General features: G+C 32.5%; 1 protein-coding gene across 1 annotated transcript in view; it reads right to left on the bottom strand.

The window, feature by feature from the left end:
• LOC139890551 (uncharacterized) overlaps positions 1–165 on the bottom strand; it is a 1,405-nt gene extending 1,240 nt beyond the window's left edge. The window contains exon 1 of the mRNA XM_071873425.1: positions 1–165. This exon is cut by the window's left edge and continues 411 nt beyond it. Within this exon, the coding sequence (XP_071729526.1) occupies positions 1–99 (99 nt within the window). The 5' untranslated portion in view covers positions 100–165.
• Positions 166–288,358: the final 288,193 nt, after the last annotated feature.

Raw genomic sequence — 288,358 nt, 5'->3', positions numbered from 1 at the left:
TTTATGGATTGGATCAAAGTGATCTGGTGATGATGGTTTAGGATTTTGTTGTTGAAACCATGATTTTAGTGCTGGGTTAGATGAGCTTCTTAGTAACATGTTTTCTGGTTTATGAATACCGATGCCAAGTTTATTTATCAAAAAGCTATAAAATATAAAATGTTGTGGGAGATTATTTTTATGAAAGAAAGAGAAGGGTGGGTGTGAGTATTTATAGGAGAATATGAAAAGATCGTGACCGTTGATTATTTGATGGTGGTACGCGGTTGTCGGTTTCGGTTGCAATTATTGTATCTTCTATATAATTAGGGATATTCATTTGCATCCATAAATTAAGTTGAGATTCAATGAACAAATCGATTAATTATAGATGATTTCAGATTCATATAAATACATAAAATAAAAACGTAATTCAAATTCACGAAGAACAACGAACGTGATGAACATCAAATCATCAATCAACAAAATTAACACTTCAAATCGATCGAATTAGTTCCTGGAGCAGCGATTATCGTCATCTGTAACGAATTTCAGTCTAAAATATCATCAAATTCTACAAATTGATGAAGAACAGTTGTGTTTGTCTTCGTATGAACAACAAATTCGAATTCAAGATGTAAGGCTTTTTATATCAAGATTCCTGAATGAAAAATGCTGCAAATCATGTCTAGAACACTCGTCAATCATCATCTTCAACTGAAACAACACATAAATCATCAAGTCGATGATTCAACTTTCATTTGACTTTTTCACTGAAACTTTGACTCCAAAATTCGGATTCGATTCTTCAAATTGAGATCTGAGATTTTTCAGAGAGCTTCACGAGTTGAAAATGAACAAATCCGCACTTCTACTTTTTGCTTTAACACTCGAGATTGATCTGAAGCTCAAATCGATGACGTTTTCGGTTAAACGATGAACACGAGATCGATTAGCTTGAATCTGTTGTTGTGAATCTGTTTTGATGATGCACGAAGTTTAGATTTATTTGTAGGAACTAATTTCTAGAATCAATTTGATGTTTGAATCATCAAATGAGATTCTGGTTACCGGAATCTGCTACTACATCATAATAGATTCATATGATTTTGACTTTCTATATTAGCCAATCACATGTGATTGAACATGTGATTTCAGTTCATATAAAAATCCCACGAAATCATATGTGATTGAACATCACAATCACATGTGATTGAACATGTGAAAAAAGCGCGCAAAAACACGTGATTTGTGATGACCCGGAAATTTCTGACCAAATTTAAACTTAATCTTTAACGTTTCCAACACAATAAGCAAAGTCTATGAAGTTGAATCTCAAAATTTTAGAACTGTTTCATGTATTCAATTACATTTGACTGCTCTCGACGATTCATGAACAAGTATATGTATGTATATATATATATATGTACAAGTAAAAACGACTTTCCTACAGTAAAACACTATTTGCTACAGTAAAAATGACTTTGCTACAGTAAAACACTATTTGCTACAGTAAAGCACTATTTGCTACAGTGAAACCGTACTTTGCTACAGTGTTACAGTGGAAACGATTGCTACAGTAAACACTATTTGCTACGGTAAACACTATTTGATGTCGACGAACTAGCAAACAAAAACGGATAAGGCGGCCATGCGATCGCATGGCAAAAACACTGAAAACTCATGCGATCGCATGAGGTACTGTAGCAGGCCACATACTATAAAAACTAGAATTATCTTCACAACTATCTTGTATCAAAGTTAGTGTGTGCTATATTTCATGCTATATGTAAAATAAGCGGTATTGTAAGTTTGTAAAATATTGTGTAAAAGTTTGAACGCGAAATATTATTATAATCAGTTTTTCATATAGAATTGTAGTAGTTGAATTGTATATTAGTTACTAAGTATGAACTTAACGGGTAGGTACTACCCGAATTTAAACTTATAAAACGCTAATATGAAGAAAAAGCTTTTATAAATGAGTTCATATTATGCTACGAGATACTATTGACTACTCTTAATATTCTGTATGATTAACTTGTTTCATTTGACTATTTGAAGGAAATGGCACCGACTACTCGACAAATCATAAATATGAGCGAAGAGGAATTTCGTACCTTTCTTGCTGCAAATATAGCCGCAGTACAGGCTGCGCTACATACCAACAATAACTCCGAATCTAGCAATGCAGCTAACGGCGCAAGAAATCGTGTAGGATGCACCTACAAAGAATTCACTGCCTGCAAACCTTTGGAATTTGATGGAACCGAAGGACTGATCGGATTGAAACGATGGACCGAGAAGGTCGAATCGGTGTTTGCCATAAGTAAGTGTACTGAAGAGGACAAAGTGAAGTACGCTACGCATACCTTCACAGGTACTGCGTTAACATGGTGGAATACCTATCTAGAGCAAGTGGGACAAGATGATGCTTACGCACTACCGTGGTCAGCATTCAAGCACTTGATGAATGAGAAGTACCGTCCCAGAACCGAGGTCAATAAGCTCAAGACAGAACTTAGAGGGTTACGAACCCAAGGATTTGATATTACCACGTACGAAAGACGATTCACAGAATTGTTCCTATTGTGTCCGAGAGCGTTCGAAGATGAGGAAGAGAAGATCGACGCGTTTGTGAAAGGATTACCGGAAAGAATCCAAGAAGATATAAGTTCACACGAGCCCACCTCCATACAACAGGCATGTAGAATGGCTCACAAACTAGTGAACCAGATTGAGGAAAGAATTAAAGAACAGGCGGCTGAAGAGGCCAATGTGAAGCAAGTCAAAAGAAAGTGGGAGGAAAACGGTAATAAGAATCACCAATACAACAACAACAGCAATTACAACAATAATCGCAACAACTATCCCAACAATCGCTACATCAATCGCAACTACAACAAACGGCCCAACAACAACAACAACAACAACAACAACTACAACAATCATCCCAACAACAATAACAACCGCAACAACAACAACAATCAGAAGCAGCTATGCTAAAGGTGTGAAAAGTATCACTCGGGGTTCTGCACCAAATTTTGCAACAAGTGTAAAAGAAATGGTCATAGCGCGGCGAAGTGTGAGGTCTACGGACCAGGGATTAACAGGACAAAAGGAACAAATGGTGTCGGAACGAGTAATGGCGGAGCAAGTAGTGTCGGAGCAAGTTATGCCAATGTAGTTTGTTATAAATGTGGAAAACCGGGCCACATTATTAGAAATTGCCCGAATCAGGAGAATACGAATGGACAAGGCCGCGGAAGAGTTTTCAATATTAATGCAGCAGAGGCACAGGAAGACCCGGAGCTTGTTACGGGTACGTTTCTTATTGACAATAAATCTGCTTACGTTTTATTTGATTCGGGTGCGGATAGAAGCTATATGAGTAGAGATTTTTGTGCTAAATTAAGTTGTCCATTGACGCCGTTGGATAGTAAATTTTTACTCGAATTAGCAAACGGTAAATTAATTTCAGCAGATTATATATGCCGGAATCGAGAAATTAAACTGGGTAGCGAAATATTTAAGATTGATTTGATACTAGTAGAGTTAGGGAGTTTTGATGTAATAGTTGGCATGGACTGGCTGAAGAAGGTGAAAGCAAAGATCGTATGTTATAAAAATGCAATTCGCATTGTACGAGAAGAAGGAGAATCCTTAATGGTGTACGGAGAAAAGGGCAACACGAAGCTACATCTTATTAGTAATTTGAAGGCACAAAAACTGATAAGAAAAGGTTGCTATGCTGTTCTAGCACACGTCGAGAAAGTACAAACTGAAGAAAAGAGCATCAATGATGTTCCCGTCGCAAAAGAATTTCCCGATGTATTTCCGAAAGAATTATCGGGACTACCTCCACATCGATCTGTTAAATTTCAAATAGATCTTGTACCAGGAGCTGCACCAATAGCTCGTGCTCCTTATAGACTCGCACCCAGCGAGATGAAAGAACTGCAAAGCCAACTGCAAGAACTATTAGAACGTGGTTTCATTCGACCAAGCACATCACCATGGGGAGCTCCTGTTTTGTTTGTCAAGAAGAAGGATGGTACATTTAGGTTGTGTATTGACTACAGAGAGTTGAACAAACTTACCATCAAAAACCGTTATCCACTGCCGAGAATTGACGACTTATTTGATCAGTTTATTTGAAGATCGATTTAGGTCAGTTTAGGTCAGTTTATTCGAAGATCGATTTACGTTCTGGATATCATCAAATGCAAGTAAAGGAGGATGATATTCCAAAAACTGCTTTTAGGACGCGTTATGGTCATTACGAGTTTATGGTTATGCCGTTTGGATTGACTAATGCACCAGCTGTGTTCATGGACCTTATGAACCGAGTGTGTGGGCCATATCTTGACAAGTTTATCATTGTTTTCATCAATGACATACTTATTTACTCAAAGAATGATCAAGAGCATGAAGAACATTTGAGAAAAGTGCTAGAAGTATTGAGGAAAGAAAAACTGTACGCTAAGTTTTCAAAGTGTGCATTTTGGTTGGAAGAAGTTCAATTTCTCGGTCACATAGTGAACAAAGAAGGTATCCAGGTGGACCCGGCAAAGATCAAAATCGTTGAAAAGTGGGAAACCCCAAAAACTCCGAAGCATATACGTCAATTTTTAGGATTGGCTGGTTACTACAGAAGATTCATCCAAGATTTCTCCAAAATAGCAAAACCCTTGACTGCATTAACGCATAAAGGGAAGAAATTTGAATGGAATGATGAACAAGAGAAGGCATTTCAATTATTGAAGAAAAAGCTAACTACGGCACCTATATTGTCATTGCCTGAAGGGAATGATGATTTTGTGATTTATTGTGACGCATCAAAGTAAGGTCTCAGTTGTGTATTAATGCAACGAACGAAGGTGATTGCTTATGCGTCTAGACAATTAAAGATTCACGAACAAAATTATACGACGCATGATTTGGAATTAGGCGCGGTTGTTTTTGCATTAAAGACTTGGAGGCACTACTTATATGGGGTCAAAAGTATTATATATACCGACCACAAAAGTCTTCAACACATATTTAATCAGAAACAACTAAATATGAGGCAGCGTAGGTGGATTGAATTGTTGAATGATTACGACTTTGAGATTCGTTACCACCCGGGGAAGGCAAATGTGGTATCCGACGCCTTGAGCAGAAAGGACAGAGAACCCATTCGAGTAAAATCTATGAATATAATGATTCACACTAACCTTACTACTCAAATAAAGGAGGCGCAACAAGGAGTTTTAAAAGAGGGAAATTTAAAGGATGAAATACCCAAAGGATCGGAGAAGCATCTTAATATTCGGGAAGACGGAACCCGGTATAGGGCTGAAAGAATTTGGGTACCAAAATTTGGAGATATGAGAGAAATGGTACTTAGAGAAGCTCATAAAACCAGATACTCAATACATCCTGGAACGGGGAAGATGTACAAGGATCTTAAGAAACATTTTTGGTGGCCAGGTATGAAAACCGATATTGCTAAATATGTAGGAGAATGTTTAACGTGTTCTAAGGTCAAAGCTGAACATCAGAAACCATCAAGTCTACTACAACAACCTGAAATCCCGGAATGGAAATGGGAAAACATTACCATGGATTTCATCACTAAATTGCCAAGGACTGCAAGTGGTTTTGATACTATTTGGGTAATAGTTGATCGTCTCACCAAATCAGCACACTTCCTGCCAATAAGAGAAGATGACAAGATGGAGAAGTTAGCACGACTGTATTTGAAGGAAGTCGTCTCCAGACATGGAATACCAATCTCTATTATCTCTGATAGGGATGGCAGATTTATTTCAAGATTCTGGCAGACATTACAGCAAGCATTAGGAACTCGTCTAGACATGAGTACTGTCTATCATCCACAAACTGATGGACAGAGCGAAAGGACGATACAAACGCTTGAAGACATGTTACGAGCATGTGTTATTGATTTCGGAAACAGTTAGGATCGACATCTACCGTTAGCAGAATTTTCCTACAACAACAGCTATCATTCAAGCATTGAGATGGCGCCGTTTGAAGCACTTTATGGTAGAAAGTGCAGGTCTCCGATTTGTTGGAGTGAAGTGGGGGATAGACAGATTACGGGTCCAGAGATAATACAAGAAACTACCGAGAAGATCATCCAAATTCAACAACGGTTGAAAACCGCCCAAAGTCGACAAAAGAGCTACGCCGACATTAAAAGAAAAGATATAGAATTTGAAATTGGAGAGATGGTCATGCTTAAGGTTACACCTTGGAAAGGTGTTGTTCGATTTGGTAAACGAGGGAAATTAAATCCAAGGTATATTGGACCATTCAAGATTATTGATCGTGTCGGACCAGTAGCTTACCGACTTGAGTTACCTCAACAACTCGCGGCTGTACATAACACTTTCCACGTCTCGAATTTGAAGAAATATTTTGCTAAAGAAGATCTCACTATTCCATTAGATGAAATCCAAATCAACGAAAAACTTCAATTCATCGAAGAACCCGTCGAAATAATGGATCGTGAGGTTAAAAGACTTAAGCAAAACAAGATACCAATTGTTAAGGTTCGATGGAATGCTCGTAGAGGACCCGAGTTCACTTGGGAACGAGAAGATCAGATGAAGAAGAAATACCCGCATTTATTTCCAGAAGATACGTCAACAACTCCAACTGCTTAAAATTTCGGGACGAAATTTATTTAACGGGTAGGTACTGTAGTGACCCGAACTTTTCCATGTTTATATACATATTAAATGAAATTGTTATTTACATGATTAAGTGTTTCCAACATATTAAGCAATCAAACTTGTTAAGACTTGATTAATTGAAATAGGTTTCATATAGACAATTGACCACCCAAGTTGACCGGCGATTCACGAACGTTAAAACTTGTAAAAACTATATGATGACATATATATGGATATATATATATATATATATATATATATATATATATATATATATATATATATATATATATATATATATATATATATATATATATATATATATATATATATATATATATATAGTTAACATGATATTATGATAAGTAAACATATCATTAAGTATATTAGCAATGAACTACATATGTAAAAACAAGACTACTAACTTAATGATTTTGAAACGAGACATATATGTAACGATTATCGTTGTAACGAAATTTAATGTATATATATCATATTAAGATATATTAATACATCATGATATCATGATAATGTAATAATTTAACATCTCATTTGATTTAATAAACAATGGGTTAACAACATTTAACAAGATCGTTAACCTAAAGGTTTCAAAACAACACTTACATGTAACGACTAACGATGACTTAACGACTCAGTTAAAATGTATATACATGTAGTGTTTTAATATGTATTCATACACTTTTGAAAAACTTCAAGACACTTATCAAAATACTTCTACTTAACAAAAATGCTTACAATTACATCCTCGTTCAGTTTCATCAACAATTCTACTCGTATGCACCCGTATTCGTACTCGTACTATACACAGCTTTTAGATGTATGTACTATTGGTATATACACTCCAATGATCAGCTCTTAGCAGCCCATGTGAGTCACCTAACACATGTGGGAACCATCATTTGGCAACTAGCATGAAATATCTCATAAAATTATAAAAATATGAGTAATCATTCATGACTTATTTACATGAAAATAAAATTACATATCCTTTATATCTAATCCATACACCAACGACCAAAAACACCTACAAACATTTTTATTCTTCAATTTTCTTCATCTAATTTATCTCTCTCAAGTTCTATCTTCAAGTTCTAAGTGTTCTTCATAAATTCTACAAGTTCTAGTTTCATAAAATCAAGAATACTTCCAAGTTTGCTAGCTTACTTCCAATCTTGTAGAGTGATCATCCAACCTCAAGAAATCTTTCTTATTTACAGTAAGATATCTTTCTAATACAAGGTAATACTCATATTCAAACTTTGATTCAATTTCTATAACTATAACAATCTTATTTCGTGTGGAAATCTTACTTGAACTTGTTTTCGTGTCATGATTCTGCTTCAAGAACTTTCAAGCCATCCAAGGATCCTTTGAAGCTAGATCCATTTTTCTCATTTAGAGTAGCTTTATCCAGAAAACTTGAGGTAGTAATGATGTTCATAACATCATTCGATTCATACATATAAAGCTATCTTATTCGAAGGTTTAAACTTGTAATCACTAGAACATAGTTTAGTTAATTCTAAACTTGTTCGCAAACAAAAGTTAATCCTTCTAACTTGACTTTTAAAATCAACTAAACACATGTTCTATATCTATATGATATTCTAACTTAATGATTTAAAACCTGGAAACACGAAGAACACTGTAAAACCGGACATACGCCGTCGTAGTAACACCGCGGGCTGTTTTGGGTTAGTTAATTAAAAACTATGATAAACTTTCATTTAAAAGTTTTTCTTCTGGGAAAATGATTTTTCTTATGAACATGAAACTATATCCAAAAATCATGATTAAACTCAAAGTGGAAGTATGTTTTCTAAAATGGTCATCTAGACGTCGTTCTTTCGACTGAAATGACTACCTTTACAAAAACGACTTGTAACTTATATTTCCGACTATAAACCTATACTTTTTCTATTTAGATTCATAAAATAGAGTTCAATATGAAACCATAGCAATTTGATTCACTCAAAACGGATTTAAAATGAAGAAGTTATGGGTAAAACAAGATTGGATAATTTTTCTTGTTGTAGCAACGTGAAAATTGGTAACAAATCTATATTAATCATATCCTAGCTAACTTATATTGTATTATACATGTATTCTAATATATTATGTAATCTTGGGATACCATAGATACGTATGCAAATGTTTTGACATATCATATCGACCCATGTGTATATATTATTTGGAACAACCATAGACACTCTATATGCAGTAATGTGGGAGTTAGCTATACAGGGTTGAGGTTGATTCCAAAAATATATATACTTTGAGTTGTGATCTAGCCTGAGACGTGTATACACTGGGTCGTGGATTGATTCAAGATAATATATATCAATTTTTTTCTGTACATCTAACGTTGGACAACTAGTTGTAGGTTACTAACGAGGACAGCTGACTTAATAAACTTAAAACATCAAAATGTATTAAAAGTGTTGTAAATATATTTTGAATATACTTTGATATATATGTACATATTTGTTATAGGTTCGTGAATCGACCAGTGGCCAAGTCTTACTTTCCGACGAAGTAAAAATCTGTGAAAGTGAGTTATAGTCCCACTTTTAAAATCTAATATTTTTGGGATGAGAATACATGCAGGTTTTATAAATGATTTACAAAATAGACTCAAGTACGTGAAACTACATTCTATGGTTGAATTATCGAAATCGAATATGCCCCTTTTTATTAAGTCTGGTAATCTAAGAATTAGGGAACAGACACCCTAATTGACGCGAATCCTAAAGATAGATCTATTGGGCATAACAAACCCCATCCAAAGTACCGGATGCTTTAGTACTTTAAAATTTATATCATATCCGAAGGGTGTCCCGGAATGATGGGGATATTCTTATATATGCATCTTGTTAATGTCAGTTACCAGGTGTTCACCATATGAATGATTTTTATCTCTATGTATGGGATGTGTATTGAAATATGAAATCTTGTAGTCTATTGTTACGATTTGATATATATATAGGTTAAACCTATAACTCACCAACATTTTTGTTGACGTTTAAAGCATGTATATTCTCAGGTGAATACTAAGAGCTTCCGCTGTTGCATACTAAAATAAGGACAAGATTTGGAGTCCATGTTTGTATGATATTGTGTAAAAACTGCATTTAAAAAACATATGTCGATGTAATATATTTCTATTGTAAACCATTATGTAATGGTCGTGTGTAAACAATATATTTTAGATTATCATTATTTGATAATCTACGTAACGCTTTTGAAACCTTTATTCATAAAATAAAGGTTATGGTTGTTTTAAAAATGAATGCAGTCTTTGAAAAACGTCTCATATAGAGGTCAAAACCTCGCAACGAAATCAATTAATATTGAACGTTTATAAACAATATGAACGGGACATTTCAGTTGGTATCCGAGCATTGGTCTTAGAGAACCAAAATTTTGCATTAGTGTGTCTTATCGAGTTTGTTAGGATGCATTAGTGAGTCTGGACTTCGACCGTGTTTACTTGAAAAATGATTTCTTAACAAATTTTGTTGAAAACTATATATTTTTAACATGTGAATATTATGTGATATATTAATCTCTTAACGTGTTTGATATTATGTGATAGATGTCTACCTCTAGAACAAGTCCCATTGACTCACCTAATAATAATGAAGAGTTAAATGTAAATTGGAATGATACGTGGACTGATTCACAAGTTCTCGAAGAGGAACCGGAAGAAGAGTCGGAACCGGAAGAAGAATCGGAACTGGAAGAAGAAATAGAACCAGTGGGGGAAATAATAAAACGATTAAGTAGAAGAAAATCCTCAACCAACCGACCAAAGTTAATTATGGTCAATGGTGTTTCCGCCAAGGAAGCAAAGTATTGGGAGGATTACCAATTCTCCGATGAATCGGATCCCGACAAGGATTCCGATGATGTTATAGAAATTACCCCAACACAATTTAATAAGGCAAAAGAGAATAATAAGGGAAAGGGCATAAAAATAGAGAAATTTGATTCCAAACCCGATGAACTTTATATGTATCGTCAACACCCGTATTTCTTAAGTTGTGACAATAACCCGGGAACCTCTAAACCAGTAGGTTTTTCTAAACCAATGTGGAAAACGACGGCTCGTATTAGGGGAACATCATATATCCCTAGAAACTTGGCAAAACGAAACAAAACCGAAGAAGAAGAAACGAGTGAGTCGAAATAAGATAGTTGTATTCGTGTGGTGTAATATATGTAATATAGTGTGCTTATGCTTTATGATATATGTAAAAATTGCTTGTATTAATAAGTATTTTTTTTATGAATCTAACTCTTGTCTATTTTACAGTTTAAAAACACAAAATGGATAGACAACCCAATATTTTAAGAGACCTATCCGGAGACATGATGTAACATCCCGCGTTTTTCCGTTAAATTTATTTTTAACACCGTCTTTTTCTCTTAAATAATACCTTTCGTTATTTAAATTCGTAGTTTCCGTTGACTAACGTTCATAAAAATTCCGTCATTTAATTATAACATCTCTCGTTAACTTGCGTTTTAAAAATATTCGATCGGTTAAATCCCGCACCCGCTTTGAAACTCGAGGGACCGGAGTTGCCAAATGGGCAAACTAGTTGACTAGGTCAACTAGTCAACCCATTTCTCCTCCATTCAATTACCTCCACCTCTCTCTCTTTCTCTCTAGCAAGAACACACACAAACCCCAACTTCATAGATTCATCATCTAAATTCGGATCGGGAAGCAAACTACAAAACAAATTACATATTTGGAATCCTCTCTTCATCCTCTACAATTTGATACCAACTTCATCTCGTTTGGGTAACATTTCTAAAACTCTAGATTTCTCTAAATTCGTGTTTTTGATTTGAAATGGTGTTAGTTAGTGTCTATGGCTCAAGTCTAACATGAATATATGTTTGGTTTGCTCGATTTGTTGTTTTTGGAGTAACTAGCATGAACTTGAAATGGGTTTGCTTAATCCTTGATTTTGGATGGGTTAATGTTGTTAGATTGTTAAAGTGCATGTTTTAATTGTGTTACTAGTATCACTAGCTTCGTTTTGATGCGTAGGTTGATTAAGGAAACTTCAAAAACATGAATATTGATTTTTGCGGATTTTGGTTAGGGTTTGATAGACTTAAAACGAACTTTTGATGTTTCGAATGCCATGAAATGTTATTAGTAAGTGTTTAGTTGTAATGTATGCTTCATTACCTTCAAAACGGCATATCGTATGTGTAAATTGGATTCCCGAATCATAAAATACGTTTTACGAACTTGAAACTTTGAAAATTTACCTTTCTTGATCAATTGACGAGTTTTCGGTTATTGTAATTGATGTTTTTGCTTGTGAAAGGTAGTTAATTGTATTCCTTGTCAAAAGAGCTTTCCAACGATATAAGATGCGAGTTCTAAGTGTTTGCGGTTTGTGTTTTATGCATAAAAAGGTTTTGGGTTGAGACTTAGAAAACTGAAACTGGCCAGGTATCAGCTCGCTTGTAATGCCGCGGCGCGGCCAGCTTTGTCGCGGCGCGGCATATGCCGTGGTCAGATTCTGACCTACTTTGTCAAATTTCGAAAAATGTTTGCTATGCTACGCACCTCCGATTAACATGTAACTTGGCCAACATGCTCATATATGATTTCTAAGATTAGAAAAATAGTTCGGGACCCGACCCGAACGTGTTGACTTTTTCGTTGACTTTGACCAAGTTTGACTTTTAGTCAAACTTAACCAAACTTTTATACAATCATTCTAACATGCTTTTATACTTGTTTCTTGTATGAAACTTGACAACGTGATTCACATGCTATACTTAATCGAGTCGTAACGAGCCGTAGGACTAATTGAACACATTTCACCCGACCTTGTGTCGTAACCGGTTAATTGATACAACTTACTTGTTTAGGTCAAGGCTAAGCAACTTTCATGCACACGTTTACTTGTTGAAGTACCTTTATACTCGTGCACTCGAGGTGAGATCATAGTCCCACTTTTTACTCTTTTGAACTTACTTTTGGGATGAGAAAACATAAACGATTCTTTTGAACTAAGTGAACACAAGAACGGGAAAACAAACATTCTACATACGAGTTTAGAACAAAAATCCTCAATCCGATTATCATTAGTTACATCAGATGGTGTAAGCGAGAACTTATGTTATATGGCCATATTGGGTTGACAACCCTCATCCTTGACGGTTCGCTACCGTCTACGGATGAAATATATTTTCGGGAACAGTGTTGTTCTAGCACTAATTGATGGGGTATTCAACGGACGGAACGTTAAGCTTTGATAATTGGGTGCTCGTGAATATTAACTTTTAGAATGTACTACTATTATTTCAACTTTGCAAATCTTGTGGTTCGACTTACTTTACTTTTATTCACTTACTTAAACCTATGATTTCACCAACGTTTTTGCGTTGACAGATTCTTCTATGTTTTCTCAGGTTTTCACATGGCTATTTGTTACATGCTTCCGCACTCTTTGATTACTTGATTGGAGTCTACCATGCATGCATACGCTAGGGATAGCATTTTTGGAATCAAACTTTTGTCCACTTACTTACGCTATTTATAGAAACTGTGGTTTCAAGCTAATTATGTCGCAAGTTATTTCATTCATACTTTATAACTTTGTAAACTTAAACTTATTGTCAATCCGTTTGTTAAACTAAACTTTGTACCTTTCAAATGAACGCGACATAATTTTGGTCAAACGAGTCTCATATAAGGACTACGACCACGCAACGGGACCTAAGTTAACGACGCCGTCAATAACGGTTTTGGTCGGGTCGCTACAAGTGGTATCAGAGCGTTGGTTGTAGGGAACTAGGATGTGCATTAGTGTGTCTAACAGAGTCGTTAGGACGCATTAGTGAGTCTAGACTACAACCGGATAGTTAGCATTTGCATTCTGACATACATTTGCTATAGATAGCACTTACTTGACTACTTGTGCATTATACTTGAATCATTCTTAGGCAAACTTTTTAATGATACCCAACCTTCATCATACGAACTCGTATTCCGCCACTTTTTGGTAACACACGTAAATTCATGATTCATACACGTATGGAAGACGACGACTTCATTAGTCACACTTGTTCGGGAACTCTGTCTCCCGGATTGTTATTTGCCACCGTTTCAACTTACTATCGATTTCCCACTGGTGTTTCTTACTATCTACTTTTTGGTGTTACTACCATCACTACTCTAGGTGAGTATCGTCATCAACATTTATCACTACGGTTGCGTGCTACTCGTTATCATGACTCGTTACTCTTTTCATACCTGAATACATTTTTGTCTGACTCGAACCGCATTGACGTGAACAATCAACTATACACTTCCCTCGGGGAACGCATCTTCAGAATTGCACCAATTCTTTCGATTTAATACGAGTCACGTTTGAGACGTCGTTACATTTTGTTCATTTTAGATTTTCGCGATTACACGAACTTGAATCTATAGAGTGATGTGGGAATGGAGGTATGAGTTAGCGTAATATAACGACACTCGATCAACGTGGTTATATTACGGTAAGACATACCAAAGTTCTAGTGACGCGTGATGGTGGTTAGACTCGATCAACCTAAACACCACCATGTGCCATGTACATGACTTCATCCTTTCATGTTTGGACATCCGAAAACTCCGAGAATATTGATAACAACCATACCGGGGACACCCCTTCGACTTTTGTCGAATTATACTTGTGCTTCCGAATGAATTACCGATTCCTCTCGACTTCAACCGTATGTTACACGTGTATACTATCTCGTCCTCGCACAGTCTTATTGACTAACTACAATTTACTCGTTATGCTCGCACCGAGGCGGAAACTTCTCTCTCATCACACTCGTACTTCCGGTTCAGGAAATCTTTACTCTAAACTCTCAATGGAGGGAGAGACTCTCCACGTTATACTAGTATTCACCTCGAGGGTGAATAGTCCCGACGAACGTTTTTCTTTCAGAAACCGATGAGAACTTGCCCCGACGAACGTTTTTGGAAACCGATAAATCTTCCGCGACGCGAATTTTCTTGAGAAACTTGTCCTAGCTAACGTTTTCAATTCCTAGCAAACTTGTTCAATATGCCTTAGGGAAATGTACCCCGTTTCGGATCGAGATCCTCGTTTCATTTCTAGATTTCGGAGTACCTTACAAAAAGCCTCGGGACCGCGTTTAGACATGAGTACCGCGTACCATCCACAACCCGACGGACCGAACAAACATGCGATTTAAACCTTGGAAACCATAATACAAGTTTGTATTACCAACTTCAAATTTACTTGAGAAAAGTATTTTCCTTTGACCGAATCCTCGTACTACAATGATTTTCATTCGAGTTTTTAACGTCACTCCTTTTGAAACCACATGTGACCGGAAACGTCATTCTCCTTTGTCGAACCAAGTAAACGATGATCAATTCACCGGGGCCGAGGTTATTCATGAGCAACCGAGAAAATTTATTCATATTCAGGTAAAACCCTACGCGACTCGTAATCACCAAGAGCTACGCCGATGTTAGACGTAAACATTTCAAATTCCACGTGGGAAACCGCGTCACGTTAAAAGTCGCACCTTGGAAAGGTGCAATCCGTTTCGGGAAAACGTAGGAAGCTAAATCCGCGATATTTGATCCTTTAAATTCTTGGGGTGTTTTGGACCCGTCGCTAGCCGTTTAGACTTTTCCGACTCATTTTGGGTCTCCGTTTATCCTACATTCGATGTATCAACTCAAAGACGTGTTTTGCGAAACGAGAACTTGCTATCTCCTTTGATGAACTCACTATCGACGATAAACTTCATTCCTAGGAGGGCCGGTCGAAACCATGAATCGTGAACCCAAACTCTAAGACGACGTGAAATCCCGACTGTCAAAGTTCGTTGAAATGCCCAAGGGAGTACCTTCACTTATTCGTAGAACCAACAACGCAAGATCTCGAGGAAGAAACAACAACTACTACTTCCAACTAAATTTCGGGACGAAATTTCTTTTGAGTTGTGGATAATGTAACATCCCGCGTTTTTCCGTTAAATTTATTTTTAACACTGTCTTTTTCTCTTAAATAATACCTTTCGTTATTTAAATTCGTAGTTTCCGTTGACTAACGTTCATAAAAATTCCGTCATTTAATTATAACATCTCTCGTTAACTTGCGTTTTAAAAATATTCGATCGGTTAAATCCCGCACCCGCTTTGAAACTCGAGGGACCGGAGTTGCCAAATGGGCAAACTAGTTGACTAGGTCAACTAGTCAACCCATTTCTCCTCCATTCAATTACCTCCACCTCTCTCTCTTTCTCTCTAGCAAGAACACACACAAACCCCAACTTCATAGATTCATCATCTAAATTCGGATCGGGAAGCAAACTACAAAACAAATTACATATTTGGAATCCTCTCTTCATCCTCTACAATTTGATACCAACTTCATCTCGTTTGGGTAACATTTCTAAAACTCTAGATTTCTCTAAATTCGTGTTTTTGATTTGAAATGGTGTTAGTTAGTGTCTATGGCTCAAGTCTAACATGAATATATGTTTGGTTTGCTCGATTTGTTGTTTTTGGAGTAACTAGCATGAACTTGAAATGGGTTTGCTTAATCCTTGATTTTGGATGGGTTAATGTTGTTAGATTGTTAAAGTGCATGTTTTAATTGTGTTACTAGTATCACTAGCTTCGTTTTGATGCGTAGGTTGATTAAGGAAACTTCAAAAACATGAATATTGATTTTTGCGGATTTTGGTTAGGGTTTGATAGACTTAAAACGAACTTTTGATGTTTCGAATGCCATGAAATGTTATTAGTAAGTGTTTAGTTGTAATGTATGCTTCATTACCTTCAAAACGGCATATCGTATGTGTAAATTGGATTCCCGAATCATAAAATACGTTTTACGAACTTGAAACTTTGAAAATTTACCTTTCTTGATCAATTGACGAGTTTTCGGTTATTGTAATTGATGTTTTTGCTTGTGAAAGGTAGTTAATTGTATTCCTTGTCAAAAGAGCTTTCCAACGATATAAGATGCGAGTTCTAAGTGTTTGCGGTTTGTGTTTTATGCATAAAAAGGTTTTGGGTTGAGACTTAGAAAACTGAAACTGGCCAGGTATCAGCTCGCTTGTAATGCCGCGGCGCGGCCAGCTTTGTCGCGGCGCGGCATATGCCGTGGTCAGATTCTGACCTACTTTGTCAAATTTCGAAAAATGTTTGCTATGCTACGCACCTCCGATTAACATGTAACTTGGCCAACATGCTCATATATGATTTCTAAGATTAGAAAAATAGTTCGGGACCCGACCCGAACGTGTTGACTTTTTCGTTGACTTTGACCAAGTTTGACTTTTAGTCAAACTTAACCAAACTTTTATACAATCATTCTAACATGCTTTTATACTTGTTTCTTGTATGAAACTTGACAACGTGATTCACATGCTATACTTAATCGAGTCGTAACGAGCCGTAGGACTAATTGAACACATTTCACCCGACCTTGTGTCGTAACCGGTTAATTGATACAACTTACTTGTTTAGGTCAAGGCTAAGCAACTTTCATGCACACGTTTACTTGTTGAAGTACCTTTATACTCGTGCACTCGAGGTGAGATCATAGTCCCACTTTTTACTCTTTTGAACTTACTTTTGGGATGAGAAAACATAAACGATTCTTTTGAACTAAGTGAACACAAGAACGGGAAAACAAACATTCTACATACGAGTTTAGAACAAAAATCCTCAATCCGATTATCATTAGTTACATCAGATGGTGTAAGCGAGAACTTATGTTATATGGCCATATTGGGTTGACAACCCTCATCCTTGACGGTTCGCTACCGTCTACGGATGAAATATATTTTCGGGAACAGTGTTGTTCTAGCACTAATTGATGGGGTATTCAACGGACGGAACGTTAAGCTTTGATAATTGGGTGCTCGTGAATATTAACTTTTAGAATGTACTACTATTATTTCAACTTTGCAAATCTTGTGGTTCGACTTACTTTACTTTTATTCACTTACTTAAACCTATGATTTCACCAACGTTTTTGCGTTGACAGATTCTTCTATGTTTTCTCAGGTTTTCACATGGCTATTTGTTACATGCTTCCGCACTCTTTGATTACTTGATTGGAGTCTACCATGCATGCATACGCTAGGGATAGCATTTTTGGAATCAAACTTTTGTCCACTTACTTACGCTATTTATAGCAACTGTGGTTTCAAGCTAATTATGTCGCAAGTTATTTCATTCATACTTTATAACTTTGTAAACTTAAACTTATTGTCGATCCGTTTGTTAAACTAAACTTTGTACCTTTCAAATGAACGCGACATAATTTTGGTCAAACGAGTCTCATATAAGGACTACGACCACGCAACGGGACCTAAGTTAACGACGCCGTCAATAACGGTTTTGGTCGGGTCGCTACACATGATTGATGAAATCTTGTCTAGAGTCGGTCAGAATTCCTCGGCACAACTATTTAAGGCGAGATCAGTTTGTAAGACATTCGAAGAACGTTCCAAAAATGCCTTGGTGAAACAACCCAACCCGTATTAAAAACCGGCCCATAATTTTTTTTCCTTTTAATACGCTTTAAATAACACTTTAGGTCCCAATTGTGTTTCCATAAACATCATTAATTACAATAGAAGGTTTAATAACCTTAAAACATTTAATATATTGATTAATTGTCCAAACGGACATACACGACCCGACTAGTTTAGTTTCCAACCAAAACCGAGCATGGTGATTTGGGACTACGCTACCCAAATCCTAATCGAATACAAAAGCAAGATCTCTAATCCCCAAGCTTAACCGAGCCGCCAAGCATGCGAACCTATAAAAATATCAACAACGAGAGGGTAAGCTAACGCTTAGTGAGTGATAATATACTACATACATATATATGTATAAAATGGACACGCCACAAAAAGTCAAATACCGCATACCGAAGCATCCAAGTATAAGGCAACTACACTAAGCATACCGTACGATCTCTAAGCACAAGCTAAAGATATCAACAAAGTATAAGTTAATTCACCAACGACAAGGTGAACAACGCCAATGAGCTACACCCGGAGGGTTAGCTACATCACAACAATACAACAATATACGTATACAATATTTAACATGCTAAACAATATCCAACAACATAATATGGTTAACCATAACGCTATGGTGCTACCGGCACGTGGTTCACACCATACGCATTTGAGTCTCACTCGTTTATAGTGCTACCGGCACGTGGTTCACACTTCGACGCTACCGGCACATGGTTCACGCTCATTTTATAGTGCTACCGGCATGTGGTTCACACTCGATGCTACCGGCACGTGGTTCACATCCTTATATTTATAGTGCTACCGACACGTGGTTCACACTCGATGCTACCGGCACGTGGTTCACAACTTATCGCACACATGTTATGGCACTACCGGCTCGATGGTTCATGCCATAACACCCACAAATAGATACGCCATATACACGTACGTGTAAATACTCCACTCACAATATTAACCCTTCGCCATTGGGGTTATATAATCCACATCACACGCCCATGTGATAACGTACACACAAAGTGTGCACCTCGTCAAAGGTGGTCAGCCAAAATGCACAACCGTGCCAATTGGACCTATACACAAGTCCATCAATCCACCTATATGTGAAGTGAGCTCTATGACCGAGAACTACTTTACCCGACCCGCACACATCCTACACATACATATGCACATATGATATTAACACTCACATTGTCGCCTTGAAGAATGCTTCCAAGAATCCGCAACTCGTCAATGGAAAGTACCTATTCCATTATCACAAATTCAACAACACACTTAGATTGGATTTACAAACCAACCCAATTTGACACTTAGTGCAAATTCGACCCAAATGCACTTCCAAGTACAAACCGCGCCCAAACTAACCAATAATCACTAACACAAGTGATAATGGTCCTAATATGCCAATTAAACCCAATCACAAGTGTTAAACACTTACCGTTCTCAAAATCGCCCATAAACCCTAATTTTGACCCATAAGGTCAAAATCTCACCATTTACAAGTTTTGACACCAAAACATGTTTAACTCGGTTTCATACATCAACTTAATCCATTTTAAGTTTATAAACCTCAACGAATTGACATTCGGGTTATAATCCAACAAACCCTAATTTCGACTCTAGTCAAAGTTAGTCAACCACATGGACCCTAAAGGTCTCCAAATCATTAATAATCACTAATACGAGTGATTATACACCATTCTCAAGTCTTAAACATGGTTAAATCATTAACCAACCCAAAACCCGCCTTTAACACTTATAAACCCGAATCTTGGTGTTAATTTTCAATTAACAACTAAATGGGTTCCATCTATGAGTCATACAATCAAAAGCCCTAAATTTGAATGATGAACACAAAAACGAAATTCGGAGTTAGAGCTTACCACTAGTATCACCGTGTAGCTAAGAACTAGGAGAACAAACTTGTCAACTACGCCAAAGATCAAATCCCGCTTCTTCTTTTCCAAAAATCCCATTGAAATCAAATTGGTGTTTGAGTTTTTGAGAGGAAAATGAAATGAAAAGGAAAAAGAAATTAGGAAATGAAATGAATGGATGAGATTAAAACCTCAAATCTGGCTCAAACACGAAATGACCAAATTGCCCTTAAACCTTATTTAAAATTACAAGAATCTGGTACCAGTTTGCCCGTATCACCGCGCCGCGGCCTTAAGTGTCGCGCCGCGACATTTGCCTAGGTCTGGGATCATTTTTAATCAAGCTTCTGATCTGGATTCCAGTTAAATGCCGTGCAGCGGCCATTTCTGTCGCGCCGCGACCTTCTGCACAGTCTGATTCTGACTCTGAATTTCAGGGACTGAACTTGCCTAACTCTGATTCTGATGTAAATTCTGAAAATGCATAAGTGTTAGGTTCACTTTTACTGGCACTTTCTGCTACGCACATTTACTGACACTTTCAGGAACATTTTCTGATACACTAAAATCTGGGGTGTTACACTTGGTTTATAAAAGGCTTTCGTTCGAAAGATGGGGGATATCACATTGGAAAATCCATAAGTTACGATGTGTTTACTTTGACGCATATATTGCGAGGAACCCAAATGCTATTTTACGCAACGGGTTAAGAAATTATTTTGACTCAATATATCCGAATATAGGACTTCGTGATTTAGAAAAAGCGGCTAACATGTGATGTTATGCGAGGTGTATATAAAATAGCTTATATTTTACAAGGAAATACTATTAAATACTATACAATTTTACACAAGATATTTATTTATTTATAGAATGGATATACTTAAACCTTGCTACAACACTATAGGCAGTGTACCTAATCGTAGAGTAGTATAGTTTTTAGTAAGTCCGGTTCGTTCCACAGGGAGCTGGCTTATTTCACACTATATTTTAAACAATTATATTCGTACAAAATATATTATATTAATAATATATAAAAGGGGGTTTACCGTTTAATGACCGGTTTGTCGATTTATATTTTAAGCGAAGCGCAAAGTAAATGACGATATTTAACTAACAATATAAAATAAATAACAATAATTAAAATGACAATAAATAAAAGTACGAGGAAAAATGAAATAAAATATATTATGCTTATTTAAACTTCCGTAATCATGATGTTTGACGTGTTGATTTTAGTTTATTCCCATGGGTTAATTGTTCTTTGTCCTGGATTATTTAATATGCCCGTCTGGTTTTTGTCCATAACAGTCCATCAGTCATAAATATAAAGTGCGAGTGTCCTCGTCAAATTATCCTTATATTCGAAGTCAAATATTCCAACTAATTGGGGACTTAAACTGAAACAAGGTTTTAATACTTTGTTTAATAATTACACCAGGATATCTACTGCGTGTAATCCAAGGTTTAATACTTTGTTAACAATTATGCCAAGTGTCCTTGTACATAATTTCACCCCTGTTTTAATAATTCTAGTGACTATTAATCCATTCCCGTGTCCGGTTAAATGAACGATTATTCGTACATATAAATATCCCGCCCATCGTGTCCGATCGAGTGTATGTGGTTATTTATAGGTACGTCCAATTGTAAATCTTTATATTAAAATTAACAAACTATCATTTAGTTAAACAAATATAAAGCCCATTAATAGCCCATAGTCTAATTTCCACAAGTGTCGTTCTTTTATCCAAACCCCAATTATGGTACAAAGCCCAATTACCCCGTCTTTAATATTTATTCCAACATCATGATTACTTTGGCTCAAATAAGCATAATAATAACTTAAGTACGAGACATTAATTTAAAAAGGAGAACATAACTTACAGTGAGTATTTATCGCGTAGTGTTACACGGACAGAATTTCGACTTCAAAAACCCGTAAAAATAACTTTTACATAACCCGAACTAATCTAATATAAAACTACCCTATACTATATATATTATATATATATATATTTATTTATTTATTACAGAGTATTATTATTATTATTTATTATATTTTTTATATATATTAAAATCGAACGAATGCATGGCCTTTTATAGGCATTTTGATTTCTGACAGCTCCGCGAGTCGTGGAGTTTTATGCCTGCAAACTCCGCGAGTCGTGGAGTTTGAAAATCCAGCTCACAAACTTTTGGCTCCTAGCTTGTTGACATAATAAATATATAAATATAAAATATAAATAATTAATATAATTATTTATATATTATATTATATTTTTGTGCATAGTTGACTTGTAATTTTTGGTCCGTTGCGTCGAGCGTTGAGAGTTGACTCATGTCCCGGTTCCGGATTTTCGAACGTCCTTGCGTACAATTTTATATCTTGTACTTTGCATTTTGTAACTTGTACTCTTGTCATTTTTAGACGTTTTTCATCAATAAATTGAACCTTTTGAATTGTATCTTGTACATTTGAGCTTTTTGGACGTTTGTGTCTTCAAATCTTCGTTCTCTCCTTTTGTCTTCGCACTTATTTATTTAAACAATTACAATGAAAATATAATACAATTACATATGAAAATCTATTATTTAGGAGGGATATTGCTATGAAATATATGTTACTTTTTAGCCTTATCAAATATCCCCACACTTGAGCGTTGCTTGTCCTCAAGCAATACATAACTTGAAATAATATAATACATCACACGAATCACTTCTTTATTCTTCACACTTTGTACATCAGTGATTTTGAGATGGCGGTATAAACAATGATAGTAACAATGTGGTTTACAGTCCCACATGACTATAAAAATTTAGATCCTTTAAGGAAATTGGATCTTTATGAAAACATTTGATCTTTTGAAAATTCAATCTAGCTTTTACCCTAGACAAGTTTTCCGGAATAACCCTTCACCGGTGTTTGCAAAATATTTTTGTGGGTTGTGTGGGTTTCAGATTTGAAAATTTTAGCTCAACACTTGTGGTTTTGTGTTACCCACTTGATAACCTTGTATTAGGAAAGCAACACATCCTGTTCACTTATTCCGTATATTACCTTTCGATAAACTACCGTCTGGTTGTAAAGGAAAGCGATGAACAAGCAACTGTTAAGGCAATGTCCAGTGACTTGCTTTTGATTATGGTCTATAAACGTGTCGGATGCTAGTACTATCCTTTGTAGGAGCAATAGTAAAGATCATCCTATGATTTTTCGGTCTGGCACAAGGTCCTGTCTTCGACCATGCTATGCAACCACCGTTCTTACGGTTGACACCCGATTTGGTTCAGGTGACCTAATGAATTCCAGGTGAATTCCTAGGATTTTACGTTCAATGGTAATGAACGCATTGAAAATAGGTTTTCAGAAAACAAATCGGTTTTTAATTTTGATCAAAATATTTTCTCGTTCAAGCTCGAGTTTAGATATCTTTGAATTCCATGAGTTTGAATTCTCAATCTTTAAGGTCAATCTCAAGGATTGAGTAATATCAATCTTAAAAGCTGATTTTTAATCTTTAAGGAGATTATCCTTTCTGGGGATCTGATTCATTAGTCTTATCAAGCTAATTTGCACGGTGCCCCCCATTGTACGAGATAAATCCTTCTCATGGTTAGGATAAATCTGACCACCTGACGACCCTGTTTGATGCTGAGGTCCGTGGATTTCCTGCTGATTTTAGAGATGACTTTTCTAGATTTTTCGTCAACCTACAGCTGGTCTGGATGACAACTTCTTGACCTAAACCAAGAAGCGCGTGTCTTTTTCGGAAGACTTTACTTCCTCTTAATGATGGAATTGATTCATCGTGTAGATCCATCTTTTCTTTTTTTTCATCGGGTAAAACAGTTAATTTAGTCCAAAACAAAAACACCTGCAATAACTTTGCACAAACATGTGATAGATAGTTTTTAATTGAATAACTTGGTACATTCTCCCCACACTTAGTTTCTTTCTTTGCCTTTTTATTCTCCTTTATTCCATTTTAAATGAATTCAAGTGTTTTAGGGTGTTTCTCAATTTTATGTACTTTCCGAGGTAACGATAATTTCGGTATTAACACCTAGTTTTCATCGTTCATAAATATGTATAAACAAGATTTTGAATTCATTTAGTTGAAATTTTTTCAAATTTTCACAAAATTTGGCCATTAAACCAAGTGTAAACCTGCGAGAATTTATAACCCTTCCCCACACTTGAGATCATGCAATGCCCTCATTTGCATGAAATCAGACTCTAATTATAAATTCATGAGGGTGATTAGTGCAGAAAAGTAGTTAAAGATACCCAGATTTGTAATTACAAAGCTCGTCGAATGATAGATGGCGCGCCTCATCGTTCATTCCTTTTATTGTTTTATCACACATGTTTTTCTTCAAAAACGGTTGCTTTTCTGGAATGTTTGCTAATCTTTGAAAATGCGTCTTTTACCCTAACTTATTATGCATGTTTATTAACGAGTTATGCACTAACCCGAACCCCTAATTTAACGTTAAGTGGGGTTAGACTTCCCCACACTTAGCTGACGATATGTGAAGTCGGTAGAATAAGTTTCACGAATTAGAATAGTGAGCCAGTTATTTACATCTCGGGTGGTGTATACTATATCAATGGGTTTAAAGTTTAGAACCACTCGATCGTCACTACTTAATTCTTTTTAAAGTGTAGATTTTAGTAAATGGATACGTCTCTTTTCTGGTTCTTGGTCAAATGGATCGATATACACCGACAAACATATTTCTATAGGGTGGACAATTCCTAACATTTCCTTTCGTTCATTCTCGGGATCAAGGTTTTCACCTCTATTACCCGATTGGGTGAAATTCGAGGTGTCATTATCTATTAAAGCTCGTAGTTCATCTTCGGTAGATGACTCGTCTATTGAGAATATTGGGTTGGAAGGTTGTGGAATGGTGAATTTCGGGATTGGAGTAGATTCTTCTTCATTAACGGTACTTATTGGTCTCACCATTTTGGTCTCGGGGATAAAATTTTCAACGTTATCGTTTTCCCAAGAGTACCAATTTGTCACCCTTACTTCTTCTTTATCCATTGATGGATCGATGATTTCGTCGGTAGAGGCTAATGTGTCGATATGTTGTGAAATTGGTAAGATAGAATAAAAAGTATCATCGGGATAGTTGGTAATTTCGGAGCTCTCGAATTCATCAAAATTCGATGATATGAGATTTTCTTGCACAATACTCCTCAGATCAACAGGTGTGTAGTCTGATAGAGTTTCAGCTTGCCAGTTTACAAACTCTCTCATTTGTTCATTTTGAGCATTGAGTTCTTCGAGTTTGATTTTCATATTGTCTAATAAATTTTCAGACACGTAATTTTCCTCGTCTACTGGTTGTTGAGTTTATAAATATTCTTGGGAATAATCCCAATTTGAATTGTATTCTTCATAATCATTCCATTCAGGTTCCGTGGGTGCGTAATTTTCCATAGGAACGTAATAATAACATTCCCATGTTGAGTGATAATCTCCACAGATTTCACAACCAGTTATTGTTTCGTCATTCGTGATCCAAGATTGACCGAATGAATTGTCTTCAACACTCGTTTGAGAGTATTGATTTAATTGATTTTGGATATCAAAAAGGGTTTCCATAGCCTTGTTTTCAAAATTTTCCATTTTATTGCGATGGCCAAATTTTAGCTACAATGTGGTACATTTACTAATTATCCTATTAGTTATAAAAATAGAAAAACTTATATAAGTTGTCCAATTAATAGACTTTTCTGCTTTTGCCCACGTTTCGAATAGCCAAAAGATGCAGCAGGGAGCCAGAACCCTTTAAATCGGAAGCTCACAACTCAGCCACTAACAAATCCAACTATTACTACGAAGCAGAAAATTGTCAACGTCCATTAATTTAACCACTTAAATAATTTTTCTTTCCGTTTGAGATATTAGATAAGAAATAGAGAAAATTTCTAAGTCCTAAAAACTAAAGCGTCGAGAAATAAGAAAGAAAAAGAATGCGCGTCGAAAAACGTCGAAAAATAAAAATAAGAAAATAGCGCGTCGTAACTTAAAAGTCTAAAAATTAAATCTAAAAAGTTGCGCCTAAAGGTCTAAAGGTAAATGCAATTTTATTCAGAAAACGACAATTACTTAAAGGCACTAAAATCTATTTAAAACTAAAGCGAAAAACGGCGTCGCAAAATTCTAAAGCACCTAAATCTTAGTCTAAAGAAAAAGCACTTAAGGGATTTTACGGCAAAGCCTAAAAATCTAGAAAATAAAAATAAGCTACGGCAAAAACTAGGTCTTAAAACTAGCTACGAACGAAAAATATACAAATATTACGCTAAAACAAATGAAAAGATACAAAATATAAAAATAAACTTAAAGTTATAAAAATTATTTATTTTTATAAAAATATTATTTTTATATTATTTATTTTATAAAAGTATTAATTTATATATATATTTAATAATACTAATTAATATTTAAAATACAAATTAATTTAAAAACTAAAACTAAATATTAATATTAAATATAAACCTAATTAAGTTTTAATAATAATAATTAAATTATACTCGTAATAAATGCCAAATTAGGGTTCTGGGTGCGTCTGTCAGGGTGGCTCCGCGAGTCGTGGAGTTTTAAGCCTGTAAACTCCGCGAGTCGTGGAGTTTGCATTTTCGGTTTTTTTTTAAATTTTATATTGTTTTTCTAAAATGATATATAAATATATTTATACACAAATAAATTAAAAATCTAGCGTTTCGCCAAGTTCCCCGGCAGCGGCGCCAAAAACTTGATGTGGTACTATATTTTACTACGAAATACGTTATAAATTACACAAGTTTTAATTATTTATTTACAAATGGGATTTACCTAAACTTTGCTACAACACTATAGGCAGTGTACCTAATCGTAGAGTAGTATAGTTTTTAGTAAGTCCGGTTCGTTCCACAGGGAGCTGGCTTATTTCACACTATATTTTAAACAATTATATTCGTACAAAATATATTATATTAATAATATATAAAAGGGGGTTTACCGTTTAATGACCGGTTTGTCGATTTATATTTTAAGAGAAGCGCAAAGTAAATGACGATATTTAACTAACAATATAAAATAAATAACAATAACTAAAATGACAATAAATAAAAGTACGAGGAAAAATGAAATAAAATATATTATGCTTATTTAAACTTCCGTAATCATGATGTTTGACGTGTTGATTTTAGTTTATTCCCATAGGTTAATTGTTCTTTGTCCTGGATTATTTAATATGCCCGTCTGGTTTTTGTTCATAACAGTCCATCAGTCATAAATATAAAGTGCGAGTGTCCTCGTCAAATTATCCTTATATCCGAAGTCAAATATTCCAACTAATTGGGGACTTAAACTGAAACAAGGTTTTAATACTTTGTTTAATAATTACACCAGGATATCGACTGCGTGTAATCCAAGGTTTAATACTTTGTTAACAATTATGCCAAGTGTCCTTGTACATAATTTCACCCCTGTTTTAATAATTCTAGTGACTATTAATCCATTTCCGTGTCCGGTTAAATGAACGATTATTCGTACATATAAATATCCCGCCCATCGTGTCCGATCGAGTGTATGTGGTTATTTATAGGTACGTCCAATTGTAAATCTTTATATTAAAATTAACAAACTATCATTTAGTTAAACAAATATAAAGCCCATTAATAGTCCATAGTCTAATTTCCACAAGTGTCGTTCTTTTGTCCAAACCCCAATTATGGTACAAAACCCAATTACCCCGTCTTTAATATTTAGTCCAACATCATGATTACTTTGGCTCAAATAAGCATAATAATAACTTAAGTACGAGACATTAATTTAAAAAGGAGAACATAACTTACATTGAGTATTTATCGCGTAGTGTTACACGGACAGAATTTCGACTTCAAAAACCCGTAAAAATAACTTTTACATAACCCGAACTAATCTAATATAAAACTACCCTATACTATATATATTATATATATATTTATTTATTTATTTATTACAGAGTATTATTATTATTATTTATTATATTTTTTATATATATTAAAATCGAACGAATGCATGGCCTTTTATAGGCATTTTAATTTCTGACAGCTCCGCGAGTCGTGGAGTTTTATGCCTGAAAACTCCGCGAGTCGTGGAGTTTGAAAATCCAGCTCACAAACTTTTGGCTCCTAGCTTGTTGACATAATAAATATATAAATATAAAATATAAATAATTAATATAATTATTTATATATTATATTATATTTTTGTGCATAGTTGACTTGTAATTTTTGGTCCGTTGCGTCGAGCGTTGAGAGTTGACTCATGTCCCGGTTCCGGATTTTCGAACGTCCTTGCGTACAATTTTATATCTTGTACTTTGCGTTTTGTAACTTGTACTCTTGTCATTTTTAGACGTTTTTCATCAATAAATTGAACCTTTTGAATTGTATCTTGTACATTTGAGCTTTTTGGACGTTTGTGTCTTCAAATCTTCGTTCTCGCCTTTTGTCTTCGCACTTATTTATTTAAACAATTACAATGAAAATATAATACAATTACATATGAAAATCTATTATTTAGGAGGGATATTGCTATGAAATATATGTTACTTTTTAGCCTTATAAACATGCAACATAAAGAAGCATGTTATGCTTACGGGTTAGTAATGTTCGCCTCTCACCAAAGTGAGAACAAGATCATCGGGCTACAACTATTAAACAAAACATTCCCACAAATGACGGAGTCGGTATTTGGGGTAAGAAATGATGTTTTTAGATTGTTACGGGACTGTTGGACATTACGTAACCCTCGTCCCTTTGACAACGTTACAACACGCTGTCTTATCAACGGCCATAACGGTTATGTTCCACAAGACCAAGGATGGGAAGTAGTCCTAGTAAAACCAGAATGCATGACTTGTTTCTGGACGTATGAATTACGTGTCTTTATTGCCTTTACTGAACGACTTGTGTACTAGCTAGAATTATCTTCACAACTATCTTGTATCAAAGTTAGTGTGTGCTATATTTCATGCTATATGTAAAATAAGCGGCATGAAGAAAAAGTTTGAACGCGAAATATTATTATAATCAGTTTTTCATATAGAATTGTAGTAGTTGAATTGTATATTAGCTACTAAGTATGAACTTAACGGGTAGGTACTACCCGAATTTAAACTTATAAAACGCTAATATGAAGAAAAAGCATCTTAATATTCGGGAAGACGGAACCCGGTATAGGGCTGAAAGAATTTGGGTACCAAAATTTGGAGATATGAGAGAAATGGTACTTAGAGAAGCTCATAAAACCAGATACTCAATACATCCTGGAACGGGGAAGATGTACAAGGATCTTAAGAAACATTTTTGGTGGCCAGGTATGAAAGCCGATATTGCTAAATATGTAGGAGAATGTTTGACGTGTTCTAAGGTCAAAGCTGAACATCAGAAACCATCAGGTCTACTACAACAACCTGAAATCCCGGAATAGAAATGGGAAAACATTACCATGGATTTCATCACTAAATTGCCAAGGACTGCAAGTGATTTTGATACTATTTGAGTAATAGTTGATCGTCTCACCAAATCAGCACACTTCCTGCCAATAAGAGAAGATGAAAAGATGGAGAAGTTAGCACGACTGTATTTGAAGGAAGTCGTCTCCAGACATGGAATACCAATCTCTAATATCTCTGATAGGGATGGCAGATTTATTTCAAGATTCTGGCAGACATTACAGCAAGCATTAGGAACTCGTCTAGACATGAGTACTGTCTATCATCCATAAACTGATGGGCAGAGCGAAAGGACGATACAAACACTTGAAGACATGCTACGAGCATGTGTTATTGATTTCGGAAACTGTTGGGATCGACATCTACCGTTAGCAGAATTTTCCTACAACAACAGCTATCATTCAAGCATTGAGATGGCGCCGTTTGAAGCACTTTATGGTAGAAAGTGCATGTCTCCAATTTGTTGGAGTGAAGTGGGGGATAGACAGATTACGGGTCCGGAGATAATACAAGAAACTACCGAGAAGATCATCCAAATTCAACAACGGTTGAAAATCGCCCAAAGTCGACAAAAGAGCTACGCCGACATTAAAAGAAAAGATATAGAATTTGAAATTGGAGAGATGGTCATGCTTAAGGTTGCACCTTGGAAAGGTGTTGTTCGATTTGGTAAACGAGGGAAATTAAATCCAAGGTATATTGGACCATTCAAGATAATTGATCGTGTCGGACCAGTAGCTTACCGACTTGAGTTACCTCAACAACTCGCGGCTGTACATAACACTTTCCACGTCTCGAATTTGAAGAAATATTTTGCTAAAGAAGATCTCACTATTCCGTTAGATGAAATCCAAATCAACAAAAAACTTCAATTCATCGAAGAACCCGTCAAAATAATGGATCGTGAGGTTAAAAGACTTAAGCAAAACAAGATACCAATTGTTAAGGTTCGATGGAATGCTCGTAGAGGACCCGAGTTCACCTGGGAATGAGAAGATCAGATGAAGAAGAAATACCTGCATTTATTTCCAGAAGATACGTCAACACCTCCAACTGCTTAAAATTTCGGGACGAAATTTATTTAACGGGTAGGTACTGTAGTGACCCGAACTTTTCCGTGTTTATATATATATTAAATGAAATTGTTATTTACATGATTAAGTGTTTCCAACATGTTAAGCAATCAAACTTGTTAAGACTTGATTAATTGAAATAGGTTTCATATAGACAATTGACCACCCAAGTTGACCGGCGATTCACGAACGTTAAAACTTGTAAAAACTGTATGATGACATATATATGGATATATATATATGTATATATATATATATATATATATATATATATATATATATATATATATATATATAGTTAACATGATATTATGATAAGTAAACATATCATTAAGTATATTAGCAATGAACTACATATGTAAAAATAAGACTACTAACTTAATGATTTTGAAACGAGACATATATGTAACGATTATCGTTGTAACGACATTTAATGTATATATATCATATTAAGATATATTAATACATCATGATATCATGATAATGTAATAATTTAACATCTCATTTGATTTAATAAACAATGGGTTAACAACATTTAACAAGATCGTTAACCTAAAGGTTTCAAAACAACACTTACATGTAACGACTAACGATGACTTAACGACTCAGTTAAAATGTATATACATGTAGTGTTTTAATATGTATTCATACACTTTTGAAAGACTTCATGACACTTATCAAAATACTTCTACTTAACAAAAATGCTTACAATTACATCCTCGTTAAGTTTCATCAACAATTCTACTCGTATGCACCCGTATTCGTACTCGTACAATACATAGCTTTTAGATGTATGTACTATTGGTATATAAAGGATATGTAATTTTGTTTTCATGTAAATAAGTCATGAATGATTACTCATGTAAATAAGTCACGAATAAGATAGCTTTATATTGAAGAATGAAAGTGTTTGTAGGTGTTTTTGGTCGTTGGTGTATGGATTAGATATAAAGGATATGTAATTTTGTTTTCATGTAAATAAGTCATGAATGATTACTCATATTTTTGTAATTTTATGAGATTTTTTATGCTAGTTGCCAAATGATGGTTCCCACATGTGTTAGGTGACTCACATGGGCTGTTAAGAGCTGATCATTGGAGTGTATATATCAATAGTACATACATCTAAAAGCTGTGTATTGTACGAGTATAAATACGGATGCATACGAGTAGAATTGTTGATGAAACTGAACGAGGATGTAATTGTAAGCATTTTTGTTAAGTAGAAGTATTTTGATAAGTGTCTTGAAGTCCTTCAAAAGTTTATGAATACATATTAAAATACTACATGTATATACATTTTAACTGAGTCGTTAAGTCATCGTTAGTCGTTACATGTAAGTGTTGTTTTGAAACCTTTAGGTTAACGATCTTGTTAAATGTTGTTAACCTAATGTTTATAATATCAAAAGAGATTTTAAATTATTATATTATCATGATATTATGATGTACGAATATCTCTTAATATGATATATATACATTAAATGTCGTTACAACGATAATCGTTACATATATGTCTCGTTTCAAAATCATTAAGTTAGTAGTCTTGTTTTTACATATGTAGTTCATTGTTAATATACTTAATGATATGTTTACTTATCATAATATCATGTTAACTATATATATAACCATATATATGTCATCATATAGTTTTTACAAGTTTTAACGTTCGTGAATCACCGGTCAACTTGGGTGGTCAATTGTCTATATGAAACCTATTTCAATTAATCAAGTCTTAACAAGTTTGATTGCTTAACATGTTAGAAACACTTAATCATGTAAAATAACAATTTCATTTAATATATATATAAACATGAAAAAGTTTGGGTCACTACAGTACCTACCCGTTAAATAAATTTCGTCCCGAAATTTTAAGCAGTTGGAGGTGTTGACGTATCTTCTGGAAATAAATGCGGGTATTTCTTCTTCATTTGATCTTCACGCTCCCAGGTGAACTCGGGTCCCCTATGAGCATTCCATCGAACCTTAACAATCGGTATCTTGTTTTGTTTAAGTCTCTTAACCTCACGATCCATTATTTCGACGGGTTCTTCAATGAATTGAAGTTTTTCGTAGATTTGGATTTCATCTAACGGAATAGTGAGATCTTCTTTAGCAAAACATTTTTTAAAATTCGAGACGTGGAAAGTGTTATGTACAGCCGCGAGTTGTTGAGAGGTAATTCAAGTCGGTAAGCTACTGGTCCGACACGATCAATAATCTTGAATGGTCCAATATACCTTGGATTTAATTTCCCTCGTTTACCAAATCGAACAACGCCTTTCCAAGGTGCAACTTTAAGCATGACCATCTCTCCAATTTCAAATTCTATATCTTTTCTTTTAATGTCAGCGTAGCTCTTTTGTCGACTTTGGGCGGTTTTCAACCGTTGTTGAATTTGGATGATCTTCTCGGTAGTTTCTTGTATTATCTCCGGACCCGTAATCTGTCTATCTCCTACTTCACTCCAACAAATCGGAGACCTGCACTTTCTACCATAAAGTGCTTCAAACGGCGCCATCTCAATGCTTGAATGGTAGCTGTTGTTATAGGAAAATTCTGCTAACGGTAGATGTTGATCCCAACTGTTTCCAAAATCAATAACACATGCTCGTAGCATGTCTTCAAGCATTTATATCGTCCTTTTGCTCTGCCCATCAGTTTGTGGATGATAGGCAGTACTCATGTCTAGACGAGTTCCTAATGCTTGCTGTAATGTCTGCCAGAATCTTGAAATAAATCTGCCATCCCTATCAGAGATAATAGAGATTGGTATTCCATGTCTGGAGATGACTTCCTTCAAATACAGTCGTGCTAACTTCTCCATCTTGTCATCTTCTCTTATTGGCAGGAAGTGTGCTGATTTGGTTAGACGATCAACTATTACTCAAATAGTATCAAAACCACTTGCAGTCCTTGGCAATTTAGTGATGAAATCCATGGTAATGTTTTCCTATTTCCATTTCGGGATTTCGGGTTGTTGAAGTAGACCTGATGGTTTCTGATGCTCAGCTTTGACCTTAGAACATGTCAAACATTCTCCTACGTATTTAGCAACATCGGCTTTCATACCCGGCCACCAAAAATGTTTCTTGAGATCCTTGTACATCTTCCCCGTTCCAGGATGTATTGAGTATCTGGTTTTATGAGCTTCTCTAAGTACCATTTCTCTCATATCTCCAAATTTTGGTACCCAAATCCTTTCAGCCCTATACCGGGTTCCGTCTTCCCGAATATTAAGATGCTTCTTCGATCCTTTGGGTATTTCATCCTTTAAATTTCGCTCTTTTAGAACTCCTTATTGCGCCTCCTTTATTTGAGTAGTAAGGTTATTGTGAATCATTATATTCATAGATTTTACTCGAATGGGTTCTCTGTCCTTCCTGCTCAAGGCGTCGGCTACCACATTTGCCTTCCCCGGGTGGTAACGAATCTCAAAGTCGTAATCATTCAACAATTCAATCCACCTACGCTGCCTCATATTCAGTTGTTTCTGATTAAATATGTGTTGAAGACTTTTGTGGTCGGTATATATAATACTTTTGACCCCATATAAGTAGTGCCTCCAAGTTTTTAATGCAAAAACAACCGCGCCTAATTCCAAATCAGCGTCGTATAATTTTGTTCGTGAATCTTCAATTGTCTAGACGCATAAGAAATCACCTTCATTCGTTGCATTAATACACAACCGAGACCTTGCTTTGATGCGTCACAATAAATCACAAAATCATCATTCCCTTCAGGCAATGACAATATAGGTGCCGTAGTTAGCTTTTTCTTCAATAACTGAAACGCTTTCTCTTGTTCATCCTTCCATTCAAATTTCTTCCCTTTATGCGTTAATGCAGTCAAGGGTTTTGCTATTCTGGAAAAGTCTTGGATGAACCTCCTGTAGTAACCAGCTAGTCCTAAAAACTGGCGTATGTGTTTCGGAGTTTTCGGGGTTTCCCACTTTTCAACAGTTTCTATCTTTGTCGGATCCACCTTAATACCTTCTTTGTTCACTATGTGACCGAGGAATTGAACTTCTTCCAACCAAAATGCACACTTTGAAAATTTAGCGTACAATTCTTCCTTCCTCAATACTTCTAATACCTTTCTCAAATGTTCACCGTGTTCTTGGTCATTCTTTGAGTAAATAAGTATGTCATCAATGAAAACAATAACAAACTTATCAAGGTATGGTCCACACACTCAGTTCATAAGGTCCATGAACACAGCTGGTGCATTAGTTAAACCAAACGACATGACCATAAACTCGTAATGACCGTAACGTGTTCTGAAAGTCGTCTTTGGAATATCATCTTCTTTCACCCGCATTTGATGATACCCGGAACGTAAGTCAATCTTTGAATAAACAGACGAGCCTTGTAGTTGATCAAATAAGTCGTCGATTCTCGGTAGTGGGTAGCGGTTCTTAATGGTAAGTTTGTTCAACTCTCGGTAGTCGATACACAACCTGAATGTACCATCTTTCTTCTTGACAAACAAAACAGGAGCTCCCCATGGTGATGTGCTTGGTCGAATGAAACCACGCTCTAAAAGTTCTTGTAATTGGCTTTGCAGTTCTTTCATCTCGCTGGGTGCGAGTCTGTAAGGAGCACGAGCTATTGGTGCAGCTCCTGGTACAAGATCTATTTGAAATTCAACAGATCGATGTGGAGGTAGTCCCGGTAATTCTTTCGGAAATACATCGGGAAATTCTTTTGCGACGGGAACATCATTGATGCTCTTTTCTTCAGTTTGTACTTTCTCGACGTGTGCTAGAACAGCATAGCAACCTTTTCTTATTAGTTTTTGTGCCTTCAAATTACTAATAAGATGTAGCTTCGTGTTGCCCTTTTCTCCGTACACCATTAAGGGTTTTCCTTTTTCTCGTATAATGCGAATTGCATTTTTGTAACAAACGATCTCTGCTTTCACTTCTTTCAACCAGTCCATACCGATTATCACATCAAAACTCCATAACTCTACTGGTATCAAGTCAATCTTAAATGTTTCGCTAACCAGTTTAATTTCTCGATTCCGACATATATTATCTGCTGAAATTAATTTACCATTTGCTAATTCGAGTAAAAATTTACTATCCAAAGGCGTCAATGGACAACTTAATTTAGCACAAAAATCTCTACTCATATAGCTTCTATCCGCACCCGAATCAAATAAAACGTAAGCAGATTTATTGTCAATAAGAAACGTACCCGTAACAAGCTCCGGGTCTTCCTGTGCCTCTGCCGCATTAATATTGAAAACTCTTCCGCGGCCTTGTCCATTCGTGTTCTCCTGGTTCGGGCAATTTCTAATAATATGGCCCGGTTTTCCACATTTATAACAAACTACATTGGCATAACTTGCTCCGACACTACTTGCTCCGCCATTACTCGTTCCGACACCATTTGTTCCTTTTGTTCTGTTAACCCCTGGTCCGTAGACCTGACACTTCGCCGCGCTATGACCATTTCTTTTACACTTGTTGCATAATTTGGTGCAGAACCCCGAGTGATACTTTTCACACCTTTAGCATTGCTGCTTCTGATTGTTGTTGTTGTTGCGGTTATTATTGTTGTTGGGATGATTGTTGTAGTTGTTGTTGTTGTTGTTGTTGTTGTTGTTTCCCCGTTTGTTGTAGTTGCGATTGATGTTGCGATTGTTGGGATAATTGTTGCGATTATTGTTGTAATTGTTGTTGTTGTTGTATTGGTGATTCTTATCACCGTTTTCCTCCCACTTTCTTTTGACTTGCTTCACATTGGCCTCTTCAGCAGTCTGTTCTTTAATTCTTTCTTCAATCTGGTTCACTAGTTTGTGAGCCATTCTACATGCCTGTTGTATGGAGGCGGGCTTGTGTGAACTTATATGTAACGACCCGGAAATTTCCGACCAAATTTAAACCTTAAACTCTATATGTTTCCGACACGATAAGCAAAAACCTTATTGATTGAGTCTAGAAAGTTTGAAATATATATATTCAGTTAACCAATACCCTTTGACCATGCCTGACGATTCATGAACAACTATTCGTAAATAGATACATATAAATATTTTATATATATATATATATATATATATATATATATATATATATATATATATATATATATATATATATATATATATATATATATATATATTTATATACTTAATGTTGATCCATAATTAAGTTATATAAAATTTAGGATTAATAAAAATATTTTTCTACTTTGATGAGTTGAGTGTTAATACTCCGTACAGATTACTTTGAATTAAAATAAAATACTTGTCGAACCTTTTTGATCCGGTTTTAAACAATTAATGAGTGGAATAATTAAAAATATCTAATCTAAAAGTTCGGGATTTTTAGGAACACTTTTTATACGCTCCCTGTTTAGCAATAGACCCGATATAGATATCCGGGGAAAATCGTCGGTAAGAAAATACCAAAATATGCCAACTTGCAAATGTTTCAACACGTTTCTTTTTCTTCTTTATGTTATTATTATTATAATATTATTATTAAAGTATTATTTATTTAATCTATCTCCATATCTCCAGCTATATATGTATACACATATGAAGATATATCACCAATTTTTTTTTATCTTAATCCTTACATGAACCACCAACACTAAATTCCATCTTCAACCTTAATCACTAACCCGACACCATCACTATTTCCATCTTCAACCGCCACCCTAGAGTCGCCTTGAACCACCACCGGTTAACACCATGATCATCATAACCACCGACACCCGCCATCCTACACCACTTCAACAACACCATGAACAAACACCCTGCAATCTCCTACTTCGGCTACTACTTTCACGCCACCACCTCACTCACAATCATCAACAAAACATCACTTTGTTGATATATATAAACATATACATATACACACAGATTGAAACGGGTATCCTTCTGTTGATTTTTTTTTTTTTTTTTTGTTCGATGTAAACAATCACCGGATCATAATTTTTTTTTGTTTACCTCGCGTTGCAAACTCATAACCTACAATCTTCATTATCATCCCCAAACCACCGCAACCCCATCTTAAAAATCCTCGCCATTACTCTTTATCACTTCTTCACTCCTGGAAATTGAAGACTATGAATAACCATCACTCTCTTACCTTCATCCGTTTGACACCCTCCACCCTCCATAACCGCCGGAAACTTCAATCATCACCAAACACGACACCGCTTGCAACTATCTGACCACCATGAGCTTCAGTCATCGTTACTGCCACTCCTCTATCACTCCTGTTGCTCGATTTGTTTTTTTTTAGGGCTACAGTTCTGGGTTTTGATATATTGCTATTAATACGGAGTAATATTCAGATATATGTATTAAACCGAAATTCCATTTAATTTTTTTTTTACTTGGGCCGGTTAACTATTGTGATATTGGACTTGATTTGGTTATTTCGGGCTTGTGAAGTTGAAATGGGCCGAAACCCACTCCCTTTTGGACTATACATAATAATGAAGATAATAAAACGGGTTTATTTTTTTTACGTATTTAGAATAAGATCGAGAAGGTTAAAACAGAAATTAGAGGTAGAGCAGATGGTCAGATGTGCAGTGGGGGAAAGATAGGTCGCGGGTTCAATCCCGGCTTGAGACAATCTTTTTAGGAAAACCTTTTTAAGGTAGTTCATTTATTCTTATTATTATTATTATTAAGTATTATGGATATTATTGTCATTATTATTATTATTATCATTATCATTATTATTATTATTATTATTTATTATCATGACTATTAAAATTATCATTTTAAAAACTACCATTAGTATTATTATTAGAATTATCATTATTTTATCATCATTATCTTTATTATTATTTTATGTATATTACTATTATTTTTATGAAAATTACTAATATTATTAATTTTATGAAAAATATGATTATTACTATTATTATTATTTTAACATTAAAATTAATATTTTTAACAGTATTATTATTACTATCATTATTTGTATTACTAATATTACTACTAGCATTATTATTTTTATTATAACAAATATTATTTAAATAATTATTACATATAACATAATAAAATTTATATATTTTTTTTAAATATATAAAATGAATATATGATACATATAAGTTATTAATATAAAAATGATAAAACTAATAAACTTATATATATAATTTTGTTCGATTACAATTAAGTATATTAATAACTATATACAAATGATATAGGTTCGTGAATCCGAGGCCAACTTTATACGTGTTCAGTGATGTTATATGTATTTTTACTACAAAATACATTAGGTGAGTATATAGATCCCTTTTAAACTCTAAATATTTTTGGGCTGAGAATACATGCGCTGTTTTTATAAATAATTTACGTTATGGACACAAGTAACTGAAAAATATATTCTACGTTGAGTTGTACCACTGGCATACTTCCCTGTAGCTTGGTAACTAATATTTACAGCGGTATTGTAAACGCGAATCCTGTTGATAGATCTATCGGGCCTGACAACCCCAACCGGACTGGACGACCAGTATTCAACGGTTGCACAGTACTTCGTTTCGTGACTACACTTGGTACGGTGTAGTAAGATTTCATAATAAAGGGAATATGCGACGTGATTAAATGTTAAGTATCGTTACCAAGTGCTCAACCACTTAGAATATTTTTATTAAAATGTTTATATATGAAATCTTGTGGTCCATAGTTGTTACGCTGCTAGCATCAAACCTATATATCTCACCAACTTTATGTTGACTTTTTAAAGCATGTTATTCTCAGGTACAAATTAAGTCTTCCGCTGTGCATTAGCTCATATTAAGGACATTACTTAGAGCTGATCATCGCAATGGGACCAAATGTTGAAGATTTCGTCCAGGTGGATAAGGACGGGTCTCTACAGGTGGTATCAGAGCGGTGGTCATAGCGAACCAGGTCTTGCATTAGTGTGTCTGACTAGTAGTTGTTAGGATACATTAATGAGTCTGGACTTCGACCGTGCCTGCATGTCAAAAGTTTTGCTTATCATTTCTAGTCGTAAATTATTTGCTTATCATCCTTAGGGAATTGCCTGCTTATCATTCATAAGTCTAGACACGTCTTACTGCATTTAGTGCATCGATAGTGTATAGACAAAATTCATATCTTAGCATATCTGTTACTTTGGACTTTAGTTGACATCTTTTCAAAGGTTCTCCGTAATTTACGGGATTTTGGTATTATATATACATATGTAAAGTATGTATTGAAGAGTACCAAATCTAACTTCTATAATCTATTTCATACCAAAAATTCATTTTTCCGATTATACAAGATGGATTCCGCATCTAGTTCGAATTCCTCAGATTATGACAGCTATGCCGATATGGATTTTCATTCAAGCTCCGAAGGCAGCGTCACCGGAATGGATCAACCAATCTCCCATCATCTATTCTGGATGAATTGGGGGTGGGTTCGTAATATACTAAGTCACTGGAGACATGAAGAGGGTGGTCCCTTTCATCCACCAAATTGCCCTCTTGGCGATGAATCTGAAGCACTTACCGGCGAACCTGTTCGAGAAACCATTTTCTCTCTCATTTCTAGAGTATCTCGTCACGATTATATACTATCCCATATTTCAGATCTTGTTCATTCGCTCACTCCAACCACCAATCATCCCGGTGTACTAGCAGAAGTTAATGAACTTCGCACTCGTGTGACGGCTTTGGAGAATATGGTGCGAATGTTGCAAACACCATCAGCAGCACCAGCAGCATAATCAGCACCACCATCATCAACGTCAACGGTATCCTTATTATCCCCAAATCACAACCGCGTCGTAAACCTCCACGTCACAAACTATACCTCAAGCATAATCACCGTTCTACGTATTGTTCTATTTACATTATTTTCATTCTACATAACGTTCTACATTGATTATCCTCACTTTACATATCATTCCACATCAATTATCTCCGTTCGATATGACGATTATGTAATTTCTAAAGTTAGAAATTATGTAATCTGGTATTAACGATAAATCAAATGAGTTTAATATCTTATTGACTCATTAAATCCATAATTGCATCTGAAGAAAATATATATGCAAGTATATTTTCATAAAGATTGTAATTAAAAAAAAAAAAAAATTCTTTCGTATAAACTGTTAATGATGAAAATATTTTAACGGGTAGGTAGTACCCGAGGAATATTTAGATCTCACATTAATAAGTTACAATGTATATTCTTCGAATCTGATTCAACGGTCATTTGCTATTCTACTTACAACCACCGATATTCGTATCTGTTAACCACCGAATAACCATTTTTATTCAAATTTCATATTTGGATTTTTATCTATCAGAATCCAACAAGTGGCATAATGAAGAAAACATTGGACAAAATAAAAAGTGCTAGAAACAAACAAATTAATTATGAGAAATTCTGTTAGGAATCCACGCTAACTGTTCCTAGTTAACTGTTCCCAGCTAACTATTAATTCCGTATTACATTTTATCGCAATTTAATTTATTGTCATTTAAGTTCTGTTATTTATTTTACGCACTTTAAATAACGGGACACGTACACAAGGTTTCGACCTATCATATCGACCCATCTATATATATATTTCGGAACAACCATAGACACTCTATATGTGAATGTTGGAGTTGGCTATACAGGGTTGAGGTTGATTCCAAAATATATATATACTTTGAGTTGTGATCGACACTGAGACCGGTACACGGGTCACGATACGTATTAATTATATATATTAAATTATATATGAATATATTGAACTGTTGAACTATTGGACCATTGGACAATCGGACTGATAGACTGCTAACTATGGACAAGTAAAATGAATTAAAATATTGATTATAACATATGAAACTAAACTAATCTTCAAGTTTGCCACTTGATTCTATCTTAAACCTCATTTGTATCTCAACATTTACAATCCGCGTACAAACCTATCAGGATTCTTGAAAATACCTCAATCGAGAAGTTGAACCGACCGCACTTCATCTACAGAAGAAAAGATCTATACACATGAAAAACTCTTGAACCCAAAGTCATAGTTTAACACGTACCGCGACTAATTCTTTAGCATTTATTAGCAAAAACAACCTTACGATTCCTTTTCAAAGTAGCCAATTTTGTCACAGCTTCAGCAGAACAACTTCGACCTTTCATTCGAAAAAGTCTTATTATAACTTTGATATATACGATTGGTTTTCCTCATCGTTACCGGGAAACCTTTCATACTCCGCCATTTTATCATCAGCATTTAATCATCTAAAAACACAATTCGCCCAAAAACACCTCGGATTGATAATCGACGATTCAGATATGACTGCATTAAATGCAGAGGAAACAGTAAAATTTTAGATGGCCTAAATGGCCAAAAGTTTGATGATAAAGAAGGGAATGTTAGGAACGCTCGATAGAAAATTTAGTGCTGAAAAATGGATTGGGCTAACCGTGAAGGAAACAAAGAACAAATACAAGGAATGAACCTGCCTTCAAATAATGCAAATGATTCAGTGTTTGTTGAAACCGTCAGTATGAACCCTACTCCTTATTCTAAACTTTTTCAGATGATATTATTCATCATCATCTTATCTTAGATATTATAAGATATCTTCATATTCTCCGCTATACATATTCTCCATATTTCTAAAGATATTTTCACAACTATTCCCATCTGCAATCATCTATCTCCCCGTAATATCTGCGTTACAACATAAAAGAAACTGTGTTAGTTTCTAAATTCTGAAATCTTCAAGTTTAAAATATGAATGTTTTGAAGCAGTGTTGGGAACTGATGCGTGAATTAGTATAATATAATGAAACTTGATCAACTTCATTATATTACAGTAAGTCATGTTAAGTTTCTAATGGAATGTGATGATTCACAGTACCGTCATCATGTGCCATGTTACACGACTCTTACATTCTATTCAATCTTAACGTATTAGAAACATATCATCTTGATAGTTCTATCTTTTCCAGGATAATCTGGTAATTTGACAAAATCAAAATCGTGCCATTACTATTTCTTTCTAAGAGCATTAGCTATGTTCATTCCAAATATCATACCTACGAATTTCGGATCATTACTCGCTTGATTCGGGGACGGGAAGAAGAAACAAAGGGAAAATATAAAACCCAACAACCACCCAGAAATTACAAACTGTATATATTGATGCAGATAGCGATATAAAGACACGGGAGAACTAGAAACACTATAAACCCAATAGTGTAGTAGAAGTAAATAGATTCTTCCGGCGGTAGATGAAAGAGAAGAATGACGGATGCGAAAATTAAGAGTATATCAAGGATCAGAATGGGATGGAGCATATTGCCGAATGTTTGAAAGTAGGAATTAAGAAGAAAGAGTAGAAGGTATGAGTTGTGGAAAATAAGAAAATGAAGGGATAAATTTATAGTAAAATATCCGACAGAGGAATCAAAACAGATTATTGCATTAATCAAGGAAGATCTTGATTTCCTAAATCACCGAAAACACCAAATCTTATTACGGAAAATTTTCTTTAAATCCCTTAAATTTCGGAAATTAATCATAACTACGTCATCGGTTAAAACGATTCCATATTTACTCATTTCACTCTCTCGCGATAGCTTCACTCATACTCTTTGCATAATCGAATTGTTTTATCTATATTACTTAAATATGATAAAACTCCATATTTATCTCATATTCGTCATGAAAACATTCTTATTGTTATTTATGACAACCTCTACCAAATTTCGGGGACGAAATTTCTTTAACGAGTGGGTACTGTAACGACCCGGAAATTTCCGACCAAATTTAAACCTTAAACTCTATATGTTTCCGACACGATAAGCAAAAACCTTATTGATTGAGTCTAGAAAGTTTGAAATATATATATTCAGTTAACCAATACCCTTTGACCATGCCTGACGATTCATGAACAACTATTCGTAAATAGATACATATAAATATTATATATATATATATATATATATATATATATATATATATATATATATATATATATATATATATATTTATATACTTAATGTTGATCCATAATTAAGTTATATAAAATTTAGGATTAATAAAAATATTTTTCTACTTTGATGAGTTGAGTGTTAATACTCCGTACAGATTACTTTGAATTAAAATAAAATACTTGTCGAACCTTTTTGATCCGGTTTTAAACAATTAATGAGTGGAATAATTAAAAATATCTAATCTAAAAGTTCGGGATTTTTAGGAACACTTTTTATACGCTCCCTGTTTAGCAATAGACCCGATATAGATATCCGGGGAAAATCGTCGGTAAGAAAATACCAAAATATGCCAACTTGCAAATGTTTCAACACGTTTCTTTTTCTTCTTTATGTTATTATTATTATAATATTATTATTAAAGTATTATTTATTTAATCTATCTCCATATCTCCAGCTATATATGTATACACATATGAAGATATATCACCAATTTTTTTTTATCTTAATCCTTACATGAACCACCAACACTAAATTCCATCTTCAACCTTAATCACTAACCCGACACCATCACTATTTCCATCTTCAACCGCCACCCTAGAGTCGCCTTGAACCACCACCGGTTAACACCATGATCATCATAACCACCGACACCCGCCATCCTACACCACTTCAACAACACCATGAACAAACACCCTGCAATCTCCTACTTCGGCTACTACTTTCACGCCACCACCTCACTCACAATCATCAACAAAACATCACTTTGTTGATATATATAAACATATACATATACACACAGATTGAAACGGGTATCCTTCTGTTGATTTTTTTTTTTTTTTGTTCGATGTAAACAATCACCGGATCATACTTTTTTTTTGTTTACCTCGCGTTGCAAACTCATAACCTACAATCTTCATTATCATCCCCAAACCACCGCAACCCCATCTTAAAAATCCTCGCCATTACTCTTTATCACTTCTTCACTCCTGGAAATTGAAGACTATGAATAACCATCACTCTCTTACCTTCATCCGTTTGACACCCTCCACCCTCCATAACCGCCGGAAACTTCAATCATCACCAAACACGACACCGCTTGCAACTATCTGACCACCATGAGCTTCAGTCATCGTTACTGCCACTCCTCTATCACTCCTGTTGCTCGATTTGTTTTTTTTTTAGGGCTACAGTTCTGGGTTTTGATATATTGCTATTAATACGGAGTAATATTCAGATATATGTATTAAACCGAAATTCCATTTAATTTTTTTTTTACTTGGGCCGGTTAACTATTGTGATATTGGACTTGATTTGGTTATTTCGGGCTTGTGAAGTTGAAATGGGCCGAAACCCACTCCCTTTTGGACTATACATAATAATGAAGATAATAAAACGGGTTTATTTTTTTTACGTATTTAGAATAAGATCGAGAAGGTTAAAACAGAAATTAGAGGTAGAGCAGATGGTTAGATGTGCAGTGGGGGAAAGACAGGTCGCGGGTTCAATCCCGGCTTGAGACAATCTTTTTAGGAAAACCTTTTTAAGGTAGTTCATTTATTCTTATTATTATTATTATTAAGTATTATGGATATTATTGTCATTATTATTATTATTATCATTATCATTATTATTATTATTATTATTTATTATCATGACTATTAAAATTATCATTTTAAAAACTACCATTAGTATTATTATTAGAATTATCATTATTTTATCATCATTATCTTTATTATTATTTTATGTATATTACTATTATTTTTATGAAAATTACTAATATTATTAATTTTATGAAAAATATGATTATTACTATTATTATTATTTTAACATTAAAATTAATATTTTTAACAGTATTATTATTACTATCATTATTTGTATTACTAATATTACTACTAGCATTATTATTTTTATTATAACAAATATTATTTAAATAATTATTACATATAACATAATAAAATTTATATATATTTTTTTAAATATATAAAATGAATATATGATACATATAAGTTATTAATATAAAAATGATAAAACTAATAAACTTATATATATAATTTTGTTCGATTACAATTAAGTATATTAATAACTATATACAAATGATATAGGTTCGTGAATCCGAGGCCAACTTTATACGTGTTCAGTGATGTTATATGTATTTTTACTACAAAATACATTAGGTGAGTATATAGATCCCTTTTAAACTCTAAATATTTTTGGGCTGAGAATACATGCGCTGTTTTTATAAATAATTTACGTTATGGACACAAGTAACTGAAAAATATATTCTACGTTGAGTTGTACCACTGGCATACTTCCCTGTAGCTTGGTAACTAATATTTACAGCGGTATTGTAAACGCGAATCCTGTTGATAGATCTATCGGGCCTGACAACCCCAACCGGACTGGACGACCAGTATTCAACGGTTGCACAGTACTTCGTTTCGTGACTACACTTGGTACGGTGTAGTAAGATTTCATAATAAAGGGAATATGCGACGTGATTAAATGTTAAGTATGGTTACCAAGTGCTCAACCACTTAGAATATTTTTATTAAAATGTTTATATATGAAATCTTGTGGTCCATAGTTGTTACGCTGCTAGCATCAAACCTATATATCTCACCAACTTTATGTTGACTTTTTAAAGCATGTTATTCTCAGGTACAAATTAAGTCTTCCGCTGTGCATTAGCTCATATTAAGGACATTACTTAGAGCTGATCATCGCAATGGGACCAAATGTTGAAGATTTCGTCCAGGTGGATAAGGACGGGTCTCTACATTATATCTTCTTGGATTCTTTCCGGTAATCCTTTCACAAACGCGTCGATCTTCTCTTCCTCATCTTCGAACGCTCCCGGACACAATAGGCATAATTCTGTGAATCGTCTTTCGTACGTGGTAATATCAAATCCTTGGGTTCGTAACCCTCTAAGTTCTGTCTTAAGCTTATTGACCTCGGTTCTGGGACGGTACTTCTCGTTCATCAAGTGCTTGAATGCTGACCACGGTAGTGCGTAAGCATCATCTTATCCCACTTGCTCTAGATAGGTATTCCACCATGTTAACGCAGAACCTGTGAAGGTATGTGTAGCGTACTTCACTTTGTCCTCTTCAGTACACTTACTTATGGCAAACACCGATTCGACCTTCTCGGTCCACCGTTTCAATCCGATCGGTCCTTCGGTTCCATCAAATTCCAAAGGTTTGCAGGCAGTGAATTCTTTGTAGGTGCATCCTACACAATTTCCTGTACTGCTAGATCCAAGGTTATTGTTGGTATGTAGCGCAGCCTGTACTGCGGCTATGTTTGAAGCTAGAAAAGTACGGAATTCCTCTTCATTCATATTCACGGTGTGTCGAGTAGTCGGTGCCATTTCCTTCAAAATAGTCAAATGGAACAAGTTAATCATACAGAATATTAAGAGTAGTTAATAGTATTTCGTAGCATAATATGAACTCATTTATAAAAGCTTTTTCTTCATATTAGCGTTTTATAAGTTTAAGTTCGGGTAGTACCTACCCGTTAAGTTCATACTTAGTAGCTAATATACAATTTAACTACTACAATTCTATATGAAAAACTGATTATAATAATATTTCGCGTTCAAACTTTTATACAATATTTTACAAACTTACAATACCGCTTATTTTACATAAAGCATGAAATATAGCACACAATAACTTTGATACAAGATAGTTGTCAAGATAATTCTAGCTAGTACACAAGTCGTTCAGCAAAGGCAATAAAGACACGTAATTCATACGTCCAGAAACAAGTCATGCATTCTGGTTTTACTAGGACTACTTCCCATCCTTGGTCTTGTGGAACATAACTGTTATGGCCGTTGATAAGACAGCGTGTTGTAACGTCGTCAAAGGGACGAGGGTTACGTAATGACCAACAGTCTCGTAATAACCTAAAAACCTCATTTCTTACCCCAATTACCGACTCCGTCACTTGTGGGAACGTTTTGTTTAATAGTTGTAGCCCGATATTCTTGTTCTCACTTTGGTGAGAAGCGAACATTACTAAGCCGTAAGCATAACATGCTTCTTTATGTTGCATGTTAGTCGCTTTTTCTAAATTACGAAGTCCTATATTCGGATATATTGAGTCAAAATAATTTCTTAACCCGTTGCGTAAAATAGCATTTGGGTTCCCCGCAATATATGCGTCAAAGTAAACACATCGTAACTTATGGATTTCCCAATGTGATATCCCCCATCTTTTGAACAAAAGCCTTTTATAAACCAAGGAATTCTTGGAACATTCTTCGAATGTCTTACAAACTGATCTCGCCTTAAATAGTTGTGCCGAGGAATTCTGACCGACTCTAGAAAAGATTTCATCAATCATGTCTCCGGGTAGGTCTCTTAAAATATTGGGTTGTCTATCCATTTTGTGTTTTTATACTGTAAAATAGACAAGAGTTAGATTCATAAAAAAAAATACTTATTAATACAAGCAATTTTTACATATATCATAAAGCATAAGCACACTATATTACATATATTACACCACACGAATACAACTATCTTATTCCGACTCGCTCGTTTCTTCTTCTTCGGTTTTGGTTCGTTTTGACAAGTTACTAGGGATATATGATGTTCCCCTAATACGAACCGTCGTTATCCACATTGGTTTAGAAAAACCCGGTGGTTTAGAGGTTCCCGGGTTATCGTCACAACTTAAGAAATACGGGTGTTGACGATACATATAAAGTTCATCGGGGTTGGATTTAGATTTCTTTATTTTTATGCCCTTTCCCTTATTATTTTCTTTTGCCTTTTTAAATTCAGTTGGGGTAATTTCTATAACATCATCGGAATTCTCGTCAGAATCCGATTCATCAGAGAATTGGTAATCCTCCCAATATTTTGCTTCGTTGGCGAAAACACCATTGACCATAATTAACCTTGGTCGGTTGGTTGAGGATTTTCTTTTACTTAACCGTTTTATTATTTCCCCCACCGGTTCTATTTCCTCCTCCGGTTCCTCCTCTTCCGGTTCTGATTCTTCTTCCGGTTCTGATTCTTCTTCCGGTTCCTCTTCGGGAACTTGTGAATCAGTCCAATATATATTCGACTCTTCATTATTATTAGGTGAGTCAATGGGATTTGTGCTAGAGGTAGACATCTATCACACAATATCAAACATGTTAAGAGATTAATATATCACATAATATATACATGTTAATAATATATAGTTTCCAACAAAAATGTTAAGCAATCATTTTTAAAGAAAACACGGTCGAAGTCCAGACTCACTAATGCATCCTAACAAACTCGATAAGACACACTAATGCAATTTTCTGGTTCTCTAAGACCAACGCTCGGATACCAACTGAAATGTCCCGTTCTTATGGATTAAAAACGTTCCATATTTATTGATTTCATTGCGAGGTTTTGACTTCTATATGAGACGTTTTTCAAAGACTGCATTCATTTTTAAAACAAACCATAACCTTTATTTCATAAATAAAGGTTTAAAAAGATTTACGTAGATTATCAAATAATGATAATCTAAAATATCCTGTATACACACGACCATTACATAATGGTTTACAATACAAATATGTTACATCGAAATCAGTTTCTTGAATGCAGTTTTTACACAATATCATATAAACATGGACTCCAAATCTTGTCCTTATTTAGGTATGCAACAGCGGAAGCTCTTAGTATTCACCTGAGAATAAACATGCTTTAAACGTCAACAAAAATGTTGGTGAGTTATAGGTTTAACCTATATATATCAAATAGTAACAATAGACCACAAGATTTCATATTTCAATACACATCCCATACATAGAGATAAAAATCATTCATATAGTGAACACCTGGTAATCGACATTAATAAGATGCATATATAAGAATATCCCCATCATTCCGGGACACCCTTCGGATATGATATAAATTTCGAAGTACTAAAGCATCCGGTACTTTGGATGGGGTTTGTTAGGCCCAATAGATCTATCTTTAGGATTCGCGTCAATTAGGGTGTCAGTTCCCTAACTCTTAGATTACCAGACTTAATAAAAAGGGGCATATTCGATTTTGATAATTCAACCATAGAATGTAGTTTCACGTACTTGTGTCTATTTTGTAAATCATTTATAAAACCTGCATGTATTCTCATCCCAAAAATATTAGATTTTAAAAGTGGGACTATAACTCACTTTCACAGATTTTTACTTCGTCGGGAAGTAAGACTTGGCCACTGGTTGATTCACGAACCTATAACAATATATACATATATATGAAAGTATGTTCAAAATATATTTACAACACTTTTAATATATTTTGATGTTTTAAGTTTATTAAGTCAGCTGTCCTCGTTAGTAACCTACAACTAGTTGTCCACAGTTAGATGTACAGAAATAAATCGATAAATATTATCTTGAATCAATCCACGACCCAGTGTATACGTATCTCAGTATTGATCACAACTCAAACTATATATATTTTGGAATCAACCTCAACCCTGTATAGCTAACTCCAACATTTACATATAGAGTGTCTATGGTTGTTCCGAAATATATATAGATGTGTCGACATGATAGGTCGAAACATTGTATACGTGTCTATGGTATCTCAAGATTACATAATATACAATACAAGTTGATTAAGTTATGGTTGGAATAGATTTGTTACCAATTTTCACGTAGCTAAAATGAGAAAAATTATCCAATCTTGTTTTACCCATAACTTCTTCATTTTAAATCCGTTTTGAGTGAATCAAATTGCTATGGTTTCATATTGAACTCTATTTTATGAATATAAACAGAAAAAGTATAGGTTTATAGTCGGAAAAATAAGTTACAAGTCGTTTTTGTAAAGGTAGTCATTTCAGTCGAAAGAACGACGTCTAGATGACCATTTTAGAAAACATACTTTCACTTTGAGTTTAACCATAATTTTTGGATATAGTTTCATGTTCATAATAAAAATCATTTTTCCAGAATTAAAACTTTTAAATCAGAGTTTATCATAGTTTTTAATTAACTAACCCAAAACAGCCCGCAGTGTTACTACGACGGCGTAAATCCGAATTTACGGTGTTTTTCGTGTTTCCAGGTTTTAAATCATTAAGTTAGCATATCATATAGATATAGAACATGTGTTTAGTTAATTTTAAAAGTCAATTTAGAAGAATTAACTTTTATTTGCGAACAAGTTTAGAATTAACTAAACTATGTTCTAGTGATTACAAGTTTAAACCTTCGAATAAGATAGCTTTATATGTATGAATCGAATGATTTTATGAACATCCTTACTATCTCAAGTTCCTTGGATAAACCTACTGGAAATGAAAAAAATAGATCTAGCTTCAAAGGATCCTTGGATGGCTTGAAAGTTCTTGAAGCAGAATCATGACACGAAAACAATTTCAAGTAAGATTTCCACTCGAAATAAGATTGTTATAGTTATAGAAATTGAATTAAAGTTTGAATATGATTATTACCTTGTATTAGAAAGATAACCTACTGAAAGTAACAAAGGTTTCTTGATCTTGGATGATTACCTGGAATGGATTTAGAAAACTTGGAAGTAAACTTGCAATCTTGGAAGTATTCTTGATTTTATGAAACTAGAACTTTTGGAATTTATGAAGAACACTTAGAACTTGAAGATAGAACTTGAGAGAGATCAATTAGATGAAGAAAATTGAATAATGAAAGTGTTTGTAGGTGTTTTTGGTCGTTGGTGTATGGATTAGATATAAAGGATATGTAATTTTGTTTTCATGTAAATAAGTCATGAATGATTACTCATATTTTTGTAATTTTATGAGATATTTCATGCTAGTTGCCAAATGATGGCTCCCACATGTGTTAGGTGACTCACATGGGCTGCTAAGAGCTGATCATTGGAGTGTATATACCAATATTACATACATCTAAAAGCTGTGTATTGTATGAGTACAAATACGGGTGCATACGAGTAGAATTGTTGATGAAACTGAACGAGGATGTAATTGTAAGTATTTTTGTTAAGTAGAAATATTTTGATAAGTGTCTTGAAGTCTTTCAAAAGTGTATGAATACATATTAAAATACTACATGTATATACATTTTAACTGCGTCGTTAAGTCATCGTTAGTCGTTACATGTAAGTGTTGTTTTGAAACCTTTAGGTTAACGATCTTGTTAAATGTTGTTAACCTAATGTTTATAATATCAAAAGAGATTTTAAATTATTATATTATCATGATATTATGATGTATGAATATCTCTTAATATGATATATATACATTAAATGTCGTTACAACGATAATCGTTACATATATGTCTCGTTTCAAAATCATTAAGTTAGTAGTCTTGTTTTTACATATGTAGTTCATTGTTAATATACTTAATGATATGTTTACTTATCATAATATCATGTTAACTATATATATAACCATATATATGTCATCATATAGTTTTTACAAGTCTTAACGTTCGTGAATCACCGGTCAACTTGGGTGGTCAATTGTCTATATGAAACCTATTTCAATTAATCAAGTCTTAACAAGTTTGATTGCTTAACATGTTGGAAACACTTAATCATGTAAAATAACAATTTCATTTAATATATATATAAACATGGAAAAGTTCGGGTCACTACAGATTTCCTGCTGATTTTAGAGATGACTTTTCTAGATTTTTCGTCAACCTACAGCTGGTCTGGACGACAACTTCTTGACCTAAATCAAGAAGCGTGTGTCTTTTTCGGAAGACTTTACTTCCTTTTAATGATGGAATTGATTTATCGTGTAGATCTATCTTTTCTTTTATCTTTATTATAATATTGCAGGTAAAACAGTCAATTTAGTCCAAAACAAAAGCACCTGCAATAACTTTACAGAAACATGTGATAGATAGTTTTTTTTAATGAATACCTTGGTACATTCTCCCCACACTTAGTTTCGTTCTTTGCCTTTTTATTCTCCTTTATTCCATTTTAAATGAATTCAAGTGTTTTAGGGTGTTTCTCAATTTATGTCCTCTCCGAGGTAACAATAATTTCAGCATTAACACCTAGTTTTATCGTTCATAAATATGTATAAACATGATTTTGAATTCATTTAGTTGAAAATTTTTTCAAATTTTCACAAAATTTGGCAATTAAACTAAGTGTAAACCCGAGAGAATTTATAACCCTTCCCCACACTTGAGATCATGCAATGCCCTCAATTGCTTGAAATCAAACTATAATTATAAATTCACGAGGGTGATAAGTGTAGAAAAGTGAAAAAATACCCAGTTTGTAATTACAAAGCTCGTCGAATGATAGATGACGCGCCTCATCGTTCATTCCTTCTTGTTTTATCACCCATGTTTTTCTTCAAAAATGGTTGCTTTTCTGAATTGTTTGCTAATATTTGAAAATGCGTCTTTTTACCCTAACTCATCATGCATTTTTATTAATGAGTTATGCACTAACCCGAACCCCTAATTTAACGTTAAGTGGGGTTAGACTTCCCCACACTTAGCTGACGACATGTGAAGTCGGTAGAATAAGTTCCACGAATTAGAATAGTGAGCCAATTATTGACATCTCGGGTGGTGTATAATATATCAATGGGTTTAAAGTTTAGAACCATCTTATCGTCACTACTTAATTTTTTTTAAGTGTAGCTTTTAGTAAATGGATACGTCTCTTTTCTGGTTCTTGGTCAAATGGATCGATATACACCGATATACATATTTCTATAGGGTGGACAATTCCTAACATTTCCTTTCGTTTATTCTCGGGATCAAAATTTTCACCTCTATTACCCAATTGGGTGAAATCTGAGGTGTCATTATCTATTACAGCTCGTAGTTCATCTTCGGTGGATGACTCGTCTATTGAGAATATTGGGTTGGAAGGTTGTGGAATTGTGAATTTCGGGATCGAAGTAGATTCTTCTTCATTAACGGTACTTATCGGTCCCACCACTTTGGTCTCGGGGGCAAAATTTTCAACGTTATAATTTTCTCAAGAGTACCAATTTGTCACCCTTACTTCTGCTTCATTTATTGATTGATCGATGATTTCGTTGGTAGAGGCTAATGTGTCGATATGTGGTGAAATTGGTAAGACTGAATAAAAAGTATCATCGGGATAGTTGGTGATTTCGGAGCTCTCGAATTCATCAAAATTCGATGATATGAGATTTTCTTGCACAATACTCCTCAGATCAACAGGTGTGTAATCTGATAGAGTTTCAGCTTGCCTATTTACAAACTCTCTCATTTGTTCATTTTGAGCATCAAGTTCTTCAAGTTTGATTTTCATATTGTCCAAAAGATTTTCAGACACATAATTCTCCTCGTCTTCTGGTTGTTGAGTTTGGATATATTCTTGGAAATAATCCCAATTAGAATTGTATTCCTTATAATCATTCCATTCAGGTTCCATGGGTGCATAATTTTCCATAGGAATGTAATAATAACATTCCCATGTTGAGTGATAATCTCCACAGATTTCACAACCAGTTATTGTTTCGTCATTCGTGATCCAAGATTGACCGAACGAATTGTCATCAACACCTGTTTGAGAGTATTGATTAAATTGATTTCGGATGTCATAAAGAGTTTCCAAAATATTCTCGAGATTTTCCATAATGCGCTTATTACTAAATTTTAGCTACAATGTGGTGCATTTACTTAATTATCCTATTAGTTATAAAAATTAAAATTATATAAGTTATCAAATTAATAGACTTTTCTGCTTTTGTTCACGTTTCGAATAGCCAATAGATGCAGCAGGGAGGCAGAACCCTTTAAATCGGAAGCTCACAACTCAGCCACTAACAAATCCAACTATTACTACGAAGCAGAAAATTTGGATGTCTATCAATTTAACCGCTTAAAATAATTTTTCGTTTTGAATTATTAGAGAAGAAATAGAGAAAATTCTAAATCCTAAAAACTGGAGCGGCGATAAATAAGAAAGAAAAAGAGTAGCGTCGAAAAACGTCGAAAAATAAAAATGAGAAAGAAAAACGTCGAAACTTAAAAGTCTAAAAACTATATCTAAAAAGTTGCGCCTAAAGATCTAAAGGTAAATGCAATTTTATTTGGAAAACGGCAATTACTTAAAAGGCACTAAAATCTATTTAAAATCTAAAGCGAAAAACGGCGTCGTAAAATTCTAAAGCGCCTAAATCTTTATCTAAAGAAAAAGCACTTAAGGGATTTTACGGCAAATCTTAAAAAAAACTAGAAATAAAAATAAACTACGGCAAAAACTAATCTTAAAACTAATTACGAACGAATAAACGATAAAAATACAAATTATAATTAAAATGATAAAAATACAAATTTTATAAAAATATTATTTTTATATTATATTTTATAAAAGTATTAATATAAATATGTAAATAATAAAAACTAAAACTTAAAATACAAATTATATTAAAACTATATAATAATTAAACCCTAATAATAATAATAAATATAAAATTAAAACCCTAATTCGTATTTAATGCAGTCCAAGGTTTCCTGCCAGAGCGGCTCCGCGACCGCGGTCTTTAACTGCCCGAAGAGCTCCGCGAGTGCGGAGTAATGCAGGTTCAAATTCGCAGTTTCAGATTTTTTTAAATTTTTTTTTTAGTTTTATATTGTTTTTCTAAAAACTATATATAAATATATTTTTACAAATATATATTAAAAATATAGCGTTTCGCCGAGTCCCCGGCAGCGGCGCCAAAACTTGATGTCAAAGCGAAGGGGTATAAAATACTATTAATTTTTACAAGGAAATACTATTAAATACGATACATTTTTACACAAGTTATTTATTTATTACAGATGGGATATACCTAAACCTTGCTACAACACTATAGGCAGTGTACCTAATCGTAGAGTAGTATAGTTTTTAGTAAGTTCGGTTCGTTCCACAGGGAGACGACTTATTTTACACTATATTTTTAAACAATTATATTTGTACAAAATATATTATATATATTAATAGTATATAAAAGGGGGTTTACCGTTTAATGACCGGTTTGTCGATTTTAAAAACCTTTAGTCGCAGTTAAAACCTAATGTAAAATATTAAATAAATAAAAGACTTAATTTAAAGCGTAAAATAAATAACGATAATGAAATTGCGATAAATAAAAGTGCGATAAAATAAAATTGCGATAATTAAAGAGAACGATAATTAAAAGTGCAATTAAATAAAATGACAATAAATAAAAGTGCGATAATTAAAAGTGCAATTAAATATGAAAATAAAGGAATTATGCTTATTTAAACTTCCGTAATCATGATGTTTGACGTGTTGATTTTAGTTTATTACCATGGGTTAATTGTTCTTTGTCCTGGATTATTCAATATGTCCGTCTGGTTTTTGTCCATAACAGTCCATCAGTCATAAATACAAAGTGCGAGTGTCCTCGTCAAAATATCCTTATATCCGAAGTCAAATATTCCAACTAATTGGGGACTTAAACTGTAACAAGGTCTTAATACTTTGTTTAATAATTACACCAGGATATCGACTGCGTGTAACCCAAGGTTTTAATACTTTGTTAACAATTATGCCAAGTATCCTTGTACATAATTCACTCCTGTTTTAATAAGTCTATTAACTATTAATCCATTCCCGTGTCCGGTTAAATGAACGATTATTCGTACATATAAATATCCCGCCCATCGTGTCCGATCGAGTGTATGTGGTTATTTATAGGGACGTTCAATTGTAAATCTTTATATTAAAATTAACAAACTATCATTTAGTTAAACAAATATAAAGCCCATTAATAGCCCATAGTCTAATTTCCACAAGTGTCGTTCTTTTGTCCAAACCCCAATTATGGTACAAAGCCCAATTACCCAATTTTAGTATTTAAGCCCAACATCATGATTACTTCGTTTTAAATAAGCATAATAATAACTTAGCTACGAGACATTAATTTAAAAAGGAGAACATAGATTACATTGATTATTTATCGCGTAGTGTTACACGGACAGAGCTCCGACTTTAAAACCCGTAAAATAACCTTTGCACAACCCAAAACTAACTAATATAAAACTAACCTATACTATATATATATATATATATATATATATATATATATATATATATATATATATATATATATATATATATATATATATATATATATATTATTACAGAGGGAGTATTATTTTTTTTTTGTGTTTTAAAACTCGGCAGAAGCTCGTTGCATTTATAGGACATTTCTGATTTTGGCTGCTCCGCGAGTGCGGAGGTTTAAGCCTTCACAGCTCCGCGTGTGCGGAGTTCCCTGGGCCAGCTCACCAATTTTTGGCCATTTTCTTGTCGACGTTTTATTTAAATATATATAATATATAAATAATTTATATAATTATTTAAATATTATATTATATTCTTGTGCATAGTTGACTCATAATTTTTAGTCCGTTGCGTCGGGCGTTGATAGTTGGCTCAGGTCCCGGTTCCAGATTTTCGAACGTCCTTTCGTATAATTTAATATCTTGTACTTTGCGTTCCGCAACTTGTACTCTTGTCATTTTTAGACGTTTCTTATCAATAAATTGAACCACTTGGATTGTATCTTGTACATTTGAGCTTTTTGGATGGTTTTGTCTTCGAATCTTTGTTTTCGCCTTTTGTCTTCGCACTTATTTAATATAAACGGATATTACTTGAAAATGGAACAATTGCAACTGAAAACTTTACATATCGGAAGGATATTGCTACTAAATATATGTTCATTTGGAGCACTATCATATATACACTCCAATGATCAGCTCTTAGCAGCCCATGTGAGTCACCTAACACATGTGAGAACCATCATTTGGCAACTAGCATGAAATATCTCATAAAATTATAAAAATATGAGTAATCATTCATGACTTATTTACATGAAAACAAAATTACATATCCTTTATATCTAATCCATACACCAACAACCAAAAACACCTACAAACACTTTTATTCTTCAATTTTCTTCATCTAATTGATCTCTCTTAAGTTCTATCTTCAAGTTCTAAGTGTTCTTCATAAATTCTACAAGTTCTAGTTTCATAAAATCAAGAATACTTCCAAGTTTGCTAGCTTACTTCCAATCTTGTAGAGTGATCATCCAACCTCAAGAAATCTTTCTTATTTACAGTAAGATATCTTTCTAATGCAAGGTAATACTCATATTCAAACTTTGATTCAATTTCTATAACTATAACAATCTTATTTCGAGTGGAAATCTTACTTGAACTTGTTTTCGTGTCATGATTCTGCTTCAAGAACTTTCAAGCCATCCAAGGATCCTTTGAAGCTAGATCCATTTTTCTCATTTCCAGTAGCTTTATCCAGAAAACTTGAGGTAGTAATGATGTTCATAACATCATTCGATTCATACATATAAAGCTATCTTATTCGAAGGTTTAAACTTGTAATCACTAGAACATAGTTTAGTTAATTCTAAACTTGTTCGCAAACAAAAGTTAATCCTTCTAACTTGACTTTTAAAATCAACTAAACACATGTTCTATATCTATATGATATGCTAACTTAATGATTTAAAACCTGGAAACACGAAGAACACTGTAAAACCGGACATACGCCGTCGTAGTAACACCGCGGGCTGTTTTGGGTTAGTTAATTAAAAACTATGATAAACTTTGATTTAAAAGTTTTTCTTCTGGGAAAATGATTTTTCTTATGAACATGAAACTATATCCAAAAATCATGATTAAACTCAAAGTGGAAGTATGTTTTCTAAAATGGTCATCTAGACGTCGTTCTTTCGACTGAAATGACTACCTTTACAAAAATGACTTGTAACTTATATTTATGACTATAAAACTATACTTTTTCTGTTTACATTCATAAAATAGAGTTCAATATGAAACCATAGCAATTTGATTCACTCAAAACGGATTTAAAATGAAGAAGTTATGGGTAAAACAAGATTGGATAATTTTTCTTGTTGTAGCAACGTGAAAATTGGTAACAAATCTATATTAATCATATCCTAGCTAACTTATATTGTATTATACATGTATTCTAATATATTATGTAATCTTGGGATACATTAGACACGTATGCAAATGTTTTGACATATCATATCGACCCATGTGTATATATTATTTGGAATAACCATAGACACTCTATATGCAGTAATGTGGGAGTTAGCTATACAGGGTTGAGGTTGATTCCATAAATATATATACTTTGAGTTGTGATCTAGCCTGAGACGTGTATACACTGGGTCGTGGATTGATTCAAGATAATATATATCAATTTTTTTTCTGTACATCTAACGTTGGACAACTAGTTGTAGGTTACTAACTAGGACAGCTGACTTAATAAACTTAAAACATCAAAATGTATTAAAAGTGTTGTAAATATATTTTGAATATACTTTGATATATATATATATATATATATATATATATATATATATATATATATATATATATATATATATATATATATACATATTTGTTATAGGTTCGTGAATCGACCAGTGGCCAAGTCTTACTTCCCGACGAAGTAAAAATCTGTGAAAGTGAGTTATAGTCCCACTTTTAAAATCTAATATTTTTGGGATGAGAATACATGCAGGTTTTATAAATGATTTACAAAATAGACACAAGTACATGAAACTACATTCTATGGTTGAATTATCGAAATCGAATATGCCCTTTTTATTAAGTCTGGTAATCTAAGAATTAGGGAACAGACACCCTAATTGACGCGAATCCTAAAGATAGATCTATTGGGCCTAACAAACCCCATCCAAAGTACCGGATGCTTTAGTACTTCGAAATTTATATCATATCCGAAGGGTGTCCCGGAATGATGAGGATATTCTTATATATGCATCTTGTTAATGTCGGTTACCATGTGTTCACCATATGAATGATTTTTATCTCTATGTATGGGATGTGTATTGAAATATGAAATCTTGTGGTCTATTGTTACGATTTGATATATATATATAGGTTAAACCTATAACTCACCAACATTTTTGTTGACGTTTAAAGCATGTTTATTCTGAGGTGAATACTAAGAGCTTCCGCTGTTGCATACTAAAATAAGGACAAGATTTGGAGTCCATGTTTGTATGATATTGTGTAAAAACTGCATTTAAGAAACATATGTCGATGTAATATATTTCTATTGTAAACCATTATGTAATGGTCGTGTGTAAACAGTATATTTTAGATTATCATTATTTGATAATCTACGTAATGCTTTTGAAACCTTTATTGATAAAATAACGGTTATGGTTGTTTTAAAAATGAATGCAGTCTTTGAAAAACGTCTCATATAGAGGTCAAAACCTCGCAACAAAATCATTAATATGGAACGTTTATAAACAATATGAACGGGACATTTCATTTACGAGATTGATAAATTGGATTTTTTGAATATTACCAACCGAGAAAATGAATCCTTATATAAAGTACGTCTCATTTTGTTAAACAACTGTCAAAATTGAATTTTTGAAACGACTTTGAATAACTTTTGTATGTCGATATCGAGCATTAGGATTGTGATACACTATGAACTGACCTAGCTTGATAGACATTTATTGACCAACATATGTTCTCTAGTTTGAGATCTACGATTATTTGGTAATCCGAGTTTCAGTCACATTTTGGTGAACGACTTTATATGCTGCTAAGGTGAGTTTCATTTGCTCCCTTTTTAATTGCTTTTGCAATATATATTTTTGGGCTGAGAATACATGCACTTTATTTTAAACGCAATGGATACAAGTACATATTAAATTCTATACTGAGTTTGAACCGAAAATCCCTTAGCTTTGGTAACTAGTAACTGCCGGTTATAAGAACTGGTGGGCGCGAGTAGTAGTATATGGATCCATAGGGCTTGATATCCCCGTCCGAGCTAGAGCACTAGCCTTTTAACGGACGTATGCTATTTGAGAAGCGTACACGTTGGTTTGCGTGTATTATTAAGATGATTATACAAAGGGTATAAATTATATATACGTTAAGTTTAGTTACCAGGGTGCTCAATCTTGTAGAATATTTTAATAAACGTTTCTGGATGAAACAACTGAAAACTTGTGATCCACCTTTATGTACAGATTATGCAAAACATTAAAACTATGAACTCACCAACCTTTGTGTTGACACTTGTTAGCATGTTTATTCTCAGGTTCCCTAGAAGTCTTCCGCTGTTTGCTTATATATTAGACAAGCTATGTGCATGGAGTCTTATATGGCATATTTTTCAAGGAAACGTCGCATTCACCAAATCATCACCATGTATCTTATTTTGACTGCATTGTCAATGGAAGTACTATTGTAAACTATTATTTACGGTGATTGTCTATATGTAGAAATCATTAGATGTCGAAAACCTTTGATTTAAATATTCATGTATGGTGTGCCTTTTCAAAAGAATGCAATGTTTACAAAACGTATCATATAGAGGCCAAATACCTCGCAATGAAATCGATGAATGACGTGTTCGTCCATATGGATTTGGAGCGATCGTCACAGTTGGTATCAGAGCGTTGGTCCTAGCGAACCAGGTCTTGCATGAGTGTGTCTAACTGATAGTGGTTAGGATGCATTAGTAAGTCTGGACTTCGACCGTGTCTGCATGTTAAAAGTTTTGATTATCATTTCTTGTCGGAAATTACATGTTTATCATCTTAAGTCTAAACGTGTATAATATTGCAATGATTGCATATATAGTGTATAGACAAAATTCATATCTTAGCGTATCTGTTACTGTAAAATTTTCCTGACATCTTCCGAAAAATCCTCCGTGATTTATGGAATTTTGGTATTATATATACATATGTAAATTATGTATTGAAGAGTACCAATCTAAATTCTATAATTTATTTCATATCAAAAATCATCTCTCTAATTATACAAGATGGATCCCGTATCTAGTTCAAATTCCTTAAACTCCGACAGCTATTCCGATATGGATATTCACCTGAATTCCGAAGACAGTGTAACCGGAATGGATCAACCAATCAGCCATCACCTATTCTGGATGAATTGGGGATGGGTTCGTAGCCTACTTAATTATTGGAGACAAGAAGAAGGCGATCCCTTCTATCCACCACATTGCCCTCTTGGCGAAGAACCTGAAGCACTTACCGGTGAACATATTCGAGACACCATTTTCTCTCTCATTTCCAGAGTGTCTCATCACGATTATATATTATCTCAAATTCTAGATCTTATTCGTCCACTCGTCCGAACCGACAATCACCCCGGTGTAATAGAAGAAGTTAACGAGCTTCGCGCTCGGGTAGTGGCTTTGAAGAATGTGGTGCAAAGGTTACAAGCACCAGCAGCAGCAGCACCGGCAGCAACAGTACCACCATCAGCAACACCAACAGTACCATCACCACCACCAACAACTACATCCGCATCCCACACCTTAACATCACAATCTGTACCTCGAACATCAATGTCATACGCACCATAGATACCAAGGAATACCAACAACAACAAACGATGAAGTATTGATTCATAACTTCATCGAAGAAATATTTTGCAGAGAATATGTAGTTTCTAAAAGTTTTAGAGATTATATATTCTAGTCCTAATCGAAAACCAGATGAGATTAATATTATGTTAACTCATTAAATCCATGATTACATCTAAGGAAAAATATATATGTAGGTATATTTTCATAAAGATTGCAATTAAGAAAATTCTTTTGTACAAACTGTTAATGGTGAGAATATTTTAACGGGTAGGTAATACCCGAGAGATATATAAATTCACAATTAATATGTTACATTCTTCGATTCTGATTCAACAAATCATCAACTATACTCACTACTTTCACAACAATATATATTCTTTTATAAAAATCAAAGCAACCATCCTCATCCAAATTTGATTACATATTTTGATTTTGACAAATCAAAATCCAAGTCAAGATTTAACAAAAGACATCATTCTTAGATTCCTACATCTTTCGAAGCTATATTTTGACTTCAAAACTGTGCTATAACATCATAGAACCCAGAAAAGTATTTGTATCATTCAAATTCCTAGAACATCATATGAATATTAACGATTACAATCTATGTTCAAATCCCTCGAAATTCCTGAAGACACTTCAAATAATGAATCATCGAGATGATGATCCAACCACATGTTACCGCAGTCTTGAACCTGAAAAACCCTCGAAATCAAAGTCATAGTTTAACACGTATCCGTGTCAGACCCTTTGGCATTTATTAGCTAAAATAACTTTTCAATCCCTTTTCAAAATAGACAGTTTTGTCACCACTCCAGCAAATCACCTTCAATTGTTCATTCAAATAAGCCTTATTATAACGATTACCCCTTCATCATTGTTATCGGGGAACCTTTCATATTCCACCACATTAGCAGTAAACTTATCAACAACTTCATTGATCATTAAGCCTCTCTGAAAAATCACGATAATTATTCATTGAAACTCTATCAAGTACTCATATACAACTTGTAACAACAATTGTCATACCAACTACTGGGAATTAGCAAATCAGTATTTTGAATTTCGTAGCAATTTTTCGCCAACAGTTATATATATGCATATAACGTTTACCTTCAAGACTTACAGACTTCGAATATGAAGCTACTGAAAAACACCCTAAACTACGAACTAGTTCTCGAAATCTTGAAAAATGCTGATGAAGCAGCAAAAACTGTAAACGGCCTTAACAGTAAAAAGTTTGATGATAAAGGATAGTGTGCTGGTAAAGCTCAGAAAAAGAGAAAGTTTGGAACTGGAAAACGGATTGAGCAAAGTATGAAAGAGGCTGTGGATAAATCACAAGGTCGAAACCTGCCTTCAAAGAATCCAAATGATTCAGTATCTGCTGAAGCCATTAACGAATACCTTGCTTCCGAATCTAAACCCTTGCGGACAATATTCTTCATCATCCTCTGATATTAGAAATTCTAAGATATCATCGTATCTTTCATTATAAAAATCCTCCATATTTCTGGAGATAATTCCATAATCATTCTTATCGGAAATCAATTTTCTCCTTATGATATCTGTGCTACATCATAAAAGAAACTATTTTAATTTCTAAATTCTGAAACCTTCGAGTTTAAAATATAAATGTTTTTGAAGTAGTGTTTGGGAATTGAAGCATGAGTTAGTATAATATAATGACACCTGATCAACGTGATTATATTACAGTAAGTCATGCTGAGTTTCTAATGGAACGTGATAAAGGTTCACAGATCATACCCTCATCATGAACCATGTTACATAACTCTTTCATTCTATATAATATCTAAAAATATCAAGAAAATATTTTCTTAATGATTCGATTTTTTTCGAGGTATTCTGGTAATTTGACAAGTCAGATTGTGCTATTTAGAACATTAGTTATGTTCATCTGAAACTTCATACCTACAAATTCTGGACCATTATCCGCTTGACTTAAGGTCGGGAAGAGATAACGAAAGCATGAAGCTTCGAAATATAATGGAGAATATAAAGCCCGATAACAAACCCGAAATTACAAATCGTGTATATCAATGCGTATATCAATATAAAGACACGGGAGAATAAAAAACACTATAACCCCAAGGTAATAGTAGAAGAAAATAAATTCCTCTGGTGGCAGATGAAAAAGAAGAATGAAGGATACGATAGCCAGGAAAATATCAAGAATCAGAACTGGATTAAGCATTTTCACAATCTATTGGGATGTATGAAATAAGAAAGAAGATTATAGGAGTGGTGAAAATAAATGAAACGGAATAGGTCAATTTATAGCGAAATATCAGACATAGAAATCGAGGCAGATTACGCATTTAATCAAAGAAAATCCTAATTTCCGCAATTTTCAAAGAATCAAATCTTATATAGATTATGAAGATTTTCTATTCCTTAAATTCCGGAAATCAATCGTTAATACGTCAAAAGTTAAGATGAATCTTTATTCCCTCATTTCACTTTATTATGATAACTTCTCTCATACGCTTCGAATAATCGGATTGTTTTATCCGTGTTATTCAATGGTGATAAAACTCTATTTATCGACTCATATTCGTTATGAAAACATTTTTTATTGTTAGCTATGACGACCTCACTCAAATTTCGGGACGAAATTTCTTTAACGGGGAGGTACTGTGATGACCCGGAAATTTCTGACCAAATTTAAACTTAATCTTTAACGTTTCCGACACGATAAACAAAGTCTATGAAGTTGAATCTCAAAATTTTAGAACTGTTTTATGTATTCAATTACATTTGACTGCTCTCGACGATTCATGAACAATTATATGTATGTATATATATATATATATATATATATATATATATATGTACAAGTAAAAATGACTTTTCTACATTAAAATACTATTTACTACAGTAAAAATGACTTTGCTACAGTAAAACACTATTTGCTACAGTAAAACATTATTTGCTACAGTGAAACCGTACTTTGCTACAGTGCTACAGTAAAAACGATTGCTACAGTAAAACACTATTTGCTACAGTACACACTATTTGCTACAGTAAACACTATTTGATGTCGACGAACTAGCAAACAAAAATGGATAAGGTGGCCATGCGATCGCATGGCAAAAACACTGAAAACTCATGCGATCGCATGAGGTACTGTAGCAGGCCACATACTATAAAAGCTCGATCTGGTTTCCACATACTATTATTATTTATTATACTATTATTATTATTATTATTATTATTATTATTATTATTATTATTATTATTATTATATTATTATTATTATTATTATTAAGATTAATATTATTATTATTAATCTTATTATAATATTATTATTAGTAGTATATATACATAAAATACTACGACGAGTTTATGAGCGTGTCACTTTCAAAAATGGGTTTTCGTGCGGGATAGAGCTAAGGAAATTATGGGCTATTGCCATGGAGGTTATGGGTAATGTTCATGGGTAATTTTCGCAAGTCAAACCTAGTGTTTATCATCTTCGTTATGTCTACGTACTTTCCTGCAATATTGAATCACAATATTGATACGTGAGCATTCATATCTTATCTTTTATATATTAATTGTGTATCCATGTCTAGTGCTCAAGTATATATATTTATGCATGCATGTATGCTAAATTTCGTCGTTAAACAGTTTATAATGAATCACGAATTAAATACATATATTACTGGTAAATGGTATTTGATATACATGTTTTTGGAAAGCTGGCGAAAAATCAATAACTTTTCATTTAGATATCAAATAATTTCGATGAACGGATTAAAAGATATGATCAACTGAATTATGATTGACGTTAATTGAAATTGCTTTTGAATCTACAATTAAGATTTAAACAACTTGTTTACGAGGTTGATAAATTGGATTTTTTGAATATTACCAACCGAGTAAATGAATCCTTATATAAGGTACGTCTCGTTTTGTTAAACAACGGTCAAAATTGACTTTTTGAAACGACTTTGGATAACTTTTGTATGTCGATATCGAGCATTTGGATTGTGATACACTATGACCTGACCTAGCTTGATAGACATTTTGTGAAAACCCGTCCTTATCCCCCTGGACGAAATCATCATTATCTGGTTCCATCGCGATGATCGACTCCAATTAAGGTCCTTATCATGAGCAAATGCACAGCGGAAGACTTAATTCGTACCTGAGAATAACATGCTTTAAAAGGTCAACATAAAGTTGGTGAGTTATATAGGTTTGATACTAGCAGCGTTATAACTATGGACCACAAGATTTCATGTTATACATAATACACTTCTCGTGTATGAAAAAGTCGTTGAGCACTTGGTAACCATACTTAACATTTAAATCACAGCAGCATATTCTTATATAAACCCTACACCGTACCAAGTGTAGTAACGAAACGAAGTACTGTGCAACCGTTAAAAACTGGTCGTCCAGCCCGGTTGGGGTTGTCAGGCCCGATAGATCTATCAACAGGATTCGCGTTTACGCTCCTCACGTAAATATTAGCTACCAAGTATAAAGAGATATGCCATGGTACAACTCAACGTAGAATTTATATTTTTGATCACTTGTGTCCATAACGTAAATCATTTATAAAAACAGCGCATGTATTCTCAGCCCAAAATATTTAGAGTTAAAAGGGAACTATATACTCACCTAATGTATTTTTTAGTAAAAATACATATAACACCATTGGTAACTTATAAGGTTGGTCTTCGATTCACGAACCTAATTAATTATATATATTTACATATTGATCAATATCTATTTAACAATTAAAGTTAATTTATAGTGTACCACATTCCTAATGCTCGAGATAATCTTATATACATTAACAAAATTTAATTTGACCAAAATAACTTCCAAAGACCTTTACATAATTATAGTCGTTTACATATATTTAAATATAACAAATTTTATAGTTTTAAATATTTTTACAAAATTTATTATAATAAATGATTTCACAATTCATTTATTAACAAATAAAACATATATATGTATTTATAAATATGCTAAGTGCTAAAAATAATATTTTTTTATATTAACAATAACATTTACATGATATTTTTGATAAATATATTAATTTTTATAAAAATACATTAAAATGTTAAAATGATAGTTTATAATAATAATAATAATAGTATTTCTATCAAAAATAATCCTTTTACTCAAACTAATAATTTTAATGTTAATAATGATAACTAAAAATAATAAATTGATAGTTTTATTAATTATAATGATCAAAATATTAATTTAATAGTTTTTGACAAAAATATCATTTATTTTTAAATAATCATAATAATAATATTTTGATTATACTAATAACAATCTTAATGATACCACTCGAATAATAATATTAATAATTTTAACGACGTCGTAATAATAAAAATAATCATTTTTAATAATTTGTACAAAAGTTCAATTGACTATAACTTCAAATTCGTCCGTCGAATTCATTCGACATCTAAATGAAAAGTTTATAGTTTTTCGCCACCTTACCAAAAACATATAATTCATATAGCTTATCCTAACCGCAGGAATAACTAATTCAGATTCTGTCCTAAAATATATTTTGACAAAAATAAATATAAAAGCAAACATGATCCTAATTTCTCGAGCACTAGTCAGGGACACACTAATAATAAATAAAAATTAAGTTTTGAGTGCTCACGTATCAATATTGAGATTCAATATTGCAGGAAAGGTATATAAACACCCCGAAGATGAAAAATACTAGTTTAACTCCTGAGCAAAACCCCCGATCCATACCCATAACCTCCATAGCTATAACCCATAACTTAGCTCAGTCACTCCCACTCATGAAACCATTTTGAAAATATTTGGGCAGAACCTCGTCATAGTATTTTAGGTATACTTAGTATTAATGATATTCCAAATCTCGAGATTAATAATAATATTAATCTTAAGAGTAGTATTAATATTAATAATCATAATATTAATAATAATAATAATTATAATAATCATAATTAATTTTTAAAATAAGTATACGGAGTAATGTTGTAAGGTGCATGTGTGTGCGTGTTTAAATTGATAAACAAATACAAAAACACGTTGATTTTAAATAATCAAAATCTGGAACCCGAGCTCCGCGACTTGCGGGCTCTTTCCCCTTTGTTCTCCGCGACTCGCGGCTAAACTGGTCCCAGTTCACTCATTTGTCCCATTTGACCGACATGTGGGTTTAAATATTTATATATATTATATTTAATTTAAATAATTAAATAAATATTATATTATATTTAGGTTAATGGTAAAAATATAATTTTTACAAAAATTACTTTTACGTTGTCACTTGACTAAAGTCCCGGTTCCGGTTTTCCAGACAAAGTTTCGTACGCTGAGAAAACTAACACTTTACGTTTTGTGACACGTACCTTTATCAAAAATTAATCTTGAATTTATGGAAAACTAACCCACTCAAAATGTAACTTAATCTTTTGAGTGTTGTGGTCATTTACTTTTATAAATCAAAAGCTTATTATTTTTCAAAGTATTTTTATATTCAAAACGTTTTATATTTGGTTAAATATCATATTTAATCATTTTGTAAAATACAAAAATATATTTAATGAACACGTTTTATTTAAATATTTACTTTTATTAAAACCACATATCTAGTACCTCGATAACGTTATCAAATATATATCGTAAGTACATATAATGTTCGTGAATCGTCAGGCTTGGCCAAGAGGGTAACTAATTATCCAGATATAGATTTCAGACTTTCTAGACTCAACATTAAGGTTTTTGCTTATCGTGTCGGAAACATATAGAGTTTAAGGTTTAAATTTGGTCGGAAATTTCTGGGTCGTTACAGTACCCACCCGTTAAAGAAATTTCGTCCCTGAAATTTGGTAGAGGTTGTCATAAATAACAATAGGAATGTTTTCATGACGAATATGAGGTAATAATAGAGTTTTATCATTATTGGAAGATATGGATAAAACGATTCGATCATGTGAAGCGCACGAGTGAAGCTATCACAAAAGAATGAAATGAGTGAATATGGAATTGTTTTAACCGGTGACGTGATTAGGATTGATTTCCAGAATTTAAGAGATTTAAAGAAAATCTTATGTAATAAGATTTGGTTCTTCGGCGATTTAGGAGACAGGATCTCCTTTGATTTAATGCGGTAATCTGTTTCGTTTTCTTTGTCGGATATTTCATTATAAATTTACCTCCTTCATTTCCTTATTTCCATATCCTATATCTTCTACTCTTTCTCCTTATTTCCTACTTTTAAACATTCGTCAATATGCTCCATCCCGTTCTAATTCTTGTTATACTTCTAATTTTCATATCTTTCATTCTTCTCTTTCACCTGTCGCCAGAAGAATCTATTTACTTTTATGATTTCCTTGGAATTATATTGTTTCTAATTCTCCCGTGTCTTTACATTGCAATACGTATTGATATACACGGTTTGTAGTTTCTGGGTGGTTGTTGGGTTTTATATCTTTCATTATAATTCGATGTTCCTACTCCTGTCTTCTATAATCATTGTCATTCACAGTTAAGGCTCTCTCTTATTTGCTGTGGTTTATGCTCCTATTCTATTTTGGAGCTCCATTCTTTCATTTCCTCTTCCAGTCCTCGAGTCAAGCGAATAATGATCCGGAATTTGTAAGCATGAAATTTGGAATGAATATAGCTAATGTTCTTAGAAAGAAATGGTAATAGCACGAGTTTGATTTGTCAAATTACCAGAATACCCTGGAAAAGATAGAACTATTAGGATGATATATTCCTAATATGTTTGGGAATTGGATAGAATGTAAGAGCCGTGTAACATGGCACATGATGACGGTACTGTGAATCATCACATTCCATTAGAAACTTAACATGTATTACTGTAATATAATGAAGTTGATCAAGTTTCATTATATTATACTAATTCAGGCATCAGTTCCCAACACTGCTTCAGAACATTCCTATTTTAAACTCGAAGGTTTTAGAACTTAGAAACTAACACAGTTTCTTTTATATTGTAACGCAGATTTTACAGAGAAATAAATGATTTCAAATAAGGATAGTGGTGAAAATATCTTCAGAAATATTGAGGATATTTATAATGAAAGATATGATAATATCTTGGCATTTCTAATGTCGAAGGATGATGATGAAGATTGACCCGTAAGGGTTTAGATTCAGAAGCAAGGTGTTTGCTGTAGAATCGTCATGATTCTTTATGTACAAGTTTAGTCCTTGTAATTTGTTCAGAGTCTCCTTCATGGTTTGCTCAATCCGGTTTTCAGTACCAAATTTTCTATCGAGCGTTCCTAACACTTCCTTCTTTTATCATCAACTTTTGGTCATTAAGACCATTTACAACATGCTGCTTCGTCAGCATTTTTAAAGTTATCGGATCTGGGTCATTGGTTATCAAACCAAGATGGTTTTAGGAGAATTGTATTTTTAGATGATTAAACGCTGATGGTAATAAGATGGGATATAAAAGGTTTTCCGGTAACGATGGCGAAAGAACAACGTGTATATATATATATATATATATATATATATATATATATATATATATATATATATATATATATATATATATATCGAGGTTATACTAAGAGTAATCTTACTGAGAAGTCGAAGTGGAGCTGTGACAAAATTGACTACTTTGGAGAGGAACTGCAAAGTTATTTTTGATAATAACAGCGCCAAAGGAGCTAACACGGATATGGGTTAAACATTTTCTCAGTTTTCGAGAGTTTTAAGGTGCATAAATTTTATGCAACGATCTTTTCTTCCAGAGATGAGGTGCGGTTGGTTCAACTTCTCGATCGAGATGTTTTCAAAAATCACGAAAGATTTGAATGCGAATTGTAATTGTCAAGATACGAATGAGGTTTAGGATGAAATCAAGTGGCAAACTTGAAGAATTATTTAGTTTCATATGTTATATTCAACATTTTAATTTATTTTAATCGTCCAAAGTTAGCAGTCCAATAGTCCGATTGTCCAATGGTCCAATAAATTCATATATATAAACTAAACATATAATATTCGAATTAATTAATACGTATCGTGACCCGTGTACCGGTCTCAGTGTCGATCACAACTCAAACCATGTATATATTTTGGAATCCACCTCAACCCTGTATAGCCAACTATAGAGTGTCTATGGTCGTTCCGAAATATATATATATATATATATATATATATATATATATATATATATATATATATAGATGGGTCGATATGATAAGTTGAAACCTTGGATACGTGTCCCGTTATTTAAAGTGCGTAAAATAAATAAATATATATCATGACCCATTATACAACGTGTTGTCTCAGAATTAATCCGACGTATTGTTGTACATGTGTCCCGACAGTATGTACAGTGCAGAATTTAAAATTGCGAGAAGGTAAATTGCGATAAATTAAATGTCAATCAGTTAGCTGGGAACAGTTAGCCGGAACAGTTAGCGTGAAATCCTATCACAATTTTAATTAATTAATTCGTTTGTTTCTAACATTTTTTTTTTGTCCAATGTTTTCTTCGTTATGCCACTTGTTGGATTCTGATAGGTCAAAATCCAAATATGAAATTTGATTGAAAATGGTTATTCTGTGGTGAACGGATACGTATATCGGTAGTTGTAAGTAGGATAGTAAATGATCGTTGAATCGGATTCGAAGAATGTACAATGTAACTTATTAATGTGAATTTTAAATATTCCTCGGGTACTACCCACCCGTTAAAATATTTTCATCATTAACAGTTTGTACAAAAGAATTTTTAATTACAATCTTGATGAAAATATACCTGCATATATATTTTCATCGAATGTAATCATGGATTTAATGAGTCAATAAGATATTATACTCATTTGATTTATTGTTAGCACTTGATTACATGATCTCTAAAACATTAGAGATTACATAATTGCTATGTCGAACGAAGGTAAATGAGGTAGAACAATACGTAGAAGGAAATTAATCGATGTAGAACGAAGATCATACTCAAACTACAGATGGTAATATTGAGGCGCGTGATGTTGATATTTGAGATACAGGTTGTGATGAGATTTATGACACGGTTGTGGTTTAGGGGTGATAAGGATACCGTTGACGTTGATGATGGTGATACAGATTATGCTGCTGGTGCTGCTGCTGGTGTTTGTAACCTTCGCACCGTATTTTCTAAAGCCACTACCCGAGCGCGAAGCTCGTTGACTTCTTCTATTATTCCGGGTTGATTGACAGTTGGAACGAGCGAATGAACAAGATTCGAAATATGGGATAGTATGTAATCATGACGAGATACTCTAGAAATGAGCGAGAAAATGGTGTTTCGAATAGGTTCGCCGGTAAGTGCTTCAGGTTCATCGTTAAGAGGACAATTTGGTGGATGGAATGGATCACCATCTTCTTGTCTCCAGAGATTTAGTATATTACGAACCCATCCCCAATTCATCCAGAATAGATGATGAGAAATTGGTTGATCCATTCCAGTGACGCTGTTCTCGGAGCTCGAATGGAAATCCATATCGGCGTAGCTATCGAAGTCGGAGGAATTCGAACTGGATGAAGAATCCATCTTGTATAGTCAGAGAAATGAATTTTTGGTTTGGAATGGATTATAGGAGTTGGGTTTGGTACTCTTCAATACATAATTTACATATGTATATATAATACCAAAATCCCGTGAATTACGGAGAATCTTTGAAATACGTCAGGCAATGTCTATAGTAACAGATACGCTAGGATATGAATTTTGTCTATACACTATCGATGCACTTAAATGCAGTAAGACGTGTCTAGACTTAAGAAGGATAAGCAGGCAATTTCCTAAGGATGATAAACAGATGATTTCCGACTAAAAATGATAAGCAAAACTTTTAACATGTAAACACGGTCAAAGTCCAGACTCACTAATGCATCCTAACAACTACCAGTTAGACACACTAATGCAAGGCCTGGTTCGCTAAGACCAACGCTCTGATACCATCTGTGAAAACCCGTCCTTATCCCCCTGGACGAAATCATCATTATCTGGTTCCATCGCGATGATCGACTCCAATTAAGGTCCTTATCATGAGCAAATGCACAGCGGAAGACTTAATTCGTACCTGAGAATAACATGCTTTAAAAGGTCAACATAAAGTTGGTGAGTTATATAGGTTTGATACTAGCAGCGTTATAACTATGGACCACAAGATTTCATGTTATACATAATACACTTCTCGTGTATGAAAAAGTCGTTGAGCACTTGGTAACCATACTTAACATTTAAATCACAGCAGCATATTCTTATATAAACCCTACACCGTACCAAGTGTAGTAACGAAACGAAGTACTGTGCAACCGTTAAAAACTGGTCGTCCAGCCCGGTTGGGGTTGTCAGGCCCGATAGATCTATCAACAGGATTCGCGTTTACGCTCCTCACGTAAATATTAGCTACCAAGTATAAAGAGATATGCCATGGTACAACTCAACGTAGAATTTATATTTTTGATCACTTGTGTCCATAACGTAAATCATTTATAAAAACAGCGCATGTATTCTCAGCCCAAAATATTTAGAGTTAAAAGGGAACTATATACTCACCTAATGTATTTTGTAGTAAAAATACATATAACACCATTGGTAACTTATAAGGTTGGTCTTCGATTCACGAACCTAATTAATTATATATATTTACATATTGATCAATATCTATTTAACAATTAAAGTTAATTTATAGTGTACCACATTCCTAATGCTCGAGATAATCTTATATACATTAACAAAATTTAATTTGACCAAAATAACTTCCAAAGACCTTTACATAATTATAGTCGTTTACATATATTTAAATATAACAAATTTTATAGTTTTAAATATTTTTACAAAATTTATTATAATAAATGATTTCACAATTCATTTATTAACAAATAAAACATATATATGTATTTATAAATATGCTAAGTGCTAAAAATAATATTTTTTTATATTAACAATAACATTTCCATGATATTTTTGATAAATATATTAATTTTTATAAAAATACATTAAAATGTTAAAATGATAGTTTATAATAATAATAATAATAATAGTATTTCTATCAAAAATAATCCTTTTACTCAAACTAATAATTTTAATGTTAATAATGATAACTAAAAATAATAAATTGATAGTTTTATTAATTATAATGATCAAAATATTAATTTAATAGTTTTTGACAAAAATATCATTTATTTTTAAATAATCATAATAATAATATTTTGATTATACTAATAACAATCTTAATGATACCACTCGAATAATAATATTAATAATTTTAACGACGTCGTAATAATAAAAATAATCATTTTTAATAATTTGTACAAAAGTTCAATTGACTATAACTTCAAATTCGTCCGTCGAATTCATTCGACATCTAAATGAAAAGTTTATAGTTTTTCGCCACCTTTCCAAAAACATATAATTCATATAGCTTATCCTAACCGCAGGAATAACTAATTCAGATTCTGTCCTAAAATATATTTTGACAAAAATAAATATAAAAGCAAACATGATCCTAATTTCTCGAGCACTAGTCAGGGACACACTAATAATAAATAAAAATTAAGTTTTGAGTGCTCACGTATCAATATTGAGATTCAATATTGCAGGAAAGGTATATAAACACCCCGAAGATGAAAAATACTAGTTTAACTCCTGAGCAAAACCCCCGATCCATACCCATAACCTCCATAGCTATAACCCATAACTTAGCTCAGTCACTCCCACTCATGAAACCATTTTGAAAATATTTGGGCAGAACCTCGTCATAGTATTTTAGGTATACTTAGTATTAATGATATTCCAAATCTCGAGATTAATAATAATATTAATCTTAAGAGTAGTATTAATATTAATAATCATAATATTAATAATAATAATAATTATAATAATCATAATTAATTTTTAAAATAAGTATACGGAGTAATGTTGTAAGGTGCATGTGTGTGCGTGTTTAAATTGATAAACAAATACAAAAACACGTTGATTTTAAATAATCAAAATCTGGAACCCGAGCTCCGCGACTTGCGGGCTCTTTCCCCTTTGTTCTCCGCGACTCGCGGCTAAACTGGTCCCAGTTCACTCATTTGTCCCATTTGACCGACATGTGGGTTTAAATATTTATATATATTATATTTAATTTAAATAATTAAATAAATATTATATTATATTTAGGTTAATGGTAAAAATATAATTTTTACAAAAATTACTTTTACGTTGTCACTTGACTAAAGTCCCGGTTCCGGTTTTCCAGACAAAGTTTCGTACGCTGAGAAAACTAACACTTTACGTTTTGTGACACGTACCTTTATCAAAAATTAATCTTGAATTTATGGAAAACTAACCCACTCAAAATGTAACTTAATCTTTTGAGTGTTGTGGTCATTTACTTTTATAAATCAAAAGCTTATTATTTTTCAAAGTATTTTTATATTCAAAACGTTTTATATTTGGTTAAATATCATATTTAATCATTTTGTAAAATACAAAAATATATTTAATGAACACGTTTTATTTAAATATTTACTTTTATTAAAACCACATATCTAGTACCTCGATAACGTTATCAAATATATATCGTAAGTACATATAATGTTCGTGAATCGTCAGGCTTGGCCAAGAGGGTAACTAATTATCCAGATATAGATTTCAGACTTTCTAGACTCAACATTAAGGTTTTTGCTTATCGTGTCGGAAACATATAGAGTTTAAGGTTTAAATTTGGTCGGAAATTTCCGGGTCGTTACACATTTATTGACCAACATATGTTCTCTAGGTTGAGATCTACGGTTATTTGGTAATCCGAGTTTCGGTCACATTTTGGTGAACGACTTTATATGCTGCTAAGGTGAGTTTCATTTGCTCCCTTTTTAATTGCTTTTGCAATATATATTTTTGGGCTGAGAATACATGCACTTTATTTTAAACGCAATGGATACAAGTACATACTAAATTCTATACTGAGTTTGAACCGAAAATCCCTTAGCTTTGGTAACTAGTAACTACCGGTTATAAGAACTGTGGGCGCGAGTAGTAGTATATGGATCCATAGGGCTTGATATCCCGGTCCGAGCTAGAGCACTAGCCTTTTAACGGACGTATGCTATTTGAGAAGCGTACACGTTGGTTTGTGTGTATTATTAAAATGATTATACAAAGGGTATAAATTATATATACGTTAAGTTTAGTTATCAGGGTGCTCAATCTTGTAGAATATTTTGATAAACGTTTCTGGATGAAACAACTGAAAACTTGTGATCCACCTTTATGTACAGATTATGCAAAACATTAAAACTATGAACTCACTAACATTTGTGTTGACACTTGTTAGCATGTTTATTCTCAGGTTCCCTAGAAGTCTTCCGCTGTTTGCTTATATGTTAGACAAGCTATGTGCATGGAGTCTTACATGGCATATTTTTCAAGGAAACGTGGCATTCACCAAATCATCACCATGTATCTTATTTTGAGTGCATTGTCAAGGGAAGTACTATTGTAAACTATTATTTACGGTGATTGTCTATATGTAGAAATCATCAGATGTTGAAAACCTTTGATTTAAATATTCATTTATGGTGTGCCTTTTCAAAAGAATGCAATGTTTACAAAACGTATCATATAGAGGTCAAATATCTCGCAATGAAATCGATGAATGACGTGTTCGTCCATATGGATTTGGAGCGATCGTCACATGATTGAACATCATAATCACATGTAATTGAACAGTTTAATCACATGTGATTTTGTGAAGTTCAATCACATGTGATTTTTGTGAAGTTCAATCACATGTGATTGTGAAGTTCAATCACATATACATGTATCGCGCTTTGATTGGTCCCTTGGATCTCAACAAAATATAAGGACTCAAGTGATTACATCTGAATCATATAAATCTCTAGAATGATGATGTCATCATTAAGTTACTTACCCTTTAATTTTCATAATGATGATGTCATAATTTTATATTAATGTAATTAAAAAATAATATGAAATCTTTTATAAAAGGAAATAATAATCTCTCATAAATTGTAAAATCTTCTACAGAACACCCAAATTTTAAAGCATATTGTACAACTTTTATATAATAATTGTATTTTAATTTTCTAAAAAAAATTTAAAGGCATTTATTATTACTAATTATTATTATTATTATTATTATTATTATTATTATTATTATTATTATTATTATTATTATTATTATTATTATTATTATTATTATTATTAAAAATATAAATATTCAACTTTGAGTAAATTTTATTATTATTATTTACTTTTAATATAATAATTATTATATTATTAATATTCAAATATGGATTCTTTTTACAAAAATAATTACGTTACATATGTATGCGAAAATACATGTCTCTATATATTTGTAAAAACAACGACAAGTTTCTTAGTCAAACGGGTTATTAAAATAAATGACTTTTAGTACCTAAAACATGTTATTAAAATGTTTCGTTTAAACAAACTCGTGATTTCACGGGTCATTTCACTAGTATATATACATTAGAGCAAATTTGAGGTACTACTAGTGAATACTATCCCTTCCAAGCTTAATCGAGTTGTATGTTGTGTAGAAATAGTTGTACTCACAAGGCTCAGTACTAAGCTAAGGTGATTTTTTTTTTTATTTTTTTACCATTTCCCTCTCATTTTTCCCTACCATTTTTACAAAAGGCGTGCAAATTTTTTTTTATCATTTTGTTTTTAAATTTATTTTTCTCACAAAAACGTTATCCTTCATTCTTATTTTGCTATTTTTACCCTTCTTTTTCCTTACAATTTCTGTTTAATCGTTGTACCCACTAGCACCATTTATTAACAAATGTCAAACACCCCAAACTCCAAGGGCTAAAGTGAAACTTACATAATTCTAAATAAAAAAACTTGAAAAAAAAAAATCACCCAAATCTTCAACGGACTACATCTTCTCGCTCGCCACGCGTTAAATTTTTTTTAGAAACCACGGTTCAACTCCAAATAATTTTACAAATACAACGCAACTACCTATACGCAAAATGGACGCTTTTCAAAAAAAATGCTAAATATCTCGGGCTATTATTCATACACATTGTTTTTTTCAATATTATGTTTTCCCTTAGTGTCCGTTTTGACCTTCCGCTGCGAAGCGCGGGGGCTCATTATAATACAAAGGTGTTAGTGGATGAGTGGATATGGACCAGTGGCGAATCCAGGATAAAAATTCAATGGGGTCCTAGAAATTTTTTTCAAATCTAATTATATTTTAAGGGTACTTTGGTAGTTGTTTGCCTAAAAAAACTATAAATTTTAAAAATATATGTGGTCCTATCTTTAAATTTAGTGGTGTTCTACACAATTTGAAGTATAAATTTTATAAAAAATTTTTACATTAGTGGGGTCATAGGACCCCACTCTTTACACTCTAGAATCGCCCTTGTTATGGAGTGTACGTTTGGCTAAACAACGGGTAGCACATTTCTTTTATAAACTTAAAACACGATTTATTGAAATTATAAATAAACAATGTCATATTTAAAACACAAAAACATCAATGGATGGATAGTTAGGCGCCTTACATGGGTATATAATATTCGTGATTTCGAGTTATGATAGCCTTTTTTCAAATTATTTTTTCCCTACACAAAAAATTGACAAGTTCTTACATGATCAACCACACTTCGACACAGCGAAGTTCGGTTCACCTAAAAAGTTGTTTTACACATTGGGTCATCTCATTTCTATCTATCTATATATCTATATATACTCTATTAAATAAATAAGGAAAATATAAACCGCTAAGGTGACTTTCATGGCATCAAATTTTATAATCTTTTTTAAAAGTAAATAAGTATTTGACTGTGACGTGATAATTTGAAGTTATATTTTGATAAGTTTTAAATTTGATTATCAAATTTTTGTGTAAATATTAATGATGTTGTAAAATACGAATAGAAGTTGAATTAAAAATATATAAATTAAAAATATGAATGTACACTTGTCAAATATGAATAAAGGTAAAAGAGTTCAACGCCTAAATTACCATTGTCAAGTTTGAAACTAACGCACCCTTTTACGTTAAGACTTGTGTTAACCCTGCCTCTTACGTCAAAGTCAGATGGTGTATTTTTTTTTTTTTTTTTTTTTTTTTTTTTATCAAAAAGTGAAATCTACATGTAACGTGATAATGTCAAAGTTTTGTGTCAAATTATTATAGGGTCACATGTTATTTTATTTTAAATTTTAATATATAAGACTAATATATTATTCAATAAAAATTTATAATTTATTAAAATAAAAAATATTACAAACGACTAAATTAAAAAAAAAAGTACTTAAAATAATTAAACTACTAAATTCAAAAAAAAAAAAAAAAAATACTTAATTAGAATATACAATAATTAAATTAATAAACTAGTTGTCGTTTTCGAATGAATCGTCGGCTTCTTGTGGTGATGGTAGTTTATCGACCAAATACGTGAAATTATCAAGGTACATTTTTTGAAGCTTTCCAATATAGTCTTTGTGTTCAGAGTTCACGAGGTCATCGGTCTTCAATGTTAAAATGCTAGCACCTGCAAAAGCAGTTCAGATGATCTCTTGTTTTTTCGAATGTTTAGCACCTTCCGTTCTTTCCTTCTTATGTTTTGAAATAGCTTGCAAAGCATTCTCCGTTTTGATGAGCGAGTTGAACAATTTGACTAGGTAGAATATGAGTGGAACATGTATTTTAGTCTGATACATATCAAGAACAAAAAACTATATGTCCATCACATTTACATCTTATAAGTAATCGCAATAACCAATCTATGCAAAAACACAATCATCAAAATTAGGGGTACTTTTGATGAAGACCATTAAGCTAGAGTAAAGAGAATTTCTTACAATAAACATATATATATAGATACTCCGTATAATAGATAATCTATTCACCTTTACAATGAACACATATTTTAGCATCGACAAGGCGATAGTTCTATTTAGTAATTTTATCAAGCTTGAAACTCATCAAAAATTCTCCCCGTAGCTTTGGTAATCCTTTCGAGTTGATAGTTCTTCCACCAACAGATGCATACTTTACAATTACGAAGAAACAAATACGTATAACATTGAATTGCCAAAAAATGAAAAATCACATACAATTCGATCTGTTTACAAAACCTAACTCGATCTGTAGTCATAAGACACAACTCCTTATATTAATGAATTAATTTAGTCATATAAGAACTCACAAATTTTATAGCCGAATAAAGATAATCATTGACATTGATTTAGGATATTTATCAAGGCATGAATAGACAACCTGCTGTAGTAGGACTACTTGCTGAGGGATAGTTGGAAATTGTATCACACAAACCCCAACCATTGAAAAGCAACATTCATATTATCCAGCAGATCATGTTTATTTCTAAACACAACCAAGGAAGATGAACGGCTATCGAGAAGCACGTCGATTATTTAGAAATTGGAAGTAACAGATCATATCGTTTAAGGAGTAGGAACATACCTTTTTTAAGTCGGTCGATTCATTATCGTTGTTGCAAGGGCCAGATTTTTAGGGTTTTGTTATCTCCTAATTTGCAGGTTTACTATATGTTTTATGACCTCAATACGAAAAATATTCATGTTCAGTACATCAATCTGACGATGGCAGAGAGAAAGGATTTTTTGAAGAAAGAAATATATGAAGATGAAGTATAGCAGAGAACAGAAGATGAAGAAAATATGACAATTTGAACATAGGAGGGTTGTGCAGTCTCGAGATGTCAACCATTGCGCATGCATATGTGAATTCAGAGTTGATTCCTTTTTATTTATTTCCCATGAAGTATATTTATTTATTTCTTTTTTATCTTTTAAATGATTTAATTAATGTGTAAGTAGTTAATTAATTTAATTGGTTTAAGTTAATTAAATTAATTTAATTAGTGACCTCATAAGTTAGTCCCTTAATCTGCCACGTGTCATGTGATGTTGTTTAAGGGTTGGTAAATGCATTCTAATGATATCATCTTAATTGTTTTTTCTTAAAATATAAAAGATAAATAAGGAAAATATAAACCATTAAGGTGACTTTCGCGTGACGTCAAATTTGATACTTTTTTTGAAGTAAAAAAGAATTTGATTGTAACGTGTCAATATCAATTTTGGAAGTTGTATTATAGTAACTGTTAAATATGAGTGTCAATTTTTATGTAAATATATTGAATGATGTGGTAAAATTTGATTATAAGTTAAGTTAAAAAAAATTAAAAACACAGATGTACACTTGTCAAATATGAATAAAAGTAAAAGAGTTCAACGCCTAAATTACAACTATAAAGTTTAAAAATACCGCACCATTTGTGTTAAGACTTGTGTTAACCCAGTCTTATGACATCAAAGTCAGATGATGTACTTTTTAATCAAAGAAGTGAAATTTGGTTGGTACGTGGCAAGGTCAATTTTTAACCCTCATTAACCCAAAGTGTCAAAGTTTTGTGTCAAATTAATGTAGGGTCTACATGTTATTTTATTTTACATTTTATTATATAAAACTAATACATTATTGACAAAATTGCCCAATTCGTCAATGTGTTTTCCACTTTTGCCCGTTTGATCCCTGTGTTTTATTTTCAGCATTTTTCATCTTTAAAAGCATTTTAAAGTCTCAATTTCGTCTCAACGAAGGTTAACTGAGTCTGTTAAAACTATTCACATGGACTATCCACGAAATCTTCAACTAATTAAACTACAAAACATTTAAAGGCTTCATTTCGCCAAGACGCAACTTGTACGAACTAGACGTTGTGCAAAGTATAAGAGAAGCTTTCTCGAAACAGAAGTTCATTGTCGCATATACGTTCATAGCGCTCGGAAGACCGAGAATTTCAAATGACATCAACAGAGTTCGTAGTACTAAAATAGAAACGGCTCTAACGTAATTGATACAAAACGGAGACGTATCGTCTGACTTTACAAAATCACCTTGCAACGGCTTAGATTCTAGAAGGTTCTAAAGTTCTTCCGAAACCAACCTCGTGTTAAACAATAATAATTCGAAAAAAGTCAAATTATCGAGCAGAAGGATCATATGATCGAATGTAGATTCAGTCATAGCACTTTTCGGGATATGAGTACAGAATGTAACAAGACACCTTCTAAGTTTAAATTGCCCACAGAACAAATACATTCACCGCTCGCAAACAAGAGCAAATCGCCAACAGAACAAATATATTCACCGCTCGCAGTTGTAGTTGTAAACGATTCTTTAACCAATCTTAGTACCCGTGATGCTACTTGTACAATGGCAACGTTCGTTGGAGAACACGTAAGCGTTCTACAATTCATTTGCAGAAGAATAAATAGCAACACGCTTACAGTCGTTGTCTTCCCTTTTCCCGGTGGTCCCCATATTTGTTCAACGTACGAATTATGACAACATTCGGTTTTGCAAAGGGCCGCCATGATCGCCAAACTTAGGATTCGTTCAGCTTATCCATTCTTCCTCTCATGAATTAAGTGGACTTTAATTGATGGTGGAAATATCTTTTGAACGGCAACATGGACAACCTCTCTAAATTAACAGAATGAATTTCTTTGTAGTATAATTAGTTAAAGATTACGTGGAGAGTCCCTGTGAATAGTTTTAACGGACTCAGTTAACCTTCGTTAGGGTGAGGGATGAAATTGGGACTTTAAAATGCTTTTAAGGATGAAAAATGCAGAAAATAAAACATAGAGATGAAACATGCAAAAAGTGAAAAACACATGGACGAAATGAGCAATTTTGTCTGCATTATTTAATAAAAACTTATAATTTAAAAAAAGGGCTAAATTAAAAAAAGTACTTAAAAATAATTAACTACTAAATTCAATAAAACAATACTTAAAATATAAAATAAAATAATTAAATTAATAAACTAGTTGTCGTCTTCGGATGAAGCGTCGGCTTCTTGTGGTGGTGGTGGTTTATCGACCAAATGCTTGAAATTATCAATGTACACATTTTGTGGCTTTTCAAGATAGTCTTCGTGTTCCAGGTTCACGAGATCACCGGTCTTCAATGTTAAAACGCTAGCACCTGCAAAAGCGGTTCAGATAGTCTCTTGTTTTTACAAAATGTTTAACACCTTCCGTTCTAATCCTTCTTATGTTTTAAATAGCTCCCAAAGCATCATATGCTTTTGATGAACGAGTTGAACGAATTGACTCGGTAGAATTGAGGTTCGGTCTTTCTTTTTGGCCTTGTCTCAGACCATTGGCTTCGGAAATAGATCATCCTCAAAAAGATCGTTTTGAGAAAGGGGAATCTCAAACCCCTCCTCGTCGGCATCTAAAGGAACATAACCACCCGAGCCCTGAACATACCACTTTGACTTGTCATACAAAACAAGCATCTATCATATTAAACTTTCTCTCACCGGTATTGTTTATATAGATTTGATGTGCTCGGTCTTCGACACCTTGATCATTTTCCCCGCTTTACGTCGGGCTTCAAATGAACCTTGCTTCTTTTTATGTTTTCTTTTTTGACGTTCTTGAGTTCCCGGGACCATTTCTTGTTGAGTTTCCGCCACCGTTTCTTGTTGAGTCATCGGAATCATCGGGGTTTGAAAATTGAGATTTTGTTGAAATTGTTGATGAGTTTGTTCCAAAATTCGTTGTTTCTCCAAGTATAGTTGATTTTGTTGTTCGGATGTTGGGGGACGAAATATAAGCAAAACGAGTGAAATTTGTTGTTGATTATTCGGGTGTGATGAACCACCACCCAAATAGCTTCCGTATGATACCCATTCGTTGTAACCGTTTGGCGTTTGTGATCTTTGATTCAGGTGTGACATGTTTTTTTGAAGTTGTACGTGGTTGAAGGATAAAAGATGAAGTTTGATGATTTATAGATGATAAAGATAAAAGTGAATATGACTCTATCAACCGAGTTAACAGGAAGTGTCGATTTATTGACGACTTTAGTGCCGCTTAGAACATAAATTGAACTTCACGCAGGTTTAAACCCCATGAAAATTTGATTATACCATTTTTATGGCGTCTCGCACTCTTTTTAACTTACTTATTGGCAGGAGCTCCATTCGGAAGCATTCTCTCTATCCATAAAACATTGAGAGGAGGAATTTCTCTACTTTTGAGGTGTTTCACTCTGGGTAGAGAAATTATATTTCTTTATTATAGGATAGAGAAATGATTGTCTACATCATGCCTCCCTCATACTTCACATATGTAGGATTGAGTTTTGTTGTTGTGTAAAGATAAAAGTGAATGAGAAAGATAGGGTATATCGTGTTTAAATAGAGTTAATTGTTTTAAAGTAAATTTGAATAAAAAAAATAAAAATAAAATAACTTCAAACGGTCATGAATCTGTTTAAAATTCAGTCAATAAAACCAACCCAATCAAAATCGCTCACGTGTTTGTAACAGATTTTTTTTTCCCATTAGATTGATTGTCAACTGAAGCCCTTGACGCATCAGGTCTGACGCCCGGTAGACAACGGCGTCAGATTCTGACACCTTGTCCCGACGGGTGATTTTTACGTTAGGTTAATTCTAGTCTAAAAATCACGTTGCGTAACATATATTGTTGAGCGTCAAAAAAATGACACGTTTAGTTGACTTCGAATAAAACGCGATGGTCTATATAGTTGCACATAATAATGGCATTCGGAGAACCAATTATGGTTAGATTAATTCCTCATTTATCACGTGGTAAATTGGCAGGGAAGGTCCTTCATGTTTTGTTGTTATATAAAGCGGACACATGACATGTCCTCTGTTGTGGTATATTATCACGTGGTATATTTTATTTATTTAATTTTTTTATTTTTATTTTTATTTTTATTTTTATTTTTAACACCTACTAATATCAACCAAAAAATTCCTCGTCTCATTCCCAACCTTTTGTGTTTTCACCAAGGAAGGCTTTTGTCATATACCCAATAATTTAGGGGTCAAATTTGTAAGTTTTTTGGGATAAATGCTATAATTTGAGGGACTAAAATTTACCTCTACAATTTATTATCATAGTAACTAAATAAACTCACCCAATTTTTTTTACGGGATTTATCTTTTTTTTCCGGCGCGAGTTAGGTTTCTCCGTTACCATCGTTCAACTCGAAATAATTTTACGAAAAAACGCAATATCTACTAATAACAACCAAAAAGTTGGTCGTTTCATTCCCAACCTTTCGTGTTTTGGTCGTTTCATTCCCAACCTTTCGTGTTTTGGCCAAGGAAGGCTTTTGTCATATACCCAATAATTTAGGGGTCAAATTTGTAAGTTTTTTGGGGTAAATGCTATAATTTGAGGGACTAAAATTTACCTATACAATTTATTATAATAATAACTAAATAAACTCACCCAATTTTTTTTACGGGATTTATCTTTTTTTCCCGGCGCGAGTTAGGTTTCTCCGTCACCATCGTTCAACTCGAAATAATTTTACGAAAAAACGCAACTAATTATTTTCAAAACGGAGCTTTTTTATTTTAGATAAATTATACTTCGTATGTGTATATATATAATTTTATCAAATGGATGACTAGAGTAAGTGATAAGTTCATGAGTTTGTAAGGGAAAATACTTGGGTTCGAGTCCTCCTAACATTTTCTTTCTTTTTACGTAGTCATTTTGTACATAAATATCGTCTGATACTAAAAACGGGTATCAAACAACGTATATCTAAATAAAACCGCTGCAACGCGCGGTCCAAACTTTCTCTAGTTTTATCTATGATCAAACTTTTTAAATATAGGAAGTAAGGGTGATTGTATGATTAACTATTGTAATAACTTGATTTGATTGAAATATCAAATATTAAAATGACAAATATATTTATGAATTTGGAGAAATAATAATATTGTAGCCTGAAAACAAAAAGAATAAAGTTTTACCTGGTAGTTCGAAAATGACAGTGGAGATAATGACGGTAGTCGCGATGGATACTGTTGTTGGCGAGATGGTGACTGCATTGGTGCGAAGTAGACGGGTGTTGGCGGCCGATGATGATTATCAATATGTGTTGTGGGGGATATGAAGTATAAACTCTAGGTGTTCAATAGCAAATGACATTGGGGTGGAAGGATTTGGGAGAAGGAACCGAGAAGAATTGATCAGTAGCGTGATTGAAGAGAGAGACGGAAGCTTCTGGAAGCTAAACAACAGATACTCTGTATCTGACAGTGTTAAAAGACGAAAATTCCCTTAGGTAATAAATATTGTTGTGCATAGTAAACCTTTGTGTTTGAATGATATAATTTAATAATTATAATAACAAATATTATTGTATATTGTATGTACAAAACAATATTTGAGAGAAATGACGACGTTTTGGGTTTTGCTAATTTATTCTTTTCTTTTCTATTGTTTTTATCTTTTTTCTCACTTTTAATTTAGTAACTTGTATTAGTTTATTCGATATGTGTATTGTAATTATAAAATACTGAAGAAGTGTTTAATGTATATAACGGAACCTTGTATTGTTGCAAATGATTTCTCGTCACAGTTCGTTGGCTATATCTACTACTAAAAATAATGTTTTACTTATCGAATAAAAATATTTATGCAACAACGCGCAAGCTATTCTTACACAACGGACTATAGTCCGAAGTACATATTCAAAAGGTATTAAAAATACCAATACTTAATTGTCATATTTTGATTTTTTACTAGATATATTATACTAAACATAACATGCGCTAAATATAGTCAAGTCTTAAACTTTTAGTAATAAATGGTTATGAAATATAGGTAACTTTTTTTAACATCAAATACACAAACATTATTTTTCATGATGAGATTTAAACTTACACCCTCAAAATTGACGAGTTCTTTTCATACCGCTATATGAGAAACCGGTATTCTAGAATGTGATCATTTATTTAGCAAAAAGTTGAAAAATTACACGTGTAAGTATTCTAGAATGGGCGATGACTCAATAACTAATTCAAGCGTTGTGGTGGATGGGCTCGATCCGTTTTAAACTAAGTCGTTTGGTTTCGACCATACTATAACTGGCCCGATGAAGTTGACTTTCAACGGTAATTTTAGAGTTTGACAGGATAAATCGTATGAACCGTGTACATAACTCATTTTTGTTATGTACACAACAATCATAATTTACAGTGTTGTGCTGCACAACACTGTAAAACATGATTGTTGTGTACATAATAAACATGAGTTGTGTACATATCACTCCCCTATATATAAATTAAACTTTGTTATTTGTTTATGTGGAAATCGTGTGAATATCACAAGGTATAAATAATGCTAGCTATGTTTAATATACGTGTCGCTTGCTTGATTAAGGACCAAAACAATTCACAAGTGAAATATGTTATTAACTTCTAGTTAGGCCATAATGTGTGGTTGAAAAACTTATATTTATCTTTTGTAGATTCAATAAGTTTGACATCTTAAAATACTAAAGTAATTGTGATTATGATTTTAACAAGAACAAAATCAACCAGTTATTGAACAAAGAATTAAAACCACAAACTAGTGTTTTTTATTTATTTATTACGGAGGTATTGGTATTATCTGCCATACATGAATGAAGAATGGACGTGTATGGTAGGTATATAACGTCTTATTGAATTAATATAGCGTTTTTGTTTGAAACAATCACGTGCCATTGAATATAACGTTTTTGTTTCATATTACGACAGCATGAAATACTTCTCCATTCTTCATGCGTAACAAGACGTGTCACGTACAAGTTTCATTACGGAATACTAAATAAAATAATAATCGATTTAGTGAAAAGTATTGTTTTCAAGTGAATATAACAATTGGAAACTGATTTTTATTAATAATACAATTATTTCAAACTGTTAAGTGATTTTACAAATACAGCAGCAAGTGTTTTTATACAATAATAGACCTAAGAGCTACTTCTAATTTAGAGTATGGAGCCAATATAATTTTGGAACCACTTTACATTAAAGGAAAGTATGCAGGTCTTGTAGCGTTTGACTAATGTCATTGTGTTGCCTTGTGACCCTCTAAAACTGGAAATAATTAAGACTTCTTTCTGCTGATCCAAGGTCAACTTGCCCCAAACGATTTGATACAAATTGAAGCTGCAGGTACTTTGTCTTGATATTATTCTTTAACACTTCCCCTCAAGTTGAATAGTGGGATTGCCGATGTTCAACTTCACAAGGACTTCGTTAAAGAGTCTTCCGTTTACTGACTTAGTTAAGATGTCGGCCAATTGGTCTTCTGATCTCGCGTATGTGAGAGAAATTATTTCTGCGTCCAATTTTTCTCTGATAAAGTGTTTATCCACTTCAACATGTTTAGTTCGGTCATGTTGAACTGGATTCTCTGAGATGGCGATTGCTGCTTCATTATCGCAGATAATTTGAATTGCTTCTTCTGGTGAAAAACCAATCCCTGTCAGCAACTTCTTAATCCATAAGGCTTCAGCTACTCCTTTTCGCGTCTGTATATAACTGAGTCTTCAGGTGTCCATTTCATTTAAAAACAACTCCATGATCTACTGTTTTCTTTAAATATCCGATGATTCTTATCACAACTTCCATATAGTGAACCAGTGGTTAATGCATGAATTGACTAACGACTCCTACTGCATGTGCTATATCTGATCGAGTGTGAGCAAGGTAGTTGAGTTTTCCCACCATCATGTGACGACCCAGAAAATTTCGACTTATTTTGAACTTAATTCTCTAAATGATTTCATAATTCTGACACGATAAGCAAAGTCTGTTATCCTGAGTCTCAAAATTTTGAACTGTTTACATACATTCATTTAACCTCGACCAGTTTCGACGATTCACGAACCATTATTTGTCAATAAATGTGTGTGTGTGTGTGTGTGTATATATATATATATATATATATATATATATATATATATATATAAATATGAATATATAAATACATGTATATAGAATAACTTAAAATAATAATATACGATATAATTAAATTGCTATTAAAATGAATCTATATATATATATATATATATATGAAATGTCCCGTTCTTATTGATTAAAAACGTTCCATATTAATTGATTTCGTTGCGAGGTTTTGACCTCTATATGAGACGTTTTTCAAAGACTGCATTCATTTTTAAAACAAACCATAACCTTTATTTCATAAATAAAGGTTTAAAAAGCTTTACGTAGATTATCAAATAATGATAATCTAAAATATCCCGTTTACACACGACCATTACATAATGGTTTACAATACAAATATGTTACATCGAAATCAGTTTCTTGAATGCAGTTTTTACATAATATCATACAAACATGGACTCCAAATCTTGTCCTTATTTTTGTATGCAACAGCGGAAGCTCTTAGTATTCACCTGAGAATAAACATGCTTTAAACGTCAACAAAAATGTTGGTGAGTTATATGTTTAACCTATATATATCAAATCGTAACAATAGACCATAAGATTTCATATTTCAATACACATCCCATACATAGAGATAAAAATCATTCATATGGTGAACACCTGGTAACCGACATTAACAAGATGCATATATAAGAATATCCCCATCATTCCGGGACACCCTTCGGATATGATATAAATTTCGAAGTACTAAAGCATCCGGTACTTTGGATGGGGTTTGTTAGGCCCAATAGATCTATCTTTAGGATTCGCGTCAATTAGGGTGTCTGTTCCCTAATTCTTAGATTACCAGACTTAATAAAAAGGGGCATATTCGATTTCGATAATTCAACCATAGAATGTACTTTCACGTACTTGTGTCTATTTTGTAAATCATTTATAAAACCTGCATGTATTCTCATCCCAAAAATATTAGATTTTAAAAGTGGGACTATAACTCACTTTCACAGATTTTTACTTCGTCGGGAAGTAAGACTTGGCCACTGGTTGATTCACGAACCTATAACAATATATACATATATATCAAAGTATGTTCAAAATATATTTACAACACTTTTAATATATTTTGATGTTTTAAGTTTATTAAGTCAGCTGTCCTCGTTAGTAACCTACAACTAGTTGTCCACAGTTAGATGTACAGAAATAAATCGATAAATGTTATCTTGAATCAATCCACGACCCAGTGTATACGTATCTCAGTATTGATCACAACTCAAACTATATATATTTTGGAATCAATCTCAACCCTGTATAGCTAACTCCAACATTCACATATAGAGTGTGTATGGTTGTTCTGAAATATATATAGATGTGTCGACATGATAGGTCGAAACATTGTATACGTGTCTATGGTATCTCAAAATTACATAATATACAATACAAGTTGATTAAGTTATGGTTGGAATAGATTTGTTACCAATTTTCACGTAGCTAAAATGAGAAAAATTATCCAATCTTGTTTTACCCATAACTTCTTCATTTTAAATCCGTTTTGAGTGAATCAAATTGCTATGGTTTCATATTGAACTGTATTTTATGAATCTAAACAGAAAAAGTATAGGTTTATAGTCGGAAAAATAAGTTACAAGTCTTTTTTGTAAAGGTAGTCATTTCAGTCGAAAGAACGACGTCTAGATGACCATTTTAGAAAACATACTTCCACTTTGAGTTTAACCATAATTTTTGGATATAGTTTCATGTTCATAATAAAAATCATTTTTCCAGAATAACAACTTTTAAATCAAAGTTTATCATAGTTTTTAATTAACTAACCCAAAACAGCCCGCGGTGTTACTACGACGGCGTAAATCCGGTTTTACGGTGTTTTTCGTGTTTCCAGGTTTTAAATCATTAAGTTAGCATATCATATAGATATAGAACATGTGTTTAGTTGATTTTAAAAGTCAAGTTAGAAGGATTAACTTTTATTTGCGAACAAGTTTAGAATTAACTAAACTATGTTCTAGTGATTACAAGTTTAAACCTTCGAATAAGATAGCTTTATATGTATGAATAGAATGATGTTATGAACATCATTACTACCTCAAGTTCCTTGGATAAACCTACTGGAAATGAGAAAAATAGATCTAGCTTCAAAGGATCCTTGGATGGCTTGAAAGTTCTTGAAGCAGAATCATGACACGAAAACAATTTCAAGTAAGATTTCCACTCGAAATAAGATTGTTATAGTTATAGAAATTGAATTAAAGTTTGAATATGATTATTACCTTGTATTAGAAAGATAACTTACTGTAAGTAACAAAGGTTTCTTGATCTTGGATGATTACTTGGAATGGATTTAGAAAACTTGGAAGTAAACTTGCAATCTTGGAAGTATTCTTGATTTTATGAAACTAGAACTTTTGGAATTTATGAAGAACACTTAGAACTTGAATATAGAACTTGAGAGAGATCAATTATATGAAGAAAATTGAAGAATGAAAGTTTTTGTAGGTGTTTTTGGTCGTTGGTGTATGGATTAGATATAAAGGATATGTAATTTTGTTTTCATGTAAATAAGTCATGAATGATTACTCATATTTTTGTAATTTTATGAGATATTTTATGCTAGTTTCCAAATTATGGTTCCCACATGTGTTAGGTGACTCACATGGACTGCTAAGAGCTGATCATTGGAGTGTATATACCAATAGTACATACATCTAAAAGCTGTGTATTGTACGAGTACGAATACGGGTGCATACGAGTAGAATTGTTGATGAAACTGAACGAGGATGTAATTGTAAGCATTTTTGTTAAGTAGAAGTATTTTGATAAGTTTCTTGAAGTCTTTCAAAAGTGTATGAATACATATTAAAACACTACATGTATATACATTTTAACTGAGTCGTTAAGTCATCGTTAGTCGTTACATGTAAATGTTGTTTTGAAACCTTTAGGTTAACGATCTTGTTGAATGTTGTTAACCCATTATTTATTATAACAAATGAGATGTTAAATTGTTATATTATCATGATATTATGATATATAATATATCTTAGTATGATATATATACAGTTAAATGTCGTTACAACGATAATCGTTACATATATGTCTCGTTTCGAAATCATTAAGTTAGTAGTCTTATTTTTACATATGTATTTCATTATTAATACACTTAATAATATATTTACTTATCATTTAACATAATTAACCAAGTGTATCAATATCTTAATATGATTCATATGTACCTAGTAAGACGTTGTTATAACGATAATCGTTATATATATCGTTTTTGAGTTTCTTAAATTAATAGTCTCATTTTTATGTATATAACTCATTGTTAAAATACCTAATGAGATACATACTTATAATAAAATCATGTTAACTATATATTTAACCATATATATGTCATCGTATAGTTTTTACAAGTTTTAATGTTCGTGAATCACCGGTCAACTTGGGTGGTCAATTGTCTATATGAAACCTATTTCAATTAATCAAGTCTTAACAAGTTTGATTGCTTAACATGTTGGAAACACTTAATCATGTAAATAACAATTTCATTTAATATATATATAAACATGGAAAAGTTCGGGTCACTACAGTACCTACCCGTTAAATAAATTTCGTCCCGAAATTTTAAGCAGTTGGAGGTGTTGACGTATCTTCTGGAAATAAATGCGGGTATTTCTTCTTCATCTGATCTTCACGCTCCCAGGTGAACTCAGGTCCTCTACGAGCATTCCATCGAATCTTAACAATCGGTATCTTGTTTTGTTTAAGTCTCTTAACCTCACGATCCATTATTTCGACGGGTTCTTCAATGAATTGAAGTTTTTCATTGATTTGGATTTCGTTCAACGGAATAGTGAGATCTTCTTTAGCAAAACATTTCTTCAAATTTGAGACGTGGAAAGTGTTATGTACAGCCGCGAGTTGTTGAGGTAGCTCCAGTTGGTAAGCTACTGGTCCGACACGATTTATAATCTTGAATGGTCCAATGTACCTTGGATTTAGTTTCCCCCGTTTACCAAATCGAACAACGCCTTTTCAAGGTGAAACCTTAAGCATGACCATTTCTCCAATTTCAAACTATATATCTTTTCTTTTACTGTCCGCGTAGCTCTTTTGTCGACTCTGGGCGGTTTTCAATCTTTGTTGAATTTGGATGATTTTCTCGGTAGTTTCTTGTATTATCTCCGGACCCGTAATCTGTCTATCCCCCACTTCACTCCAACAAATCGGAGACCTGCACTTTCTACCATAAAGTGCTTCAAACGACGCCATCTCAATGCTTGAATGGTAGCTGTTGTTGTAGGAAAATTCTGCTAACGGTAGATGTTGATCCCAACTGTTTCCGAAATCAATAACACAAGCTCATAGCATGTCTTCAAGCGTTTGTATCGTCCTTTCGCTCTGCCCATTAGTTTGTGGATGATAGGCAGTACTCATGTCTAGACGAGTTCCCAATGCTTGCTGTAATGTCTGCCAGAATCTTGAAATAAATCTGCCATCCCTATCAGAGATAATAGAGATTGGTATTCCATGTCTGGAGACGACTTCCTTCAAATACAGTCGTGCTAACTTCTCCATCTTTTCATCTTCTCTTATTGGCAGGAAGTGTGCTGACTTGGTGAGACGATCAACTATTACCCAAATAGTATCATAACCACTTTTAGTCCTTGGCAATTTAGTAATGTAATCCATGGTAATGTTTTCCCATTTCCATTCCGGGATTTCAGGTTGTTGTAGTAGACCTGATGGTTTCTGATGTTCAGCTTTGACCTTAGAACACGTCAAATATTCTCCTACATATTTAGCAATATCGGCTTTCATACCTGGCCACCAAAAATGTTTCTTAAGATCCTTGTACATCTTCCCCGTTCCAGGATGTATTGAGTATCTGGTTTTATGAGCTTCTCTAAGTACCATTTCTCTCATATCTCTAAATTTTGGTACCCAAATTCTTTCAGCCCTATACCATTTTCCGTCTTCCCGAATATTAAGATGCTTCTCCGATCCTTTGGGTATTTCATCCTTTAAATTTCCCTCTTTTAAAACTCCTTGTTGCGCCTCCTTTATTTGAGTAGTAAGATTAGTGTGAATCATTATATTCATAGATTTTACTCGAATAGGTTCTCTGTCCTTTCTGCTCAAGGCGTCGGCTACCACATTTGCCTTCCCCGGGTGGTAACGAATCTCAAAGTCGTAATCATTCAACAATTCAATCCACCTACGCTGCCTCGTATTCAGTTGTTTCTGATTAAATATGTGTTGTAAACTTTTGTGGTCGGTATATATAATACTTTTGACCCCATATAAGTAGTGCCTCCAAGTCTTTAATGCAAAAACAACCGCGCCAAATCATGCGTCGTATAATTTTGCTCGTGAATCTTCAATTGTCTAGATGCATAAGTAATCACCTTCGTCCGTTGCATTAATACACAACCGAGACCTTGCTTTGATGCGTCACAATAAATCACAAAATCATCATTCCCTTCAGGCAATGACAATATAGGTGCCGTAGTTAGCTTTTTCTTCAATAATTGAAACGCCTTCTCTTGTTCATCCTTCCATTCAAATTTCTTCCCTTTATGCGTTAATGCAGTCAAGGGTTTTGCTATTTTGGAGAAATTTTGGATGAATCTTCTGTAGTAACCAGCCAATCCTAAAAATTGACGTATATGCTTCGGAGTTTTTGGGGTTTCCCACTTTTCAACGGTTTCGATCTTTACCGGGTCCACCTGGATACCTTCTTTGTTCACTATGTGACCGAGGAATTGAACTTCTTCCAACCAAAATGCACACTTTGAAAACTTAGCGTACAGTTTTTCTTTCCTCAATACTTCTAGCACTTTTCTCAAATGTTCTTCGTGTTCTTGATCATTCTTTGAGTAAATAAGTATGTCATCGATGAAAACAATGACAAACTTGTCAAGATATGGCCCACACACTCGGTTCATAAGGTCCATGAACATAGCTGGTGTGTTAGTCAATCCAAACGGCATAACCATAAACTCGTAATGACCATAACGCGTCCTAAAAGCAGTTTTTGGAATATCATCCTCCTTTACTCGCATTTGATGATATCCAGAACGTAAATCGATCTTCGAATAAACCGACGAGCCTTGTAGTTGATCAAATAAGTCGTCAATTCTTGGCAGTGGATAACGGTTTTTGATGGTAAGTTTGTTCAACTCTCTGTAGTCAATACACAACCTAAATGTACCATCCTTCTTCTTGACAAATAAAACAGGAGCTCCCCATGGTGATGTGCTTGGTCGAATAAAACCATGTTCTAATAGTTCTTGCAGTTGGCTTTGCAGTTCTTTCATCTCGTTGGGTGCGAGTCTATAAGGAGCACGAGCTATTGGTGCAGCTCCTGGTACAAGATCTATTTGAAATTCAACAGATCGACGTGGAGGTAGTCCCGGTAATTCTTTCGGAAATACATCGGGAAATTCTTTTACGACGGGAACATCATTGATGCTCTTTTCTTCAGTTTGTACTTTCTCGACGTGTGCTAGAACAGCATAGCAACCTTTTCTTATTAGTTTTTGTGCCTTCAAATTACTAATAAGATGTAGCTTCATGTTGCCCTTTTCTCCGTACACCATTAAGGGTTCTCCTTCTTCTAGTACAATGCGAATTGCATTTTTATAACATACGACCTCTGCTTTCACCTTCTTCAGCCAGTCCATGCCAACTATTACATCAAAACCCCCTAACTCTACTGGTATCAAATCAATCTTAAATATTTCGCTACCCAGTTTAATTTCTCGATTCCGGCATATATTATCTGCTGAAATTAATTTACCGTTTGCTAATTCGAGTAAAAATTTACTATCCAACGGCGTCAATGGATAACTTAATTTAGCACAAAAATCTCTACTCATATAGCTTCTATCCGCACCCGAATCAAATAAAACGTAAGCAGATTTATTGTCAATAAGAAACGTACCCGTAACAAGCTCCGGGTCTTCCTGTGCCTCTGCCGCATTAATATTGAAAACTCTTCCGCGGCCTTGTCCATTCGTGTTCTCCTGGTTCGGGCAATTTCTAATAATGTGGCCCGATTTTTCACATTTATAACAAACTACATTGGCATAACTTGCTCCGACACTACTTGCTCCGCCATTACTCATTCCGACACCATTTGTTCCTTTCGATCTGTTAACCCCTGGTCCGTAGACCTCACACTTCGCCGCGCTATGACCATTTCTTTTACACTTGTTGCAAAATTTGGTGCAGAACCCCGAGTGATACTTTTCACACCTTTGGCATAGCTGCTTCTGATTGTTGTTGTTGTTGTTGTGGTTGTTATTGTTATTGGGATGATTGTTGTAGTTGCTGTTGTTGTTGTTGTTGTTGTTGTTGTTGTTGTTGTTGTTGTTGTTATTGTTGTTGTTGTTGTTGTTGTTGTTGTTGTTGTTGTTGTTGTTGTTGTTGTTGTTGTTGTTGTTGTTGTTGTTGTTGGGCCGTTTGTTGTAGTTGCGATTGATGTTGCGATTGTTGGGATAATTGTTGCGATTATTATTGTAATTGCTGTTGTTGTTGTATTGGTGATTCTTATCACCGTTTTCCTCCCACTTTCTTTTGACTTGCTTCACATTGGCCTCTTCAGCCGTCTGTTCTTTAATTCTTTCCTCAATCTGGTTCACTAGTTTGTGAGCCATTCTACATGCCTGTTGTATGGAGACGGGCTCGTGTGAACTTATATCTTCTTGGATTCTTTCTGGTAATCCTTTCACAAACGCGTCGATCTTCTCTTCCTCATCTTCCAACGCTCCCGGACACAATAGGCACAATTCTGTGAATCGTCTTTCGTACGTGGTAATATCAAATCCTTGGGTTCGTAACCCTCTAAGTTCTGTCTTGAGCTTATTGACCTCGGTTCTGGGACGGTACTTCTCGTTCATCAAGTGCTTGAATGCTGACCACGGTAGTGCGTACGCATCGTCTTGTCCCACTTGCTCTAGATAGGTATTCCACCATGTTAACGCAGAACCTGTGAAGGTATGTGTAGCGTACTTCACTTTGTCCTCTTCAGTACACTTACTTATGGCAAACACCGATTTGACCTTCTCGGTCCACCGTTTCAATCCGATCGGTCCTTCGGTTCCATCAAATTCCAAAGGTTTGCAGGCAGTGAATTCTTTGTAGGTGCATCCTACACGATTTCCTGTACTGCTAGATCCAAGGTTATTGTTGGTATGTAGCGCAGCCTGTACTGCGGCTATGTTTGAAGCTAGAAAAGTACGGAATTCCTCTTCATTCATATTCACGGTGTGTCGAGTAGTCGGTGCCATTTCCTTCAAAATAGTCAAATGGAACAAGTTAATCATACAGAATATTAAGAGTAGTTAATAGTATTTCGTAGCATAATATGAACTCATTTATAAAAGCTTTTTCTTCATATTAGCGTTTTATAAGTTTAAATTCGGGTAGTACCTACCTGTTAAGTTCATACTTAGTAGCTAATATACAATTCAACTAGTACAATTCTATATGAAAAACTGATTATAATAATATTTCGCGTTCAAACTTTTATACAATATTTTACAAACTTACAATACCGCTTATTTTACATAAAGCATGAAATATAGCACACAATAACTTTGATACAAGATAGTTGTGAAGATAATTCTAGCTAGTACACAAGTCATTCAGCAAAAGCAATAAAGACACGTAATTTATACGTCCAGAAACAAGTCATGCATTCTGGTTTTACTAGGACTACTTCCCATCCTTGGTCTTGTGGAACATAACCGTTATGGCCATTGATAAGATAGCGTGTTGTAACGTCGTCAAAGGGACGAGGGTTACGTAATGACCAATAGTCTCGTAATAACCTAAAAACCTCATTTCTTACCCCAATTACCGACTCCGTCACTTGTGGGAACGTTTTGTTTAATAGTTGTAGCCCGATGTTCTTTTTCTCACTTTGGTGAGAAGCGAACATTACTAACCCATAAGCATAGCATTCTTCTTTATGTTGCATGTTAGCCGCTTTTTCTAAATCATGAAGTCCTATATTCGGATACATTGAGTCAAAATAATTTCTTAACCCGTTGCGTAAAATAGCATTTGGGTTCCCCGCAATATATGCGTCAAAGTAAACACATCGTAACTTATGGGTTTCCCAATGTGATATCCCCCATCTTTCAAACGAAAGTCTCTTATAAACCAAGACATTCTTGGAACGTTCTTCGAATGTCCTGATTTCGCTGTAAATAGTTGTGCCGAAGAATTCTGACCGACTCTAGACAAGATTTCATCAATCATGTCTCCGGGTAGGTCTCTTAAAATATTGGGTTGTCTATCCATTTTGTGTTTTTATACTGTAAAATACACAAGAGTTAGATTCATAAAAAAAATACTTATTAATACAAGCAATTTTTACATATATCATAAAGCATAAGCACACTATATTTCATATATTACACCACACGAATACAACTATCTTATTTCGACTCGCTCGTTTCTTCTTCTTCGGTTTTGGTTCGTTTTGCCAAGTTTCTAGGGATATATGATGTTCCACTAATACGAGCTGTCGTTTTCCACAACGGTTTTGAAAAACCTGGTGGTTTAGAGGTTCCCGGGTCATTGTTACAACTTAAGGGCTTCGGGGGTTGACGATACATATAAAGTTCATCGGGGTTGGAATTAGATTTCTCTATTTTTATGCCCTTTCCCTTATTATTTTCTTTTGCCTTTTTAAATTCAGTTGGGGTAATTTCTATAACATCATCGGAATTCTCGTCGGAATCCGATTCATCGGAGAATTGGTAATCCTCCTAATATTTTGCTTCCTTGGCGGAAACACCATTGACCATAATTAACCTTGGTCGGTTGGTTGAGGATTTTCTTTTACTTAACCGTTTTATTATTTCCCCCACCGGTTCTATTTCCTCCTCCGGTTCCTCCTCTTCCGGTTCTGATTCTTCTTCCGGTTCTTCTTCGGGAACTTGTGAATCAGTCCAATATATATTCGACTCTTCGTTATTATTAGGTGAGTCAATGGGATTTGTGCTAGAGGTAGACATCTATCACACAATATCAAACATGTTAAGAGATTAATATATCACATAATATATACATGTTAATAATATATAGTTTCCAAGAAAAATGTTAAGCAATCATTTTTAAAGAAAACACGGTCGAAGTCCAGACTCACTAATGTATCCTAACAAACTCGATAAGACACACTAATGTAAATTTTCTGGTTCTCTAAGACCAACCCTCGGATACCAACTGAAATGTCCCGTTCTTATTGATTAAAAACGTTCCATATTAATTGATTTCGTTGCGAGGTTTTGACCTCTATATGAGACGTTTTTCAAAGACTGCATTCATTTTTAAAATAAACCATAACCTTTATTTCATAAATAAAGGTTTAAAAAGCTTTACGTAGATTATCAAATAATGATAATCTAAAATATCCTGTTTACACACGACCATTACATAATGGTTTACAATACAAATATGTTACATCGAAATCAGTTTCTTGAATGCAGTTTTTACACAATATCATACAAACATGGACTCCAAATCTTGTCCTTATTTTAGTATGTAACAGTGGAAGCTCTTAGTATTCACCTGAGAATAAACATGCTTTAAACGTCAACAAAAATGTTGGTGAGTTATAGGTTTAACCTATATATATCAAATCGTAATAATAGACCACAAGATTTCATATTTCAATACACATCCCATACATAGAGATAAAAATCATTCATATGGTGAACACCTGGTAACCGACATTAACAAGATGCATATATAAGAATATCCCCATCATTCCGGGACACCCTTCGGATATGATATAAATTTCGAAGTACTAAAGCATCCAGTACTTTGGATGGGGTTTGTTAGGCCCAATAGATCTATCTTTAGGATTCGCGTCAATTAGGGTGTCTGTTCCCTAATTCTTAGATTACCAGACTTAATAAAAAGGGGCATATTCGATTTCGATAATTCAACCATAGAATGTAGTTTCACGTACTTGTGTCTATTTTATAAATCATTTATAAAACCTGCATATATTCTTATCCCAAAAATATTAGATTTTAAAAGTGGGACTATAACTCACTTTCACATATTTTTACTTCGTCGGGAAGTAAGACTTGGCCACTGATTGATTCACGAACCTATAACAATATATACATATATATCAAAGTATGTTCAAAATATATTTACAACACTTTTAATATATTTTGATGTTTTAAGTTTATTAAGTCAGCTGTCCTCGTTAGTAACCTACAACTAGTTGTCCACAGTTAGATGTACAGAAATAAATCGATAAATGTTATCTTGAATCAATCCACGACCCAGTGTATACGTATCTCAGTATTGATCACAACTCAAACTATATATATTTTGGAATCAACCTCAACCCTGTATAGCTAACTCCAACATTCACATATAGAGTGTCTATGGTTGTTCCGAAATATATATAGATGTGTCGACATGATAGGTCGAAACATTGTATACGTGTCTATGGTATCTCAAGATTTCATAATATACAATACAAGTTGATTAAGTTATGGTTGGAATAGATTTGTTACCAATTTTCACGTAGCTAAAATGAGAAACATTATCCAATCTTGTTTTACCCATAACTTCTTTATTTTAAATCCGTTTTGAGTGAATCAAATTGCTATGGTTTCATATTGAACTCTATTTTATGAATCTAAACAGAAAAAGTATAGGTTTATAGTCGGAAAAATAAGTTACAAGTCGTTTTTGTAAAGGTAGTCATTTCAGTCGAAAGAACGACGTCTAGATGACCATTTTAGAAAACATACTTCCACTTTGAGTTTAACCATAATTTTTGGATATAGTTTCATGTTCATAATAAAAATCATTTTCCCATAATAACAACTTTTAAATCAAAGTTTATCATAGTTTTTAATTAACTAACCCAAAACAGTCCGCGGTGTTACTACGACGGCGTAAATCCGGTTTTACGGTGTTTTTCGTGTTTCCAGGTTTTAAATCATTAAGTTAGCATATCATATAGATATAGAACATGTGTTTAGTTGATTTTAAAAGTCAAGTTAGAAGGATTAACTTTTATTTGCGAACAAGTTTAGAATTAACTAAACTATGTTCTAGTGATTACAAGTTTAAACCTTCGAATAAGATAGCTTTATATGTATGAATAGAATGATGTTATGAACATCATTACTACCTCAAGTTCCTTGGATAAACCTACTGGAAATGAGAAAAATAGATCTAGCTTCAAGGGATCCTTGGATGGCTTGAAAGTTCTTGAAGCAGAATCATGACACGAAAACAATTTCAAGTAAGATTTCCACTCGAAATAAGATTGTTATAGTTATAGAAATTGAATTAAAGTTTGAATATGATTATTACCTTGTATTAGAAAGATATCCTACTGTAAGTAACAAAGGTTTCTTGATCTTGGATGATTACTTGGAATGGATTTAGAAAACTTGGAAGTAAACTTGCAATCTTGAAAGTATTCTTGATTTTATGAAACTAGAACTTTTGGAATTTATGAAGAACACTTAGAACTTGAAGATAGAACTTTAGAGAGATCAATTAGATGAAGAAAATTGAAGAATGAAAGTTTTTGTAGGTGTTTTTGGTCGTTGGTGTATGGATTAGATATAAAGGATATGTAATTTTGTTTTCATGTAAATAAGTCATGAATGATTACTCATATTTTTATAAATTTATGAGATATTTTATGCTAGTTGCCAAATGATGGTTCCCACATGTCTTAGGTGACTCACATGGGCTACTAAGAGCTGATCATTGGAGTGTATATACCAATAGTACATACATCTAAAAGCTGTGTATTGTACGAGTACGAATACGGGTGCATACGAGTAGAATTGTTAATGAAACTGAACGAGGATGTAATTGTAAGCATTTTTGTTAAGTAGAAGTATTTTGATAAGTGTCTTGAAGTCTTTGAAAAGTGTATGAATACATATTAAAACACTACATGTATATACATTTTAACTGAGTCGTTAAGTCATCGTTAGTCGTTAAATGTAAATGTTGTTTTGAAACCTTTAGGTTAACGATCTTGTTGAATGTTGTTAACCCATTATTTATTATAACAAGTGAGATGTTAAATTGTTATATTATCATGATATTATGATATATAATATATCTTAGTATGATATATATACAGTTAAATGTCGTTACAACGATAATCGTTACATATATGTCTCGTTTCGAAATCATTAAGTTAGTAGTCTTATTTTTACATATGTATTTCATTGTTAATACACTTAATAATATATTTACTTATCATTTAACATAATTAACCAAGTGTATCAATATCTTAATATGATTTATATGTACCTAGTAAGATGTTGTTATAACGATAATCGTTATATATATCGTTTTCGAGTTTCTTAAATTAATAGTCTCATTTTTATGTATATAACTCATTTTTAAAATACCTAATGAGATACATACTTATAATAAAATCATGTTAACTATATATATAACCATATATATATCATCGTATAGTTTTTACAAGTTTTAACGTTCGTGAATCACCGGTCAACTTGGGTGGTCAATTGTCTATATGAAACCTATTTCAATTAAATAAGTCTTAACAAGTTTGATTGCTTAACATGTTGGAAACACTTAATCATGTAAATAACAATTTCATTTAATATATATATAAACATGGAAAAGTTCGGGTCACTACAATATATATATAGTATATTAAATATAATTATTTAATGATTATAATACTCTTTGATGTTCCGAGTGATATTAAGCAAGTTAATTTTGAACTTATGTGATTTTTAAATAAACAGTTATCTGAAAATGAATTATATAAGTTATAGACTTATTAAAAGTATATTTAGAATCTAATTATTAAATTTTAACATTTTTTATATTTTACCCAGGTTTGAGCGCGGACACTTGAGTTAATTTTTATTTAATAATTAATGGCCAAATTTTATACCATAATGAGTGAAATAAATAAAGATAATTATTGTAAAAATTTAGGATTTTTCCGAATACTTTTATCCGCCACTGTTTATCATCGGAGCAAGATATATTCTCCGTGAAAAACTGTCGGCAACAATTATTTGAGAATTATTGTTTTCACACGTTTAATTAAACATTTTTATAATATTATATTGTACTATGCTAGTTGATTGATCATAATTGATATTAATTGATATCACTTTACTGTATATGATTTAAATTTGTGATTACTGTTTTTGGTTGTTTAGGCATAACTTAAGTAATACTCTGTATATAAATATACATATAGATAGACTATGGGTCATATTATGAGCACCCATTTAAAACTGCATTTTTTTTTTTGCTTCAACCCATAACACCTTCACCACCATCAACCTTCACCCTATTCACCACCATGAACCGCCACAACCACTTGCAACACCGTTCAAACCACCATCATCATTTTTATTCTTACTTTTCTCTTTCGTTTTTCTATTTTGAGCGACGGACAATACACCCACATCACCACCAAGAATTCGCCTGTTTTTGCAGCCAAGAGACCCAACACAAACAACCACAACCCACCTTGATTCACCACCTCCTGCTACTATCGTTCTTGTTTTGAAACCCACATAACACCCATTTACTATTTTCTATTTCATTCGATCATCATCACCAAAACAAGTTAAAAGCTGCTGCATTTCTTTTTATTTATTACTGCTTCAAACAACCACCTCCACGTCGCCATTACTACGTTCCTGTTTCGTTTACTACTACTGCTCGAGAATTTCTATTACTGTTGTAGCAATAGAATGTTGCTGCACTTGTGTTTTTCTTATACTTCGACAGTGACAGTAATGATGATAAACATTGATTTAGATGATGAGAAGAAACCGTGATTTTATGTATGATGAAGATGATGAGATGATATATTGAAAAAGATGAACGATGGTGATGATGCAGTAGAATGACGATGATGATAGAAAATAATAGTGACGATGAAGAATAAAGAAAAAGAAGATGATGCGTACTAGGGTTTTGATGAAGATGATTAGGCCTGCGTATTTTTTTTCCTCTGCATCAATTACCGTTTGAAACTTCCTGGTACATCTGTTCCTATTCTATTCGGAACCCATCACCATTAAAACCATCACCATAATCATTCTTCTTCCTGCTATCTCGTTTCTGTGCCTATATTTTTTTTATGTCGACTGAAACCCACCACAGGAGGCTGTTATCCGAATTATTTTATGGGTTTATGGTTACAGTTTTTGTAATTCTGGTTAATGAATCACTTAGTAGATAAATGAAAGTGGATTGCTTGTGAATTGGATCACTTATGTTAAATGGACTTAATTGCAATTTGGGCTTCTTAAATCGGGTTAATTATTATTAGAGGGATGATAATTTCAGAAATGAATGAATGGAAGAATGGGGAGGAGTGATGTGTGTAGGCGAACGAGAGGTCGCGGGTTCGAGCCCGGTCTGGGCATTTTTTTTGGAAAAGCTTTTAAAGGTAGCTATTATTATTATTATTACTATTATTATTATTATTATTATTATTATTATTATTATTATTATTATTATTATTATTATTATTATTATAACCATTATTATAACCTCATTATTATGTTATAATTAATATAATTATTAAGTATTATTATTATTAAGTATTATGGATATTATTGTTATTATTATCATTATTGTTATTATTTATTATCATTATTATTAAAATTAACATTTTTAATAAAATTATCATTATTATTATTTTTATCATTATTATTAGTGTTAACATTATTATTAGTAGTTTTAACCATTTTTAATATTATTATTATCATTATGATTACTTTTACCATTATTAATATTATTATCACTATATTATTATTTTTAACATTAATAGTATTATTTTTACATTATTATTATTATTATTATTATTATTATTATTATCATTTTATTATTATTAGTATCATTATTATTGTTATAATAATCATACTATTATTATTATCAATATTAATACTAATATTATTATCATTATTACAATAAAAATTAGTCATATAAAAATATACTTAACAAAACTATATTAATATTTTTATTTATTTAAAGTGTATAAAATAAATACATTTAATTAAGTTATTAATGAAACACATAATTTATTAAGATAACATTTATAATATAGTTCGATTACAAATAGAGGTGTTAATATATATACTTGATATAGGTTCGTGAATTCGAGGTCAACCCTGCACTTGTTCAGTTCCGTCGTATGCATATTTTTACTACAAAATATTGTATCGTGAGTTTCATATGCTCTCTTTTTACTTACTTTTGAATTATATATTTTTGGGACTGAGAATACGTGAAATACTTTTATAAATGTTTGACGCGATAGACACAAGCAAAACATTCCTCTAATGAATTATTATACAGACGAGTTGTTCTGTGGATTATTATATCGAATATCACCCCTGATTATTATAGCTTGGTAACCTAAGAATTAGGGAAATGGCCCCTAATTGACGCGAATCCTAAAGGTAGATCTACGGGCACTGACCAGTCCCAGTCAGAGAATTTGAACTGCTTTAGTACTTCGAGGTTTATATATATACAGACAATACTTGTATATTACAGGCTGAAAGTTCTATTTATATTGGGGGATATTCATGATGCGCTTTATATGTTAAGGTCGGTTACCAAGTGTGACGCCCCAAAATTTAAAGTATTATTTTTACGAGTATTATTTATGATATTGAGTGATTTAAGTTTAAATGTCTATGTATTTTTAAAAGAGAAGTAAGATAGTTAGTTATAATTAGCTAAGGACTTTAAGTGAAAAGTTGGAATGGGACTTCTTGTGAAATCTAGACTTAATGGGGAGGGTAGAAAGTGTATTTTAGCCAAAGTTAATTGAATGAAAAGCTGGAAATTAGAAGCAAGTTGGCATTTTCCAGGATTTTAAGAAAAGGAAAAGTGTGAGTGCGTGTGTGTGTGTCGTGCTGTATGTCGAACCAAAGGAGATCAAGATCAAAAATTGGAAGTTGATTCTTCATGCAAGTGCAAAATTGAACAATTAGAGGCTTATAGTTCATGCTAGAAGCAAGTATTTCATCATTTTCTTCCTAAATCCAAGCTTAAATCAAGGGTTCATAAACCCTAGAGAAGTAAGGTATGAATCTTGTTGAAATGAGATGAAATTGATGGTTGTTTCAAGTTTAGTTAATGTTTTAATGTTATATGCACTATGGTTAAGCTCAAAAATGAATCTTAAAAGTTAGAACTTTCATGAATGTTATAACACATGATGTGGGATTTTGAATATGACATGTTTATGATTAGTTATATCACATAATTGTTGAATGATGTGTTTATGTAAGATTGTTTCATAAGAATGAAGTTATATTATGTAAAGAGGATGTTTATAAGTGAACATGTTGAAAGAACAAGTATGACGTAAAAGATGATGGTTTTTAATGTTGTTAATGGTAGAAATTTAATAATGCACACAAGGTGTTTGTGTTAATGTCACAAAGAAGGTAAAAGTATGATTTTGAAGCTAGTTAGTGTTTAAAATGGTTGGTTAACTAGTATTGATGATGAATTTAAACCGTTAAATGAAAGAAGTATAAGAGGTTAACTCTTATGAGTTAAAGTGTATGTATGTTTAATTGTTTATAAATGATTTATGGAATGGCGATATTTTGATAGGTGCTAGTCGGGTGCAAGAAATCAAGGTAGCTAGCCCATCGACGCGAGGTGAGTTTCAAGGGAAGTAATATACTAATTTATGTGTCAATAATATACCTGATAAGTTATTTTGATGGTACTATAATTGTTTTAATACATATAATTAATCATTGAAAGCGCCATGTAGTCTATGTGTATTATAAAGAAAAATGAAGTAAGTATGAAGTTGGTATGCGTTATCGTATGTGTGACAACCCGGAATTTTCCAACCAAATTTAAACTTTATCTTTAAATTATTCCGACACGATAAGCAAAGTTTGTTAAGTTAAATCTCAAGAATTTTAAATTGTGTTCATACATTCATTATAACCTCGACCAAATTCCGACGATTCACGAATCGTTATATATAAATAAATATGTATATATATATTATAACTTGAGAATATTAATAAAGTATTAAATGTATAATACTTTACATGAACATATTTATTTCAATATGTTTATCGATGGAATTAGAAGATAATATCAAATGATTGATTTATCAGATACATTGTGATATGATTACGGGTCTATGTTATGAGGTCCACTGTGATTTAAGAAATCTATTCTTTTTGACAACATTCGGAAAATGGTAAAGTAATTTATAAGTAAGAACGTGGAGTGTAAATAACTTAGATGTTGGATATCGACAAGTTAAGTAACTCGACATTTTTCATTAAGATGATTTCATACGTTTATTTAACCTTTGAACTTTATCTCATGCTTCACCAACAGACTGTAATTTAAAAACTTGAAACCTATCATGAATATATATGATTCTACTTTTCTAAAACGTTTTATGATAAAACAATTTCCATTATTTTAACCTTTAAACAAAATGATTCTTAAATATATTTAGTTTTGGAAAATAAAATTATCATATTTATTTGATTTAGTTTCAAACGTACAAAAACGTTTTTAGTTTAAAAAGAACTTTATTATTAAAACGTATATAACTTTTATAAATATCTAGAACCACTTTTGACAACTCATTACTTAACCAGTATGATAAAGATAACGATATTTATATTTTATTTTATTAAATATATATAACGATTTAAATTAATATTATATATATTTATACGCGTATTATACGTACATAGTTTTGTACTTTTACTATATTTAAACTTTACCTTTACTTTATTTTTACTTTACTTTAACTTTAATAATTCACTTTAATAATTCATAATTTAATAATTCACTTTAATAATTCATACTTTAATAATTCACTTTAATAATTCATACTTTAATAATTCACTTTAATAAGTTAAAAATCTATTATAAATAGAATTCAATAGGTTTCATTATTTCATAGAAACTTGAAGATATTTTTCTCTAAACTCTCTTAATCGATTTACATATATATATTTACTCCGTATTATTTCAAGATATTATTAGTATACATAAAATATTACGACGGAGTGCTATCCGAGTGATTTCGAAATTGTTTTTAGAGCGGGATATAGCTAAGGAAATTATGGGTTATAGCTATGGAGGTTATGGGTATGGTTCGGGAGTATTGCTCGTGAGTCAAACTAGTGTTTATCATCTCCGTTGCGTCTACGTACTTTTCATGCAATATTGAATCTCAATATTGATACGTGAGCACTCACAACTTAACTTTTATATATTATTAGTGTATCCGTAACTAGTGCTCGAGTATATAGGATTATGCATGCTTATACGTCCGTTATTGTCGTTAGATAGGTTATGTCGAATCTTGAATTAAATACATATGCTATTAAGATAAGGTATATGATATGCATGTCGTTGGAAAGCTAGCGAAAAATTGAGAACTTTTCATTTAGATATCGAATGGTTTCGATGAACGATTTAGAAGTTATATTCAATTGAATTTTTGTATTATTATTAAAAATGATTATTATTATCGTCGTTATTATCGTCATTATAATCTTATTATTATTATTATTATTATTATTATTATTATTATTATTATTATTATTATTATTATTATTATTATTATTATTATTATTATTATTATCATTGTCGTTATTAATAAAAGATATTATTGTTATTTTTATTATTATTACTATCGTTATTATCGTTAACGTTATAATTAGTATTATTATTATTATTATTATTATTATTATCATTCAAATAGTTATTAGTATTATCATTAATATTAATATTATTAGTATTATTATATTAAAACTAATATTAGGAACATCTAATTATTATGATTACTATTATTATTATTAATATGAACGCGATATAAAAGATGACTAAAAGCTATTAAACGAAGCGATTAGGAAATAATGAGTATGAGTATCATGATGAAATTAAGATATTGTAAGATATTGATTTAAAGGAAAAATATCGTTTTCATTATTTTACTATTATTATTATTAAAAGTATTATTAATATTAAAACTATCATTTTTACTAAAATTATTATTTTTAATAAAAATATCATTGTTAATATGAAACATCATTATTATTATTATCATTTTAGTACTATTGTTAATAAAAATTATCATTTTATCATTTTTAGAAAATATAATTATTGTAATTTTTATTAGTAGAATAATAATAATTATTACAAAATAATACAACTTTTACTTATTATTATTATTATCAATATTATTTTATCAAATAAATATGTGATACAAAGATATTTTACTACGTATAATATAATTACATTAATAATACCTATTACATTATTTTTATGATATTAAATGAACTTTATAAATTTTATTACTTAAGATATATAAAGGTATATTTTTATAATATAAATTTTAATATAAAATTTTATTTATTAATAAAAGAACTATATTATTTACTTTAATAAAATCTATTAAAAATATTTAAATAAATAAAATGACTATATTTAAACTATATAATAATCATGTATAAATTTTGGAAGACATTTTGGTCAATATGACTTTTGTTGACTTTTGCATATTAGTCTCGAGCATTAGGATTGTGGTACACTATGACTTGCCTAAATTGTTAGATAAATATTGACCAGAATATAAATATATATAATTAATATAGGTTCGTGAATCCAAGGCCAACATTGCACTTGTTCAATGACGTCATATGTATTTTTACTACAAAATACAGTATTGTGAGTTTCATTTGCTCCCTTTTTAAATGCTTTTGCAATATATATTTTTGGGACTGAGAATACATGCGTTGATTTTATAAATGTTTGACGAAATAGACATAAGTACTCAAAACTACATTCTATGGATTGGATTATCCAAATCGAATATCACCCTTTTAGCTTAGTAGCTTAAGAATTAGGGAACAGTACTCCTAATTGACGCGAATCTTAAAGATAGATCTATGGGCCTAACAAATCCCATTCGGGTTACGGATGCTTTAGTACTTCGATTATTATACAGACGAGAGGATTCTGTTATACAGACGAGAGGATTCTGTTTTGGGGATATTCTATATGCATTATGTTAATGTCAGTTACCAGGTGTTCACCATATGAATGATTTTACCTTAATGCAAACGAGAGGATTCTGCTTGAGGATTATGTTTATGAAAAATGAAAATCTTGTGGTCTATTATATTATTGGAAATGAGTTTACCTTTATGCAAACGAGAGGATTCTGCTATTGGAATTATGTTTAATAAAAATCTTGTGGTTTATTAAAATAATGGAAATACATGATTATGATAAAATAATGAACTCACCAACCTTTTGGTTGACACTTGAAAGCATGTTTATTCTCAGGTTTGAAAGAAATCTTTCGCTGTGCATTAGCTCATTTTAAGGATATTACTTGGAGTCATTCATGGCATATTTCGAATGACGTTGCATTCGAGTCATTGCGTTCATCAAGATTATTATTAAGTCAATTATAATTGGATGTATTATGAAATGGTATGCATGTCGTCAACTTTAGATGTGAATAAAGTTTGTCTTTTAAAAATGAATGCATTGTTTGTAAAATGTATCTAGGTCAAATACCTCGCGATGTAATCAACTATTGTAAATCATTTATAATGTATATGAACGGGTCCTTTCAGTTGGTATCAGAGCGGTGGTCTTAGCGAACCAGGTCTGCATTAGTGTGTCTAACTGATAGTCGTTAGGATGCATTAGTGAGTCTGGACTTCGACAGTGTCTGCATGTCCAAAGTTTTGCTTATCATTTTTGTCAGAAATTACCTACTTATCATTCTTAGTCTAGACACATCTTATTGCATTGATTGCTTGAATAGTGTATAGACAAAATTCATATCTTAGCGTATCTGCTAAATCACATCTTAGCGTATCTGTTACTGTAAACTTTGCCTGTCATATTCCGTAAATTCCTCCGTAATCTACGAAATCTTTTACTCTATATATATAGATATTCTATGTAATTAGAATACCATCCGATAGCCGGAAATCATTTCATATCGAAAAAAACACTTTATTCAATCGTACGAAATGAAACTCGCCACTAGTTCAAGTTCCTCGGATTCCGATATGGAGTTTCACTCGAGCTCCGAAAGCAGTGTGACCAGAATGGATCAACCAATAAGTCATCATCAATTCTGGATGAATTGGGGATGGGTTCGTAGCCTCCTTAATCTTTGGAGACAAGAAGAAGGCGATCATTTCCATCCACCACATTGCCCTCTTGGTGAAGAACCTGAAGCACTTACCGGTGAACCTGTCCGAAACACCATTTTCTCTCTCATTTCCAGAGTATCTCATCACAATTATATACTATACCAAATTCTAGATCTTATTTATCCGCTCGTCCGAACCGACAATCACCCCGGTGTAATAGAAGAAGTCAACGAGCTTCGCGCTCGGGTAGTGGCTTTGGAGAATATGGTGCAAAGGTTACAAACACCAGCAGCAGCACCAGCAGCATAACCAGTACCACCATCATCAACACCAACAGTACCATTACCACCACCAACAACAACATCCGCATCCCACACCTCAACATCACAATCTGTACCTCAAGCATCAACATCATATGCCCATAGATACCAAGTAGTACCAAAAACAATGACCGATGAAGTATTAATCTATAACTTCATTGGAGAAACATTCGGTGGCGATTATGTAATCTCCAAAGTCTCAGAGATTATCTATTCTAGCCTTAACCATAAATCAGATGAGTGAACCGAAATGGTAGAAGGAAGAATAGAAACCCTAATAGGGTGGTGTGCGATTTACAAGCTAGACTTGTTTTACCAGCAGCATCAACAGTACCGTTAGCATCACCAGAACAGTCAGTGCTGTCAGTATCGTCAGAATCAGCAGCACCTATAACATCACAAGCTTCGCCAGTTCAAGAATCACCGTGGACATCATTACGAATCAATAACACGTATATTGTATCAACGAGTTATGAAGTATTAACTCATTCCCTCTGAAGAAATTATATGTATATTATATATATATATAAATTTTGAGATCAAAATAAATCTTTCGTACTAAGCTATTATGTATGAATTAAATAAGGGTAGATACTACTCGATTAAATTCATATTACTAATATGCTAAGATGTACATCCTTCCTTAACAACTTAACCATCGTTAACTACAATCTCTGTTTTAATTCAATAAATTTCATCTCATAATAAATCAAGTGTATTATTCAAATATATGTTTGATTTTACACTTTCATCATCGATGTACTCGAAACTTTTCAAATAACATTTTTCGTACTTTGCGAAATTCACAAGAATTTCACAAACCGAACATCATACATCAACAAATAACGAAGTATTGATTCATAATTTCAATGTCATTAAAGAAATACTCAATAAAAGTTATGTAATTTTTTAAAGCCTTTAGGGATTGTTCAATTCTAGTTTCAACCGTAAATCAAATGAGTTTAATTTAACATTAACTCATTAAATCTATGTTACATCTGAAGAAAATATACATATATATATTTTCATAAAGACTGTAATAAAATTCTTTTGTACAAAATATTAATTGTGAATTTTTTTTTACGGGTAGGTAATACCCGAGAGATATATAAATTCACAATTAATATGTTACATTCTTCGAATCTGATTCAGCAAATCATCCATTATACTCCCTACTTTCACAACAATATACATTCTTTTATAGAAATCAAAACAACCATACTCATTCAAAATTTAATTACATATTCTGATTTTGAAATCTCAGAATTCAACTCTAGATATGACCAAAATCATCACTCTTAGATCCTTACATCTTTCACAAGCTATACTTTGACTTCAAAACTGTGTTAGGACATCATATGTATATTAATGATTACAATCTGTGTTCAAAAGCCTTCAAAATTCCTGAAGACACTTCAAATAATGAACAATCGAGATGATGATCCAACCACAAATTAACCACAGTCTTGCATCTGAAAAGCTCTCGAAACCAAAGTCATAATTTAACACGTATCCGTGTCAGACCCTTTGGCATTTATTAGCAAAAATAACTTTGCGATTCCTTTTCAAATTAGTCAGTTTTGTCACAGCTCCAACAAGTCAACTTCGACTTTTCAGTTGAAACAGTCTTATTATAACCTTGATATAGACGTTGCCCTTTTGTCATCGTTACCGGAGAACCATTTATGTCTCACCACATTAGCAATAAACTTACCAACAACTTCACTGATCTTTGACTTTCTGAAAAATCATTATATTTATCGAAACCCCATCATTTACTCATCCGCATCTTGTAACAACAATTGTCATGCCAATTACTGGGAATCAGCAATCAGTATTTTGAAATCTTGCAGCATATCTCCGCTAACGGTTATAGGTGTATATATAACGTCTATCTCCTAGACTTATATACTTCGAATGTGAAGTTTCTGAAAAACACCCTAAACTGCGAACTAGTTCTCCGAAGTTTGGAAAATGCTGATGAAGCAGCAAAAACTATAAACGACCTTAACAGTTAAAAGTTTGATAATAAAGAATAGTAATGTGTTAGCGGAGGGGTACGAAATACTATTATTTTTACTACGAAATACGACGAAATATGATACAAGTTTACACAAGTTATTTATTTATTTATTTATAGAGTGGATATACCTAAACTCTGCTACAACACTATAGGCAGTGTACCTAATCGTAAAGTAGTATAGTTTTTAGTAAGTCCGGTTCGTTCCTCAGGGAGAAGACTTATTTTACACTATATTTTAAACAACTATATTTGTACAAAATATATATTTTTATATATAGTAATAATATAAAAGGGGGGTTTACCGTTTAATGACCGGTTTGTCGATTTTATATTTTAAGTCATAATTAAAACCTAATGAAAAAATATAAATGACGATAATTTAAGTGCAATAATTAAAAGTGCAATAAATAAAATGACAGTAATCAAAAGTGCGATGAGATATAAAATAAAGGAATTATGCTTATTTAAACTTTCGTAATCATGATGTTTGACTCGTTTGATTTTAGTTTATTACCATGGGTTAATTGTCCTTTGTCCTGGATTATTCGATATGTCCATCTGGTTTTTGTCCATAACAGGCCATCAGTCATAAATATAAATTGCGAGTGTCCTCGTCAAATTATTCTTATATTCGAAGTCAAATATTCCAACTAATTGGGGATTTAAACTGTAACAAGGTCTTAATACTTTGTTTAATAATTACTGATAGTGTTCCAAATGAACATATATTTAGTAGCAATATCGTTCCAATATGTAAAGTTTTTAAATGTAATTTCCTTATTTTTAGTTGTAATAGTTAAATAAATAAGTGCGAAGACGAAAGACGCAAATCGCTCGAAAATGAAGATTTAAAGACAAAAACGAAGATTTGAAAGACCAAAACGTCCAAAATGCTCAAATGTACAAGATACAATTCAAAAGGTTCAATTTATTGATGAAGAACGTCTAAAAAAGACAAGAGTACAAGTTACAAAATGCAAAGTACAAGATATTAAATAGTACGCAAGGACGTTCGAAAATCCGAAACCGGGACATGAACCAACTTTCAGCGCTCGACGCAACGGTGTAAAAATTACGAGTCAACTATGCACAAGAATAAAATATAATATTTAAATAATTCATAATAAGAATAATATTAAATAATAAAAAGTTGTTAATTGAGCATAGTTCAGGGGTCGTAAATGAAAAATCAATTTCTAATTTCGCTATAAAAGGATGATTGACGATCGTAGCTAAGGAGACCTTTTTCTATTCGTTTTTTTTTTCTTTCTATCCTTAATATCAAATATCAATATCTATATTCTATATCTCTATCATAATGTTAACTTAATAAGATATAACAATAATCTTAATTTTAATTTTAAATTATGATAATAATAAGATTTATGATAGAGATCGTTTGAGTGTGTAAGTCGAAATTCTGTCCGTGTAACGCTACGCTATTTTTAATCATTGTAAGTTATGTTCAACCTTTTTACATTAATGTCTCGTAGCTAAGTTATTATTATGCTTATTTAAAACGAAGTAATCATGATGTTGGGCTAATTACTAAAATTGGGTAATTGGGCTTTGTACCATAATTAAGGTTTGGGCAAAAGACCGACACTTGTGGAAATTGAACTATTGACTATTAATAGATGGGGGGTATTGTCTAATTGAGTGACAACTCATTGGAGTCTGTCGAACCTATCTTCAAATTAATTAACCTAATAATTAATAATGATTATGGTTGTCCTATTTAGTGATGTTCATATGGAATCTGTTATAATCATTTAATTAATCAATTGGGTTGGGTAATTGATTATTCATTCTGATCAAGTGGATGAATTAATATTCATAAACTAATTAAAACAGGGGTGGATTACATACAGTGATAACTGGTGTAATTGTTGACAGAAGTGATAACTGCGTCACAGTTTAAATCCTTAATCAGTTGGAATATTTGACTTCGGGTATAAGGGTAATTTGACGAGGATACTCGCACTTTATATTTATGACCAATGGACTATTATGGACAAAAACCAGATAGATGTATCAAATAAACCAGGACAAAGGACAATTAACCCATGGTAATAAATTAAAATCAACACGTCAAACATCATGATTACGGAAGTTTAAATAAGCATAATTCTTTTATTATATTTCTCATCGTATCTTTATTTACTGTCATTTTATTACTCGCAATTTTATTTTTCTGTCATTTTATTTATCGCAATTTATTTTACGCACTTTAATTTTTGTCATTTATTTTTACGCTTAAAATCGACAAACCGGTCATTAAACGGTAAAACCCCCATTTTATAATAATACTACTACTTATTTATATATATATATTTTTATAAATAAACTTAATAATATAGCGTTAACTTCACCAGCTCCCTGTGGAACGAACCGGACTTACTAAAAACTACACTACTCTACGATTAGGTACACTGCCTATAGTGTTGTAGCAAGGTTTAGGTATATCCCATCCGTAAATTAATAAAACTTGTGTCATATTTTGTAGTATTTTGTATTAAAAATAATACTATTTCGTACCCTCACGCTACATCATCAAGTTTTTGGCGCCGCTGCCGGGGAGCGCTAAAACGCTATATTTTTAATTATAATAATATTGAAATAAAATATAATAATATAATAATATTGAAATAGAATATAATAATATAAAAATATTTAAGAATCTTTACGTAAATTTTAAAAAAAAAAAGTCGTATTTATTAAATACTTCAGGGGTATATTATGTAACTTATAATTAATAATTGCTATCATGTCGCTTTCATGTGAATAGTAAATTAATTAATTTATTTTCATTTACTATTCATGAATAGTAAATGAATTAAAAAAAAAAAAAAAAAGTTTTAAAAAAAAATTATAATTATAAAAAAATTATTAATTTGTAAAAAAAAAAATCGTTTTAAAAAAAAAAAAAAAAAAAATCGTTTTTTTTTTAAAAAAAAAAAAAAAAAAAAAAAAATTTCGTTTTTTTAAAAAAAAAAAAAAAAAAAAAAAAAAAAAAAAATTTGTGTAAAAAAAAAAAAAAAAAAAAAATCGTTTTTTTTTAAAAAAGAAAAAAAAAAGCGTTTTAAAAAAAAAAATTTGTAAAAAAAAAAATCGTTTTTTTTTAAAAAATTTAAAAAAAAAACGAAAAAAAAAAAAAAAAAAAAAAAAAAAAAAAAAAAAAAAAACGTAAAAAAAAAAAAAAAAAAAAATTTATTAAAAAAAATATATATATATTTTTAAAATTTTGTCTATAAAAAAAAAAATGTTTTTTTTTTTTTTTTTTTTTTAGTTTTATTACCTTTAGATTTTTAGACTATAGTCGCAACTTTTAGTATTAAGTTTAGTTTTGCCATAGTTATTTTTACTTCTAGAATTTTTAGGCTTTGCCGTAAAATCCCTTAAGTGCTTATTCCTTAGACTAAGTTTTAGGTGCTTTAGAATTTTACGACGCCGTATTTCGCACTACTTTCTTATTTTTATTTTTCGACGCCTATTTTTCGACCTTTTATTTTTCGACATTTTTCGACGCGCAATCTATTTCTTTCTTATTTCTCGCCATTCTAGTTTTTAGGACTTAGAATTTTTTTTCTACTTCTTCTCTAAATTTCTTAAAATTACGAAAATTTATTTTAAGTGGTTAAATTGATAGACATCAAAATTTTCTGGTTCGTAGTAATAGTTGGATTTGTACGTGGACCGGGTTATTGGAGCCAAACAGTCCTCAATTATATTGAGACCAAACGAATCCTGCCCCTCTGCTGCATCTTTTGGCTATTCGAAACGTGGGCAAAATCAGAAAAGTCTATTGGTTGGATAACTTATTATAATTTTTCTTTCCTTTTTAAAACTAATAGGATATTCAGTGAATGCACCGAGCAAGACGTTCACCACCTTTTGTACGTTCACCACCTGTAACTCGATCAAGACATCGTTTAACAAATATAGCTGCCGTTGATTTTTCTTTAGACTCGTCATCAAGTCGACCGAGTACTTCAACTCAAATTTCCGATAATCCAGTTTTTGAAACCAATATCACAATTGAGAATCCGGAGAATACTCAGGGACAATTCCGAGACCCTGATCCACTAATTATTCCTCCGGAACCACCAATCATTCAAACAGAGATTGCTGAGGAAGAAACCATGAAATCAGAAACCTCTAGTGATTCGGAAACAACACTTCCAATCATGGAAAATCTGGAACCTCTAAGTATGGAAGATCGAATGAGAGCCACACGCACGGGCCAAGGTCACGCCATTATTAAGCCAGAAGTTAATGCGCCAGATTATGAAATCAAAGGACAAATTCTACACATGGTAACTAACCAATGCCAATTCAGTGGTGCACCGAATGAAGATCCTAACGAACACCTTCGTACGTTTAAAAGAATTTGTACACTATTCAAAATCCGAGAAGTGGAGGATGAACAGATCTATCTCATGTTGTTTCCCTGGACTTTAAAGGGAGAAGCCAAAGATTGGTTAGAATCGTTACCTGAAGGGGCGATTGACACATGGGATGTTTTAGTTGAAAAATTTCTTAAACGATTCTTTCCGGCATCCAAAGCCGTGAGACTTCAAGGAGAAATTGTTACGTTCGCGCAAAATCCAAATGAAACTCTATATGAAGCGTGGACAAGATTCGGAAGGATGTTGAGAGGATGTCCTCAACACGGATTAGATACTTTTCAAATAGTACAAATCTTCTATAAAGGCGTAGACATCGCCACACGAAAAGACATCGACATAACTGCTGGTGGATCCATTATGAAGAAAACCGCAACTGAAGCTTACAAGATCATTGATAGCACAGCCTCCCACTCACATGAGTGGCATCAAGAAAAAGATATCTTTCGATCATCTAAAGTGGCTAGAGCCGATTCTAGCCATGACTTTGATTCCGTTTCCGCAAAAATAGATGCTTTCGAAAGACGAATGGAAAAGATGAATAAAGATATTCACGCAATACGAATCAGTTGTGAGCAATGCGGTGGACCACACTTATTGAAAGATTGTCACATTGAACCAACGATGGAACAACGAGAGAATGTTTCCTATATGAACCAAAGGCCGGGAAATAATTATCAAAATAATTATCAACCGCCAAGGCTAAACTTAAATCGAAATCAAAACATTCTTTACAATCCAAAAGGACCCGAAAATAACTGGTATAACCAACAAGGTCCGAATAACCAACCGACTCAAAACAACACTTTCAATCAACAAAGACCTGGCTTGTATAAACCACCACAACAAACCGAAGAGAAAAAGTCAAATCTGGAAGAAGTGGTATTTAAGCTAGTTGAATCTCAAACACAATTTATTGAAACTCAAACCCAAACGAACGAGAGGTTTGATCAGTCATTAAGAACTCAACAAGCTTCCATTTTGAATCTAGAAAAACACGTAGGTACTCTTGCTAGCATGATGAGTGAGAGGGAACAAGGAAAGCTACCGAGTAATACTGAAGTAAATCCTCGGAATGAGAATGTTAATATGGTTTCAACGAATTCTGAAAAACCAGCACCAGAAGATGGGAAGGTTTTAGATGAGAGTAACAATGAAGAAGTTACACCACCACCACCCGAGTATGTAAAGCCAGTGGTGGCACCATACAAACCACCCATCCCGTTTCCAAGAAAAGGAGTTGAGTATGAGCAAGTGATAGGTAATAAAGATTGTGATACCTCTGGAAAGAAGAAGAAGAAAAAGAATAAGAAAGTGCAAGAAACAAAAGCCGTAAATATAAACCCGGTGAAGACAGTTCCACCAAAACCTCCACCTAGGGTAGGTGATCCGGGTGAATTTATTGTTCCTTGTCTACTTAGTGATTGTGTCATGTATGATGCACTAGCAGATTTAGGTGCAAGTGTAAGTGTTATGCCTCTTTCCTTATATAAGAGATTAGGTGTAGGTAAGTTAAGTCCAACGGATATGAGTGTTCGACTCTTTGATCAAACCATTAAGCACCCAGTTGGAATTGCTGACAACCTACCCATTCAAGTAGGTAATTTAACCTTTCTAGTCGAATTCATTGTCATTGACATAGAAGAGGACTCAAACATTCCTCTAATTTTAGGACGACCATTCTTAGCGTCCACCGGGGCGTTATTTGATGTAGGAAATGGAAGAATGACACTTAGTAGTGGTGACAAATCGATCACCTTTATGATTCGAAAGTCTAAATCTCCACCAGTCAAAACCGTTGAACCAGTAAAAACAATTGGTAAGAACCATGTGGTTTTACCAACTCCAACGGTAATACTTAGCAATAATGAAACGCCTAAGTGTGGGGAAAATGAAGTAACACCTAATGATGACATGATAACAAAGAACCCCGTTGTTGATACGAAATTAAATGATCCCGTTATTAATAGTTCAATGAAGAAACTTATTAAACGGATTCGCGATGCTAAAACCAAGGGGAACTTTAAGTTATGTAACCGGTTAGTATCCAATCTATCACCTAAAGAAAAGGAGAAACTAGTTGAAATTGTGGATATTACACAGGAATCCGACCAATGGCTTAAAGAAAAAGTCACGGATATGCAAGTTGATTATGGACCAAGAGAAATTGACGATGAAGTTAATCACAATTTTGACACCACAGCTACCTAAGTGTGGGGAGATTCAAGTGTTCTAAAAAGAAAATGCTATCTAGAGTTAGTTGTTCTGTTCTCATGTAGTTCTGAGAATGGAATCCGAGTGGTCTTTTCCACTAGCAGACACTAAAGAACTAGTTTTCTCCCTCCATTCTGATTTTTTTTTATTTTGTAGGTTTTATTTGAAATTAATATGCATTTTAATTTATGTTTTATTGTGATTTAAAAAAAAAAACAAAATTTACTTTAATTCATTAAGTTGAAAAAAATGATTTCTAAAATTCGTCGTGAGTTGAAGACTAGGTCATTAAGCCGAAATTGCTTTACCCGAGGGTGGGACGGCAAATTTTGTTATCATTATTTTTAATTTTATTGATCTAAAGTATGCCAAAAAGATATTAGACTTTATAAATTTTTGAACGTGGGGTAATATACCCAACTTCAAAAATATGTATATATATGTTTGTATTTTATATTATGTACAAAACAGGGTAGAACAAAGCACTTTCAAAGACTAACATTAAGTTCAGCAATAGCTACTGATTTTGACGACAAGAAGCAAAATATCAAATGTGAAATAACAATATGTTTGCAAACTCGGTATTTTTAATCACTTTTCTACACTAATCACCCTCATGAATTTATAATTATAGTCTGATTTCATGCAAATGAGGGCATTGCATGATCTCAAGTGTGGGGAAGGGTTATAAATTCTCTCGGGTTTGCACTTAGTTTATTTGCCAAATTTTGTGAAAATTTGAAAAATTTTCAACTAAATGAATTTAAAATCATGTTTATACATATTTATGAACGGTGAAAACTAGGTGATAATACCGAAATTATTGTTACCTCGGAAAGGACATAAATTGAGAAACACCCTAAAACGCTTGAATTCATTTAAAATGAAATAAAAGAAAATAAAAAGGCAAAGAAAGAAACTAAGTGTGGGAAGAATGTACCAAGTTATTCAATTTAAAACAAATATCACATATTTTTGTACAAGATTATTGCAGGTACTTTTGCTTTGGACGATACTAATCAGTTTTACCCGGTTTACTGTAATACATTTGAAAGAAAGATGGATCTACACGATGAATCAATTCCATCATTTGAAGGAAGTAAAGTCTTCCGAAAAAGACACGCGCTTCTTGATTTAGGTCATGAAGTTGTCATCCAGACCAGCTGTAGGTTGACGAAAAATCTAGAAAAGTCATCTCTAAAATCAGCAGGAAATCCACGGACCTCAGCATCAAACAGGGTTGCCAAGTGGTCAGATTTATCCTAACCATGAGAAGGATTTATCTCGTATAATGGGGGGGCACCGTGCAAATTAGCTTGATAAGACTAATGAATCAGATCCCCAGAAAGGATAATCTCCTTAAAGATTAAAAATCAGCTTTTAAGACTGATATTACTCAATCCTAGAGATTGACCTTAAAGATTGAGAATTCAAACTCATGGAATTCAATGATATCTAAACTCGAGCTTGAACGAGAAAATATTTTGATCAAAATTGCAAACCGATTTGTTTTCTGAAAATCCATTTTCAATGCGTTCATTACCATTGAACGTAAAATCCTAGGAATTCACCTGGAATTCATTAGGTCACCTGAACCAAATCGGGTGTCAACCGTAAGAACGGTGGTTGCATAGCATGGTCGGAGACAGGACCTTGTGCCAGACCGAAAAATCATAGGATGATCTTTACTATCGCTCCTACCAAGGATAGTTCTAGCATCCGACACGTTAAAAGACCATAATCATCTGCATATCACGGGACATTGCCTTAACAGTTTCTTGTTCATCGCTTTCCTTTACAACCGGACGGTAGTTTGCCGAAAGGTAATATACGGAACAAGTAAACTGGATGTGTGCTTTCCGATACCGGGATAGCAGTGGATTACACGAACCTAAATGTTTTTAGCCAAAATATTGATCCATAAATATATTTTGCAACACCAATGGTGGATCAAATCAGAAAACTTATCTAGGGTAAAAGCTAGATTGAATTTTCAAAAGATCAAATGTTTTCATAAAGATCCTATTTCCTAAAGGATCTAAATTTTTATAGTCATGTGGGACTGTAAACCGCCTTTCAAATGTGCACTTTGCTTTGGAAACCGAAAGTAAATCGGCTATTTGATTGCAAGTGTCGTTGACCTAAACCCAAGGCAACTGTGGATGACACACCCACCTTTAACCATCATTACTGTCATTGTTTATACCGCTATATCAAAATCACTGATGTACAAAATGTGATGAATAAAAAAGTGATTCATGTATGTTTTTATTTCAAGTTCTGTATTGCTTGAGGACAAGCAACGCTCAAGTGTGGGGATATTTGATAGTGTTCCAAATGAACATATATTTAGTAGCAATATCGTTCCAATATGTAAAGTTTTTAAATGTAATTTCCTTATTTTTAGTTGTAATAGTTAAATAAATAAGTGCGAAGACGAAAGACGCAAATCGCTCGAAAATGAAGATTTAAAGACAAAAACGAAGATTTGAAAGACCAAAACGTCCAAAATGCTCAAATGTACAAGATACAATTCAAAAGGTTCAATTTATTGATGAAGAACGTCTAAAAAAGACAAGAGTACAAGTTACAAAATGCAAAGTACAAGATATTAAATAGTACGCAAGGACGTTCGAAAATCCGAAACCGGGACATGAACCAACTTTCAGCGCTCGACGCAACGGTGTAAAAATTACGAGTCAACTATGCACAAGAATAAAATATAATATTTAAATAATTCATAATAAGAATAATATTAAATAATAAAAAGTTGTTAATTGAGCATAGTTCAGGGGTCGTAAATGAAAAATCAATTTCTAATTTCGCTATAAAAGGATGATTGACGATCGTAGCTAAGGAGACCTTTTTCTATTCGTTTTTTTTTTCTTTCTATCCTTAATATCAAATATCAATATCTATATTCTATATCTCTATCATAATGTTAACTTAATAAGATATAACAATAATCTTAATTTTAATTTTAAATTATGATAATAATAAGATTTATGATAGAGATCGTTTGAGTGTGTAAGTCGAAATTCTGTCCGTGTAACGCTACGCTATTTTTAATCATTGTAAGTTATGTTCAACCTTTTTACATTAATGTCTCGTAGCTAAGTTATTATTATGCTTATTTAAAACGAAGTAATCATGATGTTGGGCTAATTACTAAAATTGGGTAATTGGGCTTTGTACCATAATTAAGGTTTGGGCAAAAGACCGACACTTGTGGAAATTGAACTATTGACTATTAATAGATGGGGGGTATTGTCTAATTGAGTGACAACTCATTGGAGTCTGTCGAACCTATCTTCAAATTAATTAACCTAATAATTAATAATGATTATGGTTGTCCTATTTAGTGATGTTCATATGGAATCTGTTATAATCATTTAATTAATCAATTGGGTTGGGTAATTGATTATTCATTCTGATCAAGTGGATGAATTAATATTCATAAACTAATTAAAACAGGGGTGGATTACATACAGTGATAACTGGTGTAATTGTTGACAGAAGTGATAACTGCGTCACAGTTTAAATCCTTAATCAGTTGGAATATTTGACTTCGGGTATAAGGGTAATTTGACGAGGATACTCGCACTTTATATTTATGACCAATGGACTATTATGGACAAAAACCAGATAGATGTATCAAATAAACCAGGACAAAGGACAATTAACCCATGGTAATAAATTAAAATCAACACGTCAAACATCATGATTACGGAAGTTTAAATAAGCATAATTCTTTTATTATATTTCTCATCGTATCTTTATTTACTGTCATTTTATTACTCGCAATTTTATTTTTCTGTCATTTTATTTATCGCAATTTATTTTACGCACTTTAATTTTTGTCATTTATTTTTACGCTTAAAATCGACAAACCGGTCATTAAACGGTAAAACCCCCATTTTATAATAATACTACTACTTATTTATATATATATATTTTTATAAATAAACTTAATAATATAGCGTTAACTTCACCAGCTCCCTGTGGAACGAACCGGACTTACTAAAAACTACACTACTCTACGATTAGGTACACTGCCTATAGTGTTGTAGCAAGGTTTAGGTATATCCCATCCGTAAATTAATAAAACTTGTGTCATATTTTGTAGTATTTTGTATTAAAAATAATACTATTTCGTACCCTCACGCTACATCATCAATTACACCAGGATATCGACTGCGTATAACCCGAGGTTTTAATACTTTGTTAACAATTACGCCAAGTGTCCTTGTACATAATTCATCCCTATTTTAATAAGTCCATTAACTATTAATCCATTCCCGTGTCCGGTTAAATGAACGATTATTAGTACTTATAAATATCCCGCCCATCGTGTCCGATCGATTGTATATGGTTATTTATAGGTACGTCCAATTGTAAATCTTTATATTAAATTAACGAACTATCATTCAATTAAACAAATATAAAGCCCATTAATAGCCCATAGTCTAATTTCCACAAGTGTCGTTCTTTTGTTCAAACCCCAATTATGGTACAAAGTCCAATTACCCCATCTTTAATATTTAGCCCAACATCATGATTACTTCGATTTAAATAAGCATAATAATAACTTAGTTACAAGACATTAATTTAAAAAGGAGAACATAACTTACATTGAGTATTTACCGCGTAGCTTTACACGGACAGAATTTTGACTTTAGAACTCGTAAAATAACCATTACATAACCCAAACTAACTAATATAAAACTACCATATACTATATATATATTATATATATATATATATATATATATATATATATATATATATATATATATATATATATATATATATATATATATATATATATATATATATATATATATATATATATATATATATATATATATATATATATATATATATATATTTATTATATATTATAGACAGAGAGATAGATTGATGGTGTCTAAAATACATCGAATTCGCTGGCTTTTATAGGAATGTGGCCAGCCTTTTTGGCTCTTGCGATCGCATGAGATTATCTCATGCTGGCCATGCGATCGCATGGCCTGGTTTTCCAGCTCAGGATCCTTTGTCTCATAGCTTGTCGACATGATTTAATATATATTTATAATATATAAATAATTTATTCAATTATTTATATATTATATTTTATTCTTGTGCATAGTAGACTTGTAATTTTAGGTCCGTTGCGTCGCGCGTTGATAGTTGGCTCAGGTCCCGGTTCCGAATTTTCGAACGTCCTTTCGTACTATTTAATATCTTGTACTTTGCGTTTTGCAATTTGTAATATGCACAAAAAATTATTTTTCTTAACTCCCAAAATCCGCGCAAGTCTTTAACTCACTTTTAGTGGCACTTTTGAGTGCACTATGGCTTTAGTGGCACTTTTCAGGCTTTAGTGGCACTATTTCTTCAATTCTTTAATCTTCGTGCTTTGTCTTCACATTTATTTATTTAAACGATTACAACTTAAAAATAGAATAATTACAACTAAAAAATTTACATATTGGGATGATATTGCGACTAAATATATGTTCGTTTGGAGCACTATCAAATAGTGTGTTGGAAAAGCTCAGAAAAAGAGAAGGTTTGGAACTGGAAAACGGATTAAGCAAACCATTAAGGAGGCTGTGGACAAATCACAAAGACTAAACCTGCCTTCAAAGAATCCAAATGATTCAATGTCTGCTGAAATTATTATCAAATACCTTACTCCTGACTCTAAACCCTTGTGAATAATATTTTTCATCATCCTCTGATCTTAGATATTCTAAGATATCATCATATCTTTCATTATAAATATCTTCAATATTTCTGAAGATATCTTCATAACTATTGTTATTCGAAATCATTTATCTCTTTGCGCTATCTGTGTTACATCATAAAAGAAACTATTTTAGTTTGTAAATTCTGAAAAATTCAAATTTAAAATATGTATATTATTGAAGTAGTGTTGGGAACTGAAGCATGAGTTAGTATAATATAATGACACTTGATCAACATGATTATATTACAGTAAGTCATGCTGAGTTTTTAAATGGAACGTGATGATTCACAGATCATAACATCATCATGTGCCATGTTACACGACTCTTGTATTCTATTTAACCTCTAAAATATTAAGAAAATATTTCTTGATGATTCGGTCTTTTCCAGGGTATTCCGGTAATTTAACAAATCAAGACCGTGCCATTACCATTTCCTTCTTAGAACATTAACAATGTTCATTCTGAAATTTATATCTGCGAATTATGGACCATTACAAGCGATGCTTAATCGCAAGAAGAAGAAACGAAATGACAAAGCTCCAAAATAGAAATTGGAGTATAAATCGCAGCAAATAGGAGGGAGTATTAACTGTAGATGACAATGATTATAGAAGACAGAAGTAGGGACTTTGAAGTATAAGGGAAGATATAAAACCCAACAACAAATCAGAAATTACAAACCATATATATCGATGCATATAGTAATATAAAGACACGGGAGAACTAAAAACACTATAAAACCAAGAGTATAGTAGAAGTAAATAGATTCTTCCGGCGACAGATGAAAAAGAAGAATGACAGATATGAAAGATAGGAGTATATCAAGAATCAGAACTGGATGGAGCATATTAGCGAATGCTATAAAGTATGAATTGAGGGAGAAAGAATAAAAGGTGTGAGTTGTGGAAATAAGGAAATGAAGGGGGTGGATATATAGTAAAATATCAGACAGAACAATCAAAACAGATTATCGCATTTAATCAAAGCGGATCCTAAGTTCCTTAATTACCGAAGAACCAAATCTTATTACAAATATTTTCTCTAAATTCCTTGAATTCCGGAAATCAACCGTGACTATGTCATTGGTTAAAAAGAACGTGCAATTACTCATTTCATTCTTTTGTGATAACTTTACTCGTACTCTTCACAAAAATCAAATTGCTTTATCTATATTACTTGATGATAATAAAACTCTAATTTCCAACTCGTATACGTCATGAAAACATACTTATTATCAGCCATGACCATCCCATTCAAATTTCGGGATGAAATTTCTTTAACGGGTAGGAACTGTGACAACCCGGAATTTTCCAACCAAATTTAAACTTTATCTTTAAATTATTCCGACACGATGAGCAAAGTTTGTTAAGTTAAATCTCAAGAATTTTAAATTGTGTTCACACATTCATTATAACCTCGGCCAAATTCCGATGATTCACGAACCATTATATATAAATAAATATGTATATATATGTATATATATATGTTATAACTTGAGAATATTAATAAAGTATTAAACGTATAATACTTTACATGAACGTATTTGTTTCAATATGTTTATCGATGGAATTAGAAGATAATATCAAATGATTGATTTATCAGATACATTGTGATATGATTACGGGTCTATGTTATGAGGTCCACTGTGATTTAAGAAATCTATTCTTTTTGACAACATTCGGAAAATGGTAAAGTAATTTATAAGTAAGAACGTGGAGTGTAAATAACTTAGATGTTGGATATCGACAAGTTAAGTAACTCGACATTTTTCATTAAGATGATTTCATACGTTTATTTAACCTTTGAACTTTATCACATGCTTCACCAACAGACTGTAATTTAAAAACTTAAAACCTATCATGAATATATATGATTCTACTTTTCTAAAACATTTTATGATATAACGATTTCTATTATTTTAACCTTTAAACAAAATGATTCTTAAATATATTTAGTTTTGGAAAACAAAATTATCATATTTATTTGATTTAGTTTCAAACGTACAAAAACGTTTTTAGTTTAAAAAGAACTTTATTATTAAAACGTATATAACTTTTATAAATATCTAGAACCACTTTTGAAAACTCATTACTTAACCAGTATGATAAAGATAACGATACTTATATTTTATTTTATTAAATATATATAACGATTTAAATTAATATTATATATATTTATACGCGTATTATACGTACATAGTTTTATACTTTTACTATACTTAAACTTTACATTTACTTTACTTTATTTTTACTTTACTTTAACTTTAATAATTCACTTTAATAATTCATACTTTAATAATTCACTTTAATAATTCATACTTTAATAATTCATTTTAATAATTAAAAAATTTATTATAAATAGAATTCAATAGGTTTCATTATTTCATAGAAACTTGAAAATATTTTTCTTTAAACTCTCTCAATCGATTTACATATATATATTTACTCCGTATTATTTCAAGATATTATTAGTATACATAAAATATTACGACGGAGTGCTATCCGAGTGATTTCGAAATTGTTTTTCGAGCGGGATAGAGCTAAGGAAATTATGGGTTATAGCTATGGAGGTTATGGGTATGGTTCGGGAGTATTGCTCATGAGTCAAACTAGTGTTTATCATCTCCGTTGCGTCTACGTACTTTTCCTGCAATATTGAATCTCAATATTGATACTTGAGCACTCATAACTTAACTTTTATATATTATTAGTGTATCCCTGACTAGTGATCGAGTATATAGGATTATGCATGCTTATACGTTCGTTATTGTCGTTAGATAGGTTATGTCGAATTTTGAATTAAATACATATGCTATTAAGATAAGGTATATGATATGCATGTCGTTGAAAAGCTAGCGAAAAATTGAGAACTTTTCATTTAGATATCGAATGGTTTCGATAAACGGTTTAGAAGTTATAGTCAATTGAATTTTTGTATTATTATTAAAAATGATTATTATTATCGTCGTTATTATCGTCGTTATAATCTTATTATTATTATTATTATTATTATTATTATTATTATTATTATTATTATTATTATTATTATTATTATTATTATTATTATTATTATTATTATTATTATTATTATTATTATTATTATTATTATTAATATTATTATTATTATAATTATTATTATTATTATTATTATTATTATTATTATTATCATTGTCGTTATTAATAAAAGATATTATTGTTATTTTTATTATTATTGCTATCGTTATTATCGTTAAGGTTATAATTAGTATTAGTATTATTATTATTATTATTATCATTCAAATAGTTATTAGTATTATCATTAATATTATTATTATTACTATTATTATAATTAAAACTAATATTAGTAACATCTAATTATTATGATTACTATTATTATTATTAATATGAACGCGATATAAAAGACGACTAAAAGCTATTAAACGAAGCGATTAGGAAATAATGAGTATGAGTATCATGATGAAATTAAGATATCGATTTAAAGGAAAAATACCGTTTTCATTATTTTACTATTATTATTATTAAAAGTATTATTAATATTAAAACTATCATTTTTACTAAAATTATTATTTTTTATAAAAATATCATTGTTAATATGAAAGATCATTATTATTATTATCATTTTAGTACTATTGTTAATAAAAATTATCATTTTATCATTTTTAGAAAATATAATTATTGTAATTTTTATTAGTAGAATAATAATAATTATTACAAAATAATACAACTTTTACTTAATATTATTATTTTTAATATTATTTTATCAAATAAATATGTGATACAAAGATATTTTATTACGTATAATATAATTACATTAATAATACTTATTACATTATTTTTATGATATTAAATGAACTTTATAAATTTTATTACTTAAGATATATAAAAGTATATTTTTATTATATAAATTTTAATATAAAATTTTATTTATTAATAAAAGAACTATATTATTTACTTTAATGAAATCTATTAAAAATATTTAAATAAATAAAATGACTATATTTAAACTATATAATAATCATGTATAAATTTTGGAAGACATTTTGGTCAATATGACTTTTGTTAACTTTTGTATATTAGTCTCGAGCATTAGGATTGTGGTACACTATGACTTGACCTAAATTGTTAGATAAATATTGACCAGAATATAAATATATATAATTAATATAGGTTCTTGAATCCAAGGCCAACATTGCACTTGTTCAATGACGTCATATGTATTTTTACTACAAAATACAGTATTGTGAGTTTCATTTGCTCCCTTTTTAAATGCTTTTGCAATATATATTTTTGGGACTGAGAATACATGCGTTGATTTTATAAATGTTTGACGAAATAGACACAAGTACTCAAAACTACATTCTATGGATTGGATTATCCAAATCGAATATCACCCTTTTAGCTTGGTAGCTTAAGAATTAGGGAACAGTACCCCTAATTGACGCGAATCCTAAAGATAGATCTATGGGCCTAACAAACCCCATTCGGGTTACGGATGCTTTAGTACTTCGATTATTATACAGACGAGAGGATTCTGTTATACAGACGAGAGGATTCTGTTTTGGGGATATTCTATATGCATTATGTTAATGTCGATTACCAGGTATTTACCATATGAATGATTTTACCTTAATGCAAACGAGAGGATTCTGCTTGAGGATTATGTTTATGAAAAATGAAAATCTTGTGGTCTATTATATTATTAGAAATGATTTTACCTTTATGCAGACGAGAGGATTCTGCTATTGGAATTATGTTTAATAAAAATCTTGTGGTTTATTAAAATAATGAAAATAAATGATTATGATAAACTTATGAATTCACCAACATTTTGGTTGACACTTGAAAGCATGTTTATTGTCAGATTTGAAAGAAATCTTCCGCTGTGCATTAGCTCATTTTAAGGATATTACTTGGAGTCATTCATGGCATATTTCGAAATACGTTGCATTCGAGTCATTACGTTCATCAAGATTATTATTAAGTCAATTATAGTTGGATGTATTATGAAATGATATGCATGCCGTCAACTTTAGATGTGAATAAAGTTTGTCTTTTAAAAACGAATGCAATGTTTGTAAAATGTGTCTAGGTCAAATACCTCGCGATGTAATCAACTATTGTGAATCGTTTATAATGTATATGAACGGGTCCTTTCAGTATGTGATGAAATAGGTTGAAGAGCCTTTGAAAAATACCTTGGTAATTACTTTTAAAATTATCATGTTTATTTTATGAAAGAGTATGTCAATATTACTTTGTAGTTTAGTATATTATGTAAGTTCAAGTTATCAACTAGTTAGTTAAGTGATTGTGATTGTTAGACACGATAGATGCCTTATGGATTTAGGTTATTGAGTGATAAGTATAATAGTTGACTTTATTATGTTGACAAGTTTATTATTGCCTCTATAAGACGTTAACGTTGTCTTAAAAGGACTAAGCTAGGAAAGTATTTTTCGTCGAATAATGGGTTGTGGTCCATATTTGACTTAATGGAGGAGAAGTTCCGATGGGACTAGTCGAATTACGAAGACCAAGTGAGGTACGTGGGAACACATTTCATATTGCACTTGAAGCGGGTAAATGAGGTAAGTATTATGTGATTCGTTTCTATACAAATATGGTAATGTTCTATTCATGTATTATAATGTGGCTTTTTTTTATTATAATATACTTCATATATGACGTTGTGTGTTATGACATGAAGTATGGTGAAAAGAATAATGGGCAATTATATATGCAAATGAGATTAGCTACCAAGGAGACAGGTTACGAATAATACTTGTTTCTAAATATAGTGTGCCAAGTTTATGGTTATTGCTTCTTAATTCTCTATGTCACTCACTAAGCATAACGCTTACCAGTATTAGTTGTTGTCATGTTTATAGGACTTTTGAGAATAATGGAAGGATTTAAAAGTGCGCTTGCACAAATGCATTGAGTGAAACGAAGATCTTAACCCAAGTTAGTTCGTTGAAAGTTTGGCAAACAACGAGAAAGAAAGGAGTTGTATGGAAATCAAAGAAAGAAACTAGCTCAAGTAAGTGAACGCAACTTTGTCTTGCAATTATGATTATTATTATTATCGTAATTGGAATGTGTCACTTTTGATTATTTAAGTATGTTCAAATGAAGTATGATAGATAATGGAATGAGTCGAAATGAGTCAGGTTTGACATATAAGTTGATTTGGGTCAAAGTGTTATGTTGAAGATATGTAAATGGGTCGTGCATGACTAAATGATTTTTGTAACACTTAATGATGTTGAAACTGTTTAGTTAAGTTTGTTAATGTATTGCGATGTTAAAAAGGATGTGTGATGTTATAAGTTGTGAAAGTGTAATTTTAAAGCAAGTTAAGTTCATCACCAGCGACAGCACAGGGTCGCGCCGCGCCTTTTAGCGTATTTTGGTAACAGGAGATATGAGAAACTGACCTGTATTTTTTTGTCTGGTCGCGCCGCGCCCAGACTAGCCACCCCGCGGCTTATCCCTGGGCTGGGTGGTCAACCTATCTTTCCAAAAAAAAAAAAAAAATTGTCGTTTTCATGTACGAGTTTAGGGCGTTACAAGTTGGTATCAGAGCGGTGGTTTAAGAGAATTAGATAATCCACCTTAGGATTATTTAGACTTAAACCGAGGTATATCTATGCTTAGACATGTATGATTGCATGATTACTATGAGTAACGGCTTTTAACTATTATGAGTTGCTTACGCTAAATGAATGATATGTGACTATATGATTATTAAATGGAATGAATTTTGGGCGCATGCAGTTTAATTCGATAATGGTATGCATCATATGGAGAATAAGTTAACAAGGAGCTAGTTTCGAGAAGACTATGCACTTGTGATATGATGTATGAGAGTGGTTTGATGCACCCGGATTGCATCCGTGCAAGAGGGTGATGATCAAACCAACTAAGTGATGAGGCTTGGATCCATGTCAATGATTATTAGCTTGGGCTTGTGTCCATGTCAATGATGATTAGCTTGGACTTGTGTCCATGTTAATGATGATTAACTTGGACTTGTGTTCATGTCAATGATGATAAGCTTGGACTTGTGTCCATGTCAATGATGATTAGCTTGAACTTGTGTCCATTTCAATGATGATAAGCTTGGACTTGTGTCCATGTCGATAATGATAAGCTTGGATCCATGGTAAAGTTAATGAGCTTGGACTTGCGTCCATGGTAAAGTTAATGAGCTTGGACTTGCGTCCATGGTAAAGTTAATGAGCTTGGACTTGCGTCCATGGTAAAGTTAATGAGCTTGGAATTGTGTCCATGGTAAAGTTAACGAGTTGCGTCCATGGTGAAGTTAATGAGCTTGGACTTGCCTCCATGGTAAAGTTAATGAGCTTGGACTTGCGTCCATGGTGAAGTTAATGAGCTTGGACTTGCGTCCATGGTAACGTTAATGAGCTTGGACTTGCGTCCATGGTAAAGTTAATGAGCTTGGACTTGCGTCCATGGTAGTGTTAGTGAGCCTGGACTTACGTCCATATTAATGATGATGAGCTTAGACTTATGTCCATGTAAATTGTGATAAGCGTAGGCTATATGTCTGTGGATGATATGATTGAATCAGATTTTAGAAAGAAACTTTCGAGTTGAAAGGTTATGATTATGTATGAAAGAATGTTCATAATTTTATCATGAACACGAAATATGATGTCATGAGTGACTTGATGCTCCCGGATTGCATCCGTGCAACAGGGCCACGCCGCGAGTCCCTGGGCCGCGCCGCGCCTTTTAGCGTATTTTGGTAACAGGAGATATGAGAAACTGAACTGTATTCTTTTGTCTGGCTGCGCCGCGCCCAGACTAGCCGCGCCCCAGCTTATCCCTGGGCTGGGTGGTCAACTTATCTTTAAAAAAAAATTGTCGTTTTCAAGTACGAGTTTAGGGCGTTACACCAAGCAAGGTTATATATATATAGAATGATTTTTATACACAGGTTATGTGTATGTTATTTTGTACACGAGATATGTGTACGGTTATTAAAAATCGCAAGGCAACCTACTGGGGAGAAAAGGATACGAACCTACTCTGCCAAGCATTTTTGAAAAATGGTTTCGTACACTAGATAGGTGTACTGTATTTAAATCTTGTGGTCTATCAAATTGACTGAATTTTATTGTTTATGATAAACCTATGAACTCACCAACCTTTTGGTTGACACTTTTAAACATGTTTATTCTCAGGTATTAAAGAAATCTTCTGCTGTGCATTTGCTCATTTTAAAGATATTACTTGGAGTCGTTCATGGCATATTTCAAAAGACGTTGCATTCAAGTCGTTGAGTTCAAAAAGACTGTTATTAAGTAAATGGCAGATTAGTCATTCATATTATTGGAAAACATATATCATTTGGTTATTTTGAAACGAGTTGTCTTTTAAAATGAATGCAATGTTTGTAAAATGTATCATATAGAGGTCGGTACCTCGCAATGGGACCAGATGTTATTGTATTCGTCCAGGTGGATTTGGATCTTCCATATATAGCTTTTGGTTTGGAACCATAGCAGTGTTGGTTGGTTTGCAATCAATCATACATGTCTCTGCAAGAAAATCAAGAATATAATTCTTTTGAAAGATAAATATTCTCTGTTGGGATCGTAATACCTCAATCCCCAAAAAATATTTAAGCTTGCCTAAGTCTTTCATTTCATCAAACAAATTAGTAATTTTTAATTTTGAAATTTCTTCTTTATCATTCCCGGTAATTATCATATCATCTACATAAATAATTAAGCATGTAATAAGGTTATTTCTTTGTTTGAGAAAGAGGGTATGATTTGAATTGCTTTGTTTAAAACCATATTTTTTAATAGCAAATGTCAATCTCCTAAATCAAGCCCGTGGGGATTGTTTTAACCCATACAAAGATTTTATAAATGGACAAACTTTCCCCTTTTTGAAGTTTTCGACAAATCCTGGTGGTGCTTCCATATATACTTCTTCCTTTAGTTCGCCATGTAGGAATGCATTTTTTACATCAAATTGATGCAAGGGCCAGTCCTAGTTTGTAGCGACAAAAAAGAGAACTATAATGGTATCAGTCTTTGTAAGTGGTGAGAAAGTTTCAGAATAATCTATCCCGTAAGTCTGAATATACCCTTTAGCAACCAGTTGAGCCTTATATCTCTCAATGGTACCGTCTGGTTTATGTTTGATTGTAAATACCCATCAGAATCCTATCGGTTTCTTTCCTTGAGGCATGACACATTTTTTCCATGTATCATTAGTGTTTAAAGCTTCCATTTTAACTTCCATTACCTTTTTCTAGTTTTTTGAGTTTAACGCTTGTTCTACAAAAGTTGGTATGTTTTCAGAGTAAATCACAAGATTAAACTGTTTCGCTTCTTTTGATAGATTTCCTTGTGCTATATTGGTCATAGGATATCTTGAATTTTGAGCTTCTCTTTCTAGAGAGTACCGTTTTGGTGGCACACCTCTGGTGGTTCTGTGAGGTAGGACATATTGTTGGGTGGTTTCCGCGAAAGTTGAGTCATTTTGATCCTCTTGAACTAGATGTTCATGGTTAGAGGAGATTTCAGTGGTTTCATTTTATTGTTGTGTTGGGGTTTGTATAGGCTCATGGTTTTGGGTAGGCTCCGTGCTTTGTGTGAAGGTTTGTATAGGTTCGGGGTCAATGTTTTGTGTCGGGGTTTGTATAGTTTCAGGGTTGTCTTATGTTTGAATGATTTGAGGTGTTTGAAAAATTTGAGATGGTATCCATGTCATCCAACTAAAAGTGTCATTACTCTCTTTCTCCCCCTCACTTGCAAGTTGGGTGTTGTAAAAGTATTCAGTTTCAAGAAAGTCATAGTTCATTGTAGTAATAATGTTTCGTCTTTTGGGATTATAACACTGATAACCTCTCTGGTTGATACCGTAACCTACCATGACACATTTCTAGTCACATGGGTTGAGTTTCGTACGCTCATTTTTCAGAACATGAACAAAGACCGAGCATCCAAAGACTCGAGGTTCAAGATTAAGTGAGGACGAAAGTGTTACAACCCGGAAATTTCCGACCAAATTTAAACTTTAATCTTTATATCATTCCGACATGATAAGCAAAGTTTGTTAAGTTGAATCTCAAGAATTTTAAACTATATTCATACATTCATTTAACCTCTACCAAATTCCAATGATTCACGAACCATTATATGAACGGATATGATTATATATATGTATATGTGTATATGTTATAACTTGAAAACGTTAACAAAGTATTAGACGTATAATACTTTACATGAACGTATATGTTTCAATATATTTATCAGCGGAATTAAAAGATAATATCAAAAGATTGAAATATCAGATACATTGAGTTATGATTTCGAGTCTCTAGTGAGAGGTCCACTTTGATTTAGGAAACTTTTCCTTTTTAACGGTATTCGGAATAGATGGTAAAGTAATTTACATGAAAGAACAAAAGTGTCCGATACGTTCATGTAAAGTATTATACGTCTAATATATTAGATACATTGAGTTATGATTGAGTATTATCTTTTAATTCCGCTGATAAATATATCAGATACATTGAGTATTATCTTTTAATTCCGCTGATAAATATATTAAAACAGATACGTTCATGTAAAGTATTATACGTTTAATATCAGATACATTGAGTTATGATTTCCAGTCTCTAGTGAGAGGTCCACTTTGATTTAGGAAACTTTTCCTTTTTAACGGTATTCGGAATAGATGGTAAAGTAATTTACATGAAAGAACAAAAGTGTCACGTCTCCTTTAAACGAATATAATTTTATAAATATTTAGAGTCACTTTTGACAAATTGTTACTGAGTCATTATGATAAGAATGAAGGTTTTAACGTTATCTTGAAATTTAGAATCTTCTAGAAACCTTTTGACAAGTTATAAATAATAACGATCCATGATGTAATTGAATATAAATAAATAACTCACATCGTGTAATTAAGAACGTGTTTGTATATGTTTCGAACTATTTAATAAACGATATTTGTATTCGATTAGTAAGTTAGAGTGAACGCTATTACATAAATGATTCATACCAATTTATGTTATATTACGAAAACGATTGAAATATTTTTAGTTTTGAAAAATTAATTAATATATTATTAAATAAATCTTTTTATGAATAAATTATATTTTAAATAAAGATATATAGATATATATATAGTTATATATGTATATATATATGTATATATTCTACAAAATGATTAAATATAATATTAACTTAAATATAAATTGTTTTGAATTAAATATACTTAGATGAGTAATGAGAAGTTGATTTATAAAAGCAAATGACCAAAACACTCAAATGATTAAGATACATCTTTAGTGATATAGTTTACTAATAATCTAAGTTATATTTTGACAAAGGTACGAGTCACTAAACGTAAAAGGCTAGTTTCCTAAGCGTACGAAAAGCCGTTCGATAAATTGAAACTGGGACACGAGTCGAGTGACAACGTCTATGTCATTAGAATGAAAATTACATTTTTACCATGTACGTAAATATAATATAATATATAATTAATTATATAAATTAAATAAATAAATATAAATTATATATTAAAGTGTCGGCAACCAAAAATTAGTTGAATGTGAGCTGGAGGTTGAACCCATGCGATCGCATGGCTAAACCTCTTGAACCCCATGCGATCGCATGGTGGGTCTTGGAGGCTCAAGTGTATAAAGCTTGATGTAACTGGTTCATTTGATTCATATTTCACTTCTTCATCCGTAAACATATTTATATAATTATTATTATTTATATTATCATTATTATTAATATTAAGATTATTAATATTAATCTTATTATTATTAGTATTAGTATTATTAGGAGGGATATTATTAGTATTATACATAAAATACTACGACGGAGTGCTACTCGAGTGTTCTGAAACGAGTTTTCAAAACTGGTTTTCGAGTAGGATAGGGCTAAGGAAATTATGGGTTATAGCTATGGAGGTGATGGGTAATGTTCGGGGGTATGCTTGTGAGGTCGATCTAGTGTTTATCATCTCCGTTGCGTTTACGTACCTTTCCTGCAATATTGAATCTCAATATTGATACGTGAGCACTCATAACTTAACTTTTACATATTATTAGTGTATCCCTGACTAGTGCTCGAGTAAATATGATTATGCATGCATGTATGTTTAATTTAGTCGATAGATAGTTTTGATAAATCATAAGTTTGATACATATGCTACTGAGATAAGTGATGTGCGTAGAGGTGTATACAAAATAGTTATATTTTTACTACGAAAAACTATTAAATACGATACAATTTTACACAAGTTATTTATTTATTTATAGAATGGATATACCTAAACCTTGCTACAACACTTATAGGCAGTGTACCTAATCGTACAGTAGTGTAGTTTTTAGTAAGTCCGGTTCGTTCCACAGGGATCTTAGCCAAGCTTAACGCTATATTAGTTTTAACTTATAATTGTAAAAATACAAATAAATATATAAGTTGTATTATTATTATAAAAGGGGGTTTTTACCGTTTAATGACCGGTTTGTCGATTTTAAAACTTTAGTCGCAGTTAAAACCTAATGAAAAATATTAAAAATAAATATAACTTAATTTAAAGCGTAAAGTAAATAACGATAATGAAATTGCTATAAATAAAAATGTGATAAATAAAAAGTACGATAATTAAAGAGTACGATAATTAAAAGTGCAATTAAATACAATGACAATAAATAAAAGTACGATAATTAAAAGTGCAATTAAATATGAAATATATAATTATGCTTATTTAAACTTCCGTAATCATGATGTTTGACGTGTTGATTTTAGTTTATTCCCATGGGTTAATTGTCCTGGATTATTTAATATGTCCGTCTGGTTTTTGTCCATAACGGTCCATCAGTCATAAATCTAAAGTGCGAGTGTCCTCATCAAATTATTCTTATTCCCGAAGTCAAATATTCCAACTAATTGGAGATTCGAATTGTAACAAGGTCTTAATACTTTGTTTAATGAATACACCAGGTTATCGACTACGTGTAAACCAAGGTTTTAATACTTTGTTAACAATTACACCAATTACCCTTGAATGTAATCCACCCCTGTTTCAACAAGTCTATTAACTATTAATCCAGTTCCGTGTCCGGTAAAATGAACAATTATTGGTATTTATAGATATCCCGCCCACCGTGCCCAGTTAAGCGTATGTGGTTATATATAAATACGTCAAATTATAAGTCTATATATTAAATTAACGAGGTATTATTTAGCTAATATAAAGCTCATTAATAGCACATAGTCTAATTTCCACAAGTGTCGTTCTTTTATCCAAACCCCAATTATGGTCCAAAGCCCAATTATCCAATTTTAATATTTAGCCCAACATCACGATTACTTCGGCATTAAATAAGCATAATAATAACTTAGCTACGAGACATTAATTTAAAAAGGTTGAACATAACTTACAATGATTAAAAATAGCGTAGCGTTACACGGACATAATTTCGACTTACACCCTTACAACATTCGCTAACATACCCTTATTATTAGAACTTAAAATTAAAATTAAAATTAAAATATATATATATATATATATATATGTATACGAATGAGAGATGAAAGGAAAAAGATATTTAAAACTCGATCACCAACTGCGAAATTTATAGGCATGTGGCCATAAAAAGTGGCCCATGCGATCGCATGGATAATATGCCTACAGGCCATGCGATCGCATGGAGGTAGGTACCAGCTCACATAATTTTGTTTTCAAGCTTGTCGACGTTATTTTTAAATATATATAATATATAAATAATTTATATAATTATTTAAATATTATATTATATTCTTGTGCATAGTTGACTCATAATTTTTAGTCCGTTGTGTCGAGCGTTGAGAGTTGACTTTGGTCCCCATTCCAGATTTTCGAACGTCCTTGCGTACAATTTAATATCTTGTATTTTGCGTTTCGCGTCTTGTACTATTGTAATTTTTAGACGTTTCCCATCAATAATTTGAACCACTTTGATTATACTTTGTACTTTTGAGATTTTTTTTGTCGTTTGCATCTTCAATTCGTCGAATCTGTCTTTTGTCTTCACCTTTTATTATTTAAACGAATATCACTTATAAATAGAACAATTGCAACTAAAAGCTTGTCTTTCTTGAGGGATAATGCTATGAAATATATGTTCGTTTTTAGCATTATCAAATATTCTCACACTTGAGCGTTGCTTGTCCTCAAGCAATATAGTCTTGAAATAAAAATACTAGAATCACTTCTTTATTCTTCACACTTTGTACATCAGTGATTTCTATACTGCGGTATAAACAATGATAGTAACGTTGTGGTTTACAGTCCCACATGACTATGAAAATTTAGATCCTTAAGGAAATTGGATCTTTATGAAAACATTTGATCTTTTGAAAATTCAATCTAGCTTTTACCCTAGATAAGTTTTCCGGAATAACCCTTCACCGGTTTTTGCAAAATGTTTTTGTGGGTTTGGTGGGTTTCAGATTTGAAAATTTTAGCTCAAAACTTGCGGTTTTGTGTCACCCACTTGCTAACCTTGTATTGGGAAAGCAACACGTCCAGTATACTTGCTCCGTATATTGCCTTTCGATAAACTACCGTCAGGTTGTAAAGGAAAGCGTTGAATAAGCAACTGTTAAGGCAATGTCCCCTGACATGCTTTTAATTATGGTCTATAACGTGTCGGATGCAATTACTATCCTTTGTAGGAGCAATAGTAAAGCTCACCCTTATGATTTTTTCGGTCTGGCATAAGGTCCTGTCTTCGACCATGCTATGCAACCACCGTTCTTACGGTTGACATCCGATTTAGTTCAGGTGACCTAATGAATTCCAGGTGAATTCCTAGAATTTTACGTTCAATGGTAATGAACGCATTAAAAATGGGTTTTTCAGAAAACAAATCGGTTTGTAATTTTGATCAAAATATTTTCTCGTTCAAGCTCGAGTTTAGATATCATCGAATTCCATGAGTTTGTAATTCTCAATCTTTAAGGGTCAATCTCAAGGATTGAGTAATATCAGCCTTAAAAGCTGATTTTTGATCTTTAAGGAGATTATCCTTTCTGGGGGTCTGATTCATTAGTCTTATCCAGCTAATTTGCACGGCGCCCTCCCCATTTTCCTAGACAGATCCTCTCATGGTTAGGATAAGTCTGACCACTTGGCGACCCTGTTTTGTAGTGACCCGAACTTTTCCATGTTTTTATATATTAAATGAAATTGATATTTACATGATTAATTGTTTCCAACAAGTTAAGCAATCAAACTTGTTAAGACTTGATTAATTGAAATAGGTTTCATATTGACAATTGACCACCCAAGTTGACCGGCGATTCACGAACGTTAAAACTTGTAAAAACTATATGATGACATATATATGGATATATATATATATATATATAGTTAACATGATATTATGATAAGTAAACATATCATTAAGTATATTAACAATGAACTACATATGTAAAAACAAGACTACTAACTTAATGATTTTGAAACGAGACATATATGTAACGATTATCATTGTAACGACATTTAATGTATATATATCATATTAAGATATATTAATACATAATGATATCATGATAATGTAATAATTTAACATCTCATTTGATTTAATAAACAATGGGTTAACAACATTTAATAAGATCGTTAACCTAAAGGTTTCAAAACAACACTTACATGTAACGACTAACGATGACTTAACGACTCAGTTAAAATGTATATACATGTAGTGTTTTAATATGTATTCATACACTTTTGAAAGACGTCAATACACTTATCAAAATACTTCTACTTAACAAAAATGCTTACAATTACATCCTCGTTCAATTTCATCAACAATTCTACTGGTATGCATCAGTATTCGTACTCGTACAATACACAGCTTTTAGATGTATGTACTATTGGTATATACACTCCAATGATTAGCTCTTAGCAGCCCATGTGAGTCACCTAACACATGTGGGAACCATTATTTGGCAACTAGCATGAAATATCTCATAAAATTACAAAAATATGAGTAATCATTCATGACTTATTTACATGAAAACAAAATTACATATCCTTTATATCTAATCCATACACCAACGACCAAAAACACCTATAAACACTTTCATTCTTCAATTTTCTTCATCTAATTGATCTCTCTCAAGTTCTAACTTCAAGTTCTAAGTGTTCTTCATAAATTCTACAAGTTCTAGTTACATAAAATCAAGAATACTTTCAAGTTTGCTAGCTCACTTCCAATCTTGTAAGGTGATCATCCAACCTCAAGAAATCTTTGTTTCTTACAATAGGTTATCATTCTAATACAAGGTAATAATCATATTCAAACTTTGGTTCAATTTCTATAACTATAACAATCTTATTTCAAGTGATGATCTTACTTGAACTTGTTTTCGTGTCATGATTCTGCTTCAAGAACTTCGAGCCATCCAAGGATCCGTTGAAGCTAGATCTATTTTTATCTTTTCCAGTAGGTTTATCCAAGGAACTTAAGGTAGTAATGATGTTAATAACATCATTCGATTCATACATAAAAAGCTATCATATTCGAAGTGGTAAACTAGTAATCACTAGAGCATAGTTTAGTTAATTCTAAACTTGTTCGCAAATAAAGTTAATCCTTCTAACTACACTTTTAAAATTAACTATATACATGATCTATATCTATATGATATGCTAACTTAATGATTTAAAACCTGGAAACACGATAAACACCATAAAACCGGATTTACGCCGTCGTAGTTACAACCGGGGGCTGTTTTGGTTTGGATAATTAAAAACTATGAAAAACTTTGATTTAAAAGCTATATTTCTGGGAAAATGATTTTTCTTATGAACATGAAACCATATCCAAAAATCATGGTTAAACTCAAAGTGAAAGTATGTTTTTCAAAACAGTCATCAAGATGTCGTTCTTTCGACGGAAATGACTACCTCTTTCAAAAACGACTTGTAACTTGTATTTCCGACTATAAACCTATGCCTTTTCTGTTTAGTTTCATAAAGTCAAGTTCAATATGAAACCTTGGCCTCTTAAATCACTCAAAACGGATTAGAAACGAAGAAATGGCGAGCAAATCAAAATTTGTAAAAACTACTCATTTTAGCTACGTGAAAATTGGTAACAAATCTATTCCAACCATAACTTAATCAACTTGTATTGTATATTATATAATCTTGAGATACCATAGACACATATACAATGTTTCGACCTATCATGTCGACACATCTATATATATTTCGGAACAACTATAGACACTCTATATGTGAATGTTGGAGTTAGCTATACAGGGTTGAGGTTGATTCCAAAATATATATAGTTTGAGTTGTGATCAATACTGAGATATGTATACACTGGGTCGTGGATTGATTCAAGATAATATATATCGATTTATTTCTGTACATCTAACTGTGGACAACTAGTTGTAGGTTACTAACGAGGACAGCTGACTTAATAAACTTAAAACATCAAAATGTATTAAAAGTGTTGTAAATATATTATGAACATACTTAGATATATATGTACATATTTGTTATAGGTTCGTGAATCGACCAGTGGCCAAGTCTTACTTCCCGACGAAGTAAAAATCTGTGAAAATGAGTTATAGTCCCACTTTTAAAATCTAATATTTTTTGGATGAGAATACATGCAGGTTTTATAAATGATTTACAAAATAGACACAAGTACGTGAAACTACATTCTATGGTTGAATTATCGAAATCGAATATGCCCCTTTTTATTAAGTCTGATAATCTAAGAATTAGGGAACAGATACCCTAATTGACGCGAATCCTAAAGATAGATCTATTGGGCCTAAAAAACCCCATCCAAAGTACCGGATGCTTTAGTACTTCGAAATTTATATCATGTCCGAAGGGTGTCCCGGAATGATGGGGATATTCTTATATATGCATCTTGTTAATGTCGGTTACCAGGTGTTTACCATATGAATGATTTTTATCTCTATGTATGGGATGTGTATTGAAATATGAAATCTTGTGGTCTATTATTATGATTTGATAATATATAGGTTAAACCTATAACTCACCAACATTTTTGTTGACGTTTTAAGCATGTTTATTCTCAGGTGATTATTAAGAGCTTCCGCTATCGCATACTTAAATAAGGACGGGATTTGGAGTCCATGCTTGTATGATATTGTGTAAAAACTGCATTCAAGAAACTTATTTCGTTGTAACATATTTGTATTGTAAACCATTATGTAATGGTCGCGTGTAAACAGGATATTTTAGATTATCATTATTTGATAATCTACGTAAAGCTTTTTAAACCTTTATTGATGAAATAAAGGTTATGGTTTGTTTTAAAATGAATGCAGTCTTTGAAAGTCAAAACCTCGCAACGAAATCAATTAATATGGTACGTTTTTAATCAATAAGAACGGGACATTTCAGTTAGTATCAGAGCGTTGGTCTTAGAGAACCATAATTTTGCATTAGTGTGTCTTATCGAGTTTGTTAGGATGCATTAGTGAGTCTGGACTTCGACCGTGTTTACTTGAAAAATGATTGCTTAACAAATTTTGTTGGAAACTATATATTTTTATCATGTGAATATTATGTGATATATTAATCTCTTAACGTGTTTGATATTATGTGATAGATGTCTACCTCTAGAACAAGTCCCATTGACTCACCTAATAATAATGAAGAGTCAAATGTAAATTGGAATGATTCGTGGACTGATTCACAAGTTCCCGAAGAGGAACCGGAAGAAGAGTCGGAACCGGAAGAAGAATCGGAACCGGAAGAAGAATCGGAACCGGAAGAAGAAATAGAACCAGTGGAGGAAATAATAAAACGGTTAAGTAGAAGAAAATCCTCAACCAACCGACCAAAGTTAATTATGGTCAATGGTATTTCCGCCAAGGAAGCAAGGTATTGGGAGGATTACCAATTCTCCGATGAATCGAATCCCGACAAGGATTCCGATGATGTTATAGAAATTACCCCAACACAATTTAATAAGGCAAAAGAGAACAATAAGAGAAAGGGCATAAAAATAAAGAAATTTGATTCCAAACCCGATGAACTTTATATGTATCGTCAACACCCGTATTTCTTAAGTTGTGACAATAACCCGGGAACCTCTAAACCACCAGGTTTTTCTAAACCAATGTAGAAAATGACGGCTCGTATTAGGGGAATATCATATATCCCTAGAAACTTGGCAAAACGAACCAAAACTGAAGAAGAAGAAACGAGCGAGTCGGGATAAGATAGTTGTATTCGTGTGGTGTAATATATGTAATATAGTGTGCTTATGCTTTATGATATATGTAAAAATTGCTTGTATTAATAAGTATTTTTTTTATGAATCTAACTCTTGTCTATTTTACAGTATAAAAATACAAAATGGATAGACAATCAAATATTTTAAGAGACCTACCCGGAGACATGATTGAAGAAATCTTGTCTAGAGTTGGTCAGAATTCCTCGGCACAACTATTTAAGGCGAGATCAGTTTGTAAGACATTCGAAGAACGTTCCAAGAATGCCTTGATTTATAAAAGGCTTTCGTTCGAAAGATGGGGTATATCACATTGGGAAATCCATAAGTTACGATGTGTTTACTTTGACGCATATATTGCGGGGAACCCAAATGCTATTTTACGCAACGGGTTAAGAAATTATTTTGACTCAATATATCCGAATATAGGACTTCGTGATTTAGAAAAAGCGGCTAACATTCAACATAAAGAAGCATGTTATGCTTATGGGTTAGTAATGTTCGCTTCTCACCAAAGTGAGAACAAGAACATCGGGCTACAACTATTAAACAAAACGTTCCCACAAGTGACGGAGTCGGTAATTGGGGTAAGAAATGAGGTTTTTAGGTTACTACGAGACTGTTGGTCATTACGTAACCTTCATCCTTTTGACGACGTTACAACACATTGTCTTACTATCGGTCACAACGGTTATGTTCCACAAAACCAAGGATGGGAAGTGGTATTAGTAAAACCAGAATGCATGATTTGTTTCTGGACGTATGAATTAAGTGTCTTTATTGCCTTTGCTGAACGCCTTATTTATTAACTAGAATTATCTTCACAACTACTTTGTATCAAAGTTTTATGTGCTATATTTCATGCTATATGTAAAAAAAAAAAAACGGTATTGTAAGTTTGCAAGTTATTGTATAAAGGTTTGAATATGATATTTTTTTTTGTGATTAGTTTTTCATATAGAATTGTAGTAGTTGAAATGGTATGTTAGCTACTAAGTATGAACTTAACGGGTAGGTACTACCCGAATTAAAGAGTATAAAATGCTAATATGAAGAAAGAGCTTTTATAAATAAGTTCATATTACGCTACGAAATACTATTGACTACTCTTGATATTCTATATGATTAACTCGTTTCATTTGACTATTTTGAAGGAAATGGCACCAACTACTCGACACACCTTGAATATGAGCGAAGAGGAATTTCGTGCCTTTCTTGCTTCAAACATAGCTGCAGTACAGGCTGCGCTACATACCAACAATAACCTTGGATCTAGCAGTACAGGAAATCGTATAGGATGCACCTACAAAGAATTCACTGCCTGCAAACCTTTGGAATTTGATGGAACCGAAGGACCGATCGGATTGAAACGGTGGACCGAGAAGGTCGAATCAATGTTTGCCATAAGTAAGTGTACTGAAGAGGACAAAGTGAAGTACGCTACGCATACCTTCACAGGTACTGCGTTAACATGGTGGAATACCTATCTAGAGCAAGTGCGACAAGATGATGCTTACGCACTACCGTGGTCAGCATTCAAGCACTTGATGAACGAGAAGTACCGTCCCAGAACCGAGGTCAATAAGCTCAATACAGAACTTAGAGGGTTACGAACCCAAGGATTTGATATTACCACGTATGAAAGATGATTTACAGAATTGTGCCTATTGTGTCCGGGAGCGTTCGAAGATGAGGAAGAGAAGATCGACACGTTTGTGAAAGGATTACCGGAAAGAATCCAAGAAGATATAAGTTCACACGAGCCCGCCTCTATACAACAGGCATGTAGAATGGCTCACAAACTAGTGAACCAGATTGAGGAAAGAATTAAAGAACAGGCGGCTGAAGAGGCCAATGTGAAGCAAGTCAAAAGAAAGTGGGAGGAAAACGGTGATAAGAATCACCAATACAACAACAACAGCAATTACAATAATAATCGCAACAACTATCCCAACAATCGCAACATCAATCGCAACTACAACAAATGACCCAACAACAACAACAACAACAACAACAACAACAACAACAACAAAAACAGCAACTACAACAATCATCCCAACAACAATAACAACCGCAACAACAACAATAATCAAAAGCAGCTATGCCAAAGGTGTGAAAAGTATCACTCGGGGTTCTGCACCAAATTTTGCAACAAATGTAAAAGAAATGGTCATAGCGCGGCGAAGTGTGAGGTCTACAGACCAGGGGTTAACAGAACGAAAGGAACAAATGGTGTCGGAACGAGTAATGGCGGAGCAAGTAGTGTCGGAGCAAGTTATGCCAATGTAGTTTGTTATAAATGTGGAAAACCGGGCCACATTATTAGAAATTGCCCGAACCAGGAGAACACGAATGGACAAGGCCGCAGAAGAGTTTTCAATATTAATGCGGCAGAGGCACAGGAAGACACGGAGCTTGTTACGGGTACGTTTCTTATTGACAATAAATCTGCTTACGTTTTATTTGATTCGGGTGCGGATAGAAGCTATATGAGTAGAGATTTTTGTGCTAAATTAAGTTGTCCATTGACGCCGTTGGATAGTAAATTTTTACTCGAATTAGCAAACGGTAAATTAATTTCAGCAGATTATATATGCCGAAATCGAGAAATTAAACTGGGTAGCGAAATATTTAAGATTGATTTGATACCAGTAGAGTTAGGGAGTTTTGATGTAATAGTTGGCATGGACTGGCTGAAGAAGGTGAAAGCAGAGATCGTATGTTATAAAAATGCAATTCGCATTGTACGAGAAGAAGGAGAACCCTTAATGGTGTACGGAGAAAAGGGCAACACGAAGCTACATCTTATTAGTAATTTGAAGGCACAAAACTAATAAGAAAAGGTTGCTATGCTGTTCTAGCACATGTCGAGAAAGTACAAACTGAAGAAAAGAGCATCAATGATGTTCCCGTCGCAAAAGAATTTCCCGATGTATTTCCGAAAGAATTACCGGGATTACCCCCACATCGATCCGTTGAATTTCAAATAGATCTTGTACTAGGAGCTACACCAATAGCTCGTGCTCCTTACAGACTCGTACCCAGCGAGATGAAAGAACTGCAAAGCCAATTACAAGAACTTTTAGAGCGTGGTTTCATTCAACCAAGCACATCACCGTGGGGAGCTCCTGTTTTGTTTGTCAAGAAGAAAGATGGTACATTCAGGTTGTGTATCGACTACCGAGAGTTGAACAAACTTACCATCAAGAACCGCTACCCACTACTGAGAATCGATGACTTATTTGATCAACTACAAGGCTCGTCTGTTTATTCAAAGATTGACTTACGTTCCGGGTATCATCAAATGCGGGTGAAAGAAGATGATATTCCAAAGACTGCTTTCAGAACACGTTACGGTCATTACGAGTTTATGGTCATGCCGTTTGGTTTAACTAATTCACCAGCTGTGTTCATGGACCTTATGAACCGAGTGTGTGGACCATACCTTGACAAGTTTGTCATTGTTTTCATTGATGACATACTTATTTACTCAAAGAATGACCAAGAACACGGTGAACATTTGAGAAAGGTGTTAGAAGTATTGAGGAAGGAAGAATTGTACGCTAAGTTTTCAAAGTGTGCATTTTAGTTGGAAGAAGTTCAATTCCTCGGTCACATAGTGAACAAAGAAGGTATTAAGGTGGATCCGGCAAAGATAGAAACTGTTGAAAAGTGGGAAACCCCGAAAACTCCGAAACACATACGCCAGTTTTTAGGACTAGCTGGTTACTACAGAAGGTTCATCCAAGACTTTTCCAGAATAGCAAAACCGTTGACTGCATTAACGCATAAAGGGAAGAAATTTGAATGGAAGGATGAACAAGAGAAAGCGTTTCAGTTATTGAAGAAAAAGCTAACTACGGCACCTATATTGTCATTGCCTGAAGGGAATGATGATTTTGTGATTTATTGCAACGCATCAAAGCAAGGTCTCGGTTGTGTATTAATGCAATAAACGAAGGTGATTGCTTATGCGTCTAGACAATTGAAGATTCACGAACAAAATTATACGACGCATGATTTGGAATTAGGCGCGGTTGTTTTTGCATTAAAGACTTGGAGGCACTACTTATATGGGGTCAAAAGTATTATATATACCGACCACAAAATTCTTCAACACATATTTAATCAGAAACAACTGAATATGAGGCAGCGTAGGTGGATTGAATTGTTGAATGATTACGACTTTGAGATTCGTTACCACCTGGGGAAGGCAAATGTGGTAGCCGATTGAGCAGGAAGGACAGAGAACCCATTCGAGTAAAATCTATGAATATAATGATTCACAATAACCTTACTACTCAAATAAAGGAGGCGCAACAAGGAGTTTTAAAAGAGGGAAATTTAAAGGATGAAATACCCAAAGGATCAGAGAAGCATCTTAATATTCCGGAAGACGGAACCCGGTATAGGGCTGAAAGGATTTGGGTACCAAAATTTGTAGATATGAGAGAAATGGTACTTAGAGAAGCTCATAAAACCAGATACTCAATACATCCTGGAACGGGGAAGATGTACAAGGATCTCAAGAAACATTTTTGGTGGCCGGGTATGAAAGCCGATGTTGCTAAATACGTAGGAGAATGTTTGACATTTTCTAAGGTCAAAGCTGAGCATCAGAAACCATCAGGTCTACTTCAACAACCTGAAATCCCGGAATGGAAATGGGAAAACATTACCATGGATTTCATCACTAAATTGCCAAGGACTGCAAGTGGTTTTGATACTATTTGGGTAATAGTTGATCGTCTCACCAAATCAGCACACTTCCTGCCAATAAGAGAAGATGACAAGATGGAGAAGTTAGCACGACTGTATTTGAAGGAAGTCGTCTCCAGACATGGAATACCAATCTCTATTATCTCTGATAGGGATGGCAGATTTATTTCAAGATTCTGGCAGACATTACAGCAAGCATTAGGAACTCGTCTAGACATGAGTACTGCCTATCATCCACAAACTGATGGGCAGAGCGAAAGGACGATACAAACGCTTGAAGACATGCTACGAGCATATGTTATTGATTTCAGAAACAGTTGGGATCGACATCTACCGTTAGCAGAATTTTCCTACAACAACAGCTACCATTCAAGCATTGAGATGGCGCCATTTGAAGCACTTTATGGTAGAAAGTGCAGGCCTCCAATTTGTTGGAGTGAAGTGGGGGATAGACAGATTACGGGTCCAGAGATAATACAAGAAACTACCGAGAAGATCATCCAAATTCAACAACGGTTGAAAACCGCCCAAAGTAGACAAAAGAGCTACGCCGACATTAAAAGAAAAGATATACAATTTGAAATTGGAGAGATGGTCATACTTAAGGTTGCACCTTAGAAAGGTGTTGTTCGATTTGGTAAACGAGGGAAATTAAATCCAAGGTATATTGGACCATTCAAGATTATTGATCATGTCGGACCAGTAGCTTACCGACTTGAGTTACCTCAACAACTTGCGAATGTACATAACACTTTCCACGTCTCGAATTTGAAGAAATGTTTTGCTAAAGAAGATCTCACTATTCCGTTGGACGAAATCCAAATCAATGAAAAACTTCAATTCATTGAAGAACCCGTCGAAATAATGGATCGTGAGGTTAAGAGACTTAAACAAAACAAGATACCGATTGTTAAGGTTTGATGAAATGCTCGTAGAGGACTCGAGTTCACCTGGGAGCATGAAGATCAGATGAAGAAGAAATACCCGCATCTATTTCCAGAAGATTCGTCAACACTTTCAATAGCTTAAAATTTCGGGACAAAATTTATTTAACGGGTAGGTACTGTAGTGACACGAACTTTTCCATGTTTTTATATATTAAATGAAATTGATATTTACATGATTAAATGTTTCCAACATGTTAAGCAATCAAACTTGTTAAGACTTGATTAATTGAAATAGGTTTCATATAGACAATTGACCACCCAAGTTAAACCGGCGATTCACGAACGTTAAAACTTGTAAAAACTATATAATGAGATATATATGGATATATATATATAGTTAACATGATATTATGATAAGTAAACATATCATTAAGTATATTAACAATGAACTACATATGTAAAAATAAGACTACTAACTTAATGATTTTGAAACGAGACATATATGTAACGATTATCGTTGTAACGACATTTAATGTATATATATCATATTAATATATATTAATACATCATGATATCATGATAATGTAATAATTTAACATCTCATTTGATTTAATAAACAATGGGTTAACAACATTTAATAAGATCGTTAACCTAAAGGTTTCAAAACAACACTTACATGTAACGACTAACGATGACTTAACGACTCAGTTAAAATATATATACATGTAGTGTTTTAATATGTATTCATACACTTTTTGAAAGACTTAAATACACTTATCAAAATACTTCTACTTAACAAAAATACTTACAATTACATCCTCATTCAGTTTCATCAACAATTCTACTCGTATGCACCCGTATTCGTACTCGTACAATACACAGCTTTTAGATGTATGTACTATTGGTATATACACTCCAATGATCAGCTCTTAGCAGCCCATGTGAGTCACCTAACACATGTGGTAACCATCATTTGGCAACTAGCATGAAATATCTCATAATTTACAAAAATATGAGTAATCATTCATGACTTATTTACATATCCTTTATATCTAATCCATACACCAATGACCAAAAACACCTACAAACACTTTCATTCTTCAATTTATTCATCTAATTGATCTCTCTCAAGTTCTAACTTCAAGTTCTAAGTGTTCTTCATAAATTCTACAAGTTCTAGTTACATAAAATCAAGAATACTTTCAAGTTTGCTAGCTCACTTCCAATCTTGTAAGGTGATCATCCAACCTCAAGAAATCTTTGTTTCTTACAGTAGGTTATCATTCTAATACAAGGTAATAATCATATTCAAACTTTGGTTCAATTTCTATAACTATAACAATCTTATTTCAAGTGATGATCTTACTTGAACTTGTTTTCGTGTCATGATTCTGCTTCAAGAACTTCGAGCCATCCAAGGATCCGTTGAAGCTAGATCCATTTTTCTCTTTTCCAATAGGTTTATCCAAGGAACTTAAGGTAGTAATGATGTTCATAACATCATTTGATTCATACATAAAAATCTATCATATTCGAAGTGGTAAACTAGTAATCACTAGAACATAGTTTAGTTAATTCTAAACTTGTTCGCAAATAAAGTTAATCCTTCTAACTACACTTTTAAAATCAAATATAAACATGTTCTATATCTATATGATATGCTAAATTAATGATTTAAAACCCGGAAACACGATAAACACCATAAAATCGAATTTACGCCGTCGTAGTTACAACCGGGGGCTGTTTTGGTTTGGATAATTAAAAACTATGAAAAACTTTGATTTAAAAGCTATACTTCTGGGAAATTGATTTTTCTTATGAACATGAAACCATATCCAAAAATCACGGTTAAACTCAAAGTGAAAGTATGTTTTTCAAAACAGTCATCAAGATGTCGTTCTTTCGACGGAAATGACTACCTCTTTCAAAAACGACTTGTAACTTGTATTTCTGACTATAAACCTATACCTTTTATGTTTAGCTTCATAAATTCAAGTTCAATACGAAACCGTGGCCGCTTAAATCACTCAAAAGATTAGAAACGAAGAAATGGCGAGCAAAACAAAATTTGTAAAAACTACTCATTTTAGCTACGTGAAAATTGGTAACAAATCTATTCCAACCATAACTTAATCAACTTGTATTGTATATTATGTAATCTTGAGATACCATAGACGCGTATACAATGTTTAGACCTATCATGTCGACACATCTATATATATTTCGGAACAACCATAGACACTCTATATGTGAATGTTGGAGTTAGCTATACAGGGTTGAGGTTGATTCTAAAATATATACAGTTTGAGTTGTGATCAATACTGAGATATGTATACACTGGGTCGTGGATTGATTCAAGATAATATATATCGATTTATTTCTGTACATCTAACTGTGGACAACTAGTTGTAGGTTACTAACGAGGACAGCTGACTTAATAAACTTAAAACATCAAAATGTATTAAAAGTGTTGTAAATATATTTTGAACATACTTTGATATATATGTACATATTTGTTATAGGTTCGTGAATCGACCAGTGGCCAAGTCTTACTTTCCGACGAAGTAAAAATCTGTGAAAGTGAGTTATAGTCCCACTTTTAAAATCTAATATTTTTAGGATGAGAATACATGCAGGTTTTATAAATGATTTACAAAATAGACACAAGTACGTGAAACTACATTCTATGGTTGAATTATCGAAATCGAATATGCCCCTTTTTATTAAGTATGGTAATCTAAGAATTAGGGAACAGACACCCTAATTGACGCGAATCCTAAAGATAGATCTATTGGGCCTAACAAACCTCATCCAAAGTATCGGATGCTTTAGTACTTCGAAATTTATATCATGTCCGAAGGGTGTCCCGGAATGATGGGGATATTCTTATATATGCATCTTGTTAATGTCGGTTACCAGGTGTTCACCATATGAATGATTTTTATCTCTATGTATGGGATGTGTATTGAAATATGAAATCTTGTGGTCTATTATTATGATTTGATAATATATAGGTTAAACCTATAACTCACCAACATTTTTGTTGACGTTTTAAGCATGTTTATTCTCAGGTGATTATTAAGAGCTTCCGCTGTCGCATACTTAAATAAGGACGAGATTTGGAGTCCATGCTTGTATGATATTGTGTAAAAACTGCATTCAAGAAACTTATTTCGTTGTAACATATTTGTATTGTAAACCATTATGTAATGGTCGCGTGTAAAAAGGATATTTTAGATTATCATTATTTGATAATCTACGTAAAGCTTTTTAAACCTTTATTGATGAAATAAAGGTTATGGTTTGTTTTAAAATGAATGCAGTCTTTGAAAAACATCTCATATAGAGGTCAAAACCTCGCAACGAAATCAATTAATATGGAACGTTTTTAATCAATTAGAACGGTACATTTCATGTTTGATGCTGAGGTCCGTGGATTTCCAGCTGATTTTCGAGAAAACTTTTCAAGGTTTTTCGTAGACTCTACAACTGGTCTGGACGACAACTTCTTGACCTAAATCAAGAAGCGCGTTTTTTTTTCGAAAGACTTCACTTTCTTTTAATGATGGAATTGATTCATCGTGTAGCTCCATCTTTCTTTCAAATATATTACAAGAAATTGGGTAAAACTGATAAAATTGTCCAAAACAAAAGTATCTTCAGTTATCTGTACCAAAATATGTGATATATTTTCAAAATAACTTGGTAAATTTTTCCCACACTTGGCTTTTATTTTCCTTTCTTTGCCTTTTTATTGTCCTCTATTCCATTTTAAATGAATTCTAACATTTTGGGTTATTTCTCAATTTATGTCCTTTCCGATGTAACAATAATTTCGGTGTTTAACACCTAGTTTTATCGTTCATAAATATGTATAAACATGATTTTGAGTTCATTTAATTGAAAAATTTTACTAGAATTGGGTAGTCACTATATAAGACTAGGGCTGTTCTTTATTATCAGAGAGCACTAGATTCTAATACAACTACTGCGTTACTAGTATTTTTAATGGTAACCAAGTGTATAAGTTAAAATTTTAAAAATCCGAAAGAATTTAACCCATTCCCACACTTAAGATCTTGCAATGCCCTCATTTGTAAGAAATCAGTAACAATTTAAATTATTGAGGGTGATTAGCGTAGAAACATGATTAAATTTTATTAAAGTTTCCAAACATATTGTGATTTTTTTTTTAAATGTTTTTGGCATACTTTAATTCAATAAGATTAAAAATAATGATAATAAAAATTCTCGTCCCTCCATTGGGTAGAGCAATTTCGGTTCAACAACCTAGTTTTCAACTCACGACGAATTTTAAAAATCAATTTTTTAACTTAGTGAAATAAAGTAAATTTTTGTTTTTAAATTCACACCAAACTTAAATTTAAAATGCATAAAATTAAAAATTCATTAAAAATTCACACCAAATTTATATTATATTTTTGTTTTTATACATACAAACTTATATTAAAAATATTAATTTTTCAAATATTTACAACTTAAATATATTGATTTTAAAAAGTTTACAATAATAATTTAATATTAATATATTAATTTTAAAAACAAAGTAAAAATTAAAAATTAAAAATCTTTTTGGTCTTTTATCCCACTTTAATCAATCAAATATTATCAAAAATATACGCCCCTCTTTTCGGTAAAGTAATTTCGGCTATATTATCTAGTTTTACTCTTGACGAATTTTTGAAATATTTTGGGTTAATTGATTAAAGATATTTATACCTTAAAAATAGACGGTAAATTTCGCAGTGATGTAATAAATTTTTGTATGATATCAATAATTTCGGTTACGCATACCTAATTTTATTGAATACCAATTTAATACTTTATAGCGAACGATTCAGTGTTTATTATCAAAAGGTTAAAAGCAATAAAATAAAAATAAAAACTGTATATACTTACCTGTGAGATAGAATTCTCAGTGACCTGATTTAGCCCACTCATAAGATAGTCGGACTAATTGGTTTTCCATAGCTACATAGGCATAACCTCGAGCATTCAACGATTTTTCTTCGAAACATATGAACGGTCCTTCTCTACATAAAGTAACGAACTTGGTATTGGAATATGTCTGATTCGTCGAGCATTTTCCTTCGTGTGACCATTTTCCGCATTTGTGACATCTTTCAAATGTCGTGCTATTCTTTTCGCTGCGGATTTTAATTTTCCTTTTCCAAAATGTAACTTATTATGATCGTTTCTGAGTTCTTTTCTTACTCCGTCCAATTTGGCTCTTATTACTTATACCAGGTCACTTGGGAGTGTGCCATTATTACGTTTAGTGATCAAAGCGTGTAGCATTAGACCATGGTTCAGATCAAACTAATTCTTCATCTCGTAAAACCTAAAAAAATAAAAATTCAGAATGGGGGGAGAAGACTAGTTCTTTAGGGTCTGCTAGGGAAAGACCATTCGGATTCCATTCTCGAGAACTACACGAAAACAGAATATCTAACTCTAACAGAAATACATATTACCCTAAAAAGATTCGAACCTCCCCACACTTAGTTAGCTGTGGTGTTGAAATTGTGATTAACTTCATTGTCAACTTCCATCGGACCATGTATGTAATGTTTAACTCTGTGATCATTAACTTTAAATTCAATCCCATTTGAATTTATTAACTCTATTGTTCCGTACAGGAAAACTCTTTTGACTATAAATGGTCCAGACCATCTTGATTTCAATTTTCCAGGAAATAGCTTGAATCTTGAATTGAAAAGAAGAACTCTGTCTCCTTCTTTAAATTCTTTTGAACTTCTGATTCTTTTATCATGCCATTTCTTCGTTCTTTCTTTATAGATTAACGAATTTTTGTATGCCTCAAGTCTTAATTCTTCTAATTCGTTTAGTTGGCTTAACCGTAGACGTCCAGCTTCATGTAAATCAAGATTACATGTCTTCAAAGCCCAAAATACTTTGTGTTCAATTTCTACTGGAAGATGACATGTTTTTCTGTAAACGAGTTTAAAAGGTGTGGTTCCAATTGGAGTTTTGTAGGCTGTTCTAAAAGCCCAGAATGCATCCTCCAATTTCATGGACCATTCCTTCGGATTTGATCCTACGATTTTCTCTAAAATACGTTTTAAAGCTCGGTTGGTATTTTCAACTTGTCCACTTGTTTGTGGATGATAAGCGGTTGAGATTTTATGAGTTACTCCATATCTTTTGAGAACTTTCTCAAGTTGATTATTACAAAAATGAGCACCCCGATCACTTATTAAAGCTTTCGGTGTTCTAAACCTAGCAGAAAGACGTTTTAAGAAATTTACTACAACTCGTGCATCGTTAGTCGGGAGAGCTTGTGCTTCTGCCCATTTAGATACATAATCAATGGCAACGAGAATGTAGAGATTATTATGAGATTTTGGAAATGGACCCATAAAGTCAATACCCCAAATGTCAAATACTTCACATACTTAAATGACATTTTGTGGCATTTAATCACGTTGACTTATTTTTCTGGCCCTTTGACAAGCATTACAGGATTTGCAAAGAAGGTGTGCGTCTTTGAAAATTGTAGGCCAATAGAATCCAGCATCGTAAACTTTTCTTGCTGTGAGTTGAGGCCCATAATGCCCTCCTGTTGGTCCTGCGTGACAATGGTTTAAGATTTGACTAGCTTCATCTCCGAATACACATCGGCGTATTATTCCATCAGGACAACTTTTAAACAAATGTGGATCTTCCCAGAAATAGTATTTTATATTACTAAAGAATTTCTTTCGTTTTTGGTACGACAACCCTTTTTCAAGGAATCCACATACTAAGTAGTTTGCATAATCTGCAAACCATGGAATTTCATTATAATCTATCTTCAATAGATATTCATCAGGAAAGTTGTCTTGTATGGCCGATTCATTTAGAACTTCTAATTCAGGATTTACAAAACGAGAAAGATGATCAGCGGCGAGATTTTCTGCTCCCTTTTTATCTCGGATTTCAATATCGAACTCTTGTAAGAGTAAGATCTAACGGATTAATCTTAGTTTGGCACCTTGTTTCGAAAATAGGTATCTAAGAGCAGAATGATCGGTATAGACCACCGTTTTTGCTAGAACGAGATATGAACAGAATTTGTCAAAAGAAAAGACAATAGCAAGGAGTTATTTTTCAGTAGTTGTGTAATTTGTTTATGCTCCTTGTAACGTTTTACTAGCATAATAAATAGGTTGAAATCGTTTTTCAATCCTTTGTCCTAAAACGGCTCCCATTGCAAAATCACTTGCATCGCACATGAGTTCAAATGGTAGATTCCAATTTGGAGTTATCATGATCGGTGCATTAGAGAGTTTTTCTTTAAGAATATTAAAAGATTTGATGCATTCATCTGAAAAGATGAATGGAGCATCCTTTTCTAGGAGTTTATTCATAGGAGTGGCAATTTTAGAAAAATCTTTTATGAAACGTCGATAAAAACCGGCATGCCCTAGAAAACTCCTAACTCCTCTAACATTGGTGGGATTTGGAAGTTTAGCAATTATATCTACTTTAGCTCTATCCACTTCAATTCCTTCCTTTGAAATTTTATGACAAAGAACGATGCCTTCTTTAACCATGAAATGGCATTTCTCCCAATTAAGAACTAGATTTGATTGTTCGCATCTAATAAGCATTCGTTCAAGATTAACTAGACATGTTTCAAATGTGTCACCGAAGACTGAAAAGTCATCCATGAAAACTTCCATGCATTCTTCTATCATGTCGTGAAAAATCGCCATCATGCACCTTTGAATGGTTGCAGGGGCGTTGCAAAGTCCAAATGGCATGCGTTTGTAAGCAAAGGTACCATAAGGGCACGTGAACGTGGTTTTCTTTGGTCCTCGGGTGCTATTGGAATTTGAAAATATCCGAAAAAACCGTCAAGAAAACAATAGTAACTATTTCCGGCTAATCTTTCCAATATTTGATCAATGAAAGGTAAGGGAAAGTGATCTTTTCTGGTGGCGTCATTTAATTTTCTATAATCAATACAGACACGCCATCCTGTTACAGTCCTAGTAGGAATAAGCTCATTTTTCTCATTTGTGATGACAGTCATGCCACCCTTCTTAGGCACGCATTGAACTGAGCTTACCCATGGACTATCAGAGATTGGATAAATTAAACCTGCATCTAGCAGTTTAACAATTTCTTTCTTAACAACATCTTGCATATTAGGATTTAGTCTTCGTTGACGTTGCACATACGTTTTATGACCTTCTTCTATAAGGATTTTATGTGTGCAATACGAAGGACTTATTCCTTTAATATCATGAATCTTCCATGCAATAGCTGGTTTATGAGCTTTTAGCACAGTAATGAGTTGAGATTTTTCATTTTCCGTAAGAGAAGACGATATTATTACAGGTAATTCAGATTCACCATGTAAATAAGCATATTCCAAATGGTTTGGAAGTGGCTTTAACTCTAATGTCAGTGGTTCTTCTATCGATGATTTATATCGATATCTGTCTTCCTCTTTTAGCATTTGAATTTCTTCTATTGTTGGTTCATATCCATTAGCCATAAGTGTAGCTAACATTTCAGTTTCATCAATTGGTTCAGTTCCTTCTCCTAAAGAACATTCTCCTGTTCCTTGTAATTCTGGAAATTCTTCTAACAATTCTGCATGTGAATCTATAGTTTGAATATAATAACATGTATCATCTGCAGATTGCGGTTGTTGCATGGCTCTATCAACAGAAAAGGTAACACTCTCATCCTCTATACTTAGGGTCAGTTTCTTACCAAACACGTCTATTATTGCTTTAGCCGTGTTTAAGAATGGTCTTCCTAATATGAGAGGAACTCGAGAATCTTCTTCCATGTCCAGAATAACAAAATCTACTGGAAATACTAAAGTACCAAACTTTAACTAGCATGTTCTCCATTATCCCTCTAGGATATTTTACTGATCTATCAGCTAGTTGTATGCTTATTCGTGTTGGTTTCAATTCTCCAAGGTCTAGTTTAGCATATAGTGAATATGGCATTAAATTTATACTAGCACCTAAATCTGCCAATGCTTCTATTAAACTAAGACTACCCAGAAAACATGGAATTGTGAAACATCCTGGATCAGATAGTTTTACTGGTATCTTATTCAATAGCACTGCAGAACAATTAGCATTCATTGTAACAGCCGAGAGTTCTTCCATTTTCTTTCTATTTGTGATTAGGTCTTTCAAGAATTTAGCATATCTAGGCATTCCTGAAATTACATCAATGAAAGGAAGATTGACATTTATTTGTTTAAACATATCCAAGAATTTAGATTGCTCGGCTTCAAGTCTCTCTTTTCTCATTTTACTCGGGTAAGGAAGTGGTGGTTGGTATGGTTTAACATAAGGTTTTGCCTTAACTATATTATCTTCATTAACCTTTTCAACTACCGGTTCTGTTTCCTTATCTTGCTCAGGCTGTGGTTCTTGTGGAGTAGGAATAGCTTCATCAGAATTTACAGGCATTTCAGGTGGTTTAAGTGTAATACCACTTCTTGTGGTAATAGCTTTAGCTGTTTCATTCCGGGGGTTAGCATTTGTATCACTAGGTAAACTTCCCAGTTTTCTTTCACCTATCAACCTTGCTAGGTTACTTACTTCTTGTTCTAAATTTTGAATAGAAGCTTGTTGATTTCTAAATGCTTGAGCATTTTGTTCATTGGTTTGTTTCTGAGATGTGAAAAACTGCGTTTGAGATTCAACTAGCTTCGACATCATATCTTCTAAATTTGGCTTTTTATCATCGGTTTGTGGTGGTTTGTTTTAAAAAATAGGTCTTTGCTGATTGTAAGTATTGTTGGATACTTGTTGATTGCTTGGACCTTGTTGGTTGTTGTATGGAACATTTCGGTTATAATTCTGATTTTGATTGTAGATTGGTCTTGGCGGTTGATAATTTTTTTGATAATTATTTCTAGGCCTTTGGTTTATGTATGAAACATTCTCTCTTTGTTCCATTGTTGGTTCAATACTGCGACAATCTTTTGTTAAATGTGGTCCTCCACACTGCTCATAACTAATTCGTATTGAGTGAATATCTTTAGTCATCTTTTCCATTCGTCTCTCGACAGCATCTATCTTTGTAGAAATGGAATCTAAGTCATGGCTAGAATCGTCTCTAGCTGCTTTAGATGATCTAACGATATCTTTTTCTTGGTGCCACTCATGTGAGTGGGAAGCAGTGTTATCAATAATTTTGTAAGCGTCAGTTGCGGTTTTCTTCATAATGGAACCACCAGCTGCTATATCGATGTCTTTCCTTGTAGTGATGTCGCATCCTTGGTAGAATATTTGTACTATTTGACAGGTGTCTAAACCATGTTGCGGACATCCTCTCAATAACTTTTCAAATCTTGTCCACGCTTCATATAGAGTTTCATTTGGCTTTTGCGTGAACGTAACAATTTCTCCTTGAAGTCTCACGGCTTCAGATGCCGGAAAGAATTGTTTAAGAAATTTTTCAACTAAAACGTCCCATGTATCAATCGCCCCTTCAGGTAACGATTCTAACCAATCTTTGGCTTCTCCCTTTAAAGTCCAGGGAAATAACATGAGATAGATCTGTTCATCCTCCACTTCTCTTATTTTGAATAAAGTGCAGATCCTATTAAATGTACGAAGTTGTTCGTTTGGATCTTCCTTCGGTGCACCACTAAATTGGCATTGATTAGTTACCATGTGTAGGATTTGTCCTTTGATTTCATAATCTGGCGCATTAATGTCTGGTTGAGTAATTGCGTGACCTTGGCCAGTGCGTTTAGCTCTCATTCGGTCTTCCATACTTAGAGGTTCCAGATTTTCCATGATTGAACTTGTTGAATCTGAATCACTATAGGATTCTGATTTAACGGTTGGTTCCTCAACAATCTCTGTTTGAATGATTGGTGGTTCCGGAGGAAAGATTAATGGTTCAGGATCTACAAATTGTCCCTGAATATCTTCCGGATTCTCATTTGTGAGGTCGGGTTCAAAAAATCGATTATCGGAAATTTGAATTGGAGTACTTGGTCGACTGGATGACGATTCTAAAGAAAAATTAACGGCGACAATATTTGTTAGATGTCTTGATCGAGTTACAGGTGGTGAACGTACAAAAGGTGGTGAACGTTTTGCTCGGTGCATTCACTGAATATCCTATTAGTTATAAAAAATAAAAATTATATAAGTTATTAAATTAATAGACTTTTTTGCTTTTGTCCACGTTTCGAATAGCCAATAGATGCAGCAGGTAGCCAGGACCCTTTAAATCGGAAGCCCACAACTCGCCACTAACAAATCCAACTATTACTACGAACCAGAAAATTTAGGATGTCTATCAATTTAACCGCTTAAAATAATTTTTCGTCGAAATTTTAGAGAAATTTTAAAGAAGAAAGAGAAAATTCTATGTCCTAAAAACTAGATCGTCGAGAAATAAGAAAGAAAAAGAGCGCGTCGAAAAAAAAACATCGAAAAATAAAAGGTCGAAAAATAAAAAAAAGAACGTAGCGCGTCTAAACTTAAAAGGAACTAAAAACTAAGAATTAAAAGTTGCGTCTAAAAATATTAAAGCTTACAAGAAATTCTATATCCAAAACGACAAAAACTTAAAAAGGTACTAAAATTTATAAAAACGGCGTCGCAAAATTCTAAAGCACTTAAATCTTAGTCTAAAGAAAAAGCACTTAAGGGATTTTACGGCAAAGCCTAAAAATCTAGAAATAAAAATAACTACGGCAAAAACTATAACTTAAAACTTAAATACGAGCGAAAAATACAAATATTACGCTAAAACGAATAAAAAGATACAAAATATAAAAATAAACTTAAAGTTGTAAAAAGTACAATTTTTATAAAAATATTATTTTTATATTATTTATTTTATAAAACTATTAATTTTATAAATTATTAAAACTAATTAAACTAAATAATACAAATTATTTAAAAACTAAAAATAAATAATTAAAAACATTAACCCTAATTAGGGTTTTAATTAAATAATAATAATAATTACCCCGTAATTAATGCAGTACCAGGTCACATGGGACGTGTCAGATCACTTCATGCGGTCGCATGAAATTTTGCCTTCGGGTTCATGCGATCGCATGCAGTAGGGTTTCGGGTCAAATGCTGGGCTGCAACAGTGATCGGGCCGAGTACTTTTTATATTTTTTTTTCTTTTCTGTTTTGCTATTTTTTTAAAATAAATAAATATTTATATAAAATAATAAAATACTTTTATTTAAAAACTAAAATAGAAATAAAAATACTTTTTTTTAACTTTATATATTTTAAACAAACTCTTAAAAATAAATATATAGATATTTTTCTTTTATATTTTTGTATATTTTTTTATATTTTTTAAAAACGTATATTTTTAATAAAAACTTAATAAAACTCTAATAAAATCTTTTTTATATATATATATATATATATATATATATAGCGTTGCGCTTCCGGTGTTTAAGCAAGAAGTCTCCGGCAGCGGCGCCAAAAATACTTGATGTGCGTAGAGGTGTATACAAAATAGTTATATTTTTACTACGAAAAACTATTAAATACGATACAATTTTACACAAGTTATTTATTTATTTATAGAATGGATATACCTAAACCTTGCTACAACACTTATAGGCAGTGTACCTAATCGTACAGTAGTGTAGTTTTTAGTAAGTCCGGTTCATTCCACAGGGATCTTAGCCAGGCTTAACGCTATATTAGTTTTAACTTATAATTGTAAAAATACAAATAAATATATAAGTAGTATTATTATTATAAAAGGGGGTTTTTACCGTTTAATGACCGGTTTGTCGATTTTAAAACTTTAGTCGCAGTTAAAACCTAATGTAAAATATTAAAAATAAATATAACTTAATTTAAAGCGTAAAGTAAATAACGATAATGAAATTACGATAAATAAAAATGCGATAAATAAAAAGTACGATAATTAAAGAGTACGATAATTAAAAGTGCAATTAAATACAATGACAATAAATAAAAGTGCGATAATTAAAAGTGCAATTAAATATGAAATATATAATTATGCTTATTTAAACTTCCGTAATCATGATGTTTGACGTGTTGATTTTAGTTTATTCCCATGGGTTAATTGTCCTTTGTCCTGGATTATTTAATATGTCCGTCTGGTTTTTGTCCATAAAAGTCCATCAGTCATAAATATAAAGTGCGAGTGTCCTCGTCAAATTATTCTTATTCCCGAAGTCAAATATTCCAACTAATTGGGGATTCGAATTGTAACAAGGTCTTAATACTTTGTTTAATGAATACACCAGGTTATCGACTGCGTGTAAACTAAGGTTTTAATACTTTGTTAACAATTACACCAATTACCCTTGAATGTAATCCAGCCCTGTTTCAACAAGTCTATTAACTATTAATCCAGTTCCGTGTCCGGTAAAATGAACAATTATTGGTATTTATAGATATCCTGCCCACCGTGCCCAGTTAAGCGTATGTGGTTATATATAAATACGTCAAATTATAAGTCTATATATTAAATTAACGAGGTATCATTTAGTTAATATAAAGCCCATTAATAGCCCATAGTCTAATTTCCACAAGTGTCGTTCTTTTATCCAAACCCCAATTATGGTCCAAAGCCCAATTATCCAATTTTAATATTTAGCCCAACATCACGATTACTTGGGCATTAAATAAGCATAATAATAACTTAGCTATGAGACATTAATTTAAAAAGGTTGAACATAACTTACAATGATTAAAAATAGCGTAGCGTTACACGGACAGAATATCGACTTACACCCTTACAACATTCGCTAACATACCCTTATTATTAGAATTTAAAATTAAAATTAAAATTAATATATATATATATATATATATATATATATATATATATATATATATATATATATATATATATATATATATATATATATATATATATATAAGTATACGAGTGAGAGATGAAAGGAAAAAGATATTTAAAACTCGATCACCAACTGCGAAATTTATAGGCATGTGGCCACAAAAGTGCCCATGCGATCGCATGGATAATATGCCTACAGGCCATGCGATCGCATGGAGGTAGGTACCAGCTCACATAATTTTATTTTCAAGCTTGTCGACGTTATTTTTAAATATATATAATATATAAATAATTTATATAATTATTTAAAAATTATATTATATTCTTGTACATAGTTGACTCATAATTTTTAGTCCGTTGCGTCGAGCGTTGAGAGTTGACTTTGGTCCCGGTTCCGGATTTTCGAACGTTCTTGCGTACAATTTAATATCTTGTATTTTGCGTTTCGCGTCTTGTACTATTGTAATTTTTAGACGTTTCCCATCAATAATTTGAACCACTTTGATTGTACTTCGTACTTTTGAGCTTTTTTTGTCGTTTGCGTCTTCAATTCGTCGAATCTGTCTTTTGTCTTCACCTTTTATTATTTAAACAAATATCACTTGTAAATAGAACAATTGCAACTAAAAGCTTGTCTTTCTTGAGGGATAATGCTATGAAATATATATTCGTTTTTAGCATTATCAATAAGGTATAGGTTATGCATGTCATTGGAAAGCTGGCGAAAAACTATAAACTTTTCATTTAGATATCGTATGGTTTTGATGAACGGATTAAAAGATATCGTCAATTGACTTATCTATAATTTTAAAAGTATTATTGTTAAAATGATTATCGTTATCGTTATCGTTATCGTTATCGTTATCGTTATCGTCGTTATTATTATTATTATATAATAATCAATATTATTATTATATAATAATCAATATTATTATTATTATTATTATTATTATTATTATTATTATTATTATTATTATTATTATTATTAATATTATTAAAATAATTAATATTTTTTATCAAACTATCAATTTATTATTTTTATCATCATTATTATTATTAAAAGTATCACTAATATTAAAACCATCATTTTTATTAAAATGATCATTTTTAATAGAAATATCATTTTTATTATAAAATATCATTATTATTATCATTTTAGTATTATTATTATTTAAAATTATCATTTTGAATAGAAATATTATTTTTATATAAAATATTATTATTACGATTAATAATAAAAAGTATTACTATTATTAAGATTGTCATTATCATTTTATTATAATCATTAGTAAATATAAATATTGTTATTTTTATTAGTAGAATAATAATAATTATTATTACAAAATAATACAACTTTCACTTATTATTGTTATTATCGATATTATTTTATTAAATAAATATGTGATAAAAAGATATTTTTACCATACGTAATATAATTACATTAATAGTACAAACTACTATATATTTATGATTTTGAGTAAATTGTATAAATTTTATTACTTGAGAAATATAAAAGTATATTTTTATCATAAATAAACGTTAATATAACTTTTTATTTATTAATAAATGGTTTGTATTATTTACTATAATAAAATCTGATAGATATATTTAAATATATAAAATGACTATATTTATGTTATACAATTTTTGGAAGTCATTTTGGTCAAGATGACTTTTGTTGACTTTTGCATATTAGTCTCGAGCATTAGGATTGTGATACACTATGACTTGACCTAAATTGTTAGACGGATATTGACCATTATATATATATATATATATATATATATATATATATATATATATATATATATATATATATATATATATATATATATATATATATATATATATATATAGGTTCGTGAATCCGAGGCCAACCTTGCACTTGTTCAATGCCATCATATGCATAATTACTACGGAATACAGTATTGTGAGTTTCATTTGCTCCCTTTTTAAATGTTTTTGCAATATATATTTTTGGGACTGAGAATACATGTGCTGCTTTTATAAATGTTTTACGAAATAGACACAAGTAATCGAAACTACATTCTATGGTTGGATTATCGAAATCGAATATCACCCTTTTTAGTCTGGTAATCTAAGAATTAGGGAACAGACACCCTAATTGACGCGAATCCTAAAGATATATCTATTGGGCCTAACAAACCCCATCCGGGTTACGGATGCTTTAGTACTTCGATTTTATCATGTACGATGAGAGTCCCGGAATGATGGGGATATTCTAGACACGTTTTGTTAATGTCGATTACCAGGTGTTCACCATATGAATGATTTTTATCTCTATGCAGTTTTTGCGAAATGCCTGATATGAGATGATGTTTATGAGAAATGGAAATAAAAATCTTGTGGTCTATTAAAATTATAGAAATAATTAATTATGATAAACTAATGAACTCACCAACCTTTTAGTTGACACTTGAAAGCATGTTTATTCTCAGGTTTGAAAGAAATCTTCCGCTGTACATTTGCTCATTTTAAAGATATTACTTGGAGTCATTCATGGCATATTTCAAAAGACGTTGCATTCAAACCGTTGAGTTCAATAAAGATTATTATTAAGTAAATGACATATTAGGTCATTTATAGTTGGGATATTATGAAATGGTATGCATACCTGTCAACTTTTGATGTAATGAAAGGTTGTCTTTTAAAAATGAATGCAATGTTAGTAAAAGGTATCATATAGAGGTCAAATACCTCGCGATGTAATCATATGTTATTGTATTCGTCCTTATGGATTAGGACGGGTCTTTACAGAAAGAGTATAAAAATAAGATAAAGTATCCGAGGGGTTTTTGTGACAAGGATCCTGATGTTTGATGAATAATCCCTTTTTCTTCGCAAAAAAATTTCATCGATGTATTAACAAATCCCCCCCCCCCAATCATCATATCTTAACATTTGTATTTTATTGTTAATTTGGGTTTGGATCATTTTACTTCTTATTCGTTTGTTAAAATATAAATCCAGGTCATCCGTGTACAGTCATCAATAAATATAATAAAATATCTAAAAGTTTTCCCCCCATTAATTAGAGCGGGTCCCCATACATCAGAATGAATTAAAGCAAAAGGTACATCTTTCCTAGTATTAGTGAGTTTAAACGTACTCCTGTGGCTTTTCGCCAAAATACAAGTTTCACAAATTAAAGTAATATTAGATGGAAATAAACTAAGAAATAAAAAACGTAGATAGCCGGCCGAAGGGTGTCCCAACCTCCGATGCCATAACGAAGCTTTTCTCGTAGGTGTTCCGTGAGCAAGTAACACGGTACCCAGTTGAGAAACTTCGTCAATATAATATAGTCCCCTTTTTTTCAGTGCCACGTTCAATCACAATTCCCATCCGGATATCCTGCAGATGTAAAATGTCGGATACATAGGACTTTACACTTTTATTATTTTGTTACATGACTTACTGATAACAGCTTATGAGACAAAGCTGGAATATATAGACAATAAGGTAATTTAATCGTTGGCGAAATTTCAATAGTTCCACCACTTTCGACATGAATAATCTCACCATTAGCGGTTTGAATTTTATTCCTTTTAGGTTTAGTTTTAAAACAATATCATTTTTATCAAAAATCATAGTATACGTTTCCCGACAATCAAGTATCCATGAATCGGTTTTAAACGTTTCGAGACTATATTTGCTTCGGATTGGAACACTTCATCATTTTGTATTTTAGTCATGACATAATGACTATTATGGCAAGGAATAATAAGTTCGGGCCTTTTCATACTAGTTTTTGGTTTTGTTTCGGGTTCACGTTTTTCAAAAACGTTTCTAGTTCGTTTAATCCTTTGGTTTGGCCAAGTCTTTTTAAAAAACTCTGGCCCATTTATACTCCTCCCGGGACTTAGTCCACTAGCATATCTATGTGTACTATTCCTTTCTGGCCCATTACTAATATTCCTATTATCCCTATTACTAATTTGTTTCAGCCCAGTAAGGTTATTCAAGCCCACTAGGCAATTTCTATCCAGTCCACTACACCTAATATTTATCTCAGGCACGTGACTTCTCAAATTAGGTTTAGGTTGTTTATATAAAGATAGAATGGTCTTTTAGAACTTACCTGTTTCAGTTTTGTCTGCAGCCATTCCTCCAAACCCTAGGGTTCTCGATCAGTGGTGTCTAGTGGCTCTGCCACCGCTGCCGCTACTTTACCCTGTTTAGTCCACCACTCCGGGAACCCCTTTATCTTGAAGCATTAATCTCTGGTATGCCTCAATTTTCTGCACTCGGTACACTTTAGCTTGGATTTTACCACTATTGGTGGGTGAGTGCTACAGTGGTGGTGAGGAGATGCCGACATCCCTCTTCCTTCGGTTGCATTTACAACGGCTAATCCTGAAGCAATTCCATGGCATGATGTTTCATCGGTGCCGGATTGCCCTAAGATTTGTTGGTAAGTAAGTTCTTTTCTGACTTTTGCATATGCTTATTCAACCGAGGGTAATGGGTTCAATCTGTGTAATTCTCGTTTAATTGAATCATGATTTTGATCAAGGGAGTTCAAAATTTGTAACAATTTCTGTTCTACCCTGAATTGGTTGTAAGTATTAATGTTAATTGCACACTTCATTGGATTTGGATCCCTTCTTTCGATCTCTCCCCATATACCCTGAAAGATAAGCCACAAGCTTTCAAGTGACATGTTTTTCTGTTTGATTTCGTTTGCCTTTACATCTAGGTAAAACGTTTGGAGTTTGTCCTTACCACTAGTGTAAGTAGTAGCAAGTGCATCCCATAAAGCCTTCGATGTTGGGAACTCAGTTAAATTTCTTGCAATTCCAGGTTCTATATTTTGTATGAGCCATGAGAACACAATCAAGTCTTCTTGTTCCCATTTCTCATACTTCTCATCATTGCTATCAGGTGAGTTGATGGTTAGATGATGAAGGAGGGCCTTGGATTTACCTCCAATGGCAACATTCATCATTCTAGACTACAAAGAATAGTTTGAGCTATTTAAGCTTAAACTAATCTGTTGGTTAAGATTCAACTCATAATATTCAAAAGTTAATCACCTTGTTTTGATGATGACACACAAGAACCTAGTAGTTAATCATATGTAGGACGACATGAGTTCATAAGCCTAAACTATCTCTAGCAAAAGACCAACACATAAGTAATTATCTTGGTAAAAATGCTACACGGCTGTACTACGGTCGACCGTGAAACCAACCGTGTGTGTCCTGTATCAACGAGTTCAAGTTTTTCTAAAACTGTAAATCTACGGTTGACTTCACGGACGACCGCAGCCCGACCGCAGTTTTCTCTGTTACCAAATTCATCCACTTTAAGATAAACCACTTTGAGGCATCTATAATTTATGAAACCTTTTTAAACACACTTATAATAGTTGCCCTTTTTGATCTCAAAAGAGTTTTGAACCAAAAGATGTTAATTTTTACTAATCACACCTAATGACATCTTAATGACACTTTAAGCTTGATTTAGGCTAAAACACTCAAGTGACATATCCTTTTGTCCAAATACATAGTGTTATTTAAACATACTAATAATGGTCATTAAAAGTCCCAAAAAAGAGTTGCTCTCCCATTAGTTCTATGTATCATTATTTGTATGAGAATGTAATTAGTTCAAGTCTAGTCAAGTTGTAACAAGAATCATTATGTTCAATCTAGACTCAAACTAGTTTATTTAAGTTGTAACAATGTTCTAAAAGGCAAGAAACTCCCATAAGCTAAATGACAAGTGATTAAGAAAGGTTGATGAAGATTTTGGAAGATAATGGTTTGTCAAGAGACAAAAATCTGCAATTACCTCTTTTGGTAATCAATGACAAATGGTCAAAGATTAAAGGCTTTCTTCTTTAATGGACATGTCAACTTCTAAGCTTATGTCCAAAACATAAAGGGTAATGAGGATAATTTCAGAAGTAATTGGCCTTTAGTTCCAGCTATTCAACAAGGGAAAATGACAATTTTCAAAGGACAAAAACGGCCATAAGAATCAGATGTCAGAGGAACACGGTCGAACCACGGTCGACCGTACAATGAGCCGTATGTCTTCCAGGCAGATTTCTCTTTCCTATAAAAGCCAAGCCTTGAAGCATTTGAAGACTCACCTCTTGCACTCATATTTTCTCATACTTACTGATATCATTCTTATAATTAATTTGTAATCTTTTGGAGTGATTCTAGCAAGAGTACTTGTAAGCTTAAAGTTGTAAGTTTACTTGTATACTATCTTCTTAAAGGGATCTAGAGGATAGTTGTGTTTTTCACTAGGATAGTTCATTAGGATCTTATGGTAAGAGCTATAGGTGTTTGTGAAGTCTTCAAAGGGACGTAAGAGTTCACAAGTTGCGGCTTATCGAAGTACTAGTGTTGTATCCGGACACTCCATCGAGTTTGGAGTATCATAGTGAAGAAAAATCTTAATTCGTAGAATTGAGGAGTGGATTAAGGAAGATTAGTTAACATCTTCCCGAAGCACTATAAATCGTTGTGTTTGTTCTCTCTTCCCTTATCTTTTATTTACAATTAAACATATATTTGTATTGCTAGCATTATTAGAGAACAAACATTTCAAATCACACTATATCAAGTTCAAGTTCAACAAAACGCTAAAGAAAATTTTGAAAAATAGACTAAGTAACTATTCACCCCCTCTATTTACTTACATAATCTTTAAGCATTCAGACATTTTTAGTTGGAAATTCATGTTGTTTTTCAAAAAACCTAGCTAACTGGCTAGATAGTTCATTACTTGTGCTGCTATTTGTTGGATCTGATTGAGCATGGCTACCGTCAGAAGACATGGCAGGCACTTAAGGTAAATGAATGAAGCTTAAAAAGGGTGTTTGATCCAGAATCAACACTCCTTCAACTCCGATACCATGTTTTCAAGTGAATATAACAATTGGAAACTGATTTTTATTGATAATACAGTTATTTCAAACTGTTAAGGGATTTTACAAATCCAGCAAGTGTTTTTATACAATAATATACCTAACATCTACTTCTAATTTAGAGTATGGATCCAATATGATTTTGGAACCACTTTACATTAAAGGAAAGTATGCAGATCTTGTAGCCGTTTGACTACTGTCATTGTGTTGCCTTGTGACCCTCTAAAACTGGAAATGATGAAGACTTCTTTCTTCTAATCCAAGGTCAACTTGCCCCAAATGATTTGATACAAAATGAAGCTGTAGGTTCTTTGTCTAATTTGTCTTGATGTTATTCTTTAACAAGTATTACTCCTAAAACTATGTTATAACAGAAATATGAAAATACATATGAGGAACTATATATTATAAGTTGTCTTCTCCATCAACATCCCAAAGAAACCTATCATACGAAGCTAAAACATAACTGTATCATCATCATATAAATTGAGACAAATTAGAATGATCAGTTTATTGCAGTCAATCAGTAAATGTTAAAAACAAATATTTTAACAAGATGTTCATATATCTTAATTAATTATCTTGGGGAGAGGCCTTAACTGCTTGTTTAAAGTAAATCATTGCACTCGCTGCATCTTTTTGTGTTTCCCAAATCATCTCAGCATACATTTCCAATATACTCCCGTCAGTATGATCAGAAATTATCGATCTGCTGCAATATTCCTTCTACTTCGTAAAATCACCTCGCACCTGTTTATAGTAATATGTCAAGTACGTCATGATAATAGAATTTTAGTGACTCTGTTTAATTACTCTATATAGATTATAAAGTAGAGTATTGTACTCAAAGTTGTGCCAGTCAGATAACATCCTACATATACACTTAGAGAATGGCAAATATTATACCTATATACTAATTGTGATGAGTCTTAACACTGTTCACGAGGGAAATTTAGTCATTTCACATTTTATAAAACTTTTTCTTTAACATTTTTTCTTTTTCCCAATTGCAACACTCACATCACTTACACCACAACTACCTACTGGTAAACCAACCGCGGTACTATCGGGAACAGCAACCGGAAATGGCGGCAGTTAGTTACCGATGATACTGAGAAACACCGTCATTCACCTCCGTCGGACACCACTTTCAACTGAAAAAAAAGAGAAAAACATAAAAGAAAGCAACATCTGTTGGTGATACTTTTTCAGGAAATTACAGCAATTCAGGTATGTCGGCAGACACCAAAACCACCACTGTTAGCCACTACCATCAGCCACAGGTTAAAAACGAATAAAATAGAAACAGAATAGGATGGCAGTTTGATGTTGAATAGCGACAAAAAGCATGAAGAAAAAGAAGAATCGTCTTTAGTTTAGTGGTTATGGCGGCGACGGTACGGTGGTTATAACAGCGAGACTTTAGAGAGAAGGGGAATTATTAAATCTAGGGTTTTGTTGATAATGCAATAAATGGAAATAATGAAGGAGATTTATTTTTCCGCTTCAAATATACTGAACATGCCCAATCCTCTAAATATTTTTATAAGTTTCAGCCTAGGCCCACTTGCATTATTAAGAATTTGGTGGCCATGTATGTATACTTATTTTCCTCTTCATACGGAGTATTTTTATTATTTTATATGCTAAAAAAGATTCATCTTAAAATTAAGTTTATTTTTAAAATTTTAATATTCGAACTTTAATCCACCATTTTCTATTCACTAAATATACATTCATTTTTCTTGCTTGTTATTTTAATTCAACTTTCGTTATTTTATTATGTATTATGTATATATATGGATTTAACTATAAAATTTGACAAATGTGACCGTAAATAAGATAGCATAACTCAGACTAACTTAATTAGCATGAAATTGTACTATAAGCGATTTTACCAAGCAACGCACGGAGCAACAATGTAACTAGCATCATGTATGAAAACTTTTAACCCACATGTAAAACTAAACCGCTTCACATATTACCCTAAAAATCAAGTAAAGAAAATAATCACGCAGCGAAGCGCGGGCACGTTTCACTCGTTATACCTATAATATGTTATATAATATGTGTAGTGGGTTGAGAATACTGAATTGATCTTAAAATTGTGTAGTCACTTTCTTAATCGTGTATTTCGACCCACTTGGTCACGGGTATCACGAAATGAAGATTAGGATAAGACTCAGAGGAATGATTGTCCTGACCAAGATAATTGTTCCACACAATTGTAGAAGTATTTTCTGGAAGTTTGAATGTTGAAAGTATGCTTAGAATAATCAAATTCTGGAACATTTCATTAATAAATGAAAAGTTATATTTATAATAGGTCAAAAAGTGCAATAAAGTGCTGCAACCTTCCAAATTTACTTATGATCAAAAGTCACAACCCTTCGCAATGGATATGTTTAAATGGGTGCTTTAGATAAACCCCTTAAACATGTCCCAAAATGTTTAGTACAATAACCAACCATTTGTAAAACGTTTGAGCAAAAGTTGTCACTTTTCTAGCAGCAGTAGTTATATGGTGCGGCACACCATAGTAGAGGTACAACGCACCTTAACATTTTCTTTCTACATGGTGTGGTGCACCTAGTAATGATTGCGGAGCACCTTAACATACCATGACTTACTGACTTCGAGTAGTCCTTTTCACATTATAAGGTGTGGTGCACCACTAAGAAGGTGTGGCACACCTTAAGCGTGGACAGTCAAATCATAGTTTGATTCAACTCAAACTATACCCAACTCAAGTTATCTCTTTTAGCTACTTGACGGATATGTACTCCACACTCTCCAAATCCATTCTAGAGCATTAGAGATTTTTTCACTTTCAACCTAGTAAATTCAATCCACTAAAATGATTCGTTGCATTTCACTAAAATTATCAATATAATCAAATTAAATTTTTTTACTACAATCTTGATGTATTTTATGTTTAGTGAATGTTTATATTATTACTGATATCAACAATCATTTTTGTTATTTGTAATAATTTACTTAATAGTAACGGGTTATTTAGTTATTTCCAATGACGAGTTTGATGAATGCAGAGTACAAGATCATTCGAGCTAACTCGGTACTATGTATGTCTTTCCTTTTTTAGTTATCTTGAGAGTAAAGGGTTATTTAGTTATCTTGATGTTTATGTCTTTTTCTTTTAATAAAGAATCTATGTATGTCTTTCCTTATTTAGGAATGAATAAAAGAATTTTACCGTTTACAATAACGTAGTCATTGTGTTATTTGCAACGATGTTCACATAATAATAACCGCCTAGCGGCAGGCGGATTCCAGCATCCACATAAGTCCCAGGAAAGTTATTTTGTACCCCCTTAAAAGGTGATTGTCTAGCCCTCGTCGGTGCAAGTTTATACTGATAAACGGCCCATGAGTAGATGGCATAAACACGTGTAACTGCACGGTGTACACGCCAAAACTAATACAAGTGTAGTCTAGACCTACATATGAAGATACGAACTAGTTCAACTGAAGAAAATTCATCACAAAATACTTGAAATTAAAATTTTATTAATTACACATGATTTCATTACAAGTTACTTAAAAAAAATGCACAACAACGTGCAGTACAACAAACTAAAAATCAAAATCTAAGAGCTGCTGCACGGTTGTACCCTCGCTGGCACAAACATCCTAAAAGCTGCCAAAGTGAATCTCCGCCAAGGCCTGTTGAGCAGCCTGGAGCTCCTGTACGGCATTCGGGTTTTCTCGGCAATATCCGGGTGCAAGGAGACGGGCCCCCGGGTATGATGCTTTTGCATCAACCTTACAGCCCGGGTAAAGTTGGCCGCCCCAAAGCTATTCAGATAAGCCTCAAAAGGCGCCTTCACGGTGGAGGAGTTAATAGCCCTTTTCAAAATTGAAAGAAGACCACCCTGCAACCATTTACACTCCGCCAGGGTTGCCTCCTTGGTAGAAACAGTAGCGGCAACCTCCTTATCCTTCTCCCCTGCTACCCGGACAAGCTCATCCTTGGCAGCCCTCAGCTGGCTCTCCAAGCTTTTAATAGCTTCCCGAACCATGGGTGCCTGGGACAGCTCATCACGAGCGGCTTTGAGCTGGCGCTCCAGGTCCATCACCTGCTCTTCCCGGTCTAAACCGTCGAGAAAAAGTGTATTCAGTGCCATGAGCGCTCGGGCTCGGAGAACCTTAGAGTCTTCCCGGGGGAGGGCAGAAACCTCCTGGTGGAAAGATGCAGAAGACCCCTTCTCCAAAGCACTCTTACAGCCATGATAATCAATATCAAGCTAAGAGAAGGCACGGACAAGATCGTCGCCAGAAGAGACATTGAAGTGAATGTCTTCAAAACTCTCCAGGGTAAAGTGATCACCCTCTCCACCACCCAAGTCAATGGGCTCCGTCTCGGTCGTACCGGCACCGACAGAAGGCTCGGCACCAGCTGCAAAAATTAAGAAAAGTCAGATACGAGATAAGTAACAACAATAAACAAGACTAGCTTGTTGGAACGAGGAGATTACCTTTGGCCTTCTTCATCCGCAGTTGAGGGAGGTCATGTGAAACGCCCGTTCCTAATCCATCCGGACGAAGTCCGCATCGATTATAAACGAATCACAATAGTTGGTAACATCGCGAGGTACTTGACCTCTATATGATACATTTTACAAATATTGCATTCGTTTTTAAAATATAAACTTTCATTTACATCGAAGGTTGACAGATATGCATACCATTTCATAATATCCAAACTATAAATGACTTAATCTGTCACTTATTTAATAATAATCTCTAATGAACTTCAATGACTCGAATGCAACATCTTTTGAAATATGTCATGAATGACTCCAAGTAATATCCTTAAAATGAGCTAATGCACAGCGGAAGATTTCTTTCAAACCAGAGAATAAACATGCTTTAAAGTGTCAACCAAAAGGTTGGTGAATTCATTAGTTTATCATAAAGAATCATTTCATAATTTTAATAGACCACAAGATTTCATATTTCCAATTCTCATAAACATACATCCCATGCATAGAGACAAAAATCATTCATATGGTGAACACCTGGTAACCGACATTCACAATATGCATATAAGAATATCCCCATCATTCCGGGATCCTCCTTCGGACATGATATAAATTTCGAAGTACTAAAGCATCCGGTACCTGGATGGGGCTTGTTGGGCCAGATAGATCTATCTTTAGGATTCGCGTCAATTAGGGTGTATGTTCCCTAATTCTTAGATTACCAGACTTAATAAAAAGGGGCATATTCGATTTCGACAATTCAACCATATAATGTAGTTTCACGTACTTGTGTCTATTTTGTAAATCATTTATAAAAACAGAGCATGTATTCTCAGCCCAAAAATATAAAGGGTAAAAAGGCAAATGAAACTCACCATACTGTGTAAAAATACATATAACATCATTGAACAAGTGTAAGGTTGGCCTTGGATTCACGAACCTAAATTAATTATATATATTTATATATTGGTCAATATTTGTCTAATAATTTAAGTAAGGTCATAGTGTACCACAATCCTAATGCTCGACACTAATATGCAAAAGTTAACAAAAGTCAATTTGACGCAAAAATGATTTCCAAAATTTATACATGATTATTATATAGTCTTAAATATCGTCATTTTATATTTTTAAAATATTTTTAAAAGATTTATTAGAGTAGATAATATAATTTATTTATTAATAAATAAAACTTTATATAAAAATATACTTTTATATATCTTAGATAATAAAATTTATAAAGTTTATTGAATATCATAAAAATGTTATGATAGGTTTTATTAAGATAATTATATTATTTGTATTACATTTTTATTTGATAAAATAACATTGATAATAATAATAAGTAAAAGTTGTATTATTTTGTATTAATAATTATTATTATTCTACTAATAATAATAACAATATTTATATTTATGAAAATGGTATTATAACAATATGATAATTCTTATTAATAATGAAATTTTATATTAACAATGATATTCCTATTAAAATTAATAATTTTTATAAAGATACAATTTTTAATATTAACTATAATACTTTTAATAATAATTGTGATATAAATAATGAAAAATGATAGTTTTATCTAAATCCATATCTTTAAATTTCATCATGATACTCATACTCATTATTTCCTAATCAATTTGTTAATAGTTTTTAAATCGTCTTTTATATCGCTTTCATTTTAATGATACTAATAGTAATCATACTAATTAAGTGTTACTAATATTAGTTTTAATAATACTAATAATAATAAATATTATGATAAGGATAACACTAATAACTATTTTAATGATAATAATAATAATAATAATAATAATAATAATAATAATAATAATAATAATAATAATAATAATAATAATAATAATAATAATAATAATTTTAATGATAATAACGATGGTTATAATAATAATAATTTTTAATGATAATACTTTTTATTGATAATGATAATAATAATAATAATAGTAATTGGATAAAAGTTAGAACGACGATAATAACGACGATAATAACAATAATTTTTACAAAAATTCAATTGACGATAAATTCTAATCCGTTCATCGAATCCATTCGATATCTAAAGGAAAAGTTCTTAATTTTTCGCTAGCTTTCCAAGGACATGCATATCTTATACCTTATCTCAACCGCAGGTGTAACTAGTTCAAGATTCAACATAACCTATCTAATGGCAATATCAAAAGTACAAGCATGCATAATCCTATATACTCGAGCACTAGTCAGGGATACACTATTAGTATGTAAAAATTAAATTATGAGTACTCACGTATCAATATTGAGATTCAATATTGCAGGAAAGGTACGTAAACGCAACGGAGACGATAAACACTAGGTTGACCTCACGAACACACCCATGAACCATACCCATCACCTCCATGGCTATAACCCATAATTTCCTTAGCCCTATCCTACTCGCAAAACTTGTCTTGAAATGACCCGCTCATGACCTCGTCGTAGTATTTTATGTATAATACTAATAATAATACTAATAATAATAATAATACGATTAATAATAATAATATTAATCTTTAATATTAATAATAATAATAATAATAATAATAATAATAATAATAATAATAATAATAATAATAATAATAATAATAATAATAATAATAATAATAAATATTAATATAAAGAACGATTGAGAGATTGAGGAATGGATGAATTATGAACCAGAAAAAGAAATGCGTTCGATTTATAATGAAGTTGAGCTCACCTAACACAATTTAGATTGCCGACACTCTTATTTTACACTTATTTCATACATAACATAAATATATATATTATTTAATATATAATATATTTAATCTTTAGGATTAATTAAATATTATATTATATTTACGCTCATGGTAAAAATATAATTTTTACAAAAATGACACGGACTAGGTTTCACGACTCATGTACCACTTTCGGTTTTTCGAGCGCACTTTCATACGTTTAGAAAACTAGCCTTTTACGTTACGCGATGTGTACTCTTATTAATAATTTGACTTACTCATCAATAAATTACTTTATAAAAAATGCAACTTATACAATTGAGTGTTGTGGTCATTTACTTCTATAAATCAGTGACTCGTTATTTATCAAGATATATTATTTTAAATCAGGACGTTTTATGACTAAATTAATATATATATATATATATATATATATATATATATATATATATATATATATATATATATATATATATATATATATATATATATATATATATATATATATATATATTTTCATTTTAAAATATAATCTTGTGCATATCATAAGTAATGGAAAAATATTTATGTAATGATATAATATTTAATTTTTTTTTTTAAAACTTAATTACATTTCAACGTTCGTTTTAAATTTCGTTTAGAAAATAATATAACACGTATTGTTTATACTTTAAAACTTAACCTGACGTAATCCATTTATGCGCCAACATTTATCAAACGTCCTAGATGACATATCTAAATATCAATCGAATCAAATGTTACCTAATTTGAAACTATATATGTATCTTCAATATTTGTAAACACGTTTTAAATACACGTTGTAAGTTAACCAATATTTCATCTCACAGACATCTTAAATATTCGAGTTCTATTATATCGTAAAGCGTTTTCGTACATTTAAAAATAGTTCAATCGAGTAATATGAAATTCAACCTTCCATTAACTTTTGTCTAATCCTCAATAATAACACTTTTGTTCTTACACGTAATCACTTTACCAAATATTCCGAATACCGTTAAAGAGTAAGGGTTTCCTAATTCAAAGTGGACCTCATAACATAGACTCGTAATCATAATTCGATGTATCTGATAATTCAATCATATGATATTATCTTTTAATTCCGTCAATAACTATATTGAACAAATATCGAAACCAATACGTTTATGTAAAGTATTATATATCTAATAATTTGTTAATGTTTTCAAGTCATATAATAATTTCATAATTTATTTTCATATCAACCATCCGTTAACTGTTTTGCTAATATCACTCAATTTAATATTCGCACATGTGTATATAATCATATATATCTATTTACACATAATTGTTCGTGAATCGTCGGGCATGGTCAAAGGGTATTTGATTACATGAACATAGTTTCAAAGCTTTTGAGACTCAATCATTACAGATTTTGCTCATCGTGTCAAAATCATATAAAGATTAAAGTTTAAATTTGATCAGAAATTTCTGGGTCATCACAGTACCTACCCGTTAAAAGAAATTTCGTCCCGAAATTTGATCGAGGTCGTCATGGCTAACTATAAGAATGTTTTCATGACGAATATGAGTTGATAAATAGAGTTTTATCATCATTGAGTAATATAGATAAAACAATTTGATTACGCGAAGAGTATATAAATGAAGCTATCGCAAGAGAGTAAAATGAGTAACGTATATTCGTTTTAACTGATGATGTAATTATGATTAGTTTTCGAAATTTAAGGGATTTAAAGAAAATCTTCATAATAAGATTTGGTTCTTCGGCGATTAAGAAAATCAGGATCTCCTTTGATTTAATGCGGTAATCTATTTCGATTGTTATGTCGGATATTTCACTATAAATCCACCCCCCTTCGTTTCTTTATTTTTCAACAACTCACACCTTCTATTCTTTATCCTTAATTCCTACTTTAAGACATTCGTCAATATGCTCCATCCCATTCTGATCCTTGATATACTCTTAATTTTCACATCTGTCATTCTTCTCTTTCATCTACCACTAGAAGAATCTATTTACTTCTACTATACTCTTGGGTTTATAGTGTTTCTAGTTCTCCCGTGTCTTTATATTGCTATATGCATCGACATATACGGTTTATAATTTATGGGTGGTTGTTGGGTTTTATATCTTCCCTTATACTTCGATGTCCCTGCTTCTGTCTTCTATAATCAGTGTCATCCATAGTTAATGCTCTCTTCTATTTGCTACGATTTATACTCCAATTTTTAGTTTGGAGTTTTCATTCTTTCGTTTCCTCTTCTTGCGATTAAGCATCTCTTGTAATGGTTCGGAATTCACACATATGGATTTCGGAATGAACATTGTTATTGTTCTAAGAAAGAAATAGTAATTGCAAAATCTTGATTTGTTAAATTACCAGAATATCCCGAAAAAGACCGAATCATCAAGAAAAAAATATTTTCTTGATATCTTTAGAGATTAGATAGAATGTAAGAGTCGTGTAAATGGCACATAATGACGGTATGTTATGTGAATCATCACGTTCCATTAGAAACTCAGCATGAATTACTGTAATATAATCACGTTGATCAAGTGTCATTATATTATACTAACTCATGCTTCAGTTCCCAACACTACTTCAAAAACATTCATATTCGAATTTTTCAGAATTTAAAAACTAACACAGTTTCTTTTACGTTGCAGATATTACGGAGAGATAGATGATTTCAGATAAGAATAGTTGTGAAAATATCTCCAGAAATATGGAGAATATGTATAATGGGAGATACGAAGATATCTTATAATATTTAAGATAAGATGATGATGAAGAATATTGTCTGTGAAGGTTTAGAATAAGAAGTAAGGTGTTTGCTACCGATTTTAGCAGACACTGAATTATTTGGATCCTTTGAAGGCAGGTTCAGTCTTTGTGATTTATCCACAGCCTCTTTCATACTTTGCTCAATCCGTTTTTCAGTTCCAAACCTTCTCTTTTTCTGAGCTTTACCAACACACTATTCTTTATCATCAAGCTTTTGACTGTTAGGGTCGTTTACAGTTTTTGCTGCTTCATCAGCATTTCGAGAACTAGTTCGCAGTTCAGGGTGTTTTTCAGAAACTTCACATTCGAAATCCGTAAGTCTTGGAGGTAGACGTTATATGTATAACTGTTGGCGTGGAAACGCTACGAAATTTTCAAAATACTGATTGCTAATTCTCGGTAATTGGTACGTCAGTTTTTGTTACAAGATGCGGGTGAATATAAGGTCGAGTTTTAACGAACAAATGTAATGGTTTTTCGGAGAGACTTAAACCATCGAGTAATGAAGTTGTTGGTAACTTTACTGCTAATGTGGTGGAACATGAAAAGTTTCCCAGTAACGATGGCGAAAGGACAACATATCCATCGAGGTTATAATAAGACTAGTCCGACTGAAAAGTTGAAGTTGACTTGCTGGAGCTGTGACAAAATTGGCTAATTTGGAAAGGAATCGTAAGGTTGTTTTTGCTAATAAATGATAAAGAATTCGACACGGGTACGTGTTAAACTATAACTTTGGTTTTGAGAGTTTTTTGGTGTATGACTGTGGGTAATGTGTGGTTGTATCATCATCTCGATTGTTCATTATTTGAAGTGTCTTTCGAAATTTCGAAGGGTTTTAAATGCAGATTGTCATTGTCAATATCCAAAGGATGAAATCATCATGAATCTCGACTGATTCTCATATCCTTCTGAGTGTTACGAATAAAAGTGATGTTCTATCATAGATTTGAATTCAAAGTGTGGCTTTGATAGATGTAGGAATTCTAAGAGTGATGTCTTCTGTTAAGTCTTGACTTGGATTTTGATTTGTCAAAATCAGAATATATAATCAAATTTGGATGAGAATGGCTGTTTTGATTTCTATGAAAGAATGTATATTGTGGTGAGAGTAGTGAGTATAGTCGGTGATTGATGAATCAGATACGAAGAATGTAATATATTAATTGTGAATTCATATATATCTCTCGGGTATTACCTACCCGTTAAAAAAAAAATTTCACAATTAATATTTTGTACAAAAGAATTTTATTACAGTCTTTTTGAAAAATATGTATGTATATTTTCTTCAGATGTAATACAAATTTAATGAGTTAATATCATATTAAGCTCATTTGATTTTTGGCTTGAATTAGAAATGAATAATCTCTAAATCATTAGAGATTACATAATCTTCGCGGAGTATTTCCCTAATGGAATCATACTTCCTTATTTATTCATATTGATATTCCTTGGTGAAGGATGTTGATGCTCGTGGAATTCTTGCGAACTTCGCAAGGTACGATTGATGTAATCTAGAAAGTTTTAAGTGCATCGAAGATGAAAGTGTAAAATCAAACATGTTATTGCATACTACACTTGATTTATTATGAGACGGAATTCATTGAATTGAAACAGAGATTGTAGTTAACGATGATTAAGTTGTTAACGAAGGATGTACATCGTAGCATATTAGTAATATGAATTTAAACGAGTAGTATCTACCCTTTTTCAATTCATACTTAATAGCTTAGTACGAAAAGATTTATTTTGATTTTAAAATTTATATATAAAATATAAAAAATTCCTTCAGAGAGAATGAGTTAATACTTCATAACTCGTTGATAATATACGCGTTGTTGATTTGTGATGATATCCACAGTAATTTCTTGAACTGGCGGAGCTTGTGATGTTAGAGGTGCTGACGATTGTAACGACGTTGTCAGCACTGACTGTGTTGGTGAGGCTAAGGTTACTGTTGATGCTGTTGATAAAACAAGTCTAGCTTGTACCTTACGCATCATTCTTGTCGGGGTTTCTACTCTTCCTTCTATCATTTATGTCCACTCCTCTGATTTATGGCTAAGGCAGAAATAGATAATCTCTATGTCTTTAGAGATTACATAATCACCGCAGAATGTTTCTCCGATGAAGTTTGAATCAATACTTCATCGTTTGTTGTTGTTGGTACTTCTTGGTATCTATGGTGCGTGTGACGTTGATATCCAAGGTACAGATTGTGATATTGAGGCGTGTGATGTGGATGTGATTGTTGGTGGTGGTAATGATACTGTTGGTGTTGATGATGGTGGTACAGTTGATGCCAGTGATGCTGCTGGTGCTTAAAGTATTGAGGCTTGCGATGTTGAAGTTACTAGCGATACTGTTTATGCTGCTGGTGTTGTTGATGGTGTTTATAACCTTCGCACCATGTTCTCCAAAGCCACTAACCGAGCGCGAAGCTCGTTGACTTCTTCTATTACACCGGGGTGATTGTCGGTTCGGACGAGCGGATAAATAAAATCTAGAATTTGGTGTAGTATATAATTGTGACAAGATACTCTGGAAATGAGAGAGAAAATGGTTTCTCGAACAGGTTCGCCGGTAAGTGCTTCAGATTCATCGCCAAGAGGGCAATGTGGTGGATGGAAGGGATCACCTTCTTCTTGTCTCCAATGATTGAGGAGGCTAGGAACCCATCCCCATTTCATCCATAATAGATGATGGCTGATTGGTTGATCCATTCCGGTCACACTGTTTTCAGAGCTCGAATGGAAATCCATATCGGAATAGCTGTCGTAATCTGAGGAATTCGAACTGGTTGAGGGATCCATCTCGTATGATCAAGGGAATGAATTTTTGATATGAAATAGATTATAGGAGTTAGATTTGGTATTCTTCAATACATAATTTACATATGTATATATAATACCAAAATCCCATAAATTACAGAGGAATCTTTGAAAAATGTCAGTCAAAGTTCATAGTAACAGATATGCCAAGATAAGATTTCGTCTATACACTATTATGCAATAAATGCAGGAAAACGCGTCTAGACTTAAGAATAATAATCAGGTAATTTTCTAAGGATGGTAAGTAGATGATTTTCGACTAAAAATGATAAGCAAAACTTTTGACATGCAGACACGGTCGAAGTCCAGACTCACTAATGCATCCTAACGACTTATCAGTTAGACACACTAATGCAGACCTGGTTCGCTAAGACCACCGCTCTGATACCAACTGAAACGCCCGTTCCTAATCCATCCGGAAGAAGTCCACATCGATTATAAACGAATCACAATAGTTGGTTACATCGCGAGGTACTTGACCTCTATATGATACATTTTACAAACACTGCATTCGTTTTTAAAATATAAACTTTCATTTACATCGAAAACTATAAATACGTAATCTGTCATTTACTTAATAAAAATCTCTAATGAACTTCAATGACTCGAATGCAACGTCTTTTGAAATATGTCATGAATGATTCCAAGTAATATCCTTAAAATGAGCTAATGCACAGCGGAAGATTTCTTTCAAACCTGAGAATAAACATGCTTTAAAGTGTCAATCAAAAGGTTGGTAAGTTCATTAGTTTATCATAAAGAATCATTTCATAATTTTAATAGACCACAAGATTTCATATTTCCAATTCTCATAAATATACGTCCCATGCATAGAGACAAAAATCATTCATATGGTGAACACCTGGTAACCGACATTCACCATATGCATATAAGAATATCCCCATCATTCCGGGATCCTCCTTCGGACATGATATAAATTTTGAAGTACTAAAACATCCGGTACTTTGGATGGGGCTTGTTGGGCCAGATAGATCTATCTTTAGGATTCGCGTCAATTAGAGTGTCTGTTCCCTAATTCTTAGATTACCAGACTTAATAAAAAGGGGCATATTCGATTTCGATAATTCAACCATAGAATGTAGTTTCACGTACTTGTGTCTATTTTGTAAATCATTTATAAAAACATCGCATGTATTCTCAGCCCAAAAATATAAAGGGTAAAAAGGCAAATGAAACTCACCATACTGTATTTTGTAGTAAAAATACATATAACATCATTGAACAAGTGTAAGGTTGGCCTTGAATTCACGAACCTAAATTAATTATATATATTTATATGTTGGTCAATATTTGTCTAATAATTTAAGTAAGGTCATAGTGTACCACAATCCTAATGCTCGAGACTAATATGCAAAAGTTAACAAAAGTCAATTTGACGCAAAAATGATTTCCAAAATTTATACATAATTATTATATAGTCTTAAATATTGTCGTTTTATATTTTTAAAATATTTTTAAAAGATTTATTAGAGTAGATAATATAATTTATTTATTAATAAATAAAACTTTATATAAAAATATACTTTTATATATCTTAGATTATAAAATTTATAAAGTTTATTGAATATCATAAAAATGTTATGATAGGTTTTATTAATATAATTATATTATTTGTATTACATTTTTATTTGATAAAATAACATTGATAATAATAAAAAGTAAAAGTTATATTATTTTGTATTAATAATTATTATTATTCTACTAATAATAATAATAATATTTATATTTATGAAAATGGTATTATAACAATATGATAATTCTTATAAATAATGAAATTTTATATTAACAATGATATTCCTATTAAAAATAATAATTTTTGTAAAGATACCATTTTTGATATTAACTATAATACTTTTAATAATAATTGTGATAAAAATAATGAAAAATGATAGTTTTATCTAAATCAATATCTTTAAATTTCATCATGATACTCATACTCATTATTTCCTAATCAATTTGTTAATAGTTTTTAAATCGTCTTTTATATCGCGTTCATTTTAATGATAGTAATAGTAATCATACTAATTAAGTGTTACTAATATTAGTTTTAATAATACTAATAATAATAAATATTATGATAAGGATAACACTAATAACTATTTTAATGATAATAATAATAATAATAATAATAATAATAATAATAATAATTATAATTATAATTATAATTATAATTATAATTATAATTTTAATGATAATAACGATGGTTATAATAATAATAATTTTTAATGATAATACTTTTTATTGATAATGATAATAATAATAATAATAATAGTAATTGGATAAAAGTTAGAACGACGATAATAACGACGATAATAATAATAATTTTTACAAAAATTCAATTGACGATAACTTCTAATCTGTTCATCGAATCCATTCGATATCTAAAGGAAAAGTTCTTAATTTTTCGCTAGCTTTCTAAGGACATGCATATCTTATACCTTATCTCAACCGCAGGTGTAACTAGTTCAAGATTCAACATAACCTATCTAATAGCAATATCAAAAGTACAAGCATGCATAATCCTATATACTCGAGCACTAGTCAGGGATACACTATTAGTATGTAAAAATTAAATTATGAGTACTCACGTATCAATATTGAGATTCAATATTGCAGGAAAGGTACGTAAACGCAACGGAGACGATAAACACTAGGTTGACCTCACGAACACACCCATGAACCATACCCATCACCTCCATGGCTATAACCCATAATTTCCTTAGCCCTATCCTACTCGCAAAACTTGTCTTGAAATGACCCGCTCATGACCTCGTCGTAGTATTTTATGTATAATACTAATAATAATACTAATAATAATAAAAATAATAATAATAATAATACGATTAATAATAATATTAATCTTTAATAATAATAATAATAATAATAATAATAATAATAATAATAATAATAATAATAATAATAATAATAATAATAATAATAAATATTAATATAAAGAACGATTGAGAGATTGAGGAATGGATGAATTATGAACCAGAAAAAGAAATGGGTTCGATTTATAATGAAGTTGAGCTCACCTAACACAATTTAGATTGCCGACACTCTTATTTCACACTTATTTCATACGTAACATAAATATATATATTATTTAATATATAATATATTTAATCTTTAGGATTAATTAATTATTATATTATATTTACGCTCATGGTAAAAATATAATTTTTACAAAAATGACACGGACTAGGTCTCATGACTCATGTACCACTTTCGGTTTTTCGAGCGCACTTTCATACGTTTAGAAAACTAGCCTTTTACGTTACGCGACGTGTACCCTTATTAATAATTTGACTTACTCATCAATAAATTACTTTATAAAAAATGCAACTTATACAATTGAGTGTTGTGGTCATTTACTTCTATAAATCAGTGACTTGTTATTTATCAAGATATATTATTTTAAATCAGGACGTTTTATGACTAAATTAATATATATATATATATATATATATATATATATATATATATATATATATATATATATATATATATATATATATATATATATATATATATATATTCATTTTAAAATATAATCTTGTACATATCATAAGTAATGGAAAAATATTTATGTAATGATATAATATTTAATTTTTTTTTTTTAAACTTAATTACATTTCAAAGTTCGTTTTAAATTTCGTTTAGAAAATAATATAACACGTATTATTTATACTTTAAAACTTAACCTGACGTAATCCATTTATGCGCCAACATTTATCAAACGTCCTAGATGACATATCTAAATATCAATCGAATCAAATGTTACCTAATTTGAAACTATATATGTATCTTCAATATTTGTAAACACGTTTTAAATACACGTTGTAAGCTAACCAATATTTCATCTCACAGACATCTTAAATATTCGAGTTCTATTATATCGTAAAGTGTTTTCGTACATTTAAAAATAGTTCAATCGAGTAATATGAAATTCAACCTTCCATTAACTTTTGTCTAATCCTCAATAATAACACTTTTGTTCTTACACGTAATCACTTTACCAAATATTCCGAATACCGTTAAAGAGTAAGGGTTTCCTAATTCAAAGTGGACCTCATAACATAGACTCGTAATCATAATTCGATGTATCTGCTAATTCAATCATATGATATTATCTTTTAATTCCGTCAATAACTATATTGAACAAATATCAAAACCAACACGTTTATGTAAAGTATTATATATCTAATGATTTGTTAACGTTTTCAAGTCATAATAATTTCATAATTTATTTTCATATCAACCATCCGTTAACTGTTTTGCTAATATCACTCAATTTAATATTCGCACATGTGTATATAATCATATATATCTATTTACACATAATTGTTCGTGAATCGTCGGGCATGGTTAAAGGGTATTTGACTCAATCATTACAGATTTTGTTCATCGTGTTGGAATCATATAAAGATTAAAGTTTAAATTTGATCGGAAATTTCCGGGTCATCACATCATGAATCCTCCTCTTCACTGCCGTGTGCCCCTCCAACACATCCGGGCCCGGTAGAACCAAGTCGGTCCCATCACTGGCATTCTGCTCCAGGTCCTGGGGAGCGACATCCGGCTCGCCTTCCGGATTGACCGGGACACTCTCCACCCAGATCTCCTCTAGGTCACCAAAAGCCATAGCAGTAGCGAACTCTATTACTGTTGTATAAGCATAAAAAACAAACAGGGTTAGTATACGAATAATAAACTAGGCGACGTAACAGTTGGCTAGGATCAGTCTTCACCTGCTCCATTAAAACGAAGGACAGGCTTGGTATTCGGATCTGGTCATTGGTGACTAACTCCTCCCAACACAAGCATGGCCTCCGGGTATGGCCGTTGGGGAAACTTGAACTCCCAGATGGCTAATATGCATGCCTTCTCGACAGCGTTCAGATTTGGGATCTTATTGGCCCCCTTTTTCACATTGACTGCCCATTCTCAGCGCTCAACAAATCGTGGCGGTAGCCCTTTGCTATCAACAAAAAAGAAAGACTCCCGCCACTCTTTTAACGAAGTATCCATGTCTCCAGTAAAATTGAACAACGCTCTCCGTTTAATGGAAAACCATCCAATCTCAGACCTTGAGACGGAGAAACAGAATCGGAACATGCGAACGGTAAGAAGAATATGATAATGATTAAGGTACATCTCCCACATTACCAATTTCTGGTACGCATGGGGATGTACCTGAGCAGGTGCTATTCCGTAGTACGTAAAGAATTGATACATGAATTCAGAATAGGGCAACCGAAAATTGCCCACGCTGATGGCTGCACCATAAATGGCAACCATGCCCGGTGGGGATCATAACTATTGAAGGATGATTTCTAGCTAATTAATTAACTCGATAGTGTCTTGAAAATACAATAAGTAATTTACCGCCAAAGTTGAAGGGTTACAACCTTTCAAATTGAGCAGCCAAATAGCCACTATTTGAATCCTTATATATAAACATGCTTTGATATGAACACACATAATTCATACACAAATTCTCGAATATATTACTTTGTGATATTATGCCTAGTAACAAACCAATTTCGTGAACCCAAGATAATATAGGGATTAGCTTCAATCATATCATGATAGAACATATCTACATCATCATTTACATGAAAATCCCCACCTTTACGTCCTCCTCCATAGATCATCACCACCACCACCACCTCCAACGCTATCATCCACCATGTCGTGGACCCCAAACCTAAACTCTTCGTTATTGTTCTCCTTTTCATTGACTATACAAGGAATCAAACAATGTGTGTAATTATTTAGCGAGTCCTCGCATTTAGTGTAACATGTATCTATTAAACCACTCATTGAGGATTCTCTCTTGATTTCTTGAGAAGGGATACATAGCGAACATGACGAATAAAATGAAATCATTGATGATCTCGAATTGTGGTAGATGAAATCGGGTTCTTAGTGATCTTTGTGGTTTTATTGTTGAAAACATCTTTAGTAACATATCTAAACCCTAGGGCAAAACCTTACAGAACTATTCTATTGTGATGATGAATGAAAAGTGCATGCATGAATACACATTTATAGGGGAATGAGACGTATATGCAAAACCTTGTTGGTATAGAAACACCAAAACTTGGTCCATCTAAAAAAAAAAAAAAAAGATAATACTAAATAGAAAAACTTACGTCCATAGTACATGTGGTTTGTGAAGTTTTTCACCATAGCACCTAAACTTTGTTTTTAACTTCGGTGATACCTCAAATATGTTGGACTAACGTGGATAATACATAAGACTAACTATGGTCAAGATTTAACAGGTTATCCCTCACCTGTGTCATGCATATGAGGGCACTTTTGTCCGTGTACATTATTTTATACTTTTGATTTATAACTTGGGAATTAGATTAATAGCTACGTATAATGTTATACTTGAAATAACAAAATGACATGCAAAACAATGTATAAATAAACAAAAATCTAGATACTTTGATCATTTCCCTAATCACACAAGATTTGCTATAAATTAAGTTGGCTAGCTGCAATGGTTATAACAAGCATATATTGTTGGCTACAAGTCAAGTTGGCGGCTTGGCTATAAATCAACTTTCTATGTACAAAATCACCATTTTGATGAAAAATAAGAACATGATTTCGATGGAATAAATTGCTAAAATGGTTGAAGAATGAAAACTTTCAAACGTCCAACCATATTGCTACATTGCTGGTTTATAGCTAAACCAGACTACAACAATCGACATAGTTTTTTACTGTATAAATATGCTAAACACATCATATTTAAACTTTTTCCGAAACGACACTAATAAAACGGTTAAAGCTTTCATCAAGTGTTCTTTAAAGGATGTAACAACAACTTAATACATTATCAACAAGAATTTAAACGAAGTAAACATCAAATTGAAAACGTAATGAAAACCAAGTGTCTAGAAAAGGGAACTTAAATTTTCTACCAGCAAAGAAAGTATAACAACATAGTTAAATACTCGCAGAACTTGGGAGAAACAAACACTTAAACATACAAAACAAATCATCGAAACCAGGGGTATATAAGTCTGAATGAAACTAGCGAAGGGGGGCATAAGTCCTTACGGAAAGAGTGTTGTTACATATAAAGCCCTTATGGTTATGGACTTATGGTACACCTTCCTTCTTTTTAAACATAACCTTATCCTTGGCCTTCTTAAAGTCTGCATGTGTAACCTGAAAAAAAAAACATAAATATTTGCTACTGATTAAACGTCGAGTCAATAAACACGTCACACATCACATGCATTTTAGTCTCATTCCAAGTTTTAAATCAAAGGTATAAAATAATGTAAACGGACAAAAGTGCCCTCACATGCAAGGCACATGTTAGACCAACAAATTAGTCTTAGGTACTATCCACGTTAGACCAACAAATTTGACTATAGTTAAATCTTGACCATAGATAGTCTTAGGTACTATCCACGTTAGACCAACAAATTTGAGGTACCACCGAAGTTAAAAACAAAGTTTAGGTGGTGTTGTGAAAAACTGAACAAAACACATGTACTACGGACGTAATTATTTCTACTAAATATAAAGGGAAATGAATGATTTAATTAATTTGAGGGACACCAAAAAATATTTATGGTCGTAAGAATAAAATAAATAAAAACAAAAATAAAATACATGTGCACTTGATGCAAATGTTGACATGTTGAGTGACACGAAAATTTTATCAATTTAATTTCTTATTTGAAAACAGCTCCCTTATTTGATCAGCCGGAAATAAAGTTCATGATAGTGATATATTTGGGTTAAATTCATAGTGCTTTGAAGTTCGCTTTGGTTTATTAAAACCGGAGGAAATTTAATCCGGGTTCATTGCATAAATATGGGCCACCAAATATATGGATGTACTTGGTAGGGGCCTACTAGTTCAAGCCCAACCAAATTGTGTGGGTCTCATGAAGTGACTTCAACGGTGAGTCTGCAATTCTGACTTATGGGCTTGCTAGTTGCTCCTACTTGTGGGCTTGACTTCGTGTACTAATAAATACATAATTGATACAATAATCTTTTCCATAACATGATTTTTGACAAAAATCATTTTAAGAAATTATTCGTTTAAAAAAGTTATGTTGTGCAATACCTAACTAGTAAATCACTCATGTAATCATGTAAATATCAAAATATCAATTTTATTTTAGTTCAAGATTTTTTTTAACAACTATCAGTAACTAGGAAATTTCCGTGTAATTAAATCTAATCCATCTATTATGAAATTTTTTAGTGTATATAATCACTAACATCGTAAGAGAAAACAATAATCTATTTATGTATCTATAGATTTTATTAAATTACTAAAATGATAACATTATAAATAAAAAATTTCTTTCATTAGAAAAAATTAAAAAAGAAAAAAGAAAAAATTTGATACTATATTGATGATGTCATAAACAATAATTAATTTTTATTAAAAACATTAAACTCAAAATTAAAAAAAAAAATAGTTCATCATCTTTCTCTATTCGCCTGGCTCCATATCCTTCATCATCATTCTTCATCTTCATATCGTCATCAACATAGATAGGGTCTCAAGTAAAGGATGGATGGTGGAACATATGAAAATCTATGGGCAACTGTATTTTTTCAAGAGCAAAAGTTGTTGATTCAATTAGTGGTATCAATGGCATCTATGATGGTAAATTAATTTATTTTTTCATATGTATCTGTTCCAGTTCTTTTAGGTAAGAATGTTTTTTCTATTATCATTAATATTGGTCCTTAAATAGAGTTTTAAAACAATAACATTGAAATGCTGTTGGTTTTGTGATATAAACACTTAAAAAAATTGAGAAATCTGGGAACAATGCTACTGAAAGCTATGAACCAAATCGACATAATTGCAATGATCTGAAATGTATTTACCATGAACCTATTTGGTATACAACGTATACGTAGATAAGTAATTATGTTTGTTCTTTGAATTAGAGTTATAATAATATGTGCATTAGTAATTCATACTAAATACTAAATTATATTTCTCTGTCTATCAGCGATTCTCCTTTATAGAGTTTGAAATCAGTTAATTCATTGATAAAAAGTAAGTATTTACATCAACTTTATAAGTTTAAGTTAGGTAGTATCATTTTAACTTATTTTTGTAATTGTATTTTACTTTTACTGTGTTAATTGTGCAAATAGTTGTATATCATTTTTTCTAACCACATTAATGAGCTTTTTGCATGATATGATCATTATATAAAATCTGCAATATGATAAGATGATATAGTTTTCCTCCGTTCATGAGGTTAAAATTGGGTTTGGTTGTTTTCATGTTTGGGTTTTGGTTAAATATGGATTTGAAAATGAATAACCTATAATTATCTTCTGATGGTACTTGTGTTTACTCACAGTTTTGTGCTTTTAATTGTTTTTACTTGAAAACTGAGTTACTATATGTGGATATTTTGATATCTTATTGAAGTAATATTTCTACCAATTCGCTAACTTTTATCGTGAAAGTATTCATTGTACTATTTGATGTGGTTCCTGCTACTTTATATACATATTTGTTACTAATGCGGCTATGCAAGTAACTTTATGGATTAAGACTTGAGAGTCAAATGTATGAGTCTTTATCTTTTATATTCATACATGTTTTTGTCATGACAGTTTACAGATATTATTATATAAAATCATGATCATGATGCTAGACATAAAACTATTTGGAACAATGGAAATATGGGTGGATTGAACTGAGTTAGGTATAAACACTATATATTGTTGCTACTAATGTATAGTGTTGCTACTTTTTGATGCCGATAGCATTATAGAGTTACCTCTGTTAAAACTGCAGGTTCAAGTGATTCATCTGCTGCATAGGGAGTATACTATTATTAATTTAAGTGTTAGAATTGCCACATACTTATTTACTTCATATCAGAGATTCTTTGGAAGGGTTCAAGTGCATTTATTTATTTGAAATTAGATTGAAATGGAGAGCATTTGGTGTAGACTAATTGGTTGAAGGTAAATGTTTCTTTTCATTCTTTTGTGGTTTTGTAGGTTTTATGTAATTGATTGATGTAGTTTGTAGTTTTGATGTGTTATCACTTTTAAGTTTTTCATATATAGTTTGTAAATTACTTTATGTAAATAAGTATTTTTCTTTCAATAATAATTCTTGAGGTATCTTGTCATGTTAAATTATTTAGAAAAGTTTATTTTAACGAACCCGCGATTTCACCGGTTTTTAAATTAGTAATCACTATATTTCTTGGCTATTAATTCTTGCAAAATGAAAGGACAAGAAGTGCATTTGTTGTTGTTGGATTATCTTGGCGATTGTGATCTGATACTAGTATTTATATTTGTATATATTGTTTTCCTGAAATGTCTAAAGAAGTAGAATGGTAGTATTTACATTTTTATTCGATTAGAATTTTGTTTGTGATGTTCGTTTCAAGTAAGCACTGTATATCATTGTGACATTGTTCTAGCTACTTACTAATCTGACTTTATATTTTTTTTTATGTTTTTTTCATGTTCTTGATGTGTATAGGCGTATATCTAATTGACATAATTAACTTTCATATTCAATGGTGTACTGATTTACGTTTAATAAATGATGTTTATTTTCCTTTATTATACTAATACTAGTTTTATGAGCCCGTGCGTTGCACGGAAACGTTCAAAATTAAAGAATTAATCAATTACTACCTCTGTCTCACCAGAAGTGTCGACTTTTGACAGTGTTTATTTGTCATCTTTGACTATAAATATTTATGTCCGTGTTATATATTTGATGAAAATTATATGAATGAATTGAGTTTTAATTGTGTTTTCACTGATATAACTTTCATCAAATATAATATAACACCAACAAAAATATCTAAAGTTAAAGTTAAATAAGGAAGACTGGAAAAAGTCAAAGTGAACAGTTCTGGTGGGACGGAGGGAGTATAATAAAAAAAATATTATATGAGCCCGTCGGTTGAAATCGAACAAAAAATACCAATTAGTTAGTTATAAGAAAAACGATACATAGTTTTTCAAAATAAATGAGGTTACTTCATTTGTGAACCAAATATATTATAAAAATCAATGCAAATAGTTTTATGAGTCCGTCCGTTGAATGAAAACATAAAAAATACTAAATAATCGATTATAAGAACAACAATGCATAGAGCTTTTTTTAAGCAACGTTTAACAATTGTTATCTAATTAAATTATTAGAGCTGAATGTTAATAACTACACAATAAAGTTTTTCTAAAAAACAATGCAAAGTTATTAAGATACATGTCAATTAAAATGACCACCAATATGATATTTTCATATTGTATATTTCAAGTTTTTTAATTACATTATTATTTTGTGAATTAACAGGATAGGATACATGACAATCAAATTGAGATCAATTACAACATTTTTTTTTTTTAAATACATAAAAAGTTTATGAGCGGATAAGCCCATAAATCATAATATTATGATAATATGGATATTATTATGATTATGATATATGATATCAATAAAACCTCCTTAAGTGTAATCTTAAAAGATAATGTAAAATATCTAATTTATTTCTCTGTATATATAATATCATAAAAGATTTATGATGCTATGTTTCACAATATAAATGTGTTCCGTTTTCTAATGATTAATTACATTCCTTTTATTCACCCTTTTTTATCATACGAATTACATATACATATCTTTTAAGATTTGGGCAAATTTTATTTAATATATCTTTTATTAAGATTAAGATTTACTTTAATATTACTTTTGTTGAGAAAATGACACGTAGGACTATTTGGTTTACTTTAAATAAGAAAATTACACGTAGGATTATTCGCACGCGCTTTATAATAATGTATAGATTTAAAGATTCTTAGCATGATTTAGAAATGAATATCAGAAAAAGGATAATTGATTAATACTAGCTTGTGATCATATTAATGTTAACTTTATAAAACAAATTGAATAAATGATAATATACATAAGATATACATTTTTATAAAGATTCAAACCTAAATTCACCCATGAGGTACAACCAACGATCATGATCTCGTAATCACAATTTAGAACATACTATTTCTGTTGACTGTTGATGGTAGTTTCCTTGTAATAACTGATCAATTATGGATATTTACATGATCCTTTTTGTATGTTAAAAGTTTGAAAATGCTTGTTAATTTCGCGATCGTTTCCCTGTCCGTGTGCTTCCCGATCTCGCCAACGATGATTGGGAAAGACAAAATATCCATTTTTCTCGAGTGTCCTTACAAGGGCATGGTAATTGGCATAATGGCATCAAACTCGTTTAATCTGTTTCCCAAAAGTCAAATAATCTATAATCTATTTTACACAGATTGCTTTCTCTATGGGCTTTGTATTTGTTCAATTCATTCGAAAACAATATGCAACAAGATTATCAGAAGATCATGGTAATATTACAATTTACAAGTACATAAATAAATTGAAACTGCTCGCATATCGAAAGAAGCTGGTAATACAAAAGGGGTAGGCACATAAGCGAACAAGAGGTTATGGCTGACCATAAAAAACATGGTGCGCCATATAGTTTGCACGCATAAAAAACCATCATGAGACAGGAAAAATCGTCTAAAAGGCATAAAAATAACATTAAAAGTATTTTTATTATAAAGCTGGTCAGCGCCTTGCGTACAGAAAAACATCATTAAAGCATGACGCATGCCGCCCAATGTTTTGCATAAGCCCTGAAAGCATCTTTCTATGCTTAAGCCCTTAAATAAACACGTAAGCAACCCATATGCCACGTGAGTATAATACATCAAGTTGATCACGCATTATTAGCATAAGTCAACCAATAACAATTTGACATGTGTTTCCGATCATTACGGAGGAGTCATGCCGATAAATAGACCCCTTGGGTCATCACTTTACATCATTCAGTAACTTGTGAAAAAGAACACATTTTCTCTCTCACACTGTATTTTCTCACTCTATAACCTTAACGTTTAGTTACAGAGCGCTAGACGGGCTAACTCATAGTTTGGTCCCGGGGGATTGATAAAGCCACCCCACGACATCTTGGCTGTGATCCGGGTGTTGAAGGATTCTTTCCTGAGAGTAAACATCAATCAACAATTTAACCCTCCACGCTAAGTAATCCAAGACCTACACTGATATTTGTGACCGTTAGCCTGACATAAGTATCTTCAATTGACTTTCACAACAACTAAAAGTAACTATGGCCAAAACTATGCGTGTTTAGTGGTTCTGTTTTGATTTTCTTGATTTATTCTGTTCGTTATTTTGTTTATGAAAGTCTCGAAACAAAACCGAAAATCGGACTAAAATCGAATTCAAATTCCACAATCGAAATGGAAAAAAAAAATTTCAATTGATGGGTAATCTTGAAGCCCAAGTTTAACCATTATTTTACTAGTCCAAAATAAAAGAGTTAGCCCAAAAGTTATTGAGTCAAAGGGGTAAGCAATTAATTTGTGCATGAATCCAATAGCAAGTAATCAAGAAAAGAATTGAAGAAGTTTGTTGGGGGAAAATTTAGTATATGGACTTATATACTCAGACTTTTGACAGGCCCAAGTTTGATCATTATTTTAGTAGTCCAAAAAAATTAATTTGTGCTTATATATATATATATATATATATATATATATATATATATATATATATATATATATATATATATATATATATATATATATATATATATATATATATATATACCAATAACAATTTGACATGTGTTTTCGATCATTACGGAGGAGTCATGCCGATAAATAGACCCCTTGGGTCATCACTTTACACTATTCAGTAACTTGTGAAAAAGAACACATTTTCTCTCTCACACTGTATTTTCTCACTCTATAACTTTAACGTTTAGTTACAGAGCGCTAGACGGGCTAACTCATAGTTTGGTCCCGGGGGATTGATAAAGCCACCCCACGACATCTTGGCTGTGATCCGGGTGTGAAAGGATTCTTTCCTGAGAGTAAACATCAATCAACAATTTAACCCTCCACGCTAAGTAATCCTAGACCTACACTGATATTTGTGACCGTTAGCCTGACATAAGTATCTTCAATTGACTTTCACAACAACTAAAAGTAACTATGCCCAAAACTATGCGTGTTTAGTGGTTCTGTTTTGATTTTCTTGATTTATTCTGTTCGTTATTTTGTTTATGAAAGTCTCGAAACAAAACCGAAAATCGGACTAAAATCGAATTTAAATTCCAAAATCGAAATGGAAAAAAAAATATTTCAATTGATGGGTAATCTTGAAGCCCAAGTTTAACCATTATTTTACTAGTCCAAAATAAATGAGTTAGCCCAAAAGTTATTGAGTCAAAGGGGTAAGCAATTAATTTGTGCATGAATCCAATAGCAAGTAATCAAGAAACGAATTTAAGAAGTTTGTTGGGGGAAAATTTAGTATATGGACTTATATACTCAGACTTTTGACAAGCCCAAGTTTGATCATTATTTTAGTAGTCCAAAAAAATTAATTTGTGCTTATATATATATATATATATATATATATATATATATATATATATATATAACTTTTATTGTCGAAACCTGAAAATTATATAGATCTTAAGTTATATATATATATATATATATATATATATATATATATATATATATATATAGTGAAAGGATCCATAGAGAACTAGAGTATGTAGAGAAAAAAAAACTGAAAAAAAACAGTCAATCTGCACACTAAAAAAGTCAATCTGCACAAAAATAAGTCAATCTGCAAAAAAAAAAAAAGTCAATCTACACAATAAAAAGTCAATCTGCAAAAAAAAACTGCAAAAAAAAGTCAATCTGCACAAAAAAAGTCAATCTGCACAGAAAAAAAAAGTCAATCTGAAAAAAAATGCAAAAAAAGTCAATATGCAAGCAGATTGACTCAATCTGCACAAAAAAGAAGTCAATCTGCACAGAAAAAAGTCAATCTGAAAAAAAAAATGCAAATAATAGTCAATCTGCACGCAGATTGACTCAATCTGTACAAAAAAAGTCAATCTGCACAGAAAAAAAGGTCAATCTGCAAAAAAAAAAAAAAAAAAGTCAATCTGCAGCAGATTGTCGTAATCTGCAACAGATTGTCTCAATCTGCACGAGTTTCATGGGTTCTCTACTACCTTTGGTTCTCCATGGATCCTCACCCTATATATATATATATATATATATATATATATATATATATATATATATATATATATATATATATATATATATATATATATATATATATAGTCTCATATATGAAACTTACTAGATTAAACTAAGTGTTAATACTTTTATATTACATTCATGGTTAAGTACTTAGGAAGTATAAGAGTATAACTTGATTAAGGTTGTTACTAGCCTATGATTTTATAAAAAAGTCATGGTCAGTTTTATAAAAGATATTTTATAACTATGTACAGATTCTGGACTTATACTCTACATTTGAAAATTATAGTGAAGTGTTGGACACTACTTGGACTCAAGACAGTAACATAGTTGTATTTATGCATTAAGTTATGGCAATTGATAGAATGGTAAGTAGTCCGTAAATCTATAAAGAGTAATTTATGACTTTGTTCCATACATTCAGATACATGTTCCTCTAAGTGTTTAAATTATATGTATGTATGCTATGAATGAATATGTTTATGTGATACATCGATTGATTTTTCGAGATGCCAACTTACAATTACAAATATCGGGATGCCGACTTACAGTTACAGATTTGGGACGCCAACTTACAGTTATAGATGTCGGGACACCGACTTACAGTTTTAGATGTCGGGACGCCAAAATATAGTTACAGATACATATCTACAGAAAACCAATATAAGTGTATCTACACTAATATATACTTTGTTATGTCGGGGCACCGATGAGTCATGCAAATTACAAGTATTAGTGCATTTACACTGATTACTTGGTACGTTATATACAGTTCCACCCGATGTATTCAATAAAAATGAGATTTCATTACAGTATTGTTACACTGTTCGTGAACCGTTACACGAGCTAAGTACGGTCATTTATTATGTTATGAAATTGTTATTTAAGCATAAATTTATTGTATTTGTGATGAGCGATTTATGAATGTATTTTATTGTATGCGTAAGAATGTTTGAACTTACTAAGCTTTTGTTGATTAGTATATTTAAACATGTAAGGATAAGACAGGAACAAGCAAAGATAAGGAAAAGGCCGGAACTTAAAAAGATAGTGCGTTTTGGTGGTTTCTTTTATTGTGATTATAAGTAATTTACTTGTTTAATGTTTTAAGGCTTCCGCAAATATGTAATGTTAGAAACTACTGTATCGTATATGTTTTATAAGATCACGTAGTCGAAAGTCGTCACCTGAAAATTGGGTGTCACACCATAATCAAATACTCCGCGGAATGCTCTACGCTACACAAAAGCGCATAATCTGTGTCTTCTCCGTCATTCGGCGGTCAAGTTTCCGCCTTTAGCCGAAGGGTTCTTACAATTACGTTGATAATGACCATTTTGATTACAATCCCAACAAATCGCTTCGCTTCGGTCCTCTACCTCTTCTTAAACTTCCTTCCTAGACTTCCCCTAACCCTTCTTCGAGTCGCGCTCAATTTTCCTACCTCTGTTGCCTGTACGCAACAAAGAACCAAACAAAAATTCCCGTAAGTTTCTCCTACGAATGTCTTCGTCAAGAATCAAATCTCTAATCCTTTCAAACTCAAGCTTAGTAGTCACACGAGAGCTACTAATTGTAGTTACCGTACTTGAACAGCTTTACGGTAACGAAGAAAGCAAGATTAAAGCTTGCAACTCGGTATCAAACTCAATATCAACTTAGGCCAATCGCGTAATGATGTTATTGAACTCATTGATATGATCTGTAACACTAGCTCCTTCCTACTTCTTTGTATTGAACAATTGACGCATAAAAAAACCTTATTTGCAGTGTTATGTTTTTCGTACTTGTTATAGAGTGCCCGCAAGCAACTAAAATTCATTTCCTCATTCACAACGTTATAAGCAACGTTCTTCACGAGTGAAAGACTCGTCAGACCCAAAGCTTGGTGATCCATTAACGTCCAACCGACATCATGCCTCTGTAACGACCCAACCCAATATCCAAACGGACACGCGAAATATTTTTTTTTTATAACCGATGGGGTGCGCGGCGTGCAGCCCCATGAGTGCGCTGGGCGCACAAGCCATTTCAGCTTCTGTCCAGTTTGGTCATTTTTCAAATAAAGATCTCCCACTTCCCGACGTATTTAGACGAAACGCTTTTCACAACATGTTCAATTATGTAAAACTAACACATTTCAATGATAAAACAAGTTTTACGAACCCGGGCCCACACATGGCCGAAATACGAGTTTCGCACAAAATATATAAGTTTCAACCGAATTAGTTTAAATTCGAAACGCCACTAGAGCATGATGTTTGGGGGTTAAACTACCCAACTCTCGGTCAACTTCAAAAGCTAACACATCCAAAAGCGTCCCCTATCAAAACAAGCGGGATCTCTAATCCAATCGAACGTCCTTACCCTTGTCAACGCCCGAGCCTATAAAAAGGTAAACAACGAGAGGGTAAGCAAAACGCTTAGTGAATGCAATAATTATACACATACATATATAATATACCTACCTGCAAACACTTACACATATACCGCATACAAGCTAGCAACACAATTAGCTTATCATCTCAATTACAAAGCTATTAACCTCCGATACCACAAGCTAGCATAACAATGGCATATATATATAACTCGAACAATGTAATATGCTTACGCTACGACGCAATAACTATGGTTAACCAATCATACAAGGGAATGGCACTCGCGAAAGGCCATCGGTGTTTATAACATCCGTTAGTGTACTTAACACCTCGTATCACTAAACCCTCGGGTGGCATCTTAACACCTCGATGCTTCACCCTTTATCTTACGGAGTGGTGCCTTAACACCTCGGCACTTCACTCCTAGGTGGCATCTTAACACCTCGATGCTTCACCCCGAGTGGCGTCTTAACACCTCGACGCTTCACTCGTCACGTGAAACGTGGTGTCTTAACACTTCGACACTTCACATCTCACGCTACAACAAATAAATACATTATATACCTACGCATATAATTACTCCACTCACCTTAACGATTCAGTGATGGTTTTACACTTCCGCAAGCTTCAAAGCAAAGTACCTATTACAATAAGTACTCAATCAACACACAAACTACTTGGACTAAACACCAACCATTCACTAATGTGTATTTAATGACTTAATGCATTAAACCACCCATTTACTCCAAAACCGTCCATTTAAGGTCAATTATTACCCATTTAACCATTTCAAGGTCGACACACCCATTTCGGGTCATCCACAAACCCACATAACACACATTTACTAAACATCTAGGTGTGCTTGTAATTAACTAACCAATTAAGGCTCATAAACACCAATTCACACTTTGAAACCCTAGGTTAGTTGCTATTGAGTCTTCATGACTCAATCTTACCCAAGAACACCCAAAATCATCAAATATGGGTCTTATGTTCATCACTAACCCAAACCCTAACCCTTAAACAAATCAAAACAAGGAAATCAAGATTAGAGCTTACCACCACAACCACAACGTAGCTAGTGAAGAAATGAACAACTTTAATACTTGAGCTTTAACCCGGATCAAGCTTCATCCTCCTTGATTCAAGCTTTCTCTCACAAGAACACTCTTCTCTCTCTAGAATTTGATTTGGGGTTGAAGATAAGGTTGGTGATGAAGTTAAATGTGTTTCAACCACCACCAAACTGGCCATCTAATGCCCTAACTCGTTCTCATGTGAAAAGACCACAATACCCCTCATTAAACTTAAATAAAAAGCTGGAAATCCGCCAACAGTACATGTGCGTGGCGCGCACACCTACACATGCGCAGCGCGCACAAAGGCCGGAGCAGGCTCTGACCCCTGTTTAACTATATACAGCTCCCCACACCATATGCACCCTATATACACTACTGTACAGTGATTGTTCGGGTCTTACAACCTCTCTTTAGGTTTAGTCTCCAACAAGGGTCCGTGTAGCTTATTCTGATACAAGTAATCCTCGATTTGCATTTTCCAAAATTCAAAGTCATCGAATCGCTCGATTCTAAACTGTCCTTCTTCCGCCATTGATCACAAACTCTAAACATGAAGCTCCAATACCAGTTGTAAGGTTTTTAAGATCCAAACAACGCAAGTGATTCATCAAAATCAGTCACCCACAATTCAATAAACAAAATATGAACGCAAAAAGTAAAATTGACACAAACAAATAACATGGTTATATCCAGTCAGTACGATTGGTTTAGTCCATGGCCAACTAGAGAGTTTTACATATTAATTTTGTATATCAATTTCAGGTTACAAGAGGTTACTATATATATAGAAAGAGATTAAGCAAATCATTTCCTAATATAATTCAAATTTCAGCAACGACTCGGCCTAGCGATCCTCAAGAGATGTCTTACAATCTGCGAGACATGTAAATTAGGCCTCACAGCCTGCGAGCCTTTCCTTGCGACCTGTGAGAGGTTTCAGCCATCAAAACATCAGTCCTCGCACCCCATGAGCTTGTGCTCGGGATCCACGAGCCTTACAACAAGCAAACTTGATTTTTAGGCAACCAGAACTTAATAATCTTCAGACACAACATAAAGTTTACCATGCTCCTTTATAAATTTGCCTAACTTGAAAGTTGTAATGTGTGATCCATCTATCTCAAAATAGATATGCCCAAGAATAATTTTAAACGTAAATTTGTTATATAAATAAATTTCTTTTTAAAGAAAATAAAAAAGAATAATTATAGATGTAAATACGTGATAATCATTCGGGGTAAAATGGTTAATCCCAGGGGCGAACTTATGAAGGGGCGGGGTGGAGCGCCCGCCCCTAGTGGATTTGCAATTTTTAGTGTAAATTTTTTCGATTTTGCCTCCGATGGATTTTTTTTGTTGCCCCAAACCCTTCATTTTTTATCCCCAAAACTTCCATATTTTGCCCGAAAACCTTCGTATTTTGCCCAAAAATCTTCAAATTTTGCTCAGAAATCTCTATATTTTGCCTCAAAACTTTCATATTTTGCCAAAACAAATCCCTACATTTTTTTTTAAAAAAAAATCACCCTCGATAAAAAAATTATCTAGCTCCGTCACTGGTTAAATCTGGACCTAAAAGCTGTAAAGGTTCTTCGAAGGTTGATAACCGTAACATGCAAAGCCGGATATTAAGGCGTGTGGCCTCACAAGGCCCAATATCTATAAGGGCTCATGAAATATATATATCTTAATATTAGATACCTAAGCTCATTTTACATACATACGCCCACTTGCTAATTAATACTATAAAAAATTAAAAAAGAAAATGCACAATGAATGTCGAATACTTTGTAATCCAATACTTCGCTCCAATACCCGGCAACGATTTCATCAATTTATAGATAATAATTTAAAAATTACAGTTACATGTAAATAAAAAGGCTCACTTTTATTTTTCGAACATGACCCATCAAATTGACAATACGGCCCTGGTAACATGGTTTGATCTAAGTTGAACCGTTTTTTTTGTTGTGTCGATGTGTTTCTGGTTCTCTTTAGTTTCTCTTTGTGTTTAGGTTGGTCATATTTTCTTTTTCATTTGTGTTGGTTTTGTGGGGATTATAGTTTTGTTTATATCCTAATGATTGTATTATTATTGTTTGACATTGCTTTTGGGTGCCCGATTTGGTTCGTTAATAGATGGTAGTAGTTCGTAGTGTTTGGTTAGCGTAGCTTTCTATCTCTTAGCCTTCTTGTTTGTTGTTCCATCTATATGTTTGTTGGTTCTTTCATCTTCTAGTGAAAGTGTCGAGTTATAATAATTTTCGTTATTTTTGCAAAAGAAAAAGAAATAATGGACAAATACACAAATCGGCATACACTTGTAATTTTTACACAATCTCACAACTTGAAACAATTACTATGAAGTTATCTTTTACACAACTATAAATTGAAGGTCATGGCTATTAAATGGAAGAATTCGAACCAGGTGAGAAAGATGAAGTCTGAGTGGAACGTTCCCTAATAGGATTGTTTTTGTTTTGTTTGCCGTTCAAAATAGTTTCCAACTAGGTTGTAGTGGTGCGTGTTGGTTGTTTAGCATACATGGTTGTCTCTATAGTTGGTTTGTGCCTCATTGTAAATTTGATTACTAATAAAATTTATTGGGTGATCCTCTTTACGAAAAAAGAAAAGAACAATTACCATAAGGGGGGTGATTCGTACACCACCTCATATTTGCCATACACCACTAAAATTATTTTCTGGACCATTTTAGCCTTCAAATAAAATCAAGTCACCCACTCTACCTGCTAAAAATCATAATCGCGGCCAATTAAAATTGTTGTACCGACTCGTTTGAGATTACATGACATTTTGACAAAGATCAATAGTATGAAGCAGTTTAATAAAAATTACTAGTGCCTCATTTCAATATTTAATTTCATTTAATTACGAACAATAGCAAAAAGGATAATTAAAACCCTAGAAAGTTATTGGGTCAAAATTAATTCAACCGCGAGAAATTGTTAATACGAAATCAGATACAAGCTTATATAAAATCAAACATTGAGATGTTGAAAAAACATTCGTTGGTTGATATGTAAGTATAAACAAAAACCTGGAGCATCGATTAGAATAAGCTCAAGGCTACAAATAGTTATCTTTTCAATTTTAGGGTTCATACACTACATGTGTGTCTATGATTCTAATTGAATGAAGAAGTTGTAACAAAACCTTTAAACAAAAGAAGATGAGAAAACTTTAGTGAAATTGCATGGCATTACAAGTTCTTGAGAAGGGTTTGAATTTTTATTTATAAAGAGGCGCGACATAATTGAAGTAAGTGAAGGGTAAAATAGTCCTAAACATTAATTTGGTGGTGTAAAGAGAAGAAAGCACTTGAAAAGGCAACAAAGTCGACTATTCGTCTTCATTTCCTTGAAGTGATGTACGGATCAGCTCCCTTACTATAATTTTGTTGTCATATCTTGAGTTTAAACATTAAATGGTCTGAAATCAGTCGATATACTTGAGGTTCGATCATTCTATTATTTTGGCTCTAATTTTCACATAAATGAAAAACCAGTATTAATAAAATAAAAATAAACAATATATATAGAATGTTCAAAAAGCAAAAGTTATTAGGTATCGTTTAGCATATGAAATTAGCAAAAGTATAAGTTAGAAGAACAAACAGTTTAGAATATGTCCTACATTGCATATGTTGTGAGTATAAAAGGATCTTCCAAATTACAATAATCGTTATGCGTATGCATATGTTAAGATCAACAGTCACGATACTAATACAATTTCACCATTTAGTTTGAAATCGAATAACCCGAATTTAGAATCGAGTCCAAACCAAAAAAACTAAATCGAATTTTTTAAACAATTTTCGGAACGATTGAAATCGAAACCGACTTGGTAATTCGGTTTTCGGTTTGATTTTTGATTTTGAAAATTTAAAATCCGATTAACCGAAACCCGAATTAAAAACCGAATTCAAATTAATAACATATTAAAATGTATTTATATGTACAATAGTTATATTTATATTATATTTTATGTATTACTTTATTATATTAAATAGTAAACATGTAATATATATATATATATATATATATATATATATATATATATATATATATATATATATATATATATATATATATAATGAAAGACAAGTTGCTGGAATCGAATACTCTGATTTGCCATACATGCACGCGCTTTCGGGCGAAAACCCGAATCGCATTACAGGGATCCGAACCCTAACCATCCCGAGGGGCGGGCGGGTCGGACCTGAGTCCTGAATACGAGTCGGTAAAACCTCCCTGGGGCAATCCGACTTTCAAGGAATAAATCTCACGAATATTTTTAAGGGGGGAAACTCGAACTTGAGACCTCCCCACCCCATTTCAATACACAAGTGTAAAGGGTGAACCACTGGACCACTCCGTATATAGAAGTCTTTTGAAGATGGTAGATTGTGGAATCATTACTTGAAGTTGGAACTCTTTGAAGATGGTAGATTGGTAGTTAATTACTTGAAGATGTTAAGCCTTTAACAAACTTAACTTAGTTAACTTATTAGTAGAAAGCTATCAGTTTTTCAAGGAATCGAGATTGACACTATCATTTGTCCACTTTGTAGTGTTGGTGTCAATATAGTCGGGATCATTTATTCGTACTTTGTAATGTGGCTTGTGAAATTTGAAGTTCTATTGATGTCGAGTGACATAATATCTCCTCAGCTGATGATTTAGTTGCAGTGACAGATCTAGGCATAGTAGTCAGTAGTGTCACTAGTTGAAGACCCAAAATTTTTCTACTAGATGACTTATTTTAGTTGTTTCACACAAAAATATTTACACTGCCCACTGGTGTCATTAGTTAAAAACCTCAAAAAAATTCATTACATCGCGTATTTAAGTGGTGTCCTGTGGTACCACTCAATTCTATATAGGTCTACCCCTGTTTAGTTGTGTGGCTTGATGCTTTCTCTGGCTCAAATGCACAAGTTACTACGATCACGAGTATTATCTCCTATGCTCTCTAGTGGATGGCGGTTACGTAGTGACTAGGTAGGTCGTGATGGTCAGTGTATTTCTAACTAGTTGGGAGTTCGACTCCGCTGGGCTACAACATTGTACTCAATGTTATCCCTGACCTGAAGTATTCACTCAGGTCATTTTTCGCTTAGTGCGGGGGCAGCGGGGAGGGGGGTTTTAACGGCCATGTTCTCAGATTGGTTCGGGTTTTCTCTAGGGCAGTAGTTGAGGGCGGGTTATGCAATTACATGAGATGAACACGTGGATAGTTAAATCTCCCCGGGTGATCTCAAACTGATGTTAAAAAAGATAACTATTTTTTTTATAAATTAAAGTCATTTTTATTTCTCTTTTTTTTTTTTGGCAAAAAACAAGAAATTAAATAAATAAAGTGAGTAATGAGTAATACCATTCAACAAATTGATGAATAGCCTCACTAATTAGAGTTACAAATGAAGTGAATCTATTAATACAACAAATGACATCCGTAAACATTGAAACAAAGCTACGATGGAACTATAAACTTAACTGAATTGGAATTGAATACTAGAAGTAGGTATCTCCTATAAGAAATCTTGGATGAGATTCACAAAACAATACCTTGACATAGCAAACACACTGCCCAACCTGAAAATCCTATTAAAAACTTAAAGCTTGAAACGGAACCAAAGAGAGACCAAATTGGAATATTGAAGCTTAACCAACTGGAGAAACACGTTGTCGCCAAATGATTTACCCGCACGTTCACGACTTCAAACAGTGACTGCAACATTTTTTTATGCAACCTCTTGCCTTTAATTAAAATGACACCTTATTATCAGATTCTTTGTTTATTAAATCTTTGACTTTTTGAAAGTTATAAAGACGTTGGAACAAGGAACAATGCAATCTATTGTAGTACAAGGGATGATGGGAGATTGAAAGGAGGTAATAGCAATCTATATATATATATATATATATATATATATATATATATATATATATATATATATATATATATATATATCAGTATTACATATTTGATTATACATATATATATATATATATATAATTCAACAATTTTAGTATTGATAATATTATTAAGAAAAAATATTAATACTAATAATAATTAAAAATAATATATCGAAATAATATTACAAATAATAATAATAATATTAATAATAATAATAAGAGTAATAATAATAATTAATAATAATAATAATAATAAGTCACAATAATAATAATATTAGTGAAAATGATAATATTATAAATGTTAATAATAATAATAATATTTATATATAACAAATTTTATATTTATTTAATATTACTAACACTAGTAATACTATTAATATTAAAGGTAATAGCAATATTATAACAATTATATTATTACATAACATAGATTATATACATATTATATAATAATGTATATTATACATTTTAATAATAATATCCAATAATAATGAAGATATAATAAGTTATATGTTTCCATCTTTATATAATAATATTAATAATACTGATTTTGGTATTATTAATAATAAAAGCAATAATATTATAACAAATATATTTTTACCTTTTAATTATTAAATGATAACATATGTTGAATATTTAATATTTATACATTTTATCAATATACATATAGTAATAATCATGTTTATATATCACATGTATATTCAAATTACTATATATATTTATGTTTTACATATCCAGATTCATTACTTAGATAAATGTATTAATTATATACATCAAAACAATTTAAACTCAACGTATAACATTATACATTTAATACTTTGTTAATCGTTGACAAATTATGTTCGAAATCATTTAATAACAAATTTTAGTTAGTTTAATTTATCTTCCATAATAACTAAATCACTTATCAGTTCTCTACTATATTTATTTTACAATATATGATTATTTTTATGTATAGTTAATTACATCTACATTTCTATTTACGTTTATAGGTTCGTGAATCGTCGAAAACAATTAAAGGTCACTGAATTCATGTTACAGTTCAAAAATTTTGAGACTCAATCTTACAGACTTCGCTTATCGTGTTGAAACCATATAAGAATTAAGTTTAAATTTGATCGAAAATTTTCGGGTCGTCACAGTACCTACCCGTTAAAGAAATTTCGTCCCGAAATTTGATCGAGGTTGTCATGGCTAACAATAAAAATGTTTTAATGACGAATATGAGCTGATAAATAGAGTTTTATTACTGTTGAGTAATATGGATAAGATAATTTGACTACTTGAAGCGTACGGTTGAAGCTATCACAAAAGAGGGAAATAGGTAAAATAAGATTCGTCTTGACTTTTGACGTAGTCCGGGCTGATTTCTGGAATTCAAGGGATTTAGAGGAAATCTTTGCAATAAGATTTGGTTCTTCGGTAAGTAAGGAAATTAAAGTCTTCTTTGATTAAATTCGATGATCTGTCTCGATTGCTCTGTCGGATATTTCGCTATAAATCCACCTCTTCGTTTCCTTTATATTTTGGAGTTCCGTCCTTTTGTTTTCTTTTCTCGACTTTAAGTCAAGCAAATAATGGTCCAGAATTCGTAAGTATGGAATTTCGAATGAACTTAATGTTCCAAATAAGAAAGGAAGTAATTGCACGATTTGATTTGTCAAATTACCTGAATCACTGAGAATAGAACTATCAAGAATATACTTTCTTGATATGTTCAGAAGTTAAGCAGAATGAAAGAGTTATGTAACATGGCACGTGATGACGTTATAATCTGTGAATCATCACGTTCCATTAGAAACTCAACATGACTTACTGTAATATAATCACGTTGATCAAGTGTCATTATATTATACTAACTCATGCTTCAGTTCCCAACACTACTTCAAAAACATTCATATTTTAAATTCGAATTTTTCAGAATTTAGAAACTAAAATAGTTTCCTTTCTGATGTAACACTGATAGCACGAGGAGATAGATAAATTTTGAACCAGAATATTTATGAAAATATCCTCAGAAATATCGAAGATATTTATGATGATATTTTGGAATTTCTAAGTTCGAAGGATGCTGAATAAAATTCTTCCGCAAGGATTTAGAATAAGTAGGAGCAAGATATTCGCTAAAGATTTCATCAGATATTGAATCATCTGGATTCGGTAAGTACATGTTTAGTCCTTGTGATTTGTCCACAGCCTCCTTCATAATTTCGCATAATCCGCTTTTTGGTACAAAATTTTCTATTGAGCGTTTCCAACTTTATCATCATACTTTCGACGGTTAAGGTCGTTTATGGTTGTCTACCGTTACTGCGGCTTCATTCTATTTTTCAAACTTTGGAATATTGATTAGTAGACTGGGTGCTTTTCAGAATTTCAGAATGGAAGATCATGATTCTACGAGATAATTATTATATGTATACATATAACTGTTGATGTAGACATGTTGCGAGATTTCAAAATACTGATTGCTAATTCCCGGTAATTGATGTGCTAATTCTCGTTATAAGATGTGGATGAGTATATGAATAGGTTTTAACGAACAAATATAGTGGTTCTTCGGAGAGACTTAAGCCAATGAGTAATGAAGTTGCTGGTAAGTTTACTGCTAGTGTGGTGGAATATAAACGGTTCCCCGGTAACGATGATGAGAGGCAAACTTATATATCGAGGTTATAATAAGGCTAATTCGAATGAAAGTCGAAATTAATTTGCTGAAGCTGTGACAAATTTGGCTACTTTGAAAAGGGATTGCAAAGTTATTTTTGGTAGTAACAACGCCAAAGGAGTTAGCACAGATACGTGTTAAATGTTTACTCAGGTTCCGAGTGTTTTCAGGTGCATAACTATATGCATCAATCTTTTCTTCCATAGATGAAGTGCGGTTGGTTCATTCTCTCGTTTGCGGTGTTTTCAAGAATCATGAAAGATTTGAACACAGATTGGAATCGTCAAGATACAACGAGGTTTAAGATGAAATCAAGTGGCAAACTTGAAGAAATGTTTAGTTTCATATGTTATAATCAATATTTTAATTCATTATAATTGTCCAATGTTGGTAGTCCACAGTTAATAGTCCACAGTTAGTAGTTCCATAATTCATATGTAGTTTAATATATAATATTCGAATTAATTAATACGTATCGTGACCCATTGTATACATGTCTCAGACTCGATCACAACTCAAAGTATATATATATTATTTAGAATCAACCTCAACCCTGTATAGCTAACTCTATCATTACCGCATATAGAGTGTCTATAGTTATTCCAAATAATATATATAGATGCGTCGATATGATATGTCAAAACCTTGTATACGTATCCCGATATTTAAAATGCGTAAATAACAGTATTTAAATGACGATAAATAAAGTGCGTAAAATAAAAAACAAAAATTAAATGACGATAAATAAAATTGCGAGAATTAAAATTGCGATAAATAAATTGCGATAAAATAAATGTAATAAGGAATTAACAGTTAGCTAGGAACCGTTAGCAAGAATTTTGTTAGCGTGGATTCTTAACAAAATTTCTCAAAGTTAATTTGTTTGTTTCTAACAAATTTTATTTTTGTCCAATGTTTTCTTCATTATGCCACTTGTTGGATTCTGATAGGTCAAAATCCAAATATGAAATTGAATGATAATGGTTATTCTGAGGTAAACGGATACGTATATCTGTGGATGTAAGTAGGATAGTAAATGACTGTTGAATCAGATTGGAAGAATGTACAGTGTAACTTATTAATGTGAAATCTAAATATTCCTCGGGTATTACCTACCCGTTAAAATATTTTCACCATTAACAGTTTGTACGAAAGAATTTTTAATTACAATCTTTATGAAAATATATATACATATATATATTTTCTTCAGATGTAATCATGGATTTAATGAGTTAATATGATATTAAACTCATTTGGTTTTCGGTTGGAACTAGAATGAATAATCTCTAAAACTTTAGAGATTACATAATCGCCATGTCGAACGAAGATAAATGAGGTAGAACGATACGTAGAACGAAGATCATATTCGAAGTACAAATGGTGATATTGAGGCGTGTGATGTTGAAGCTTATGTTATTGGTGGTACTGGTGCCGATGTTGGTGGTACTGTTGGTGCCGGTGATGTTGCTGAAGCTGGTACGTTTTGCACTATATTCTCCAAATTGATTACTCGAGCGCGAAGCTCGTTGACTTCTTCCATTATTCCAGAATGATTGTCGGTTCGGACGAGCGGATGAATAAGATCTAGAATCTGAGATAGTATATAATCGTGTCGAGATACTCTAGAAATGAGAGAGAAAATAGTATTTCTCGTTCGCCGGTAAGTGCTTCAGGTTCTTTGCCATGAGGGCAATTTGGTTGGTGGAAAGGATCTCCTTCTTCGTGTCTCCATTGTTTAAGTCGATTACGAACCCATCAGATGAATTTGGGGATGGTAAATTGGTTGATTCATTCTGGTGACGCTGCCTCTGGAGCTTAGGTGAACATCCATGTCGGAATAGCTGTCGGGTTCCGAAGAACTTGAACTAGTGACGAGTCCCATTTCGTACTTTCGAATAAAGAATTTTTCAATACGAAATGATTTTCGGCTATCGGATGGTATTCTAATTACATAGAATATATATATATATATATATATATATATATATATATATATATATATATATATATATATATATATATATATATATATATATATATATATATAGAACAAAAGATTTCGTAGATTACGGAGGAATTTACGGCATATGTCAGGCAAATCTACAGTAACAGATACGCTAGGATATGAATTATCAGATACGCTAAGATATGAATTTTGTCTATACACTATTCATGCGATCAATGCAGTAAGATGTGTCTAGACTAGAAATGATAAGCAGGTAATTTCCTAATGATGATAAGTAGATGATTTTCGACACGAAATGATAAGCAAAACTTTTGACATGCAGACACGGTCGAATTCCAGACCCACTAATGCATCTAAACAACTATCAGTTAGACACACTAATGCAAGACCTAGTTCGCTAAGACCACCGCTCTGATACCAACTGAAAGGACCTGTTCATATGGATTATAAACAATTCATATCAGTTGATTACATTGCGAGGTTCTGACCTCTATATGATACATTTTACAAACATTGCATTCGTTTTTAAAAGACAAACTTTCATTTCATCGAAAGTTGATAGGCATGCATACCATTTCACAATATATCCAATCTATAAATGACTTAATAATAATCTTGTTGAACTCAACGACTCGAATGCAACGTCTTTTGAAATATGTCATAAATGACTCCAAGTAATATCTCTAAAATGAGCAAATGCACAGCGGAAGATTTCTTTCATACCTGAGAATAAACATGCTTAAAAGTGTCAACCAAAAGGTTGGTGAGTTCATTAGTTTAACATAATAATCATTTCCATAATTTTAATAGACCACAAGATTTCATTTATTCAATAATCATACACTCGCAAGTGTTTAAAATTCATTCATATGGATTGGACACCTGGTAACCGACATTAACAAAAATGCATCTAGAATATCCCCAAACATATAAACATCGAAGTACTAAAGCAGTTCAAATTCTCTGACTGTATCACACCCCCAATTAGGGCCTGGGTGAATGTGACATTAATATCAAATAAACCAACATATTATAATATACGAGAACAATACTAAATGATAAGAACAAACTTTATTGAGTACGCAGCGAAAAAAGAAATGTCGTTACAATAATGGGAATTGAAATAAAGTAATTGTTTCAAATGCAAGAATAATAAATGCGATATCTCTTGATCCTAAGTCCAAGTAGCATCACATAAGCAGTAAGTAAATAAGCTTGATCAATCGGCACCTGAGACAAACATGCTAAAGTGTCAACCAAAAAGGTTGAGTGAATTTCATAGGTTTAACAAATAAGTTTGACCGTTGTTTTAGACCACAAGATTTAGTTTATAAAGTTGATCTCGCAGGGATCAAAAAGTTATGCCAGTTCGTGATATTTAGACTAAACGTCCAAGTTTGCCCCAATGACAAGTTGTGTCTGTCCTTGTCGGTTTAATTTCATTATTAAGTAATACAATGACTTGGTCAAATGTATCGGGGACGTTACTCCCGATAGGCCTACCCCCAATAATTAAGAATGCGTTCAACGAGCAATTAAAAATATCACTGTAGGGACTTAGTCGGACATAGCCGGGTTTAACATAGTTTAACAGTTGGTACTTGTGTCTAAATTGTAAATAGTAAAAGTAGCATGTGTCTCACCCCAAAAAGTTAAATAAGTTGCTAGCAATAAAGAGAGGGGATATGAGTTCACCTTAGTAAGTAGAGAGAGAGTTATTCCTCAGAATAGAAAGTTTGGATGGACGAGTAGAAAGTCTACCTATTGAGATTTAAGAGTAGTTAAGTGTTTTGCCCAAGTTTAAGTTTCGGTATGAAAGTGTTTTAAGTATAGTTCGTTTTACTAAGTTTCCATTCCTAGTAAGTTTCCACTTTTAGGAAGTTTCCATTTTTAGTAAGTTAGTGTTGAACACTAGTGAGTTGTCCTTAATAAGTCTACCACATATTAAGTGTGAAAAATAACTAAGTGTATGATTACTATAGTTGGGTTGATATTGTCGATCGTAACCGAACATCTATGCTACCGCCGAGTCACCAAGATGATCTATTGTTACTGGTTGGCCCAGGATTTCTTGACCAAAATCTAAGTTTGGCATTCGTAATCCACAAGTGTCCCATAGTGGTACCAAGGATACCCTAGGCCTTAAGTAGCGTTGACGTTCAAGTGACTTCACGTTATCGTGGATGACTATTGTAACATAAGTATTATAATATAAGTAGTATATTATAAGTGTTAGTAATAGTAATAGTGTATAAATATTATATAGTAGTAATAGTAGTATTAGGGTTTCATTAATTAATTAGGTTTAATTAATTAAAGTATCTAATGATTAGGGTTTTGTAATAAATGTTTAGGTTTAGGGTTTAGTGTAGTAATGATTAGGTAATGATTAGGGTTTTATTAAATTAGGGTTTAATTAATGTATTAGGGTTTAGTAAATTAGGGTTTAATAATTAGGGTTAGGTTTAGGGTTTTTTTTTCGATCGACACCTATACCTACATATATATATATATATATATATATATATATATATATATATATATATATATATATATATATATATATATATATATATTTTCTTTCATGTATATATAGATCTAAGTGTGTTCATATATATATTGTATACGTTTATGAATTAACATGAATATGAATTAAACAAAGATCAAAGTTTATGTAAATAAGTTAGGGTTTATGTTATACCTTTGAAGATTCGAAGATGATTAACAAAGAAAGATGAAACACTTGAAGATTGAAGATCAAAGCACTCTAACAACCAAGAACACCTTGAAGATTCTTGAAGAACGCGAAGAACACAATGAAGATTGCTTGGAAACCCTTGAAGGTGGTGGTGGATTTCGATGGTGGTGGTGTTGGGGTTTTCGGTTTTGAGTCGAAAATAGAGAGAGGGGAGAGAGATTTGAGAGAGAATTGTTGTTGTGATTTGGTACAATAAAAAGGTTTAGGTTTGGCCTCTATTTATAGGAGAGTTAGGAAAATTCTAGAATTAGGGTTAGGGTTAGATTTACTTAGGGAACAAGTTAGCTTGAAGAGGGGGTTATGTGGCTTTGATTTGGCTGGAAATTTTAGGGACAAAAGGGTAATTTTACCCTCCCTAAAATCGGCTAGGGTTTAAAGGTTTAGGATGGAACTTTTTCACTTTAGTCCTTGCAGTTTAATTTAGCTTAAATGGTTCCTTAATTATCCAAGTTTAAGTACACAAGTTTTAAAGTTATTTATTTGTTCACGAAAGTTAATAAGCTCATTACTTTTATCTTTTTATTAATTTGTTAATTATTACATAAACTTAATTAATATAATTCTTAACAATCGTTAATTAAAGTTTAATTGTTAAGTATAATTATATAGTTGGACATTTAATAAGGAAAAATATAGAATGGAAAAATGAGGGTCGTTATAGTACTTCCCCGTTATTAGAAACGTCGTCCCGAAGTTTTAGGTAGATTCCTCGTTTGCATCAGCAGTTGAGAAGAGATGGGGATATTTTCGTATCATGTGGTCTTTGCGTTCCCAAGTATATTCGGGGCCTCTACTCTAATTCCAACGGACTTTAACGATAGGTATGTTGCTTTTACGCATTTGTTTGATCTCTCCTTCCATGATTTCTATAGGTTCTTCAACGAAGTGCATTTGCTCATCAATGTGGATATCATCCAAAGGAATAACAAGTGTGTCATCAGCAAGACATCTTTTGAGATTCAAGACATGAAACACATCATGTACTTGGCTAAGTTCGGTTGGTAGTTCTAATCGGTACGCCACTGGACCGACTCTTTGAGTGATCGTGAAAGGTCCAACATATCGTGGACTGAGTTTGCTTCGTTTACCAAAACGGACAACGCCTTCCCAAGGGGATACTTTCAACATGACTTTATCTCCAACTTGGAATTCTATATCCTTTCGCTTTCTATTGGCATAACTCTTTTGTCGGCTACGGACAGTTTCTAATCGTCGCTTAATCTGAACGATCTTTTCGGTAGTTTCATGGATAATTTCAGGACCAGTTAAATGTCTGTCCTCGAGTTCATCCCAACACAAAGGGGATCTACACTTTCGGCCATATAAAGCTTCAAAAGGTGCAGCTTTAATGCTAGAGTGATAACTATTATTGTAAGAAAATTCAACCAAAGGTAAATGTCTATCCCATCCTTTGCCGAAATCGATTACACAAGCACGTAGCATATCTTCCAAGGTTTGAATAGTTCATTCACTTTGACCATCAGTTTGCGGATGATAGGCTGTACTCATGTCGAGTTGAGTTCCAAGAGCAGATTGTAAAGTTTTCCAGAATCTAGAAACGAATCGACCGTCGCGATCAGAAATAATCGAGATAGAAACTCCATGACTCGAGACAATTTCTTTAATGTAAAGCTGTGATAATTTCTCCATCTTGTCGGTTTCCTTGATCGGTATGAAATGTACAGATTTAGTAAGGCGATCAACTATAACCCAAATGGTATCGTTACCGTTTGAAGTCTTAGGCAACTTAGTAATGAAGTCCATAGTGATGCATTCCTACTTCCACTGCGGAATGTCGGGTTGTGTCAACAGACCAGAAGACTTTTGATGTTCGGCCTTGACTTTCAGACAAGTGAGACACTTACTAACATAAGTAGCAATATCGGCTTTCATGTTAGGCCACCAGTAGAATTCCTTCACATCGTGATACATCTTACTGGAACCGGGATGAATAGAATATCTAGTCTTATGAGCTTCATCCAAGACTAGTTCACGGACATTACCGAAACGAGGAACCCAAATTCTGTTGCCAAAGTACCGTGTACCATTAGCTTTCACTGGAGTTGGTTCTCGAAACCTATAGGTCCTTCACCTTCGATAAGTGTTGGTTTGATAGCTTCAAGTTGAGCTTCATAGATTCGTGATATAAGATTCGATTTGATTTTCAGGTTCAAAGCACGAACACATTTAACATCATCTTTTCGACTAAGAGCATCGGCAACTACATTCGCCTTGCCAGGATGATATTCCATCTTACAGTCATAATCGTTCAATAGCTCGAGCCATCGACTTTGACTTATATTTAGCTGTTTCTGATCAAAGATGTGTCGAAGACTTTTATGGTCAGTGTACACCGTAAACTTAGTACCATATAGATAATGTCTCCATATCTTTAATGCAAATACCACGGCACCTAACTCAAGGTCATGTGTGGTATAGTTCTCTTCATGTTTCTTTAACTGTCTAGATGCATAGGCAATAACCTTTTCACGTTACATTAAAACACAACCAAAGCCTTTCTTTGAGGCATCACATTAAACAATAAAGTCATCAGTACCTTCAGGTAAAGAGAGGATCGGAGCTGTGGTCAATTTATCCTTCAGAATCTTGAAAGCAGATTTCTGTTCTTTGGACCACTCAAACTTCTTCCCTTTGTGAGTTAGCTTGGTAAGAGGTTTAGCAAGGAGGGAAAAATCTTTTATGAACCTTCGATTGTAAGCGGCAAGTCCCAAAAATTGACGAATATGCTTCGCAGTCTTTGGTATCTCCCAGTTTTGAATAGCGGTAATCTTAGCTGGATCAACATGTATTCCTTCACTATCAACAACATGTCCAAGGAATTGTACGGTTTTGAGCCAAAACTCGCTCTTAGAAAATTTAGCGTAGAGTTGTTCCTTCCGTAGGAGTTCAAGAATCATGCGCAAATGTTGCTCATGTTCTTTCTCACTCTTGGAGTAGATCAAGATGTCGTCAATGAACATAATGATGAATTTTCAAGATACAGCTTGCAGACACGATTCATAAGATCCATGAATACAGCAGGAGCGTTAGTTAAGCCAAAAGGCATAACACAAAATTCATAGTGCCCATAACGTGTACGAAAAGCATTTTTAGGAATATCGGATTCCTTGACTTTGAGTTGGTGATAACGGGACCTCAAATCAATCTTTGAGTAAACACTTGACCCTTGAAGTTGGTCGAATAGATCATCAATACGTGGCAACGGGTAACGGTTCTTGATAGTAAGCTTGTTGAGTTCTCGGTAATCAATACACATCCTCAACGTACTGTCCTTCTTCTTAACGAATAGAATAGGAGCTCCCCATAGGGATGAGCTTGGACGAATGAAACCTTTATCCAATAGTTCTTGGAGTTGGTTAGAAAGTTCCTTCATTTCGGATGGTGCTAAAAGGTATGGTGCTTTAGCAATAGGAGCAGCACCGGGAACTAAATCAATTTGGAATTCAACTTGTCGAGGAGGTGGAAGACCGAAAAGATCTTCGAGAAACATATCGGGAAAGTCTTTAACTACTGGAACATCTTCAATACACTTCTCTTTAGTTTCAATCAACTTAACGTGGGCTAGAATAGTTGGATAACCTTTCAAAAGGTATTTGCGGGTTTTAATACAGGAGATAATGTTGAGATTAGAACCACTCTTGTCACCTTGAATGACTAGAGTCTCTCCATTTTCCAACGGAATGCTAATGGTTTTATCAAAATACAAGATTGCAGCATGTAATGGACGTAACCAATTCATTCCAACTACGACATCAAAACTTTCGAGCTCGACCGGCAAAAGGTCTATCTTAAATTCTTTATTGGCTAAGATTAGGTTGCAGTTTTTATAGATTTTATCGACTTTCATGATCTTTCCATTGGCTACTTCTACTAATCGTTTAGTTTCTAAGGGTTGAGGCTTTTCAGTAAATAGGGTACAAAATTCACTAGATACGTAACTTTTGTCGGCACCCGTATCGAATAAAATAGTTGCATAACAATTATTGACAAGAAACGTACCCGTGATGACCTCATCTTCATCTCGGGCTTCAGCAACAGTAAGAACAAACGCACGCCCCTTTGCAGCAGTAGTATTGGCTCCGGTAGCGGGATTATCTTTCTTCTTAGGACAATTCGGACTAATGTGTCCCTTTTCTCCACAAGTGTAACAAGTAGGAGGAGCTTTAGCAGGAACAATAGCTTTATCCTTTGGAGGAGTCTTACACGTCTTAGCAACGTGTCCCACTTTCTTACACAACGTACAAGTTGAAATGTCCCGTTCTTATTGATTAAAAACGTTCCGTATTAATTGATTTCGTTGCGAGGTTTTGACCTCTATATGAGACGTTTTTTAAAGACTGCATTCATTTTTAAAACAAACCATAACCTTTATTTCATAAATAAAGGTTTAAAAAGCTTTACGTAGATTATCAAATAATGGTAATCAAAAATATCCTGTTTACACACGACCATTACATAATGGTTTACAATACAAATATGTTACATCGAAATCAGTTTCTTGAATGCAGTTTTTACACAATATCATACAAACATGGACTCCAAATCTTGTCCTTATTTTAGTATGCAACAGCGGAAGCTCTTAGTATTCACCTGAGAATAAACATGCTTTAAACGTCAACAAAAATGTTGGTGAGTTATAGGTTTAACCTATATATATCAAATCGTAACAATAGACCACAAGATTTCATATTTCAATACACATCCCATACATAGAGATAAAAATCATTCATATGGTGAACACCTGGTAACCGACATTAACAAGATGCATATATATAAGAATATCCCCATTATTCTGGGACACCCTTCGGATATGATATAAATTTCGAAGTACTAAAGTATCCGGTACTTTGGATGGGGTTTGTTAGGCCTAATAGATCTATCTTTAGGATTCGCGTCAATTAGGGTGTCTGTTCCCTAATTCTTAGATTACCAGACTTAATAAAAAGGGGCATATTCGATTTCGATAATTCAACCATAGAATGTAGTTTCACGTACTTGTATCTATTTTGTAAATCATTTATAAAAACTGCATGTATTCTCATCCCAAAAATATTAGATTTTAAAAGTGGGACTATAACTCACTTTCACAGATTTTTACTTCGTCGGGAAGTAAGACTTGGCCACTGGTTGATTCAAGAACCTATAACAATATATACATATATATCAAAATATATTTACAACACTTTTAATATATTTTGATGTTTTAAGTTTATTAAGTCAGCTGTCCTCGTTAGTAACCTACAACTAGTTGTCCACAGTTAGATGTACAGAAATAAATCGATAAATATTATCTTGAATCAATCCACGACCCAGTGTATACCTATCTCAGTATTGATCACAACTCAAACTATATATATTTTGGAATCAACCTCAACCCTGTATAGCTAACTCCAACATTCACATATAGAGTGTCTATGGTTGTTCCGAAATATATATAGATGTGTCGACATGATAGGTCGAAACATTGTATACGTGTCTATGGTATCTCAAGATTACATAATATACAATACAAGTTGATTAAGTTATGGTTGGAATAGATTTGTTACCAATTTTCACGTAGCTAAAATGAGAAAAATTATCCAATCTTGTTTTACCCATAACTTCTTCATTTTAAATCAGTTTTGAGTGAATCAAATTGCTATGGTTTCATATTGAACTCTATTTTATGAATATAAACAGAAAAGTATAGGTTTATAGTCGGAAAAATAAGTTACAAGTCGTTTTTGTAAAGGTAGTCATTTCAGTCGAAAGAACGACGTCTAGATGACCATTTTAGAAAACATACTTCCACTTTGAGTTTAACCATAATTTTTGGATATAGTTTCAGGTTCATAATAAAAATCATTTTCTCAGAATAACAACTTTTAAATCAAAGTTTATCATAGTTTTTAATTAACTAACCCAAAACAGCCCGCGGTGTTACTACGACGGCGTAAATCCGGTTTTACGGTGTTTTTCATGTTTCCAGGTTTTAAATCATTAAGTTAGCATATCATATAGATATAGAACATGTGTGTAGTTAATTTTAAAAGTCAAGTTAGAAGGATTAACTTTTGTTTGCGAACAAGTTTAGAATTAACTAAACTATGTTCTAGTGATTACGAGTTTAAACCTTCGAATAAGGTAGTTTTATATATATGAATCGAATGATGTTATGAACATCATTACTACCTCAAGTTTAGTAGGTAAACCTACTGGAAGTGACAAGAAATGATCTAGCTTCAAAGGATCTTGGATGGCTTGAAAGTTCTTGAAGTAGGATCATGACACAAAAACAAGTTCAAGTAAGATTTTTACTCGAATTAAGATAGTTTATAGTTATAGAAATTGAATCAAAGTTTGAATATGAATATTACCTTGAATAAGAAAGATAACCTACTGTATATAAAAAAGGTTTCTTGATCTTAGATGATTACTTGGAATGGATTAGAAAGCTTGGAAGTAAATTAGTAAACTTGAAGGGATTTTTGAAGTGTTCTTGAAGTGTTCTTCCTATGATGATTATAGCTTGATTCTTGAAGTGATTTTTGATGAAGATGATGATTAACTACTGGAAAAATACATTCATAATAGTGTGTGTGTGTTGAGAGAGAATTAGAAAGAGAATTGAAAGTGAAATGGAGTGAATGATGAGTGGTAATTGGTGAGTGGTGAGTGGGGTTAAAAGGAGTTCTAGTTAGTTGACTAGCTCATGGTAGAAGTTAAAATTGATTAGTCATACATGACATAATCAAGAGTGGAATCCCATGCTAGTTCCTATTGGTATATACTCATAGTAAGTACGTTTTGAAGCTGTGTATAATACGGGTAACAATACGACTAGAATTCTTGATGAAAGAAAAGAATGGAAAAGTAACTGTAACCATTTTCGTTAAGTATGATGTTTTGATATATGTCTTGAAGTCTTCCAAAAGTATTTTGATACATCTAAATACACTACATGTATATACATTTTAACTGATTCGTTAAGTCATCATTAGTCGTTACATGTAAGTGTTGTTTTGAAACCTTTAAGTTAACGATCTCAATTAATGTTGTTAACCCATTGTTTATTATATCTAATGAGATGTTAAATTATTATATTATCATGATATTATGATATATTAATATATCTTAATATGATATATATACATTTAAATGTCGTTACAACGATAATCGTTACATATATGTCTCGTTTCGAAATCCTTAAGTTAGTAGTCTTGTTTATATGTATATAACTCATTGTTAATATACTTATGGAGATACTTACTTATCATAATCTCATGTTAACCATATGTATATCCATATATATATCGTCATGTCATTTTTACAAGTTTTAACGTTCGTGAATCGCCGGTCAACTTGGGTGGTCAATTGTCTATATGAAACATATTTCAATTAATCAAGTCTTAACAAGTTTGATTGCTTAACATGTTGAAAACATTTAATCATGTAAATATCAATCTCAATTAATATATATAAACATGGAAAAGTTCGGGTCACTACAGTACCTACCCGTTAAATAAATTTCGTCCCGAAATTTTAAGCTGTTGAAGGTGTTGACGAATCTTCTGGAAATAGATGCGGGTATTTCTTCCTCATCTGATCTTCACGCTCCCAGGTGAACTCGGGTCCTCTACGAGCATTCCATCGAACCTTAACAATTAGTATCTTGTTTTGCTTAAGTCTTTTAACCTCACGATCCATTATTTCGATGGGTTCTTCGATGAATTGGAGTTTTTCGTTGATTTGGATTTCATCTAACGAAATAGTGAGATCTTCTTTAGCAAAACATTTCTTCAAATTCGAGACGTGGAAAGTGTTATGTACAGCCGCGAGTTGTTGAGGTAACTCAAGTCGGTAGGCTACTGGTCCGACACGATCAATAATCTTGAATGGTCCAATATACCTTGGATTTAATTTTCCTCGTTTACCAAATCGAACAACGCCTTTCCAAGGTGCAACTTTAAGCATGACCATCTCTCCAATTTCAAATTCTATATCTTTTCTTTTAATGTCAGCGTAGCTCTTTTGTCGACTTTGGGCGGTTTTCAACCGTTGTTGAATTTGGATGATCTTCTCGGTAGTTTCTTGTATAATCTCCGGACCCGTAATCTGTCTATCCCCCACTTCACTCCAACAAATCGGAGACCTGCACTTTCTACCATAAAGTGCTTCAAACGGCGCCATCTCAATGCTTGAATGGTAGCTGTTGTTGTAGGAAAATTCTGCTAATGGTAGATGTCGATCCCAACTGTTTCCGAAATCAATAACACATGCTCGTAGCATGTCTTCAAGCATTTGTATCGTCCTTTCGCTCTGCCCATCAGTTTGTGGATGATAGGCAGTACTCATGTCTAGACGAGTTCCTAATGCTTGCTGTAATGTCTATCAGAATCTTGAAATAAATCTGCCATCCCTATCAGAGATAATAGAGATTGGTATTCCATGTCTGGAGACGACTTCCTTCAAATACAGTCCTGCTAACTTCTCCATCTTGTCATCTTCTTTTATTGGCAGGAAATGTGCTGATTTGGTGAGACGATCAACTATTACCCAAATAGTATCAAAACCACTTGCAGTCCTTGGCAATTTAGTGATGAAATCTATGGTAATGTTTTCCCATTTCCATTCCGGGATTTCGGGTTGTTGAAGTAGACCTGATGGTTTCTGATGCTCAGCTTTGACCTTAGAACACGTCAAACATTCTCCTACGTATTTAGCAACATCGGCTTTCATACCCGGTCACCAAAAATATTTCCTGAGATCCTTGTACATCTTCCCCGTTCCAGGATGTATTGAGTATCTGATTTTATGAGCTTCTCTAAGTACCATTTCTCTCATATCTCCAAATTTTGGTACCCAAATCCTTTCAGCCCTATACCGGGTTCCGTCTTCCCGAATATTAAGATGTTTCTCCGATCCTTTGGGTATTTCATCCTTTAAATTTCCCTCTTTTAAAACTCCTTGTTGCGCCTCCTTTATTTGAGTAGTAAGGTTATTATGAATCATTATATTCATAGATTTTACTCGAATGGGTTCTCTGTCCTTCCTGCTCAAGGCATCGGCTACCACATTTGCCTTCCCCGGGTGGTAACGAATCTCAAAGTCGTAATCATTCAATAATTCAATCCACCTACGCTGCCTCATATTCAGTTGTTTCTGATTAAATATGTGTTGAAGACTTTTATGGTCGGTATATATAATACTTTTGACCCCATATAAGTAGTGCCTCCAAGTCTTTAATGCAAAAACAACCGTGCCTAATTCCAAATCATGCGTCGTATAATTTTGTTCGTGAATCTTCAATTGTCTAGACGCATAAGCAATCACCTTCGTTCGTTGCATTAATACACAACCGAGACCTTGCTTTGATGCGTCACAATAAATCACAAAATCATCATTCCCTTCAGGAAATGACAATATAGGTGCCGTAGTTAGCTTTTTCTTCAATAACTAAAACGCTTTCTCTTGTTCATCATTCCATTCAAATTTCTTCCCTTTATGCGTTAATGCAGTCAAGGGTTTTGCTATTCTGGAAAAGTCTTGGATGAACCTTCTGTAGTAACCAGCTAGTCCTAAAAACTGGCGTATGTGTTTCGGAGTTTTCGGGGTTTCCCACTTTTCAACAGTTTCTATCTTTGCCGGATCCACCTTAATACCTTCTTTGTTCACTATGTGACCGAGGAATTGAACTTCTTCCAACCAAAATGCACACTTTGAAAACTTAGCGTACAATTCTTCCTTCCTCAATACTTCTAACACCTTTCTCAAATGTTCACCGTGTTCTTGGTCATTCTTTGAGTAAATAAGTATGTCATCAATGAAAACAATGACAAACTTGTCAAGGTATGGTCCACACACTCGGTTCATAAGGTCCATGAACACAGCTGGTGCATTAGTTAAACCAAACGGCATGACCATAAACTCGTAATGACCGTAACGTGTTCTGAAAGCAGTCTTTGGAATATCATCTTCTTTCACCCGCATTTGATGATACCCGGAACGTAAGTCAATCTTTGAATAAACAGACGAGCCTTGTAGTTGATCAAATAAGTCGTCGATTCTCGGTAGTGGGTAGCAGTTCTTGATGGTAAGTTTGTTCAACTCTCGGTAGTCGATACACAACCTGAATGTACCATCTTTCTTCTTGACAAACAAAACAGGAGCTCCCCACGGTGATGTGCTTGGTCGAATGAAACCACGCTCTAAAAGTTCTTGTAATTGGCTTTGCAGTTCTTTCATCTCGCTGGGTGCGAGTCTGTAAGGAGCACGAACTATTGGTGCAGCTCCTGGTACAAGATCTATTTGAAATTCAACGGATCGCTGTGGGGGTAATCCCGGTAATTCTTTCGGAAATACATCGGGAAATTCTTTTGCAATGGGAACATCATTGATGCTCTTTTCTTCAGTTTGTACTTTCTCGACGTGTGCTAGAACAGCATAGCAACCTTTTCTTATTAGTTTTTGTGCCTTCAAATTACTAATAATATGTAGCTTCGTGTTGCCCTTTTCTCCGTACACCATTAAGGGTTTTCCTTTTTCTCGTATAATACGAATTGCATTTTTGTAACAAACGATCTCCGCTTTCACTTCTTTCAACCAGTCCATACCGATTATCATATCAAAACTCCCTAACTCTACTGGTATCAAATCAATCTTAAATATTTCGCTAACCAGTTTAATTTCTCGATTCCGACATATATTATCTGCTGAAATTAATTTACCATTTACTAATTCGAGTAAAAATTTACTATCCAAAGGCGTCAATGGACAACTTAATTTAGCACAAAAATCTCTACTCATATAGCTTCTATCCGCACCCGAATCAAATAAAACGTAAGCAGATTTATTGTCAATAAGAAACGTACCCGTAACAAGCTCCGGGTCTTCCTATGCCTCTGCCGCATTAATATTGAAAACTCTTCCGCGGCCTTGTCCATTCGTGTTCTCCTGGTTCGGGCAATTTCTAATAATGTGTCCCGGTTTTCCACATTTATAACAAAATACATTGGCATAACTTGCTCCGACACTACTTGTTCCGCCATTACTCGTTCCGACACCATTTGTTCCTTTCGTTCTATTAACCCCTGGTCCGTAGACCTCACACTTCGCCGCGCTATGACCATTTCTTTTACACTTGTTGCAAAATTTGGTGCAGAACCCCGAGTGATACTTTTCACACCTTTGGCATAGCTGCTTCTGATTGTTGTTGTTGTTGCGGTTATTATTGTTGTTGGGATGATTGTTGTAGTTGCTGTTATTGTTGTTGTTGTTGTTGTTGTTGTTGTTGGGCTGTTTGTTGTAGTTGCGATTGATGTTGCGATTGTTGGGATAATTGTTGTGATTATTGTTGTAATTGCTGTTGTTGTTGTATTGGTGATTCTTATCACCGTTTTCCTCCCACTTTCTTTTGACTTGCTTCACATTGGCCTCTTCAGCAGTCTGTTCTTTAATTCTTTCTTCAATCTGGTTCACTAGTTTGTGAGCCATTCTACATGCCTGTTGTATGGAGGCGGGCTCGTGTGAACTTATATCTTCTTGGATTCTTTCCGATAATCCTTTCACAAACGCGTCGATCTTCTCTTCCTCATCTTCGAATGCTCCCGGACACAATAGGCACAATTCTGTGAATCGTCTTTCGTACGTGGTAATATCAAATCCTTGGGTTCGTAACCCTCTAAGTTCTGTCTTGAGCTTATTGACCTCGGTTCTGGGACGGTACTTCTCGTTCATCAAGTGCTTGAATGCTGACCACGGTAGTGCGTACGCATCATCTTGTCCCACTTGCTCTAGATAGGTATTCCACCATGTTAACGTAGAACCTGTGAAGGTATGCGTAGCGTACTTCACTTTGTCCTCTTCAGTACACTTACTTATGGCAAACACCGATTCGACCTTCTCGGTCCACCGTTTCAATCCGATCGGTCCTTCGGTTCCATCAAATTCCAAAGGTTTGCAGGCAGTGAATTCTTTGTAGGTGCATCCTACGCGATTTCCTGTACTGCCAGATCCAAGGTTATTGTTGGTATGTAGCGCAGCCTGTACTGCGGCTATGTTTGAAGCTAGAAAAGTACGGAATTCTTCTTCATTCATATTCACGGTGTGTCGAGTAGTCGGTGCCATTTCCTTCAAAATAGTCAAATGGAACAAGTTAATCATACAGAATATTAAGAGTAGTTAATAATATTTTGTAGCATAATATGAACTCATTTATAAAAGCTTTTTCTTCATATTAGCGTTTTATAAATTTAAATTCGGGTAGTACCTACCCGTTAAGTTCATACTTAGTAGCTAATATACAATTCAACTACTACAATTCTATATGAAAAACTGATTGTAATAATATTTCGCGTTCAAACTTTTATACAATATTTTACAAACTTACAATACCGCTTATTTTACATAAAGCATGAAATATAGCACACAATAACTTTGATACAAGATAGTTGTGAAGATAATTCTAGCTAGTACACAAGTCGTTCAGCAAAGACAATAAAGACACGTAATTCATACGTCCAGAAACAAGTCATGCATTCTGGTTTTACTAGGACTACTTCCCATCCTTGGTCTTGTGGAACATAACCGTTATGGCCGTTGATAAGACAGCGTGTTGTAACGTCGTCAAAGGGACGAGGGTTACGTAATGACCAACAATCTCGTAATAACCTAAAAACCTCATTTCTTACCCCAATTACCGACTCCGTCACTTGTGGGAACGTTTTGTTTAATAGTTGTAGCCCGATGTTCTTGTTCTCACTTTGGTGAGAAGCGAACATTACTAACCCGTAAGCATAACATGCTTCTTTATGTTGCATGTTAGCCACTTTTTCTAAATCACGAAGTCCTATATTCGGATATACTGAGTCAAAATAATTTCTTAACCCGTTGCGTAAAATAGCATTTGGGTTCCCCGCAATATATGCGTCAAAGTAAACACATCGTAACTTATGGATTTCCCAATGTGATATCCCCCATCTTTCGAACGAATGCCTTTTATAAACCAAGGCATTCTTGGAACGTTCTTCGAATGTCTTACAAACTGATCTCGCCTTAAATAGTTGTGCCGAGGAATTCTGACCGACTCTAGACAAGATTTCATCAATCATGTCTCCGGGTAGGTCTCTTAAAATATTGGGTTGTCTATCCATTTTGTGTTTTTATACTGTAAAATAGACAAGAGTTAGATTCATAAAAAAAAATACTTATTAATACAAGCAATTTTTACATATATCATAAAGTATAAGCACACTATATTACATATATGACACCACACGAATACAACTATCTTATTCCGACTCGCTCGTTTCTTCTTGTTCGGTTTTGGTTCGTTTTGCCAAGTTTCTAGGGATATATGATGTTCCCCTAATACGAGCCGTCGTTGTCCACATTGGTTTAGAAAAACCTGGTGGTTTAGAGGTTCCCGGGTCATTGTTACAACTTAAGGACTTCGGGGGTTGACGATACATATAAAGTTCATCGGGGTTGGAATTAGATTTCTCTATTTTTATGCCCTTTCCCTTATTATTTTCTTTTGCCTTTTTAAATTCAGTTGGGGTAATTTCTATAACATCATCGGAATTCTCGTCGGAATCCGATTCATCGGAGAATTGGTAATCCTCCCAATATTTTGCTTCCTTGGCGGAAACACCATTGACCATAATTAACCTTGGTCGGTTGGTTGAGGATTCTCTTTTACTTAACCGTTTTATTATTTCCCCCACCGGTTCTATTTCTTCTTCCGGTTCCGATTCTTCTTCCGGTTCCGATTCTTCTTCCGGTTCTGACTCTTCTTCCGGTTCCTCTTCGGGAACTTGTGAATCAGTCCACGAATCATTCCAATTTACATTTGACTCTTCATTATTATTAGGTGAGTCAATGGGACTTGTTCTAGAGGTAGACATCTATCACATAATATCAAACACGTTAAGAGATTAATATATCACATAATATTCATATGTTAAAAATATATAGTTTCCAACAAAAATGTTAAGCAATCATTTTTAAAGAAAACACGGTCGAAGTCCAGACTCACTAATGCATCCTAACAAACTCGATAAGACACACTAATGCAAATTTTCTGGTTCTCTAAGACCAACGCTCGGATACCAACTGAAATGTCCCGTTCTTATTGATTAAAAACGTTCCATATTAATTGATTTCGTTGCGCGGTTTTGACCTCTATATGAGACGTTTTTCAAAGACTGCATTCATTTTTAAAACAAACCATAACCTTTATTTCATAAATAAAGGTTTAAAAAGCTTTACGTAGATTATCAAATAATGGTAATCTAAAATATCCTGTTTACACACGACCATTACATAATGGTTTACAATACAAATATGTTACATCGAAATCAGTTTCTTGAATTCAGTTTTTACACAATATCATACAAACATGGACTCCAAATCTTGTCCTTATTTTAGTATGCAATAGCGGAAGCTCTTAGTATTCACCTGAGAATAAACATGCTTTAAACGTCAACAAAAATGTTGGTGAGTTATAGGTTTAACCTATATATATCAAATCGTAACAATAGACCACAAGATTTCATATTTCAATACACATCCCATACATAGAGATAAAAATCATTCATATGGTGAACACCTGGTAACCGACATTAACAAGATGCATATATATAAGAATATCCCCATCATTCCGGGACACCCTTCGGATATGATATAAATTTCGAAGTACTAAAGCATCCGGTACTTTGGATGGGGTTTGTTAGGCCCAATAGATCTATCTTTAGGATTCGCGTCAATTAGGGTGTCTGTTCCCTAATTCTTAGATTACCAGACTTAATAAAAAGGGGCATATTCGATTTCGATAATTCAACCATAGAATGTAGTTTCACGTACTTGTATCTATTTTGTAAATCATTTATAAAAACTGCATGTATTCTCATCCCAAAAATATTAGATTTTAAAAGTGGGACTATAACTCACTTTCACAGATTTTTACTTCGTCGGGAAGTAAGACTTGGCCACTGGTTGATTCACGAACCTATAACAATATATACATATATATCAAAATATATTTACAACACTTTTAATATATTTTGATGTTTTAAGTTTATTAAGTCAGCTGTCCTCGTTAGTAACCTACAACTAGTTGTCCACAGTTAGATGTACAGAAATAAATCGATAAATATTATCTTGAATCAATCCACGACCCAGTGTATACCTATATCAGTATTGATCACAACTCAAACTATATATATTTTGGAATCAACCTCAACCCTGTATAGCTAACTCCAACATTCACATATAGAGTGTCTATGGTTGTTCCGAAATATATATAGATGTGTCGACATGATAGGTCGAAACATTGTATACGTTTCTATGGTATCTCAAGATTACATAATATACAATACAAGTTGATTAAGTTATGGTTGGAATAGATTTGTTACCAATTTTCACGTAGCTAAAATGAGAAAAATTATCCAATCTTGTTTTACCCATAACTTCTTCATTTTAAATCAGTTTTGAGTGAATCAAATTGCTATGGTTTCATATTGAACTCTATTTTATGAATATAAACAGAAAAGTATAGGTTTATAGTCGGAAAAATAAGTTACAAGTCGTTTTTGTAAAGGTAGTCATTTCAGTCGAAAGAACGACGTCTAGATGACCATTTTAGAAAACATACTTCCACTTTGAGTTTAACCATAATTTTTGGATATAGTTTCAGGTTCATAATAAAAATCATTTTCTCAGAATAACAACTTTTAAATCAAAGTTTATCATAGTTTTTAATTAACTAACCCAAAACAGCCCGCGGTGTTACTACGACGGCGTAAATCCGGTTTTACGGTGTTTTTCATGTTTCCAGGTTTTAAATCATTAAGTTAGCATATCATATAGATATAGAACATGTGTGTAGTTAATTATAAAAGTCAAGTTAGAAGGATTAACTTTTGTTTGCGAACAAGTTTAGAATTAACTAAACTATGTTCTAGTGATTACGAGTTTAAACCTTCGAATAAGATAGTTTTATATATATGAATCGAATGATGTTATGAACATCATTACTACCTCAAGTTTAGTAGGTAAACCTACTGGAAGTGACAAGAAATGATCTAGCTTCAAAGGATCTTGGATGGCTTGAAAGTTCTTGAAGTAGGATCATGACACAAAAACAAGTTCAAGTAAGATTTTTACTCGAATTAAGATAGTTTATAGTTATAGAAATTGAATCAAAGTTTGAATATGAATATTACCTTGAATAAGAAAGATAACCTACTGTATATAACAAAGGTTTCTTGATCTTAGATGATTACTTGGAATGGATTAGAAAGCTTGGAAGTAAATTAGTAAACTTGAAGGGATTTTTGAAGTGTTCTTGAAGTGTTCTTCCTATGATGATTATAGCTTGATTCTTGAAGTGATTTTTGATGAAGATGATGATTAACTACTGGAAAAATACGTTCATAATAGTGTGTGTGTGTGTTGAGAGAGAATTAGAAAGAGAATTGGAAGTGAAATGGAGTGAATGATGAGTGGTAATTGGTGAGTGGTGAGTGGGGTTAAAAGGAGTTCTAGTTAGTTGACTAGCTCATGGTAGAAGTTAAAATTGATTAGTCATACATGACATAATCAAGAGTGAAATCCCATGCTAGTTCCTATTGGTATATACTCATAGTAAGTACGTTTTGAAGCTGTGTATAATACGGGTAACAATACGACTAGAATTCTTGATGAAAGAAAAGAATGGAAAAGTAACTGTAACCATTTTCGTTAAGTATGATGTTTTGATATATGTCTTGAAGTCTTCCAAAAGTATTTTGATACATCTAAATACACTACATGTATATACATTTTAACTGAGTCGTTAAGTCATCGTTAGTCGTTACATGTAAGTGTTGTTTTGAAACCTTTAAGTTAACGATCTCAATTAATGTTGTTAACCCATTGTTTATTATATCTAATGAGATGTTAAATTATTATATTATCATGATATTATGATATATTAATATATCTTAATATGATATATATACATTTAAATGTCGTTACAACGATAATCGTTACATATATGTCTCGTTTCAAAATCCTTAAGTTAGTAGTCTTGTTTATATGTATATAACTCATTGTTAATATACTTATGGAGATACTTACTTATCATAATCTCATGTTAACCATATGTATATCCATATATATATATCGTCATGTCGTTTTTACAAGTTTTAACGTTCGTGAATCGCCGGTCAACTTGGGTGGTCAATTGTCTATATGAAACATATTTCAATTAATCAAGTCTTAACAAGTTTGATTGCTTAACATGTTGGAAACATTTAATCATGTAAATATCAATCTCAATTAATATATATAAACATGGAAAAGTTCGGGTCACTACACAAGTAGCAGTACACCGCCCCGGGTGATGCCTTTCACAACGAATACAAAAAGGATAAGTGCCTTTATAATTCGTCCTTGTACTATCCGCCGGCTTCTTACTAACATTCTGAGTCAAACCTTGAGATGGCTCAAACTTCCTCTTACCTTCATTACTCTTAGTGTCAACCTTCTTATTAGCCGATGCTCTTCTTCTCTTGGCCAACATCAAATTTTGTGCCATGAGAATCACAGCATCAAGAGTAACCTTCTCGGTAGCAATAACATTCCCTTGAACATCTTCGGGGAGACCTTCAATATACCTTTCAATCCTTCTTGCTTCGGTAGGAAACATCTTGGGACACAATGTTGAAAGCTCAAGAAAACGATTGGTGTAGCTTTCAATATCAGTACCCTTCACCTTGAGTTCCCAGAACTCGGCTTCAAGTTTTTGAACATGACTTCTCGGACAGAATTTATTAACCATCATGCTTTTGAGTTCTTCCCATGGGATTGCATTAGCATTGTCAATTCCCACGGACTTAGCATAAGCAGTCCACCAAGTCAAAGCATTGCCAGCTAATGAGCTAGTGGCATATTTGACCCGATCGTTATCCCCGCAGTTGCAAATGCGGAAGATGGACTCTAGCTTCTCGAACCATCGAACTAGTTCGACTGTAGTGACCCGAAAAAATTTCGACTAATTCTAAATCAAACTCTCAACGATATTGTATTTTCAACACGATAAGCAAAGTCTGTTAGGTTGGATCTCAAAAATTTTGAACTGTTTCATATATTCAATTGACCTTCGACCATTCCTGACGATTCACGAACAACTATTTGTAAATAGTTACATAGATATTTAAATATATATATATATATATATAAATATTACTTATAAATATATAATATTATATTTAGTTATTTAAAAGAATATAATTAATATATTTATTTACTTAAACTTGTTAATTAAGATTTGTTATATATATATAGAATGTGTATATTGAAAATGAATGATTTCGAGCCTAATTAATAAACGTCGGTAACACTCGGTTGATGTTTTGTTAGTTTTAATATAGATATTGTACATGCTCTTGAAAGATTGAAATAAAAATTGAACTGTAAATTGATTACGAAGATTTTAGAAATTGTCAAAAAAAATATATATTTTATCTTTTTAGTTTAAACTTTAGTACTCCGTACATATTATTTGGTACAGAAAATAAATAATTACCGAACCTTTTTGATCAGGTTTCAAACAGGTAATGAGTGAAATAATTAATTATATTTAATCTAAAAGTTTGGGATTTTTTAGGAACACTTTTATATATTAACTGTTTAGCAATGGACACGATATAAAACCGGCTGCTAAATTTTTTTCCATGTCCATCATTTGTAATTGTGTTTCATGCCAAATCTTCACGTGAATTCAAATTTTTTTTATATTATTATTACTTATTATTAATAGCATTATAATATATGTACCCGTTATCAATATCAATTGGTGATTTTAATAAGACATCTATTACTGTGTCTAATTGATTTACCAACTCAATCAGGATCTACCTTTTGAATTCCTCCTTGTCTTTTCTATCTAATATTATATATATATAATATATATATGTATATATGTACAATTATGATTATAGATATATAATTATACATATAAAACTTACAAGTTAAAACATCACCCCCACCTGCATTCTTTGCGTTTCTTTTTGATACAACCCATTCATCACCACCAAAGGAACCCGTCATCCACCATGTACAATCATCGGCCACCCTTACTCTTAAAACAACTACCACCTTAGTTTCTTTCTTCTTCATTACGACTACAACCATTAAACCGCCACCATGAATCGCCATCACTTTCATCGATATCATCACCAACAAACCACATCACCTATATCCACTACCATCTAACCACCTTTGTCTTCCTGTGTAACCATCGGACAACAACACAAATCATCACCACAACCTCACCATGGAACCACATGCTGCAACTCTCCTTCTTCTTCTTATTTTTCTTATTTTTTTTCTTTCTGAGCGATTTCCCAACCAACAGGCTATTATCCAGTAAAAACTATTATCAAACCGTTTAATTTTATTCGTTGTTAAATGTTTATGATTTTCACGATAGTTCTCTCTAACCACCCAAAACCTTTCTCTCTCTCACCTCTCATCCCTATCTCTCTCACTCTCAAAATTCTGATTAAAACCGTTCATTTATCGCTGATTGATACTACTACTCATACTCGCTTATTATTTTTTTTTACTATTTTGGTCGTAAACAACAACCACAGTTATGCCATTTTTTTTGTTGTTGTTTACTGTTGCAACGAAAAATAGACGGGAAAAATGAGTTATAGATGATGATGAAGTGACGGTGAAAACTGGATGATGATGCAAGAAAAAGATCAATGATGAAGTAACGAAGAATGATGATCGTAAACGATGGTGGAGTGACGATTGAATGATGATGATGTTTTAAATTCGATTAATGATGATGATGATTAGGATAAGCAGCGATATGATGAGTACATGATGATAATGTTATTATATTATGATTGATGATGAAGATGTACACGATGATGTTAGATAATACATGATGTTTAAGTTGGCGATGATGACGGTTATGATGAAGAAGATGAATGAGAAATATTAGTTAAATAGAATTAAGTTGATAATTAAATCAGAAATGGAGCAACGGTGTAATGGTTTGGTGTGGTGTGGGTTAAACGAAAGGTCCTGGGTTCGAACCCAAGTCACTACTATATATTTTTTTTTAAATAATTATAAGAGAAACTGATGTGGGCTGTGATTTATCGCTATTGGGCCGTGTTTCTATTGTTGGTGGGCCGAGTTATAGTCTTGCACGATTTTGTTTGTTGGGCCGTGAAATAAGTGATTGGTTGGGCTATGTCTTATTTCCGTTGGGCCAAGAAATAAGTTATAGTGGTTACCGTTGGCGATACAACAGAAAAATGTGACAGTGGAGATGGTAGGGAGTGTTGTTGAGGAGCAGGAGGTCGCGGGTTCAAGCTTGGGCAAAGGCGTGTATTTTATTTTAAAGACTTGTTACTTAAGGTAGTATTTTTTAACATTATTATTATTATTATTATTATTATTATTATTATTATTATTATTATTATTATTATTATTATTATTATTATTATTATTATTATATTATTACTATTATTATTATTATTACTAAGATTAATATAAGTATTGTTATAATTATTATCACCATTAATATTAATATTAAGATTATTATTATTACTATTATTATTATTATTATTATTATTATTATTATTATTATTATTATTATTATAAGTATGAGTATTATTAATAAGGTTATTATTAGTAGTATTATTATAATTAAAATCATTATTATTATTATTATTATTATCATTATTACTAAAAATTATATGTATAATAATATTAATCTTAATACATAAAATAAAAATATATACACTTGTTGATTATGATTTTGTGTGTTAATATATATATAATTATTATAGGTTCGTGAATCCGAGGTCAACCCCACAATTGTTCAGTGTCGTTATATGTATTTTTACTACAAAATACAGTATGGTGAGTTTCGTTTGCCTTTTTACCCTTTATATTTCTGGGCTGAGAATACATGCGCAATTTTTATAACTGTTTTACGAAATAGACACGAGTAAATGAAACTACATTCTATGGTTGGATTATTAAATCGAATATGCCCCTTTTTATTAAGTCTGGTAATCTAAGAATTATGGAACAGACACCCTAATTGACGCGAACTCTAAAGATAGATCTATCGGGCCCAACAAGCCCCATCCAAAGTACCGAATGCTTTAGTACTTTGAAATTTATATCATGTCCGATGGAGGATCCCGGAATGATGGGGATATTCTTATATATGCATCTTGTTAATGTCGGTTACCATGTGTTCAATCCATATGAATGATATTTTTGTCTCTATGCATGGGACGTATGTTTATGAGAAATGGAAATATGAAATCTTGTGGGCTATTAAAATTATGAAATGATTATTTATGCTAAACTAATGAACTCACCAACCTTTTGGTTGACACTTGCAAGCATGTTTATTCTCAGGTAAGAAGGAAATCTTCCGCTGTGCATTTGATCATTTTAAAGATATTACTTGGAGTCATTCATGACATATTTCAAAAGACGTTGCATTCGAGTCGTTGAGTTTCTCAAGATCATTATTAAGTCAATTATAGTTGGATATATTATGAAATGGTATACATGTCTGTCAACTTTATATGTAATGAAAGATTGTCTTTTCAAAACGAATGCAATGTTTGTAAAATGTATCATATAGAGGTCAAGTACCTCGCGATGTAATCAACTGTTGTGAATCATTTATAATCGATATGGACTTCGTCCGAATGGATTAGGACGGGTCCTTTCAGTTGGTATCAGAGCGGTGGTCTTAGCGAACCAGGTCTTGCATTAGTATGTCTAACTGATAGTCGTTAGGATGCATTAGTGAGTCTGGACTTCGACCGTGTCTACAGGTCAAAAGTTTTGCTTATCATTTTCGTCTGAAATTATCGGCTATTCATCCTTAGGAAATTACATGCTTATCACTCTTAGTCTAGACACATCTTACTGCATTGATTGCATGAATAGTGTATAGACAAAATTCACATCTTAGCGTAGCTGTTACTGTAGACTTTGCTTGACAGCTTTCGTAGATTCCTCCGTAATTTATGGGATTTTAGTATTAAATATGCGTATGTAAAATTATATATTGCAGGGTACTAATCTACATCCTATTCTTTTTATTATCGAAAATCCTTCATCTGATCGTACGAGATGAATCCCTCAACCAGTTCGAGTCCTTTAGATTCCGATAGCTATTCCGACAGCTATTCCGACATAGAGTTTCACTCGAGTTTCGAAAGCAAAGTCACCGGAATGAATCAACAAATCAGCCATCCCCAAATCATCTGATGGTTTCGTATTCAACTTAATCAATGGAGACGCGAAGAAGGCGATCCCTTCCACCAACCGAATTTACCTCTAGGCGAACAACCTGAAACACTTACCGACGAATCAGTCCGAAACACCATTTTCACCCTTATTTCCAGGATATCTCACAACTATTATATATTATCCACAATTCTAAATCTTATTCATCTGCTCGTGCCGACCGACAATCATCCTGGAGTAATGGAAGAAGTCAACGAGTTTCGCGCTCGAGTAATAAATTCTGAGAATATGGTGCAACATTTACCAGCTTCAACAACATCACCGGCACCAACAGTACCATCGGTAATAGAACCAGTACCATCAACATCACACGCCTCAACATCTCATTATATATCTCGAGTATAATCAACGTTCTACATATCGTTCTACATCATTTATCTTCATTCTACCTGGCGATTATGTAATCTGTAATGTTTTAGAGATTATGTATTCTAGTTCTAACGATAAATCAAATGAGATTAATATCACATTAACTCATTAAATCCATTATTACATCTGAAAAAAATATATATTTATATATGTTTTCATAAAGATTGTAATAAAAAAAAATTCTTTTGTACAAACTGTTTATGGTGAAAATATTTTAACGGGTAGGTAATACCCGGGGAATATTTAGATTTCAGATTAATAAGTACACTGTACATTCTTTCAAATCTAATTCAACAGTCATTTACTATCCTACTTACATCCACCGATATACGTATTCGTTCACCACAGAATAACTATTTTCATTCAATTTCATATTTGGATTTTGACCTATCAGAATCCAACAAGTGGCATAATGAAGAAAACATATGACAAAATAAAATTTGTTAGAAACAGACAAATTAATTATGTTAAGAATTTGTTAACATAATTTTGTTAAGAATCCACGCTAACAAAATCCTAGTTAACTGTTCCTAGCTAACTGATTACATTTTATTTATCGCAAATTAATTATCGCAATTTATATTCTCGTAATTTTATTTATCGTCATTTAATTTCTGTTATTTACTTTACGCACTTTATTTATTGTCATTTAATTTCTGTATTTATTTTTTCGCACTTTAAATATCGGGACACGTATACAAGGTTTTGACATATCATATCGACGCATCTATATATATTATTTGGAATAACCATAGACACTCTATATGCAGTAATGCAGGAGTTAGCTATACAGGGTTGAGGTTGATTCTACAATAATATATATAGTTTGAGTTGTGATCGAGTCTGAGACGTATACGGGTCACGACACGTATTAATTAATTCGAATATTATATATGAATTATTGAAATGCTAACTGTGGACTAGTAACCGTGGACTACCAACATTGGACAATTAAAATGAATTAAAATATTGATTATAACATATGAAACTAAACAATTCTTCAAATTTGCCACTTGATTTCGTCTTAAACCTCATTTGTATCTTCACGATTACATTCTGCGTTCAAACCTTTCATGATTCTTGAAAACACCTCAATCGAGAGGATGAACCAACCGCACTTCATCTACGGAAGGAAAGATTTATGCATATAGTTATGCACCTGAGAAACTCTCGGCAACTGAGTAAAAGTTTAACACGTAGCCGCGTCAAATCCTTTGGCATTTATTAGCAAAAATAACTTTGCTATCCCTTTTCAAGGTAGCCAATTTTGTCACAGCTCCAGCAAGTCAACTTCGACTTTTCATTCGAAGTAGCCTTACTATAATCCTGATATATACGAGTACCCTTTTGATACCGGAGAATTCTTTTATATTCCACCATATTACCAGCAGACATACCAGCAACCTCGTTACTTCTTGGCTTAAATCTCTCTGACAAATCATTATATTTATTCATTGAAACCCTATCATATACTCATCCGCATCTTGTAACGAGAACTGCCATACCAATTACCGGGAATCAGCAATCAGTACTTTGAAAACTCACAGCATATCTACATCAACAGTTATATGTATGATATTTATCTCTTAGAATTATGATCCCTCCTTCTAGAATTCTGAAAAGCACTCAGTCACAAATCAATACTCTAAATGTTGAAAAAGCTGAATGAAGCAGCAGAAACCATAGACAACCGTAAACGACCATAATCATCGAAAGTTTGATGATAAAGAATAGTATGTTGGAAAAGCTCAGAAAAGTTGAAACTGGAAAACGGATTGAGCTAACCACGAAGGAGACCGAGGATAAATACAAGGACCATACCATATATTCAAAGAATCCAGGTAATTTTGGATCCGATGAAACCTTCAAAGAATATCTTGCTCCGAAGTCATGTTAAAATCTTGCGAAAAATCTTTCTCCATCAACCATCGAACTTAGAAATTCCAAAATATCATCATCAATATCTTCGATATTTCTGAGGATATTTTCATAAATATTCTCGTCCGAAATTATGTACCTCTTCGTGCTTCCTGTGTATCATTATAATGGAAACATTCAATAGAAAATTTAGTACCGAAAAGCAGATTATGCGAAACTATGAAGAAAGCCGTGGACAAATCACAAAGAATAAGTTTGACTTTAAAGAATCCAAATGATTCAATGTCTGCTAAGGTCTTTAGTGAATATCTTGCTCATTACTCTAAACGCTTGCAGACAATAGTTTCTATCATCCTCTGATATTAGATATTCTGAGATATTATCGTATCTTTCATTATAAATATCCTCCATATTTCTAAAGATATTTTCATAACTGTTCTTATCTAAAATCATTAATCTCTTCGTACTATCAGAGTTACGTCATATAGAAACTGTTAGTTTCTATATTCTGTAAACTTTTGAGCTTAAAATATGAAAGCTATTGAAGTAATGTTGGGAACTGATGCATGAGTTAGTATAATATAATGATACTTGATCAACGTGATTATATTACAGTAAGTCATGCTGAGTTTCCAATGGAACGTGATGATTCACAGATCATATCGTCATCATGTGCCATGTACATAACTCTTTCATTCAAACTAACTTATGAACATATCAAGAAAATATATTGTTGATAGTTCTATTCTCAGCGATTCTGGTAATTTGACAAATCAAATCGTTCTATTACGTTCTTTCTTGCTTAGAACATTAAGTTCATTCGGAACTCCATACCTACGAATTCTGGACCGTTACTCGCTTTACTAGAGGTCGGGAGGATAATAAAAAGGCAAAGTGCTCCAAAATATAAAAGAAAATATAAAGCCCAATAACAACACGGAGGTTACAAACCATGGATATTAATAGGAATAGCAAAATAAAGACACGGCATAATTAAGAATAGTATCACCCCAGGGTAAAAGTAAAAGTAAACAAATTTTTCTGGTAGAAGATTGAAAAGAAGAATGACAGATATGAAGGTTAGGAAAGTATCAAGGATTAGAACTGGACTAAGCATTTTCACAATCTTTTGGATGTATGAACTAAGAAATAAAGTATAGGAATGGTGAAAATAATGGAACGGAAAAAGTTTAATTTATAATGGAAATATCAGACAGAGTAACCAAGGCAGATCACCGTATTTAATTATAGAGATCTTAATTTCCTTATTCGCTGAAGAATCAAATCTTTTAGATTTTGAAGATTTTCTTTGAATCCCTTGAATTCCGAAATTCAACCATGACTAGTCAAAAAGTTATGATGAAACATGTCTTTCTTATTTCACTCTTCCGTCATAGCTTCACTCGTACGCTTCGAATAATCGAATTGTTATTCCATATTACTCAATGATGATAAAACTCTATTTAGCAACTCATATTCGTCATGAAAACATTTTTATTGTTAGCCATGACGACCTCACTCAAATTTCGGGACGAAATTTCTTTAACGGGTAGGTACTGTAGTGACCCGAAAAAATTTCGACTAATTCTAAATCAAACTCTCAATACGATATTGTATTTTCAACACGATAAGCAAAGTCTGTTAGGTTGGATGTCAAAAATTTTGAATTGTTTCATATATTCAATTGACCTTCGACCATTCCTGACGATTCACGAACAACTATTTGTAAATAGTTACATAGATATTTAAATATATATATAAATATTACTTATAAATATATAATATAATATTTAGTTATTTAAAAGAATATAATTAATATATTTATTTACTTAAACTTGTTAATTAAGATTTGTTATATATATATAGAATGTGTATATTGAAAATGAATGATTTCGAGCCTAATTAATAAACGTCGGTAACACTCGGTTGATGTTTTGTTAGTTTTAATATAGATATTGTACATGCTCTTGAAAGATTGAAATAAAAATTGAACTGTAAATTGATTACGAAAATTTTAGAAATTGTCAAAAAAAAATATATATTTTATCTTTTTAGTTTAAACTTTAGTACTCCATACATATTATTTGGTACAGAAAATAAATAATTATCGAACCTTTTTGATCAGGTTTCAAACAGTTAATGAGTGGAATAATTAATTATATTTAATCTAAAAGTTTGGGATTTTTTTAGGAACACTTTTATATGTTAACTGTTTAGCAATGGACACGATATAAAACCGGCTGCTAAATTTTTTTCCATGTCCATCATTTGTAATTGTGTTTCATGTCAAATCTTCACGTGAATTCAATTTTTTTTTATATTATTATTACTTATTATTAATAGCATTATAATATATGTACCCGTTATCAATATCAATTGGTGATTTTAATAAGACATCTATTACTGTGTCTAATTGATTTACCAACTCAATCAGGATCTACCTTTTGAATTCCTCCTTGTCTTTTCTATCTAATATTATATATATATATATATATATATATATATATATATATATATATATATATATATATATATATATATATATATATATATATATATATATATATATATATGTACAATTATGATTATAGATATATAATTATACATATAAAACTTACAAGTTAAAACATCACCCCCACCTGCATTCTTTGCGTTTCTTTTTGATACAACCCATTCATCACCACCAAAGGAACCCGTCATCCACCATGTACAATCATCGGCCACCCTTACTCTTAAAACAACTACCACCTTAGTTTCTTTCTTCTTCATTACGACTACAACCATTAAACCGCCACCATGAATCGCCATCACTTTCATCGATATCATCACCAACAAACCACATCACCTATATCCACTACCATCTAACCACCTTTGTCTTCCTGTGTAACCATCGGACAACAACACAAATCATCACCACAACCTCACCATGGAACCACATGCTGCAACTCTCCTTCTTCTTCTTATTTTTCTTATTTTTTTTCTTTCTGAGCGATTTCCCAACCAACAGGCTATTATCCAGTAAAAACTATTATCAAACCGTTTAATTTTATTCGTTGTTAAATGTTTATGATTTTCACGATAGTTCTCTCTAACCACCCAAAACCTCTCTCTCTCTCTCTCTCACCTCTCATCCCTCTCTCTCTCTCACTCTCAAAATTCTGATTAAAACCGTTCATTTATCGCTGATTGATACTACTACTCATACTCGCTTATTATATTTTTTTTTACTATTTTGGTCGTAAACAACAACCATAGTTATGCCATTTTTTTTGTTGTTTACTGTTGCAACGAAAAATAGACGGGAAAAATGAGTTATAGATGATGATGAAGTGACGGTGAAAACTGGATGATGAAGCAAGAAAAAGATCAATGATGAAGTAACGAAGAATGATGATCGTAAACGATGGTGGAGTGACGATTGAATGATGATGATGTTTTGAATTCGATTAATGATGATGATGATTAGGATAAGCAGCGATATGATGAGTACATGATGATAATGTTATTATGATTGATGATGAAGATGTACACGATGATGTTAGATAATACATGATGTTTAAGTTGGCGATGATGACGGTTATGATGAAGAAGATGAATGAGAAATATTAGTTAAATAGAATTAAGTTGATAATTAAATCAGAAATGGAGCAACGGTGTAATGGTTTGGTGTGGTGTGGGTTAAACGAAAGGTCCTGGGTTCGAACCCAGGTCACTACTATATATTTTTTTTTAAAATAATTATAAGAGAAACTGATGTGGGCTGTGATTTATCGCTATTGGGCCGTGTTTCTATTGTTGGTGGGCCGAGTTATAGTCTTGCACGATTTTGTTTGTTGGGCCGTGAAATAAGTGATTGGTTGGGCTATGTCTTATTTCCGTTGGGCCAAAAAATAAGTTATAGTGATTACCGTTGGTGATACAACAGAAAAATGTGACAGTGGAGATGGTAGGGAGTGTTGTTGAGGAGCAGGAGGTCGCGGGTTCAAGCTTGGGCAAAGGCGTGTATTTTATTTTAAAGACTTGTTACTTAAGGTAGTATTTTTTAACATTATTATTATTATTATTATTATTATTATTATTATTATTATTATTATTATTATTATTATTATTATTATTATTATTACTAAGATTAATATAAGTATTGTTATAATTATTATCACCATTAATATTAATATTAAGATTATTATTATTACTATTATTATTATTATAAGTATGAGTATTATTAATAAGGTTATTATTAGTAGTATTATTATAATTAAAATCATTATTATTACTATTATCATGATTACTAAAAATTATATGTATAATAATATTAATCTTAATCGAACAATTATTAAAATCATTATTATTACTATTATCATGATTACTAAGGTTATTATTGTTTATATATTTATTAATACATATCCTTGTAATCGAACAATTATATATATATATATATATATATATATATATATATATATATATATATATATATATATATATATATATATATATATATATATATATATATATATATTATTAATGATAAAATTTTATATTAGTAACTTATATATTTCATTATTAAAAAAAAATATAAAGTTTGTTATATTATATGTATTATATATATATATATATATATATATATATATATATATATATATATATATATATATATATATATATAACCTTTATTTGTTAAAAAATAGTATTTATAATAATACTAGAATAATATTAGTAATGGTAAATATGTTAATAATAATAATAATACTTAATATTACTAATAAAGATAATAATAGTAATTATTCTATTAGTGATAATGATATTAATAATAATAATCGTAAAAATATTAATTTTACTGTTAATGATAGTTATGATAAGGATTTTAATAATTTTAATGACAGTAAAATAATAATTTTAATAAAAATGATAACAATGATAACAATCTTTAATAATAATAATAATAATAATAATAATAATAATAATAATAATAATAATAATAATAATAATAATAATAATAATAATAATAATAATAATAATAATAATAATAATAATAATAATAATAATAATAATAATAACAGTAGTAGTAGTAGTAATAAAAGTGATAATAATTATAATAAAGTTTAATAATAAAAGATGTGTTATATATATACAATTCATAATCTTATTTAGATTTCATACGTATTCATAATATTATTTGTTGTCAATACTGATAATTTTTATCTCTATTTATATCATACACATCGTACTCATGTTCATGATAATAATAATATAATGGTATTAATAATAATAACATTTCTTTTTAAGTCATTACTCAATTATAAGTATCATCATCTTTATAATCGTGTTTGTATTTATAATCACTATATGCATATATATATATATATTTATAACCTTAACTATAATTTTACTCATTTATAATCATAATCATGATCATAATAATAATAATAATAATAATAATATTAATAATACTTATGATACTAATAATAACAATAATAATAATCATAATAACAATAATAACAATAATAATAATTAATAATAATAATAATAATAGTTATTATTAATAATAATAATGATATTTGAAGGATTACAACCTTTAAAGAAAGCTTAAAAAAAAGTTTCTGCCACTGGAGGGACTCGAACCCGCGACCACTCAAATACCTGTTAACACTCCTAACCATCATACTGCTGCTACTTATCTGATTAAATCCCATTTTAATTAAATATAACCCTCCTTTTCTGTTTTGATTTCCTTCTCCTTCTTCTATACTTTCAATCGACCCAGAAGTATTTGTACATCGAATTTACTGGTTTTTGAATTTGAAAATGAACCATTAACAATTTGTAAAAAGTGATTTTAATTATCAATCAACAACAAAAGAAAAGAAAAAAAATTTACAGCACAAGTGCTGCTGCTGTCACTGTTATAAAGAGAGAGAAAAAATGAACTCGATTTTAAGAACGTTTTTAAATAACACTTTCTACACAAAAAAGTTTGAATATCATGTATACAAACTTTAGAAATCGTCAATTGTTCCATAAACTCAAAAACAACTTCAAATTTTGTGATGAACGAAACGTTTGACTTTTTGAGTTAAAGCTTTGACTCCTAAATTCGAATTGAATATAGAAAATTGGAGTTTCAACTTTTGCAGAAATATTGAGTATTAAATTCCTAACAGAACCACATTAACACAATTTGAAATTTATTAAGAAATCGTTTTATTTAAAAAAAAAAAAGTAAGAACAGGGCAGGCGCCTATTGTTCTTGAATTTTTGATAATTACGATCAAATTTAAGCTGTGAGAACTGTGGTAAGTGATGATTGATTATATGAAGTCGACTGGTATCATTTACCACTTAATGTGATTGAGTTTTATATTGAATAGAGGTCGACAGAATTATTCTTTCACGTACAGAAATATTAAAAAAATTAAAGAGGATTGTTTCTTTAAACAGATTTTGTTTGCTTCCCTTGATTGAAACTCTAATTGGTACGATCCAGAGGTCAGAAAAAACAAATTTCATAAAGCGTGACAACGATTGGAAACGGATTACGGATTTTTCTGTATTTAAAATATATATATGGTGTGTATATATATATATATATATATATATATATATATATATATATATATATATATATATATATATATATATATATATATATATATATATATATATATATATATCACTTATATTTTTATATATGTATATGTACTTACATATATATCAGTATTACATATTTGATTATACATATATATATATATATATATATATATATATATATATATATATATATATATATATATATATATATATTCATCAATTTTAGTATTGATAATATTATTAAGAAAAAATATTAATACTAATAATAATTAAAAATAATATATCAAAATAATATTACTAATAATAATAATAATAATATTAATAATAATAATAAGAGTAATAATAATAATTAATAATAATAATAATAAGTCACAATAATAATAATATTAGTGAAAATGATAATATTATAAATGTTAATAATAATAATATTTATATATAACAAATTTTATATTTATTTAATATTACTAACACTAGTAATACTATTAATATTAAAGGTAATAGCAATATTATAACAATTATATTATTACATAACATAGATTATATACATATTATATAATAATGTATATTATACATTTTAATAATAATATCCAATAATAATGAAGATATAATAAGTTATATGTTTCCATCTTTATATAATAATATTAATAATCCTGATTTTGGTATTATTAATAATAAAAGCAATAATATTATAACAAATATATTTTTACCTTTTACCTTTTAATTATTAAATGATAACATATGTTGAATATTTAATATTTATACATTTTATCAATATACATATAGTAATAATCATGTTTATATATCACATGTATATTCAAATTACTATATATATTTATGTTTTACATATCCAGATTCATTACTTAGAGAAATGTATTAATTATATACATCAAAACAATTTAAACTCAAAGTATAACATTATACATTTAATACTTTGTTAATCGTTGACAAATTATGTTCGAAATCATTTAATAACAAATTTTAGTTAGTTTAATTCATCTTCCATAATAACTAAATCACTTATCAGTTCTCTACTATATTTATTTTACAATATATGATTATTTATATGTATAGTTAATTACATGTACATTTCTATTTACATTTATAGGTTCGTGAATCGTCGAAAACAATTAAAGGTCACTGAATTCATGTTACAGTTCAAAAATTTTGAAACTCAATCTTACAGACTTTGCTTATCGTGTCGAAACCATATAACAATTATGTTTAAATTTAATCGGAAATTTTCGGGTCGTCACACAACAGACACAAACTCATCTTCAATCAACATACTTAGGATGTGATTAGACTCATTGAACCCTTTAACACAAGTATTTACCAAGACGCCAATAGTAATAGTATCAAATATCCTCTCGTATTCCAAGATGATAATCTCAATGGCGTTTATTAACAGGAGGTGGGGAGGCTCTCCGTATTGACTCATAACACCAAAGAATTCATTGTACATTTTTAAGTGGATGGATTCTTTAGTAGGGTTGACGAGTTTTGCAATCGGTTTAGTTTGTTTTTTTGGTAGCAATGGGGTCTGTAAAACCATCTAACTCGTCATCATCACTATCATTGACGGTCACAGAATTAAAGGGTTGTTTGTCTAAGTTTCCCCCTTTCGCCTTATATAGTTTCTTTTTAGAATTCTTAGAAAGATTTGATTTAGCATTTTGTAATTTAGGGTCCGATTCAAGGGATTCAAGATGCTTGACCTTTTGGAAGTTATTATGGAAACAAGAACAATTTAATTTACAAACGGCAGTGGGGCAAGAAATGGGAGGATCTTGTATATTGGTAGGAGATTTGGTAAAGATTTTAGGAGTAGGGTTGACCAAAGGAGCATTAAGTGAAGTAACAGGAGAGATGTTATAGTTGGTTAAAGTACCAACTTTAGAACCATTATAGGCCGAAATGTAAGTCTTTTTTGTAGAAGCAGTTTCCAAGTTGGCACCTTTAGTAGTACTTGTAGAGATAGGATTAGACATACCTTGGAATTCGTTAAAAACTTGGAGGATACTAGAGTACATGTTAGCAGAAAACTCTACTTCATTAATATAAGCTGGTAGATAATCTACCTTCTTCCCTCCACTTTCGCTTGTACCGATGTGAGTAGATTCAAAATTTGAATTACCATTATCCAAAATAGGACATTCATTGGATTCTTCCAACTGTACGGAACACCTCTCAGTAACAGTAAGGTAGACTTGTTGGACTTGAATAACAGCCTCAGGTAAGCTACCAAAGTTACCATGGACCTCCGATGATCTCAACAGTTCTGCATTATAATTACCGATATCGAAATCTGAGAACAAAGAATCATTAACGCAGTGAGCCTTGTCTTCTTCAATCCACACCTTATAAGATTTTGCGTTTTTAAATTTAGTGAATTGGTATTCATGGATTTCGCCTGGATCTAAGCACTCCATGAACACGTAGGAGAAACAAGCTTGGGTTTTTTTATGTGTCGTGCCATCTACACATAACAAACTGCCGTATTTTTTTGCAATGGCAATGACATTGACTACTAAACCACACTCATATGGTAGACCTTGAATTTTCAACCAAGTAAATCTAGAAAAAATTCCTTTCCTATCTTCCATTAATTGTACGGCCAAGAACTCATCGCCACCAGAGGCGGGGCCTTGCATTGCCCTAGAAAAACTACCAGAATCCTCACATCGAACCACACAACCGTAATTTCCCCACAGACTGATCGATGAAATCCGTATATTTCGATTCTGCAGCCACCGTATAACCTTATCCTTACTTATAGGATTCCGATCAATCAACATAACAGACGTCCCCAATGACTAAATAAGCTCTTCGTCTGGTTCGAAGATTCCGATATGATCCTAACCGGACTGATTAGCAGACTTACCATTAAACCCAAGACTTGACAACCGCGTCTCTGTTTTGGCGAAACCCACAAAAATACGCTTACCAAGAAGTGTACGCCCGTTCATGTCTTTTTCAGCAGCTTCGACCTCTGAGCGAAAATTGAACTTGATGAAGGCAAAGTTACGATCCCGCCTCCACGAGATCCGTTGAATTTGGCCGAATTTTCGAAATGAGTTCGAAAGAGACGAATGGTTGATGAAAGAGGATAATCCTCCGATAAAAATAGTGGTGATTCGGGGTGGAGATTGGTGAGTGGAAGGTGTGGAAGTGGTGGGTTTAAGGTGATAGAAAGGAGGCGGTGGTGGAGGTGGAGGTGGAGGTGGAGGTGGAGGTGGAGGTGGAGGTGGGGAGAGGTGGTGGGGGAGGTGAAGGGTGATTGAGGAGAGGGGAAAATTGGGCCATCTCAAGTCCCAGATGGGGTTGGTCAGAATGTATCGTTTTTTAAATGATTCTCATTTTTTTTTTATTTTTTTATTTCTAATGTTGGAGTACTTGCAAAAATTATATCCAAACAAAATATAAAGACAATTCTAGGCTGCTAGCTTGTTTATAAAAAGATATATACGGAGTATTTTTATTTTTTTACGAAAGAATGAACTCATGGAGTTATCGTAACAATATGCGCCTCAAAAACATTAAAAAGGCCTCACTATCTTCCCGATATTCGTTAGCATAAAAGCATATCCAGTCAAAAGATCCGAATAGTCCAACCCAAATGGTCAAATAAAATATTCTTCTTTTGTGAAAGGTCAATCCTTTTTCTTTTTTCCTCATACATATATCTATATCTATATCTATTAATATACGGATTATTAAAAACTGTGTTGACTTTAAATGTTGTTTCTAGACTAGATATATTACTCCGTATTAAGAGTGTTGGGTGACCTAGGCACCTAGCTAGTTGCTCAGTTAGAATTTGTAGTTTTTTTTTTTTTTTTTTTTTAAAGCCAAGCATTATATTGAATTTGAAAACATTATTATTATTATTATTATTATTATTATTATTTTATTATTATTTTATTACTACATACTAATTAAGAAAGCTTTGTAACAGTAATTGAATAGTACCACTTTTATGCTTTAACGACTTGTACGTTCCGCATAAACAGTTGTACCCACAAGGCTAGTAATGTGCTATAGAATTTCTTTTTTTTTTTTAATTCTCTTCCTCATTCTCCCCTCAAAATTTTTCTAAGGGACTGTACAAAGATGTTGCCCCCATTTTTTTAAACTAATTTTCATCAAAATTACTAGTATATACTAATTACTTTACTACTACATATATACTAATACTAATTGACATAGTTTAGGCACAGTAATTGAATAGTAACCACTCTTACACTTTATCGACTTGTATGTTGCGCAGAAACAAGTGTACTCACACTGCTCAGTACTGTGCAACATTGTTTTTTTTCCCCTTCTCATTCTCCCCTACAAACTTTACTAAAGGACTGTACAAAAACGTTGTCCCCACTTTTTTAAACTAATTTTTATCAAAAAAACGTGATGCTTACTTCTTATTTTGTTATTTTTACCCTTCTTTTTCCCTACAATTTTTCCTAAACATTGTCAAGATATTTTTACACGATGGCGCAGCATCGCGCGCAGCCTAATACTAGTTACAACCAAGCATAGAGGAATATGCTTTACAGGACATCTACAGTGAAATGTCCCGTTCATATTGATTATAAACGTTCCATATTAATTGATTTCTTCGCGAGTTTTTGACCTCTATATGAGACGTTTTTCAAAGACTGCATTCATTTTTAAAACAACCATAACCTTCATTTTATCGATAATGGTTTAAAAAGCATTACATAGATTATCAAATAATGATAATCTAAAATATATCGTTTACACACGACCATTACATAATGGTTTACAATAAAAATATATTACATCAAAATAAGTTCCTTGAATTCAGTTTTTACACAATATCATACAAGCATGGACTCCAAATCTTGTCCTTATTTTAGTATGCAACAGCGGAAGCTCTTAATAATCACCTGAGAATAAACATGCTTAAAACGTCAACAAAAATGTTGGTGAGTTATAGGTTTAACCTATATATTATTAAATTATAATAATAGACCACAAGATTTCATTTTTTCATAAATATACATCTCATATCAGGCATTTCGCAAACTGCATAGAGATAAAAATTCATTCATATGTTGAGCACCTGGTAACCGACCTTAACAGGATGCATATAGAATATCCCCATCATTCCGGGACTCTCATCGGATATGATAAATCAAAGTACTAAAGCATCCGTACTCGGATGAGGCTTGTTGAGCCAAATAGATCTATCTTTAGGATTCGCGTCAATTAGGGGCCATTTCCCTAATTCTTAGGCTACCAAGCTAAAAAGGGGCATATTCGGTTCGATAATCCAACATAGAAAGTAGTTTCGATTACTTGTGTCTATTTTGTAAAACATTTATAAACTGCATGTATTCTCATCCCAAAATAATAGATTTTAAAAATGGGACTATAACTCACTTTCACAGATTTTTCCTTCGTCCGAAATAAGACTTGGCCACTGGTCAATTCACGAACCTATAACAATATGTACATATACATCAAAGTATGATCGAAATATATTCACAACATTTTTTTATTATGTTTTAATGATTTAAGTTTATTAAGTCAGCTGTCCTCGTTAGTAACCTACAACTAGTTGTCCACAGTTAGATGTACAGAAATAAATCAATATATATTATCTTGAATCAATCCACGACCCAGTGTATACACGTCTCAGGCTAGATCACAACTCAAAGTATATATATTTTTGGAATCAACCTCAACCCTGTATAGCTAACTCCAGCATGACTGCATATAGAGTGTCTATGGTTGTTCCAATTAATATATATACATGGGTCGATATGATATGTCAAAACATTGTATACGTGTCTATGGTATCTCAAGATTACATAATACATGTATAATTCAATATAAGTTAGCTAGGATATGATTAATATGGATTTGTTATAAAATTTTCGTAGCTACAACAAGTAAAATTTTCCAATTTTGTTTTACCCATAACTTCTTCGTTTTAAATCCGTTTTGAGTGATTCAAGTTGCTATGGCTTCATATTGAACTTAAGTTTATGAATCTAAATAGAAAAGGTATAAGTTTATAGTTGAAAATACATGTTACAAGTTATTTACTAAAGAGATAGTCATTTCCGTCGAAAGAACGACATCTTGATGACCATTTTGAAAAACATACTTCCACTTTGTGTTTAACCATGATTTTTGGATATAGTATCATGTTCATATGAAATATCATTTTTCCAGAAAACAAACTTTCAATTCAAAGATTAAGATAGTTTTTATTTTTCTAACCCAAAACAGCCCCCGGTTTTACTACGACGGCGTATGCCCGGTTTTACGGTGTTCTTCGTGTTTCCAGGTTTTAAATCATTAAGTTAGAATATCATGTAGATATAGAACATGTGTTTAGTTGATTTTAAAAGTCAAGTTAGAAGGATTAACTTTGTTTGCGAACAAGTTTAGAATTAACTAAACGATGTTCTAGTGATTACATGTTCAAATCTTAGAATAAGAAAGTTTTATATGTGTGAATCGAATGATGTTATGAACATCATTACTACCTTAAGTTTAGTAGGTAAACCTACTGGAAGTGACAAGAAATGATCTAGCTTCAAAGGATCTTGGATGGCTTGAAAGTTCTTGAAGTAGAATCATGACACGAAAACAAGTTCAAGTAAGATTATCACTCGAATTAAGATAGTTACAGTTATAGGAATTGAATCAAAGTTTGTATATGAGTATTACCTTGATTTAGAATGATATCTTACTGTAAACAACAAGGATTTCTTGAGGTTGGATGATCACTTTACAAGATTGGAAGTGAGCTAGTAAACTTGGAAGTATTCTTGATTTTATGAAACTAGAACTTATACAATTTATGAAGAACACTTAGAACTTGAAGATAAAACTTGAGAGAGATCAATTAGATGAAGAAAATTGAAGAATGAAAGTATTTTTTGGTGTTTTTGGTCGTTGATATATGGATTAGATATAAAGGATGTGTAATTTTGTTTTCATGTAAATAATTCATGAATGATTTATAATATTTTTGTAATTTTGTGTAATCATTCATGCTAGTTGCCAAATGATGGTTCCCACATGTTTAATGACTCACATGGGCTGCTAAGGAGCTGATGATTGAGTGTATATACCAATAGTATGTAGTGACCCGGGAATTTCCGACCAAATTTAAACTTAATCTTTATATGATTTCGACACGATAAGCAAAGTCTGTTAGCTTGAGTCTCAAAATTTTTGAACTACTGTTATGAATTAATTTAACCTTTGATTAATCCTGACGATTCACGAACAACTATTTGTAAATAGATATGAATATATGAATACATGTGTATATATATTATAACTTGAAATATGGTAACAAAAGATTATATGATTTTATTATTAGAACTAATTATGTAAGATAAGTTATAAAATAATTAAGTGTACTCAAAATGAATTTATATAAATATATATATATCATATGCTTAAGAGAATCCATTAACAACTCCACGATATTTGTGTATGGTATGTTTCAATCATCAAACACTCATCAAATACTTATGACATTCGTTATATATAATATACATATTTATACACACAATGCACACAACACTTTCTTTATTCTTATTATCTATCGACCACTTAATCCATCACTAACCACTACTTCCAAAATTACATGCCTTTTTTTCTGTTTCTAATTTGACTTACAAAGCCACAACTCACATCATCAACATTACAAATCCTTTTCTGCTGTACACCTTTCCATTTCTTTAACGATCAACAAATCAATCACCATAATAATTAAAGACCACCTCTTTTCTTTATATATACAAACAAATGGCATGGTCACGAGAACTTTACTATTGTTAAAAGTTTCATCCTCTTGTGTAATTTATTATTATTATTAATTATTATTAATATTATAATTATAATTTATATATATATATATATATATATATATATATATATATATATATATATATATATATATATATATATATATATATATATATATATATATATATATATATATATATATATATATATATATATATATATATATATATATATATATATATATATATATAACGTTACATTAGGGAATGCAGTCTTCAATTCTTTCTTTCCCTCTCATTCTTGTTCAAAGATCTTTTAAAAACCGCCATTAATTACTACAGCTGCTGCTTCGTAAATATTTCTATAGTCACTCAAATCATCACGTTGCAACTAGATTCACTATCACCACTATTGACACAACCACAACATCAGCCAACATCTTCTTTCCATTTTTTTTGAAAATCTGCAAACACACTTATTGTTACCGTCTCACAGCTGCAGCTCAATATCACAAATAAAACTAGAATCAAACAACATAAAAACTCAAATATACAATAAACATAACACTCATATAGAGTTCAACTTCCAATTCATAACATGAGTAATATACATGTAAATATTCTATACACTGGATTAGATATCGATAAAGATATAGATATGACTATAAAATCATCACCTTTATTGCTTCTGTCCGAGAAAAACAGCCACAATAGCTGCTAAATTGCTGCGGTACTCACTATCAATAATCGCCACTACTTCTCCACCTCCATAAACTATTGTACCATCTTGCTATCTTCTGTTACTCGTTCTATTTCCTGAATAAATCATCAAACAAAAACCATAAACAGATGTTGGGACAGGCAGCTATCAACAAATCAACTCCTACATTATTTGTTCTGTTTCCTATCAGCAAGCTACTTACTGTATCATTGTGGACTGCTGCTTCTGCATACAACTATGTTATTACCACCAAGCCATCATGATAACCGTTCTGTCCAGGTATTCCTCAAGAAATCATTAGGTTATCGGCATTGATATTATCCATATTAGATCATAAAACCCATGAAATACCCAAATCAAACCCACCAAGAACACCATTAAATTTTTACTCTAGTTCAATTCAAATAAAAACATTGGATATATAAAGATTTAAGGAAATTAGTAGAATATTGAAGAATCAATTTCTTAATCGATATATGGAGGAACCAATTACTTAATTGATTGATTGAATATTACTGTAACCATCCACTTCCCAATTTCGAATGTTAACCAGATTTCTGTTCCGGCTATTGTTGAAGATCAAAACCTCCAAACTGAGAGGATGATTAATGATAATAATGAATTGATGACCTGCTACTCACCGAAGATTACTGCTTAAACGATCCGTGATTTATGATGATGATTTTCGATTGATTGTTCGATGACGATTGGGTTTGTTGAGAACGAATGAACGATACCGATGATGAATCATCGATGGCTGTCATTTGACCAATTGATTGATAGATGATGAAGGTGATTGCTGGTGGAAGGAACGATGATGATCCTTTCTTCTCTCTGCGAACGACTTTTGTTAACCCTAGATCTGATTTGGGAATGTCAATAAAATGCGTAATTTTCTTTATTTAGGTATAAATACAATTATTATTATTATTATTATTATTATTATTATTATTATTATTATTATTATTATTATTATTATTATTATTATTATTATTATTATTATTATTATTATTATTATTATGATTACTATTATTAGTATTATTAAAATTATGATTAATAATATCATTAATATTATTATTAGTATCATTTTTATTAAAAACTATCATTTATATTAAAAGTATCATTTATACTGTTATTATTATCATTATTAGGGAAATTATCATTTTATCAAAATTATTATTATTACCATCATTATTATTATTTTGAAAATAATATTATTATTTTTATATTATCAATATTATTATATTATCATAACAACTATTATTATTATTATTGTAAAATAAAACAACTTTTATGTATTATTATTATTATCAACATTATGTTATCAAATAACTATTAGTTATATAAAACTATATTTACTACACATAACATAACTATATTAATACTTTTAAATAAATATTAATAAATATAACTAATAAGGTTATTAATGAAAAACCTAATTAAAATAATAATTAAATCTCTAATAATTAATATATAAACTTATTCGATTACAAATATGTGTACTAATAAATGTACAAATGATATAGGTTCGTGAATCCGAGGCCAACCATACATTGTCCAGTTGTTCAAAATAGTCATATGTATTTTTACTACAAAATACATTAGGTGAGTTTCATTATTTCCCTTTTTATATATATTTTTGGGCTGAGAATACATGCAATGTTTTAATAACTATTTTTCAATATTTATATGAGTGAGTTTCATTTGCTCCCTTTTTAAATGCTTTTGCAATATATATTTTTTGAGACTGAGAATACATGCGCTGCTTTTATAAATGCTTTACGAAATAGACACAAGTAATCGACACTACATTCTATGGCTGGATTATTAAACCAAATATGCCCCTTTTTATTAAGTCTGGTAATCTAAGAATTAGGGAACAGACACCCTAATTGACGCGAACTCTAAAGATAGATCTATCGGGCCCAACAAGCCTCATCCAAAGTACCGGATGCTTTAGTACTTCAAAATTTATATCATGTCCGAAGGAGGATCCCAGAATGATGGGGATATTCTTATATGTATTTTGTGAATGTCGATTATCAGGTGTTCAATCCATATGAATGATATTTTTGTCTCTATGCATGAGACGTATGTTTATGAGAAATGGAAATATGAAATCTTGTGGTCTATTAAAATTATGAAATGATTCTTTATGATTAAACTAATGAACTCACCAACCTTTTTGGTTGACACTTTAAAGCATGTTTATTCTCAGGTATGAAAGAAGTCTTCCGCTGTACAATTGCTCATTTTAAAGATATTACTTGGAGTCATTCATGATATATTTCAAAAGACATTGCATTCGAGTCGTTGAGTTCATCAAGATTATTATTAAGTCAATTATAGCTAGATATATTATAAAATGGTGTGCACGTCGTCAACTTTTGATGTAATGAAAGATTGTCTTTTCAAAAATGAATGCAATGTTTGTAAAATGTATCATATAGAGGTCAAGTACCTCGCGATGTAATCAACTGTTATGAATCGTTTATAATCGATATGGACTTCTTCCGGATGGATTAGGACGGGTCCTTTCAGTTGGTATCAGAGCGGTGGTCTTAGTGAACCAGGTCTTGCATTAGTGTGTCTACCTAATAGTCGTTAGGATGCATTAGTAAGTCTGGACTTCGACCGTGTCTGCATGTTAAAAGTTTTGCTTATCATTTCGTGTCGGAAATCATCTACTTATCATCCTTAGGAAATTACCTGCTCATTATTCTTAGTCTAGACACGTTTTACTGCATTGACTGCATGAATAGTGTATAGAAAAAATTCATATCTTAGCGTATCTGACAATTCATATCTTAGTGTATCTGTTACTGTAGACCTTGCTTGATATCTCTCGTAAATTTTTCCTTAATTTAAGGGATCCTGGTACTATATATATCTATACAAATTATGCATTGAGAATACCATCTAACTATCAATTGCTGTCACTAAACTCTTCATACCAAAAATCTTTCCTGAGATCGCGTAAGATGGCCTCTACGAATCGACCAAGTTCCTATGACTCCGAAGACAGCGTGACAGGAGCACACCAACCAATCAACTACCGTGATTACTGGAAAAAATGGGGGTGGGTTCTCGACATACTCACCCTATGGAGAAAGGAAGAAGGTACTCTATATCATGAATCAAATCTACCACCTAACCTTGGAGTACTTGACCCACTCACCGGCGAACCCGTTCGCAACACCGTTTATACCCTATTTGCAAGAATTCTTCATCTTGAAGCTACCATTAACGGAACTAGAGAAGATATCTGACCTCTACCTCACACTGATAAACAACCAGGGTTAGTAGAAGAAGTTAGAGAACTTCGAGCTCGAGTATTAACTTTAGAGAGCACGGTATACAATTTGCAATCACCAACAGTATCACCAACACCAGTAACATCACCAGCCTCAGCACCAATGGCATCAGTACCACCAACAACCCAAGTTTCAACAATCCATGCCTCAACATCTCATTCTGTACCTCGAGTATAATTATCGTTCCACGAATCAATCTACATCATTTATCTTCGTTCGACATGATGATTATGTAAACTCTAATGTTTTAGAGATTATGTATCATAGTTCTAATCATAAATTTGATGAGTTTAATATCACATTGACTCATTAAATCCATGATTACGTCTGAAGAAAATATATATGTATATATATGTTTTCATAAAGATTGTAATTAAAATTCTTTTGTACCAACTGTTAATGGTGAAAATATTTTAACGGGTAGGTAATACCCGAGGAATATTTAGATTTCACATTAATAAGTTACACTGTACATTCTTCGAATCTGATTCAATGGTCAATTACCATCCTACCTACATCTATCGATATACGAATCCGTTCACCACAGAATAACCATTTTCATTCAAATTCAATTTCATATTTGGATTTTGACTTACCAGAATCCAACAAGTGGCATAATGAAGAAATAATGGACACAATAAAAATTGATTAGAAACAGACTAATTAACAATATGAAATTTTGTTAAGAAACCACGCTAACTGTTCCTAGCTAACTGATTAAATTCTATTTATCGCAATTTAATTATCGCAATTTACATTCTCGCAATTTTATTTTTTTGTCATTTAATTTCTGTTATTTACTTTACGCACTTTATTTATTGTTATTTAATTCCTATTATTTATTTTACGCACTTTAAATATCGGGACACGTATACAAGGTTTTGACATATCATATCGACGCAACTATATATATTATTTGGAATCACCATAGACACTCTATATGCAATAATGATCGAGTTCTCTATACAGAGTTGAGGTTGATTCTATAATAATATATATACTTTGAGTTGTGATCGAGTCTGAGATGAATACGGGTCACGATACGTATTAATTAATTCGAATATTATATATTAAATTATATATGAATTATTGGACTGTCAACTGTGGACTATCGACTGTGGACTAATGACATTGGACAATTAAAATGAATTAAAATATTGATTATAACATATGGAACTAAACAATTCTTCAAGTTTGCCACTTGATTTCATCTTAAACCTCATTTGTATCTTGACGATTACAATCTGCGATTCAAACCTTTCATGATTCTTGAAAACACCTCAATCGATAGGATGAACCAACCGCACTTCATCTACGGAAGAAAAGATTGACGCATATAGTTATGCACTTGAAAAACTCTCGAAAACTGAGTAAACGTTTAACATATAACTGTGCTAATTTCTTTAGTGTTATTATTACCCAAAATAACTTTGCAATTCTTCTTCAAAATAGCCAATTTTGTCACAGCTCCAGCAAGACAACTTCGACTTTTTGTACGAAACAACCTTATTATAACGTTGATATATACGCGTGCTCTTTTATTGTTACCAGGGAACCTTTCATATTCCACCATATTACCATCAGCGTTTAATCATCTAAAAACACAATTCTCCTGAAACCACCTCGGATTAATAACCGATGATTTAGATATCATAGCATTAAATGCAGAGGAAACTGAAAAATGGTAGATGGTCTAAACGGCCAAAAGTTTGATGATAAAGAAAGGAGTGTTAGGAACGCTCGATAGAAAATTGGGTATTGAAAAACAGATTGAGCTACCCATGAAGGAGACCTAGGACAAATACAAGGACCAAACCCTATATTCAAAGGATTCAGGTAATTCTGGATCCGTTGAAATCTTTAGAGAATATCTTGCTTCGAAGTCATGTTAAAATCTTGCGGAAAATATTTCTCCATCAACCATCGAACTTAGAAATTCCAAAATATCATCATCAATATCTTCGATATTTCTGAGGATATTTTCATAAATATTCTCGTCCGAAATTATATACCTCTTCGTGCTTCCTGTGTATCATTATATTGGAAACATTCAATAGAAAATTTAGTACCAAAAAGCAGATTATGCGAAACTATGAAGAAAGCCTTGGATAAATCACAAAGAATAAGTTTGACTTCAAAGAATCCAAATGATTCAATGTCTGCTAAAGTCTTTAGTGAATATCTTGCTCCTTACTCTAAACCCTTGCGGACAATAGTTTCTATCATCCTCTGATCTTAGATATTCCGAGATATTATCGTACCTTTCATTATAAATATCCTCCATATTTTTGGAGATATTTTATAGCTATTCTTATCTGAAATCATTAATCTCTTCGTGCTATCAGTATTACATCATATAGAAACTGTTAGTTTCTATATTCTGTAAACTTTCGAGCTTAAAATATGAATGTTATTGAAGTAATGTTGGGAACTGATGCATGAGTTAGTATAATATAATGACACTTGATCAACGTGATTATATTACAGTAAGTCATGCTGAGTTTCTAATGGAACGTGATGATTCACAGATCATAACGTCATCATGTGCCATGTTACATAACTCTTTCATTCTGCTTAACTTCTGAACATATCAAGAAAGTATATTCTTGATAGTTCTATTCTCAATGATTCTGGTAATTTGACAAATCAAATCATGCTATTACGTTCTTTCTTGTTTAGAACATTAAATTCATTTGAAAATCCATACTTATGAATTCTGGACCATTACTCGCTTTACTAGAGATCGAGAGGAGAATAAAAAGGCAAAGAACTCGAAAGCATAAGGGAAAATATAAAGCCCAATAACAACACGGAGGTTACAAACTGTGGATATTAATACGAATAGCAATATAAAGACAAGGTAGAATTAAGAATAGTATCATCCCAAGATAAAAGTAGAAGTAAGTAGATTCCTTTGGTGGAAGTTGGAAAAGGAGAATGATTGTTACGATAGTAAGAGTGAGGACAAGGATTAGAACTGAATTAAGCATTTTCACAATCCTTTGGATGTATGAACTAAGAAGGAAAGTATTGGAATGGTAAAAATAATGGAAAGGAAGAGTTTAATTTATAAGGGAAATATCAGACAGAGTAATCGAGGCAGATCACCGTATTTAATTATAGAGATCTTAATTTCCTTATTCGTCGAAGAATCAAATCTTTTGGATTTCGAAGAATTTCTTTAAATCCCTTGAATTCCGGAATTCAACCCTGACTACGTCACCAGTTAAGACAAACCTGCATTTACTCATTTCAATCTTTTATGATAGCTTCACTCGTACTCTTCGAGTAATCGAATGGTTTTATCTATATTAATCAATAATGATAAAACTCTATTCATCAACTCATATTCTTCATGAAAACATTTTTTATTGTTAGCCATGACGACCTTACTCAAATTTCGGGACGAAATTTCTTTAACGGGTAGGTACTGTAGTGACCCGGGAATTTCCGACCAAATTTAAACTTAATCTTTATATGATTTCGACACGATAAGCAAAGTCTGTTAGCTTGAGTCTCAAAATTTTTGAACTACTGTTATGAATTAATTTAACCTTTGATTAATCCCGACGATTCACGAACAACTATTTGTAAATAGATATGAATATATGAATACATGTGTATATATATTATAACTTGAAATATGGTAACAAAAGATTATGTGATTTTATTATTAGAACTAATTATGTAAGATAAGTTATAAAATAATTAAGTGTACTCAAAATGAATTTATATATATATATATATATATATATATATATATATATATATATATATATATATATATATATATATATATATATATATATATATATATATATCATATGCTTAAGAGAATCCATTAACAACTCCACGATATTTGTGTATGGTATGTTTCAATCATCAAACACTCATCAAATACTCATGACATTCGTTATATATAATATACATATTTATACACACAATGCACACAACACTTTCTTTATTCTTATTATCTATCGACCACTTAATCCACCACTAACCACTACTTCCAAAATTACATGCCTTTTTTTTTCTGTTTCTAGTTTGACTTACAAAACCACAACTCACATCATCAACATTACAAATCCTTTTCTGCTGTACACCTTTCCATTTCTTTAACGATCAACAAATCAATCACCATAATAATTAAAGACCACCTCTTTTCTTTATATATACAAACAAATGGCATGGTCACGAGAACTTTACTATTGTTAAAAGTTTCATCCTCTTGTGTAATTTATTATTATTATTAATTATTATTAATATAATTATAATCTATATATATATATATATATATATATATATATATATATATATATATATATATATATATATATAACGTTACATTAGGGAATGCAGTCTTCAATTCTTTCTTTCCCTCTCATTCTTGTTCAAAGATCTTTTAAAAACCGCCATTAATTACTACAGCTGCTGCTTCGTAAATATTTCTATAGTCACTCAAATCATCACGTTGCAACTAGATTCACTATCACCACTATTGACACAACCACAACATCAGCCAACATCTTCTTTCCATTTTTTTTGAAAATCTGCAAACACACTTATTGTTACCGTCTCACAGCTGCAGCTCAATATCACAAATAAAACTAGAATCAAACAACATAAAAACTCAAATATACAATAAACATAACACTCATATAGAGTTCAACTTCCAATTCATAACATGAGTAATATACATGTAAATATTCTATACACTGGATTAGATATCGATAAAGATATAGATATGACTATAAAATCATCACCTTTATTGCTTCTGTCCGAGAAAAACAGCCACAATAGCTGCTAAATTGCTGCGGTACTCACTATCAATAATCGCCACTACTTCACCACCTCCATAAACTATTGAACCATCTTGCTATCTTCTGTTACTCGTTCTATTTCCTGAATAAATCATCAAACAAAAACCATAAACAGATGTTGGGACATGCAGCTATCAACAAATCAACTCCTACCTTATTTGTTCTGTTTCCTATCAGCAAGCTACTTACTGTATCATTGTGGACTGCTGCTTCTGCATACAACTATGTTATTACCACCAAGCCATCATGATAACCGTTCTGTCCAGGTATTCCTCAAGAAATCATTAGGTTATCGGCATTCATATTATCCATATTAGATCATAAAACCCATGAAATACCCAAATCAAACCCACCAAGAACACCATTAAATTTTTACTCTAGTTCAATTCAAATAAAAGCATTGGATATATATAAAGATTTAAGGAAATTAGTAGAATATTGAAGAATCGATTTCTTACTCGATATATGGAGGAACCAATTACTTAATTGATTGATTGACTATTACTGTAACCATCCACTTCCCAATTTCAAATGTTAACCAGATTTCTGTTCCGGCTATTGTTGAAGATCAAAACCTCCAAACTGAGAGGATGATTAATGATAATAATGAATTGATGACCTGCTACTCACCGAAGATTACTGCTTAAACGATCCGTGATTTATGATGATGATTTTCGATTGATTGTTCGATGACGATTGGGTTTGTTGAGAACGAATGAACGATACCGATGATGAATCATCGATGGCTGTCATTTGACCAATTGATTGATAGATGATGAAGGTGATTGCTGGTGGAAGAAACGATGATGATCCTTTCTTCTCTCTGCGAACGACTTCTGTTAACCCTAGATCTGATTTGGGAATGTCAATAAAACGCATAATTTTCTTTATTTAGGTATAAATACAATTATTATTATTATTATTATTATTATTATTATTATTATTATTATTATTATTATTATTATTATTATTATTATTATTATTATTATTATTATTATTATTATTATTATTATGATTACTATTATTATTATTATGATTACTATTATTAGTATTATTAAAATTATGATTAATAATATCATTAATATTATTATTAGTATCATTTTTATTAAAAACTATCATTTATATTAAAAGTATCATTTATACTGTTATTATTATCATTATTTGGGAAATTATCATTTTATCAAAATTATTATTATTACCATCATTATTATTATTTTGAAAATAATATTATTATTTTTATATTATCAATATTATTATATTATCATAACAACTATTATTATTATTATTGTAAAATAAAACAACTTTTATGTATTATTATTATTATTATTATTATCAACATTATGTTATCAAATAACTATTAGTTATATAAAACTATATTTACTATACATAACATAACTATATTAATACTTTTAAATAAATATTAATAAATATAACTAATAAGGTTATTAATGAAAAACCTAATTAAAATAATAATTAAATCTCTAATAATTAATATATAAACTTATTCGATTACAAATATGTGTATTAATAAATATACAAATGATATAGGTTCGTGAATCCGAGGCCAACCCTACATTGTCTAGTTGTTCAAAATAGTCATATGTATTTTTACTACAAAATACATTAGGTGAGTTTCATTATTTCCCTTTTTATATATATTTTTGGGCTGAGAATACATGCAATGTTTTAATAACTATTTTTCAATATTTATATGCGTGAGTTTCATTTGCTCCCCTTTTAAATGCTTTTGCAATATATATTTTTTTGGAACTGAGAATACATGCGCTGCTTTTATAAATGCTTTACGAAATAGACACAAGTAATCGAAACTACATTCTATGGCTGGATTATTAAACCAAATGTGCCCCTTTTTATTAAGTCTGGTAATCTAAGAATTAAGGAACAGACACCCTAATTGACGCGAACTCTAAAGATAGATCTATCGGGCCCAACAAGCCCCATCCAAAGTACCGGATACTTTAGTACTTCGAAATTTATATCATGTCCGAAGGAGGATCCCGGAATGATGGGGATATTCTTATATGTATTTTGTGAATGTCGATTACCAGGTGTTCAATCCATATGAATGATATTTTTGTCTCTATGCATGGGACGTATGTTTATGAGAAATGGAAATATGAAATCTTGTGGTCTATTAAAATTATGAAATGATTCTTTATGATTAAACTAATGAACTCACCAACCTTTTTGGTTGACACTTTAAAGCATGTTTATTCTCAAGTATGAAAGAAGTCTTCCGCTGTGCAATTGCTCATTTTAAAGATATTACTTGGAGTCATTCATGACATATTTCAAAAGACATTGCATTCAAGTCGTTGAGTTCATCAAGATTATTATTAAGTCAATTATAGCTAGATATATTATAAAATGGTGTGCACGTCATCAACTTTCGATGTAATGAAAGATTGTCATTTCAAAAATGAATGTAATGTTTGTAAAATGTATCATATAGAGGTCAAGTACCTCACGATGTAATCAACTGTTATGAATCATTTATAATCGATATGGACGGGTCCTTTCATAGTATATACATCTAGGAGTTGTGTATTGTACGAGTACGGGTGCATACGAGTAAAATTGTTGATGAAAATGAACGAGAATGTAATTGTAAGCATTTTTGGTAAGTAGAAGTACTTTGATATGTGTCTTGAAGTCTTTCAAAAGTGTATTAATACATCTTAATACACTATATGTATATACATTTTAACTGAGTCGTTAAGTCACCGTTAGTCGTTACATGTAAGTGTTGTTTTGAGACCTTTAATTTAACGATCTTGTTAAATGTAATTAATCCATTGTTATTATACTTAAATGAGATGTTAAATTATTACATTATCACGATATTATGAAGTATGAATATATCTTAATATGATATATATACATTAAAATGTCGTTATAACGATAATCGTTACATATATGTCTCGTTTCGAAATCCTTAAGTTAGTAGTCTTGTTTTTACATATGTAGTTCATTGTTAACACACTTAATGATTTACTTAATTATCATTTTATCATGTTAACAATATCTTAATATGATACATATGTATTTAGTAAGACGTTGTTATAACGATAATCGTTATATATATCGTTTCGTGTTTCTTAACTTAGTAATCTCATTTTTATGTATATAACTCATTATTAATATACCTAGTGAGATACTTACTTATCATAATATCATGTTAACTACAAATATATCTCCCTATATGTATAATCATATAGTTTTTACAAATTTTAACGTTCGTGAATCGCCAGTCAACTTGGGTGGTCAATTGTCTATATGAAACTCATTTCAAATAATTAAGTCTTAACAAGTTTGATTGCTTATCATGTTGGAAACATTTAACCATGTAAATATCAATCTCATTTAATATATATAAACATGGAAAATTTCGGGTCACTACAGTACCTACCCGTTAAATAAATTTCGTCCTGAAATTTTAAGCTGTTGAAGGTGTTGATGAATCTTCTGGGAATAGGTGTGGGTATTTCTTCTTCATCTGATCTTCACGCTCCCAGGTAAACTCGGGTCCTCTACGAGCATTCCATCGAACCTTAACAATTGGTATCTTGTTTTGCTTATGTCTCTTAACCTCATGATCCATTATTTCGACGGGTTCTTCGATGAATTGAAGTTTTTCGTTGATTTGGATTTCGTCAAACGGAATAGTGAGATCTTTTTTAGCAAAACATTTCTTCAAATTTGAGACATGAAAAGTGTTATGTACAGCCGCGAGTTGTTGAGGTAACTCAAGTCGGTAAGCTACTGGTCCGACACGATCAATAATCTTGAATGGTCCAATGTACCTTGGATTTAGTTTTCCTCATTTACCAAATCGAACAACGCCTTTCCAAGGTGAAACTTTAAGCATGACCATCTCTCCAATTTCAAATTCTATATCTTTTCTTTTAATGTCCGCGTAGCTCTTCTGTCGACTTTGAGCAGTTTTCAACCATTGTTGAATTTGAATGATCTTCTCGGTAGTTTCTTGAATTATCTCCTGACCCGTAATTTGTCTATCCCCCACTTCACTCCAATAAATCGGAGACCTGCACTTTCTACCATAGAGTGCTTCAAACGGCGCCATCTCAATACTCGAATGGTAACTGTTGTTGTAGGAAAACTCTGCTAACGGTAGATGTCGATCCCAACTGTTTCCAAAATCAATAACACATGCTCGTAGCATGTCTTCAAGCGTTTGTATCATCCTTTTGCTCTACCCATCAGTTTGTGGATGATAGGCAGTACTCATGTCTAGACGAGTCCCTAATGCTTGTTGTAACGTCTGCCAAAATCTTGAAACAAATCTGCCATCCCTATTAGAGATAATAGAGACGGGTATTCCATGTCTGGAGACAAATTTCTTCAAGTATAATCGTGCTAACTTCTCCATTTTATCATCTTCTCTCATTGGCAGAAAGTGTGCTGACTTGGTGAGATAATCGACTATTACCCAAATAGTATCATAACCACTTGCAGTCCTTGGAAATTTAGTAATGAAATCCATGGTAATGTTTTCCCATTTCCATTCCGGGATTTCGGGTTGTTGAAGTAGACCTGATGGTTTTTGATGTTCAGATTTGACCTTAGAACATGTCAAACATTCTCCTACGTATCTAGCAATATCGGCTTTCATACCCGGCCACCAAAAGTGTTTCTTGAGATCTTTGTACATCTTCCCCGCTCCGGGATGTATTGAATATCTGGTTTTATGTGCTTCCTTAAGTACATTTTCTCTTACATCTCCAAACTTTGGTACCCAAATTCTTTCAGCCCTATACCGGGTTCCGTCTTCCCGAATATTTAGATGTTTCTCCGATCCTTTGGGTATTTCATTCTTCAACTTTCCTTCTTTTTACAACTCCATATTGGGCCTCCTTTATTTGAGTAGTAAGGTTAGTACGAATAATTATATTCATAGCTTTTACCCGCATAGGTTCTCTGTCCTTTCTACTTAAAGTGTCGGCTACCACATTCGCCTTCCCCGGGTGGTAACAAATCTCGAAATCGTAATCATTCAATAACTCAATCCACCTACGCTGTCTCATGTTCAGTTGTTTCTGATTAAATATGTGTTGAAGACTTTTGTGGTTGGTATATATAATACTTTTGACCTCATATAAATAGTGCCTCCAAGTCTTTAATGCAAAAACAACAGCGCCTAATTCCAAATCGTGTGTCGTATACTTTTGCTCGTGAATCTTTAATTGTCTGGACGCATAAGCAATTACCTTCGTTCGTTACATTAATACACAACCTAGACCTTGCTTTGAAGCATCACAATATATCACAAAATCATCATTCCCTTCAGGCAATGACAATATGGGTGCCGTAGTTAACTTTTTCTTTAACAATTAAAACGCTTTTTCTTGTTCATCCTCCCATTCAAATTTCTTCCCTTTATGCGTTAATGCAGTCAAGGGTTTTGCTATTTTGAAAAAATCTTGGATGAATCTTCTGTAGTAACCAGCCAGTCCTAAAAATTGGCGTTTATGCTTCGGATCTTTAGGGGTTTCCCACTTTTCAACGGTTTCAATATTTGCCGGATCCACCTGAATACCTTCTTTATTCACTATGTGACTGAAGAATTGAACTTGTTCCAACCAAAATGCACACTTTGAAAACTTAGCGTACAGTTTTTCTTTCCTCAACAACTCTAGCACTTTTCTCAAATGTTCTTCGTGCTCTTGATCATTCTTTGAGTAGATAAGTATGTCATCGATGAAAACAATGACAAACTTGTCGAGATATGGCCCCCACACACGGTTCATGAGGTCCATGGACACAGCTGGTGCATTAGTCAATCCAAACGGCATAACCATAAGCTCGTAATGACCGTAACGCATTCTGAAAGCAGTCTTTGGAATATCATCCTCCTTCACCGGCATTTGATGATACACAGAACGTAAATCGATCTTCGAATAATCCGACGAGCCTTGTAGTTGATCAAATAAGTCGTCGATTCTCGGTAGTGGGTAACGGTTCTTGATGGTAAGTTTGTTCAACTCTCGGTAGTCGATACACAACCTGAATGTACCATCCTTCTTTTTGACAAACAAAACAGGAGCTCCCCACGGTGATGTGCTTGGTCGAATGAAACCACGCTCTAAAAGTTCCTGTAATTGACTTTGTAATTCTTTTATTTCGTTGGGTGCGAGTCTGTATGGAGCACGAGCTATTGGTGCAGCTCCTGGTACGAGATCTATTTGAAATTCAACAGATCGATGTGGAGGTAGTCCCGGTAATTCTTTCGGAAATACATCGAGAAGTTCTTTTGCGACGGGAACATCATTGATGTTCTTTTCTTCAGTTTGTACTTTCTCGACGTGTGCTAGAACAGCATAGCAACCCTTTCTTATTAGCTTTTGCGCTTTCAGATTACTAATAAGATTTAGCTTCGCGTTGCTCTTTTCTTCGTATACCATTAAAGGTTTTCCTTCTTCACGTACAATGCGAATTGCATTTTTGTAACATACGATCTCTCCTTTCTCCCTTTTCAACCAGTCCATGCCAATTATTATATCAAAACTCCCTAACTCTACTGGTATCAAATCAATCTTAAACGTTTCGCTAACCAGTTTAATTTCTCGATTCCGACATATTTTATCTGTCGAAATTAATTTACCGTTTGCTAATTCGAGTAAAAATTTATTATTCATAGGCGTCAATGGACCACTTAAATTAGCACAAAAATCTCTACTCATATAGCTTATATCCGCACCCGAATAAAATAAAACATAAGCAGGTTTTTCATCGATAAGAAACGTACCCGTAACAAGCTCCGGGTCTTCCTGCGCTTCTTCCGTATTTGAAACAACCCAACCCGTATTCCATATGATAATTTTTTTTAATAATATACATTTACGCGCCAATTAAATATGTAAACCATTCCACAAGGTCCATTTAAACGTACAACAATTTAAATGTTTACAAAAGGCACGAAGGCCATTAATTAAGTTCAATACAAGTTTGACCCACTACAAATGATAGTTTATAATACAAACGACACTTGAGCATGGTTTGGGACTAAACTACCCAAAACATTAGGCCAACTTCCAAGCTTCAACAAAACATCATCAAGGGCCACCTAATGCCCGATAACCCCTTTGCCCTTATCCGCACCTGCGACTAAAAAGATAAACAACGAGAGGGGTAAGCTAACGCTTAGTGAATGCAATAATTATACATGTTCATATATAACCTACTTACATGCATCACTTACACAATACCGTACACAAGCTAGCAATTCGATAACTATGCAAACATTAAGCATAAACCAAGATTCGCAATTCACAAGAAGCTAGCAACCAACAATAGCATATAGTTCATAAGTTAATATGCTAAGTACACATTCACACAACCATGGTTAACCAATCATACAAGGGAACGGTACATGAAAGCCCGTTGGAGTTCATAACATCCACTAGTGTTACTTAAACACCGCGTAATCACTAATCCCCCGGGTGATGTCTTGAACACCGCGACTAACTCACCCTCATGACAATGTGGCGTCTTAAACACCGCGACGAATCCACATGTCAATCAAACAATGAGTAGTGTCTTAAACACCGCGACAATACTACCCGTTACTTAGAATGTGGTGTCTTAAACACCGCGACAATTCCACATCCATACACACAAATAAATACATTATATACATACACGCATAATTATTCCACTCACCTTGACACAAGGATGGTGATTACGTACTTCCGACTTCAAAGCAATGTACCTAATACATTAAATACAATTTCAATACATAAACTAGTGGAATTAACCACATTACACCTACTTGAGCATTTAATGATCCAACTCGCATTAAATGGCTCAACCACACCACAACCGCCCCTTAAATGGCTAAGACTCGACTTTAATCATTAAAGCTAGTGAATTAAAGTCTACCAATTTCAACTAACACAAACTTAGGGTAATTCATACCCATTTCACCCAAACTAGGTCAACATTACTCTATTTGACCCATTTTGACACTTACACTTTCAAACTTGTCAAACATGACATATTTACCATTTCATCATCATTTTCACAAGTTTTTAATGCTTAACAACACCATCAACACTTACAATCCCATTTCCATTAGACCAAACCCTAGATTATGGCTATTAGGGTTTCATTACCACTACATAACCCAAATTCACCCATTTTACCCCCAAAAGGGTCATACAAGTCTCTAGTAACCAAAACCCTAGTCATTAACCAATTAAAACTCAAAACTTAGAGTTAGAACTTACCGAGACTATCAACGCGTAGCTAGAGATACAAGGAACAACTTTACTTCTTACTCTAAAGATCAACCCTCAATCCTTCACTCTCAAATCTCACTTTTAATTCAAATGAGTTTTAAGTTTTGGGAGAGAAAATGAAAGAAAATAGAAAAAGGAAATGAATTAAATGAACAAGTGGTGCAGATTTAATGCTCCAATCTGATCTAGACGTAAAATTACCGAATTGCCCCTCAAAATCTCTTAAAAAGAGCTAAGTCCGGATTCTGTCCAGCTGGACTGCCGCGGCGCGGCCCAATTCGTCGCGGCGCGACACATAAAGGGAAATTCGACCCTTCTTGACCCACTTTCTGATCCAGGTTTGCTTGTTATGCCGCGGCGCGGACCCATTTGTCGCGGCGCTACTTAAAGCTGTATCTGGACAGCTCGACCATTTTAAGCAATTTTTGATTTTATTTAATTTGTACCTTCCAAACCTGCTTCCTATATTCACCTAGCCTTCAACAATAGTCTCACAAGACTTAATGCTAACAAAACCCATGTATAACTTGTATAAGCACACATTATCAAGTATATATCTATATATAACTACACATATATCTATACATTTACGCAAAAGCTAACGAGTTACAAACGTACCAATGATTAAGTGTGTACCTTTAGACGTGTACGAGAAAACGGGATGTTACAGTATTAATGTTAAAAACTCTCCCACGGCTTTGCCCATTATTATTTCCCTGGTTTGGGCACGCAGTTTTGTAGTGGCCCTTCTTCCCACATCCATAACAAATAATGTGGGCATTACTTGTTCCTTTACCCGACGGTCCATAAACTTCGCACCTCGTCGCATCATGACCCTTTCTATTACATTTGGTACATGTTGCTGGACAAAAAGTAGTTGGATGGTACCCTTCACACCTTAGGCACGGAATTTTCTGATTTTGATTACCAGTATTGTTATTGAGATTGTTGTTGGGATTGTTGTTGTTGCGGTTGGTATTGTTGTTGGGATGATTGTTATAGTTGTTGTTGTTGGGATGGTTTTTGTTGCGTTTGTTGTTGCGAAAAATGGTGCGATTGTGGTTGTGATTGTGGTGTTGATTGTTGAAGCAATAGTTACTGTTGTTGTGTTGGTTGTTGAAATTGTGACCCTTGTCACTGGTTTCTTCCCACTTTCTCTTGACTTGCTTTGTTTTGGCCTCTTCGGCCGTCTGCTCCTTAATTCTTTCCTCAATCTGGTTTATGAGTTTGTGAGCCATTCGACTTGCCTTTTGTATGGAGGCGGGCTCGTGTGAACTCACATCTTCTTAAATCCTCTCCGGTAACCCTTTTACAAATGCGTCGATCTTCTCCTCTTCATCTTCGAACGCTCTTGGACACAAAAGGCACAACTCCGTGAATCATCATTCGTACTTGGTGATGTCGAAACCTTGCGTTCGTAATCCTCTAAGATCTACCTTGAGCTTATTGACCTCGTTTCTGGGACGGTACTGTTCAGTCATCAGGTGTTTGAATGCTGACCACGGTAATGCGTAAGCAGCATTTTGTCCCACTTTCTCGAGGTAAGTATTCCACCATGTTAACGCAGTACCTGTGAAGGTATGCGTAGCGTACTTTACTTTGTCTTCTTCGGTACATTTACTTACAGCAAACACTGATTAAACTTTTTCGGTCCACCGTTTCAATCCGATTGGACCCTCGGTTCCATCGAATTTCAAAGGTTTGCAGGCAGTGAATTCTTTGTAGGAACATCCTACACGAGTTCTTGTGGAATTTGTTCCACTGCTAGAACCAGAGTTATTGTTGTTATTTTGCATTGCAGCTTGCACTGCGGCTATTTTCGCAGCAAGGAAAACACGGAAGTCTTCCTCGCTCATGTTCAAGTTCTGACGAGTAGTCGGTGCCATTTCCTTCAAAAATAGCCAAAAGAATTAAGTTAATCATATAGAATATTAAGAATAGTCAATAGTATTTCGTAGCATAATATGAACTTATTTATACAAGCTTTTTCTTCATATTAGCGTTTTATAGTTTTAATTCGGGTAGTACCTACCGGTTAAGTTCATACTTAGTAGCTAATATACAATTCAACTACTACAATTCTATATGAAAAACTGATTACAATAATATTTCACATTCAAACTTTTATACAATATTTTACAAAATTACAATACCGCTATTTTACATATAGCATGAAATATAGCACACAATAACTTTGATACAAAATAGTTGTGACAACAATCCTAATTAATACGCAATTCGTTCAGCAATGGCAATAAAGACACGTAATTCATAAGTCCAGAAACAAGTCATGCATTCTGGTTTTACTAACACTACTTCCCATCCTTGGTCTTGTGGAACATAACCGTTGTGGCCGTTGACAAGATAGCATGTTGTAACATTGTCGAAGGGACGAGGGTTTCGTAATGCCCAACAGCCCCGTAACAATCTAAAAACCTTGTTTCTCACCCCAACTACCGAATCCGTCACTTGTGGGAAGGTTTTATTTAAAAGTTGAAATCCGATGTTCTTTTTCTCATTTTGGTGAGAAGCGAACATCACTAACCCGTAAGCATAACATGCTTCTTTATGTTGCATGTTAGCAGCTCTTTCGAACTCACGAAGTCCTATGTTGGGATATGTTGAGTCAAAATAAGTTTTTAACCCGTAGTGTAAAATTGCACTTGGATTCCCCGTATTTAATGATTTAAAGAAAACACGGCGTAACTTACGGTCTTCCCAATGTGATATACCCCATCTTTCAAATGAAAGCCTTTTATAAACTAAGGCATGCCTGGAACATTCATCAAATGTTCTACAAACTAATTTTTCCGTAAATAACTGTGCCGACGAATTCTGATCGACTTTAGACAAGATTTCATCAATCATGTCCCCGGGTAGGTCTTCTAAAATTTTTGGTTGTCTATCCTTAACATCCATTTTGTTTTTATACTGTAAAAATAGACGAGGGTTAGATTCGTAAAAGATAATTATCAAATAATACAAGAAATTTTTACATACAACATAAAAGTACAAGCACACTTATATTACATATTTACACCTCATGATTACAACTCTTTCTTCCTCTTCGGACTTGTTTTTTCCTCTTCGGACTTGTTTTGTTTTGCTAATTTTCTAGGGATATATGGTGTTCCTCTAATACGAGCTGTTGTTTTTACATATGGTTTAGAAAAACCTGGTGGCTTAGAGGTCCCCGAGTTATTGTTACAACTTAAGAAATACGGGTGTTGACGATACATATAAAGTTCATCGGGGTTGGACTCGAGTTTTTCTATTTTTATGCCTTTTCCCTTATTATTTTCTTTTGCTTTTTCAAATTGGGTCGGGGTGATTTCTATAACATCATCGGAATCCTCATCGGGATCCGATTCATCAGAAAATGGGTAATCTTCCTAATATTTTGCTTCCTCGGCAGAAACACCATTGACCATTATTAATTTTGGTCCATTGATTGAAGGTTTTCTTTAATTTATGTGTTTTTCAGTGGTTCCTAATATTTCCTCCTCCGGAAGCTCTTCTTCCGGTTCCTCTTCTTCTGGTTCCTCCTCTTCCGGTTCCTCCTCTTCCGGTTCTTCCTCTTCCGATTCTTCTTCGGGATTTTTGAATCATCCCAATATATATTCGACTCTTCATTATTATTAGGTGATTCGATGGGATTTGTACTAGAGGTAGACATCTATCACACAATATCAAACACGTTAAGAGATTAATATATCACATAATATTTACATGTTAATAATATATAGTTTTCAACAAAAAAAATATTAAGCAATCATTTTTAAAGAAAACACGGTCGAAGTCGAGACTCAATAATGCATCCTAACAACTTGATAAGACACATTAATGCAAATTTTCTGGTTCTCTAAGACCAACGCTCTGATACCAACTGAAATGTCCCGTTCATATTGATTATAAACGTTCCATATTAATTGATTTCTTTGCGAGGTTGATGTTATGCGAGGTGTATATAAAATAGCTTAAATTTTAGCAGGAAATATTATTAAATACGATACAATTTTACACAAGATATTTATTTATTTATAGAATGGATATACTTAAACCTTGCTATAACACGTATAGGCAGTGTACCTAATCGTACAGTAGTGTAGTTTTTAGTAAGTCCGGTTCGTTCCACAGGGAAAATCTTTTAATCAAAGCTTAACGCTATATTAGTTTAATTTATAAAAATACGAATTTATATATAAGTAATATTAATATTTTAAAGGGGGTTTTTACCGTTTAATGACCGGTTTGTCGATTTTAAAACTTTAGTCGCAGTTAAAACAAAATGTAAAATATTAAATAAATAAAAGACTTAATTTAAAGCGTAAAGTAAATAACGATAATGAAATTGCGATAAATAAAAGTGCGATAAAATAAACTTGCGATAATTAAAAAGTAAAAATTGCAATTAAATATAATAACAATAAATAAAAGTGCGATAATTAGAAGTGCAATTAAATATAAAATAAAGGAAATTAAATATGAAATAAAAGAATTATGCTTATTTAAACTTTCCGTAATCATGATGTTTGACGTGTTGATTTTAGTTTTATGCCCATGGGTTAATTGTCCTTTGTCCTGGATTATTTAATATGTCCGTCTGGTTTTTGTCCATAACAGTCCATCAGTCATAAATATAAAGTGCGAGTGTCCTCGTCAAATTATCCTTATACCTAAAGTTTAAATATTCCAACTAATTGGGGACTTAAACTGTAACAAGATTTTAATACTTTGTTTAATAATTACACCAGGATGTCGACTGAGTGTAACCCAAGGTTTTAATACTTTGTTATCAATTATGCCAAGTGTCCTTGTACATAATTTCACCCCTGTTTTAATATTTCTAGTGGCTATTAATCCATTCCCGTGTCCGGTTAAATGAACGATTATTCGTACATATAAATACCCCGCCCATCGTGTCCGATCGAGTGTATATGGTTATTTATAGGGACGTCCAATTATAAATCTTTTATATTAACATTAACAAACTATCATTTAGTTAAACAAATATAAAGCCCATTAATAGCCCATAGTCTAATTTCCACAAGTGTCGTTCTTTTATCCAAACCCCAATTATTGTACAAAGCCCAATTACCCAATTTTAATATTTTTAGCCCAACATCATGATTACTTCGGATTAAATAAGCATAATAATAACTTAGCTACGAGACATTAAATTAAAAAAGTTGAACATAACTTACAATGATTAAAAATAGCGTAGCGTTACACGGACAGAATTTCGACTTACACCCTTACAACATTCGCTAACATACCCATATTATTAGAATTAAAATTAAAATTAAAATTAAAATATAAATATAAATATATACTACGTATATAGATAGAGAGATTGATATTATAGATTGAAAAATGGTGCACCAAAGCTCGATTTTTATAGGCCTGTGATCTGGAAAAGGGGCTCATGCGATCGCATGGATTTATGCCTTCCAGGCCATGCGATCGCATGGCCAGCTGGGGAGAGCCACTTTTGGTTGTTTTCTTCTGCCGACGTTTATTTAAATATAATATAATATATATATTAATTTTAAGAATTAATTATATATTATATTATATTCATATGCATAGTTGACTTGTAATTTTTAGTCCGTTGCGTCGAGCGTTGAGAGTTAACTCTGGTCTCGGTTCCGGATTTTCGAACGTCCTTGCGTACAATTTAATATCTTGTACTTTTCATTTTGAATCTTGTACTCTTGTAATTTTGAGACGTTTCTTGTCAATAATTGGAACCTCATTGATTGTATTTTGTACTTTTGAGCTTTTTGGTCGTTTGCATCTTCAATTCGTCGAATCTGTCTTTTGTCTTCACCTTTTATTATTTAAACGAATATCACTTGTAAATAGGACAATTGCAACTAAAAGCTTGTCTTTCTTGAGGAATAATGCTATGAAATATATGTTCGTTTTTAGCATTATCAAATATTCCCACACTTGAGCGTTGCTTGTCCTCAAGCAATATAGTCTTGAAATACTAGAATCACTTCTTTATTCTTCACACTTTGTACATCAGTGATTTCTTTACGGCGATATAAACAATGGTAGTAACGATGTGGTTTACAGTCCCACATGACTATAAAATTTAGATCCATTAAGGAAATTGGATCTTTATGAAAACATTTGATCTTTTGAAAATTAAATCTAGTTTTTACCCTAGATAAGTTTTCCGAAATAACCCTTCACTGGTGTTTGCAAAATATTTTTGTGGGCTTGGTGGGTTTCAGATTTGAAAATTTAGCTCAAAACTTGTGGTTTTGTGTCACCCACTTGCTAACCTTGTATTAGGAAAGTAACACATCCAGTATACTTGCTCCGTATATTACCTTTCGGTAAACTACCATCCGGTTATAAAGGAAAGCGTTGAACAAGCAACTGTTAAGGCAATGTCTCCTGACATGCTTTTAATTATGGTCTATAACGTGTCGGACGCAATTACTATCCTTTGTAGGAGCAATAGTAAAGCTCACCCTTATGATTTTTCGGTCTGGCACAAGGTCCTGTCTTCGACCATGCTATGCAACCACCGTTCTTACGGTTGACACACGATTTGGTTCAGGTGACCTAATGGATTCCAGGTGAATTCTTAGGATTTTACGTTCAATGGTAATGAACGCATTGAAAATGGGTTTTCAGAAAACAAATCGGTTTGTAATTTTGATCAAAATATTTTCTAGTTCAAGCTCGAGTTTAGATATCATTGAATTCCATGAGTTTGAATTCTCAATCTTTAAGGTCAATCTCTAGAATTGAGTAATATCAGGCTTAAAAGCTGATTTTTGATCTTTTAAGGAGATTATCCTTTCTGGGGATCTGATTTATTAGTCTTATCAAGCTAATTTGCACGGTGCCCCCCATTGTACGAGATAAATCCTTCTCATGGTTAGGATAAATCTGACCACTTGGCGACCCTGTTTGATGCTGAGGTCCGTGGATTTCCTGCTGATTTTAGAGATGACTTTTCTAGATTTTTCGTCAACCTACAGCTGGTCTGGACGACAACTTCTTGACCTAAATCAAGAAGCTCGTTTCTTTTTCGGAAGACTTTACTTCCTTTTAACGATGGAATTGATTCATCGTGTAGATCCATCTCTTCTTTTCTTTCATCGGGTAAAACAGTTAATTATCTTCCAAAACAAAAGTATTTTCAATTATTTGTACAAAAATATGTGATATGTATTTTGAATAACTCGGTTAAAATTTCCCACACTTGGCTTTTATTTTCCTTTTTATTGTCCTCTATTCCATTTTAAATGAATTTTAACATTTTGGTTTGTTTCTCAATTTATGTCCTTTCCGAGGTAACAATAATTTCGGTGTTAACACCTAGTTTTATCGTTCATAAATATGTATAAACATGATTTTGAGTTCATTTAATTGAAAATTTTGAAAATTTTTACTAGAATTGGGTAGTCAGTATATAAGACTAGGGCTGTTCTTTATTATCAGAGAGCACTAGATTCTAATACAACTACTGCTTTACTAGTATTTCTAATGGTAACCAAGTGTTTAAAGTAAAAAATTTAAAAAATCCGAAAGAATTTAACCCCTTCTCACACTTAAGATCTTGCAATGCCCTCATTTGCAAGAAATCAGTAACAATTTAAATTATTGAGGGTGATTAGCGTAGAAATGATTAAATTTTACCAAAGTTTCCAAACATATTGGCGTTTGTTTGCTGAATGATAAATAGTACATATCATTTGTCCATTCCGTATGTTGTTACATCACATTTATCTTGTCGTCAAAATTAGTAGCTTTTGCTGAACTTAATGCCAGTCTTTGAAAATGCGCTGTTTTACCCTGTTTTGTACAATTTACCATATACATACATACAAATATAAACATGCATGGCAATTTGAAATGGGACTTAATATCCCACTTTCAAATCCTAAATGTGAAATATTAGTACACAATAATAATAAAAATGATAAAGATTACATAAGTATATTCAATAACATAAGTTTAAACATGAATAAGTAAAAAGATAAAAACATAAAAATCATATAAATAACCAAATGGAACTAAATCAGTCTGGATATGGGTTCCAGTTCATCTCGTCAGGTGGGTTCCATTGTTGGTTATAGGTGTTCTGATAGGCTTGATTATAGTCATACCGGTTAAAGGGTGGTCGGATATCGGGGCTCTGTGGCGGAAAATGAGCAGGTTGAGTAGGTACGTAATTATTTGGTACCTGATATGATAGCTGGCTCATGATTTGGTGCTGATGAACTAACCAGCTATCGTGTTGGCGTCGCCTATAATCCTCGTATACTCGCTCGGAGTTCCACTGCTCATACATACTATGTCTGGCCGCGTTCGTCATTGCTTCCTTATCTATACGAACGTGGACGTCAAGAATAGAATCTCGAAAGACATCCCTAATGTCTTCCGCCTCCTCCATTTCCTTGTCTGAGCCTCTCTCTACCTGAGGATGAGATCCCTCATAGGGTACTGCCTGGTTACGTCTACTTTTCAATACCTTAGCACCCACATAAACTTTCAATCCTAAGGGCACAACATGTTCTCTACAAAGCTGTAATGGACCCCCTTGGTTCCTATCAACACCTAAATACTCTCCAATGAGAGTAACAAAAATACCTCCCCCTATTATACTCCCGTCCTGCATTCCCTCTACCATTTTAGATAAATAAAAAGCAACACAGTAAGGGATATTGACAAATCTTCTAGGATCCCGAATACACTTTAGGTAGAATAAATCATGTAGGGTAATTTTTTCTTTATTATGACCTCTCTGTGTAATCGAGTTAGCCAAAAATCTATGAATAATACGAAGCTCGGCTCTGTCAATATGTGTATAGGAGTGTCCTCCTGCTCGTGTAAAAACATCAAAATGTGACATACGCCTCCAAATGGCGTCATCGTCAAAGTTACTATCTACCCTTTCACTATAATGAATCAAATTTGTACAATCGGGTAATAGCAACTCACCAGGAGTATATATCTGTAAGGCCCTGGCCATGTCCAGCATGGACATTCTGTACATCCTACCGCCAAGGATAAACCTAAGAAATCTTCTATCATCTATTCTAACTATATTTGTATCAAGTGATACAGTACTCATCAACTCAACACACAATTCCTTATATACAGGTCTACGAATGGTGAAAAGACGTTCCTAATCTGTAAAAGAAGAACTACCATACCTTTGAACTAAAAGCTGTCTAACACGGTCAGCTAGATGGACTGTTTCCAAAGGGGCCCAATCGATTACCCTTGGCACCTCTACATTTTTTGTTACCAATTTGAATTTGTTCCTTTGATATGTCTCGTAATCTCTCCATCTCCTATCAAATTTCAGATTAGGATGCAGAGTGTGCTCAGGAATCGTTAGGAATTCTACTGGCGGCCTCATTGGGAATACTATGAATTCATCAACAAACTGTACCGGATCATAATAAGGTATGTGCTGATCAGGCTGTTGTTGTTGTTCCTGTTGTGGTTCTTGTTCGTGTTGTATTTCTGGTTCTGGTTCTGGTGCTGTTCGTCTAGATGATGATGCTCCTGAACCTCCAGTATCGGCTTTCTGCAAAACACATTAAACACAAAATTTGTGCATCCAAATATGCATTAGTGTTAGCAAAATAACAACTTAAAACAATCACTATAACATGTTAAATCAAAATTAAACTTATACACATTTTCACAATTTTTCACAATTTTTCACAATTCTACACTTTTCAAATAAGCAAATATGAGAATGTATACAAAGTTCATAAGCTTTTAACTCAAATAACATGTCAAAATATTCATTACTAATAATTAAACAAGTCTCAAATGGCAAATATATCAAATTAATCAAGTTCATGAATTTTAGACTTAAAAAGTCCACTTTAATCTCCAAAAATCATGTTTAGGATCAATGTTTGGATCATTTAACTATCTAAACATGTTACACTACTCAATTTAGCAATAATTCATGACAAAAATTGGCCATAACCTATTTATATCAAAAAGCCCCAAATTGCTCAAGAACACAAACCCTATATTTCTAAAAATTTTGAAGTTTTTAGCTTCAAATCATGTTAAATAGCATCAATCTAGGTTATACATGCATAAAATACTAACAATTTAACACTAATTACACTAAAAATTAACAAAATTGCATTAGGTAAAAAATTGGAATTTATCACAAAAACTAGCAAATTTATGAGTTTACGAGTGTAATTTTTTACCATTTTGCTGAAGAATGAGAATCTAGGCATGATTACAGCAAGAAAAATGACGAATTACGGTGGAAAATTGCGAATTTTAGAGGTGATTTTGGGGTTGGTTCGTGTTTGTGTGTGTTGTGTGGAGAAGACAGACCCGCTGGGAGTTTTGAGTCTGACCTGCATTTGATCCCCTTACGATCGCATGGGTTCCAAGTGCAAACCCCATGCGATCGCATGGGGTGCCGGCTACAGTGTTTTGTTTTTTTTGTTTTTTTTTAATTAATAAAACCTTATACTTTATAAAACATAAAATTAATAAAATTTTAAAAATTTGTTTCTTTTTAGGATGAGGGCGTTTCGGATCGATGTCCTAGTCTGTCCCTCGACAAAATTTTTAAAATTTGTCAAATCAAAGCGCGGTTTTAAAAGTAAATATTTTTGGATTTTTTAATGTTTTTGGCATACTTTAATTCAATAAGATTAAAAATAATGATAACAAAAGTTCTCGTCCCTCCCTCGGGTAAAGCAATTTCGGTTCAACGACCTAGTCTTCAACTCACGACGAATTTTAAAAATCATATTTTTAACTTAGCGAAATAAATTAAATTTTTGTTTTTAAATTCACACCAAACTTAAATTTAAAATATGCATAAAATTAAAAATTCACACCAAACTTAAATAAAAATTCATATTATAAATTCACACCAAACTTATATTATATTTTTGTTTTTATACATACAAAATTATATTAAAAAGATTAATTTTTCAAATATTTACAATTTTAAATATATTGATTTTACAAAGTTCAAAATATTAATTTAATATTTATATATTAATTTTAAAAACAAGGTAAAAAAATAAAATTAAATATCTTTTTGGCTTTTATCCCACTTTAATCAATCAAATATTATCAAAAATATGCGTCCCTCTTTTCGGTAAAGTAATTTCGGTTCCATGACCTAATTTAACTCATGACGAATTTTTGAAATATTTTGGGTTGATTGATTAAAGATATTTATACCTTAAGAATAAACGTTAAATTTCGCAATGATGTAATAAATTTTTGTATGATATCAATAATTTCGGTCGCCAAATCTAATTTTATTCAATACCAATTTAATACTTTATAGCGAACAAATTAGCGTTTATTATCAAAAGGTTAAAAATAAAAATAATAAAATAAAAACTGTACAGACTTACCTGTGAGATAGTATTCTTAGTTATATGATCTATCCCATTCATAAGATAGTCGGTTTAATTGGTTTTCCATAGCTACATAGGCGTAACCTCGAGCATTCAGTGTTTTTTCTTCTAAACATATAAACGGTCCGTCTCTGCATAAAGTAACAAATTCGGTATTTGAATAGGTTTGATTATTTGAACATTTACCTCCATGTGACCATTTTCCGCATTTGTGACATCTTTCAAGGTGTCGTGCTCTTTTTTTCGCTGCGGATTTTGATTTTCCTTTACCAAATTGTAACTTATTATCTTCGCATCTGGATTCTTTTCTTACTCCGTCCAATCTTTCTCTGATTACTGATACTATTTCACTCGGAAGTGTGTCATTATTACGTTTAGTGATCAAAGCGTGTAGCATTAGACCATGGTTTAGTTCACAGGCAGTCTTCATTTCCTAAAAAAAATAAAAATTCAGAATGGGGGAGAAGACTAGTTCTTTAGGGTCTGCTAGGGAAAGACCATTCGGATTCCATTTTCGAGAACTACACGAAAACAGACAATCTAACTCTAACAGAAATATATAAAATCCTTAAAAGACTTGATTCTCCTCACACTTAGTTAGCTGTGGTATCGAAATTGTGATTAACTTCGTTGTCGACTTCCATCGGACTATCTATGTAATGTTTAACTCTGTGACCATTAACTTTAAATTCAATTCCATTTGAATTTATTAATTCTATCGTTCCGTATGGGAAAACTCTTTTGACTATGAATGGTCCAGACCATCTTGATTTCAATTTTCCAGGAAATAGCTTGAATCGTGAATTGAAAAGAAGAACTCTGTCTCCTTCTTTAAATTCTTTTGAACTTCTGATTCTTTTATCATGCCATTTCTTCGTTCTTTCTTTATAGATTAACGAATTTTCGTATGCTTCATGTCTTAATTCTTCTAATTCATTTAGTTGACTTAATCGTAGACGTCCAACTTCATGTAAATCAAGATTACATGTCTTCAAAGCCCAAAATGCTTTGTGTTCAATTTCTACTGGAAGATGACATGCTTTTCCGTAGACGAGTTTAAAAGGTGTGGTTCCAATTGGAATTTTGTAGGCTGTTCTAAAAGCCAGAGTGCATCCTCCAATTTAATGGACCATTCCTTTGGATTTGATCCTACGGTTTTCTCTAGAATACGTTTTAAAGCTCGGTTGGTATTTTCAACTTGTCCACTTGTTTGTGGATGATATGCAGTGGAGATTTTATGAGTTACTCCATATCTTTTGAGAACTTTCTCAAGTTGATTATTACAGAAATGAGTACCCCGATCACTTATTAAAGCTTTCGGTGTTCCAAACCTTGCAAAAAGACGTTTTAAAAAGTTGACTACAACTCGTGCATCGTTAGTTGGGAGAGCTTGTGCTTCCGCCCATTTAGATACATAATCAATGGCTACGAGAATATAGAGATTATTATGAGATTTTGGAAATGGACCCATAAAGTCAATACCCCAAATGTCAAATACTTCACATACTTGGATGACATTTTGTGACATTTCATCACGTTGACTTATTTTTCCGGCCCTTTGACAAGCATCACAGGATTTGCAAAGAAGGTGTGCGTCTTTGTAAATTGTAGGCCAATAGAATCCAGCATCATAAACTTTTCTTGCTGTTAGTTGAGGCCCATAGTGCCCTCCTGTTGGTCCTGTGTGACAATGGTTTAAAATTTTACTAGCTTCATCTCTGAATACACATCGGCGTATTATTCCATCGGGACAGCTTTTAAACAGATGTGGATCTTCCCAAAAATAGTGTTTTATATCACTGAAGAATTTCTTTCGTTTTTGGTACGATAATCCTTTTTCAAGGAATCCACATACTAAGTAGTTTGCATAGTCTGCAAACCATGGTATTTCATTATAATCTATCTTCAATAGATATTTATCAGGAAAGTTGTCTTGTATGGCCGATTCATTTAGAACTTCTAATTCAGGATTTTCAAGACAAGAAATATGATCAGCGGCGAGATTTTCTGCTCCTCTTTTATCTCGGATTTCAATATCGAATTCTTGTAAGAGTAAGATCCAACGGATTAATCTTGGTTTGGCATCTTGTTTCAAAAATAGGTATCTAAGAGCAGAATGGTCGGTATAGACCACCGTTTTTGCTAGAACGAGATATGAACGAAATTTGTCAAAAGCAAAGACAATAGCAAGGAGTTCTTTTTCAGCAGTTGTATAATTTGTTTGTGCTCCTTGTAACGTCTTACTAGCATAATATATAGATTGAAAATCGTTTTTCAATCCTTTGTCCTAAAACGGCTCCCATTGCAAAATCACTTGCATCGCACATTAGTTCAAACGGTAGATTCCAATTTGGTGTTATCATGATCGGCGCATTAGTGAGTTTCTCTTTAAGAATATTAAAAGATTTGATACATTCATCTGAAAAGATGAATGGAGCATCCTTTTCTAGGAGTTTATTCATATGAGTGGCAATTTTAGAAAAATCTTTTATGAAACGTCGGTAAAAACCGGCATGCCCTAGAAAACTCCTAACTCCTCTAACATTGGTGGGATGTGAAAGTTTAGCAATTACATCTACTTTAGCTCTATCCACTTCAATTCCTTCTTTTGAAATTTTATGTCCAAGAACGATGCCTTCTTTAACCATGAAATGACATTTCTCCCAATTAAATACTAGATTTGATTGTTCGCATCTAATAAGCATTCGTTCCAGATTAACTAGACATGATTCAAATGTATCACCGAGGACTGAAAAGTCATCCATGAAAACTTCCATGCATTCTTCTATCATGTCGTGAAAAATCACCATCATGCACCTTTGAAAGGTTGCAGGGGCGTTGCAAAGTCCAAATGGCATGCGTTTGTAAGCAAAAGTACCATAAGGGCACGTGAATGTGGTTTTCTCTTGATCTTCGGGTGCTATTGGAATTTGAAAGTATCCGGAAAATCCATCAAGAAAACAATAATAACTATTTCCGGCTAATCTTTCCAACATTTGATCAATGAAAGGTAAGGGAAAGTGATCTTTTCTGGTGGCGTCATTTAATTTTCTATAATCAATACATACACGCCATCCTGTTACAGTCCTTGTAGGAATAAGCTCATTTTTTTCATTTGTAATGACAGTCATGCCACCCTTCTTAGGCACGCATTGAACTGGGCTTACCCATGGACTATCAGAGATTGGATAAATTAAACCTGCATCTAGCAGTTTAATAATTTCTTTTTTAACTACATCTTGCATATTCGGATTTAGTCTTCGTTGGCGTTGCACATACGTTTTATGACCTTCTTCCATAAGGATTTTATGTGTGCAATACGAATGACTTATTCCTTTAATATCATGAATCTTCCAGGCAATGGCTGGTTTATGAGCTTTCAACACAGAAATGAGTTGTGATTTCTCATTTTCAGTAAGAGAAGACGATATTATTACAGGTAATTCAGATTCACCATGTAAATAAGCGTATTCCAAATGGTTTGGAAGTGGCTTTAACTCTAATTTCGGAGGTTCTTCTATCGATGATTTATATCGATATCTGTCTTCTTCTTTTAGCATTTGAATTTCTTCTGTTGTTGGTTCATATCCATTAGCTATAAGTGTAGCTAACATTTCAGGTTCATCAATTTGTTCAGTTCCTTCTCCTAAAGAACATTCTCCTGTTCCTTGTAATTCTGGAAATTCTTCTAACAATTCTGCATGTGAATCTATAGTTTGAATATAATAACATGTATCATCTGCAGATTGCGGTTGTTGCATTGCTCTATCAACTGAAAAGGTAACAATCTCGTCCTCTATACTTAGGGTCAATTTCTTACCGAACACGTCTATCATTGCTTTAGCCGTGTTTAAGAATGGTCTTCCTAATATGAGAGGAACTTGAGAATCTTCTTCCATGTCCAGAATAACAAAATCTACTGGAAATACTAAAGTACCAACTTTAACTAGCATATTCTCCATTATCCCTCTAGGATATTTTATTGATCGATCGGCTAGTTGTATGCTTATTCTTGTTGGTTTCAATTCTCCAAGGTCTAGTTTAGTGTATAGTGAAAACGGCATTAAATTTATACTAGCACCTAAGTCTGCCAATGCTTCTATTAAATTAAGACTACCCAGAAAACATGGAATTGTGAAACTTCCTGGATCAGATAGTTTTTCTGGTATCTTATTCAACAGCACTGCTGAACAATTAACATTCATAGTAACAGCCGAGAGTTCTTCCATTTTCTTTCTATTCGAGATTAGATCTTTCAGAAATTTAGCATATCTAGGCATTCCTGAAATCACATCAATGAAAGGAAGATTTACATTTATCTGTTTAAACATATCCAAGAATTTGGATTGCTCGGCTTCAAGTTTCTCTTTTTTCATTTTACTTGGGTAAGGAAGTGGTGGTTGGTATGGTTTAACATAAGGTTTATCCTTAGCTGTGTTATCTTCATTAACCTTTTCAACTACCGGTTCTTTTTCCTTATCTTGATCAGGTTGTGGTTCTTGTGGAGTAGGAATAGCTTCATCAGAAGTTACAGGTATTTCAGGTGGTTTAAGTGTTGTACCACTTCTTGTGGTAATGGCTTTAGCTGTTTCATTCCGGGGGTTAGCATTTGTATCACTAGGTAAAC

Source organism: Rutidosis leptorrhynchoides, chromosome 2 (genome assembly GCF_046630445.1).
Source record: "Rutidosis leptorrhynchoides isolate AG116_Rl617_1_P2 chromosome 2, CSIRO_AGI_Rlap_v1, whole genome shotgun sequence".
Classification (NCBI taxonomy): domain Eukaryota; kingdom Viridiplantae; phylum Streptophyta; class Magnoliopsida; order Asterales; family Asteraceae; genus Rutidosis; species Rutidosis leptorrhynchoides.
This window is presented reverse-complemented; position numbering and strand designations above follow the sequence as displayed.